General features: G+C 35.4%; 1 protein-coding gene across 1 annotated transcript; it reads right to left on the bottom strand.

The window, feature by feature from the left end:
• Nucleotides 1–35333: 35333 nt before the first annotated feature.
• l(2)dtl (WD40 domain-containing protein denticleless) lies at nt 35334–220937 on the bottom strand. Its single transcript, XM_090399361.1, has 15 exons — nt 220705–220937; nt 217119–217198; nt 200411–200450; nt 200192–200287; nt 178647–178829; nt 171525–171590; nt 168415–168515; nt 156521–156594; nt 131247–131350; nt 113433–113537; nt 99308–99420; nt 81892–81981; nt 77552–77666; nt 59340–60100; nt 35334–36049 (listed from the first exon to the last, which is right to left on the bottom strand). Exons 1-15 carry the CDS (start codon nt 220763–220765, stop codon nt 35972–35974), a joined length of 2067 nt encoding a protein of 688 aa, XP_090255487.1. The 5' UTR covers nt 220766–220937; the 3' UTR covers nt 35334–35971.
• Between the last annotated feature and the right edge of the window lie 12133 nt (nt 220938–233070).

Genomic DNA, 233070 nt, shown 5'->3' with positions numbered 1-233070 from the left:
CTTATGGTGTCAAACGCCTTTTCTATATCCAAGCCTAGTAGGACACAGGGTTTGTCAGTCAGACTGTAGTACTCGTATACTGATCTTAAATGAGTAATTGTGTCTGCTATATTTCTGCCCTTAATTGCACAAGTCTGTGCGGGAGATATTAATTTCTGTAGGTACTTCTGGATTCTATTGGATAGGATTTTTGAGATGATCTTGTAATCGGTGTTTAAAAGTGTTATCCCTCTCCATTGCTTTATGTCTTTTAATTTTTCTGTGTCTGAAGTTTTCGGGATAAGTGTGATGTACCCTGTGCTGAATCTGTCTGGTTTTATTTGTGTTTGGTATATTTCTTGGGTCATTCTCATAAATAAATGCTCGAATTTTTGGAAGTAGTGCTTGTAAAATTCGTTTGTAAGACCGTCTTCTCCTGGGGATTTCTTGTCTGGTAAATGCCTTACTGTTTGCCTGAATTCTGCTGCTGTTATTGGGATGTCAAATTCTTCCGCCTCTTTCTGGGATATCTTAGGTATGAATGGGAGGAATTTGTTTCTGTCCCGTTCCTCGCTTTGTTTTTCCGAAAACAGTGTTGCGAAGTATTCGTGAATAGCATGCAGTAGTTCCGCATCTTCTTGAATGATTTTCCCATCGTAGTGTAAACATTCTATTCTCTTTCTTTCATAATTCCTTTTTTCGAAAATCCAAGCTGTGGATGTTTTGCCCTCATCATTTTCTATGGTTCTTAACCGGGAGCGGAGCCATGCTCCTTCTATTTCCTGAAGTTGTTGCGCCTTAATTTTTTCTCTAATTAGATTTATTTCTTGTTTAACTTCTGGTTTGGTCCGATCCATGTAGTACAGGCTGGATAGTTTCTTTAGATCTGTCTCTCTTTCTTGGTTTTGCTGGTGTTTTCTTTTAGTGCTAATTTTTATGGCTGCGTTTTTAATTTTTCTTTTGAAAGTTTCCCAGGCTATTATTGGATTGACTATTTTTTCTACGTCTGATATTATATTTTGTACTTCTTTGTTGAATTCTTCATCTTTCGTTAAGTTCTGATTAAATTTATACAGTGGGAAATTTCTGTTGACGAATTTTGTTCTTTTTTCCTTGTGAGGGGGTTGAAATTCTGCTATTACCATGTAGTGGTCGCTGAAAGTTACAGGGATATGTTCAACACTGCTCGCGGTGAAGCCTCTGTATTGGGACACGTAAACCCTGTCGATTCTTGAGGCGTTCCCAGGAGCGAAATGTGTGAACTCCTTTTTTCTTGGATGCAAGAATCTGAAGGCATCTGTTAGCCCGCAATCTACAAAGGTCTTGATGTGTCCTTTCTGTGGCGCTTGGGACACTTTCTCCTGATCAATGTAGGGCTGTTCCACGAAGTTCATGTCACCTGCAATTACTGTTATGTTCTTCTGTTGCAGATTTTCTTTGATTATCTGCCAAAATGTTGTTTTTTCTTCACGTTTTGTTGGACCGTACACATTCATTAAGGTTATTATTTGATTGTCGAGATGTATGTCAACTTCTAGGGTCCTGTGCCTGACAGAGACTTCGTGGGACAGCAGTTGCATGTGTGGTGCCTTTTTGATAAGGACAGCTACTCCACCGCTAGAACTACTGCTGGCAGGTTCATTGATTAGGATGTAGTGATGGGCTAGTCTTTTTTCTAGTCGTATTATTGGCTCTGGCGAGTGAATTCTTGTTTCCTGCAGCATTACGATGTCTGGCAATTTTTTGTGAATTTCATTGATCAGCAGGTTTTGGCATTCTTTGGTATTTATCCCGTTACAATTTAGGCTCATTAACTTCATTTTGGTTCTGATTTGTTCTGTTACAATTATTCGGATAGTTTTATGTTTTGCTTCTGGCTCTGGTGGTATTTGGCGTGACCTTAATTTTTGTTCTTCGCTGTGTTTTAGGAGCTACGTTTTGTGTTGCTGGCGACTTGCTACTTGTTTGCCCTTGGGATTTCGGATTACAGGTTATTTGTGACTCATTTGCGATTTCCTGCTTGTCACCTGTACAGTTCTTTCCACTAATCTCTTCCCTCGGTAATGGCTCAGGGCGACTTTCTGGAATTTCACTTTCTCTGCCTTCCCCCCTCTTATCGTCTGATATAGACATTTCTGGAACAGTGGTTTTGTTGTCTTTTTGTAACGTGAAGTTTTTTTTTCCTTCATTGTCAGTTGATGAGTTGTTGCTTCCTTTGTTATTCTTCCTATTTTCTTCTTTACCTTTGTTATGCCCATCTGTGTCTTGCACATCCTCTTCTCCGCCTTCTATGTCTGGGGACTCTTCGTTTTGCCTCAATATGGAAGCGTATGTGCTACCCTTGCATTGATCTGCTGTATGACCTATGCGGTTGCACTTTTCACATTTCGGCTCATTGCAGTGTCTGCGTAGATGTCCGATTTTTTTACAGCGGAAGCAGGATGGCGGTCTTCCTGGGACCACTACTATTCCCATAACCTTTTTCACTCTTATAGTATATGGGATGTCGTCAATTTTTGCACCTTCGTTGAGTTCTATGACTAATTTTTTTTTGTTGCTTAGGACATGAGACCAGTCATCATTCTTAATTGTTGATATATTTTCCAAAAATTCTATTTTTCCGAATCTTTCAAAGTGGAGAGCAACCAAGTGATTTGGTATGTGGGGTGGCATCCAGTGTATTAAAATTTCTAATTTTCTACATGCATTTATGTTAATAATTTCACTGGTGCCATTCCTCACTTGGATGTTCCCCATGCTGGCAAATCGTTCTTTAACGGTCAGTTGTTTGAACGACAATAGAAAAGCATAATTGTATTTTAAATGACCTAAATGCCACACATCACTTCCTTTAACTTTGTTTTCCGTAAGGCTTTTAATTATGTCCTCCTCGGTGTAAGGACCGCATTTTGCGTCACATTTAAGAATAACAGTTTTAGACCAGTCTATTTCGGGTGGTAAGTTTAAGGATTTTAATAGGTCCTGCGAGTTAAGACCTTCAGACCGATTTTCTTGTTCACTATCTACTTTAGGTTCAAAATTGTTATTTCTATTCATTATGCTATTCATATCACGAAATGGTTGAAACCAAGAGGTACTTACAGTTCCTTCTAACCTTCGCATTAGCCTGCGAAGCTACGGTTGATCTTCGGTCTTCCTCTGCGGCCTGCAGCTTGAGGGTCGGGGCAAGGGTCGCGCGGATTACTAACAATAGGGAGCACTAGAAAACACGTCTGCACTCTATGAAAGCTAGAGGCACTCTTTTCCAATTGCGCTATGGAGGCACTTCAGTAATATCCTAGAATTTGGGCATTTTGGCAAATAACAAAGAGCAAATGACACTGTATAAAAAGGGGCACTCCTAAACAAAAGTAGGCTATATTAGCTTTTTAGAGGAGTAACATGGGAATTTTTCCAAAAATAATACCTGTAATATTAGAATTTTGTGTAAAAATTATAATTATGAAGCATGATAATTATAATATATTAAGGCAATATTTTTATAACAGAGTTGGACAGCATTCATATGTTGATAGTATCAAAACACTCACTCTTTAAGCAAAAGGAGGACTTGACAAGCACCAATATTTATAACATCAAAAGAGGAAGTTGGTCAAGAGAAGGACAATCACTGGTATTGCTTTATATATAAGTGAAGAGAGAAATGATACTGTATTTCATAGAGAAATAAGCTTTGGAGGGATGATGGCATCTGGACTTGAAAGATCACCGCTGGAACTCCTTTGTTGACCTGAACAAGTAGAAATGATTGGAGTCATACAACTTGAAACAGGAGTAAGACCAAAACTGACTTCTATCAAACTTTCAAATGAACATTCCTGAGGATTGGGTACTGATAGGAATACCTGTAACTTCTGTTATAGATGCTGCAGATTGAACTTTGAGAGTACTGCTACAATCTGGATTGGTAAATGCTGAAGACACTGGTAAAGAGGTAGGGTGAGGAAATTTTGACTTTATGGGTTGGCTTTTCTCACGGTTAATATTCCTTACTTGGCCTGCCTGACTGGCCATTTATATCAGCTTAATAACAAACTACACTTATTACTGAAATTAACGCTTCTGACAAGATGGACTCGACTTTTGGTTCTTTATTCTTTGTTGGTTTCTGAGAGAGAAAAATAAAAAAATGCAAATTAGGTTTCTTTAGTGAGCCTTGGTTTGCCTTGTGGGCTAATTAGTAACGTACACTGCTTCGAAATAAGTCCACTCCTTCCCCATGGGCGAAGTGCATTTTTCCAGGTAATGAGTCACATGTTTGTAGCCTGTATAAATCGGAGAATGTGATACTCCCAAGTAACTGCAACTGTGTCCAGGTCAAATGGCTACGAGAAGAGAACTGACGGAGTTTGAAAGAGGCGTTGTGATTGGATGCATGTTGTAGTCCTATCGTGCTACAAATTGTTGACAAATCGGAACATTCGAGTTCAACAATCAGCGATAACATACTGAGATGGAAGCGCAAGGAGTCAACTGCAAATGCAGTTGACTCCTTGCGCTTCCATCAATGTGCTGCGTGGTCAGCGTATCCGCTCTCCAGTTAAAAGGCTGTGGGTTCGAATCCCGCCATGGGCATGGATGCCAGTGATCGTCTGTGTGAAACTACTAGTGCTGGTGGTGGTGGTGGTGGTGGTGGTGGTGGTAGATGGCGTTGGTGGAGACAGAGTTGTTGATTAGATGACCTCCCTTGATGAGTCTTGGACTCTTGGAAGGTGTCACGTAATAATAATAAGAAGAACAATAATACATGTTTTCGTAGTATTACACTGCTTCCGGATGAACAGTTTAGAATTGATGGCTGCATTTATTATTATTATTATTATTATTATTATTATTATTATTATTATTATTATTATTATTATTATTATTATTATTATTACGGGAAGCTCCAATGAGTCCTAAGACTCATCGAGGGAGGCCCTAACATCATGTCAAGAACAACTATTCAACATTCACGCAGTATCTATCATACTTAACCTTGAACTCATTTACAGTCATGGCATCCACAACAGATTGTGGCAGCTTATTCCACATTCACCACTCTCCAAGTAAAAAACCTAGCTCTAACATCCTTGCTAACCACACTCTTACCAAGCTTCCATGGATGGCCCCTATTCCTCCCAATACCAGTCCTATTCTCAAAAATATCTTCTGAATTAATCTTATAGAAATCCTTCAGTAATTTGAATGTCTCAATCACCCCTTTTCCTTCAATCAACCAATTTCTGCAGCCCACAAATCTTCAACCTATTCTTATAAGGTTCATTCCATTGTCCAACTATTATCTTGGTCATTCGTCTCTGGATCCTCTTAAACTGCTCCCTATCGAGTAGAAACCCTGGTACCCACATTTGGGCACAGTAGTTTAGATGGGGTCTTATCAAAGCTCAATACAGATTTACAAAAACCTGTTTGTCTCTGCTCGTTAAAGTGTTTTTCAGCAACCAAGTAATTTGATGAGCTGATTTTGCCACTTTTGCGATGTTCCCCCTAAACTTCAACTCCCTATCCACCAACACTCCCAAATATCTTGCCTCGTCAATCTCCTGGAGTACAGTTCCACCAATGTGATATACCGCTGCTAATCTTTTCACAACAAAATGCAAAACCTTACATATTTCCACATTAAATTGACATCCATTCTCCTTAGCCCAGTCCTCCAAACTATCCAAATCATCCTGCAAAATTTTGACATCCTGATCATTCACTATTGCTCTATCTAACTTTGCATCATCTGCAAAGAGATGCACGGTTCCACTCAGATCCTTTCCTATATCGTTAATGAACAAATTAAACAGTACTGGTCCAAGAACAGTACCCTGCGGCACATTACTAGTCACAGGCCGTCTTTTGGACTCTATTCAGGAGTAAACTACTCTATGGTATCTCTCCTCCAACCACCCTCCTATCCATCCCACCAACCCTATATCCATTCTCATATGCTGCAGTTTACTGATTAGAATTCCATGTGGTATCGTGTTAAAGGCCTTATCCACGTCCAGCAGAATCACTGTAAACCCATTACCCTTATCCAGTTCATCACTGTGTTATAGAACGTGAGCAAGTTACTGAGGCAAGATCTACCCTTCACAAAACCATGCTGTCCCATATAGTATCCCATTTTCATCTATCCATCCTGTATTTTCTTCTTGACTATTTTCTCCAAGACCTTGACAACAATTCCTGATATGCTGATCGGCCGGTAATTTTCAACAGCAGTCTTGGAACCTCCTTTATGCAGTGGAACTATTTTCCCCTCTTTCCATCCCCTTTGGACTAACCCAGACCCGAGACTCAAATTAAAGAAAATGGTCAAAGGCACTGACACTTCTTTAGCCGCTTCTCGTACGACACAAGCTGGTATACCATCCAATCCCGCAGATGAATTGACATTGAGGTTTTGTAATAGACTATTTACCTTTACTTCATTCACCACAATTCCCGTATAAGCTGTTGGTTCTTCCATTTCTGCAATGTCTCCACCTGGATGATATACTCTTGCAAATTGCTCCCTACCATCAGCATTCTTTAAAATCAATCTGGCGTATACATTTTTTCTTTTACTTGCAACATGTCGAAAAAACTGTTTGGGATTCTCTTTAGCATGCATGGCTAATGTTTTTTCATAGTCCGCTTTCGCTTTTCTTACCACACTTGTTACCCTTCTGGTCTGGGCTTTATACCGTTCATTTGCCTGCAAGTCACGTTTCTCCTTAAATTCCCTCCACAGTTCTTTTTTTGTTGCAGCTCAAGCTTAATGGTGTTATTCATCCATTAAATCCCTACTTGATTTATTATTCGGACTCTGGGTATACAGTCAGCCATTGCCTCCTGCAAACACTTCTTAACCGCCTCCCATGCACTATCAACATCCAGCCCTTGCAGTTTTACATGCCATGCCACTGAACCAATCAAACTCCTAAGCTTTTCATACTTACCAGCCCGATAATTCCACGTGTACCCTGTCTTAATTGTGAAATCCACACCTTTAGCCACCTCCCAAGTCTAGACCGCTATGATAACTCTCACCAATTGGTGGCAATGTGGTCATATTCATTACAGCCAAAGTCTCAGATGCAATTACTAGGTCAAGCACTCTCTAACCCCTAGTATTTTCCATTACATGCTGTCGCAGAAAGTTATCCCTTAATAACCGCATAAAATTCAATTCCTTCCTCCCATGTGTCCTCTCCTCCCTCCAATCAAATTTTGTAAAAAAGTTTGTTGTTGTTTCGCGTGGGAAGGTTGCAAATTGTGGTGATCGGTTTCTTGATGAAGCTATGCATTCTTCAAAAATCATGCAGCGTTGAACGCCATGCGATGTACGATTTGTATTTTTTTCATATCGATGTGCAAAAGATCCATAAGTCACTTCAGATTTTTCAGGACTGGATTGTGCTGTTGTCAGGTTGGATTTATCTTCTTGGAGATGGTATATTCTCAATACCCTTTGTAATTATTGACCTTAGACTAGGCTGACCACATTTTATAATATAAAAAATAAATAAAATAACGGGATACTCCGCGAGTTGACATGAATCGACTGTCATACTGATAAATAAAAAAGATATTCTTTGATATTGTTTCATGCCAACTACCCATAAAAGTTTATCCTGATTCTAATGATACATTAGTACTCGATATTTTTATCAAAACTCACCATGTGCATTATGTTCCCACAACTAATTTCCACCTCTCGCTAGTCGTCGTACCGCATTTTTTCCAACGATCAATCATAGATTCACATATATTCTTAATATGATTTACTTCATTGAATCGTAATCTTCATCTATTACTTTGGATATGTTTTGAACACAAAGATGGAAAAACCTTTAACAAAACTCGGCTAAAGTAATATAGTTCTGCAAAAGGTTTACCGGTTTTTCAGTATTCTAAGATACTATAATAGAATAGAATAGAATAGAATAGAATAGAATAGAATTGAAATTTTTGACAGTTTCCGTAAAGTCAACATCTCTGATGACACCATCTTCTCTCAGTTGGTTTTTGAGGTCCAGGACAGCAGATGCAAAGAAATAATATTTATTCAAGTTAATGGATATTACATCCCATATTGTTTCATAGCCGAGTAAGAAACTCAAAGAGTTTCATGCCGAATATAGAAACTATATAAAGTTCGACGAATCCAAGCATAAGCAAATACCTGGATAGTGCAACATCTGACCCATTTGTAGTGCTACACTGAGGCAACTCATAGTAAGGGTGGAGCAAGCTCCGATCACTATTCTTGGTATTTACCCAAAATGTGAAACCCAGCTCCTAGGAGCTGTATTACTGTTCTACTTTATGAGAGAAGGTCACTACCCAGACCGGTTTCAATCTTTATTGAGGTCTCATCAGTGAGTAGGTAGACCTAGTGATACCAAGTTCGTAGCAAACAGAACTTACATACCCTACTATGAGAATAGCCAAGAATTTCTCTCAGCTCAATAAGTTTTTGTGCCATAAATATCCTATCGTTCAATATTTTTGATAGTGTTTCTACATATTTAGGTTGACTGTGGATGAGCATTAACCACAGAAAAGACTGTGGATTATTAAAAAAAATCTTAAGAGTTTACATTTATTATTTTATGATAAAAAATACCACTTGAGACAACCAAACATTTTGATCATTCTTTCGACAGCAAGTAGCATGGAACACTACCTCTTCTTCTTCACACTTCCTAAAACCGGTTTGTATACCCATTTCATTGCCTTAACTGTAGTAGTGAACACCACATCAAATGTTGAAGCGCTTTGCTAGCAATTGATCCCACATCAATTGGCAAGATATCTGCACTTATTTTGCAAAGCGTTGTGCATGATATGTGCAGCACAGCCTACTCCTAAGATGTTCATTTTAATGTTCTTTCTTAGCTTGTGAAAGACATTACTGTTTCGATTTCTCGCAGTGCCACCCAACTGGTGTTGCACTTGTCACCACAAAATGCCATTATTTTGTCAGTTAATTTATATTTTTTCGATTTAGACAGAATGTGATCTATTAATGTCTGACATTTCTCTTACAAGATTTCGGAATTCCAACAATCACTTATTTTTTCCCTTTCGTAAGTATAAAATATCTCGCCAAAACTGGGACCACCTTCATGCTTGAGCGATTTGATGAATCCACCATAAAGAGATACATAATTTGCCTCATGTAAGTCGTTTATCACCTCAAGAAATGCAAAAGGAACTAGTACATTCAGAACTATACTTTCACATTTTGTTTTTGCATATGTGAATCTGTTTGAGAAGAATAGTTTCGTATGATTCTAGATGTGCTATCCACGAATATAAACTATGGAAAGCTAGTAATCCTTGTGCAGTAAGACGTTTCTGCTTATTTATATCCTATTGTCCTGAAATAGGTTAGTTTCCGGCTTGAACTTTTTGCTGCAACTGCTTTTTCGTGATTTATTTTATCAGCTTGCTGTGTAATATTATATAAATTAAATGGATATTAAATCCAACATCATTTCGAAGCCGAATACAGAAACCATGAAAGTTTCAAGCGAAAATTGACCAGAGAGCTTGCGAGAATACATTCCCTGCCATACAACGAATTGCACTAGCCAAAACCTTACAGGAAGCGCGAACACTTAAAGCGCTGTATATTAGCCTCCTATTTGTCCTTTTTTTCACAAGATTTCACTTGTCTGACAGCTGTTTCAAACTCATTGGTTTTCGTCAGAGATACAGTTTAAGTAAAGATCCCTCTAAAATTAGGCGATCCCCCGGACCACTTCCTACGAGTGACCGAAAGATCACCCAACTCAGCGTTGGTTCCACCTAGTGACAGGCTCACCCTACCACTGAGCAGAACCGCTCATATTCCAGGGAAAACCATCAACCAACAAGGCTCCACACGGGCCATGCAGAAAATCAATTTCCCCAGAGACTCAAAACGCTCTCTCAAGTCATAAAAAAAAAAAATCAGCTAACGCCTTTTTATTCCCGTATACGGGAGTAGGCGAGGCCCTCAAGCCAAACCCCCGAAATCTAAGCTCCCGTCAGCAGGAGCAAAATTTCGGAAGAAATCTAAGAGTAATGTGTAGCTCAGTGGATGTGGCGTTTACATACCACCGCGCTTGGCCGCACGAAGAAAGACTTGGTTTCGAGTCTAGTCGGCGACTAGAGGAAATTTTTCTAAGTCTTTTTTCGACCGGTTCCCGAGTTAGTCGATCTCTGGCACGAGCAAGCAGGTTTTTCCTCCCGGAAACTCTGGTTTTTCGTCCTGTATACTCAAGAAAATCGACCGTAGAACCCACATTATTTCAGACATTAAATATATTGTGTTAGGGTTAGGGACCACGAGATGGCGGCACATTTGAGCCGTCTCTCTTCACTGCGTACCGCTTAATTAGTGATAGCCTTGGGCCATCTGTCTCTGATTGGGTACCAGTGGAGATTGAACTGCCCACTCAGTCTCCAAAAAGTTAGATAGGGCTAAATGGCCTCGCCTACTCCCGTATACGGGAATAAAAAGGCGTTAGCTGATTTTTTTTTTTTTTTTATCTAAGATTAAAAATTCTCTATACTAAAGAACCATTACCATTAACGCTACTGTCAGGATGGGTGAAGCGCACGTGCTTTTCATATTTCCCTTTGTCTGTAATGAGAGTAATTTGAGAAAGGGAGTTTTGTGAGCAATTAAGTTCACCCACTGGGGGGAAGTTGTATTAGGTATGGTCAGTTGGGAGTAGAATAGCCTTCGGTCATTTATATTTGTGGTAATCTGTTTCATTGTAATTGACCGCTTGTACGATCAGAGGTTTGAATGTGAACTTGACTTAACGAAGAATTTTTCTGGAAGATCGCGGAGAAGGGAGGATGTGTATGGAATGCCGGTTTCTCGGTGAATCTGTGAATTTCTGATAAACCATGGGGCATCCAGAATCATCCTCAGGCATTTATTTTGGATTCTTTGTAGTTTTGAAATGTTTGATCGTGAAGTGTGACTCCATGCTGGTGAGGCGTAGGTAATAACTGGACGTATGACCATACGGTAAAGTAGTAATTTATTTTGTAAGTTTAATTTTCTCTTGCAGTTGATCATTGGGTAGAGCTGCGCAACGACTTTGGAAGTCTTAGAGTCAATGAGATTGATGTGTTTGCTAAAAAGGAGTTTCTTTTCTAGTAATACCCCAAGGTATTTGGTCTCTGGTTGCCATGGAATCTTTTCACCAGAGAGCAAGATGTCTTCTTTAATGCAGACCTTTCTTCTGGAGAACAGCATAGCTGAGCTTTTGAGGGGGATTCGCCTGAATCCTCCAGTTGGTGAACTAGTTTTCTAGTGCAGTGATACTTCCTGGAAGTCTAGTGATTGCTAGGCGAGGGCTGAGCGACCTTACTAGAATAGCGGTGTCATCGGCATAAAGGGCCGTAATGGTTGTTCTTGAGTTAAGAGGGATGTCTGATATGTAAGTTGTGAAAAGTATTGGGGGCCAGGAGAGAACCTTGAGGTACTCCATCCAGGATTTTGCGCCTTGATGACACAGTTCCGTTGAGTTTTACTTGCATGTATCTTTCACTAAGATATGAGTTTCACTAGATTAATTGGGATATTGTTTTCAATTAGTTTGAAGATAAGGCCTTGGCAACATCTAAAAATACAGCAGCAGTGTGAAGGTGCCAGTTAAAACCAAGGATGATATATTCTGTTAGTCGGTAAATTTGTTGCACTGTGTTGTGAGCTTTGCAAAACCCAAATTGCTCATATGGAATTATCTTCTGTTTATCCACTGCTGGTTGTATCTTGATAGCATGACCTTTTTTGTTACTTTGCCGAGGCAGGAAAGAAGACCGATGGGCCTGTAGCTTTGGGGAGGTTGTGGGTTATTACCAGACTTTTTCAGGGGTATAATGTCAGCGATTTTCCAATCTGTAGGAAAGTACTGGAATCTTAAAATAGAATTGGTAATATTAACTAGAAGAATTATGACTTACCTTGGGAGTAGCTTTATTATTCTATTGGTAATGCCGTCGGGGCCCAGAGCCTTTTTGTTCTTCAGATGGGATATGATATGATATTGATTCTTTCTTGTGGAGATGTGGGGGGTTATGATTTTTGAATCATCTTTAGTCTGTCTTAATGCTTTTCTAACTTTATGATAAACTTCATAAATGAGATTAATATTTAAGTTTTCATAAGACGGGCTGCATTGATTTTCCAGATTGTCAATTAGGGCTTCTTTTATTTCATGAGTGTGCAATTCTAAGATTGGTCTTCATAGGGGAAGGGGTTGTCTTTTGGTACGAAGAGATCTTCTGGGTTGATTTCCGTGAGTTTGGATTCCCATTTGGAATTCCTGTGTATCTGGAGAGGCTTCTTCTCGAACCTGTCTGATCAGGTTGTTTTAGGTTGTCCTGCGGGACTCTAGTGTTGTGATATGGCTTTCTGGCCCTAATTAGGTCCATTATCTCTTCTGGGATCCAGTTTGATGCGTGGAAGACAGTGGTTTGAGTGACTGATGCTATTGCTGTGTTTATTTGCCTAGTTAAATTACTTACAGCTAGGTATATGTCTTTTTTTTGCGAATGAGAGGGGTGATCCGATGTGGACTGGCAGATCTTTAGAGAGCTTGTCCCATGCTAAGAAACAATGATAGGGAGAGAGCTGATCCTGGATTCCTAGCTTGTTTGAGCAGGATGTGATTATGATCTGAGTTAAGCTCTTCTAATGCCTCCATTATGTAATGATATCTGATGTTCCTAAGGATAACTATGTCTAATACGTCAGAACTTCCTGATGGGCTGTAGCGAGTGGGCTCAGTAGATCCAGCTACTATTGATGAGTTGAGTGACGTGTAGTTGAATAAGTTATCGTAATACGGTTCGTCAATCAACTCCAAAGGAGTTGATTGACGAACTGAACTGAACCAAGTGGATCAAGTCTATGGAAGCGAAGGATGAAGTCTAAGTCTGCTGTCAATAGTGGAATGCCAGGAGGATTGTACACTGGGAAGATTTTGAGATTGCCTGTGTTATTTGTGTGCAACTGTACACCTAACTTCAAAGCTTAAAGTTTGGGGGCTGGTCAATACATTGCGGCTCAAATAATTTTTAATAAAAATAGCTGTGCCGCCTCCACTAGAGTTAAATCTGTCTGACCTAAATCTACTCTATAATATAAAATGATAAACATTTTTGTGTCACGTTTTTTGTCAAGTTATTTGAAACGATTTGAAACTCGGGTTACCATGAGTCTCGAGTCATTAGAATTCAAGGAGAACAACTAGAGTTCAATTATTAAAGTCCACGTTATTCTACTTTTGCTTGGGTGTCTCACAACCTATATTCACAAAACTGTATTCATAATTACTAAATCCTTCTAATAATGTTACAGAGATTACACACAGGGCCGGCAGAAACAAGCATCCGAGCGTCGCTACGAAGTGGGTGGGTGCCGCCGCACGGGCACAGTTCATAAGTTAATTTTTAAGAAACAAATTTTTATCATAAAAACAAAAAACTCTTAGAATGATCAATATTAAAATAAATAAGGCCGGATACATCGAATAAAAATTTTAAAAAATTGTATATTGCTACTTCTTTGATCAGCCGACTGTTTACAATTTTGCAGCGAGAGCAGACGGTTGCCTGCAGAATGTTGTGTCTACTGCAGTCTATCTAAAGTGAAACGGTGAACATGCGCAGAAACGAATTTTCGTACAAAACATTTGTTGCTAGGTAAACCAGTCATATGGTACGCATTTCAGTAGGCTACTGAGAGTAGTGCAGTGCGGACTATTATTTCGTCTCTGTGCCGTGTTGTGTAATAATTTCTTGTGTGTATAAAATAGAAATGGAATCAAAAATTATTTAAAAAAAGTTACCCGGGGCACAAAATCGTAAGCGTCATGTTGCGAAAGAAGCAGATATTAAGAAACAAACTGGGGCTCTTAATAAATTTGTTAAAATATTAATATATTCTGATGCAGATTGTAACCAACTCGATTCATCAGAAATCAAAGTTGACGAACCGTGCACATCATCCAGTTTGCGTGAAAGTACTATTGCAACTATTGAACAAGATAATAAGATGCATGATTTGAGTGAAAAACAGTTAGATTTAGTTGTAGTTGACCACGAAACTAACACATTGTTAGTCTCTTTAAATTTAGAAGATCCAGGTGAATGGGGAAATATTAATGAAAAATCACAAGTTGTTTTAATTGAAATGGGGTCTGTTCAAATGAAAAATATAACATATCCTAGGGATACATATGGTCGTACATTTGGCGACATGTATTATGATAGAAAAATGGAAAAGGGAGAGCTTGTATCAAGAACATGGCTCATTTATTCCGAAACTTAAAATTCTGTTTTTTGCTTTTGTTGCAAACTTTTCACACCTACTGAATCAAGTAGTCTCGTAGAAGGTTATAAAGGTTGGAGAAATGTAAGTACAAATTTGCATAGACATGAGACTAGTTTAACTCACATGAAAAATTTCTTAAATGGATGGAACTTGATAAAAATTTATAAAACAAAACTACTATTGATTGCCAGATTCAAAGCATGTATGAAATGGAAAAGAAACATTGGACGAGTGTTTTAGAACGCTTGTTTGAAATTATAAAATTCCTTGGTAGCCAAAATTTAGCTTTTCGCGGATCACCTGATAAATTATATCAAAGGAATAACGGCGATTTTTTTTTAAATTAGTCGAACTGTTTGCGAAGTTTGATCCCGTTTGATCCATGATGGAAAATCATGTTGAAAGGGCCCTACAACGAAACAACACAGTACACTATTTGAGTAAAGACACTCAAAATGAAATATTGGAAACTTTTAACGCAATCAGGGATACAATTTTATTATCAATTCGAAAATCTAAATATTGTTGCATAATTTCAGACTGCACACCTGATGCAAGTAAAACAGAACAAATGACCATTATTATTCGCTTTGTTTCCTGTGACAATGGAATTGTCAAGATCAGGGAAAACGTTTTAGGTTTTGCAGATATATCAGATTCCACAGGACCCGGTTTATGTGCACCAATAATGGAACAACTGGGAAAATGGAACATTCCCATTGAAGACATGCGAGGTCAAGGGTATGACAATGGGGCAAATATGAAAGGGAAAATATATAGGCTCCAAAATTTGCTTTTGAACAAAAATCCTCTAGCTTTTTACCTATCATGTGCTGCTCATACTCCAAATTTAATCATTAACGATGCAGCCAAAGTGAATGCAGATACAATTCGTTTCTTTGTAATTATTCAAGAAATATACAATTCTTTTCATTCTCTTACAAATGTTAGGCAATACTTTAAAGTTCGTAAAAAAATTAACATTGAAACAGCCATCAGAAACACGATGGGATAGTAAAATTAATGCAATCCGCCCTCTACGATAACAGTTAGGAGAAATTTACGATGCACTTTTTGGAATTTTAAATAATGAAAATTTTAATAAAGAAACTCAGCATGAAGCACAAACATTATGCGCTAAAATAAAGGACTACAAATTTATTTGCTTTTATAACTTGGTATGATTTACTTAACAGAATAAGCCCTGTGAGTAAAATGCTTCAAGACAAAAATATGAATATTACACTTGCTTTAGAATCTATCGAAAACTTAAAAATATTCTTACAAGAGTATCGATCAGATACAAATTTTAAAGAAGTTCTAAAAACGACAAAAGAACTGAGTGAAGAGGTGGTTGTAGAACAAGAATTTAAAACTGGTACGGAAGTTCGACGACGAAAGAAGACACGACAATTTGACTACGTTTCGTCATGACTAAACGCCACAATCGCCAGAAGATAAATTTAGAGTGAATGTGTTTTATCCACTTCTAGACGTTGCAATGTGCTCGTTAATAGAACATTTTGAACAACTAAAAGATATGATAATTTCGAAGATTTACGAAAACTTTGTGACGATTTAGAGATTCTCTTGAAGGACTGCGACAATAAAGACGTAAATGCAATAGAACTATATGACGAGTTATGTGCTTTCCGGGATATTTTTCGGAAGGATAATTTAAATATTCAAAACTCTTTCGATATTCTTAATTTTATTGTGTCCAATAATTTATCTTTCCTTAACTTTTCAATTGCTTTAAGAATACTATTAACCTTACCTTTTAGTATAGCGAGCGGAGAACGTTCATTTTCCAAGTTGAAATCGATTAAAACCTACTTAAGATCAAGTATGTCACAAAATAGGCTTGTAAGTTTGGCGTTAACAGCTATTGAAAATGATATATGTGCGGAACTAGACGTTAAGACCATTATTTCTAATTTTGTGAATATGAAATCAAAAATCCTAAAATTTTAATTAAAAAAATTCAAGTATATTTATGTAATTTAATTTATCTTCTGTTATTCTATGAAGATTTTATTTTTCGAATAATTATATTAAATGTTCTAATTATTTCTGAATTATTTTCTCATCTTGAGTTTCTTTTATTTTCCTAAAAGATAGTTCCACTTATAAAAATTATTAAAAACTTTTTACAAGTTACTAAGAATTTAGCAACTTGTAAAATACAAAATTTTTTTAAACTTTAGTTCAAATAAATTTTAACTTTAATTAAAATTCATTCTAATTTTGTTAGCGATTCGGGTCGGTGAGAAGACTATAATCCCTGTATCATTATACTCGTGTTCAACGATTAAAGTGAAGTGGCATTATCAAAATTTGCTTTAGCATTTGAGAATTTTTTGTATCTTCGGGTTTTTAACGATTATCCCGCCTAGTCAAACCACCTCACCCCGGTTCGTTACATTTAGAGAAGCAACGAGTGGCTGTTCTGTCAAAATTTATTTAAGAAATTTCAAATAATTTAAATTTTTTTTATCGTAAAAGAACCACACACGCCCTGATAGTTACAGGGGCGCTCATATAGAAATTGCATGCGGGCGGCAAAGACTACACACACCACATCAATACTTTGCAAAATATCAAGGAAAATGCCAGAATTCCTTAACAGTTGCCTTTGTGATCGGACGTATTCCTTTAGACTCTGCCTAGTTGATTTTTATATAGGGTTTTTCGGGAAGCTCGTATTGCAGTGGAATTAACACAGTTCGTGATCTACTATCTCCCCCTCTGTATGAAATATGCAGAGGTCTAATGGCCAGCAGGCCCCACCCGCAATGAGGACCAGTGGTGGTTGAATGGTTTTTTAGGGAGGTAGATCGCTGCACTGTGTCCAAGTAAGCTCCTGAAACTCCTTTTTCCTCGTTTTTAGGATAGTCTCCTATAACAGACTAACTTTTTGCTGGTAGACTTATTCTAAGCTGTCTACGGGATTTGCTAGTAGACTCTCGGTCTACAGGATTACCCGAGAAACTGCTAGTTTCTCTAAAGCCAAACTATGGACTCTCCATACGACGAGCTTGATTTCAAATAGCTTTTGGCTGTCTTTAAGCACATTGTTGGCCTTCTACAAAGGAAATGGCCAGGTGAGGTGGATACAGAGGACTTTCAATCCCCTGACCCTCTCCCCAGCACTTCTCAATATAACACCAGAGAGATTATGTCACCGGTAAACGACCAACCCCTAGTGGACTCAGATAACTCTCCAGACTATCAGATTGTCAGCAGAAAAAAAAGCGTAAGAGTTCACCAGCAGCAGAACCTGAAATAGTACATCAAATGGACACAACAGTGCTATCTGGTGCAAGAACAGAGACAGATATACTGACACAGCCCAAAGAGAGGATACCACCAGTAATCCTGAGATCTAAGGAAAAATGGTCGTCACTTGTACGAATGATGAAGAACAATAACATCAAGTTCTCATCAGCCAAAAACACAAATGATGGTGTTCGCATACAGCCGGAAGGAACAACGGACTACCGCCAGCTCACCAGGCTTATGGATGAATAGAAACTACCATACCATACTTACCAACTAAAAAGTGAAAAGAACTTTAAGGTGGTGATCAGAGCATTGGTAGAAAACATAACATCAGAAGAGATAGCTACTGACCTCAGATCACAAGGCTTGGAGCCAATCAAGATTTCTCGTATGTATAGAGCGGACAAGCGTCCCATGCCTCTGGTCTTAGTGGAGATCGGTAAAGATCAGAGAGAAATCTACAGACTCAGAATAGTCTGCAACTTAGTGATCAGGACTGAGCCACTGAGAAGAAAGGCATCGGCTGGTCAATGCCATCGCTGCCAAAAATATGGGCATGCGCAGAAGCTGTGCAGGGCAGAGTACAAATGTGTAAAGTGCGGTAACAACCATCCCTCACACATTTGCACTAAGCCACGGACAACGCCTGCAAAATGTGCAAATTGTGGTGGCCCACATCCAGCCAACTATAAGGGCTGTTATTTCTGCCCATCTAACCTGTCGAAGACGAGAGAGGCAACAGCCCCGCCCACTCAGACGCGTGGCACACGACCTGCTCCGGAAGTCATAGCGCGGACAGTAACACCCAACAAATCATATGCCTCCGCAGTCTCTTCACACAACATGCCGGGATCGAGCAGCTAAAACTCCACCGCAACGCTTGCCGCTACTCTGGGAGAGATGTTACTGGCATTCAGCATAACAAACCGCTCCCAGGCTGACACCAACAAATTCCTGAGGAACTCCCAAGTCATTTTCACAATGATTAATGGATAATCCGCGGCCAGCACAACGAACTCTTTACAGATCGCATTTTGGAATGCCAACGGTCTCAATAATAAACTCCTGGAGCTACGACAATTTGCAGACCGCTACAAAATTGATATACTCCTGATAAATGAGACTCACCTCCGACCCTGTGATAACCCTAAACTCAGATATTACTCTTTGCTCAGAAACGACAGATCTAATGCCAGAGGTGGCGGTACTGCCATTTACGTCAAGAGAAACATCCGACATAATGAAATCAAAAAGATCAACACAACAAATCTGGAAAATACTGGTGTCGAAATTCACACCAATAATGCAGGCAGTCTCAAAATATTCTCAGTCTATAACCCCCCTTGGCAACACTATTATCCTCTGATCTTTCTCAGCTGCCTACACAGGCTCCTGCCTGGAGCCTGTGTAGCTCAGCGGATGTGGCGTTTGCACACCGCCGCGCTTGGCCACACGAAGGAAGACTTGGTTTCGAGTCTAGTCGGCGACTAGAGGAAATTTTTCTAAGCCTTTTTTCGACCGGTTCCCGAGTTAGTCGATCTCTGGCACGGGCAAGCAGGTTTTTCCTCCCGGAAACTCGGGTTTTTCGTCCTGTAAACTCAAGAAAATCGACCGTAGAACCTACATTATTTCAGACATTAAAAATATATTGTGTTAGGGTTAGGGACCACGAGATTGCGGCACATTTGAGCCGTCTCTCTTCACTGCGTACCGCTTAATTAGTGATAGCCTTGGGCCATCTATCTCTGATTGGTACCAGTGGAGATTGAACTGCCCACTCAGTCTACAAAAGTTAGATAGGGCTAAATGGCCTCGCCTACTCCCGTATACGGGAATAAAAAAGGCGTTAGCTGATTTTTTTTTCTTTCTCAGCTGCTCGATGCAACTGAAGCAACAATTGTGGCAGGTGATCTTAACTCTAAACATCCACTATGGAATGGCAAAGGCTTCAACAGCAACGGACACGTTCTACACAACTTCGCCTCACTAAGGAACATCGTTATCACAGACCCGGCTGAACCAATGCACTACGGGCCGCGAGGCAGACCAGATGTGCTTGACATTGCCATCTTCAAGAACACATCATATCACTTTCAACTACAAGTCGTTAATGACCTCAGTTCTGACCACAATCCAATACTTTTAAGCCTGGGAGGGGATCCAGAACTCATTCCCAGCCAGACGCATACTAACTTCAAAATATTTAATACTACTCTCAGCACCCTAATAGGCTCAGTACCAACTATTTCGTCGCGAGAAAAAATTGATGCAATGTTCCAGTACCTTGAAAATAAAATACATGTTGGCTTATCTGCAGCCTCCACTGCCCACATCCCAGTCCATGAAAACCTACTTCCGGAAGACATCCGCACTTTAATCCGCAATAAAAATAAGATCAGGAGCCGCTATCACACCACACTCTCTCCTCAAGATCGCCAGGAGCTAAATAGAGCGACGAATTTAATTCGCTACGCATCGAAAGATTACGGAAACCAAGAGTGGGAAAGAAAATGTTCCCTTGAAGCGGAAGACAACTCCATATGGAAGATGACTAAAGCTCTCCGAACGAACCGCTCTGCCATACAGCCCATTCACGGAGAAAGAGGTATTGTCTATAGAGACGATGAAAAATCTGAAGCCTTTGCAGACGCCCTACAACTTCAATGTAGCCCAAATTATGCACATGCAGACTTACTTTTCATAGAGAGAATACACAGACATGTCCGAAACGCACTACGCCAGCCCTGCAGCCGTGAAAATATCTGCAATACTTCGCCTAGAGAAGTCTACTCCATAATAAGAAAAATGAACAACAAAAAAGCCCAGGACCAGACGAAATTACAAACAAAACCATCAAGGCTCTCCCGCATAAGGCAATTATGCACCTCGCTGCCATTATTAATGCAACACTCCGTTTTAGTTACTTTCCCACTCGATGGAAACACGCAGACATTATTCTCATCCACAAACCAGGTAAGGCGTCACAATTCCCGCAAAACTACAGACCAATCAGCCTTTTATCATGCCTGGGAAAGATAGTTGAAAAAGTCATTCTAAACCGACTGCAAGCTGAAGTGGACAAAAACAACCCGATCCCGGGTGAACAATTTGGCTTCCGTGCTGACCATAACACTACCCAACAGGTCCACAAGTTGACAGAATTCATTACAACTGGTTTCAACTGGGGACAACACACAGGAGCTATCTTTCTCAACGTTGAAAAAGCCTTTGATAAAGTGTGGCACAAAGGTCTTGTATATAAACTACTTACAGCTAACATACCTCTCTATCTTACCACTCATAGACGCCTTCCTAAAAGAACGGAAATTCCAGGTGAAGCTGCGCGGACTCAGATCCTCACCGAGAAGAATCACCGCGGGCGTCCCCCAAGGATCACTACTTTCGCCACTACTATTTAACATCTTCGTCGCAGATATCCCAAATGCAGCATCAACCACAATTGCTAGCTATGCGGACGATATGGCGATTCTGAGCAGATCTCTCAGACCACACTTAGCCACGCAGCGTCTACAAAACGCAGCAACTAGCCTGGAAGACTGGTTCGGGAAATGGAGAGTAGAAGTCAATGCAGAGAAAAGCACTGCTATCCTCTTCACAAGAGGATAGCAGTGCAATCCTCTTGTGATAAAGCCAACACAGCAACCAGCCAACTCTACTCCCTCATCAACCGAAGAAGCAAAATGAATATTAACAACAAACTTAAGATCTATAAAACAATCATCAGACCCACTTTCATATACGGATCGCCGGCTTGGGGGGGACACTGCCCCCAGCAACATCAAAAAACTGCAAGTCATCCAAAACAAGTGCCTTCGTATGATATTTGATGCTCCGTGGTTTGTCAGGAATGCTCACCTCCACCGAGATGCTGACATTCCGACGTATCTCCGTTTACATTGCCACTGCATTTTTCACCAAAGCAGCAATTCACCCAAACCAACTCATTAGAGAGTCATCTAACTACGATTAAAACGACAGGTGGAAGCACAAGCGCCCGAAAGCGGCTCTGCTCATCCTTACATGCGCTCCCACACAACCCTAAATTGGGGGAGCCAGGTGCTCAATAATCTCTTAATAATTTAAATCAACTTCCTAGCGATGAAGGGATTATAATCCACGGGATTGAGATCCATCTAGCCACAGAAGTTAACAGTTAACACTTGCCTATCGCGACAGCCACGCTATACAAAAAAAAAAAAAGTCGACTCGTGTGCATTATGCCACCTATGGAAACTATGTGAAAATCGTCTGAATCATATCGAATGGTTTATTACGCTATCTATTGAAAGGTAGTTTCTTTACTGATTTGTAACAGATTTCATAGTTAGGTTATATTTTACGAAAAAGAGAAAATATAAGAAAAATGGGGGGAGGGTGAAGATTTTACGTCCTGTTTGTACCTCATTAAAACAGGGACATCTGGCCACCTGAGTTTAGATCCTGAACCTCTTTACTAATAAACCTGTTTATTAACTTGCAACAGATTTCATATTTAAGTCCGAGTTTACGAAAAGGGAGAAAATGAGACGATTTAAAAAAATAAATAAAAAAAAAAACGGGACTTTTTCTTTGGACAATAGGATCAGTGACTAAATAAGGGGGCAATCCCATTTAAAAGGACCTTCGGTCACTTAGCCCTTAGACATGGAAAAAACTTCCGATATGTGACCTATGGTGCATCTTGGAAGCAATAAAATCATTAGGAAAATAGGAATTCAGATGACTTCCTGAAGTTTCAAACTTCAGACTGGTTAGTGTTTCTTTCTTTCTTTTCTTTAATGAAAATGCTGAAAGCCACGTAATTGTGAACAAAAAGTTCTTTGCACTTTCCGAATCAGTTGTTTGAAGATCCACAGAAAGGGTCTCCATGTCTGACATGGAGATCCTCTCTGTGGCCTTTTGTTAGCCCTTGAGCCACTAACCCCCCCCCCCCCCCCAAGCATTAAATCCTATGGAAACAATGTACATATCAAATTATTTTGGAAAGGTCTTGGTTCTTCAGTTGTCTCGCAAAATCTCATTGTATGTTGATTGACATTTGAAAATAGAAACACAAAATACTAGTAGGAATTTACCAGATACAGGAATTGTCCAGCCATACACAAACAACAGTGGAAAGATGCAGTTTCCAGAAAAATAAGCAACATATGTAGAAGATAAATTTCTGTGAGAGGCAAAGTCAGGACTTGCAATATATACCTAGCCTATAAAGCAACTTCTCACACAATGAACAATGGGTGGATAAAATTCATACATTCTGCAACCTAAACATGGGATTCACAATATGAGCCAATGTACCATACAACATAGTTCCTTGGAGTAGAAGCTGGAAGTCTAAGTAAATATATACGTGAAAGCATTAAATACGAGAGCCACATCTGCAGAAAAGTATGTCATTTCATGTATTCGCAATTGCCTTTCTCAAAAACTGCTTTTCCACCAGTAATCATTCTCTCGTGTGATTAAACAAAGATCTCCTAAATGTTCACTGAAATGGCTAAGGGACACCGGTTCAGAAACCTAAAATTACAGCATAGAGAGAAGTTGCTACTTACCAAATCAAAAGCAATACACATCTAGCTTACCAGATTCACTTTCTCTATATCCCAGCAAAAAATACTAGATCACATTAAGCTATTTTAAACAATGTATTCCAACTTCCATTTAGTCCAATTTACAAAACGTTCTTCTATAAAGTGTATCACATGTCTGCCACCCAAAATGTGAATTGAGGCAAAAGCTATTGGAATAAAAAAACACCACATGATAATATATTGCAAAATCCCGAGTATTTCACTTTCCTTCAGATTAACCAGGTCAATCACCTAGATACTTCAGAATGACGAGCTTGTGCCAGCCTGGTTAGTGTATCTGCTCTCCAGCCAAAAGGCAGGTTCAAATCTTGCTGTGGACATGGATGTTTGTGATTGTCTGTGAAAATACTAGTGGTGGTGGGAAGTAGATGGCGTTGGTGTAATGATGCAGTTCGCTGCAGTTGGGAGATTGAGTGGTGGAGACAGAGATCTTTAGAGTAGGTACCCTCCCTCGACGAGTCTTTGGGCTTCTTGGAGGTATCACGTAATAATAATAACGAAGAGTGTGAGAGAGAACATGTCAGCTAGAATCATCAAATAACCAGCTATGTAGACAATATTTAGAACACTTAAGGATATTGAAGAAAGTAGATATTAGTAATATTAATAAAATGAAGTGGATATATATGAAACAAATCAGCTGATGCCCTTTAGAAGTACTTTGGCATTCTCTTTGAATAACTGTTCAAATTCAAAACAATACTGACGTAAAAGGTGAGTACTGGACAACAGTATATTATCTCTGTCCATTCTCTGGTGTGCAAGGACAAAACATGACTACCAATCTTATATCATCAACAATAAACCTGAAAAATCTGGTCTTGCACAGCATGGGACACTGACCATCATTTGACATCAGTGATGGTTTAGGTTTGAGCAGTTATTTCAAGAGCACTGAAGCACTTCAACACTGCACAAACTTAAACTGAAGGGATTGTCTATTCACTGCCATGATTGGGAGTCTCATCTTCATAGATGGTAAGCAACAGAATGCTTCAATATTTCTTACCTCCCCCCATATGAATAATGCTGTGTCATCCAATCATATTTATCTAATTTTTATTTTATAGTATTTAAACAATTTAATTTTAGTTTTAATTGCAATTTCATTTTATTTTGTAACCACTTGTATGGTGGCACTGGCATGTGGCTCAGTTCTTTAAACAGAATTAATGCTCTTTGTTCTAGCTTCCCCTTGTGATTAAGCTAGTACACCAATAATGGCCTAATATTTGCAATAATAAAATTATTCTTTATTCTTGTGAATACATATCTAACAATCTACGTCACATGTGCCATTAAAAACGTGCTTAAGGATAAAAGAGTTCAACCCACCTCTCTTTAGTGAACAAGAGACAATTGAGAGGATTTTTTTTTTAATTTACTCCCTTGAAAAAGGTGATGTTATCATTTGAGAATAAGAAGTAAAAATACCACTTGACTAGCATCAAGTAGTAGTAAAGTGGAGCACCTATACCCTTTTCACTTATGGCTCAATGAGTCAATGCTCTCACTCTTTTTAGAATGGTGGTCATCTTTGTTTTAATAGTCAGTAATGGTTCAGTATTAATTTTAAAAGAATACAAGTGATGCTGCAATTTCTGTTTGACAAGATCCCAGTTTCAAAATTTAAATGACAGAACAATAACACCTGTATTGGAAGTAGCATATTTATCTATTATTAGCAAGCCAAAAAAAAAAAAAATTGCCATACAAATATGGACCATAACTGTTGTGTAAATGTTAGCCTAGGAACATGATAAAGGACAAAAGGAAGTTGTTCATTTTGCATGCTACTGTTTTGGTTTTACAAAACAGTAGCATGCAAAATGAAAGTAGCAACTAAGTCTGTGAGGCCAGTGTATTGTATGTGTTCTTCTGGCCAGTTTACCTGCATCATGAGATGAAATACCTGAATTTCCAGAAGGAAACTCTTCCACCTCTGTGTAACAATGATTAACTCACTTTCAGCTGAAAAGTCCTGTATCACATTCTCAACAGGATTTGAACACAGCTTGTTTCCAACTAATACCAACTTGAGTTATGGAGGCTCATGGCATCATAGATATACTGTAATAATTACTGAGAGTACATTGAAAAATTACCCCCCTCCACACCAAACATACACATCATAAAAGATCAATTTAGGTGGCATACAACTATCTTCGCTCAGCGTGACATTGAGACCACGACCCAATTATTGGAAGCCTGAATGCTTTGAAAGAGCTCCAATATCGTCTACCTGGATCATCTAACCATTGTATTCAATACCAAAACCAAAATCTTTCAATTTTGGTGATGAATACAATGGTGTTATATCATGTATTGAGCTTAGCAGTCTACATCAGACAGTCATGATTTCCACATACTTTTCTTCAGATTATGTTGCAACAGTACCTACAATATGACACAGTGCAGTGATGTAGTGAAAGGGATATAGGCCTGAATAAAACTGCCATGACATGGAATGCTGCAAATGATTAACACTGAATAATTCAGTGTTAATCATTTGCAGCATTCAGAGCACATTCTGCTTAGATTCTTTCATTCATTTTTCCAGAACTACAACCAAAGGTTGGTGTATACATACTAGGTGACAAATTCAGTCCATTATACCACTACCACCACACTTTATGATTTGGATGATGTGGTACATACGTAAGGCATTCATGACACCAGTCAGAAATAGGGCTATCTTGTCAATCATTGCTGCATATCATTTGCAAGTCTTTTTTCTATATATTTTTTAAACAGTAGTATAGTCCATACTGTTGAATTATCATAGTTGATGTTTGGCTTATCTGCCCTCCAAAGAAACCAATACTGTGTATCTGTTTATGCAGTTGATCTCTGGCACAACAAGTAGCATCTACTGGAAACTGAGATTTATAATTCCATTACTTAAGAAAATTGAGCATAGAGCTTATGGCATTTCATACAATATGTGGTATTAGAGTACACAAAATGATGGCAGTTGTCTACTTACTCTCTTCCCCAGATGTGTAAAAAAATCATCAATAAGACAGGTCAATGTTAAAGACAAGAAGTCCACTGTTTTTGAAAAGTTGGGATTAAACAGCCTCACCTACTCCATATTTATTTTATTCAAAATGTAAAATCTATCACAGATTCTGATATAAAAACAACTTTATGTTAACATAAAATACATCATTCTTGATATGACCAGTGTATTGCTTTCCATGCCCCTATGTCAAAGCTTTGATTCTTATTGCACTGTATAGATGTGCAAATCATTTGTCATTACTGCTTTGAGCTTTCTGACACAGCTGTTATCCAAATGCAAGGCACTTTAGTCTGCTATCACATAATGTTGTTCCCATGTTTGGCAGTAGGCTAAATGTGAACAGCTGGCTATGCATAAGGCCTTAGTGTTTTAAATCTGAGCTGTTCTGTGAGTCATATTTATGTCACATGAAGTGATAAAACCCCTGGATGGCTGCCTGAGTTCTTGCTGTAATATATTATTAACTGTTAATGTATGGTACTCATTTTTAGATTAATTTTTTTTGACATAGGGGCATGGTATCTGTTTAAAAATATTCAAGCTGGATGTAAGACCTGTTCCTAAAAGTGCTGGTAATTGATATCGCTGTGCTAGGTGCATTCCCCCCCCCCACTTCCTGTATACTGCATATATTAGTTCATTAGTTAGTTTGTTTAAGCTTGAAATAAACATTTCTGTAGTTATCTATTTTAAACATGAAAAGGATTCAGGATATAAAGTTTCTAAATAGATGAACTCAAACTTACCTTAGATAGTAGTCAGACCAATACATCTGATCGAGATCATGGTAAACATCCAAATGACTTCTTTTTTTTTTCATACAGTGATTAATATTTAATTCAACAACAGTATGAAATTGACAGAAACCAAGCATATCTCAAAAGAGAACCTATTATCTGACTTTTTTCTTTTTTCATAACTTTGCCCACAAAAGGTTACAAAATCAATTAAAAATTTAATATCATAGGCGGGCAAAGAATTAGATAATCCAGAAATCAAGCACTAAAGCCAAACATGGTATTTTGAAGCCACTTTAGACTTCTAATAAGCAAATGACTTGCACCTAGCAAAAGGTATGATAGGTTTGAATCTGAAGCAGGCTGTTGGTGGAAAGCAGATAGTGTCCACTCAGCAATCTTATTCTCAGGAAATTAAATCAGAAGTATACTTCTCTATTTCATTACATGCATTTGCTAACTTATTAAAGAATTTATTTTTTTGCATGAACAATTTTCAGTCTTAACCACGTCACCATCAATATGGATAAAATATATCACTCCTCTACACTTCATATCCATCATATATTTCAATGTAATATCAATTTTCAGTCTTAACCACGTCACCATCAATATGGATAAAATATATCACTCCTCTACACTTCATATCCATCATATATTTCAATGTAATATCAATGGTATTACAATTTTAATGTGCACTTCGCATCCATAGTAACCTGGACGTATATATACGTCTTGGCTGGTTGGGTGGTTAATACTTCATTTCTTCTTGTTTTATTTATGCTTATATGTAGACCCACATTGTACCATTTGGTTTCAAATACCATGAAAGTATTTGAAACCAAATCTGATGAAATAGGGCAGTTAATTCTTATTCCTGTAGTGTCTTATGTCTGTATTTTTGCAAATGAAAAACCAGAGTTTACAGGTTTCGAATGCCTGTATGGTACAATGTGGGTCTATGCATAAGCATAAAACTGGAAGGAATAATTCATTAGGAATGTTTTTTGTTTTAAATCAAAGGAGAGGGCTGTGTGTGCGTGTATTTCTCTTGAAGTAACCAAAATAGAACGTGCAGTTTACAAGCTTAACTGAGCTAATTTTGGAAGTTGAAGATGCTCATGGAACTGATGTCTAGGCCACAGTGTGGGTGTATGCTGCTTGTGACACCCAGAGCATACACACTGTCTGCTACAACCAAATCAGCCTTCACCTTCACATTGGTGAGCTTGTTAATAGCTGTGGATATCTGGCTAACAATTGTTAAGCCACCAGTCTGGAGAAAATATCCAGAAGTGAACCAACAGGCAGGGAGACTGAGATATGATGTCCATGCTTCTCAGAGGATTGACCAAATTGGTGTTGTACTAGGTATCAACAGGTGATATAAGAGTATCACTATCTAGTGTAATAGCACTACTTTGCTTACTGGAGACTTGAAGTATGCAAAAACAATGTTTAGAAAAAAGGTTCTCGTCTATTTTTTTCTTCTTCCAACATGCAGTATGAACAATGTTTTCAGATAGAAGTTTTCTATCCGAAAACATTGTTGGTGTAACACTATCTTTTCTTATTGGAGACTTGAAGTGGCCACAAACATTTAGAGCAAAATTCCAGTTTACTTTTTCTTTTTTTTTTATAGCATGCAGTATGTTTCCAGACATTATGGAGAAATTCGACATTTCCTATCAAGTATACAGTTTTAAAACAGTTGCAATGAAGATAAGAAGGTAGCAGCAGTAGTATACTGAACTAAACCTAATAGCAATGTTACATAAGCAAAGTGGATATTAGATCCAGCATTATTTCAAAGCCGAATATAGAAACTATGAAAGTTTTCTTAAGTTGACAATAGAGCTTGCGGGAATACATTCCTTGGTATTCCCGAGTTGCCTTAGTGTGGACTATTTAAAAGACATAGGTGCTACTGAAATGTCTATATATTCACCTTTTATTAGTCCATTTTGATAAGGTTTCATTTTTGGCCTGACTGCCGTTTCGAACTGATTGGTTCTCTTCAGAGATCAGGCAAAAACCTTAAGAGAGCAAAAACTCTCATGCGTACTAAAGAACTTGAAATTTCAGAGAAATGTATTTTTCGTACGTGAATTCTTGGTCAGTGCATAAATGTAATTACTAAAATAAAGAGCCAAAAGGCTTCAGTTTGGAGATAGAAAGTTAGTTAAGTAAAGTGGATATTAGATCCAGCATTATTTCAAAGCCGAATATAGAAACTACTGAAGCCTTTTGGCTCTTTATTTCAGTAATTACTTTTACACAACAACTGAGTTTGCTTATGAAAAATACATTTCTCTGACATTTCAAGTTCTTTAGTACTTATCAGAATGGACCAATAAAAGGCAAATATTTATATGCCTGGGCAGCATCTGTCTTTTACGTAGTCCACACTAGGGCAACTTGGGGATGCCGAGGAATGTATTCACTCAAGCTCTCTGGTCAACTTACAACTTTCATAGTTCTAAATTTGGCTTTGAAAAAATGCTGGATCCACTTTGCTTATGTAATTTTGCATCACTGAACTGAAGCCTTTTAGCTCTTTGTTTTACTAATAACAATGTTTTAAGAGAATTCCAGGTCATCCAGAAGATAACCTTCCTGCTTTGCTATAAGTTGGATTTGAGTGAGTGAGTAATGTGCAGGGCTAACTGCTGATTCCAGATTTGCAGAGGCTGGGTGAAATTCTTCGCATGTATTACTTAGGAACAGAATTGGCTATTGTACATTTCAAAAGCCTCTGGATGTCATCTTAAAAACAGTCTGCCATAAAAAAAAAGTCAAGCAAAGAAAAAGCAATTACAGGTGAAAAAATGAAACCTCACAAAATACTCCAGATCAAACTTCACAAATATATATGGCCTTAGATTCAATGTTAATGTTCACTTCCCATAGCATACTGACATTTCAAAACAGAAAATCACTTGTGTATGCTTTTTTTTTTTTTTTGATAAACTTTGCCTCATTTTAAAAATTAACTTCTTGCCTATAATACTCTACTTATCCATCAAATTATACTGAACTTATAAATTTCCTTTCTGTAATCACTGGTTTTCTCTAATCCAATTGTCCACATGGTAAAGACATCTTTCCTAGAGATTTTGATGTTCATAATTCAAACTGGTTTTCTTTTTCATATAATGTTCCAGTGGACAGTGTGGAAACATTTCCTATTACCAACAATAACACATAATTTGTTTGCTTGTCTATCAAATAATTGCAATTCCTAATCTTCCTTTTAAGTATAAAACAGTTGGATGGTGGTTTAGCTCCTAAGAAATGCATTTCTTTTCTCATGAAGAAGAAATACAATTCTCTTTCAGTATTTAGTGTTATAATAATGACACTAAATACTGAAGAAACTGTTTCCAGTTTCTTCTCCATACATCACCAAAACAACTCTCATAGGAATGGAAACATTCCCATTCCACTTTAAATATATCTAAGCCGTAGTTATTCAAGAGATGAATCAAGAATTTCAGATGTTTTTCATTGAAATCTTCTTATAATACAAATGTACTAGACAAGAAATTAAATTCTTGTTCTAATCCTTTACCCAATATTCAACACCTTCATTTTCTGCCACCTATAAGAAAACTCAAAACTGTTATAAATAAATTATTACTGAAAGTGATTCTGAATCAAATGTCTTCCTACCAGTCCCATCTCACAATATTCAATTCCTCCTCTGATTCTATGATGAAAACACATTAGTAGAATGAATTTCCATCCATTGGAGACTAGGGTATCTTATGGTATCCAAATTTCGACAACATAAAATCTGATTGTGATGGCATTTTTCCAACTGTACCCAAGGTGTGCTCTGGACTAAACTTTGTTTTGTCTCCTTCTTAGTATACTTTCCTGTTTCACTAGTAATTATTTTGCAACTTGGAAATTAGCCCATATTCAACCTATTCCTAAGAACAGCAACAGTTGCATCAAATTACTGTCCAATTGTTTTACTTCACGTTCCAAATTCATGAATAATTTGTTTTTATACTTGTTGAAAACCTCTTATCTAATAAACAATCTTCTTGCTCATGTTGCCCACCTTTGAACATATAAAAAAAGGTTTCTGAGGGAGGGAGAAAGTCATGTAGTTCTCAATATTTATATAGCAACTGATCATGTTTGGCACAAAGGCCTGTTAAGTAAGTTTCCATCTATGGTCTGCAACTGCCAGCTTTCTCTCGTGCCACATTAAGTATAACAGATCTTCATCCCAAAACTCTGCAATTAATTTTGGGTTTCTACAGAGCTTATTCTTTTACTTACTTGCTTCTTTCTATATTAGATTTGCAGTCTTGCCAGTTCTGCTGATGATGTTAAACTGCACAAAAGAAATCAAAATTTAAACATTGAATTTAACAAAGTAGTCCAAACCTCAGTGAAGAATTGTTTTCAGTTCAAAAGGTGGAATTATAAGAATATCTACTTATAATTCTACATTTTGAATTCAAAACAATTCTTCACTGAGGTTTGGACTACTTTGTTAAATTCAATGTTTGCAAAACTCAATTCCATATTAATTCTCACATAAAAGAGCCCTGCTGCCTTACTTTTAACAGCACCCAAATCTCTGGATCTAAGTGATGAGATTTCTCTTCTTGGAGTAACTCTAATCAAAATGAAAACATATTACAAGCATCGGTTAATCAGCATCCCTCTTTTCACTCGATATAATGCTTGCCTCTGTTAACAGCTATTAATTCATAGAAGATCTGGTTCCCACCGATGAGACCTCAATAAAGTTCAAAACTGGTCTGAGTAGTGGCCATTCCTATAATGCATGGCATTATACATGCATTACAGGAATGGCATTATATCAAAGGATGTGCTTTGCTTTATACTAAGTCAATTAATGTGAAGTCATTCGCCTCATATACAAGTAACCTAGTCATGAAGATACTTTATATGCAAACTCTGTTTGTTTACACTTGGATAATGGATTAAACGAGAATATAATTTCTTGACAAGTGCAATTTAAATCACAAATCTACCCAACCAATGAATGTTCTCACATTGGGTGATGTCCCAAATGTGACCTTCAGTTACTGCTGCTGCTTGCATTTTCTACGAACTTTTCCATGGCCACTGTTTATTAGAGACGGCATCAATAATTTCCTCAACATCCTCTAAATTTTTAAAAATGTGCAGTGGCTAGTCACCACCTCTTTAGAGTTCACCTCACACTTACAGAAAAAAAATTAATTTCTCTCTCTTTATTCATTCACTCTACTACTGTCATCTAAAAGATACCTCCTTTTCTAAAGAGTACAATTTAATACAATGATAAGTTTATTATTATTATTTTTTTTTTAGTTCTCAACTTCCTGAAAATCTGTAGCAGCAATGTATTACTATTTGAACAACCTCTTGTGTGTTTACCAATAGGTATAATTATTTACATGTTGAGAAATATTTCAAGACAGTAATTTTTTTAGAAATTTTGTTATATAAACAAAAAGGCTGAAAGGATATAAAAAGTTTCAGTTCCTTAGTAGCTGGTAGCTTGATCAGGGTTAATGGTTAACATTAAATATGAAGACTACAGATGTCCAATGATACAATGAAAGTTGTTAACAACATAAACTACAGAAAATTCAACTTTTGTTTTACAAATACAACATCTGCCATCAGTTTTTTCTTAAAGAAAGTCCTGACAACTACTACCAATATGATGTGTAGAATCAATCCCCAATTCCTATTAAGCATTTGTTGTTCCCTGGAAATCTCTAAATTAGTCTGAATGAGAGGAATGATATTAGAGAAGTGAACATACACACCATTGCAACATCACCAACTGGTTCATTATATTCTTTTAGTTTTTGTGTTTATTATCAAATGAATAATGTGTGCGTTTTAAAAAAAATTACAATTTTCTGTTAATAAAATGCCAGTTTCTCTGAAAACAAAACAAATGAAGAGCCTTTGCAAGAAAATGGCTAATTCAATGAGTATTGAAAAAGCAACAACAGCCAGATGGAACATAAATCCAGGTCTTTCCAACTGAGGGAAAAAAACATTGTGATATCCTTGTGATCATACTATGGAGGCAAAAAGAAAACAAAAAATTGCAGAGATATGGAAAATCCAGAAGCATTCATTGCATTATACAGAGTTATTCAAAAGTCACACATAAAAGTTGAAGCTGAGCTGCATTGAAATGTTTTAATTCTAATTATGCATTGTGCCTATAGACATCATCCAAGGACTATTAGCTGCTATTAGGTAATCTATCCACCACAAGTTGGGTATTGGGCATCCATCGCATAGTTTTATTAATGAGGTAAATGAATTGGTACCTTCCCAGGTGCAAAGAGTTGTTATTTTGAAACGTTATTTGCATATCGTTCTTATGTAAATGTCGTGGAGGAGTTTCGTCAGAAGTATCCTGACTCTGTGGTTCCTCAAAATTCGACAATTATGACATTGATCAAATGCTTTTGGGAAATTGGGTCAGCTGCAGATAAACAGAGGCATGAAAGATCTTCCATTTTGAGTGAAGCTAAGTGGCTGCAGCGCACGACATGTTGCAACATTCACCTTCAAAGAGTCTAAGAAAACTATCTGCACAGACAGGTATGCCATATGGCAATACTTGGAGAGTCACCAAACAAAGCTTCAATGTTTTAAGGATATTTGTGACACAAAGACTGAATAATATAAGCACGTAAACACAAGAAAGATACTTAATTAACCAAATATTTCGGTCTGGAAATAGCAGACCATCTTCAGTGGCACTACAAGAACAGTTTTAAAAAAATACAAGGTGGAATACTAACAATAGATCATCTAAAAATAGGACAAAATTTATAACATCATGCGGCTTGTTCTATTTTTAAATGATCTATTGTTAGTATTCCACCTTGTATTTTTTTAAAAAACTGTTCTTGTAGTGCCACTGAAGATGGTCTGCTATTTCCAGACTGAAATATTTGGTTAATTAAATATCTTTCTTGTGTTTACGTGCTTATATTATTCAAACAAAGCTTCATCCATACCATGTTCACTCAGTTCATGAATTGAAGCCCCTGGATAAAGAAAAACGTGTACTGTAAGTGGTTCTGATCATTTGTTGAAGAAAATGGAGTTTACAAGATGGAGAATGTTTTTTTTTAGTGACAATTGTGGTTCCACCTAAGTGGATATGTCAATAGCCAAAATAACAGAATTTGGTCATTGGATAATCCTGTTTTCCATGAAATGCCCTTGTATTCTCTGAAAATCAAAGTGTGATGCAGTATCATGCTGTTGCACTGTTAGACACATTTTCTTTGGGATGACATTGAACAGTACACTGTACCACGATATCACCCAGTTTATGGCTCCTTGACAGTGAAGAACGTCATTGCTGTTTTCAGTAGGATGGTGCCACTTGCCACACACCAAATGAAACAATGCAATTTTTACAAGAGTTTTTATATGACAGACTGATTTCTAAATGACTTGGGTCCCCAAGTTTGCCAGATTTGTCACTTCTAGATTTCTTCTTATGGGGTTACCTGAAAGGTAAGGTGTATAAAATTAAGAATTATAAACATGTTAACACAAGAATATTTTAATGTTTGCCAAATATTTCAGTCTGAAACTAACAGACTATCCTCAGTGGCTTGATAGGAACAGTTTTTACAAGATGGAATACAAACAATTGATCATTCACAAGTAGAACAAGCCGTGTGATGTTACATTGCTAAGCATTAAAGAGAAGTAAATTTCATCAGAGTGATGAATAAATTATAAGTATTAATTCACAATTTTATATAACAATTAATACCTATAATTTATTCATCACTCTGATGAAATTTATCTCTCTTTAATGCTCAGCAATGTAACATCACATGGCTCGTTCTACTTTTGAATGATCAATTGTTTGTATTCCACCTTGTAAAAACTGTTCCTATCAAGCCACTGAGGATAGTCTTTAGTTTCAGACTGAAATATTTGGCAAACAATAAAATATTCTTGTGTTAAAGTGTTTATAATTCTTAATTTAATGTCACAAATGTCTTTCAAGAACAGAAAGGTGTATAAAAATAATCACACAACTGATGAACATCACTGAAACAATCAGAGCAGTCAGTAATTCCATGTTTCAAACAGTTGCCTCCAATTGGGCAAGAAGATCACATGCATACATTCAGAACAAGGAGGCCATTTTGAACATTTGTCTAGTAATGTTATTTATTTTTGCCTTTGTAAAGTTACAGTTATAAACTTTGTAGCATTTTAGTTCTATAAATTTGTCACTAATATCGAAAAAAAATTCCAGTTTATTTTATGATGTGCATGAGTTTTCGATCACCCTGTACTATTTATCGCTTCTCATATTCAATGTGATATAGCTGGTAATTTGAGAAAAATGCACACCTTTTATATTATTGCTTATAGCGATTATTCTTCCCATCACAATAAATTTTCATTTTAACTGCTAAATTGATAAATATAAACATGTTTTATTCAAACAAAAGAACACTACATAAGGAATATATGAACTTGAAAATAATTTTATATTCTGTGTCAATGTGAACATATAAAAAATAAAAAATGTCATACTGTAAACAATAGCTTTTCAAAGAATTCAAGAGCAGTTGCCTATTTTGCAGCTACAACTTTGAACACTGCTAAAATGTTGATATCAACTGTATTAAATGTTTTAATAGATAACTGACAAATGTTCTGAATTTGCCACATAAAGAGCACTTAGAGTTAAAATATTGTTTTCCTTGTTCACTGTTTGCGAAAACACACAACTTTTATATTATTACTTATAGTGATTATAAAAGCTGCTGAAAGAACTTCCAAAAAATGAGATATACTTGGTATTTACATTTAAAAAAAAACATCATCGCATGTACATTACAGAATAAAAATTAGTATGTACATTAAAACATGAAAATCATATGTACATGAGAATGGAAATCATATGTACAATATAGAATGAACGCTTATCCATAAATAAATAATGTTACATCATCAGAAGAGACTTATCAAAGTAACTTGTGATTCGTTTTGTGGAATGACTAGCAAACCTTTGAGTTTGATCCTGTGTACATGAAAAAGATAAAAATAAAATATATAATATCAAATTTACCATAATGCTAATTACATTTATATTAAAGATATCTTAAACATGGTGCATTCCAATGTGAAATACAGGTACATGTTCAAGTTTTTCTTTAATATTTTTTCTATAGAATGCAAGTGAATTAAACAATATTTCTGATTGATTAAAATACAGTAAAAGTCCATTATATAAATGCATGTTATAACTAATTAAACATCATCAACATAACACATTTTGGTTTTTGTAAGATACTGTTTTTTTGAGTGACTTTTTTTTTTGCATAAAAAAATAACTAAGCATAAGCATAATATTACATGTTTTACTGTACATACATTGTTTCAGCATTTCTGTGCAACAATATTTTTAAACCTTCATGGTTGGTTTTTTCTTGGTGAATTATCAATGCAAGGACAGTAAATATCATACTATGCTATTATGTTTATAGCTGTAAACACGATGACAATAAATCAATTAACAAACAGGAAACAGCTAAATACATTAATAAAATGTTACGTAAAAGAACATAGCGTTTTTTTATATTGTTATGCAAAAGAACACAAATTAAAAAAAAAAAAAAGATCAATGCCATGTATACATATTATGTACATTCAAGATCAAATATATCTGTCTAAAAGTTAAAAACTTTATGCAATATGAGTCTGACAAGACCTGCCTGAGTGTATATGGCTCATCCAGATTAGTAAAAATTTCATTTCCTTCCCAAAAAAAGTGCTGGCACTTCACCAAAACATGGTAAAATAAGTGTCATACTGTGAGTCTTCAGCCCTCAACAAATAAGAACGTGTAAGATGACTAGGCCTATGTAGAGCATTAGCAAGACGAACTTCCTCTCTTCTGCTTCTATGCTCGACTAGACTGCTATTGTTTAATTTCAGACTTAATCTCATGCAAATTTTTTGTTAGTGCTTCCTACCATGATGAATGCCTTCCATTAATGAATTAGCTTTATTCTTGTTAAGTGCTTATGGTCTGTTGTATAAGGGACTGGCAAACATAGCATGGAAAAAATATGAGCTGACCTAGAAGCTGCATCTAGTCATTTACATTAATTCCAAAGTGACTAAGGATCTAGCACAAACAAACAAACATCAAAATTAAAGAACTTTCATTGTAGAAAATCATGATGCCTTGGATGTGGATTGTACACAGGAGAGGAGACAGCCTGTAAAGAACTCAATGAGTCTGAATTTATCATACATTTTTGGTAGCAGTTTTACATGCATAACAGCAAGCTGAATAGCATGCTGCTCAGCCGTAGAATTACTGCATTCAAGGGAGATTTGAATAGATATAATACAATCAGGAAACACAGCAACACAATCAAAACAAGCCTCAGATCTTGAATTGTCAGTGTATATAGGGAAGAAATTAGAGTATTCTGGTCTGTGCACATGAAATGACTGCACGTAGGCAGATGGAGTGCAAACCTGCGATGGAGGATGTTAGGTGCAGGTAATGTTATCAATATTCATGCCAGTGGTTTGCATAATGTCTTATACATGCATATTAATTCAGTGAATGGTAGTCTGATGTATGTAACATTGAGTTTCCCAACATACAGTAAAAATACCAGTCTATGTAGGATGTTTCAGAAGAGATTTTATTTTTAGAGTATAGTTCAGAGATAACTGCTTCCATTCAAAGTGAAGGAATCGGTTCACGTCTCTAATCTTTCTAAGGACTCTCATATCTGCGGTCTCTAGTCTTTGGTCAAGTGTTTTACTTCTGATCCAGCTCTCAGATCCATAAGTTAAAATTGGTTTGAACACTGTCTTGTATACAGCTAATTTAGTGTTTTGGCTAATTTCTCTCTTACTTCATATGAATTTATTCAATTGACTTCCTACCATACCAGCTTTGTTGATTCTGTTGTCTCTTTCCATATTTAATTTACCATCTTCACTAAAAATCGTGCCTAAGTAGCTGAAATGTTTTACTTGTTCCACAGGTTCTCCATTCACAACACAGTTAACATTTTCAAAGATTCTGCCTATTTTCATTGTCTTTGTCTTTTTATTGCTGACCTTCATACCATATCTATTACAATTCAATTTAGTCAGAGAATCTTGCAGACTTGTAGCAGATTTATTTAGAAGTATAACATCGTCTGCATAAAGCAAAGAACTTACATTAACATCTCCAATTTTGATTTCATGTTTAATACCACTTTCCTTCATAATGTGATCCATACAGATAATGAATTACAGAGGGGATAATGTACATCCTTGTCTCACACCAGATTTAACATTAAACCATCTTCTTGTACTTCCTTCAATTCTAACTGCTGACTTACAACTCAAATAAAGACCAAGTATTGCTTGATATAATACCCCATTTACACCATATAACTGAATAGTTTCTCTCTTGGCACCTTGTCATATGCCTTTTCCAAATCGACAAAACTTAAATACAGATCTTTGTTATATTCCCATGATTTCTCCACTATTTGTCGTAAAGTGAAGATCTGATCCTGACAGCCTCTATTTGACCTGAATCCAGCTTGTTCGTCACCAAGCTTTTCTTCCTCGATTCTTCTCAATAGTTTCTCAAGTATACTTGCATATATCTTACCAGGAACACTCAGTAGGGATATACCTCTGTAATTTTCACATTCAGTTTTATTTCTCTTTTCACTATAACAATAACATAGTCAATGAGACTTTTTTTATTCCTTGCCTCTTCTCTCCATGTGAATTTGTGCACATTTTTATGTTGGAACATGGTGTTAGTAATAACCAGTCCATGTCCTGAGCAGAAATCCAACAGGTATTTGCCATTATTATTAGCTTTTGCTCTTTTCTCCAAATTTTCCCAAAACGTTTTAGTATGTCTGACAATCACTTCTACTCTCTGCTATTTAGATCCCCAACAAGGACCAACTTTTCCTTTTTTCATTGTGTCAGTAGCTTTCTCTAGCGCCTCAAAAAATTCCTCCACTTCTACCTTACGTGTGTAGAGGCTTAACTGCTGTGAGGTCATCATGTTGGAGGCTTAATGGAATTTTTACAACACTCAAAAAGGATTAAAATAGAATTTAATACTTCCTATATTTCATCCTAGTCACTAGGACATCTACAGGGATTACAAAAACAACTAATGTAACATGTACACAAATATCATACAATACTAAGCCCAACCACATGGGTGACACTAAAGTCCTATCTAGGTGGAGCGCCCTCTAAGGACGGTAGTAGGTGGCCTGGAATGTAAGGTGGGACCTCTGGTGATGAGTGTTTCCCAAATCTTCAGAAACTTAATACAACCTTATTTATTAAGATTTGGTTGGTTTCTGAGAGCTGCTGCTGCTGCTTCTAAGAAAAGTCTCTCTTTCTTGAATTTGCTGTGGTGGAGCATGGTGGCTTTCTTCCATGATACCCTGTGGGTGGTGTCCAAAACATGGTCAGCCAAGCCTGAATGACCATAGTTATGTTTACAGATGTAAGACTTGTGTTCCTCCAGGTGGATGGATGCTGATTACCTCCGTCATTAACTCGGAGTATTTCTCTTGGAAGAACAAAATCTACAAGCAGACAGAGGGAACCGCCTTGGGTTTCCCCCCTCTCACCCCCCTTTGCTAATTTCTATATGGAAGATTTCGAAAAACGAGCCATAGACTCAGCCCCACTCAAACCTTCTATCTGGCTAAGATATGTAGATGATGTGTTCTCTATTTGGCCTCATGGCCCAGACACGTTATACTCCATCAGTCATCTCAGCCTACATCCATCAGCCTACATCCAAGAATCCAGTTTACTATGGAAAAGGAAAAGAACAATTGCTTACCCTTCCTAGACACCTTAGTCACACGCCTGCCTAATGATACACTTGCCATCACTGTATACAGAAAACCCACACACACAGGCCAATACTTTCACAAACTCTCCCACCACCACCCCTCTCAACAATGTGGCATTATTAAAACTCTTACCAAGAGAGCCCACAATCTTTGTTCCAGTGGAACCGTCCTCACTACTGAGCTTAACCACATACACAGCACTTTCCTCTCCAATGGCTACAGTGATCACAGTATCAAAAAAATAATCAGTTCCTCCCCCATTCCCCTTCCTTCTCGTCAACAAGATTTTAAAAATTCCATTACCATACCCTACATCCGTGGCACATCCGAAAAAATAGCCAAGATTCAAAAAAGTACAACCCACACACAGCATATAAGCCTCACCACAAACTTGCTACCCTTATCCGTTCTCCGAAAGATCAGCTCCCTCCTCTCTCTCTCTCTGCCTGGAGTTTACAAAGTACACTGTTCCAATAAGCTGGCGTACTTTGGACAGACAGGCAGCTCAGCATCCATCCGCCTGGAGGAACACAAGTCTTACATCTGTAAACACAACTATGGTCATTCAGGCTTGGCTGACCATGTTTTGGATACCACCCACAGGGTATCATGGAAGAAAGCCACCATGCTCCACCACAGCAAATTCAAGAAAGAGAGACTTTTCTTAGAAGCAGCAGCAGCTCTCAGAAACCAACCAAATCTTAATAAATACGGTTGCATTAAGCTTCCGAAGATTTGGGAAACACTCATCACCAGAGGTCTCATCTTACATTCCAGGCCACCTACTACCGCCCTTAGAGGGCGCTCCACCTAGATAGGACTTTAGTGTCATCCACGTGATTGGGCTTAGTATTGTATGATATTTATGTACATATTACATTAGTTGTTTTTGTAATCCCTGTAGATGTCCTAGTGACTAGGACGAAATATAGGTAGTATTAAATTCTATTTTAATCCTTTTTGAGTGTTGTAAAAAATCCATTAAGCATTCAACATGACTTCTAAATTAGTAGAGCCTTCTGTGGGACCATAGGCATAAATAAGTCTCATTGTCCAGTTCCCCATTCTCATATTTGCCCAAATCACTCTACTTGACACTGCCTGCCATTCAAGAAGATTAGCCTCGTACTTTGTGTTGAATACTATGGCTACTCCTTCTTTTCCTTGATTGTCATTTCCTGAATATAACATTTTGAATTTATTGCTCAGAAAGATCTCACCAGTTTTTGTCTTTTTTGTTTCAGTCACTCCTATTATGTGGATCTGGTACTTATCTAATTCCTCCGCTAGCTCCATTTCTTTGCCATTCAGGCTTCTTATGTTGATAGTACCGATCTTTAACTCTGGTGATGTTGAGTTGGGGTGTGTTTTCAGATTTGTTCCAGTAGCTGACTTTTCGATGTTCGCCCTGGTTCCCTGACAAAAACAACGAGGGCCTTGTTTAACCGGTCGATGACCCAGCTGGCATGAAATTTTGTCATGTTGTACCATCATTCTGTATTTTGGTTTAACCAATTGGAATACAATTTGGTTGGCTAAATCCCAAATTGCCAGCCCATCCTCGTTCGTTCAGTATCCAGGTGTAGATACCCAACAGGGTGCACCACGAGAAGGTGAGGATTGGACATTAGGTCAGAAGCCCTGGTCGGTTCTCCGCATTCCTTTAAAGGCTATGTGGAGGTCTCCTTTCAGTTATACAGCTTTGACCCTTACGCACCCCCATCTTTATTTTAGAAGTACAAAATGGATTTAGAAAAGGACGATAATGTATAGACCCAGCCTTTTGCCTAAAATTAGTAATAGAGAAAAGAAGAGAATACAATTTAGAAACACATTGCATTTATTGACTTTGAAAAAGCATTTGACAAAGTTAAAAGCATTTTATTTAACATATTAAATGAAAGACAAATACCAAATAATATCCTAAAAGTTATAAGTATATATGAAAATAATCAAATACAAATAAGATTAAATCATGAGCTATCATATACAAGAGAGATAAACCAAGGGGTCCAACAGGGATGTCACCTCTCAGCAACTCTTTTTAATATTTACCTAAATGAAATAAAAATTATCATCACGGTATTAAACTTTCTCCTACTGTGACCTTAAACAATCTCCTTTTTGCCGATGACCAAATAATAATTACAAATTCTGAAGATAACTTACGAAAAGATATTTTAAATTAAATGAGATAGCCAAAGATTATGGAATGATAATACCAACAGAAAAATAAAAAAACTATAGCCTTTAAAGGACAAGATCCAGTAAGAACTAAAATAGTAACAGATAACAAGATTTTAGAACAGGTGAATTCATTTAACTACCTAGGATGTATGATTACATATGAAAATGAAAAAGATATAAATCTAAAAATTGTGAAATTTTTAAAAATAACAGGTGTAATTAACTCTATATTTAAACCTAAACTAGTTCAAAAACAAACCAGTTTTTGAAAAGTATAAAACAATAAAACAGGGTGCATAAGGGTCAAAGCAATATAACTGTGAGGAGACCTCCACACAGTCTTCAAAGGAATGCAGAGAACTGACCAGGGCTTCTGACCTAATGCCCAATCCTCACCTTCTAGTGGTGCACTATGTTAGGTATCTACCTGGATACTGAACAGATGAGTTCATAGGCTGGCAATCTGGGACTTAGCTGACCAAATTGTATTCTTATTGGCTTAGACAAAAATTTCAAATGATGGTACAACATGACAAAATTTCATGCCGGCTGAGGCATTGCCCGGTTAAACAAGACCCCCGTTGTTTTTGCCAGGGAACCAGGGCAAATGGCGAAAAGTAAGCTACTGGAACAAATTCTAAAACCCACCGCAACTCAACATCACCAGAGTTCAAGATTGGTGCAATCAACATAAGAAGCCTGAATGGCAAAGAAATGGAGCTAGCTGAGGAATTAGATAAGTACCAGATTGACATAATAGGGGTGACTGAAACAAAAAAGACAAAAACCAGTGATATCTTTCTGAGCAATAAATACGAAATGTTATATTCAGGCAATGACAATCAAGTAAAAGAAGGAGTAGCCATATAAGGAGTATTCAACACTAAATACGAAGCTAATCTTCATGAATGGTAGGCAGTCTCAAGTAGAGTGATGTCGGCAAATATGAGAATGGGGAACTGAACAATGAGAATTATTTGTGCCTATGGTCCCACAGAAGGTTCTACTAAGGTAGAAGTGGGGGCATTTTTTGAGACTTTACAGAAACAATGAAAAAGGAAAAGTTTGTCCTTCCTGGGGATCTAAATTGCAGAGCAGGAAATGATTGTCAGACATACAAAAATATTTTGGAAAAATTTGCAGAAAAGTGCAAAGCTAATAATAATGGCAAATACCTGTTGGATTTCTGCTCAGGACATGGAACAGGTTATTACTAACACAATGTTACAACATAAAAATGTGCACAAATTCACATGGAGAGAAGAGGCAAGGAATAAGAAAAGTCTCATTGACAATATTATTGTTGATAGTGATGTTTTTTCTCTGATGCAGGACACTACAGGGTACAGAGGATTTGAAATTGGAAGTGATCACCATTTAGTCTTAAGTAGGATAAAATTGAATTTCATATTGAAAAGAAGAACATGTAAGTTTTAAAATGAATAAAAGTTGAGCAGCTCTCAAATGTGAACTGTAGACTAAAATATACAAATATCATTCAAGAAAAAATGAAACAGTTTGAGAACAGGAATCAAACCTTGGAGATTCAATGGCAAGCTCTGATGAAAACACTGATTGATTCTGACAGAGAGGCATGTGGTGAGGTTGTCTGCAAGGATAGAAAAATCAGAACTCCCTGGTGGACACAGGAACTTAAAGAGGCAGTGAAGGAAAAGAAGAAAGCATACCAAAAGTTCCTGGCAAATAAGTCAGCTTGTGCTCTTAGAGAATACAGAGACAAATGTAAGAAAGTTAAACAAAAGTCATGGAAAGACTTTGGTAAGAACACAGAAAATAAATACCAAGAAGGTGGCAAGATATTCTGGAGATTGTTGAAGAAGCTCAGAAATGGAGGAAAGAGTACTGTAAAAGGAATTAGAGATGAAAAAGGTGATATGAAAACTGGAGAAAAAGATATCCTTGAAGTAGAGAGTAACTATTTTGAAAAATTGCTAAATGAAACTAGTAGGTGATGACAGCACAGTGATAAAAAACACTGACCAGGCATGCAATCAGGAATACATATCCATGCTTGAAGTAGAAAAAAGTCAACAAAAGCCTGAAATGTGGAAAGGCAGCAGGAGTAGATGATATCAGACCAAAAATGCTCAAGTATGGAGGTATAAAAGTTTTACAGTGGCTACACTGCATTGTTCAGAGGGCCTGGACAGAAGGACGAATTCCAGATGATTGAAGTAGAGCTCTCATAGTATCCATATATAAAAAGGGAAATAAAGCTGATTGTGAGAATTACAGAGGTATTTCTATACTGAGTGTTCCTGGTAAGATTTATGCCAGTATACTTGAGAAATGGTTGAGAAGGATTGTGGAAGAGAAGCTTGGTGAGTAACAAGCAGGATTCAGGTCAAATAGTGGCTGTCAGGATCAGACATTCACAATACGACAAATAGTTGAAAAGTCATGCGAATATAACAAAGATCTGTATTTAAGTTTTGTAGATTTGGAAAAAGCAAACGAAAAGGTGCCAATATAATAAATTTAGTTTAATCCTTTATCCAAGTGTGAGCAACCAAAGTTTGCGCCTGAAAGTATCTTCAGGACTGAAGTAAGGTGGTACACACCAGGGCAACTCATTGCAAAGGTGGAGCAAGCTACCAATACTCCTGTCTCAGTATCTCCTATAATGCAAAACACATCTCCTTGCGGATATGTCTAATGTTATGCATTAAGGGAAGGGCCACTACCCAGACTAGTTTCGACCTTTATTGAGGTCTCTTCAGTGGGAGCCAGGCCCAAGCTGAGATACCAGGCAGAAGCATTCGCAGGTCATCTCTACCTATAGAAGTTGCAAAATGGTGTGCCACCCATTTTTAATAAATTACTCTGGATTTAGAGAAAGATGTTGAAAGTTTATTTTTCACTTGGTTAGAATATAATAAATTTAGTTTAATCCTTTATCCAAGTGTGAGCAACCAAAGTTTGCGCCTGAAAGTATCTTCAGGACTGAAGTAAGGTGGTACACACCAGGGCAACTCATTGCAAAGGTGGAGCAAGCTACCAATACTCCTGTCTCAGTATCTCCTATAATGCAAAACACATCTCCTTACGGATATGTCTAATGTTATGCATTAAGGGAAGGGCCACTACCCAGACTAGTTTCGACCTTTATTGAGGTCTCTTCAGTGGGAGCCAGGCCCAAGCTGAGATACCAGGCAGAAGCATTCGCAGGTCATCTCTACCTATAGAAGTTGCAAAATGGTGTGCCACCCATTTTTAATAAATTACTCTGGATTTAGAGAAAGATGTTGAAAGTTTATTTTTCACTTGGTTAGAATATAATAAATTTAGTTTAATCCTTTATCCAAGTGTGAGCAACCAAAGTTTGCGCCTGAAAGTATCTTCAGGACTGAAGTAAGGTGGTACACACCAGGGCAACTCATTGCAAAGGTGGAGCAAGCTACCAATACTCCTGTCTCAGTATCTCCCATAATGCAAAACACATCTCCTTGCGGATATGTCTAATGTTATGCATTAAGGGAAGGGCCACTACCCAGACTAGTTTCGACCTTTATTGAGGTCTCTTCAGTGGGAGCCAGGCCCAAGCTGAGATACCAGGCAGAAGCATTCGCAGGTCATCTCTACCTATAGAAGTTGCAAAATGGTGTGCCACCCATTTTTAATAAATTACTCTGGATTTAGAGAAAGATGTTGAAAGTTTATTTTTCACTTGGTTAGAATATAATAAATTTAGTTTAATCCTTTATCCAAGTGTGAGCAACCAAAGTTTGCGCCTGAAAGTATCTTCAGGACTGAAGTAAGGTGGTACACACCAGGGCAACTCATTGCAAAGGTGGAGCAAGCTACCAATACTCCTGTCTCAGTATCTCCTATAATGCAAAACACATCTCCTTGCGGATATGTCTAATGTTATGCATTAAGGGAAGGGCCACTACCCAGACTAGTTTCGACCTTTATTGAGGTCTCTTCATTCACCTTACTTCAGTCCTGAAGATACTTTCAGGCGCAAACTTTGGTTGCTCACACTTGGATAAAGGATTAAACTAAATTTATTATATTCTAACCAAGTGAAAAATAAACTTTCAACATCTTTCTCTAAATCCAGAGTAATTTATTAAAAATGGGTGGCACACCATTTTGCAACTTCTATAGGTAGAGATGACCTGCGAATGCTTCTGCCTGGTATCTCAGCTTGGGCCTGGCTCCCACTGAAGAGACCTCAATAAAGGTCGAAACTAGTCTGGGTAGTGGCCCTTCCCTTAATGCATAACATTAGACATATCCGCAAGGAGATGTGTTTTGCATTATAGGAGATACTGAGACAGGAGTATTGGTAGCTTGCTCCACCTTTGCAATGAGTTGCCCTGGTGTGTACCACCTTACTTCAGTCCTGAAGATACTTTCAGGCGCAAACTTTGGTTGCTCACACTTGGATAAAGGATTAAACTAAATTTATTATATTCTAACCAAGTGAAAAATAAACTTTCAACGAAAAGGTGCCAAGAGAGAAGCTATTCAAAACGCTACGGTTGTATGGTGTCAGTGGATCATTATATCGAGCAATACTTAGTCTTTATTTGAGTTCTAAGTCAGCAGTTAGAATTGAAGGAAGTACAGGAATGTTAATAATTGGTGGATTTTTATATTGAGGAGATTACTCATAAATATTATCATAATATTATTAATCCTACCATAGAGATGATCTCAGTTTCTAACAATTCTTTTTTTTATTCCGAGTGTACCTCATCATCATCATCATCATCATCAAATTCCTGCCATGTACCCTAAAGGGGTGTACAGGATATGACAGTACTACATGAAAAAATTACATCATTACTAACTTCCTATCTACAATTTTCCTCCAAATCAGTCTGTTACTTGTCAAGACTCCAACATTATCAGATCTTATATTTCTATCGTCTAAGGCACTTTGTACCGTATCAATCCACCTATATCTCGGTCTTCCTCTGGGTCGTTTTCCTGCCAACCTGGCAGAGAACACTTGTTTTGCTAATCTTTCCTCTCCCATTCTATTTAAGTGACCATACCATCTGAGATTAGCTCTGCTAACGCATTCCTGGATGCTGACAATGTCAAGTTCTTTCCTAATATCCTCATTTTTAATATGATATTGCCATTGATGCCATCTGTTCACGCCTCTAATCTTTCTCAGGACTCTCATATCTGCGGCCTCTAGTCTTTGGTCAAGTGTTTTACTTCTGACCCAGCTCTCAGATCCATAAGTTAAAATTGGTTTGAATACAGTCTTGTATACAGCTAATTTAGTGTTCCGACTAATTTCTTTCTTATTCCATATGAATTTATTCAATCGACTTCCCACGATACCAGCTTTGCTGATTCTGTTGTCTATTTCTATATTTAGTTTACCATCTTCAGTAAAAATTGTGCCTAAGTAGCTGAAATGTTTTACTTGTTCCACAAGTTCTCCATTCACAACACAGTTGACATTTTCAATGATTCTGCCTATTTTCATTGTCTTTGCCTTTTTATTGCTGACCTTCATACCATATCTATTACAACAGCTATTCAATTTAGTCAGAGAATCTTGCAGACTTGTAGTGGATTTATTTAGAAGTATAACATCATCCGCATAAAGCAAAGAGCTGACATTAACATCTCCAATTTTGATATCAGGTTTAATACCACATTCCTTCATAATGTGATCCATATAGATAATGAATAACAGAGGGGATAATGTACATCCTTGTCTCACACCAGATTTAACATTAAACCATCTTCCTGTACTTCCTTCAATTCTAACTGCTGACTCACAACTCAAATAAAGACTAAGTATTGCTTGATATAATGCCCCATTGATACCATATAACTGCAGTGTATTGAATAGCTTCTCTCTTGGCACCTTGTCATATGCCTTTTCCAAATCGACAAAACTTAAATACAGATCTTTGTTATATTCCCATGCTTTCTCGACTATTTGTCGTAAAGTGAAGATCTGATCCTGACAGCCTCTATTTGGCCTGAATCCAGCTTGTTCTTCACCAAGCTTTTCTTCCACAATTCTTCTCAACCGTTTCTCAAGTATACTTGCATAGATCTTGCCAGGAACACTCAGTAGGGAAATACCTCAGTAATTCTCACATTCAGTTTTATTTTCCTTTTTATATATGGGTACTATGAGAGCTCTACTCCAATCATCGGGAATTCGTCCCTCTGTCCAGGCTTTCTGAACTATGCAGTGCAGCCACTGTAAGACTCTTATACCACCATACTTCAACATTTCTGGTCGAATATCATCTACTCCTGCTGCCTTTCCACATTTCAAGCCTTTGATGGCTTTTTCTACTTCAAGTATGGATATGTATTCCTGACTGCATGCCTGGTCAGTGTTTTTTATCACTGTGCTGTCATCACTGCTTGTTTCATTTAGCAGTTTTTCAAAGTAATTACTCCATACTTAAAGGATATCTTTTTCTCCTGTTTTCATTTCACCTTTATCATCTCTAATTCCTTTTACAGCACTCTTTCCTCCATTCCTAAGCTTCTTCAACAACCTCCAGAATATTTTGCCACCTTCTTGATATTTATTTTCTATATTCTTGCCAAAGTCCTCCCATGACTTTTGTTTAGCTAGTTTTACACACTGTTTAGCTTTCTTACATTTGTCTCTGTATTCTGTAAGAGTAAAAGCTGACTTATTTGCCAGGAACTTTTGATATGCTTTCTTCTTTTCCTTCACTGCCTCTTTAACTTCCTGTGTCCACCAGGGAGTTCTGATTTTTTTATCCTTGCACACAACCTCACCACATGCCTCTCTTGCAGAATCAATCAATGTTTCCTTCAGAGTTTGCCACTGAATCTCCAAGGTTTGATTCCTGTTCTCAAACTCTTTCATTTTCTTTTCAATAATATTTCTGTATTTTAGTCTACAGTTCACATCTGAGAGGTGCTCAACTTTTATTCGCTTTAAAACTTTCTTACATGTTATTCTTTTCAATATGAAATTCAATTTCATCCTGCTCAAGACTAAATAGTGATCACTTCCAATTTCAAATCCTCTGTACACTCTAGTGTCCTGCACCAGGGAGAAAACATCACTATCAACAATAACATAGTCAATGAGACTTTTCTTATTCCTAGCCTCTTCTCTCCATATGAATTTGTGCACATTTTTATGTTGGAACATGGTGTTAGTAATAACCAGTCCATGTCCTGAGCAGAAATCCAACAGATATTTGCCATTATTATTAGCTTTGCTCTTTTCTCCAAATTTTCCCAAAATATTTTTGTATGTCTCACAATCATTTCCTACTCTACTATTTAGATCCCCAACAAGGACCAACTTTTCCTTTTTCATTGTGTCAGTTGCTTTTTCTAAAGCCTCAAAAAATTCCTCCACTTCTACCTTAGTAGAACCTTCTGTGGGACCATAGGCACAAATAAGTCTCATTGTCCAGTTCCCCATTCTCATATTTGCCCACATTACTCTACTTGAGACTGACTGCCATTCAAGAAGATTAGCCTCGTATTTTGTGTTGAATACTATGGCTACTCCTTCTTTTCCTTGATTGTCATTGCCTGAATATAACATTTTGTATTTATTGCTCAGAAAGATCTCACCAGTTTTTGTCTTTTTTGTTTCAGTCACCCCTATTATGTCGATCTGGTACTTATCTAATTCCTCAGCTAGCTCCATTTCTTTGCCATTCAGGCTTCTTATGTTGATAGTACCGATCTTTAACTCTGGTGATGTTGAGTTGGGGTTTGTTTTCAGATTTGTTCCAGTAGCTGACTTTTCGCTGTTCGCCCTGGTTCCCTGGCGAAAACAACGGGGGCCTTGTTTAACCGGGCGACGCCCCAGCCGGCATGAAATTTTGTCATGTTGTACCATCATTTTTTATTTTGGTTTAACCAATAAGAATACAATTTGGTCGGCTAAATCCCAAATTGCCAGCCCATCCTCGTTCGTTCAGTATCAAAGTAGATACCCAACAGGGTGCACCACGAGAAGGTGAGGATTGGACATTAGGTCAGAAGCCCTGGTCGGTTCTCCGCATTCCTTTAAAGGCTATGTGGAGGTCTCCTCTCAGTTATACAGCTTTGACCCTTAAGCACCCACCCCGAGTGTACCTATATGTTATTATATGCACAAGGGTTCACTCCAATTGGTGCAATGATCTTAACTCTTTCTTTCAGAATCCAAATAATCACTGATTCAAGACCAAAATACAAAATAAACACATTTAATATAACAAAAACAATATATATGTACACTTCAAACAAATATTACATAACTACAAATTAATTGGATCCAAGGCCTTTTAAAAATAAACTTGCACTTAAGACTAGACTAAACACTTTGTTTGCACAATCACAAAATGTTCATAGCCAGTTTCTTTCTCTGTCAAGGCCCTTTTCAATAGATATATGACTATTCTTCATTTTTACAGGATCCTTTCTCATCACTTATGTAACACACACATTAATTCTTCCTGACTTAATTCTTTCTCTTTTCTTCAGTAGAAATAATAGTCAGATCCGGCGTCCTTAATACAGATGAAACTTCCTAATCAGAGTTTTCTCGAACATTCCTTTAGAATGTAAATAGCAAATTCTTCTTTTATTCACTAAATGCTTATTGACAGTCTTAACTCTTCCGTTACAGTTCTACGATTCCCTTTTTCGGAATCTCCTATAAATCTTCCAATTAGTGTTTCCTCCAATATTCCTATAGCAATATTTCCCTTTTCAAATAGTTCCACGATTCCTTTTTCGGAATATACTATTAACTGTGCTCCAACTGTCACATAAAAAAATTCAAGTTCCTCTGAATCTAAATATCTGCCGGCCTGTGTTCTAAATTCCTTCCAAACGCTCTTTTGTTTACTCTCTCGTTGCTTCGATACCGAACTTGTCAGCTGTCAATCACACATCAAACCCCTCGGCGAGCATGCGCACTCCGTGGCAAGCGAGAAACTAAGTACTGTACAATGGCTGACATGTTGTCTCCGTTAGCGACAAGAGAATGTCCTCATAAAACAAAAAACTTAATATTTCAAACCACAATAAATTTGTTTAAAGTAACACAACTATTCAAATCCGGTAAGTGCATTAAATTTTTAACTGCTTTACATATCACTTTTAACAAAACAATTTCCATAACGGGCACATCGCAAGTGCCGACAATGTGTGTTATGAAAGCAAAACTAATAAACATACTAACATAATACGTAAAAATATTCAGAATTTTAATTATGATTATTTTTACAGGAAGATGGTTTAATGTTAAATCTGGTGTCAGACAAGGATGTACATTATCACCTGTGTTATTCATTATCTATATGAAGGAAATTGGTATTAAACCTTATGAAGGAAAGTGGTATTAAACATGATATCAAAATTGGAGATGTTAATGTAAGTTCTTTGCTTTATGCAGACGATGTTATACTTCTAAATAAATCTGCTACAAGTCTGCAAGATTCCCTGACTAAATTGAATAACTGTTGTGATAGATATGTTATCAAGGTCAGAGCAATAACAAGACAAAGATCATGAAAATAGGCAGAAGCATTGAAAATATAAGCTGCATTGTGAACGAAGAACCTATAGAACAAGTAAAACATTTCAGCTACTTAGGCAAGATTTTTAGTGAAGATGGTAAATTAAATATGGAAATAGACAACAGAATCAACAAAGCTGGTATGGTAGGAAGTCAATTGAATAAATTCATATGGAATAAGAGAGAAATTAGTCGGAACACTAAATTAGCTCTATACAAGACAGTGTTCAAACCAATTTTAACTTATGGATCTGAGAGCTGGGTCAGAAGTAAAACACTCGACCAAAGACGAGAGACCGCAGATATGAGAGTCCTGAGAAAGATTAGGGGCATGAACAGATTGCATCGATGGAAATATATTAAAAATAAGGATATTAAGAAAGAACTTGACATTGTCAGTATCCAGGAATGCGTTAGCAGAGCTAATCTCAGGTGGTATGGTGACTTAAACAGAATGGGCAGGAAAAGATTAGCCAAACAAGTGTTCTCTACCAGGTTGGCAGGAAAAAGACCCAGAGGAAGATCAAGATATAGGTGGATTGATGTGGTAAAAAGTGCCTTAAAAGATAGATATATAAATATAAGATCTGACAATGTTGTAACTTTGACAGGCAACAGATTGATTTGGCAAAAAATTGTAGATAGGAAGTTAGGAATGGTGTAAATTTTCCATGTAGTACTATCATATCCTGTACACTCCTTGAGGGTAAATGTCAGGAATTAGATGATGATGTTCCAACATAAAAAACGGCACAAATTCACATGGAGAGAAGAGGCAAGGAATAAGAAAAATCTCATTCACTAAGTTATTGTTGATAGTGATATTTTCCCACTGGTGCAGAACACCAGAGTATACAAATGATTTGAAATTGGAAGTGATCACCATTTAGTCTTGAGTAGGATAAAATTTAATTTCATATTGAAAAGAATAAGATGTAAGAAAGTTTTAAAGAGAATAAAAGTTGACCAGCTCTCAGATATGAACTGTATAGACTAAATACACAAATATTATTCAATAAAAAATGCAAGAGTTTGAGAACAGGAACCAAACCTTGGAGACACCATGGCAAGCCCTGAAGAAAACACCGATTGATTCAGCCAGATGGGCATGTGGTGAAGTTGTCTGCAAGGATAGAAAAATCAGAACTCCAGGGTGGACACAGGAAGTTAAAGAGGCAGTGAAGGAAAAGAAGTAAGCATATCTAAAAAACCTCCTGGCAAGTAAGTCAGCTTTTGCTCTTAGAGAATACAGAGACAAATGTAAGAAAGCTAAATACTGTGTAAAACTGGCTAAACGAAAGTCATGTGAGGACTTTGGAAAAAACATAGAAAATAATATCAAGAAGCTCAGAAATGGAGGAAAGAGTGCTGTAAAAGGAATTAGAGATGATGAAGGAGACATGAAAGCAGGAGAAAAAGATATCCTTGAAGTATGGAGTAATTACTTCGAAAAATTGCTAAATGAAACAAGCAGTGAGGACAGCACAGCAGTAAAAAACACTGACCAGGCATGCAATCCGGAATACATATCCATACTTGAAGAAAAAGCCATCAAAAGCCTGAAATGTGGAAAGGCGGCAGAAGCAGATGATATTTAACCAGAAATGCTCAAGTATGGAGGTATAAAAGTCTTACAGTGGCTGCACTGCATAGTTCAGAAGGCTTGGACAGAGGAATGAATTCCAGATGATTGGAATAGAGCTCTTATAGTACATATATAAAAAAAGAGAAATACAAAAACTGAATGAGAGAATTACAGAGGTATTTCATTACTGAGTGTTCCTGGTAAGATACATGCAAGTATACTTGAGAAAAGATTGTGAAGGATTGTAGAAGAGAAACTTGGTGAAGAACAAGCTGGATTCAGGTCAAATAGAGGCTGTCAGGACCAGATCTTCACTTTACGACAAATAGTGGAGAAATCATGGGAATATAACAAAGATCAGTATTTAAGTTTTGTCGATTTGGAAACAAGGTGACAAGAGAGAGAGAAACTATTCAGTTATATGGTGTCAATGGGGCATTATATCAAGCAATACTTAGTCTTTATTTGAGTTGTAAGTCAGCAGTTAGAATTGAAGGAAGTACAGGAAGATGGTTTAATGTTAAATCTGGTGTGAGACAAGGATGTACATTATCCCCTCTGTTATTCATTATCTATATGGATCACATTATGAAGGAAAGTGGTATTAAACATGATATCAAAATTGGAGATGTTAATGTAAGTTCTTTGCTTTATGCAGACGATGTTATACTTCTAAATAAATCTGCTACAAGTCTGCAAGATTCTCTGACTAAATTGAATTGTAATAGATATGGTATGAGGGTCAGCAATAAAAAGACAAAGACAATGAAAATAGGCAGAATCTTTGAAAATGTTAACTGTGTTGTGAATGGAGAACCTGTGGAACAAGTAAAACATTTCAGCTACTTAGGCACGATTTTTAGTGAAGATGGTAAATTAAATATGGAAAGAGACAACAGAATCAACAAAGCTGGTATGGTAGGAAGTCAATTGAATAAATTCATATGAAATAAGAGAGAAATTAGCCAAAACACTAAATTAGCTGTATACAAGACAGTGCTCAAACCAATTTTAACTTATGGATCTGAGAGCTGGGTCAGAAGTAAAACACTTGACCAAAGACTAGAGACCGTAGAAATGAGAGTCCTGAGAAAGATTAGGAGCATGAACAGATTGCATCAATGGAAATATCATATTAAAAATAAGGATATTAAGAAAGAACTTGACATTGTCAGTATCCAGGAATGCGTTAGCAGAGCTAATCTCAGGTGGTATGGTCACTTAAACAGAATGGGCAGGAAAAGATTAGCCAAACAAGTGTTCTCTGCCAGGTTGGCAGGAAAAAGACCCAGAGGAAGACCAAGATATAGGTTGATTGATGTAGTAAAAAGTGCCTTAGAAGACAGAAATATAAGACCTGATAATATTGGAGTCTTTACAGGTAACAGACTGATTTGGAGGAAAACTGTAGATAGGAAGTTAGTAATGGTGTAAATTTTTGATGTAGTATTATCATATCCTGTACATCCCTTGAGGGTATATATCAGAAATTTGATGATTATGATGAAAACAATAAAACAAAGATTAATAACAGCTGAAATGAAGTTTATGAGGAAAAACTGCAAAGTATACTCTATTTGATCACAAAAGAAATGAAGAAAGAATTAAACCAGTAATCAGTAATAGAAGAAATTAAAAAATATAAACATAAATGGATGGAACACGTTGAAAGAATAAAAACAAACAGATTATTAAAACAAGCCTTAAATTACAAATCACCAGGAAAAAGAAAACCAGGACGTCATCTTAAGTGATTCAATGATGACTTCTAAGGCTGGAACAGGACACTCTAGGCCTAAATTCTTGCCAAGCACGACGATGATGATGCACAGAGGGTTCTAATTCAGTAGCCTGTATATGAATATCTGTGAAGTGAACCTGGAAGGTTTTAGGAGGATTGCTTATTTCTGCATGCAGTCTATTTTTTTTTTTCTTATATCTTTTATATCCTTTATTTACTTTTCATGTTATTGTTCAAGGCAAGTTAAAATTGTAAGGAAAGTTGAATATACAGAAATATTTATCCAAGAATATAATCCAACTTTGCTGCCAATCGTGGCCTTGGCAATGTCCCAACACTACTTTGACTTCCTTTAGACATACCTGGAAGAAAGATTTGTCTGCTGATGTAGGTCACCTACCATTTTTCTATTAGGATCAGTCCAAAATATAAGTCTCTCCATGACTGGAAATGGAATAAAATAAATTAGCTCTTTTCTCTGGAGTACAAATCAAACCTAGAGCCTATTGAACATTAGTACCATATAAAAGCCACTTTTATAATAAACAAGTTGCTTATGTGTGATATTTTCAGTACAGGCAAAAGAAATAACTAGATGAAGTATTTAATGAATTAATGCAGCAAAAGAGGACATATTCTTTGTTATCAGTTTAATAATCAATTCAATAATCAATCTAAGAAACAAAAAATTCATTTTTAGCAGACAAAAACATAATAAAAATGAATTTGTTTCTTATTAAATCATTTGCAGAAAGAAGGAAATCCAATTAATTTGTATACTGTTAATGTACATAAGTCAGAATACAATCATATATTTTTGAAGAATAAGAAATTACAATAGTACGTTCTGTTGTCTAATATCTAACAGCACGCTCAAGAAGAAAAGGTCTGAATTTTATATATGAGTTTTTATGAACTAAAATAACTGAGAATAATGGGGACTTTTTATCAGTCATTCCAAATATTTAAAACGTTGCCAACTCGTTTCTCCACACACATAATTGGTGGCTTCAGGGTTAAAAAAGAAACACAAATAAATTGTTACAATGGAAATGAATAAATTCATCCTAACAAGAATGTAAAGTAGCATGGCATGTGTTACTTGTCACCCAGTAAAGATTAAAGATAACTGTTGGAAAAATTGAAGTCTGACATACTAAAAAAGATCTAATGACAGAGTTCCAGATGTCATTTAAGATAAGTCCCCTGGTTTCTGTTAAGAGACCCATGTGAATAGGAAATGATCATAGATTCTCTAGACCTGGAATAAAAGTTTTCTTCCAAGTAGAACATGGTGGAAATATCCTTGTCAATTGTATGGATGGTAGTTGAAATATGGTGAACCCTTTTCCTTTCTTTTGTGCTCAACATTTCTAACATATTTTTTCTTTCTCACTTCAATCTATGACTTGTCTGCTCTATATAAGCCAACAACATGAACATGGTACCTTATAGACTGGATGTTTGTAAAAGGAGTTGCTGTCTTTAGAAGATCTAAGAAAGCTGTGAATGGTTCAAAGTGACTTGAAATTCACTCTGATGTTATGATCCATGAAGAGAGCATCAATCCCAATAGACAGATTAACAATGTATGGAATTGAGATCAAATCTCTGTACTGGATATTCTGATTATGGAGAGAGGGATAGTTTCAATTGAAAACAGATTATTGTTAACTTTTTTTTTTTTTTAAATTATCCATTAAGAACAAATAAATAAGAAAGGTTTTGGAATTCCATCTTCAATTAATCTTCATTTTGTAAAATAGTAGCAGTCAGATTCTTGAGTGTGGGTAATTATTAGCTTTTGAGAAGGTTGGCAAAGGGATGATGCATGAAAATAACATCTAGTGAGAATGAGTAAAAAAAAGTTTTCATTATTGTCAAAAGCTCTGAATATTTACAAAAACAGTTATTTTGAAACTTAAAAAAGATTGACAGCATAATATTAAGTTTGAAAGTATATACATACATTGATACTGTATTTTTTTTAAACATAAATAAATGTTTTACATACATATATATATATATACAGGGTGTTCGGGATAAATTTGACAGTTTCGTAAGGAAAAAGAAAATCTTCTTTGTATCTATTAAATTTAATGAATTGACAAAAAAACATTACAGGCAGAGTTAATTACAATACTATCAACAAGATTTACTCAAAATAACCACCATTAGCATCGATCACAGCTTCAATTCTGCTTCGGAACCTCGAACAAGCTGATGCTACAGTCTCCCTGGGAAGGGCCGCAAAAACTGTTTTAATTTTATCCATTAACTGGGCTTTTGTATTACTGGAAGTGCGATTGGTGTCTTTTTCAACTGCGCCCCATACAAAATAATCCATGGGGTTAAGGTCTGGGGAGTTTGGAGGCCAAACATTTGGACTGGTGAAGTCGTAGAAATTTTCAGACAACCATTTTTGACTTTTCCCAGAGGTGTGGCAAGGGGCCGAATCCTGCTGCCATACATACGGCCTACCATTGGCTACCCTTGTTATCCAGGGCTTGACTACAGTTAGCAACTCCACGAACAAAGCCCGAATTCCAATGCCAGGGTTCTTCAACACCTGTTCCTGCAGATTTGCGAGGAATTCTGCTGTACGAACGCAATCAGATCGTCTGCTAGGGATCTTTCTTCTTGCTACATCCTCGTAGTCACCATTGCAAGTCTCTAGTTCATGCCTGATTGTTTTTACTGTATTCAGGGAGCATTGGGCAGCAGTCGTAATATCCTTATTTTGATGGCGGGCACGAATCATCATGATACAAGTTATTCTCTTCCATGATTCAGGTGGGTTCCAGCTATCCATCCTTTCTGACATCTTGTACATGAATGAAGAAGGGTCCAAACTTTTAAATGAAGAGAAGTGTGTGTTAATACATGTAACTTACGGAAAAATATAATTAATTATAAATATGTCAAATTTATCCCGAACACCCTGTATATGAAGGTGGTCTGAAAAGTTCTCAGCCTAACAATGAAAAAAAAAAAACGAATTTATAATTTCAAAATTATTTTATTTTTCAACATAATCTCCTTAAGACTAATACATTTATTCCAGCGATGCTCCAGCGCCATTTCTTGTCTCTGTAGTGGTTCTCGGTAAGATCTGCAAAAATATCCCTCTACAGCTGCAATCACCTCTTGATTTGAAGAAAAAAACGAGAGGAAGTGTTTTAGTTTTGGGAAGAGACAGAAGTCAGAGGGAGCCAAATCTGGGGAATAGGGTGGATGTTCCAACAATTCACAGTGTAGCTCCCTTAATTTTCTCATTGCCAAAACAACTTTGTGCGCAGGTGCATTGTCCTGATGAAAGATGATTTTTTTCTTCTGCAAACCAGGTCTTTTCTCACAGATTTTTTTTGTCTAGTCTGGTTAAAAGATTGGAATAATATTCCCTGGTTATTGCTTTACCCTTTTCAAGATAGTTAATAAACAAAATGTCTTTAGCATCCCAAAACACCAATGCCATGACCTTTCCTGCTGATGGAACCGACTTTGTCTTCTTTGGCGTTGAACAACCAGCTTCTGTCCACTGTTTTGACTGCTGTTTGGATTCTGGTGTGTAATGGTGAATCCAAGTCTCATCCATAGTAATAAATCGATGCACAAAATCAGTTTTATTCTTGTTAAAATGCTCCAAGAACTGTTCAGAGATTTTCATGCAGATGCACTTTTGATTTGCTGTGAGCAAGCGAGGCACCCATCTTGTGCAAAGCTTTTTCATTTGCAATTCTTCATGCAAAATATATCCTAAACGTTCTTTTGAAATGCCTATAGTATCAGCAATTTCACGCACTTTGGCTCGCTGGTCATCCAATACCATATCATGCACTTGATCAATGATTTCTGGTGTTGGTACACTTTTCGGACACCTGACACGTGGATCTAGATCATCTTCAAGGCTGTTATGGCCTCATTTAAACTCAGCAGCCCATTTCTTGATTGTCGAAAACGAAGGAGAAGAGTGCCCATAAACTTTTATGAACTTCGAATGAATTTCTTTTGGCAGTAAACCTTCTTTTACAAAGAATTTTATAACCTCACGATATTCAATTTTATCCATTTCAAGGGATACAGAAACACCTTTGCTTCAGACAGCTGTATGAAACAAACTACTTGATAGAATGACTTGCAATTTCACATGGATGCTTTTGACAGATGCACCAACATGGAAAAAAAAAAAATCTTGCTGATGGTGTTGCCATCTATGGTCAATGCAGAGAACTTTTCAGACCACCCTTATATATATATATATATATATATATATATATAAGCACATGCGCGCGCGCGCGCACGCACGCAGGTATAAGAATGTGTAAATGAAAAAAAAAAAGTTGATAGCAGAAGATTAAGTTAAAGTGTATAATTAAACCTGTACTGTATTTTTTTTTAAAAAAATAAATGTTATATACTTACTTTAATTTTTTGTTGTCTTCGTTTATTCTTGAGTTTCACTTTCGATTTTTTCACAGAATTTCTTTTAGGGGACTTTAAAGAAGGATGACATGAATGAGATGACTTTCTTAAAGATGATAATTCAGACTTAGAATTTTTTGAAGAACAGTTTATTAACCATGAAGTAATGGAATCACTTTCTAACTTTGCATTTTTTTTACTAGATGGCATATTTAATTTTTCAGAAGCCATTCCTATTAAGTTAGAAAGATCCAAATTATGTTTTTCACAAACAGATTCTTTATTTAAAGGGTGTCCTTGTGCTTTTTCATATTCATCAAGAATTAATGTTCTCCTTATATTTTTATCAGACTGCTTATTTCTTAAATTATCTACTTTTTTAGGAGATAAAACTCTGCTTTCATCAGGAGATACAATGTTTGTTTTCACCTCATAAATATTTTCACTTCCTTCTGACTTTTGACAGTTTGTCATTTCTAGTGAGGGGCTGCAGGAAAAAGCAGTAGCATTACTTAAAGAGACTGTTCTTACAGGCAACACATTCTTTGTCTTCGGTGTAAACCACGATGTAATAGTAGGCGAGCTTTTTTTTGATTGACAATGGAATGTTTCTGAGGTTAAATTCTTCTTCTTCTGAGGTATCTCTGATGCTGGAGATGAAAATTCATGAAAACTTTTTGTGGTTTTTATTTCTTTAAAATTCTGCTCTTGATGTCCAACTGTTAGAGAACTACATGAATATGCTGATGGTCTCTTCAAATCTAATTTAGAAAATACAGATTTAAATAAGTAGCAGTCTTGTTTTGTTCAAACTCAAAATTGGCATCAATATTGCATAAGTAATACAATGCTGGAAGCATACTTTCCTAGTTTTTCTAAACTTATAACCAAATTTATTCAAATAATTTCTTAAATCAATATTTCAAAATGAAAAATGACATTTAAACATTTTATAATTTCATTAAGTAGTGTGGATTTATGGAAAATCTTTCACTAATTAAAAAATATGTGAAGATACACTCTAATTTTTTATTTAGTAATGAGCTGTAAAAAACTATCATATTATAAATAATGCATTCTCCTTTCATCAAAAAACTGAAAAATCTTAAATAATCTAAATACCAGAGATGTCTCATTTCAGGTATTCAAAAAATGAATATGAGAATGAATTTTTTTAAAAAAGTAATTTTTAAATTTATTTATACTGGAAGATATAAAGAAATCTTGAAAATCTGCATATTTGTGGTTTGATTATAGAGCTGAAAAATGTTCTTCTCATGAGATTAGGCCAATAGGTTTCTTTTGGCTACAAAGCTGTATTCATTTAACTCTTTCTCTTTTTAAACTTATAACCAAATTTATTCAATAATTTCTTAAATCAATATTTTAAAATGAAAAATGACATTTAAACATTTTATGATTTCATTAAGTAGTGAAGTGTGGATTTATGGAAAATCTTTCAGTAATTAAAAAAATATGTGAAGATACATTCTATTTTTTTTTATTTAGTAATGAGCTGTACAAAACTCTTCCTACCATATTAAAAATAACGCATTCATGCCTCCTTTCATCAAAAAACTGAAATATCCCAAATAATCTAAATACCAAAGATATCTCATTTCAGGTATTCAAAAAATGAATATGAGAATGAATTTTTTTAAAAAAAGAAATTTTTAAATTTGTTTATACTGGAAGATATAAAAAAATCTTGAAAACCTGTGTATTTGTGGTTTGATTACAGAGCTCAAAAATGTTCTTCTCACGAGATTAGGCCAATAGGTTTCTTTTGGCTACAAAGCTGTATTCATCTAACTCTTTCTCATTAGCTGCTTGTGGATCCATACCTTTGTTTTCTGATGGGATGGTAATCCCATCAGAAAACTCTAATCCCATTAGAGTCGATTTATTTTGCTGCTTTGCATTAATTTATTTCCAAGATTCAAAATGTATATTCAGTGTTTTCGCATTATCTTTATTTATTTTATTTTTTTTAAAAATCTTTGTTAATGTGATTCAAACATGAGAAGTGATTTCAAACTACATTATGTGAAGAGGTGAAAATTTAAGAAATAAAAGTTCAATGACTAGAGTTGAGTTGTGAAAAAATGGTGGCAACTAGTTACTGAACATATGTAATAGATTTAGTAACTCGGTATTGCTTTCCTCTAAAGGAAAGTATTACTGAAGATGCTATTTCTGATGGACAGTAAACATGACAATATCAGTAGAAAAGGCATACAAAAGAAACTAAATGACCCCACCACACAAGGCACTTCAGTCCACCCATAAGCTGGGGGAGGGTCTCAGACCAGGAAATGAAAATCATCTGCTATCTAGACATTCACAGACATCCATGTCAAAGTAGAATTTGAACCTGCAGCCAGGACCGAGCCGTGCAGTTGTGCAGATTGTATGCCACACAAGGGCGCTTGAAGATAAGGGGTGCCATTTCACCCTGGGAAATAATAAAAAAAATATATAAATTTTCTTATTCTTTAATTATATCGTTTGAAGTGAAATGTTGTCAATATTACCACAGATTTAATTTCACAGAGTAAGCATCGACTCAGCGAAAATTTTATAAATATTCTCGATTGTATATTATATTTTCAGTGGAAATTGTTAGTTTAGACAGACCGTGAATTCATTCTTACGTTGCGCTTTGCCCAGTACTGTCAACAGGATGTAGCATAGAGGTAGCCTGCCTCACAGCGCTGGTTAATAAGGGCATGCGCTCGTTCAGCCATATTACAGCAACAAGATATTTTACAAAAATACAGCATTTAGTTTACCAAATAAAAACGCCATTTCCCATTGACAGTTAAATATGTGCCTATTATATTTTATTAATAAAAAAATTAGTCATACATACTAAAACTAAACATTTTAGAACTCACTTATTAGATATTTAAGGAAACAACCCATAAAGTATCATACGATGTGAATTTCATAAACTTTTATAGTCTGTATATATATATATATATATATATATTAAATTATATTACACATGAATTCACCTACTCAAATTGCAAGTCTCTATCGCCCCGAATTTCACATTTGAGTGATGAACTCGCTCCCTGCAGTAAACAATTTGTCATCCCCAACAGCCATTATACTGCAGAAACACGAAAACCAATTAGTTTTATCACATCACTGGATAAGGTTCACAGACATCATTTGCAGACTGTAATATATTTCTCAACAAATAGTGCAATTACAGACAACTGGGAATATAAACATTAACTAATGAATCACATCTTCCCTCCAACAGAAACTGCTATACAGCAGGTGCAACATATGGTTTTGCTTGACACTATTCCGTTATGAACGTGTTAAAACTAAGAAATATATAGTGAATGCATTTCAGATATTATGGAAATTGGTTTAAGAGAATTAGCATTTCAATTCAATTGTCAGCTTGTTTTGTTTGGGTTGCGTGATCTTTTGTTAATACCGCACCAATCATATGCACTTCTTAATAGTGACTTTTTCTGTACTGGCCTACAATCGCACACATCTTTCACTTCTCATTAGTAATTTGTCAAGGACTGTTCATTACATATCTCAAGTCTTAAATTAATGGTAATTTTTGCTAGTTATAATAGGAAAGAAGATGACTCTATTTGGGTAGATAACTTTGATTGTACATAAGGAAACCGCTCTTGAAGACAGAAGAAATGATGGAGAATAGAAGCTTCTTGGTAAGTCATACCCATTTTCAGTTTTTTTTTTCTGAAAATCCCCGCATATATCTCACAGCACAAATGTTTCGATTTTTTAGCTTTAATTTTGGGAAAAAAGTGCGAGTTATAGTCAAGTAAATACGGTAATTTTTTTAGCTTTAAAATTCTTAAGTATGGATCATTCGTTAAATACTGGATTTATAAAATGCACAAAAGAGAGCAATATAGCAGATATAGAAATAAGCAATTTCACTCCTCTCATTGATGATAAATTATTTATATTACATAAAAATGTGTAGTATCTTTATAAATTTTGTTCTATTAAAAGTAAATCATTTATTTTGTTTAAATGTACATCTAAATTCAAATAAAACAGACATTTACAATGAAATATATTTTTATTTATCATTATTATTATTTTGATAAGGGTATTTTGAAAAGGTACTTGGTAATAATGAAAATTAAAGAAGGGGTACATGGATAGCTGAAGTTTCAGAAACACTGATCTATCCAAAAATATTTAGTCTGAAACATAGGTGTATATTTCGATGTTCATTTTCTTAAATTCCGCTTCGAATTTGGATAGACGAAATAGCATCTATCCAAATATGCACTTTTTATTTTTTTCGGCATCATTTCAATTTTGAATGTGAAACATATTGAGTGTATTGTGTATTCTGTGTTTAAGTGACTTTGGACAATTTGACTTTGATTTTAATTGTGTACTTATTTTTCATAGACAAATAAAATTTTAAAGATAATAGTTTATAAATTATAAACATATTAATCAGATGAGGGACCATAGCTAAAAATCCCGTATATATGTGGGATAGACTATCGGCACGTCAGGCTGACACAGCTCTAATTAAATTAATAAACATAGGTTATTTATGAGCTATAAAACTCTTTAGATGATCTTTGTTCACACATACTGCAATTGGCCCTTTCTTGATACTTTTTTGGTGTATTTTTGCATCATTTCATTTTGTGCATTACAGTCACAGTGTTACTGTGCAGTTGCCTTTTATTTTATAAAATATATTTATTGTTGTTTAGTAAATTTTTTTGTGAATTTGGATTATTATTCACGTAAAGTAAGTACATCTATTATATTTTTGCTAAGTTTGAAAATCAGTTAAATTGTTTCATTTTAGTTAATTATCTAATTCTGAAAACAAAAGATTTTTATGTTATGTCAGGTAGATGTCTAGAAAATAAATAATTTTCAATAAGAGATTTATTTATATATTTGTTCTTGTTCTGGTTGGAACACACTAGGGTTAGGATCCTTTTACTAATTTCTTTAATAAATAATTTTAATATTCTAGAAATTTCTTAATTATTAAACAATTACCAGAATGTAAAAAATATTAAATAAATATCCCAGAGAAATCAATCAGTGGTTAATATCTCTACATGTTAATTTTACCTAAAATGTAAGCATATTTATTATTCAAAACATCTGAAAAATCAATTTCTGTAATAAAAAAAAAATAGCCAGTCTTGGGCCATTCACCTTAAAAATAATAGTTGGTTAAGGGGTTAAAAAACAAGTTTAAGGGAAAATTTCAGAAATTATTTATTTTGGTGGACAACTTTTAACGCTCTTCTTATTTTAAAGTCTAACCAAGTGTGTTCTGGTGCACAAAAAGGAAAAGGCAATTGCAATGAGTACAACTGGAACATAAATTGGCTGGATCGCTGAATAAATTTTTAAATTCACGATTACATAAAAAACAAAGAACAGAAAGTTCTGACGAAGCAAGTACTCCTTGTAGCTCTACTACAGAAAAAGAGAGGACACAAGATAACTATGAAGAAACAAATATTACATGTGAAAATGAAACTGGCCTGACTGGACTGTCTACAGAAGTTGCAGCAGAAGAAATATTGGATTCCGATTCAGCGAAACACGAAACTTCAAATTTTACTTTAAATTTTAATGTTAATGATCCAGGTACTGGGTCGAATCATATAACTACCAACGTTAGAGATTATTTAGTTGAGCATTGCCTGCATCAAGCAGTTAATAAAGAATTTCCCAAAGATAAATCTGACCACAAGTTTTCCAATTCATACTATTATCAAACTTTAGCAAATGGAGAAAAACTTTTACGAAGTTATTTAGTTTACTCAGAATCACGAAATTCAGTTTTCTGTTATTATTGCAAAATATTTGGTAGTCAAAATTCCCAACTTTCTAACGAATATGGTTGTAACAATTGGCAACATTTGAGTCATATACTAAAAATACACAAGACAAGTTCCGCGCACATTAAAAACTGTTCAAAATACAGCGAACTTAAAATGTCGTTGATTAAGAAATGCATTATTGATTGCACACAACAAAGATTATACGAAACTGAGAAAAAACATTGGCAATCTGTTATAGAACGGTTAATCTACATAATACAATATTTATCAAGACAGTGTATAGCTTTTAGAGGTTCTTCACAAAAACTTTTTGAAGATGATAATGGCAATTTTTTAAAGTTAGTAGAAACTGTTGCTAAATTTGATTCGATAATGGCAGAACACTTGCATCGCATCCAAACATCACAAAAAAGGAACAGTGCTCATTATTTAGGTAATAAAATACAAAATGAAATCATCCGTATAATTTCCGAAGCTATAAAACAAAAAATTTTAGAAATGGTTAAAGAGGCGAAATATTATTCGTTAATTCTTGACACTACTCTGGACATAAGCCACACAGAACAATTATCTATTGTTATTAGATTTGTTAATCAAAATAAAGATACAAATATAGCAAAAATTCATTAAAATTTTTTGGGTTTTTAATCTGTAGAAGATACCACTAGGCAAGAAATATTTCAATTTATAAAAAATTATTTAAAATTATTGAATATTAACATTTCGGATTTACGTGGCCAAGTTTATGAGATAACGGTTCTAACATGCGAGGCAAACATAATGGACTGCAGAAAAAAATCCTTGAAATAAATTCAAGGGCATTTTTTATTCTGTGTGCTGCTCATTCATTAAATTTGGTAGTTAATGATGCAGCTAAGATATCCTGTGAAACTGTAAAATTTTTTGAGATAATACAGGAATTATATAATTATTTTTCAATATCTATGAAGCATTGGGCTATATTAAAAAAACATATTCGTGTTTTAAATTTGAATCCACTTTCTGCTACTAGGTAGGAAAGTAGAGTAGAAGCAATAGAGCCACTTAAAAATAATATCAAGGAAATTTAGTTTGCCCACCGTTTGTAGGTCTATCCTTGGAATTTTGCCAAGAATAGTCGATTCATGCTGAAGGGGAGAAAGAAATGAAGGATGTACGAATTGGTCGCCAACATGCGAAACCACATGCTTTCTTGTCTGTCGCTGTACTAGTACTAGCTTGATTTTTGTTGTCACTTTTTTGCATTATTTTTTTATTATTAATTTGTATGATGGATCCAGTACAGTCAACAAGTTCTGTTGTTAAACGTTTCAGTAGCTCTTGCAAAAGAATATTGAATAATGTGCTGACATTCTGTGAAAAAGAATAGTCAGAAGGCCGTCTCTTTGTTCCCCTTTCACAAGTCATAAAACGTGCAAGTGCAATTGCAGACGTATTGGGGTCGACTGTTAAAAGAATTCATAGGGAATCAAAAGGTGAAGGTAAGCCAAAATTTAAATCTCCTAAAAAAGTGCCAGAGAAAGAAAACCATCGAAACCGTAGCTTTGAATGATTTTGACGTAGATGTTATAAGAAGAACTATTCACGAATTTTACGTGGTCGAGAAAAGAGTGCCAACTGTTTTGAAATTGATTCCTGTGCTTAAAGAAAAAATAAATTTTCTTTTGAAAAGAGAAACTTTAAGGAAAATACTTCACGAAATCGGATTTTGTTTTAAAAAGTCCCAGAACAAAAGGAAACTTATCATGGAGCGAAGTGACATTGTTTTATCTAGAATGCAGTATTTGAGAGCAATAAGACGTTTCAGGGAGGAGAAAAGACCGATTGTGTATCTAGATGAAACTTGGATCGATAGTAATTTAACTTATGGAAAATGTTGGCAGTCTAAAGAAGAATGTAGAGTGCTACAAACCGGAAATGCCTCGCGGTGCATAATAATTTTGTGTGCGGGTGGAGAAATAGTTTTTTTTTACCGAATTCAAACTTACTATACAAAGCAAATTCAACTATTGGAGATTACCATGGACAAATGAATTCTACAATCTTCAAAAAGTGGGCAGAAGAAAAACCGATTCCAAACCTTCCTAAAAATGCTGTTGTTATAATTGATAATGCTTCATATCACTCTATTCGATTAAACAAAGTTCCAAATTAGTCTAATAAGAAGCAAGTTCTTATGGATTGGCTCTCTGCAAATAACATTTCTCATTCCTCAGATATGCAAAAAATTGAATTGCTTAATTTGGTCAAAAGAAACTTGCCCACGACTAAACTATTAAAATTCGAGACGATGCTCAAAGAGCATGGATTTCTAGCTTTAAGGCTACCACCATATCATTGCGATATTAATGCTATTGAGTATGTTTGGGCAGAAGTGAAAAGTTTCATTCGCAATCGCAACATAACTGGGGATATCGACATGTCGAAACTTTTTAAGCTTTCAGAACAGGCGATTGAAAGTATTACAGTTCAAAACTGGGGAAAATATTGCTCTCATGTCACTTCATTGGAAAATATGTATTGGGACAGAGACAGAATTATTGAAGAATTATGCAAACCTTTGGTGATCAGTTTAAGTGAAAGTGATGGCGATTCGGACACCGATTCAGATGACTCTGAAGATTAAAAGGATTTGACAATGGTATTTTTTTCCAACATTTTTTTTGCATGGGCTTGTTAAAAGAGTCACAACAACTCATAAATAATTGATCGGTTCAGGACATTAAAGTGTCTCAGTTCTCTCAACTGTAAGTTTAGAATATCTAAGTTCATTTGAAAAAATTTCTGTTTTTCTGCATAATTATTTTCATTTTATAGAAAACTTTCTTAAAAATAAACTTAGTTAAATTTTCGTTTTATGCTATACTTTTTTAATTTTGTTAATACTCTACGTACATTTTTCCAACTGTTATACAAACAAAATAGTTACACTTTAAAAACAGCAATGTTCGTAAAAGAAAAGCTAAATTTTCCAACCTGTAATAATAAACAAACTCATCCCAGAAGACAGATTGATTACCCTATTATCGGAATGGATTCTCCTTTTTCTGACATGCGCAGAAGTGTCAAGGGATCTGTAATCGGTGGGCGAACTATACCAGGCTCTTTTTGATATTACGGAAGATGAAACTAAAGATATAGATTCTAGAGTTCAGGCAGACAACTTAATTTCAAAGATTTATTCATTTAAATTTATTTGCTCTGTTCATGTTTGGTATGAAATCTTAAGTCTCGTAAATGTTGCAAGCAAAATAATGCAGAATCCAACATTTGATATACGAAAAATTACAGAAAATCTTGATTATGTTATACAAAAATTAAATACTCGCCGAATAGACCAATATTTTGAAAATGTTATTAGAACTGCAAAAGAAGTAGCAAACGATCTAAATATTGATCCAACGCATGATCCTAAACAAAATTTTAAAATAAATTTTTTCTTCGCAATTTTATACATGACAATAACTTCAGTCACGGAAAGATTCATACTCTTAAAACAACATAGCGAGGACTTTAAAGTTATAAGAGACATTAGCAAATTAAAAGATTGGAGCAATGAAGATTTAATGAAACATTGTAAAGATTTGCACTTAAAACTGAGCGCCAATCAAGATTCCGACAATTGTGATATTGATGGTATGACTTTATTGGAGGAATTAAAAACTTTGCAATGTTTTATTAACAAAGAGTCGGCTCCTCAGGATGTTTTAAATTATATATACGAAAATAAATTAACCGACACGTTTCCGAATACTGCGATTGTGATGCGTATTTATTTAACATTACCAATATCTGTAGCATAAGGGGAAAGAAGTTTTTCAAAACTTGAAACTAATAAAAAATTATTTGTGGTCAACAATGTCTGGAGACTGTCTAAAGGATTTATCAATTATATCAATTGAAAATAATATTATAGATATTCATTAGACATTAAAGATATTATTAAAAATTTTGTGGCGGCTAAAGCAAGACAGATAAATATGTATTCTCATAGACAGTCTTAAACGTTGGTTATGCATCACTACTGACCTCCTGTTACAGGCCATACAGAAAATTGGCATCCCTTATCTGCTCCACTAAAGACCAACCACTTCCCCTAGACCTACCTGGTGTATACCAGGTCCCTTGCAGCTGTAAACTGTCTTACTTTGGCCAAACAGGCAGGACAGCGAATATCAGAATTTCTGAACACAAGGACTACATCTGTTTTCACAAGTACAGCCATTCTGGTCTTGCAGACCATGCTCTGGATACATGCCACAGAATACGGTGGAAGAAAGCTAGAGGAATACAAATACAAATTCTCAAGACTATTCATGGAATCAGTCTCAGCCCTAAGAAACTCTCCAAACCTCAACAAATTGGGTTGTATGTGACTGCCCCAAATTTGGGAGGCTTACATCAGCAGACCTTCAGCCCAACGGCCAAGAACACCTACTTAGCCCGCTAGAGGGCACCATCAGGATTTTTAGGAGAACAATAGCTTCATCTCTTCATTCTCAGTTACTGTGTTGTATTGCCTACATGCACGTGCCTTTTTTTGTAAACTCCTTTTGAAGATGGCCACGTGACGTTGCCGAAATATCAGAAATATTTATTAAAGTGTAATTTAATTTATATTCGTATCTATGTTGTTCAATTCCTTAAGTGATTTAGTAATGGATAAATATGTAAAATAAATTTACATTTATACTAAATGTTATATAGTTAAAAGCATATCTCCAAATTATCTTTTTATGTAACATTTCTTTTTATATTAAAATAAATGTAATTTATATATATATATATATATATATATTAAGGAATAAACATTTTTGAAAATTTTTATTATTAAAAATTCCTTATTAATGAATTATTTCAGTGATTACTATGTTCTACTAATAAAATTTATTTTTATATATGTGTATAAACTGTTTTGTACTTTTAACAAAGTAAAATGTTTCGTAAAATTTTTTAATGAAACTTATTTTATGGGAGCTCTGAAAAAAGTTTTGCACAAGGGCACCTACTACCCACGGCACGGCCCTGCCTGCAGCCTGTCGGTTTGAGATGCTATCTGCTTGGCAGACCAGGCATATCTATTCCTGATGTTACATTAGAAACAGGTGAAACGAATTTGTACAAAGGTAGATACACTAATCAATAGTATCAATCAATGTTATTAACATAAAATTTTCATCCATTTTCATACACATCTTCAGCATGAAATGAATATAACTAAAGTACATGCACACACAACAGAGATTTCAGCAATGTAGTGCTAATGATTTTGTATGACAAGAACAGTCGATTAATACTGGTCTAAAAACGAATAAAGAAAAGGAATAAACACAATACAACTGTGTTGCCAGTATTCTTACCACATAAAATAACAGAATTTAAATAGTTTATTAATTACTCAACTAGTTTCTTGAAATTCACATTTTGCATCATCAGAAGAAATATGAGAATAAATTAAGAAGTTTACAAACAGATAACATTCACAATGAAATATATGAAAACAGGAATAACAATGGAAAGCATGTATGTGCTATGAAGGTATACGAGGTTCATGGTCTTCTGTGAACCTGTCAACTGCACACACATTGTGTTTAACGAGAGAAGACCAGACAATGTAATATCTTTTGTTTCTTGTTGCACTGTTGAAAGTGTTTAATCATTTCAGCTGATTTCTTGAATGCTCTTCAAAAGTATTGATGTGAAGCAATTCAGTTTTATGTGCTGCCAGTCCTGATTTGCATGTCTCTCCTGACCTGCCTATATGTCCTATGTAGCACAATTCACAAGTACAGTTGATCTTGTAGACACCACTTTAAGTGGTGGATGAGGACGTTTTGGAGATTTCAGATTAGAGATCTTGCTGAAGGGGAGAGGATAGAAGGCAACCTTTATACTCTGCTGACATAGCAACTTGAAATCTTATCTGTGACTGACTATATAGGGGAGAATTACTGCTCCTCTGAAATCTTGTTTCATGTTCTTCTGACTGTTTGGGAAGTTGAGATAGAATTTTGTTGCCCAATGTTCTGTTGTAACCATTCTTTGGCAGGATGGTGTTGAAGTAATCAAGCTCATGGTTTCTTTAATCCATATTAGTAGAAATTTTGCAAGCTGTATCAGCAGGGTACAAACAATGTCTGTTTTTTGTGCCAGATAATGATGGGATGTGGCATGTAAGTAACATCCAGTGTTTGTTGGCTTTCTATAAACTGAGAAACTGAGTGTGTTCTGCTTGGATACTACAAGTGTGTCTAAAAATAGTAAAGACCTGTTGACTTCCAATTCAAAACTGAATTTAATATGAAGGCAAATATTATTCAGGTATGAGACAAATTCTTCTAATTAGGTAGTAGAGCTGGGCCAAACGATGAATATATCATTGACATATTTGCTAACAGAGAAGAGAAGGAAGAACCCACTGCCAATCCATCTTTCTGTTCAAAATATCCCTCTAGGAATTTGATGAAAGTGCTATTAATACAATATCTGAAGAGAACTATGGTGTCCAGTGGAAATAGATCATATAATAATTGTATGATTTAAGTTCTCAGTGCATTGGTGAACAGACTAGTGTGTGGACATTGGTGGATGGTACTAGTACTGTCTGGTGCATTCAATGAAATGTATCATGTTTTTTACATAAGAGGTTGTTTTGCCAATGTGAGGCTTAGCAGGTTTGCTAGATACCCAGACAGCAATGAAGATGGAAAATACCTTGCATCCACAATGGGTCTGAGTAGCAAGACCTACTTCTGTACTTTTGAAACACCATATATTCTTGGGAACAGGGGGGTATCTCGATATGAGACTTATTTGGTGTCTTCAGACCAGTTGCATGTCTTTGATCATGTTACTGATCTTATTATGAGATCTTATTATGAGAACCATTGGGTCATGATCAAGTTTAGTATAAGTGTTTGTACTAGTCAGTAGAATTTGCATTCTTTTTCTTGTATTCTGAAGAATCCATAATAACTATTGTATGTCTTTACTGCTGCTTAGCTAAGATGCTCTTCATCCTGGCTAATATTTTGTAGAGCTAATTGGTCCATTTTTTGTAGTGTTTTTGCTTGATGAAGTATGGAAGCAGTTAGAATGTGAAAAATACTGTATTTACTCAAATATAACTCGCACTTTTTTTTCCCAAAAATTAAAGCTAAAAAACTGTGGTGCAAAATATCTCTCTAGGAATTTGATGAAAGTGCTATTAACAGAATGTCTGAAGAGAACTATATGCAGGGATTTTTGGAAACTAAAGTTTTTGGGAAAAAACTGAAAATAGGTATGACTTACCAAGAATCTCCTACTTGCTATCACTAGAGCAGTTTCCTTGTGTGTATTGTCAAAGTCATCTACCCAAATAGCATCATCTTCTCTCCCATCCAGGGCATTACAGATGTCAGTTTTTAAAAAACTCGTGGCAATTATTTCTGACAAAATCATTTCCCAAGCTCTCAAAATTCAGTTTTTATTATTTAAGGTCCTAAGTGTCCACGAAAGCTATCCCACACAAGGAGAGAGGGGTGTCGAAATAAGGTCCCATGTTTGTCCCAAACTGTTCTAATCCAATCTCGAATCAATGTAGTAGCCATCCATTCTACTTCTTGGACTCTTACATGAATTCCAGAAGGAAATTTCCCCTTTGGCATTGTTTTTGTTTTGAATGTTACATAAGGAGGCAACTTTCTTCCATCTGCAGTAATTGCGAGTATGATCATGCATTACTGTTTTTCACTTCCAGCTGTGCACATTATCACACTGTTTTTCACCATTTTCTGTTATTATTGTTTGGCACAGCATGTTGAAATTGATGTGTGCTTGATCGGCATTGGCTATTTGTGATAACATATAGTGATTGCTCTTCCTAAGTTGAATCACATAGCAATGAAAATCCATCAGTTTATACTCAAAATCTTTTGGCATTCTTTGGCAAAGGGATGTCCTTCAACGAAGGGAAAGACTTTTCCTCTTCATGAATCTTGTGATCTAACCTTAGCCCTCTTTCAGGTCTGTGCAACCGATGCCTCATTTTGTAGATAACTCATGCACTTTGAAATATAACATTTCGTGCAAAACACAGCAACCATCTTTATGCAAACCTAACACATATTCAAGTAATTTTTCCTCCAATTCAGGAAACTTTCCACTTTTAGGTCCTTGGAATACTTTACTTGACTTATTGGTGCTTTGTAATGCAAGTTTATGTTTATGCCAATAGTGCATATTAAACTCAGTCACTGTAAACTCACAGCCTACTGCTTGATTGCCATGTTTTTCTGCAAAATCAATAACTTTGAGTTTAAAACCAGCACTGTAACATGAATGTTTCACCATATTTCAAGCAAAAATTACCAGTAATTTACAAGACTTAAGACGTAATTAACAATCTTTCATAAATGACTAACGAGAAGTGAAAGCAGAGTGTGAAACAGACAGCAATGGTAGGTCAGTAGAGATAGAGCAGTTATGAAGACATGCATATGATTGCTGTGGTATTAACAAAAGATCGCAAGACCCAACGACAAAGGCAAGCCAACAATTGTTGAGTTGAAATACTAATTCTTTTCAACCGAATTCCATAATATATGAAACTGTCATAACAACAGTCACTATATATTTCTTAGTTTTAACACGTTCATGATGGGGTGGTGTTTTGCCCATTTATCATTCCGATGGAACTTCTCATTACAGTTTGTGTGCATCGCAAAGGCGGGCTCAACCCTTCGGTTTGGATTTTATTGCTGCCACTTCCGTGTTGAGCTGGCAGATGGACTCATACACACATTATATGGTATGTTTCAATTTGCAGTAAAATTTTATTTGAAATTAGCCTTTGTGATCTGTCTTAATGACATTGAAAATTTCAAAAGCAATCAAACAAACACTTATTTCTTGTGATTGAAAAATTGGACAATAAGTTTTTAGTTAGATACTATGTTTGCCGGTGCAACATATGGTTTTGCTCGAGTCTATACAGCATAGTTTCTGTGGCAGGGGACATGTGATTCATTAGTTAGTGCCGTTTTCATCCCATTTGTCCCTAATTGCACTATTTGTTGAGAAATATATTACACAGACTGCAAATGTCTCTGTACCTTATTCAATGATAAAATAAAACTACTTGTTTTTCTTGCATCTGCAGTATAGTGGATGTTGGGGAGGGCGTGTTGTTTACCACAGGGAGTGAGTTACTATCACCCAACGTGAACGAGTTTAAACTTTTTTTTTCGTGTGCAAAACTTTTTAGTTTTCTTTTTTGTAAAGAATCAGGGGTGCAAGTTATACATGAGGGTGAGTTATATTCGAGTAAATATGGTATGTACCACATCTTTAGGGACTCTTTGAAGACCTGTCTCCATATTGACCATGATATCCAATTTTGGAATCATAATCAGTGATAATGCAAAATTGAAACCTTGTGAGATGTTGAGTTGAGAATTGGATAATGAATATCAGGACATGATGACAATTTTGTTATGGGGTAAATGATCATTGAGACAATTTTTTTTTCTTTGATAAGGTTCTGCAGTTTATATTTCATTCTATTTGCTATGTGAATATGTATTCAATTTTTCATACATAAATCTGTCTAAATTACGAGGTGTGGCTATTAAATAACAAGACAAGGTGCGCTGTGAATCGTGTACTCGTAGCAGTGGGATGCGCTTGCATGTGAATGCCTTTGAAGGTTCTAAAAGCAGTTGAGATAAGCATTGTTCATTGTTGCTCATAGTTAGCCTGTAGGTAGTTATAAAAGAAACACATGTGAAGTCACTTTGCTGGAATAATGTCTTACGTTAAACTCGAGCAGCGCATTAATCTCAAATTCCTTGTGAATTGAAGAAATCGCCGACCGAGTGTTTGAAACTGTTGCAGGAGGTGTACAGTGATAATGTAACGTCACGTGCGCGAACGTTTGAATGGCACCAACGCTTTGCTGAAGGTCAAGAAAACATTGAAGATGACGAACGACCAGCTTGAACTGTCATTGAGACAACCAAACAAAATGTTGCAAAAATTAATGAAATTGTCTGCAACGATCGCCAATTAAGCATTCAGATGATAACAGACATGGTGCATATTGATAAGGAAACTGTATGACAAATTTTGCATGAGCAATTGAACATGAACAAAGCCTGCGTCGAAATGATGCCCAAAACTTGTGTCAGGAGCAGAAAGACGTCTGGAAACAATTGGTGCACTGGAAACCTCCCACGTCACCGAGAATGAAAAAAGCAAGAATGAGCAAATCAAAACTGAAGGCAATACTTATCTTTTTTTTTTTTTTAATATATCAATGGCATGGTAATGGTTGAATGGGTACCAGAGGGTCAGACAGTTAACCAACATTATTACCTTGAGGTTCTGGCCAAGCTGAGAGAATGAGTGAGGAAGAACAGACCCGCTCTGTGGAAGAACAACGCTTGGATTCTCCATCAGGGCAATGCTCCAGCCCACAATCTGTAAAGCAGTATCTGACTGATAAGAAGATCCAGTGTTGGACCATCCACCTTACTCACTGGACTTAGCTAGATGCGACTTTTACCTTTTTCCGAAGTTGAAATCTGCATTGAAGGGCACCCATTTTCAGTCAGTGGATGAGGTAAAGGAGAAAACGGCAATGCTACTGTAGCAGATAACACCTGATGACTTGCAGCACTGCTTCCAACAATGGAAAATTTGTATGCAACGGTGTATAGATAAAGGAGGGGAGTATGTTGAAGGGGATAACAATTAAGTCGTACAATTGTAATAATAAACCACATTTTTGCAACCAGTCTCGTTATTTAATAGCCACACCTCATATTCCTAGTATTGGCAGGTAGGGAGGGAAATACCATGTTGGAGGTTTAATGAAATATTTACAGCACTAGGAAAGGATTAAAAACTAATTTTAATGCTTCCAATATTTCATCTCGGTCACTGAGACATCTTTAGGGATTACAAATAACTCTTGTAACACAAAGAACACAATACTAAATGAAACACGTGGGTTACTTGAAAGTCCTATCTAGGTAGTGCGCTCTCTATGGGCAGGTGGCATAGGATGTAACGTGGGACCTCTGACAGTTATTGTTTCCCAAATTTTGCGAAATTTTATGCATCCATATTTATTTAAATTCAGTTTTCTGAGTGCTGCTGCAGATTCTAAAAACAGTCTTTCCTTTTTAAATTTACTATGGTGGAGCATGGTAGTTTTCTTCCAGGAGATCCTATGGGTTGTATTGAATACATGGTCTACAAGGCCAGATTGACCAGTAATGATTGCAAATGTATGATTTATATCCTTCTAAACTCATTTCCCTTCTTCCATTGGCCAGTTACCAATTATGAAATAATTAGTGACTGGTTGTCAATTTCAGAAAGCTGCTTCCTTGTGTGGTTGATGTCTTCTTTTAGTAAGGCAACCACTGCTGTATGGAAAATTCTTAAAGCCTGTTTAGTGGCGAACCTAATGGTTACAGTGCAACTTTAAAAACCGAGATATGATGCTATCATCCCTGCATCTTATAAGGAAAGTTAACTTGTGATGAAAAATTATCTGTTTGATCTGTGATTTTTCAAATGTATTCACTTTTAAGAGCATGGTCTCTGTAAGACTGGATTTCATTATGTAGGCTTCTGTGGAATGAGGACATAATAATTGTGTTGCTAGTATACTTACCAGATAAAGCACTCAACTAGTTTCAAACAAAGGCAGATGAGGTCTGGCCAAAATATAATAAACAACATGAGCAAGGAATCAGGTAGACAACCAGAGAGTACAAAGGGAGATGCTAGTCTTTAGTTGATGCATATAAATACATGTGATTATACCACATATGGATTGTTCACAGGCTCCTTCACAACTGACTAACAAATATGTAGGGTGTGGTCTGCTACATCAGATTTCTGCACTGCTAATTAATAAAAAAAAATAGATAACATCTTGCATATACGTGTTATAGAAACAACTGGAAGAGAGCATATGCACGATTCATAAATCTGGATCAAGAATGCATATTCATGAAAGCTGCACTATGGCAACCAAATGTTAATGACTTCTCAAAAACTCTTGAGAATGTGGAGAGCATATGCATGCTATACCACTGAAGGATCATTCCAAATGAAATCATCAAGGGAGATGAACAATTAATAAAATGCTAGGAAAAACCTAAAGGAATATATATTCTTCCATCTGAAGGACAGCATAACCAAATACCTCACTTCATCACTTCTTAAACACTCTCAACAAAAACAAAACAAAACAAGCAAACTGTAGGAAAGTGATCTCCTACAATCAGGACTAGTGTGTACACACACACACACACAAACATTTTTTCTTATTATTTTTATTATAAAATTGGTGATAATTTCTTTATTAACAAAACAAACCTTTCTGATTTAAAATCTGTACTTTCCCAGAACACAAATTATTTGGATCTTCATTTAAACCTACTTCTCCTATCTGCCAGAATAAGATACGCTCATCATCAGCGCAGGTAACTATCTATTTAAAATAAATAAATAAATAAAAAATAATTATAATAAAAATTTGTACATGTCAAACACATTGTACAGAATAATTTTATTTTATCTGTGCTGAAATGCTGAAAAAGGAACTAAAATTGACACACAGTGCTCCTTACTGATATATATATATATATATATTTTAAAAAAATATATCTATATATCTATACATATATATCTAGCACATCTATCTATTTACTTATATATATAGATGTGCTATAGTGATCACTATAAAAAAACTGATAAAATCTCGGCTTAACAATCACAGAACCAATGTTTTATTTTTTGTAAGCTCACTATTACAAACAGTAAATGTTCAAAAACTGCACGACGGCAAACTGAATTTCTAAGCAAATGACATCAAAATAAGGACCAGGAAATTATGGGAAATAGCACACTGATGAGAGAACAATGTTTATATACAACAGGAAAATTATATATAAACAAATGAAATAACAAAACAGAACAAAGGAAATTGCAGAAAATAGTGTACTGACAACAGAACACAAAGGATTGGCAGAACCAAACATCTTTAGAGCAATACACAAAAAAGCAGAAATGTAAACAAAAGAGTAGTGAGAAGATTAAATTTACCTGAAATCTTCATAACAAACTAAACATGTGCACACTGTACCATTACAATTAAAAATTCTAAATCAGAATAGTTATTTACTTTATTAATAAAGAATATCTCAAAATAACTCCATAACTTTTAAACTTCAAATTAAAGACATACCATGTCAAAATATTTCAGAGAATAGGCATGTAAGTAAACATTATTGGCACAATAATAAACAAGTATAAGTTACAAAAACAGAGATTTGACAATGAGAGCATTGTTGACATGTAAGCTATATGCAAATAACAGAGGGCATGGTCTCAAGTATTTTCCAGCTTCTAATGAGATTTAAAAAAAAAAAAAAAATTATATATATATATATACAGGGTGTTCGGGATAAATTTGACATATTTATAATTAATTATATTTTTCCGTAAGTTACATGTATTAACACACACTTCTCTTCATTTAAAAGTTTGGACCCTTCTTCATTCATATACAAGATGTCAGAAAGGATGGATAGCTGGAACCCACCTGAATCATGGAAGAGAATAACTTGTATCATGATGATTCGTGCCCGCCATCAAAATAAGGATATTACGACTGCTGCCCAATGCTCCCTGAATACAGTAAAAACAATCAGGCATGAACTAGAGACTTGCAATGGTGACTACGAGGATGTAGCAAGAAGAAAGATCCCTAGCAGACGATCTGATTGCGTTCGTACAGCAGAATTCCTCGCAAATCTGCAGGAACAGGTGTTGAAGAACCCTGGCATTGGAATTCGGGCTTTGTTCGTGGAGTTGCTAACTGTAGTCAAGCCCTGGATAACAAGGGTAGCCAATGGTAGGCCGTATGTATGGCAGCAGGATTCGGCCCCTTGCCACACCTCTGGGAAAAGTCAAAAATGGTTGTCTGAAAATTTCTACGACTTCACCAGTCCAAATGTTTGGCCTCCAAACTCCCCAGACCTTAACCCCATGGATTATTTTGTATGGGGCGCAGTTGAAAAAGACACCAATCGCACTTCCAGTAATACAAAAGCCCAGTTAATGGATAAAATTAAAACAGTTTTTGCGGCCCTTCCCAGGGAGACTGTAGCATCAGCTTGTTCGAGGTTCCGAAGCAGAATTGAAGCTGTGATCGATGCTAATGGTGGTTATTTTGAGTAAATCTTGTTGATAGTATTGTAATTAACTCTGCCTGTAATGTTTTTTTGTCAATTCATTAAATTTAATAGATACAAAGAAGATTTTCTTTTTCCTTACGAAACTGTCAAATTTATCCCGAACACCCTGTATATTAAAAAAAATATATATATAAAAAAAAAAGTCCCCACCTTCAGATTTGTTTTATCCAGAACTTAAGATGATGCTCTCCTTAAAGAAACATAGAAATTTTATTATCACCGAAGCTGATAAATTAGGAAAAGTTACCGTGGTTCAAGATAGGAAATAATATTAAGGATAGTGATGGATCTTGCTCCACCTTTGACACGAGTTGCCATAGTGTTGTATTACCCATGTGATGACTTACGCTTGGACTCGCCGATAGTTCTTCGGCATGAAACTCTTAGATTTCGATCTCCGAGTTTTGTACCCGGCTGTAAAATAATACGGGATTTATTATCCCCTTAACTTAATTTATGTCACCAGAAAAATAAACTCTTGGCTCTTTATCATAGTAATAATAATATATGGGTACACTGGGCTGCCAATTTGTTAGTAGGGGGTATATGTAAGTTCGGTTCACTTAAACTTTGATATTCCAGGTCTACCTGCTCACTGATGAGACCTCAATAAGGGTCCAAACCGGTCTGGGTAGTGATCTCTCCTCATAATGTAAAACAGTAATACACCTGGAGCTGCATTTTACATTATGAGAAAATATTAAGGATAGTGACGGAGCTTGCTCCACCTTTGACACGAGTTGCCATAGTGTTGTACTATCCAAGTGATGACTTACGCTTGGACTCGCCGATAGTTCTTCGGCATGAAACTCTTAGATTTCGATCTCCAAGTTTCGTACCCAGCTGTAAAATAATATGGGATTTATTATCCCCTTAACTTAAGAAAGAATACTTGAGGAAATTTACCTTATTGTTATGTAACCAAGCTACCTTAACACACCCCTTTTTAATAGTCTGAACTTCTAGTCAAATAAATAAATTAAATTCATTGTGTTTCCTGTTGGCCCCCAACTAGAGTGTATGGACTCTCCGAAGTCCACACAACAAATGTTTCATCACAACCTCTTGCTGACTGCATTGGTTTGCAATATTACAAAGTAGTTAAGCACCTTTCCAATTTACCCTTGGTCTTCACTTTAAGAACAGTTTACTTGAAAGAAAAAAATCTCAAAGCTTTGTCTTTGCCTAGATGATCTCTGAATCACCATGGATGTTATGCTTCTCTTCACGAATGTTCCTCTAGATGAAACATTAAAATTACTCCAACAAGACTTCACCACAGATATTCTTTATATCTTTGATTTTGTCAACCATTCTAGCTACTTCTTGTCAGAATAAGTTTTACCAGAAAGTTGAGGATCCTGCCATGAGTAGTCTTTTCTCTACCCTTGCTAAATATCATATGAACAGCAACTGCTCATTAACATCTATGATCTCCTTATGGTACAGATATATGGACAACATTTCATTTTTGCAGTATAGCAGGATTTCCCATCTGAGCTTCAGTAAATTCATTACAAAGATTAAAGCTGTTCATTCTTATATACAATTTACTCTTGAAGTGGTAAAGAATCATCATATATCTTTTTTAGACCTCCTTATTCATTGCCAGCCAGATGCATACTTTAGTTTTCTGCCTTTCGAAAGAAAACACAAACCAGACTTTATATTCATGCTTAGTTGCATCACCATCCTTGTCAAAAATCTGGCACCATTGAGTCTTTCATCTATTTGGCTCACTCCTTATGCTCTACTGAAGCATTGCTGATATAAGAAATAAATTTTTATTAAGATCACTCCCTCTTGCCTGATGGCTTCACCAAGTCCTTTTATTTTTAAACAAGATCATTAATGGTCATAGAGTTTCTCACTCACCTACTCCCAGGAAGTTAACAACCATACTGTCATCCCTAAACTGAAGGGTATTTCTGAGAAGAGACTGCAGCACTACTTAGATAGAGTAGACTCAATGTGACTTTTCATCCAGTTAAATCTTTCTTCTTTTATAGGCTCAACAAAGAATAAGCTACCTCTTGTCTACCACAGCGTTTATCAAATATCCTGCACTTGTGGTTTATCCTACTTCTGAAAAAAAAAACAGCAAATCTGTTGCTGTTTATCATTATGAACATTTCTGACCATGATTAGATGGAACAATCTGGACTTACTGAACATACATTTTCACTTTTTTTTTTTTTAACAAGATCATTTGGTTATAGGGTTTCTCAGTCACCTACTCCCAGGAAGTTAACCATACTGTCATCCCTGTATGTAATAAAAGAAATGCCTTTTATTAGCTCAATGTTATGACTGCACATGCGAGGGAAAGCATTTGGGTTGTAGAGCAATTATCATTATTTTATGATGTATTCAAAGAATATATATATTCAGAGAAAATTAGGATCGCAAATGGAATTAAATCAGATGATAAAAATACAAATTTACAAAAATGCTTACTTTGCTTTTGTCAGAAGGATTCCAAGCTACATTGGTAACTTCAGCATTATGTCCATCTAAGCTAAAAAGAGGTGCACCAGGTTGTGAAATCTGAAAACAGTAAAATCTATGGAATGACAATTCTTTATTCGTGCTACGAAAAAAGAATATTTTTTGATTAAGAATAACTTTATATCACATTTTTAAGAAAATAAGCTGTACACCTCATTTAGGAATCAAAATTTTGGGTATACATAAAATAAAAATATAAGTTCCAAATTTCCTGGAATTCTATATGCAATGTATCAAAATGCATGCAGTTTTTTGATAATCGTTTCAACTGAGTAACATAATTATAAAATCAGACATGTACCAAAGTAAAAATTATTTACTGTACAAATATTTCATCTTAGGTATCATAAGAAATCATCAGTATCAGCCAAGAACAAAAGTGAGGAATTCGAGCAAAAGAAACATGAGAGTACATGCATTACATCAGAATCCTACTATACATGCAGTTGTGTATTTCATTACAATAAAAACACTACTGGACTGAAAATACAATTAAAATACGTCTTATTTAATAGAGTTAAGGATAACAATTTCCCAAACTCTAGTGATGGTAAGGCAGTCATTACAATTAAGGTTTGGTCAATGAAGTAGGGCTTCAGCATTTCCTTTGAATAAACATTCATCTCTTTATTCATTGTTATTCATTATCTATATGGATTACATTATAAAGGAAAGTGGTATTAAGTCTGATCTCAAAATTGGTAATGTTAATCTCTGCTCTCTATTTTATGCAGATGATGTTATATTTGTAAATAAATCCAGTACAAGCCTGCAAGATTCCCTGACTAAACTGAAGAACCAGTATAACAAATCTGATATGAAAATCAGCAATAAAAAGATAGTGAAAATAGGCAAAAAAATGCTGCAATAAAAAGATAGTGAAAATAGGCAAAAAAAAAAAAAAAAAAAAAAAAAAAAATGCTGAAAACATCAACCATATCCTGAATGGTGAATCTATAGAACAAGTAAAACATTTCAGCTATTTAGTCACAATTTTTAGTGAAGATGGCAAATTAAATATGAAAATAGACAACAGAATTAGTAAAGCTGATATGGTAGGAAGTCAGCTGAATAAATTTATATAGAATAAAAATGAAATTAAATTCTGATATAACATGACATATAGGAATTTAAGGCAGTTAATGAATAACATAAAATGGATTTACCTTATGTATATATTTTAAGTAGTATAAAATTTTTGCCCTAATATCAAGGGCATCTTCAGTATGATTTTCAAATTAAACAAGAACAGAAACCGGTACATTCAACAAAATGACTCACATGAACTGCATGTACATGATGTAGAGCAGGGTTTCTCAACATTTCCTACGACTGAACACTTCACAAATCCTGAAATTTTAACGGAACACCTTGGTCAAGTATCATCGGCCAGGTACAGGCGTGCTGGGCCAAAACCCATTGCATTGACCTTGCATGTGACTGCACATTTCGTAGAATAGGTACCTCCATACTTCACTCGTGTGGATTGTGCTATTAAGGCCAGCGTGCACTGGCCTTAATAGCACAATCCACACGCAAAGTGAGGAGTACCTGATTTTCAAACATGTTTGAACTTGTCACAGCATTTAAAACCATTTCAGGTTCATATTAATTTTGATAATTTTTCATGGAACACTTAATTCACTTTCTGTGGAACACTAGTGTTCTGCAGAACATAGTTTGGGAAATGCTGATGTAGAGCATCATCGTCTAATTAAGATTATAGTAAAATCAATTTTAACAGATTTTTAAAAAAATAAACAAATGAAAATAATTAAATAAAATATGTTCATGATGGACCAGTTGCTACTCCATCCCAAGATTTATAAGAAATAATGCAGTGTATTTCAACCATTTCTGCAAAGAAAAGCTCTTATGAAAATTTAATTATCTCATTAGTCATAATCGACTAATGTTAGAGGCTCTACTCGGTGTTGGGGGTAAGCCTGCCACGGTGCAGAGCCAACCGGTTCTGAGAGTTCTTCTCAACAGCAGGGTGAGCCTGTTACTGAGTGGGAACAATGCTGAGTTTTTGGAGTTTGACCTGTACTTGAACATTCAATAAAGGTCGAAACCGGTCTGGGTAGTGGCCCTTCCCTTAATGCATAGCAGTATACATGTCCTCAAGGAGATGTGCTTTGCATTATGGTAGATACTAAGACAAGGAGTGATGAGAGCTTGGTCCACCTTTACCACAAGTAGCCTCAGTCCTGAAGATACTTCAGGCACAAACTTTGTTTGCTTACACTTGGATAAAGGATTAAACTAAATTTATTATAGTCTAATCAAGTGGGAAAAAACTTCCAATATCTGGTACACTCTTAAGTTAGAAGAGAACAATTGGATTGCCTTTTTTAGATCTCCTATTAATTCATCAACCAGATGGTAGCCTTCACTTCTCAGTATTCTTTCATACTAGACTTTACATTCATTCTCTTCCACACCATCATAACTGTAAATCAGCACCATTAAGACTTTAATGGTGCTGATTTACAGCAAACATTACATTTACAGATTTATTTCTTGGGAACAGCAAACTGCTGTTCCCAAGAAATAAATTACATCAAGCCCATCTTCCTTACTTGGTTTTACTGAATCATATGTTGACAAGATAATAATTAGAGTTACCTTGTCATCTGCCTATCAAAATAGTGATACAGAGGTGGTCCGTTGTGTCACTGTTCCTTATGTTAAAGGCACCCAAGAAGGTATTAACCAAATGAATTAGATTAACTAGCCTACAAATGTAATTCTGTCCTATTAACAAGATATCTACTTTTCTAGGCTCAGCTAAAGATCTACATCATGTATGTGCAGTTCACGTTTCATTCTTTTGAACACCATTTTCTGTTCTTCGTGTTTAATTTGAAAGCCATACTGAAGATGACCTTGATACTAGAGTGAACATTTTATACTAATTAAAATATATATGTAAAGTAAATCGTTTTTATGTTATTGATTACTAAATTAGTTGTACACAAGGCAGTACAAAACAATTTTAACCTATGGATCTCAGAGCTGGGTTAACAATAATATACTTCAAAGCGTTTTATTGTTATGAGCACAGATATGAGAAAAATCAGTAAAGTGAACAGATGGCATTAATGGCAGTATTGTATTTAAAACGAGGACATTAGGAAAAGACTTGACACTGTTAGCATTCATTCAAAAATGCATTAGCAAAACAACTGTTCTTTCTTTGCCAGGAAAATGACCCAGAGGAAGACCAAGTTATAGGTGGATTGATAAAGTGAAAAGTGCTTTACAAGACACAAATATAAGATTTGATAATGTTGGAGTCTTAATAGATAACAGATTAATTTGGAGGAAAATTGTTGATTGGAAGTTAGTAATGGTGTAACTTTTTTTATGTAGTACTATCATAATATCCTGTACACTTCCTGAGGGTACATATCAGGAATTTGATGACATTTATACATTTATTTATAAAATAGTTTAGTGTTATACCAACAGATCCTATGGTTAGTGTTTTCAATTCCATGTTGCACTAGGCAGATTTATGAGGTTTGATAAGCCAGATATACATGGTCTTTGTGATCACAAATATGGTTTTTGATCGATCTTCCTGTCCGTAGTTACACAAGTAGCATGAAAAGCATAATTAGTATACACCGAGGATCATCACTGGTGAAAGTTTGTTCACCATTAGGTAACACATAGTCAATTTGATTGAATTTGAATAGGTATTCAGAAATGCCTTTGATATAATATAAGATATAGGAGTCCTGAGGATTTTTTCTTTTGTGTATAGGAGGATTGTTAATTATTTTTTTGTTATTGTTGGGTTGTACCTATAAAAGTTGGTTTTCAGCAGACAGAAGTAAAAAAAAAAGTGATATCTATGATGTTCCCACCTAATAAACATGCATAGAAAGCAAGTTCCTCTTAATGCTTCTTTTTCTAGTGTAAATTTAATTCAAGGACATGAGCTGTTCATTTTTTTTTTTTTTTTTTTTTTTAGGAATGAATGGATTATGGCTCTGTGTGCTTCCAAATTGCAAAAAATCATCCGTGTAGGGTAGCCTTATAGATAGTTATGGTGGAGAGAGAAGACTCATTCTTCCAGGTGTTGTAGATAAAAGTTAGCTAAGTTAGGTGATGGCATGTCCACCACAATTCCTTCAACTTGTTTGTATAGTTTATCTTTCCACGAGAAGTAATCATACGCGAATGTGAATTCGAATAAGTCAACAATGTATGATGAAAATTCTTGGGCTAAAATTTCTATTGTTGCAAAATGAGGAATATTTGCAAAGACAGTTTATGTCAAAACTCACCATCATATCTGAAGATGCCAATTTCATGTCTTTTATTTTTGCAAGAAATTCCGTGAAATTTTTTATTAAGTTGAGTGGATGAAGAAGGCAAAATAAAAACCTTAAGATTTTATAGGACTGCCTATAAAATGCACAATCAATCTGAGTGGACAATTATTTGTATGTAATTTCAGCATGCCATATATTCTAGGGCAGTGGTTTTCAAACGGGGGGGGGGGGGGGACATTAGTGGGTCATGACCAGTAATTTTTTTTTAAATGAAACAAAACAAAATATCAGAGCATATCTCTCACATTTCATATCTTTAATAACATTCATGCTGAGAGTCACATTATGCATGTTTTCAGCTGGGGAAACTTGCTTTACAGTTTATTATATCCCTTCTGCATTGAGCAGCTATATTTTTTACAAACTTTTAAATATATACATATATAATTTTCAAAAGCAAACATCTGTTGACTTATTGGGTAAATTATGCTATAAAAATGAGGGGAGGGGTCTTGGGAAAGTGCATCCCCCCCCATGGCAAATAGGATTTAGCATATTTGTTGAGCCATTTATATGTGTATGTGTGTATACAGACATATACATGGCTCAACAAATTATGCTATAAAAACACTCCCCCAATTTTAATAATATGTTCTAATAAATCAACAGAAGTTGGTTTTTGAAAATTTGCTTTACATAAATAGTTTGGTTTCTGCACCAAATGAGTGCATTATAAACAGCTGTTTTATGTATTTTCTGCAACTGTAAATCTGGAACATATTTGTTAGCAGAAATGTATTTAGTCAGATACTGTATGTACCTTTACAATAAGATTATTTTGCTTGCATGTATGTGTAGTATAGTCATTTTCTGTGAGAGGAAAGCACACCTGTTTTTCATTATAAGTGTCTCAAATTTACACCAACTGTCATTTCATACTCTCTGTCTCCATTCTGTATTTAGTGATACATTAAAAATGTTTTTCTTTCTTCTATGGTAGGGTGTCTGTTAGAGAGGGAAGATATTTTTCAGTGCAGTCTTCCAAAAGAATCGATGTAGTGAGCAAAAATCTGTTTATTCATGTGAATAAAAATGAATCCTAAATTTTTTGGCAAGCACACCTGTCACATTAAATAAAATATTTCCTAATTTCTGTTGTTTATTTTTAGCTTTTTTTTTCTATGTTGTATTTAGATGTTAATAAAATCATACTGGATATTAACATTGTTAAGTTTTTTGTTTTTATTATACACAGCAAGGACACAACTTTTGTTTCAGTTTTATTATATATATATATATATATATATATATATATATATTTTGACAATTCATTTTAACTCGGTTGGAATATTATAAAATAAGTTTAATGACTATTACCGAGAGAAAAGATGGCAAGATATATTTAACAATATACTACTAGTTTACTAGTTTCGTTACAAGAACATCATCAGGTATCATACTCAAAGAAGTATATAAAAAACTACAGAGACTTAACATTGTACTAACAGAACAAGTGAAAAACAGTAGCATGTTTGAAAAAATGCAAGTATGAGTTCCATACAAACGAATACTACGCGCTGTCGCGAGTGCGCCAGTACTGAACAGAAGCAACGTGTGCGTCCGAGAGATTGTAACTTAGGCTGTTATTGATATGAGAGGAATCTAGAGAAATTTCTCTTGATTCAACAATCTTTCTTTCCAGTTCATCGTAGCACACATGGATATTAGCAGTTTGAGTCCAGTTTACAATGTGCTGGCGGCCTTCGTCTGAGTTAGCAGAAAAGAGAACGTGGCTAGAGAGAGCGCTAGCTCTAGTCCTGTTATAGGAAATATCTCTACGGTGTTCATCCAAACGTAGAAGGATGGATTTAGCAGTCTGTCCATAATATGGCTTTCCGCAATCACATAAAATCTTGTAGACTCCTGGAAACTGAGTAGGAAGATGTTTCTGTTTATATTGGCAAAGTAATGAACGAAGTTTTGGAAGCGTAGTGTAGCACGTTTTGAAGTTAAATTTCTTGAGAATCTTAGCCAGTTTTGGTGAAAGAGAGCTGATGTAAGGTAAGGAGATGAAGGCTCTTGGGAGAGGGGGATCTTCAGCAGTAGTTGAGTGCCTGGGGGAAAGAAATTTGTCAATCTTCTTTGGAGAGAAGCCATTGTTGATAAACGTTTTTTTAAGAAAACTGAGTTCATTTATAATTTCTGTTTCTTCTGTAAGTAGAAAGCCCACCGAGCCAAATCATTACTTACAGAAGAAACAGAAATTATAAATGAACTCAGTTTTCTTAAAAAAACGTTTATCAACAATGGCTTCTCTCCAAAGAAGATTGACAAATTTCTTTCCCCCAGGCACTCAACTACTGCTGAAGATCCCCCTCTCCCAAGAGCCTTCATCTCCTTACCTTACATCAGCTCTCTTTCACCAAAACTGGCTAAGATTCTCAAGAAATTTAACTTCAAAACGTGCTACACTACGCTTCCAAAACTTCGTTCATTACTTTGCCAATATAAACAGAAACATCTTCCTACTCAGTTTCCAGGAGTCTACAAGATTTTATGTGATTGCGGAAAGCCATATTATGGACAGACTGCTAAATCCATCCTTCTACGTTTGGATGAACACCGTAGAGATATTTCCTATAACAGGACTAGAGCTAGCGCTCTCTCTAGCCACGTTCTCTTTTCTGCTAACTCAGACGAAGGCCGCCAGCACATTGTAAACTGGACTCAAACTGCTAATATCCATGTGTGCTACGATGAACTGGAAAGAAAGATTGTTGAATCAAGAGAAATTTCTCTAGATTCCTCTCATATCAATAACAGCCTAAGTTACAATCTCTCGGACGCACACGTTGCTTCTGTTCAGTACTGGCGCACTCGCGACAGCGCGTAGTATTCGTTTGTATGGAACTCATACTTGCATTTTTTCAAACATGCTACTGTTTTTCACTTGTTCTGTTAGTACAATGTTAAGTCTCTGTAGTTTTTTATATACTTCTTTGAGTATGATACCTGATGATGTTCTTGTAACGAAACTAGTAAACTAGTAGTATATTGTTAAATATATCTTGCCATCTTTTCTCTCGGTAATAGTCATTAAACTTATTTTATATATATATATATATATATACACACACATATATATAATAAAGAGAGCCATGAGTTTGCTATTTCTATCAAACAAATTCCCTATCTACACTGTATGCAAAACATTGAAAACAATATTATCTTTCAGAATAGCAACGAGGCTAACAGACTTTGTTTTGAAGTTGTCACAAGTTATTTATGATGACGGCCATCATGACTGAAATTTCCACTGCTAAATTGAAATAAAATATTTCCTAATTTCTGTTTTCGTTTATTTTTTCTATGTTGTATTTAGATGTTAATAAAATCATACTGGACATTAACGTTGTTAGGGTTTTTGTTTTTATTTTATTATACACACCAAGGACACACAACTTTTATTTCAGTTTATTTTACACACACACACACACACACACACACACACACACACACACACACACACACACACACACACACAGCTTTGCATTAGGAACATCCCTACTGATTTACATATTTGACACCACAACAAAGTACTAAGTGATATCAATGTCATGTGTGGCTACTATAAATGGGCACACTTATTCCATTCTGTGGAGGAGGATCAGCAATTCTCATGCCCTGTTCTAGCATATATCACACATGTTCAATTGGGTTAGTCAGGGGAGTTTGGGAGCCAAGGCAATGTGGCGAATTCGTTCTCGTGGTGCTCCAACCACTCGGTAGTTGTACAATGACAAAGTACTTTGTCCTGTTGAAAAATGGCACTGTGGTCGGGATAGACCTCCTGCAAATATGGATGGAGATGGTTGGCTAACTGGTCCCTGTAGCGGTCACCATTCAGTGTTTGTGGGATGATAACCAATGGACATAGGGCATGCCAGGAAAAAACTCCCCATTCATAACACCACCTCCACCAGCCTATTGAACCCTCCAAATGTGCAACCAGGGAATATGGCTTCATACTGTTTATGCACAATGCGAACCTTGATCATCAGCTGTGCAGCAGGAAACAGGACAAATTGCTATTCTGAAAGATAATATTGTTTTCAATGTTTTGCATACAGTATAGATAGGGAATTCATTTGATAGAAATAGCAAACTTGTGGCCCCATTCTAGAACACTCAGTTTGTTGTCTATTAGGGTATAGCAACCCACTTGTGAGCATGAACCAATGGAGCTGCTGCAGCAGACGAGTCGATTTACACATGGAGGATATTCGACACCTTGTGGAATCTGTTCCTAGGCACCTGCGAGTCATGCACAGAAGTAGACTAATGCATTATTAGGTGGGTGTTCCCAATACAAAGCTAACTCAGTGTATAATGCACCCACACACAGACATATATGTAATATGTGTACTGAATCATGATGTAAAATGCATTTTTTATTGTGAGTTGCATTCAGAAAAGTTTGAGAAACGCTGTTCTAGGAGGCACATGCATGGTAGGTTATGAGTTGTTTCTTGATCTATGGATGTCGTTTTATCCACTAACTTGTTAAGTTTATTCAGATGACTTTTAGTACGAGCTCTACTAATCTAAGATTATGTACTCCGACCCCGAAGAAGAAGTAATTTCATTTTATATTCATAAGATCTAGAATCTAAGACTAAAGTGGTGTTTCCTTTGTCAGCTTTTCCTGAAGTCTTTAGACTTTAGGGATTTCAATTTAGCAGTGGAATTTTCAGTCATGATGGCTGTCATCATAAATAACCGACAACTTCAAAACAAAGTCTGTTAGCCTCGTTGCTATTCTGAAAGATATTGTTTTCAATGTTTTGCATACAGTACAGATAGGGAATTTGTTTGATAGAAATAGCAAACTTGTGGCTCCAATTCTAGAACACTCAGTTTGTTGTTTATTAGGGTATAGCAACCCATTTGTCAGTCAGTAATTTAGATGTATTTTCTGCAATCATTCATGTCAGACTGAATGTTTCTGATTAAGATTTATGGTGAATATTTTTCAGAGGCTTTAGTGTATGCATTTGACAGATAAGCTTCCAATTCTCATGTTTTTATAATATTTAAAGCTAATTTCCTTTTTGAAACTTGTAACTGGTTAAGCAAAAGAGAATGGCTGGCTTCAAGATAAATTTCATGAGCACCTGGTGATTTAATAACTTCTTTTATCTTAACAGTGCATCTGCAGTTCTTTAAAAATGAGTTTACCCTATTTAATTTGTAGTTTTCCTAGTAGTAAACTGCTCGTCTAAGTTGTAAACTCCCAATGAAGGAATAAAACCTTATTCTATAATGATGCCAATGGAGTTTCCATAATTATAACATTCACATAGTGAAAATTATTTATTGTAGAAATATTTCATCTTGTGCATTGTAAGACATCATCATCATCAGTGTCAATGTCTATTTGGCTACATTACATAGATTTTGCAATTTGGAAGCACAGAGCCAGCACAACATATATCAAATGGGAACTTGAGTAATCATTTTCTATTTCTGTTCAAAGAAAACCAAATTTTATTATATTCAAAATACATCTGCTTATCATCCATCTCAAAATTATGACACCTAGAGCACACAAAATTCATCCCTCTAAAGGATTGCTCAAAAAATAACAGGAAGTTATCATACAAACAGTTTTATTAAATGACTATAATCTAAGAACAACACAAAATAATTAACTGCACTTCTATGCAGTATCGAAAGGAAAAGAAAGACGAAGAAGAACACAGGACTCCCATATCTTAAACATTTCTGAATGTGTAGCAAAGAGTATGAAAAAATACAAACTCACTGCTACCTTCAAGTCCATCAACCAAATTCACAATCTGTTACCATCTCCAAAGGACAAACTTTCACCATTGATGAAACTTTCTTCACTGGTGAAAGTTGCAATTGTGCACATACATTGTAGAAATATTTCATCCATATAATGTTTGTCCATAGCACAAACACTGTACATCAAGTACAATGTTTGTGCTATGGACAAACTGGAAGATCAGTTGAAAAACATATTTGTGAATGCCAAAACTATATCCTGCTTATCAAACCTCATAAATCTGCCTAGCATAACATGGGACTGAAACCACTAGATAGAAGATACAGAAGTATAACACCAAACTATTACATATATCAATGTATAAATAGATGAACATTTATCCAAAGAAAATGGTGAAGCCCTACTTCATTGACTGAACCTTAATCGTAATGACCTCCTTACCATCCCCAGAGTTAGGGAAATTTCATTTTATTTTCAACTCAATAGTGTTTTTATCCTAAAGAACATACTATTGAAGGATTCTAATGTTGTGCATTACTATTTCTTTTGATCAAATTCCTCACTGTTGTTCTTCGCTGATACTGATAATGTCTTATGATACAAAAGATAAAATATTTGTATGATGAATATTTACTGTGGTACACATGATTTTATAATTATGTAAACTCCATAGTTCTCATTATGCAAGAACACTGTAACATGGTGGATAGCAAATGCTGCATATTAAAATTAATATTTCACAAAAAAATGCATTTGTACTTTGAAATTTAAGGGTTGGCATTACCATATTCTACATCTACTAATACTCTGATATTATGTTACAGTTTACTGCAAAAAATTTTAGGAACACTCATGTTCCTTTTTCTTAAATCACAAGTGCAATTCACAATTATTACATACAAGATAAACACTTTCTTCATTAAAAATATTATACAAACACTTGAAATTTATAGATTTATGCCTGACTGAATGTAGCCAGATACCAGGAAGATGTGGGTATGAATCTCACACAGTGGCATAGATGTTTGTGAAAGTCTTTAGGTGGTTTAGATGATTTTTATCACAGAGTGTAAGATCACCATTACCCTGTTCATTTACTAGAGGCTCGAGGGGCTTGAAAAAGTGAAAACATTCTATTTTCATGTCTAGAGAATGGTATCTGAATTATCTAATATTTAGCCTAACTTTGGTACTTTATATATGATAGTTTATAACTCTTTGTGGTTGGGATTCACATAAAAAAAAAAGAGTGCAGCCTACCATGTATCTAATAAAAGTCAATGGTAGGTTATTAGTCAGACCTATTTATACTGATGAATGACAATGCATTATGACCTTCCTTACAGAGTGGCTGGATTGTACTAAATTAATTTAACACGTTCAGGTCAGGGTGGTAGTAGCTCACTCGCCAAGAAAGTAATTATCTGACAAAGCGAGCAAAATTACCAGCAATTTCATTCATGCATGACACAAATTCCCTGCTTTTCCGTAACGGTTTCTTTGATTGTAAATAATCCCACATTGAGGAGAGGGGGATAGGTGAAAAGGAATGCTCTTTTCAGAAAATTAAACATTTGTCTAAATTTTCAATTACATGAAATAAGTGTTTGTTTGATTGCATAAAAATGTTTGATTCATTAAGACAGATCACAAATGGTAACATCAAATAAAATTCTACTCTACTGAAAGAGTTGCAATTAACATGACACAAACTTGGTATCCGTGAGGCTACCTGCCAGCTCAATGTGAAGCTTCTCACAAACAAGCAGCAGCCGGCAAAGGTTGGTTGATTGGTAGAGCCTCTGCTACTAATGGCTTAGTTAAGTAAGTTTGAGCGCGGTTAGTAGTTGGAAGGGGACCAATTGTTCGATGCTGTTGCCACACTCTCCCTCGATGAGTCTTTGGACTCCCTGGAGGTGTCAAATAATAATAATAATAATAATAAAATTCTATTTAAAGGGTTGCAACTAACATGCCATATAAACTTTGTGTCAACTCAGCCTGGCTACATGACGCCAGATCAGCACACAAACAGTTATAAGAAGTCCCATCGGTACGATAAACATGCAAAACACTTCCCAATATGAACATGTTAAAGAATATAAAAGGCAAATTCTGTTATTATTCTTAATTATTAAATAATCCAAGATTAATTCTATTTGTTCTGTACATTTACAATCTGGTTAAAAGAGAATTTAGTAGTCGTAACTATACTAAACTATCTCAATGTCTCACACATTGAGATAGTTTAGCGTAGTAAGGTTTCAGCTTATTTGTCAAAAAAAGAAGCTAAAACCTTCCGGAGCTTTTTTTTCCCCTCTAGTAATTTGAAAATCTTTTCTTTTGTGCTAATTAAAAAAAAAAAAAAGAAGTTATTTCTTGGCCAAAGAAATCATTAAAAAGTTGTAATTTTATTGTTATATCACCTAGGATATACAAGACCCTCAAAATTCACAAATCCAATACCTCCTCTTCATGTAGTTGACAGGCGCACTTAGAAACTTGCTAAACAGCAAAAATCATTCTTTCTCATCAAAGACAAATCTTCTCATCTCCCTCATGTTATGAAAACATGCTATTCATTTCAAAACTTCAATCTCAAAAATTCAGACACTATGATTAGTTTTGATATTACATCCCTGCTTCCTAATGTCAATGTACTACTAAAAGTGATCCCCAATCTTTGGTTACTATGTCAGAGATGTCATTAAACCCCCACCCCCTTCCAAAAAAAAATAAAAAATAAAAAATTTGAATTATTTAATATTCACTGTTCATGCTGGTTATTTTACATGGAAAATAATAATAAAAAGAAAATAATCATATGAAACTAAAAAAAAATTAAAAGAGACTGTAATAAATTCCCCTACTTGCTTTTGCAATAATCTACAATAGTGAACAAATTGATCCGACCACTCACATTTTAAAGAAAAATTTTAATTTTCAAGAAAATAAGTACAAAAATTAAACTCCAACTTTACTCAATCATTTATATGTACTCCACTATTCCTAATAAGTTCATTAATTTGCTTTGGCATGGAATCTACCGATGTAGAACATATTTTTCTTATTTCTGCATCTCAAAACCATACTTTTAAATGGACTGTATTAAGTTATCTTTTATATCACAATTTAATTTTCCAAGTCTCTTTTTCACTATGCCCACAAATTTTCTATGGGTTAATGTCAGGAGAGTTGGATGTTGTGATTTTTGAGGAATTCTTTCACTTTTTTTGAAGTGTGGCATGAAGCGAGATACTGTTAGAAGATGAATTCTTTATCTTTCTGGATATGTAGGACCACTCTTTTCTCCAATATTTTTATGTATTGGTCACTTTTCATCATACCATCAACAGACACAAGTGATCCAGGACTGTTATATGTAAAACAATCCCAGAACATCTTTTTAGCTGGGTGTTTAAAGAGCTTATTGAAGGTGGGCAGGAGAACTATTCTCAGCCAATGATTTACAAACAAAGGATACTTGCTCTCCTTGGACAAAGAAATGGCTCTCATCTGAGAATGACCTTCTACCACTTCTCAACAGTCCAATCTTTATACACTTTTCCCCACTGGAGCCTCTTTTTCTGCATAGCTTTCATCAACAGTTGTTTCTTTTTTTGCTGTGGGCAGTCATTCTTCCCTAATTCCAACAATCTTTGATGGACTGTCATGTCAGAAACATTAATCCCACAGCTGCCAAGTCTCTATTTAAGTCTACAACAGGCAATTTTGGATTAATTTTGCTTTTCTTAACTAATATACAATCTTGAGTAAGTAGTTTTTCTTTTTTGCCCACATTTTCCTTGTCAGGAGAGAAGGTACCTGTCTCCCTAAACCTCTTTAAAATTGCATTAACAGTACCCAAAACCAACACCACACACTCATTGACAATATGTCGTTGAGTCAAGGATGCGTACTGAGAAAGTACATATTTTCTTTCTTGGAAAATGTATCCATTTTATAGCTACACAAAATGAATAAAACACTATGAATGTCAACCTGTTCTTAAAAATGCACAACACTATTAATAAACATCGCAGAGTCAATTAAAATACGCAGAACTAAACTAAACTCAGTAAACTAAAACCAAAACCAAAAATAGTAAACCCAAAGTGAAACTATTGTGAACTGAAACCAAAAATCAAAAATCTGACAAAAATTCGACTTGTTCAGAGTAATTTGTTTGCTACTGTATATGGATCACTTAAAGTAAAAATGCCCTCAAATATAGCTATGCTCAAATCTTTAGTCTACTTTGTTATGATGATGATGTGTTTATTATTTGCCCATATGGCTTAAACAAAGTAAATACATTTTTAGTATGTAAACAGCCAGATCCTAAAACACACTCCATTAAAGAAAAAAATAAATAACTGTCTATTCTTTCTAGACACAATACACATACATAAATAGTCACACCATCACACTGGCCATGAATGCTGTATCCTTCAAACACTAACACACAGGGCAAGAGTTATATATGCCCCAATGAACTCAATTATCAATACTATTTCAGTCCATGGCTATAATACCTGCAAAATACATAAAATATTGCATAGAGCAAATAGGTAAAAAAATAGAGAGATAAAATCTTGTTTCTCGACATACAAGAATCATAACAAAAATATCACCACTTCCTTTATTTGGGATACATCTAAAAAAAAAGTGCTAAATAAATATTATTTACAAACCACTTTTAAACCACATATCAAACTAGTAGCTTTTATCTACTCCCCTAAGGATAAACTCCACTCTAATCTATAAGTGTATAAAATGTCCTATGCCTGCAATCATAGACTAACATGGATAGACAGGAAGATGGCAACATAATACATATCTTAACATCATCATGGCAAGGCAGGAATGGCCATTTTCAGTCCACATTCAGATCAACAGCAAAATATGATATGGTGGTAGTTCTTTCATCCATTACAATTTGAACTATTTCCATAATTACTTGATTCTGAATGATTTATGTTCTGTGAGAAATATTCTTAATGTTCTTTAATGACCGCAGGATACTTGTTTGCAATCAGCAAAACATAAGTAACTTAATTAAGGATAATATTTATTTTGTTTTTCTGATGTTGTAAATCAATAAACAAATAACTAAAAACTGGCCTGGTTGGCCAAGTGATTAGTGTATCCACTGTCCAGCCAAAAGGCTGCAGGTTCGAATCCTGCCATGAGCATGGATGTTTGTGATTGTCAGTGAAAATAAATACTAGTGTTGGTAGGCAGTAGAATGGCGGTGGTGTAGATGATGGTAGTTGTGGTTCGTTGTAGTTGGAGACAGAGAGTTGTACAGTAGGTGCCATCCCTCGACGAGTCTTTGGACTCCCTGGAGGTGACAAGTAATAATAATAACATTCTAAACGTGGTCAAATTCTACAGACATAGTGTTGAACACTAAATTGAACTGAAATTTGGTAGTTGTGTCCTGCTGAATATCTCTGGCAAATAAAACCTGAAAATCAATTCAGGATTTCAACTCAAAACAGGAGTTACAACAGACTGAACTTTGATCCTAATGAATCCTATAATAAGAATAGTCAGTGACTCCCTACAGTGCATAGCTTAGAGTTATTGCCAAAATTATTGATGCATTCTGTTTGTTATTCATGTTTAATAGTTTTGAGTGCAATTACAGCTGAAGCAAACAAGGCCATGATGCCAATATGATATGTCTGTTAAATGCATATATGCTATAGTCAGTGATTTGTCCATTTTGCAAGATGAGAATTCCTGAAAACTCCTTATAATGCACCACAAAGGTATTCTGTTTCATATATACAAAGTGATACAATTAGAGATCATATGCTGTCTGAAAGACATAATCCAAAATATCTGTGGATGCGAAAAAAAATTTTTTTGTTGTGACCTCCTCTAAGAGGTACAGAGAAGAAACTAAATATCTGTCACAATGAATGGATCATTGTCCAATCTAACTATTCTTTGTTGAACAACCTGGGATTTTTAAGATGTTTTATGGCACCACCCCAAAGGTAAGAGGAGCATATTCCATGGCTGATGAGTACAACATTTATCAAAAGTAAAAATTGTTTAGGTGAGAAATTTAGGCTTTATTTCCTACTCTGCCTGAAGTAGAGGATAAAAACTCAACTTTCGAATAGTGAGGTGCCTATATATTTTTGAATATGTTTTTTCCAGGAGAAGATCAAAGGCATACTTACAGAACTGAAGATATTTAAATGGGCTATTCTCATTTTAAATATATGACATAAATAACAGCAAGGAGAGAAAAGCATATTACAAAATTTAACACTATGTTTTTAAAACACATGCCTAAGTGCTTTAAAAGCTCAGAGCACTGCTACACTATTTCTGGTTTACATTAAAATTTTCTAAAAGAGCTAAGAAGACTATTATTTATGCATTATCAAAGCATGAAATGGTTCTCTTCTTTAGTTTTTAATCTTGATGCATAAGAGCAGTAACTAATTTGCCTATGAATAATTACAGGAGCTATATATGACGTGTCATACAATAATTATTTTCCTGGACAGCTTGTGTAATCATAGTTGTTTTAACATGGAAGAAATTTATTCACTAGATAAGCTTTATTGGAAGATTATTTTTGATTGACATGTGCCAACAAGAGTTTTACTGCATTATGGAAGTTCCTTAAAAAATTCAATATGGATCTCTACCAAAGATTCTACTGGATTTTAAGAGGAAGCATGACCTATGGGAGAGATTTTATATGTTCCACTGCAAGGCTCAATTTCTCTGAAAGGTACTTACAGTGAGTGGCCATGCTACACTGCTGGTCACTATTTGGTTCAGGAAATTGCTACTAGTTTCAGCAAATGCTAGTATGTATTATCATTGACAAGTCTCATATGTTAATGCAGTCTCAGATCTGAGGAGATGCAAAAATTGTCCAAAAAAAAAATTCTGATACAGATTGAGAGTTGTTGGAATAGCCTTTATGCAGTCTAGATGTCCCTCTCTCTCTCTCTCTCTCTCTCAGTGTAGCTGTCAAAGTTTTCACTCCCATAGGAGAGCATTTCCAGTCACACAATAAAGTGTAGCAGATGATGATGGACATCTGATTTAACCTGAAGTCTAAGAAATTCTTTTAGCAAGGATCACTGCATGCTAAATCAACTGGATATTTTAATATTCATGGTGACTTGGCATGAATGGATACAATATAGCTGCAGTAAATGCCTTAGGTAGGATGCAATGAAATCACCTTATGTAATTAAATATAAGCAATAATACAAAAAAAACAATTTTGTACCTTCCAAATGTATGCCTTTTCATCACTTGATCCACTTGATAAATACTGGGAATCTCCACTTAACGATATCTTCACAAAATAAGTCGATGATCGGTGGCCATAATACGTCTTCACTAAAATAAATATTGGAAACAAAAATGAATTCAGTTCACAAAGCATAACAAAATTTTTCTGGTTTTTAAAGAATTACAGTAAATTCTCACTACAGCCATCTTGTAGGGAGCAAAGAAAAAGTTTATAATATGAGAGGTTTGCTACAGTGAATTTCCTTTAGTTTGTTAAAATGGTGTTAGCAATGGTGAGAGGTGACTACATAACCATAAAATATTATAAACAGTGAGCATTTCATCCTCCACTACACTCACTTTTTCAATCCCCTCATTACTTTCTGTCTAACCTAACGTTTCTCTATTTGTTCTCCAGTCATATTATCCACACAATTTATACTATTATAAATTTTCAAACTAATAATAATGACACATACATGATGGATTTCTGTTCATGACATGGATTTGTCATCACTAATATCATGTTCCAACATAGAGTTGGGCAAAAATTTACATGGAGAAAAGATACAACGAATAAGAAAAGTCTCACTGTCTGTCTGTCTATATTACTATAGATAATGATATTGTAAAAATAATCATAATTAAAAATTCTGAATATTTTTGTGTATTGTTTATGTTAGAACGTTTATTAGCTTTGGTTTCATAACATGCATTGTCGGCACTTGTGATGTGCCCATTATTGAAATTATTTTGTCAAAGTGATATGTAAAGCATTTAAAAAGTTTATGTACTTACTGGATTTGAATAGATGTATTACTTTAAAAAATTATGCCAAAGACTCCTATTATTTTTAAATAAAATTTATACAACTGGTAACCCCCCAATAGAATGAAAAAAAAGCAATTGTGATTGCTATCTTTAAAAAAGGTAATAGAGATGACCCTAAAAACTATAGAGGTATAAGCATACTAAATTCCTGTTACAAAATATATAGCAGAATTTTAAATAGCAAACTAATGAAATATTCCAAAAAGTTTATTTTAGAAGTACAGAATGGGTTTAGAAAAGGACAATCATGTATAGAATATGACTAAAATTAATAATAGAAAAAAAAGAGAATACAATTTAGAAACACATATTGCATTTATTGACTTTGAAAAAGCACTTGACAAAGTTAAAAGCGTTTTATTTAACATATTAAATGAAAGATAAATACCAAATAATATCCTAAAAGTTATCATAAGTATATATGAAAATAATCAAATACAAATAAGATTAAATCATGAGCTATCATTTACGAGAGAGATAAACCAAGGGGTCCAACAGGGATGTCCCCTTCAGCAACTCTTTTTAATATTTACCTAAATGAAATAATAATAAAATGGAATAAAAATTTCCATCAAGGTATTAAACTTTCTCCTACTGTGAATTAAAACACTCTCCTTTTTGACGACGACCAAATAATAATAACAAATTCCGAAGATAACTTACAGAAAGCTATTTTAGATCTAAATGATATAGCCAAAGATTATGGTATGATAATATCAACAGAAAAATCAAAAACTATGGCCTTTAAAGGACAAGATCCAGCAAGCACTAAGATAATAATAGATAACAAGATCTTAGAACAGGTGAATTCATTTAACTACCTAGAATGTATGATCACATATGAAAATGAAAAAGATATAAACGTAAAAATTGTAAAATATTTAAAAATAACAGGTGTAATTAACTCTATATTTAAACCAAACCTAGTTCAAAAACAAACCAGACTAAAAGTATACAGTACATTAGCCCTACCAGTCTTACTGTATGGAAGCGACATCTGGACAATAAAACAAAAAGACAAACAAAGATTAATAACAGCAGAAATGAAGTTTATGAGAAAAACTGCAAAGTATACTCTATTTGTTCACAAAAGAAACAAAGAAATTATGAAAGAATTAAACCAAGAATCAGTAATAGAAAAAATTAAAAAATATAAACATTAATGGATGGAACATGTTCAAAGAATGAAAATAAAAAGATTACCAAAACAAGCCTTAAAGTACAAGCCATTAGGAAAAAGAAAACCAGGATGTCCTCTTAAATGACAACTTCTAAGGCCGGAACAGGCAACGCAAGTCCTGAATCCTTGATATGCATGATGATGACTTGAAAAAATTTTATTGTAGTTTTAAATATTAAGTGTGCGTTTTATGAAGACATTCTCTTGTCACTAATGTAATCTACGTGTGTCAGCCATTATATTTAGTTTCTTGCTTGCCAGTTTCATGGAGTGCGCATGCTCGCTGAGAAGTTTGATGTGTGATTGACAGCTGACAAGGAGAATGTTCGGTATCAGAGTAACGGGTGTAAACAAGAGAGCGTTTGGAGGAAAATTAATAGTATATTCCGAAAAAGGAATTGTGGAACTATAAAGTTTCAAAGTGGAATAAGTATTGATAAATAAAAGAAAATATTGCTATAATGTTTTAAAAGGAATATTCGAGGAAACACTAATTGAAAGAATTAGTAGTAGATTCCGAAAAGGGAATCATAGAACTGTGAATTTTTTTACAGTGGAAGAGAGTTAAGACTGTCAATAAGCATTAATGAATAAAAGAAGAAATTGCCATTTACGTTCTAAAGGAATGTTCGAGGAAACGTTGATTAGGAAGTTTCATCTGTATTAAGGACGCCGGATCTAACTATTATTTCTACTGGAAAGGTGACAGAATTGAGTCAGGAAGAATTAATGCGTGCTACTTAAGTGATGAGAAAGGATCCTATGAAAAAATAAAGTCATATATCTTCGGAAAAGGGCCTTGACAGAGAGAGAGAGAAACTGGCTATAAACATTTTATCATTGTGAAAACAAAGTGTTTAGTCTAGTGTTAAGTGTAAAGTTATTTTTAAAAGGCCTTGGATCAAATTAATTCTGTAGTTAGTTATAGTTATGTAATGTTGTTTTAAGTGTATATATATATTGTTTTTGTTTTATTAAATGTGTTTATTTTGTATTTTAGTCTTGAGTCAGTGATTTTTTGGATTCTGAAAGAAATATTAAAAAAGAGGTCATTGCACCGATTGGAGTGAACCCTTGTGCTAGGTACACTCGGAAATAAAAAAAATAATTGTTGAACAGAGATCATCTCTCTATAAACAGGATTAAATTAAATATAATAATCATCTAATATTAACAATATCATCACACTGGTTTTCAATACACAACAGCATACAGAGGATTTGAAATAGTAAGTGATCACCATTTAGTTTTGAATGGGATAAAATCATACTGAAAAGAAAAGTGCATAAAAACATTTTAAAACTAATAGAGTCAAGTTGCTTTCACAGGTGACTCAAATATACAAGTATTATTCAAGAATAAAGAAAGGGTTTAAAAACAAGAATCAAACGCTGGGCACTCATCGGAAAACTTTAAAGAAAACAAACATTGATTCAGCTAAGGAGCATGTGATGAAATGTTTGCAAGGATAGGAAAATCAGATTTTCATGGTGGACCCAGAAGTTACCATGTGCTCTGAAAGAATACAGAAAAAAAAAAATGTATGCAAGTCAAAAATAGCTAAACACCATCTTCTTACATTTTTTTGGGAAGACTGGTAAAAATACAGAAGATAAGTATCAAGAAAGTGGCAATATGTTCAGGAGGCAATTGAAAAAAGCTTAAACATGGAGGAATGAGTACAAAAAGTACTATAAAAGGAATCACAGATGATAGATGTGACATGAAAACTGAAACTAAAGATATTTTGCATGTTTGAATAATTAATTTTGAAAGAATGTTAAATGAAACAAGAAGTGACAGAACAGTCAGAATCAGATTTTCACTTTATGAAAAATAGTTGAGAAATCACAGGAATATAACAAGGATCTGTATTTAGGTCTTGCAGATCTGGAAAAGATATGACATGGTGCAAGAGAAAAAAAAATTTCAAAAACACTACAATTTTATGGTGTAAGCAGGATATAGTATCCAGCAATACACAGTCTATATTTAAGCTATTAAGTCAGAAGTTAGAATTGAAGTGGGTATAGGAAGTTGATTTGAAGTAAACTCAAGTGTGAGCCAGGGTATACACTATCTCCACTATTATTCATTATTTACATGAATCACATTATGAAGAATAATTGCATTAAACTTGATAGCAAAATGGGAGATGTTAATTTCAGCTCCTTATTTTATGAAGATATCAAGAAATATTCCTCATAAAAAATCTTCTAACCAGTCTGACTGCCATTCTGCATTAAACTTTTAGTGAAACACCTGCCCAGTTTTTTAATATTGTCTATCCAGTTCATCCTATGTTGCTTCTTTTTCAAGTTGTAGGAATAAGTCCACTGAGAACTTGCATGAAAGGCCATTAGACCTACTGATATGACCAAACCAGATGTTATCTCTCTTAGACCTACTGGAAGAAATGACTCTTTGTCTCACTTCAGAATTTGAGATATTATTACCTAGACAAAGAAGACAAAATATGTGAGATCTTACTAAATAATAAATATAGGATGTTATTTTCAGGCAATAATGATCAAAAAAAGGAGTAGTGGCAGCATCAATACCAAACACGAAGATAAACTTCTTGATTGGAAGGCAGTTTCAAGTAGTTATGTGGGCAAACTTTAAAACAGGGAAACCGACAATGAAACATATTTGTACCTATAGTCCCACAGAAGGTTCTTCTAAAGAAAAACGAGGTATTTTTTGAATCATTATAACAGGCAGCTGACATTAAGAAATTCAAAAAAGTGGTCCTTGTTGGAAATCTGAACAGCAAACTAGGAAATGAATTCCAACAATCACAGGAACATTCAGGGAAAATTTCCAGGCTTTATCCCTCTATCCAGGCTTTCTGAACTATGTAGTGCAGCCACTATAAGACTTTTATACCACCATACTTCAGCATTTCTGGTCGAATATCATCTACTCCTACTGCCTTCCCACATTTCAAGCTTTTTCTGCTTCAAGTATGGATATGTATTCCTGACCGTATGCCTGTTGAGTGTTTTTTACCACTGTGCTATCACTGCTTGTCCCATTTAGCAATTTTTCGAAGTAATTACTCCATACTTCAAGGATATCTTTTTCTCCCATTTTCATGTCACCATTATCATCTCTAACTTCTTTAACGGCAATCTTTCCTCCATTTCTAAGGTGCTTCAAAAACCTCCAGAATATCTTACCACCTTCTTGATATTTATTTTCTATGTTCTTGCCAAAGTCCTCCCATAACTTTTGTTTAGCACAGTGTTTCGCTCTCTTACATTTGTCTCTGTATTCTCTAAGAGTAAAAGAAGACTTATTTGTCTGGAACTTTTGATATGCTTTCTTCTTTTCCTTCACTGCCTCTTTCACTTTCTGTGTCCACCAGGGAGTTCTGATTTTTCTATCCTTGCAGACTACTTCACCACATGCCTCTCTGGCTGAATCAATCAGGTTTATCTTCAAGGCTTGCCACTGAATCTCCAAGGTTTGGTTCCTGTTCTCAAACTCTTTCATTTTTTCTTCAATAATCTTTATGTATTTTAGTCTACAGTTCACATCTGAGAGCTACTTGACTTTTAATCGCTTTAAAACTTTCTTACATGTTATTCTTTTCAATATGAAATTAAATTTTATCCTGCTCAAGACTAAATGGTAATCACTTCCAATTTCAAATCCTCTGTACACTTTGGTGTCCTGCACCAGTGGGAAAACATCACTATCAACAACAATAACATAGTCAATGAGACTTTTCTTATTCCTTGCCTCTTCTCTCCCTGTGAATTTGTGCACATTTTTATGTTGGAACGTTGTGTTAGTAATGACCAGTCCATGTCCTGAGCAGAAATCCAACAGGTGTTTGCCATTATTATTAGCTTTGCTCTTTTCTCCAAATTTTCCCAAAATATTTTTTATGTCTCACAATCATTTCCTACTCTGCTATTTAGATCCCCAACAAGGATCAACTTTTCCTTTTTCATTGTGTCAGTTGCTTTCTCTAAAGCCTCAAAAAATCCCTCCACTTCTACCTTAGTAAAACCTTCTGTGGGACCATAGTCACAAATAAGTCTCATTGTCCAATTCTCCATTCTGATATTTGCCCACATTACTCTACTTGAGACTGACTGCCATTCAAGAAGATTAGCCTCGTATTTTGTGTTGAATACTTGCTACTCCTTCTTTTCCTCGATTGTCATTTCCTGAATATAACATTTTGAATTTATTGCTCAGAAAGATCTCACCAGTTTTTGTCTTTTTTGTTTCAGTCACCCCTATTATGTTGATCTGGTACTTATCTAATTCCTCAGCTAGCTCCATTTCTTTGCCATTTAGGCTTCTTATGTTGATAGTACCGATCTTTAACTCTGGTGATGTTGAGTTGGGGTTTGTTTTCAGATTTGTTCCAGTAGCTGACTTTTCGCTGTTCGTCCTGGTTCTGTGGCAAAAACAATGGGGGGGGGGGGCCTTGTTTAACCAGGCGACGCCCCAGCCGGCATGAAATTTTGTCATGTCGTACCATCATTTTTTATTTTGGTTTAACCAATAAGAATACAATTTGGTCGGCTAAATCCCAAATTGCCCATGCTGGTCCCAAGCCCAAATAAAGGAGGAGGATTAGATGAAGGGCTAATCCTGTAAAAATTCCCTGATTATGGAAACTGAGAGCACAGGAAAACCAATATACCAAGTGTCAGGTGTGTTGGACTAGAAATGTTCCAAATTGGAAAGACACAGGAAGTTATAAAGGAAATGGGAAAGTATGGAATATAAATTTTAGCCATAAGTGAGTTAAAATGAACCAGCTTTGGAAGAATGAGAACTGTAGATGGAAATCAAATATTGTATTCAGGATCAGACGAAATTCATGAAAGAGGTGTGACACTTATATTTAGTGCAGAGACAAGTAAAAGCTTGATAAACTGGAAACCCATAAATGAGCAGATAATAAAGGCTAGATTCTAGATGTATTAAATTAACCATAATACAAGTATATGCACCAACAAATGAGAAGGATCTTGAAGAGAAGGAGAATTTTTATAATAAGTTACGAAAATGTATAGAACAAGTACTGAAACATGACATGGTTATTCTTATGGGTGACATGAATGCTAAAGTTGGTAAAAGAAAGAATGAAGATGAGAGAGAGAGCAGTAGGTAACAAAGTATGTGGTTCAAGAAATGAGAATGGTGACTTATTGGGGATATTTTGCAAAATGAATAATTTTGTGATAGGAGGAAATTATTAAATCAGAAAGACATACATAAAATGACTTGGTTATCAACAGATTGTAAATCCAAAATCCAAATTGATCATACAGCAATAAGGGTAATTTTAGGAGTTCATCCCTAGATGTTAAAGTAATGCAAGGAGCTGATGTAGGATCTGATCGTTACTTAGTAACAACCAAAATTAAATTAAAACTGCATGGGATTAAAAAAAAAACTTTTCTATTATGATAAAAAAGAGAGTTCTTATTTTGAAAATGAGAAACTAGAAGGTGAGAAAGTATATAGCCCAGAAGACATGACTGAAATGCAATGTCGAATCTTTAAAGGTACGTGTGGCATGACTTTAAACAATAAATTACTATAACCACAGTAATTAACTTTAATGAAATGAAAGTACATATATTTCGTACTGAAAATAACAGTACATCATCAGTGAGTAGAAACAAGCAAATCAAAAAATGGGAATACAAGGTACATACAACAGTCGGTGGTTTATCAATTAAAAACTGATGCTGTATGCTAGAAATTAATAAATAAGATAAGAACTCCCAAACTTTTCGGGAAGAGAGAGAGAGAGAGAATCATTCCGATTCGGATTTGACTGATGTGAAAGGGCTTCACAACTTTCTTTGAAAAGGCATTCATATTTAAACCTGCTTCTATGGAGAAGACGAGCTTCATCCCATTGGATACTGTGTTTAATGTCAATACTATGTTGTGCCAGACCACACTTTTGAGGTTTCATGTATTCAATATAATACTGATGTTCATTAATTTTTTTCCTCCATAGAATGGCCTGTCTGCCCAAAGTATATTGATTACATTCACAAGGTATCTGGTAAACACCAGCTAATGATAAATGCAATGGAAAAATTTTTAAATGATATATAATGAGGTTGCAAGAGACTGCTTAGGTGCTAAGAAGGGGAAAATGAACAATAATTGGTTATCAGACAAGAACTGGAGACTCAGAAGAAATGACAAAGTTAAAATGATGTTTCAAAGTGCTAAATCCCAGAAAGCTAAAGAAATTCATTTCTGCAATTATAGAGAGAAAGAAAAGCTCATTAAAAGATCTGCAAGAGATGATAAAAGGAATTATGTGGAACAAAAGGCTGCAAATTAAGGCATATTGAAAGACAGTATGAGATGACAAGGAAAATATACTCTGAAGAAAGAAAGCAAGTAAATGCTATAAAGATAAAGATGGCTTGCTGCTAACTGAAGAGGATAAGATTGTTAGAAAATTGAAAGCAGCGATGAGATTCTAAATGTACACAATATAACTGACATAATTAGAAGTTCAATAATGGAAGAACCTCCTGTAAGCATAAATTTAAACATTACATCAGAACCCATAACTAAAAATGAAATAATAATAATTATTATTATTATTACCTCAGACCTCCAGGGAGTCAAGGACTCATCGAGGGAGGAAGTAAATTACCCAACCCAGCTATCGTACCTTCCCTTAAATTCATTTATACTAGATGCACCCCCCCCCCAAGGGCAAATTATTCCATTCACTCACTGCTCTCTGAGAGAAAAACCTAGCTCTTACCCCTTTCTTGACTAAAAACAACCTTAACTTCCATGGATGCCCCTGTGTTCTCTCCCCACCTTCCATATAATGAAAAATTTCATCATTTGAAATGCTATAACACCCATTCAAAAGTTTATATACCTCTATCATATCACCCCTCTTTCTCCTATTAATCAGAGTTGTAATCTACATACTCGCAATCTGTCCTCATAATCTAAATCTCATAATCCGGATATAATCTTTATAACTCTTCTTTGCACCCTTTCCACAGCTTCTTTATCTCCTTGGAACCCGGGAGACAAAATCTGCACACAGTAATCCAAATGTGGTCTTATCAAAACCTTATAAAGAGGCAAAATTACTTCCTTATCCTTACATGTCAAGGTTCGCTTCAGCATAGAAATTATCTTCTGAGTTGTATTTGCAACTTTTGCTATGTGACCTTTGAACTTTAAATTCTTATCCACCTAGATCCCTTGCCTCTTCAGTTTCTTGTAGCATATATTAGCAGGGTTATGCATATGCCGCTGGATCTCTAATCATGCCAAAGTGCATAACTTTACACTTACTAACATTAAACTGACAGCCATTTTTGTTTGCCCAGATTTCCAGTCTATTCAAATCATTTTGTAATTGCTGATAGCATCCCTGATTGCCCTGCCTATCTTCGCATCATCAGTAAACAATTGCAAATCTGATGATAGACCCTGCTTGAAGTCATTAATGTATAGATTGAACAATAATGGCCCAAGGACCGAACCCTGAGGTACACCACTGGTTACCTTAAATCTGGCAGATTCACACCCACTGTATACCACTTTTTGATCTTTTTGATATGTCTGTTAACCATCCCCTGATCCAAGTCAATAAATTATGTTCCAATCCCATATTCTTCAGTTTACGCAACAGCCTATCATGTAGTATCCTATCAAATGCCTTAGAAAAATCCAACATTATCATAGTGTATGCATTTCCTTTATCCAACATGGCCGTAACATTGTTATAAAATATGAGCAAATTGCTAAAACATGACCTTCCTTTAGTAAACCCATGCTGTTCCCTGCAGAGTATAGAATGAATGTCTACCCATTTCTGTATGCGAGTTCTTACTAACTTCTCTAAAATCTTCACTACCACACCAGAAATACTAATAGGTCGGTAGTTAGACACATCAGTTTTTGCACCTCCCTTGTGCAATGGAACTATATTACATTCCTTCCATTCCTGTGGTATCATTCCTGAGCTGAGACTCAAGTTATACAAATGTGTGAAAGGCCTAGCCAATTCAGCTGAATATTCCTTTAACAAATGGGCAGATATTCCATCTGTCCCTGTTGACAAATTCTTATCCAGGTTATGCAAAAGCTCTTCAACCTCATTTTCATGAACCTCTAACTCTTCATCCAACATAGCAATAGTACTGTGCACCATACTACATACACCTGGTTGATATATCTTAGCAAAGTGAGCACTCATTAACTGAACAATCTCCTTAGCTTCCGACACTCGTATACCATCTGCATTCAATAAAGTTATTCTTCCACATTCACTCTTTCTTTTGCTTGCGGCATAATGATAAAATTCTTTTGGATTGCCTTTAGCTTGCATGGCCAATTTCTTTTCATACTCCGTTTTCGCTTTTCTCACAATACTCATTACTTTTCTGGCCTGAGCTTTATATATTTTATAACTCCTCTCACTCTTATCCTCACGACACTCTTTCCACATCATCTTCTTCTTGTGGATCTCTAGCTTAAGGCTGCACATCCATTTCATACCCAACCGATTTACTCTTCGAACAGTAGGGATACATTCAGATACTGCCTAATGAATATAATAGAAAAAATGAAAAGTGGAAAGGCTTCAAGCAATACTAATATTGCAATAGAAATGCTTAAGACAACTAAAAAAACTGCTGCTGATAAGCTGCAATTGTTCTTTAACAATGTGCTAGAGAGAACGAAAAGATAACTGAACAGTAGAAAGAAACAATAATAATTATAATCACTAAGAAAAGCAATCTCATTAGATGTAAGAATTAGAAGGGAATAAGCCTACTGTCAGTACCTGCAAAAATTTTCTGCAGAATATTGTAGGATTAAAAATGAAGGAGAGAAGATATTAAGCCATGAACAAGCTGGTTTTAGAACATGTGGGAGTACTGTACATCGCATTTTTACTTTAAGGAACATTTATTGAACAAAGCACTGAATTTAAAAGCCCATTATACATAAATTTTATACATTTTGTTAAAGCATTTAACAGTATTGACAGAGATACAGTATGGTTATTTATTAAAAGTTATGGAATTCCCAACAAACAACATCCGAATGGTTTGAGATAAGATTTGGTGTAAGCCAGGGTTGTGTAATGTCTGGATTATTGTTTAATACAGACACTGATTAGATTATGAGAAAAGTTATAAAATTTATAAAAAAAGAAAAACAAAATTTCGACCCACTGATATCTACTATCCTAAGTAGATGTAGTGATTTATGTTTGATTTCATCATCTTTGATATTTTTATTATTTCTATACTTATTTTCTTTTTTTATCATTCCTATCAATAGCTTTTCTTCCCCATATGACTTCTGCAAATTTGACAATTTCTTCAATCTACCAGCATTGGCCAGTGATGTGTTCATTTTACCTCTCACAGAATCTAATATAAGACTTCTTTTGTCTGTCACTGGTCTTATCTTTGAGTAATATGCTCAGCAAATTGCCACTTCATATGTTTGACTTTTTCAGTTATATCAGAGATTTCCTCATATCCAAGAAACCCAGGAGACCGGATACGAGCACAGTAATCCAGACGTGTGGATGTATCAAGGCCTTTATAAAGAGGAATTACTTGTTAATGTGTTCTTCAATAGTCAAATAATCATATAGGCTACCTTAGCAATATGTCCTTTAAACTTTAACTCTGTCTACCACCACTCCTAAATCTCTAGCTTGATCTATTTCCTGGAGTACAGTGCCATCAATGTGATACACAGCTTGTAATCTATTTATCCAAACATTTATCCCATAACTTTACATTTCTTTACATTAAACTAACACCCATTATCTTTTGCCCATACTGACAGCCTATTTAAATCACCCTTTTTAACTTTTTTTTATTACTCAAAGATAAGATCAGTGATGGACAAAAGAAAGTCTTATATTGGATTCTGTAGGAGGTAAAATGAATACCACATGGAACTTTGTTATTCAAATTAGAACAAATGGGATGGATATGATACTGGTCAAGTGGATAAAGGTGGCTGCTGGATAGATACAAAAAAAAAGTGATATATAGAGGGGCAGAATCGAGGTGAAAACAGGTGACTAGTGGTGTGCTGCAAGATTCAGTGCTGGGACTGTTTTAATTTGTTCAGAAATGATATAGGAAATAACCTGAAAGGGAATATTCAGTTGTATGCTGATGATTAGAAGCATCAGTTGGCTCAGGATTATTTTTTTACTTTTATTTGGTTTAAACATTTTATTAAATTTTTATTTCTTAATTTTTACATAATCTGGAAACTTCTGGTCTGGAGGCCAAAGGTCTTATACTAGGCAATGAAATCCATTTCCCACCTAAAGAAAATAAATATCCATGCCAATGGTGGCATTTGAGCCTGCAAGTTGTTGGGTGGTACATTGGCATCATTTCAGCATTTATCAAAGTGATGTCAAAGTCACATTGCAAAAGCAATTTTTGACAGATGCATTATATTAGTCATAAAATAAATAATCCATCCAAGAAAAGTTTTTTTTCTTCTCAAAATGCTATATTGAAGTAAAAGCAAATAATTTTTTTTCTTTATTTCTGAGTCTCTCAATCTACCCACTAACTGTACCTCTGCTAGTGATCAGTACATTGGCATTACATGTGGACCATGTCTTAGTAATTTAGTATCTTTTTATAATAGAGTAGCAGCAGAGTTGGATAAAGGCTACATGATGATTCTGCTTGATTTGCACACAGGGAAAACCACACGCAACTCTTATGCAAATTAGAACAAATAGGGATGGATATGATACTGGTCAAGTGGATAAGGGGTGACTGCTGGACAGATATCAAGAAGTGGTATTATGGAGGGAGCAGAATAGAGGAGAAAACAGGTGATCAGTGGTGCCGTGAAAGGTTTGGTGCTGGAACCATTGCTATTTAATTTGTCCATAAATGATATAGGAAATAACCTGCAGTTGTTTGCAGATGATACAAAATTAAGTAGAGTAATAGTTAATCAAGGTCATGTGGAGAGTTTGCAGATGATTTAAATAGGCTGTCAAGTATGGACAAAAGTTAATCGGTGTTGGTTTAATGTGGAGAAATGTAAAGTTATGCATTTTGGGATAAATAGATTACAAGCTGTGTATTACAATGATGGCACTGGACTCCAGGAAATAGACCATGCTAGAGATTTAGGAGTATAGTAGACAGAGGGTTGAAGTTTAAAGAATATATTGCTAAGGTAGCTCATATGATTATTTGACTATTGAAGAATACATTATCAAGTAGAGATAAGGAAGTTATTCCTCTTTATAAAGCCTTGATACATCCACATCTGGATTACTGTGTGCAAGTTTGGTCTCCTGGGTTTCTTGGGAATGAGGAAGTGGTGGAAAAGATTCAGAGGCGAGTGGTCCATGGAATGTTCCCGATGAAGATAGATTGAAGGTGTGTGAATTGCAGAAGTTGGTTGATAGAAGAAAAAAGAAGGGATATGATAGAAACATTTAAGTTACTTAAAGGGTTTTATAGGATCGATGCAGGGAAAATGTTTCAGCACTTGGCTGGAGGGGGCCAGAACAAATGGTCATTCCTGGAAGTTGAATAAAGGTGTGGTTAATAGGGGTGTGAGGACTAGATTTTTTGCTTGGAGAGTTGTGAATGAGTGGAATGGGTTGCCAGTCAGTTGTGAGTGCTTTATCTGTTAATGGGTTCAAGGAGAGATATGCTAGATTGTTTGGGTCTCTCATGATGAGTATTTGGACTTCATGGAGGTGCCCGTACAATAATAATGACCTGCATTCCTTTAAGTTCTGGTTAAGTGGATAATGATTCAAAATGAAGTATTAATTACCTGAAATTTAAAAAAAGATATTGGAATATTCCTGCAGTTCAACAAAAACAATGCTATTAAACACAAGGCTCTTCCATCTAATGTATAGACTTTACTTCTAGCATTCATCAATTAAGCTGGGACTTTCTAATGCAATTTATCTTTGTTTGTATTTATTTATTTTTTGGTTAAGAAATTAATTAAATTCATGTTACTTCATAATAAATGACAACTCTCAATCATTTCAAGGAGAAAACACTTATTTTATAAAAATCATATGATATAGAGTAAACAAACTTACATGGCTGTGGTGAGAAGTTTAAGCAGCTGTAGCAATAAATGACACTATCTGTACAATTTGCATATAATTGTCTACAGTTTTCATCCAAAATTAGACTTGTATATCCTATTTTAAAAATATAGGAATGCTCAGAGCAATTCAAAAAAAATTTCTTCATTAAAAATAAAAATATAAAACAAACTTTTTTATAGTTCTGAAAAAAAAATAATTAATTCTCTCGGCATAGTGTAACAATTATAAATGTCATGAAAAACAGAAATCAAAGTAGAAGTTCAATTCACATTTTTACATTGTTACATAACTTTTTATTATAACTTGAATTTTTGGTTATGCCTAATAACCAATGTCAATGTAACAGTGGTTATTAGATTATTAATTGCTACTTTGTTCTTTTAAAAAGAACAAAGTAGCAATTAAAAAGTGTACATTACAAATATGAAATGTTGCAAGCATGAGGAGAGTGCTCTATGTGTATATCAATTTAGTTGAAATGAAAAAATATAGCAATCCCTTGATTAACGCATCTTTGATTAGTGCATCATTTTTTTTTCTATATCCAAATGTAATTAATGCACCTCTAAAATTCAATTAGTGCATCTATATACATCTTAAAAATAAATGTTACAGATTTTAAAAATTTTCTATTTATACATTTTTTTTATGGCTAACTATTTTAAAAAATCACTCACAGGGATGAAATAATTTAGTTACCGATTTAAAACATTTTACAAAGTTATTTTTTAATGACATACTACACTGTTTCCATGCACACTATGTTCCAAATTTACTGTCTGCTAATTACATAGCATTTTGCCGATCATATCTCGTGCCTCCTTTGGAATCATTTTCCTTACTTTTTTATTTTAAAGTATTTTCCCAAACTTTAATCAAGAGTAAAAGAATTAGTGAGCAAAAAAAATGGAAGTGTGAAAAAGATTTGAAAAGCAATCTCACTGGAAGAAAAACTTGAAATAATAAAGAAAAATGAACAACGCAAGTCCAGAGCAAAGATAGGACAAGAGCACAAAATGGGTAAATCAACTATAACAGCAATTTTAAGCAAAGCTGCTGAATAGAAAGAGAAAGGTAAGGCTGCTTCAAGTTCATCATGCATGCAGAACACTTGAAATCAAAGTATTATAATGATTGAATTAGAGAGACTTCTTTCTACATGGATCAAAGACTGTAACCAAAAACAGATCCAGGTAAGTACCGACCTTATTAAATCAAAAGCATTGTCTCTTTGTAACCTTGAAAGAAAGGGCTATCAGTGATGGAAAAGAAGAATTCCACGCTAGTGCTGGATGGTTTGAGCGTTTCAAAAAGAGAAATAGCCTGCATAATATTCGAATCACTGACAAAGCTGCAAGTGCAGATAAGGTGGCAGCTGCAAATTATCCAGAGATTTTGAAGAAAACTGTGGAAGAAGGGGGGGGGGGTATTGTAACAACAAATATTTAATGTCGATGAACTGGCAATTTTTTTTAGAAGCAAAAGCTTTCCAAGTCTGGCCAAATCAGCCTGGTTATAAAGTCGCAAAGTCTAATGAAATTACTGCCGGCGATATGCAAGCCGTTTGGAAGCACATTCTTCCAATCGTGCAAAGGATTTTAGAGGCTTTTCAAATGAAATGGATAAGGTTTTGAGGAAATTGACAATGATAACGTCCAAGAGTTAATTAAATCTCATTCTGAACTGAGTGATTCCAACCTCCTAAATTTAGATGCACAGCAGTTCTGAAGAATATGAAGAAAATTTAGACACTGACAGTCAGCCAAAAGAGATTACACAGAAACAATGTGAAAATATTTTTTGTACATTCGAAGTTTTTAAGCAGTAATGCTTAGAGGCTGACCCAAATGATGAGAGAAGCAGTAAAATTTGCAGAGGAGTAGAAGAGGCAATAGGGCCATATCATCAGTTGTATGAAAACAAGAAACAGAATGCTCGCCAAACTACGTGAGCTCAGTTCTTTCTTAAGAAATAGAATAATAAATTTATATTCTGAATATGTTTTATTGTCTTTCAGCTTGGATAGTTTTCCTTTAACTTAGCCCTGAGACATACAATAATTCTTTTATAAAAAAAATTAAGGGTCAAAAAAGAAATTTGAGGAACAAATTATATTTTTTCCCATAGGTTGTTATATTTCATTAGTGCATTTTTGATTAATACGCCCATTTATTAAAGAACACATTAATCAAGAGATTGCTGTACTCAATTTGGGTAGTGGCATTTCACTACAATGGTAAGGTGTGTTTAGTGAAATCACTCACAAAAATTGTGAAATTGGAGGAAGTAATTCTTATTTCAGCTGATGAAGTTGAATCTTTTTCCAAATGTCTGGAAGTTATAGAATGATCTACAAGAACAAATTTGTTGGACTTGGATGGGAGGAAAAACTGTGTTTTGATGTCTTTCGACAACAGCATATAGTCTGCATATGGTTCTGATTTATACAAGAAATTAGTGCTTTTCACACACTGAAAAAGTGATTTGCTGGTATTTGGGGGGGGGGGGGGGGGGATTATTTTATTCATATTCATTTTTATAATTTTATTAAAAGAATGAATAGACATTCATTCTTTTAGTAAATCTACTGTTTTATCTAATTGCAAATTATTCTATATCATCGTTAGACCAACAAACTGCCATTATCACACTCAGAGTGTGCCAGTGTGCAAGTTTTTTCTGCATCCATGAAGATGCCTTGTGACCGAGGTGGATGACAATCAACGTCTAAGCATCCATACTAGATTAGTGATGCTACATCATTAAGTTTGCATTATTGCTTGTTTGATATGAACAATTTTATTCCACATTAATCAGTATAGCTACATCTAACTTTTTGGTCTTCTAAGGTAGTACGAGGGTGGTCTGAAAAGTTCTCGGCCTAACAATGAAAAAACTAATTTATAATTTCAAAATTATTTTTATTTTTCAACATAATCTCCCTTAAGACTAATACATTTATTCCAGCGATGCTCCAGCGCCATTTCTTGTCCCTGTAGTGGTTCTCAGTAAGATCTGCAAAAATACCCCTCTACAGCTCCAATCACCTCTTGATTTGAAGAAAAAACAAGAGGAAGTGTTTTAGTTTTGGGAAGAGACAGAAGTCAAAGGGAGCCAAATCTGGGGAATAGGGAGGATGTTCTAACAATTCACAGTGTAGCTCCCTTAATTTTCCCATTGCCAAAACACCTTTGTGGGCAGGTGCATTGTCCTGATGAAAGATGATTTTTTTCTTCTGCAAACCAGGTCTTTTCTCACAAATTTTTTTTGTCTAGTCTGGTTAAAAGATTGGAATAATATTCCCTGGTTATTGCTTTACCCTTTTCAAGATAATTAATAAACAAAATGTCTTTAGCATCCCAAAACACCACTGCCATGACCTTTCCTGCTGATGGAACTGACTTTCTCCTCTTTGATGCTGAACAACCAGCTTCTGTCCACTGTTTTGACTGTTGTTTGGATTCTGGTGCGTAATGGTGAATCCAAGTCTCTTCCAAGATGGACAAAATCAGTTTTATTCTTCTTAAAATGCTCCAAGCACTGTTCAGAGATTTTCATGCGAGTGCGTTTTTGATCTGCTGTGAGCAAGCATGGCGCCCATCTTATGCAAAGCTTTTTCAGACGCAATTCTTCATGCCAAATATATCCTACGTTCTTTTGAAATGCCTATAGTCTCAGCAATTTCACGCACTTTGACTCACCTATCATCCAATACCATATCGTGCACTTAATCAATGATTTCTGGTGTTGTTACACATTTTGGACATCCTTCATGTACAGCCACATTTAAGCTCAGCAGCCCATTTCTTAATTGTCGAAAATGAAAGAGAAGAGCGCCCATAAACTTTTATGAACTTCGAGTGAATTTCTTTTGGTGTTAAATCTTCTTTTACAAAGAATTTTATAACTGCATGATACTCAAATTTACCCATTTCAAGGGATACAGACAACACTTTTGCTTCAGACAGCTGTATAAAACAAACTACTTGATAGAATGACTTGCAATTTCATGTGGATGCTTATGATGTACCAACTTAGAAAAAAAAATCTTGCCGATAGTGTTGCCATCTATGGTTGAGGCCGAGAATTTTCATACCACCTCGTACTAACTACAATCCATCAAGACTGATCATCTTCTGAATCTTTTTCCTGCCAACCTGGCATGAAACACTTCCTCTGTAGCCTTTCCTATTCTGCTTAAGTGAACATACCACCATTTTAGATTACTTCAAACACTATGAGATTGTCAAATTGAATACTAACAACATGAAGTTTCTTTCTCATATCGTCATTGATGTCATCTGTTTACTCCTCTAACTTTTTCAGAACTATCAGGTGTGTGGCTTCTAGTTATTGATCAACTGTTTTATTTCTGCCTGAACTGTCAGATCCATAAGTTAAAATTGGTTTGAGCACTGGCATAGATATATATATATGTTACTTTGGGTTTTTGGATAATTTCTCTTTTATTCCATATACATTTATTCAAGTGGCTTTCCACCATATCAGATTATTCTGTTTATTATCTATTTCCAAATTTAATTTGCTATCTTCACTTAAAAATTGCCTAAATAGCTGCAATACTTTTCTACAGGCATTGGAAATGAAGTTTATATTTTCCATATTCCTGTTAACTTTCACACCAAATTTGTTACAGCAGTTGTTTAGTTCAAAAGTCCTAATGATCTGTACTGGATTTGTTTAGAAATATGACATCATTTCCATAAACTAAAGAGATGAGTTGAATATCTCCAATTTGAATGTTAATGCCACTTTTCTTCATGACGTGATACAGGCAGATGACAAATAACAGTAGAGATGGCATGCACCCTTCTCTTACACTTGTTCTTATATCATGCCATCTCTGCTTTGTATAATGTCCCATTTATACCACATAACTGTAGCATTTTGAACAGCTTTTCTTCTGGAATCGTATCATGTATTTTATATTATATATGTAAAACTTACCTGTAATAAAAACTTAATTATGCAGTTATGTGATGGAAGGAGAATGATATGGTTTATAAAATATAATAAATGGATTAGCCTGCAGTATAAAACGAGTGGATACCTTTTATTTAATAATTAATGATATCTCGGTTATGTGACTTAGTAGTTAAGATATTGTTTTAAAGAAATGGATGTTTAAGACTAGAAAGCTTAATATCATTTATAAAATGGTATAAATTCTATATTAGCAGCTCACTGAAATACTATTTTCTACAGTGCAAGCTGAAATCATTCTAAGTAATGAATAATTTCTAAGATTATAATTTTATCAAAAAAAAAAAGAAAAAAAGCATGTAACACACAGTACCATGCTTCAAAATATTTATATCACAACAAAAATTAAATGAAAAGACTAAGCTGATATTAAATGATATCTGATATAATAGTTATTTTTATAAATATTATGTAACATTCAAAAAAAAAGTAATATTACAAACTCTAAATAAATATTAAAGACTAGACATTGTCACATAATAATAACACATTTTTTCTTAATGTTTCTAGCAAAACTTAATGCTGCTATAAAACACTCTAAAAATAAGGTAATATATTGATTTGTTCCTAAAAACAGGATGCTCCATACAAGTACTTCCACAGATTGTGAATAAAACAATTCTCATAAGAGTATGAAAATTAGCAATGGAGTGGAGTGGATAAAAGAAACTTGCTAAACAGATGCAAGTAAAGAAATGGGATCACAATAACAGCATCATGGTATGATGAACATAAGCATATCTTAATAACACATTTAATATCAATTTAATGTCAAAAGTGAAAATAAAAGTTAAAATATAAGAATAGCAGGTGGAAAGAAAATTCAGTGTTACAAAGTAATAGCAAGAAATAGTTGATGGAAGTTTTTTCACTTGGCTATGCTACCAATTATATATTTGGTTTAATCCTTTATCCAAGTGTAAGCAAACCATCAACTATCTCTTTATACCTCTATACCTTTTAGCAACTGGTATGTGGTGATATGACTTCTGCATTACTTCCACCTTAGTATCACCGCCTCTGGGTCTGGCTCCCACAGATGAGACCTCAATAAAGGTTGAAACCGATCTGGGTAATGACCCTTTCCATAATGCATAGCATTATACATACCCACAAGGACACGTGCTTTCCATTATGGGATACTAAGGCAAGTGATCAGAACTTATACCACCTTTAACACGAGTTGCCCCAGTCCTGAAAATACTTCAGGTACAAACTTTGTTTGCTTACACTTGGATAAAGGATTAAACCAAATATATAATATCAAGAAAACTCAAGATTGCAAGTAATGCACTTCAAGTATGACATCTAGATTCATGAAATTAAAAAAACTGGGGGGGAGGGTGCAGAAACAGAAGGTAAATTAACAGACAGAAGAAAAAGCAGCAATATAAAAAAGTGATTACAGGAAACACTAAAAAAGATTATAAAAGTACCCTAATGTGTTAGCAAAACAGGAAACTAGTTAAGAAATACAGTTAAACTCTAAATATAGCAAATATCATTACACCAGACTACTACAATAAAGTCTTAAACAAATTCTCAAAGGTAAACTATTTCTGTATACCCCATAAGTATGCTATACTGAGAGTAGACAGTATTTCTTTAGCTAAATGAAGGAGAAAAATTCATTCTTAGAAAAGCAAGATTTCGGTAAAAGATAAAAATCAAAACTACCATGGATCTAATAAAGAGAATGCAAGACCCTCTCTTTTTTTCCCCTTTCTCTCTGAAAGAGAGAAAAAAAGGTACTTGACAAGAGAAAGGGGGAGCAAGTACAAGATACAAGAAATTTTAGTTTATTAGAACAGAAGTGTTAATCTGATGAATAAGCAATAATACCATATTTACTCAAATATAACTCACCCCACATATATCTCGCACCCCTAATTAATATTATGAAAAAAGAAATTAAAAAGTTTTGCATATACCTCGCAATGAAAAAAGTTTAAAACTTTAAGAAATAGATAGATAGTGAATGTTGTATGGCAGTTTCAGATATTTTGGAATTTGGTTGAAGAGAATAAACATTTCAACTCAACAATCGTCAGCGTGCCTTTGTCAATGAGTCACGCGACCTTTTGTTAATACCGTACCAATCATATGCATCTTCATATCTGCAATATTTCTTCTGGCCTACCATTGTTGTCAATTTTGAGCTGCTTTCACTTCTTATTAGTCATTCATGAAGGATTGTTCATAATGTATCTCAAGTCTTGTAAAATACTGTTAATTATTTGAGTAAATATGGTCTCTCAATTACCCAAGCCACAGCAGGAAAGCAATCTGCTGGTTGAATAACTGAAGAGGTAGATTAACTGAATGTAGAATTTCATGGTGCTGTACTGGAAGTCAGTTGACACATTAGTACATTTAAGGATTGGTTACAGAATGTTTGTTCATTTGAAGGCAGGATAACTGAGATATCACTGTATTGTGATGCTTCACTCACTGGAAACTGAAAGATGTAATAAAGCATCAAGGTATTAACACGAATTGATTCAAAGTTTATCTTCTATCATTAATAATTTTTGTAATTGATAAGTAATTAATAATCATTAATATACTAAGTGTGATAATATACTGGCTAAATTGAAAAAAGCTCAAGAGTAAAATTGACAGGCAAATATGAAAGAGAAGAAAGGTGTGCAACAACTTAAATACTGCAGGAGATTTATGAAATAGTTTGGAAATGTGATATGAATGAGCTGAGCAAGAGAGAGGAATTAATAAAAGCTTGCTGTGATTAATGGAGAGGATTTTGGCAACAACTGGTAATGGAAAAATAAATTCCAGAGGGCACAAAGTATTAAGCTGATCTGCAATTTCTATTATTATTTATAAAACATAAGAACAATATTAATTCCCATCACCATCCAAGATCAGACTTTCTTGGGTTCATTTTCACATCAAGTTTATCATCATCTTCTTCAAATTCCTGACATGTACCCTCAAGAGGTGTACAGGATATGATAGTACTACATGAAAAATTTACATCATTACTAACTTCCTATCTACAATTTTCCTCCAAATCAGTCTGTTACTTGTCAAGACTCCAACATTATCAGATCTAATATTTCTATCGTTTAAGGCACTTTGTACCGTATCAATCCACCTATATCTTGGTCTCCCTCTGGGTTGTTTTCCTACCAACCTGGCAGAGAACACTTGTTTTGCTAATCTTTCCTCGCCAATTCTGTTTAAGTGACCATATTACCTGAGATTAGCTTTGCTAACGCATTCCTGGATGCTGACAATGTCAAGTTCTTTCCTAATATCCTCATTTTTAATACGATATTGCCATTGATGCCATCTGTTCACGCCTCTAATCTTTCTTAGGACTCTCATATCTGTGGTATCTAGTCTTTGGTCAATTGTTTTACTTCTGACCTAGCTCTCAGATCCATAAGTTAAAATTGGTTTGAACACTGTCTTGTATACAGCTAATTTAGTGTTCCAACTAATTTCTCACTTATTCCATATGAATTTATTCAATTGACTGCCTACCATACCAGCTTTGTTGATTCTGCTGTCTATTTCCATATTTAATTTACCATCTTCACTAAAAATCGTGCATAAGTACCTGAAATGTTTCACTTGTTCCACAGGTTCCCATTTCACAACACAGTAGACATTTTCAACAATTCTACCTATTTTCATTGTCTTAGCCTTTTTAATGCTGACCTCCATACCATATCTATTACAACAGTTATTCAATTTAGTCAGAGAATCTTGCAAACTTGTAGCGGATTTATTTAGAAGTATAACATCGTCTGCATAAAGCAAAGAGCTGACATTAATCCAATTCTGATATCATGTTTAATACCACTTTCCTTCATAATGTGATCCATATAGATAATGAATAACAGAGGGGATAATGTACGTCCTTGTCTCACACCGGATTTAACATTAAACCATCTTCCTATACTTCCTTCAATTCTAACTGCTGACTTACAACTCATATAAAGATAAAGTATTGCTTGATATAATGCTCCATCGACACCATATATTTGTAGCGTATTGAATAGCTTCTCTCTTTGCACCTTGTCATATACCTTTTCCAGCTTGACAAAACTTAAATACAGATCTTTGTTATATTCCCATGCTTTCTCAACTGTTTGTCGTAAAGTGAAGATCTGAACCTGACAACCTCTATTTGGCTTGAATCCAGCTTGTTCTTCACCATGCTTTTCTTCCACAATTCTTCTTAACTGTTTCTCAAGTATACTTGCATAGATCTTGCCAGGAACACTAAGTAGGGAAATAGCTCTGTAATTCTCACATTCAGTTTTATTTCCCTTTTTATATATGAGTACTATTAGAGCTCTACTCCAATCATTGGGAATTCGTCCCTCTATCCAGGCTTTCTGAACTATGCAGTGCAGCCACTATAAGACTTTTATACCACCATACTTCAGCATTTCTGGTCAAATATCATCTACTCCTGCTGCCTTTCCACATTTCAAGCCTTTGATGGCTTTTTCTACTTCAAGTATGGATATGTATTCCTGACTGTATGCCTGTTGAGTGTTTTTTACCACTGTACTATCACTGCTTGTTTCATTTAGCAATTTTTTGAAGTAATTACTCCATACTTAAAGGATATCTTTTTCTCCTGTTTTCATTTCACTTTTATCATCTCTAACTCCTTTTACAGCACTCTTTCCTCTATTTCTAAGGTTCTTCAACAACCGCCAGAATATCTTACCACCTTCTTGATATTTATTTTCTATGTTCTTGCCAAAGTCCTCCCATAACTTTTGTTTAGCACAATGTTTTGCTCCCTTACATTTGTCTCTGTATTCTCTAAGAGCAAAAGATGACTTATTTGTCAGGAACTTTTGATATGCTTTCTTCTTTTTCTTCACTGCCTCTTTCACTTCCTGTGTCCACCAGGGAGTTCTAATTTTTCTATCCTTGCAGACTACCTCACCACATGCCTCTCTGGCTGAATCAATCAGGGTTATCTTCAAGGCTTGCCACTGAATCTCCAAGGTTTGGTTCCTTTTCTCAAACTCTTTCATTTTTTCTTCAATAATCTTTGTGTATTTTGGTCTACAGTTCGCATCTGAGCTGCTCAACTTTTATTCGCTTTAAAACTTTCTTACATGTTATTCTTTTCAATATGAAATTCAATTTTATCCTGCTCAAGACTAAATAGTGATAGCTTCCAATTTCAAATCCTCTGTGTACTGCACCAGGGAGAAAACATCACTACCAACAATAACATAGTCAATGAGACTTTTCTTATTCCTTGCCTCTTCTCTCCATGTGAATTTGTGCACATTTTTATGTTGGAACATGGTGTTAGTAATAACCAGTCCATGTCCTAAGCAGAAATCCATCAGATATTTGCCATTATTATTAGCTTTGCTCTTTTCTCCAATTTTTCCAAAATATTTTTGTATGTCTCACAATCATTTCCTACTCTGCTATTTAGATCCCCAACAAGGACAAACTTTTACTTTTTAATTGTGTCAGTTGCTTTTTCTAAAGCCTCAAAAAATTCCTCCATTTCTACTTTATTAGAACCTTCTGTGGGACCATAGGCACAAAGAAGTCTCATTGTCCAATTCCCAATTCTGATATTTGCCCACATCGCTCTACTTGAGACTGACTGCCATTCAAGAAGATTAGCCTCGTATTTTGTGTTGAATACTATGGCTACTCTTTTTCTTCGATTTTCATTTCCTGAATATAATAATTTGTATTTTTTGCTCAGAAAGATCTCGCCAGTTTTTGTCTTTTTTGTTTCAGTCACCCCTATTATGTCGATCTGGTACTTATCTAATTCTTCAGCTAGCTCCATTTCTTTGTCATTCAGGCTACTTATGTTGATATTACCCATCTTTAACTCTGGTGATGTTGAGTTGGGGTGTGCTTTCACATTTATTCCAGTAGCTGACTTTTCGATGTTCGCCCTGGTTCCCTGGCGAAAACAACGGGGGCCTTGTTTAACCGGGCGACGCCCTAGCTGGCATGAAATTTTGTCATGTTGTACCATCATTTTCTATATTGGTTTAAGCTAATAAGAATACAATTTGATCGGCTAAATCCTAAATTGCCATCCCATCCTCGTTCGTTCAGTATTCAGGTAGATACCCAACAGGGTGCACCACGAGAAGGTGAGGATTGATCATTAGGTCAGAAGCCCTGGTCGGCTCTTCGCATTCCTTTAAAGGCTATGTGGAGGTCTCCTCTCAGTTATGCAGCTTTGACCCTTAAGCACCCCTTTATATTACCCTTTATACTATCACAAATCATGCCCATAACTTCTTCAACCTCTAGAAAAGGGATTCTGTATTGTTCTAAATGTTGTTTGTAAGTAATACCATGATTGTTGGAAAGATCTAGATACGAATCCAGTCTAAGACACAAAGAACCTTTATAACAGCTTTTCAAATGACAGCAAAGTTAGCCAATGTCATATGGAGGTGGTAGGGTTTTCCTCCTGGGAACTTAGGTTTTTCATCCTACACACCAAAAAAACACTCCAGAACACATGCAATTTACAGCCCCAGCAGACGATACAGACAGGATTTATTGTCCTGACATAAGCAGAAAGCAAGTTTTTAAGAATCTTAAAACACCTTCATAGGTTCAAACAAGTTACTTATATATTAAGTACAGTGACAGGCCACTGTACTTAATATGAAAGGGAAGATGAGATAACTGTACTTTTTAAGGAAATTACAATGTATGTTGAATATTAAATAGTATAACTTAATATTTTCAACATTTCAACAAAGCCAAGTTGCCATCATCAGGAAACACAGTACAATATGATATGTGCATGTAGGCACTAACACTAGGCAAATGAGGCTGCAGCATAGCAACCAAAGTTGAGACTTTTCAGGTTGAGCAAATTTAGGACACTTCCATGCAACCAAAATTTGTTTAGGTCTGGGAAGTTTCTTAAGGCCGAGGCAAGTTCTAGGAATAGCTTCTCAGATTTGTACTTGCTGTGGTGGAGTGGCATTCTTCAGCATATCCTGTAGTGGGCGTTCAAAGCAAGTGGTGGAACCAGATGTATCCAGGTGAGACTGTTTTAGTCCTGATTAACTTTTTTTAAGATCAGTGGTCAGCCAATCTCTACTGCTTAGCAATTACTGGCAGCTGGCCCGAGGCTCTCAGAATGATTTCAAGTCATCTACGAAGAGAGTATGACAGAAAACTGCTGACATCCGGTGTTCCCTAACTCTATATATTATTGACTAAATAACATGGTTCTATGGCTAATTTTCTAGATTGCAGAGTTAAAAAACAAAAGTAGTTCCCCCTAGTCAAAGACTGGAATCAAACTTATAACAGTTTGCTTCCCTAGTGCTAGACCATTTATAATGGTATCTAGCACTGTGGAAGCAAACACTATTTCTGCAGGACTAAACAGGCATCACATAATATATTGTGTCATTAATTTGCTTACAATTATTTCAAATTTTAGTACAGGCAGAAAAGGATTATGAAGATTTTCATGAAAACAAGATGTGACAGGGACAACTTTTGCATATTTTTTAGAAAATAATTATTTAGATAAAGAACGAATTTAAAGTGGAATAAGGAATAATCATTCCTATACCTACAAGAATTTTATTTTCTGGTGTTATGACTGGAAATTATAATACAGCCATGGAAATTTAAATAAATTGCAATAACAAAGATCACCCTACTTGGATTTTTTCATTTATAATGCCACATGAAATGTAGTTTTAACTTATTCATTTTTAAAGTTTACTGCATGGAATATTTCTTTTTTGTTTGGCTTTTCATGATTAAGTGATTTAAATAATATAACTGAAATTAGGAGGTTTAGTTTGGTTGGAACCACAGCTGAAGCAACTAAGGCTATGATGCCAGTATATTATTATGTCTGTTAACTGTATATTCTCTGGCTGGTTTGCAGGATGCAAAACTTACAATGTTAGCTGGTCACCTCTGTATATGACTGGCATAATTGTTTTTGATAAACTATAAAATATAAAAATGGAGAATTTTGCACAGCTCTTCTACAAAATGTGTCCCTCAGCAATACCCCCCGCCAAATCATTATTTGAAAACTCTCTTCAGACAAACCTTGTAGGATAGTGGTGGCAACTAGATTATTCGCTACAGACCTGGAGGTTTCCAAAAGCATTACCTTAGGTTTGGTCAAATATAATAATATACAGTGAGTGATCTGTAGAATTTTTAATGGTGTTACTTACTAAAAAAAGAAGAATATTGAGATACTCCACAATGTCTGATATAACTTTGAAAACATCTTTCATACTAGAATAAATAGGGAAAAAGGGCTGGGATATTGTTGTGACTTTTTTCAACAACTTCAGTCCTACAATGTGCGAAGTGGTGGATTTATACTAGGAGATGTAATTTGTCTACACACCTGAAATTATATGAAGCTATACTCTTAATATCTTAAAGCTATCAAGATTGATTATAACAACACTTGTAAAAAGTGCTTATTGGCTCCTCCATAATGAGTGAGAATTTTGGTTAATGAGGTAAAAAATAAGAAGAGGATCGGTTTAATCATGAGTTTTATTTAAGTTATGTTGGTTCTATGACATGTTTATGTATACTAATGCCAGGAATATTAGGAACAAGAAGGAGGAATTTTTGGCCTTGGTAGGCTCTTAATGGCCACACGTTATTGGCATTAGTGAGACATGGCTAACAGAAGATGATATAGCTAGTGTGATAGAATGTGAAGGGTATAGTGTGTTCAGGAGGGACAGAGAGAAAAGAATGGGGGGAGGAGTGTTATTGATGATAGCTGATGAACTGCAGCCAAGGAGAATAGAAGTTGAACTGCAGGATAGTGAAAAGAGCACATTTGAGGCTAGCAAAACAAAATATACAGTTGGGTGCTGCTATAGGTCAGGTGATGGAATAAATGATGGAGATAGTATGCATAGGCAAACAGACTCAATGAGTGGAAGACAGGTAATTATTATGGGGAATTTCAACCATGGTAACATTGAATGGAAGGAGGAGAGGACACATGGGAAGAAGGAAATTGATTTTATGCAGTTACTAAGGGATGACTACCTGAGACAGCATGTAATGGAATATACTAGGGGTTTGAGAGTGCTTGACCTAGTAATTGCATCTGAGAATTTGACTGTAATGAATATGACCATGTTGCCACCAACTGGTGGTGAGAGTGATCATAAGGTCTTGACCTGAGAGGTCGCTAAATGTGTGGAATTTTCAATTAAAACAGGATACATGTGGAATTACCAGGCTGGTAAGTATGACAAGCTTAGGAGATTGCTTGGTTCAGTGCCATGGCATGTAAAACTGCAAGGGCTGGATGTTGATAGTGCATGGGAAGTGGTTAAGGAGCGTTTGCAGGAGGTAATGGCTGACTGCATACCTAGAGTTCGGATAGTAAATCAAGTGGGGATTAAATGGATGAATAACACCATTAAGCTTGAGCTGCAAAGAAAGAAACAACTGTGGAGGGAATTTAAGGAGAAAGGTGACCTGTAGATACACAAATAAAGCATGGGCCAGAAGGGTAACTAGTGTGGTAAGAAAAGCAAAAGCAGATTATGAAAGGAAATTAGCAATGCAATCTAAAGAGAATTCCAAACAGTTTTTTCGATATGCTGCAAGTAAAAGAAAAAATGTATATGGCAGAATGATTTTAAGGAATGACGATGGCAGGGAGGTAACTGAATCAGTTGAAATAGTGGAATTACTGAGCGAACAATTTGACAAGAGTATATCATCCAAGTGTTGATAGTGCAGAAATGAAGGAACCAATAGCTTATACAGGAATTGAGGTGAATGAAATGGAGGTGAATAGTATATTACAAAACCTTAATGTGAATACATCTGTGGGATTGGATGGTATACCAGCTCGGGTCTTACGTGAAGTGGCAAAAGAATTGTCAGTGTCCTTGACCATTTTGTTTAATTTGAGTCTCAGGTCTGGGTTAGTCTCGAGGGGGTGGAAGGAGAGGAAAATAGTTCCATTGCATAAAGGAGGCTCCAAGACTGCTGTTGCAAATTACTGACTGATCAGCATATCAGGAGTCGTTGTCAAGTTTTGAAGAAAGTAGTCAGGAGAAAAATACAGGAATGGATAGATGATAATGGGATACCGTATGGGGGACAGCACGGTTTTGTGAAGGGTAGATCATGCCTCAGTAACTTGCTCACGTTTGATAACACAGTGACAGTTTGGGGTGAAAAGTGATACTGCTGAACCTTGCTAAGCCCATTGACAGGATAATGCATGGAATTCTAATCAGTAAACTGCAGCATATGGGGATAGATATAGGGTGGTTGATGGAGAGATATCAGAAAGTAGCTTATTCAGGATTAGAGTCCAAAAGAAGGCCTGTGACTAGTGGTGTGCCGCAGAGTTCTGTTCTTGAACCACTGCTGTTTAATTTGTTCATTAACGATATAGGAAAGGATCTGAGAGGAACTGTTTATTTGTTTGCTGATGATGCAAAGTTGGGTAGAGCAATAGTGAATCCACATGATGTCAAAATTTTGAAAGATGATTTGGATAGATTGGAAGACTAGGCTGAGGATGCCAGTTTAATGTGGCAAAGTGTAAGGTTATGCATTTTGGGGTGAAAAGAATAGCAGCAGTATACTACATTGGTGGAACTGTACTCCAGGAGATTGACGAGGCCAGGGATTTGGGAGTGTTGGTGAACAGGGAGTTGAAGTTTAGGGAGCACATTGCAAAAGTGGCTAAATCAGCTCATCAGACAACTTGGTTACTGAAGAATACTTTGACAAGCAGAGATAAGGAGATTATTGTTCCTCTTTATTGAGCCTTGATAAGACCCCATCTTGATTGTGCTCAGATCTGGGCACCAGGGTTTCTTCTTGATGGGGAGGAGGAGGAGGTAGAGAGGATCCAGAGGCAAGTGACCAAGATGATAGCTGGTCTATGGAATGAACATTATGAGAACAGGTTGAAGATCTGTGGATTGCAGAAATTGGTTGATAGACAGAAGAGGGGTGATATGATTGAGTCATTCAAATTACTAAAGGGTTTTTACAAGATTAATTCAGAGGAAATTTTTCAGAACAGGTACGGTGGTGAGAGAACTAGGGACCATCCATGGAAAATGGGCAAGAGTGTGGTTAGTAAGGGAGTTAGAACTAGGTTTTTTTGAGAGTGGTGAATGAGTGGAATAAGCTGCCAATGTCTGTTGTGGGTGCCATGACTGTGAGTGAGTTCAAAGCAAAGTATGATAAATACTGTGTGGATGCTGAATAGTTGTTCTGGACATGATGTTTAGGGCCTCCCTCGATGAATTTAAGGACTCCTTGGAGTTGCCCATAATAATAATAATAATGTTTTATGTCACAAGCACTTTTTTTGTATTTTTACTTTACTTATACCTATTGATTGACAGCATTATATAATTTGTCACACTAGTATCCAGCATCACGAGCCTTTTTTAAAAAAAGACTTCGTATTACAGTTTCACATAAAAATTTAGTTTAAACAGATTCTAATAGTGCATTCTGCCATTCAATGACACACACTTTAAGGAGAGTGGCAATATTTATTCACAAGTAGAAAAATTGAAAGTGCTTCATTGTGGAATGCAGTTAATTGCTGTTATCCATTTATTACTAAAATTATTTTGCATTCTGTTGCTGACCATTGTTCGTCTTCCTAACATTAATAAAAATGTGAACATCTTTCATATAAGATGTAGTTCAGTTCTGCTTAAATGATATCATTTAGGCATGGAAAATTGTTTGCAAGGAAGCCAATTAACGATCTACTTTTCAAGACATCTAATATTCCTCTAAACCTAACTCAGAACTCTAATAAGCAGGACAGTGGGCTACATTTGTACTAAAATCCACCTGTTATCTAAAGACACATTCATGCCAGGGTGGGGTTCAAAACTCATGGTATGTGGGTTACACAATGAAGGTGCTATCCACCTGGCCAACCAGGTTGATCAATATAAGATTGAGTAATACTGCTTTAGCATTTGATGCAGTTACTGTTTGTTAAAGGGGATTGTTATTAAGCAGCAGATGAAATAAAATGTTATGAAATTTTGCAGTCTTTTACAGAATAAATGCAGAACTAAAGCATGAGGATATGAAAGATTATCACATAAGCTTCCTACAGGATTCAAAATGCAGAAGGTATAAAAAAAAAAAAAAACTGTGATGATCATGGGGAAAAAAAAAATTAAATAATAATTCACAGATGATTTATTCTGTCAGCATGTCAGATGATTTTTTATTGCTTTACAGATTATTATCATCATTAATATAAACAATAATAAATCAACAGAAGCATTATAAGTTTTTTTGTTTTTTTTTCAACTAGTAAACTATTTTTCATAACATAGATTAAATTTATTCACAACGCATTCTGGATATACATTCTACTCATCCACCATCCTCCAAGCACCCCCCAATTACCCACCATGTTTAATCTCTTCTATATATTACTCTAATTTGTCAAGACTACCTCATTGACACCCTTGTTAACTCTATCTTACTACATGAACTTATACTCCAAACTTGCCATGCGGCAATCTGTGAAAAGCCTTTGCAAAGTCCAAAAATATTACCATATACAAGTCTTCTTTATCTAGTATGCCAGTTTTTTAAAAAAAAAAATGTCTTGCCTTTGCAATGCTGACTGTAATCAAGAATCCTGACATCAGCTTTATTAAGTTTCCCAAGTTTAGAATTTTTACATTGCTCAAAAGGACCTGCAATATGTTTAAAATAAGCTGCATGAAAAAAATTATATATATATATATATATATATATTCTATAAAGATAACTAACCATGGGCTTTAGTGCTCTCACCACAATATGGCAACTGATATGCAGGCATGTGATTTTTTTTCTGCAAGCTGTAAGTCTTTCGTAAATCCCAAACTTTGATGATTCTATTATATAAAAAAAAATGCTTTATAGATAAAAATTTTTCATAAACTTTTGATCCCAAATAAATATAATATATATATATACACATCTCTCTCTCTCTCTCTCTCACACACACACACACACACACACACACACACACACACACACACACACACACACACACACACACACACACACACACACACACACACAGCCAATAATTGTCCAGACACCTTAGCAATTTACAACTGATACTAGCAGACAAACCCTAATATCAGTTATGCCCCATCTTTGGCTTTGATCACCTCCTGCACCCTTTAAGGGAGGCTTTCCACCAATATGCAGCAGACATCAGGTGGAATTTGTTTCTATTCCTTAATCCTCCATTTTTCATGGCACCAATGCTATGAGGAAACCGGCAGCCAAGAATTACCTGTTCACTAAGTTTGGCATATGGGATTTCCTATGATGTAGTGAGGGTTCAATGTATTCATTGCAAAGAGGAAATGGTTTATGGTATGAAAGAGTGAGCGAGCATCAGAAATGTGTTTGTGTGCTGCAAGCAATGCAAGTTGTGCAGAAAGTGAGAAAGTGAAGTACAACTAATGTAAGGCAAGATAATGAAAGTATTATATAGAATATAGTGGAAAGAGTGAACAACAGTGTACAAAATAAGAATGAGAGTATGAAAGAAGTGCCTGAAAGTAATGTAGATGAAGAGGTGACAGGGAGAAGTGAAACAGAGCACTTACAAGAGTCCTTCACAAGATAAAATGCAAGCTAGATCAGCTGGAGAAATTAATGGGATGTGGCACAGCAGGGGGAAGAATGAAAGAAAAACTGAATGAGAAAAGTATGAAAGTGCAAGAAACTGGGAGTAAGGAGAAGGTAATGTGTGGAGATCTGATAATAAGAGGTGCTCAAGAGAGTCATGAAAGCATATTTCCAGGTGCAAAAATCAAGAATGTTATTACACAGAAGAGAGAGGTGAAAGAATTGATTGTTTTGAGTGGAATGAATGATTTGAAAGATGAAAAATATGCAACGAGAGAAGATATGAAAGAATTACTGACAGAAATAAAAAAGAGCAGCAAGAAAGTGAAGATTGCAAGCCTGATCTCTCAGTATGAGATGACTGAAATGAGAAGGACCATGATTGGTAATGAATGAGTTACTGAGAAGATTGTGCAGGAGGAATGGCGTGTAATTTATAGATGTATGGAGTGAATTTGATGTAAAAGGACTTGTGTATGCCTGCTGGACTGCATTTAAATACTTCTGGAGTTAGATGTTTGGAAGTGTTGTTAACTGAGAGGTTGAAAGTGCAAAATTGGGAAAACTAGAAGAATTAGGGGAAGAGGATGCAGTCAAGTGTGGGTTCAGTCACCCCTAAGACAAATGAGTGGGTCTACAGAAATGATCATGCAATGCTGAATTCAGTTTCACATGTTTCAAATCTGAATAGGTTGGTAATGACATTACACAAGGGTAGATGTGGATCCATGGGGATGTTGTAATGCATATACACAAATGTCAGAAGCATGAAAAATAAAGAAATGGAGTTTTTGGCAGTGGTCAGTTTGACTTGATCCAAAAATTATAGGCATCAGAAAGAGCTGGTTGCCCAGAAAATGATATTGTTACAAGGATAGAATGTAAAGAGAATTGTATTTTCAGGAAGGACAGAGGATATAGGACAGGAGGTGGAGTATTGCTGATGACAGTTGAAGAATTTCAACCAATAGAAATAGAAGAGGATATTAGATCTTGGGGAGATGGTTCATTTGAGACTATTTGGTGTGAGATAGAGGCCAACGGGACATAATATATTGTTGGATGGCTGCATGTAGATCAGGAGGAAGTAATCCATAGGAAGATGTGGATGCTATGAATCATCAGATTAACACAATGAGTGCAAGCAATTATTATTGGGAAAGGTACAGGAGCATGGCAAGATGGTGTAAAATCTCTTGTGGTGAAAAATAGAAATATTTTTCACCTATATCGATTTTACATGGGCCATCAAATACATATAATTAGAAATGTATGTAACCTACTGTAATGTAATAAAATTTTGTAATATAATGTAAGAATAACCGAATGTAGAACCATAAGCAATTGTAACTAAAAAGATCAGACAGGATTAGGCTGGTGAACTGAAGGCCAACAACAGTCTCAAAGGTTACCAGATTATATGAGTTTTGCTGCCAAAACCTAACATAAGAAGCCTCCAATAAATCCAGGACATTTTGGAAGGAAGGCCAAGGGATGGCAAATGATATAAAAGGGGAAGATTGAGGGGAGAAAGAGATTTTCGAGGAGGGGAAGAGTCGAGGTCCCACGAGCAGTAGTTCTGGAGATCATGGGGAATTCGCTGGTAGAAATGGCCATATTTCAAGGTAGCCTTCTGTAAAATTCTTTGACGAGTATATCAATCCAAGTGCGTGCTGATTTATCACCGCCGATCCAGTTACTGACATCAACGAAGAAATGCAGTACTGTTACAAGGGAGGAAATCGCCAGATGACTACCGTAGGATAGTGCCCAATCGTAAGTTTAAGAAAGGAACCAGCGGAATTCACCCCTTACTCCTTTTGGATTCAGGACTGTACAATGAAATAGTGAGCTTGTAAGTAGATTGCTTTATGTTAATAACCTAGATTGTGTATACAGATGATAAATGTTGATTCTGTTTAACTAATGGCATGTGTTGAAGAGGTCAGAATGCCGAAAGTCAGTTGGAATGTGTATAATAGAATATTGTAATCTTGAATAGGGCTTGTGTTATATGATGCTTAGAATGCGTATAGTATAATTTTACCTTTTATTATTTATAATGAGAGTAAGGTTATATATGTGAAAATCCATCCACGTGTCTAATAAGTTGAGTGTAAATAATTTCTTTGTCTAGCTTTAAGTGAATTTTTTTAATGAATGTGTGGAGAATCAGGCACATGATATGTCCCATTACTTTTTGTATATAAATTGTCTAAATTAGAATAAACATGTTTGGGTTTGTTAATAGCTTGCCTGATCTTTATTAGCCAATGCACAGTCTCATAAAAACAAATCGAACCTGTGTGACCCAAGTCAAGTAACAGCCATGACTGAGTAATTCAGAGTTGCTTGAGATAAAATTGTTTTCAGGGTAATTATACGTGCTTAGCAAAACTATTCTCTTATATGTAAAGGAAAAATAGAAAATTCTTTTACACGATTCTTAATGGCGCAGTCATTAACAAAAATAAATTTTTAAGGATTAATACATTTAAATTATAGCAACATAGATTAAGGATTTGGCCACAGCCAGAAGCTTTTCCTAAATCTACAATTCTAGCACGAGTATACTTAACGGTGTTAGATTGTGATAGAGCGGAAATTTATGTATTCCTATCTTATCACAGTCTAACATGCTTTTCCAAACAAAAGAATGAGATAAATACAATAAATTGCCTCTAAGTATAGAATAAGTATTATGTATATATAAATCAAGTGTGTTCTGTTATGAAAAGGTTAAATAAGTATGTATTCTGTGCCATTCACGAATGTGATTAAATTAATATTGAAGGTATAAAACAGTAAACAGAGCATTAGAAAAGTTCATGTATAAAAGAATTATTGAATGTAAGCACATATTCAACAGTTGGGGGGGGGGGGGAGAGTCAAGTCCAAAGGTTACGCGAGGGAGCGGATCGCCCCGAGTAAACAATGACGTCATCGTACGTGCGATTAGCGGCGGAGACGATGGATGCCGTGACGTAGTAGTTGGCTGAACATCGAAAGGGGCGAGAAATGCCGAGAAAGAGGAGGGTAATATAAGGGTCATGCGACCCCGTAGCAAGGCTTTTTTTTCTCCTGGATCTCTGGTGTGTTCCCCTCTCAAGGCGAGGAAGGGTGCCAATGCCCGGTACCGGCAGTCGCGAGTTTCGGCGACAGTATCTCCGCGGAAAAGTCCGGCTGTCCACGGAAGGCCAGTTTCCTGTGAACTTATGATGTCATAAAGAGCCATAAAGGAAGATAAGTAGACTTTGTTTGTGTTTCACTGAATATGAATAAAAGATTTGTGCCACGTTAATATGTTAAAAAGGGAACATTAATGATATAGGATAAGGTTGTATTGCTAGGACTTTAGAAGGATATTGAATTTATGTTTATTATCTGTCGTTGTGTTAAAGTTAGCCATCATATTGAATGAAATCAAGGATATGTTTAAAGTAAAGAATTGGCATAATATTAAGAGATTGTGAAAGATATGAATGTTATCTTGTGTAGTCTGACAGAGCTACAGAGTCTTAGATTGATTGTGATAATAGTACATGATTAATGCACTAGCGAAGGTTAATATAATTCATACTTTAGGAAGCTACTGTATAATATTTTATAAGTGTAATAGTAGTGTTTGAATTTTATATACCTTATCTGAAACTCCCTTAAGATGGGATTTGATTTAGTGTTATTATGTGTACCAACTTTTGAGTATAATAAACCTTGCTTTTGATTCTAACAAAGAGTTTCTGTAATTTCTGGAATCTGATGCACTGCTTATAAAATATTAATGCGAACCTATGCGGGATATTAAAAGGGCTATTTTAAAAGGGTATATTTTGGCCACGTCTGCAGAGTTGATAAGTATCATTAAGTACTGTCCAGAGATTACCTCTTGGTTGTTAATGTTTAATAATCTAATAGCACTAAGTGGCGCAGCGAAACAAATAAATTTCTTGGCGTTTTACGAGAGGTAAATCTTAGACACTCTGATACTCTGGTACAGCCTCTATCTCGAGGAAATTCCATTGTCACTCAGAGGTACCACGTGCTACCCGATAGTGTATTACAGAGATAAAGTAACAAAGGTTTAAAATAAGTGTGAATAAGAAGAAGCGACACAACATAAATGGCGCAGCGGTAGGATAGTTATAATAAGGAAGAAAAGGTTACAACATAAATAGCGCAGTCGATAAGGTTAATATAGAAGGAGGTTTAGATAGAAAAAGATTGAATAATAAAATACAAAGTTGTACAATATAATAAGCAAGAATCGTTACAACAACGGCATTGAAAGGGGGGGGTAAGCTAAGTAGATTACGATAGCACTAAAGTCAAATAATAGTATTATATGTGAGTTATAGATTAGAGCACACAGGCATTTTGAACAATCTCAAGCAACCACGAAAATAACGAAGTAACAGGAGAAATACATTGAGAAAAAAAGTAACATCATAAACAATATAATAAACTACAAATTACAAATAAACCAAACATTACAATGGAAGTGGAATTTATACACTTTCCAATGGATAATTACCTGAAACAGCATGTCATGGAGGGATTTGAGTGTGTTGGATCTGGTAACAGCACCAGAAGCTGTATCAGTAACCAAGATAGATGTACTCCCTCCAGCCAGGGAAAGAGATGATGCAGTCTTGTTATGGGAGGTTGCTTAGCATGTGGAATTCTCTTTGAAGAAATGGTTTTGCTGAATTATTAAGGTGGTAATTATGACAGACTTAGAAGGCAGCTTGGAGCGGTCCCATATGGCTTAAGAAGCTACAAGGAAAGAATGTCAGTAGTGCATAGGAAGTGGTCACAGGATGTTTGAGAGAAGCGTTATCAGATGCATACCCATGGTCAGGAGAATAGACTAAATGGGAGTTAAGAAGATAAGTAGATATATAAAGCAAGAGCTGAGAAAAAAAAGACACCGTGGAGAGAATATAAAGAAAAAGGTAATCAGAATACTCATGACCAAACAATACTTTAAGGCACATCAGACTTCTAATAAACAGGATGGTGGTTTAACACTATACAATAAAAATCAACCACCTAAAGACTTTCACAAACATCCATGCCCACAGTAAAAATTTGAACCCATAAACTGAGAGTATGCAGACTATTCATTCAGCCAACTAACAATTAATGACCCATTTCTAATGATTCTCTCCATTTCCTATTATACATGTTTACTTCAGTTTCTGCTGCATACATTTTCTACATATATTACCCTACAGTAATTGCTCATCAGAAGGGATATCTATAAGTTCCCCATAATCTTCTCTAAATCTGTTATATAATTCCTAACTTAAATAAAAATACTCTCTTCCTTTTCATTCATTATTCAGGAGCTCAAGATTAATGAACATAGCCACATACTGAAGTTAGACCTACCAATACTTCATAATTTATTCACAATATGATACAATGTAAAAAGGGAAACAATACTTCTTAAAGGTTTTAAATTTATAGCACCATGGTACTATGGATGTGCATTAGTAATACAGGTGGCTTAAGGATTAGATATTGCACAGCAAATTTGTCTCTATGCTTAATTCAGCTTTAAATCCCCACCCCAAATGCTAGAGTATTTTAAGGCTAGAGGTGATGGTGACTGTCTTTACTAAATTTTCTTTATCAAATTTTCCACTTGAAGGGAGTGCATTTCTCTCTCTCTCTCAATTACTGGTCCTTGCTAATCATAAGGTTAGATAGCATGGGAAGTGAGGACATTGCAGGGGAAAGGAGTAACTAAATTATAGGCAGAAATCAAGGAGCCTAGAATGGTTATTGAGTGGACCTCTGCATACAAGGTTAGACGACTGTTTTAGATGCAGTGCCACAGTAAAGAAGGTAAAGGGGAAACCAGTCTGCTATTATCTTTTGTAAAACCTATTCACAATTGATAGCTATATGGAAACAACCACTGGTCTAGCAAACCAAAGCAGATCCACAGAGTATGAAGAAGTGAACAATATGAACCAAGAAACATCATGGTTACTGATAGACAATGACTAAGGGAGATCCTCTGAGCATGAAGTAAACAATATGAACCAAGAAACACAATGAAAGACAATATTAATAAAACTGATACTACTCTCAGTGAACAACCACAAGTGGTATGAAACATTTATGAATTATATAAATGTATGTTTCAACATTATAATTATCCTCTGCACTGTATTTGCAATTTTTGCAGTGTAACCTTAGGACTTCAAATTCTTATCCATCACTCCAAGAATCCTAGCATCACCAGTTTCTCCAAGCACAATCCCACCAATATAATATACCACTGGAAATCTCCTCATGCTAAAGTGCAAAACTTTGCATTTACTAACATTGAATTGACAGCCATTATTATTTGTCCATAATTCCAGCTTATTCAAATTGTTCTGTAAGTGCTGTATATCAATAGTATCCCTGATTATTCTGCCTATCTTTGCATCCTCAGAAAACAGTTGAATATCTTCTGACAAATCCTTCCTAATGTCATTAATGCAAACAATGAATAAAAATGGACTGAGGACTCATCCTGTGGTACATCACTGGTCACTTTAAATCTTGGAGATTGACATCCACCATATACCACTTTTTGATACCTGTCTGTCAGCCACCCACTTATCCAAGTCTAGTTTATATTTCAATCCCATATTGTTTATTTAAATTAAGAGGACATTAAATCCCACATTGTTTTTTAAAACCGAAAAGAAACTCAAAGATCGGAATCAGAGTTTCATGCCAAATATAGTAACTATAAACGTATCGGCGACTACTAGCGTAAGCTAAAGTATGTAGTACAAACTAGGGCAACTCGTAGCAAAGGTGGAGAAAGTTCTGATCGCTATTCTTAGTATTTTCCATAATGTAAAACCCATCTCCCAGGAGATGTATGATGTTATACATTATGATGGGAGGTCACTACCCAGACCGGTTTCGATCTTTATTCAGATCTCATCAGTGAGTAGCTAGACCAAAAATAATATTAAGGGTATAGCGAAAAGAACTTATAAACTCTGCTATACGAGTTGTCAAAAAGGTGCACCCATGGAAAATACTAAGAATAGCGATCAGAACTTTCTCCACCTTTGCTACGAGTTGTCCTAGTTTGTACTATATACTTGGACTACGTGCTTTAGATTATGCTAGTAGTCACCGATACGTTTATAATTACTATATTCGGCATGAAACTCTTTGATTCCAATCTTTGAGTTTCTTTTCGGTTTTAAAAACATTGTGGGATTTAATATCCCTTTAATTCAAATAATGTTTACATCGCTGAAATGAAGCCTATTGGCTCTTTATTTTAAATAAATACCATATTCTTTAGTTTATGGAACAGTCTTTCATATGGTATCCTATCAAATGCTTAACAAAGTCAAACAGTATCATAGTATATCAATTCCCTCTATCCACCTCACATGTAAAACTAGTATAAAATATAAGCAAATTGCTAAAACATGACTCCTTTTGGTAAATCCATACTATTCTCTCCAAAGTATAGCTTGTCTGCCAACCCATTTCTGTATGCGAATTTTAACTTCTCTAAAATCTTCACAACCACTCTCTGAAGACATTGATCAGTTGGTAGTCAAACATATTGGTTTTTGCATTAGCCTTGTACAATGGAACTATTATGCATTCTTTCCATTCCTGTAGGATCTTTCCTGAGAAGTTACACAAATATGTCAAGAGCCAAGCCAAATTGGCTGAACATTACTTTAGCATAATTGCTGATATCCCATCTGACTTGATAAGAATTCAGCACTACTGCTGAATTCTTATCAAAGTTGTGCAACACCTCTTAACCCTTATTCTCTTCATCCAATGTAGCAGTAGTCCTATAGGTCATATTATGAGGGGGGGGGGGGTCTGGAAATTTCTGATAAACATCTAGACCTCAAAAAAAAAATGATATTACAGCAACTGATATAACCACAAGAAAGAACATACTAGTAGCTGAGTTATGAAAGTACTTATGTTCTTTCTTGTGGTTATATCAGTTGCTTTAATATCATTTTTGTTCTAAGTGTTTATCAGAACTTTCCAGACCCCCACCCCTCCATACATATCTGGTTGACAGATCTTAGCAAATTGAGCATTCATTATTTGGACATTCTCATCAACTTTTACAATCTCATCAGTCTGCATTTACTAAAAGTTATTCTTAAACATTTATTTTTTTTTTTTTTCATTTACTTGCAACATAACAATAAAATACTTTTGCACTGCCTTTAATCTGCACAGCCAATTTCTTTTCATACACTACTCCTAACTTTTCTGACCTGCGCTTTATATATTTCATAACTCCTCTCACTCTTGTTCTCCCGATATACCTTTGATTTCACTTCCATCATTTTTGTTCTTCAAACTCCAGAGACACTTCAGATACTGCCTCATTTAAGCACTTTTCAAAGCATTCCATGCATTGCTAATTCAGTAACCAATACCATGGACCAAGGATAGTATTCTCCTGGGTTTGTAATAATTTCCAACTTTGTAGTTCAGCATGTAACCTGTTCTAATTAGAGCATCCATATAGTTTGCTACTTTTTAGATCAGTATAGCATGATCAATCGCCAACTGGTGGCAAAAGAGTGACCTTGTTAACCGAGATCACTTCTGATGCTATGATCAAATCCAACACTCTCTGACATACAGTTCCTTCTTTTACATGATGTTTGAGAAAGTTGTCTCACAAAAGCTGACTCTCATCACGAAATTTTTCTTCTACCTCATCAATGTTTGTTTAATTTAAGTCACCCATAATGATTACTTGCTTCAGTATCCTCAGGGTGATTTGTCCTTTCATCGTTCCCAGCAACTGACGACAAGGTAATTTGCAATATCCTATCATATACTGCATAGTCTTGACGTCACACCAGATCACATCAAATTCACTGCTACGTGGGACATTACTATTAATGCTCATGTGAGTTAATACTCTAACTAGCTGGCCAAATGTTAGTGTATCTACTCTCCAATCAACAGGCTGCAGGTACAAATCCTGACTGGGCATGGATGTTTGTGAATGTCTTTAGGTAGAAGATGAATTTCATAGCCTGATGTGAAACCACTGCCTCACTTATTGGAAGCCTAAAGTGGCTTGAGAAAGTTCCATGTTTGGTCTCTAGAGCATGGTTTCCAGAGTAGGTAAAAAAAATGCATAAAAATATACAAAAAAAAAAAAAAAAATACACACACACACACGTGCAGTAAAACCCCGTTTTTACGTTCCCGCAATTTACATTTTCATGCCATTTACATCATTTTCCGTTGGTCCAGTCTTAATGCTTATTCTTACGATATATTGTTTTCCCACCATTAACAACTTAATGGGAACGTTATTTCATGTGATTTGCATTTTTTTCTCAGGTGGCAACACTGATTTTAGAATCGGTTTCCTCTCATTCAAATCGATTTCTGCGGAAATCTGCACATTTCTTATCCCAGGTGGCGTTGCTTTCAGCTGTAGTTTCGTTTCTGCCATCACGATGACTTGCACGCTTGCAGCAGTGATGTAGTGATGAGCGATACAATGATTTTTCAGTCACAGTAGAAATTGATACTGTGAAGTTTTCATATCAGTAATTTTAAACTGTCAGTAGCACATGGCACACGTAACGTGTTGTGATATGATTTCACATTCACAGCACTGTATTGAAATTGTGAACAAGGATCACACGCAAATTGTGAAATCACATTCACACTTCTACCAAGTAAGAGTTGTTACCGTGAATATTAGATATCAGTGAATAAACCACAGTTCGTGAAATATCGCTTCACTAGCTTGCAGTGTTGGTGTTCGAAGTTGCAATTCAGAAACATGTTGTATATTGCAGAATTTCTGCTACGTAATTTAGTGTGCAATAGTTGCTTTCAAGTTGCGGTGGTGGATGATCCATGTTAGTAACATGGAGAAAAAAGACAGAAAATATATTTCGGTAGAAGAAAAAATGGCATGCCAGAAAAAGTGTGCAATCAAAAGATCTTGGTCTCTCCATGTCCACTTTGAACACGATAGTAACGAACAGGTCAAGCAATGAACTCAATGCAAAGCAATCTGGCGCTATGTCAAAAAAAGTAAAATATATTCGGACATCGACATACGATGAATTGGATAAACTTGTGGCAGAGTAGTTTGTTTCTACGAGTGCATCAGGTATTCCAATCGATGGTACTATACTCCGAGCGAAAGCCGTTGAATTTCCTGCGAGGTTGGGGATTAATGGTTTTATTACGTCAAATGGATGGATTGATCGTTTCAAGACTCATCACAATATTGTGTATAATCAAGTGTGTGGAGAAAGTAATAGTGTTGCAGGGGAAGCTGTAAACTAGTGGAAACATGAACTAAAGACTATTATTATTATGTAACACCTCCAGGGAGTTCAAAGACTCATCGAGGGAGGGTATCTACTCTACAAGTTTCCGTCTCCACCAACCACAACTACCTTCATTATTTACACCAACACCATCTACCGCCGACCACCACCACTAGTATTTCCACAGACAATCACCAACATCCATGCCCATGACAGGATTTGAACCTGCAGCTTTGGGCTGGAGAGCGAATACACTAACCACTTGGCCAGCCAGGCCAGCATCATTCAGGACTAAAAACCAAAAAATATTTTCAATGTTGATGAAACTGGACTCTTTTATAACATTCTGCCAAGTAAAACGTGTTTTATAGGAGAGAAGTATCACGGTAGAAAACTCAGTAAGCAGAGGGTAACTGTTTTGCTCGTGGTCAATGTTGATGGATCAGAAAAATTACCTCCACTGGTAAATGGTAAATTTAAAAAGCCAAGGTGTTTTAAGAATGTGAAAAATCTGCCTACTAAGTATGATGCCAATAGCACAGAATGGATGACCAGCAGCATCTTCACATCCACCATGCATGCTCTGGATGCTAAAATATGGGCAAATCACCACAACTACTACTGCTAGACAAATGTCCTGTACACCCTGAAAGATCTGCAGCTCAGAAACATTAGATTAGTGTTCTTTCCACTTAATTGTACAAGTGAGCTTCAGCCATTAGATCTGGGCATCATCCATGCATTTAAATGGAAATATAGAAAAATGCTTGTTGAAGCTGTGTTTATGCATGATAATGGTATGGACCCAAAACAAATGACCATATCAATCCTTGATGCCATGCATTATGTAGCCAAAGCATAGTTGCATGTTACTCCTGAAACCATATCCAACTGTTTCCAGAAGGCAGGAGTTACGTTTGTGGAAGAGGAGGAACAACTATAGGAGGAAGAAGAAGAGATGTCAGAGTCCAACAACTGGTATGTGATGGATGAGTCTTCCTCGTTTCAAAACTATGTGGATGCATTGGTTGATCACACAGCAGTGTTGTGTGATCAACCAAGTGTTGAAGACATCCTTTCCAACCACCTTGGTGAAGAAAACTGTGATCAAGAACCTACCGTCCCTACTAGTAAAGGAGCAATGGAAGCTATCTCAGTTTTGAGGAGGTATATTGCAAGAGCATCAGGAGAAAATGGGGCATATGTAGCCAAATTGTCACATTGTGGAGAGGCAGGTGGAACAAAAAAAAATCAACAATTAAAGATTTCTTTTAAATAGATAAATGTAAGTAATTGTAAATTCATTTATTTTCAGTTATTAAATTTTGTAATCTAGTATGTAGAGTCACATACTAGCAGTAAGTCATCTTTCAGCCTATTATTTAATTTTTTTTACATTTCCTGCTATTTACACTTTTTTCATCAGTCCCCTGAAAAGTGTAAAAAAAGGGGTATATCTAGTCTCCGGCCTGTTGACCGAGTGGTTAGCGTATCTGCTCTCCATTCAAGAAGTTGAGGTTCGAATCACACATAGGCATGGATGTTTGTGATTGTCCACTCTCCCACTATGGTCACCAAATCCTCCAGCAATGGGAGAGGCCTTCACCCCAGCGGGAAGAAATATAGGGATACGTCCCCACCCCCTAAAGTTCCGGACTGGTAGGGCAGTTCTCCTTGAATTCTAATGACTCGAATTAAAGACTCGAAAAGTGGTTCCAGCACCCCCCCTCTCCCAGAAAAATTGCTTTTTTCTATTCTATTGGGGGGGGGGGATACCAGTTGAATAAATTTTATTTAAAAATAATAAGTCTTTCTTTGAATCTTGTTCCTGCGTATTTATATAGTTCTGAACCTACCTTATCTTCTCCAGGTGATTTTCCGTTTCTTGTTTTTTTCAGGCTGATTTCTAATTCTCATCATCATCAAATTCCTGAATTGTACCCTCAAGGGGTGTACAGGATATGATAGAACTACATAAAAAAATTTACATCATTACTAACTTCCTATCTACAATTTTCCTCCAAATCAGTCTATTACTTGTCAAGACTCCAACATTATCAGATCTTATATTTCTATCGTCTAAGGCACTTTCTACCATATCAATCCACCTATATCTTAGTCTTCCTCTGGGTTGTTTTCCTGCCAACCTGGAAGAGAACAGTTATTTTGCTAATCTTTCCTTGCCTATTCTGTTTAAGTGACCATACCACCTGAGATTAGCTCTGCTAATGCATTCCTGGATGCTGACGATGTCAAGTTCTTTCCTAATATCCTCATTTTTAATATGATATTGCCATTGATGCCATCTGTTCATGCCTCTAATTTTTCTCAGGACTCTCATATCTGTGATCTCTAGACTTTGGTCAAGTGTTTTACTTCTGACCCAGCTCTCAGATCCTTTAGTTAAAACTGGTTTGAACACTGTCTTGTATACAGCTAATTTAGTCCTCATATTGGAAGCTTAATGGATGTCCTCACAGCACTTAAGCCTCTACACACGGAAGCTAATTTAGTGTTCTGACTAATTTTTCTCTTATTCCATATAAATTTATTCAGTTGACTTCCTACCATACCAGCTTTGTTGATTCTGTTGTCTATTTCCATATTTAATTTATCATCTTCACTAAATATCGTGTCTAAGTAGCTGAAATGTTTTACTTGTTCCACAGGTTCTCCATTCACAACACAGTTGACATTTTCAACGATTCTACCTATTTTCATTTTCTTTGTCTTTTTATTGCTGACCTTCATACCATATCTATTACAACGGTTATTCAATTTAGTCAGGGAATCTTGCAAACTTGTGGCGGATTTATTTAGAAGTATAACATCGTCCGCATAAAGCAAAGAGCTGACATTAATATCTCCAATTCTGATATCTTGTTCAATACCACTTTCCTTCATAATGTGATGATAATGAATAACAGAGGGAATAATGTACATCCTTGTCTCACACCAGATTTAACATTAAAACATCTTCCTGTACTTCCTTCAATTCCAACTGCTGACTTACAACTCAAATAAAACTAAGTATTGTTTGATATAATGCTCCATCGACACCATGTACTTGTAGCGTATTGAATAACTTCTTTCTTGGCACCTTGTCATATGCCTTTTCCAGATCGACAAAACTGAAATACAGATTATTATTATTATTATTATTATTATTATTTGACACCTCCAGGGAGTCCAAAGACTCATTCAGGGAGAGTGTGCCAACAGCATTGAACGATTGGTCCCTTCCAACTACTAATCGTGCTCAAACTTACTTAACTGAGCCATTAGTAGCAGAGGTTCTACCAATCGACCAACCTTTGCCGGCATATCTTTGATATATTCCCATGCTTTCTCAACAATTTGACGTAAAGTGAAGATCTGATCCTTGAATCGAGCTTGTTCTTCACCAAGCTTTTCTTCGACAATTCTTCTCAACCATTTCTCAAGTATACTTGCATAGATCTTGCCAGGAACACTCAGTAGGGAAATACCTCTGTAATTTTCACATTGTTTTATTTCCCTTTTTATATATGGGTACTATGACAGGTCTGCTCTAATCATTGGGAATTTGTCCCTCTGTCCATTCTTTCTGAACTATGCAGTCAAGCCACTGTAAGACTTTTATACCACCATACTTCAGCATTTCTGGTGGAATATCATCTACTCCTGCTGCCTTTCTACATTTCAAGCATTTGATGGCTTTTACTACTTCAAGTATTGATATGTATTCTTGACTGTATGCCTGTTGAGTGTTTTTTACCACTGTGTTATCACTGCTTGTCATTTAGCAATTTTTCGAAGTAATCACTCCATACTTCAAGGATATCTTTTTTTCCCGTTTTCATGTAACCTTTATGATCTCTAACTCCTTTTACAGCTCTTTCCTCCATTTCTAAGCTTCTTCAACAACCTCCAGAATATTTTGCCATCTTCTTGATATTTATTTTCTATGTTCTTACCAAAGTCCTACCATGACTTTTGTTTAGCTAGTTTTACACAGTGTTTAGCTTTCTAACATTTGTCTCTGTATTTTCTAAGAGCACAAGCTGACTTATTTGCCAGGAACTTTTGATATGCTTTCTTGTTTGCCTTCACTGCCTCTTTAACTTCCTGTGTCCACCCTGGAGTTCTGATTTTTCTATCCTTGCAGACAGCCTCACCACTTGCCTCTCTGGCTGAGTCAATCGGGGTTTTCTTCAAGGCTTGCGACTGAATCTCCAAGATTTGGTTCCTCTTCTCAAACTCTTCAATTTTTAATTCAATAATCTTTGTGTATTTTAGTCTACAGTTCACCTTTGAGAGCTGCTCAACTTTGATTCGCTTTAAAACTTTTTTACATGTTATTCTTTTCAATATGAAATTCAATTTTATCCTGCTCAAGAATAAATAGCGATCGCTTCCAATTTCAAATCCTCTGTACACTCTGGTGTCCTGCACCAGGGAGAAAATATCACTATCAACAATAACATAGTCAATGAGACTTTCTTATTCCTTGCCTCATCTCTCCATGTGAATTTGTGCACATTTTTATGTTGGAATATGGTGTTAGTAATAACCAGTCCATGATCTGAGCAGAAATCCAACAGGTATTTGTCATTATTATTAGCTTTGCTCTTTTCTCCAAATTTTCCCCAAATATTTTTGTATGTCTGATAATCATTTCCTACTCTGCTATTTAGATCCCCAACAAGGACGTACTTTTCCTTTTTCATTGTGTCAGATGCTTTCTCTAAAGCACATACGGGCAGCCCGCGGGTGGGATCCGGTCCTCTATTGCTTTTGATCTGGCCCTAATCTCTTTCAGTGAAGTTTGTCTGATTCATGGTGGGAGAAAACATGGTGTGTTCTATTAACTCACATTGAGCTGACATCATATGACTTGCACAAAACACACTATGTTTTCTCCAACCAAGGTCTCTTTCTCACTTTGACTAGCGCCGTGTGTGTGTGAATGTGTTACAACGTGTCAGTTCGGTACTAGCGTTGGTGTTATACTTTGTTCAGTGCCTGCGTTGATGTTGTGTTCTGTTCATTGCCTGCAGTGTAGAAGACAGTTTTGTTTGACAGTTCTGAATATCACTTATAAATTTGGGACAATGTCAGGGGTTATTGCAAAAAAAAAGAAAAGTAGATGCAGAGAATCATCAATTTCAAGACAACTGGACGGAGGATTATTATTTTATTCTGAATAAAGGTTTGCCTGTATGTTTGCTGTGCAATGAATCTGTATCCGTCAATAAAGAATACAACTTGAAGAGACACTTTACTTTGAGACATATGGATCACCCAAAAATTGATGGACAACTAGGAAAAGATGAAATACAGAAGTTGAAGAAGAACTTGGATACCCAGCAGCAAATGTTCAGCAAGCAAAGAATGCAGTACCACAACATTGTCAAAGCCAGCTTTGTGGTAAGTGAAAAAATTGCTAAGCATTCTAAGTCATTTGGTGAAGGAGAATTTATCAAAGAATGTCTGCTGGATATTGCAGGTATAATATGTCCTGAGAAGAAAAAAGACTTCGAGAATATTCGTTTGTCGAGTACTGTTGTCCGATGGATAGAAATTATGGCTGATGATATCAAAAAAAAAAAAGTTTAAAAGAGAAGATTGCTAGATTGGAAGCATTTTCAATTGCTTTGGATGACAGCCGATGCCTCCGATACAGCACAACTAGCAATATTTATTCGAGGAGTTGATGTGGATTTCAACATCACAGAAGAATTATTGGCACTTCGGCTGTTAAAAGGAACAACTACCAGTGAAGATATATTTGAAACAGTCAACACAGTCTTCGAGAGATTTGGGCTTAAATGGAGTTCACTATCTGGCATATGCACCGATGGAATCCCTGCAATGGTTGGTGCACAGAAGGGATTTATTGGCATAGTTCATGACAGAGCAATAGAACTACAGATCCATTCAGAAAATTTAACAAATTTCACTGCATTATCCACCAACAAAATCTGTGTGCAAAATCGAGTAAATTCACAAATGTTATGGAAGTTGTAGTAGCCAGTATTAACTTTATTAATCACGGGCACTTAATCACCGCCAATTTAAGGAGTATTTGGCAGACCTATTTTCGGATTATGAAGATGTGGCTTATTATTGTGAAGTGAGGTAATTGAGTAAAGGTAAAATGTTAAAACGATTTTATGATCTGAGACAAGACATTGCAGATTTTATGGACATAAAAGAAAACACAATTAACCAAGTAAAAGATGATGAGTGGGTGTGTGATTTAACATTCCTTGTAGATGTCACTGGATACCTAAACGAACTGAATCTTAAATTGCAAAAACAAGGACAATTGGTTCATGAACTGCATGGACATGTCAAAGCTTTTTGTAATAAACTAAGATTCTTGGAAAGTCAGATAAGAGCTAAAAATTGTTATCATTTTCCTACTCTAGCAACTCATAAAAATATCCCTTATAATTGTTATGAAGATGAACTGAAGGCACTAATAGAGCAATTTGATACAAGGTTTGCCGACTTCAAAAACAAAGACTCCACATTCGCTATATCTGCTCGTCCAATGGATGCTGATGTAAATAATGTGTCAGAAAACTTACAGATGGAACTTATTGAGCTTCAGGCAGATTTAGTGCTAAAATCATAATTTAACAACATTGCTTTGACGGATTTTTATAAATTTTATTTGGTGGAAGGAAAATATACAAATTTACGTGCCTTTTCAAGAAAAATCATTTGTCTTTTCGGCAGACATATATGTGTGAACAGTTTTTTTTTGAGGATGAAATACAATAAATTAAAAATTCGGACAAGAATAACGGATGAAAACCTTGAAAATTCTATCCAGGAATGCGTTAGCGACTATCCTTAAGTAATATTAACGTCAATACTGATAGTCTCGTAGTTGAAGTACAAGGCCAATCTTCACATTAAATTGTTATGTCATTCATTATATTATAAAATTTATGTAGAGCTTTATACCAAAGCATTATATTATAAATAAATGAAATATGAAGTAGCAACTTGTTTTAATTCATTTGATATTATTTTATTTTATTTAATAATTTGTCCCCCGAATTAGGAAAGGTTGCCCATGCCTGCTATAAAGCATCAAAAAATTCCTCCACTTCTACCTTAGTAGAACCTTCTGTGGGACCATTAGTACAAATGAGTCTCATTGTCCAATTCCCCATTCTAATATTTGCCCACATCACTCTACTTGAGAGCCTGCCATTCAAGAAGATTAGCCTCGTATTTTGTGTTGAATATTGAACTATGATTACTCCTTCTTTTTCTTGATTGTCATTGCCAGAATATAACATTTTGTATTTATTGCTCAGAAGGAGCTAACCAGTTTTTGTCTTTGTTGTTTCAGTCAACCCTATTGTGTCGATCTGGTACTTATCTAATTCCTCAGCTAGCTCCATTTCTTTGGCATTCAGGCTTCTTATGTTGATAGTACTAATATTTAACTCTAGTGGTGTTGAGTTGGGGTGTGCTTTCAGATTTGTTCAGTAGCTGAATTTTCGCTGTTCGCCCCCTTGTTCCTTCTTTAGTTATTTGCTTTTCATTTTCGTTAATTGTTTGCCAGTTGTCTTTTTTAAAATATCTGTCTGTCCACAATTCTGTGTAGTAATTTAGAAATTCTTCTAATTTCAATTCGGTGTTTAATTTTATGTTTTCTTTCGTATCTGCATTTAAGTGTTTCAAAATCTTATATACATTTATATAAATCATGTTCTAAATTAGAAACAAATTTGTTCCATGATTCTCTATGTCTTTTTCTAACTTCTCTTTTAACTATGGCTCTCATTCTTTTATATTCTATTTCATCTTCTAATCTTTTACTGCTTAACCATTCGTGATAGATTTCTTTTTTCTTTTTGATTATTTCTTTGATTGTATCATCCCAGATCTTCAGTTTTTTCCTTTTATTGAATTTTTTGGTCTTTCCTAAGCTCTCATTTTCTGCTGCATTTAGTATCGTTTTTATATTAAGCCATTCTATTTCTATTTCTTCATTTTATCTAGATATTGGTTAATTCTTTGTTCATATAACCATTGTACATTTGTGTCATTAAATAGTCTATAATAAATTTAGTTTAATCCTTTATCCAAGTGTGTGCAAACAAAGTTTGCGCTTGAAAGTATCTTCAGGACTGGGGTAAAGTGGTACAACACCAGGCAACTCCTTGCAAAGGTGGAGCAAGCTACCAACATTCCTATCTCAGTACAGGCCCAAGTGGAGATACCAGGCAAAAGCATTAGCTTGGCTCCCACTGAAGAGACCTCAATAAAGGTCGAAACTAGTCTGGGTAGTGGCCCTTCCCTTAATGCATAACATTATACATATCCACAAGGAGATGTGTTTTGCATTATGGGAGATACTGAGATAGGAATGTTGGTAGCTTGCTCCATCTTTGCAAGGAATTGCCCAGTGTTGTACCACTTTACCGTAGTCCTGAAGATACTTTCAGACGCAAACTTTGTTTGCACACACTTGGATAAAGGATTAAACTAAATTTCTTATAGTCTGACCAAGTGAAAAATAAACTTTCAAATTCAACAGTCTAGTTTTATAAACAAATGTTTCAAGGGTCAAAGCTGTATAACTGAGAGGAGACCTCCACATAGCCTTTAAAGGAATGTGGAGAACCGACCAGGGCTTCTGACCTAATGTCCAATCCTCACCCTCTCGTGGTGCACCCTGTTGGGTATCTACTTGGATACTTAACGAACGAGGATGGGCTGGCAATATGGGATTTAGCCGACCAAATTGTATTCTTATTGGTTAAACCAAAATAAAAAATGATGGTACAACATGACAAAATTTCATGCCGGCTAGTTCGTCGCCGGTTAAACAAGTCCTCGTTGTTTTCGCCAGGGAACCAGGGCGAACAGCGAAAAGTCAGCTACTGGAACAAATCTGAAAACACACTCCAACTCAACATCACCAGAGTTAAAGATCAGTACTATCAACATAAGAAGCCTGATCAAAGAAATGGAGCTAGCTGAGGTATTAGATAAGTACCAGATCGACATAATAGGGGTGACTGAAACAAAAATAACAAAAACTTGTGAGATCTTTCTGAGCAATAAATACAAAATGTTATATTCAGGCAATGATGACAATCAAGGAAAAGGAGTAGCCATAGTATTCAACACAAAATATGATGCTAATCTTTTTCAATTGCAGTCAATCTCAAGTAGAGTAATGTGGGCAAATATGAGAATGGGGAACTGGACAATGAGACTTATATGTGCCTATGGTCCCACAGAAGGTTCTACTAAGGTAGAGGTGGAGGAATTTTTTGATGCTTTAGAAAAAGCAACTGACACAATGAAAAAGGAAAAGTTGGTCCTTGTTGGGGATCTAAATAGCAGAGTAGGAATGATTGTGAGACATACAAAAATATTTTGGGAAAATTTGGAGAAAAGAGCAAAGCTAATAATAATGGCAAATATCTGATGGATTTCTGCTTAGGACATGGACTGGTTATTACTAACACCATGTTCCAACATAAAAGGATGGGCTGGCAATATGGGATTTAGCCGACCAAATTGTATTCTTATTGGTTAAACCAAAATAAAAAATGATGGTACAACATGACAAAATTTCATGCCGGCTAGTTCGTCGCCGGTTAAACAAGTCCTCGTTGTTTTCGCCAGGGAACCAGGGCGAACAGCGAAAAGTCAGCTACTGGAACAAATCTGAAAACACACTCCAACTCAACATCACCAGAGTTAAAGATCAGTACTATCAACATAAGAAGCCTGATCAAAGAAATGGAGCTAGCTGAGGTATTAGATAAGTACCAGATTGACATAATAGGGGTGACTGAAACAAAAATAACAAAAACTTGTGAGATCTTTCTGAGCAATAAATACAAAATGTTATATTCAGGCAATGATGACAATCAAGGAAAAGGAGTAGCCATAGTATTCAACACAAAATATGATGCTAATCTTTTTCAATTGCAGTCAATCTCAAGTAGAGTAATGTGGGCAAATATGAGAATGGGGAACTGGACAATGAGACTTATATGTGCCTATGGTCCCACAGAAGGTTCTACTAAGGTAGAGGTGGAGGAATTTTTTGATGCTTTAGAAAAAGCAACTGACACAATGAAAAAGGAAAAGTTGGTCCTTGTTGGGGATCTAAATAGCAGAGTAGGAATGATTGTGAGACATACAAAAATATTTTGGGAAAATTTGGAGAAAAGAGCAAAGCTAATAATAATGGCAAATATCTGATGGATTTCTGCTTAGGACATGGACTGGTTATTACTAACACCATGTTCCAACATAAAAATGTGCACAAATTCACATGGAGAGAAGAAGCAAGGAATAAGAAAAGTCTCATTGACTATGTTATTGTTGATAGCGATGTTTTCTCCCTGGTGCAGGACACCAGAGTGTACAGAGGATTGGAAATTGGAAGTGATCAATCACTATTTAGTCTTGAGCAGGATAAAATTGAATTTCATATTGAAAAGAATAACATGTAAAAATTTTTTAAAGTGAATAAAAGTAGAGTAGCTCTCAGATGTGAACTGTAGACTAAAATACACAAAGATTATTGAAGAAAAAATGAAAGAGTTTGAGAACACGAATCAAACCTTGGAGATTCAGTGGCAAGCCTTGAAGAAAACCCTGATTGATTCAGCTAGAGAGGCATGTGGTGAAGTTGTCTGCAAGGATAGAAAAATTAGAACTCCATGGTGGACAAAAGAAGTTAAAGAGGCAGTGAAGGAAAAGAAGAAAGCATATCAAAAGTTCCTGGCAAATAAATCAGCTTGTACTCTTACAGAATACAGAGACAAATGCAAGAATGCTAAACACTATGTAAAACTAGCTAAACAAAAGTCATGGGAGGACTCTGACTAAATTGAATAACTGTTGTAATAGATGTGGTATGAAGGTCAACAATAAAAAGACAAAGACAATGAAAATAGGCAGAATCATTGAAAATGTCAACTGTGTTGTGAATGGAGAACCTATGGAACAAGTAAAACATTTCAGCTACTTAGACATGATTTTTAGTGAAGATAGTAAATTAAATATAGAAATAGACAATAGAATCAGCAAAGCTGGTATGGTGGGAAGTCAACTGAATAAATTCATAAGGAAAAGGAGAGAAATTAGTCGGAACACTAAATTAGCTGTATACAAGACAGTGTTGAAACCAGTTTTAACTTATGGATCTGAGAGCTGGGTCAGAAGTAAAACACTTGACCAAAGACTAGAGACCTCAGATATGAGAGTCCTGAGAAAGATTAGGGGCATGAACAGATGGCATCGATGGCAATATCATATTTAAAACGAGGATATTAGGAAAGAACTTGACATTGTCAACATCCAGGAATGCGTTAGCAGAGCTAATCTCAGGTGGTATGGTCACTTAAACAGAATGGGCGAAGAAAGATTAGCAAAACAAGTGTTCTCTGCCAGGTTAGCAGCAAAACGACCCAGAGGAAGACCAAGATATAGGTGGATTGATACAGTACAAAGTGACTTAGACAATAGAAATATAAGATCTGATAATGTTGGAGTCTTGACAAGTAACAGACTGATTTGGAGGAAAATTGTAGATAGGAAGTTAGTAATGATGTAATTTTTTTCATGTGGTACTATCATATCCTGTACATCCCTTGAGGGTACATGGCAGGAAGTTGATGATGTTTCAAATTTTCTTTCTGTTCTTGTTACTTGTAGTCATTTAGGTGATAATCTTAATTTTATTTTAACATGGAAGTGGTCACTGCTTATTTCATATCCTCTGTGAACTCTAACATCTAGTGAAAATTTTGATGTCTTTTCATTTAATATAAAATAATCTAATATTGATTTCCATCCTCTTGCTGCCCAAGTATATTTATGTATGTCTTGATCTTTATAGAAGAAATTCATTATTTTTAGGTTATTATAAACTACAAAGTCAATCAATTTTTTACCATTCCTGTTTAGAGTATGTTCTTTATGTATTCCTATATTATTATTAATTTTTGTGTTTCCAATTCTTGCATTTAAGTCTCCTGCTAAAATTACATAATCATTTTTATTTATTTTATTATATATGTTTTTTAGCTGATTATAAAAATCAATATTATCCTATTCTCTTCCTTCTTCTGGGGCATATAAACCAATTATTGTTAAATAGCCTCTATCTATTTTTATTCTAGCTTCTATTATTCTTTCATTCCATAATTTATAATGTTTTAACTGTTTTGAAAGGGGGTTATGAATCCAAATCATGACTCCTGTTTGCACTCTTTGGTCTCTGTCTACTCCATTGTATATCAGATTAAAATTTTTGGTTCTCATAGTTCCTTTTAATTTCTTTTTTGTTTCAGTGATTACTGCTATTTTAAAATTTCTTTCATTTAATAGTTGGTCTAATTCTATTTCTTTATATGCTATTCCTCTTACATTCCAGTTTGCTATATGCATTATATTTTGTCATTTCTATTTTTGTTTTACCTTTTCCATTCCAGGGTTGTTTTTTATAGATTCAATCCGATTATCATTTTCTGTCAGCTTACAAGTATAATTATCTTCTCTATGTCAGGGGACTAGCCTGACGATGGAATAGTTCAATGTAGAGCTGCTACCTTAAGGCTTCTGTTTATGTCTTTTCTGTCGTTTATGTCAAATTTACCCTTCACATCCATTTCTTCTACACACTCTGTGCTTTGAATCATTTGTTATCATAGCGCTCCTCCTTAACTTAGTGTTGCTGTATCTTGGTAATAACTTACAATTTTCACTCTTTCTGGCTAGATTCTGCCATAATCCTTTCATATCCTCTCTCATATTATATTTATTGCTGCTTAATTAGTTGCATAAAAAGCACTACCATCGCTTACTTTTTCTCTATTACATTTGCCACTTCTTTCATTTTTGCCCCCAGGAAGCTGAAAGTAGTGTCTGTTGGCAAGTGCAAGTTTTATAATTGAATCACCATACCATATTACTTTATTTTTTCTTATATTCTAATTGAGTTACTTTATTATTATTATTTATTTAACTTACTTCAGCACTTTTCTACCTCTTCTTCTTGTTCTACTTATTTTTTTAACCTATCAGAGTTCTCTTAATCATTTCTTGGTTCTTTCTTACTCTCTGGTTGATTGTTTAATAATTTGTTTTAACTGGGATATTTCAAATGTCAAGTTGTCCTGACTTATATCATCAAATCATCAGCAATGGTGTTACAATACTTCTGTTCAGCTGAACAAAGGTTTCCGAGAGCAATAAAACAATAAACTGAACAATAAAAAATACACTAATTTAAGGAACGCATTAAATCAGAAAAAAATTACCAATCCATCTTAAAGGAGCTTTTGTAATGACATCTCCATACGTGAAATGTTTATAATATTAAAATAGTATGATAATTGAGAGAAATAAGCAATTTTAATTCTTTACTTCTATCAATCAATCATAAATGAAATCACAACAGAAAATAAATAAATAAAATAAAATAAAAAATACAAAGTTTAGAGAAAAATAAGCTCACTAAACACTTACCCATCAAGTTTTATAATTGAATCACCATACCATATTACTTTATTTTTTCTTATATTCTAATTGAGTTACTTTATTATTATTATTTATTTAACTTACTTCAGCACTTTTCTACCTCTTCTTCTTGTTCTACTTATTTTTTTAACCTATCAGAGTTCTCTTAATCATTTCTTGGTTCTTTCTTACTCTCTGGTTGATTGTTTAATAATTTGTTTTAACTGGGATATTTCAAATGTCAAGTTGTCCTGACTTATATCATCAAATCATCAGCAATGGTGTTACAATACTTCTGTTCAGCTGAACAAAGGTTTCCGAGAGCAATAAAACAATAAACTGAACAATAAAAAATACACTAATTTAAGGAACGCATTAAATCAGAAAAAAATTACCAATCCATCTTAAAGGAGCTTTTGTAATGACATCTCCATACGTGAAATGTTTATAATATTAAAATAGTATGATAATTGAGAGAAATAAGCAATTTTAATTCTTTACTTCTATCAATCAATCATAAATGAAATCACAACAGAAAATAAATAAATAAAATAAAATAAAAAATACAAAGTTTAGAGAAAAATAAGCTCACTAAACACTTACCCATCAGCAGCACCAGAAGATAACAGGTAATTTTCATCACAGAAAACAACTGATGTAACACTATTTAATGAACTCTAAAAAATAAATAAATCTTTTAAAAAAATTTCCATTCAAATTAAAAAAAATTGTCAAAACAGATATATTTCTACTACAGGATGGCCTATAATTTACAAAGGGATTTAAAATGTGAATAAATTTTTTGATTATTAATTTTTTTCATTTTATTTTTTTCACTTATTCTAAAGAACATTTGGGAAATTAATCATGGAAAGTTCACAACCCAATAACGAACCAAAATCGCGCAATTTTAATTTTGAAAGCATTTGATCATTCTAATGCAAAGATCATATTGTTGCCATTTTTATGTGCAAAATGCTTCCTCAGAAACAATAATTTGTCACTTGATTGAAAGTTTCAGCAAGAGGGTTCCATAAGTGACTTGCCATGATTCAGGAGACTCTGTTCTGCCAGGACAGAGTCAACGTGTGCAGGAATTGAAGAACCAGGAATGTCGACCCAAAAATGTTCTGGCTAGCTGGGTGTCCTCAGATGTTACTGCAATGCATTTTAAATCATTTATGCTTCTTTCCATATAAGCTCCAACTGATAAAGGAATTAAAACCAATAGATTATAATCTAGTGGACTGCAAAATTTACACATTACTGATAATTATCAGTAATGTGTAAATTTTGCAGTCCACTTTCAGCAAATGGCTAGAGAAGAAAACAACTTTATCCACCATCTGATTAAGTCTGATGAGGCTCACTTTTATCTCAATGGTTTCATAAACAAGCAGAACTACAAGATTTGGGATTCAGAGAACCAAAGCCCGGTGCAGTGTAACGTCAGGAATCATCAGGCCTTATTTCTTTCAAGATGACAATGGTAATGCAGTGATGGTTGCTGGGGAGCAATATCAGGCCATGATTGAAAATTTTGTACACCTCATGGTAGAGGCAAGACCTGAGATGTGGTTTCAGGAAGATAGAGCCACTGCCCACACTGCTGGAGCTACAATGGAACTCCTAAGCATTTTTGCAAATAATTTCATAAAGAGCTGCAATTAATTGGCAATCACGTTCTCCAAATCCGATAGTGCCCGACTTCCTCCTATAGGATTACCTGAAGGAAAAGGTGTATGTGAACAAGCTCCAGACAATCCAACAGCTGAAGGAGAACATCCATGAAGAAGTTAGGGTGCTACAACCCAGAAACATTAACAGCTATCACAAAACATGTTGTAGAAAAGGCCTGTCATTGTGAAGCCAAAAATGGAAAGCATTTACATGATGTGGTTTTTCATAAGTAATAAAAGAAATCTCCAGGTTCTGCATTTCATCTTAACAAATTAAAAAAAAAATAATAAAAAAATAATTAATAAATAAAGTTATTAAATGTTTAAACCCTTTCTTGACATATGACCCACCCTGTGTATTAGAATGAATCATAAAAAAATAAAAAGATCAATTGAAATAAAGTATGTACAAGAAATAACCTTCTAATGCCGATTCTTTATAAAATATCACAGAACAGAAACATCCTAACAGGACTGACTTCTATATTTTCTGAGAGGATCTACACAAAGTTATCATAGTGTGATTGCTACTGCTGGTTTTTTCTCAGAAAGACTGTTTCACTTGATAAAGACACCAACACATTCTGATATCAGCAAAAGAGCTGTGCTGATATCAGAATTAACCCAGTCATGCTTAGCGAAAACTTGACATGCCAGTCCCAAGTCCAGATAAATGGGAAGAGTTGAGCACAGGGCAAGCAACCCAGTCTCAGAAAAAATATTTTGATATGCAAACTGAAACCTTCCAAAATGTGATACTGGATGAAGCAAAAAAACTTAGTCCGGTGGAAAATGGTGGTGGAAGACCTATGCTCTCAGGTGGAGTGAAGAGGATTAAGTAAGTTAAATAAGATATCAGAATTATGTGTTTGGAGGCTAGAGCAATGAAATATACTATTTTGTAATCAGTTTTTTTTTTTTTTTTCATCATCATCCAATTCCTGTCATGTACCCTCAAGGGGTGTACAGGATATGATAGTACTACAAGGAAAAAATCACATCATTACTAACTTCCTATCTACAATTTTCCTCCAAATCAGTCTGTTACTTGTCAAGACTCCAACATTATCAGATCTTATATTTCTATTGTCTAAGTCACTTTGTACTGTATCAATCCACCTATATCTTGGTCTTCCTCTGGGTCGTTTTGCTGCTAACCTGGCAGAGAACACTTGTTTTGCTAATCTTTCCTCGCCCATTCTGTTTAAGTGACCACACCACCTGAGATTAGCTCTGCTAACGCATTCCTGGATGCGGACAATGTCCAGTTCTTTCCTAATATCCTCATTTTTAATATGATAATGCCATTGATGCCATCTGTTCACGCCTCTAATCTTTCTTAGGACTCTCATATCTGTGTTCTCTAGTCTTTGGTCAAGTGTTTTACTTCTGACCCAGCTATCAGATCCATAAGTTAAAATTGGTTTGAACACTGTCTTGTATACAGCTAATTTAGTGTTCCGACTAATTTCTCTCTTATTCCATATGAATTTATTCAACTGACTTCCCACCATACCAGCTTTGCTGATTCTGTTATCTATTTCCATATTTAATTTACCATTTTCAGTAAAAATCGTGCCTAAGTAGCTGAAATGTTTTACTTGTTCCACAGGTTCTCCATTCACAACACAGTTGACATTTTCAATGATTCTGCCTATTTTCATTGTCTTTTTATTGCTGACCTTCATACCATATCTATTACAACAGCTATTCAATTTAGTCAGAAAATCTTGCAGACTTGTAGCGGATTTATTTAGAAGTATAATATCATCCGCATAAAGCAAAGAGCTGACACTAACATCTCCAATTTTGATATCATGCTTAATACCACTTTCCTTCATAATGTGATCCATATAGATAATGAATAACAGAGGGGAAAATGTACATCCTTGTCTCACACCAGATTTAACATTAAACCATCTTCCTGTACTTCCTTCAATTCTAACTGCTGACTTACAACTCAAATAAAGACTAAGTATTGCTTGATATAATGCCCCACTGACACCATATAACTGCCGCGTATTGAATAGCTTCTCTCTTGTCATATGCCTTTTCCAAATCGACAAAACTTAAATACAGATCTTTGTTATATTCCCATGCTTTCTCGACTATTTGTTGTAAAGTGAAGATCTGATCCTGACAGCCTCTATTTGGCCTAAATCCAGCTTGTTCTTCACCCAGCTTTTCTTCCACAATTCTTCTCAATCGTTTCTCAAGTATACTTGCATAGATCTTGCCAGGAACACTCAGTAGGGAAATACCTCTGTAATTCTCACATTCAGTTTTATTTCCCTTTTTATATATGGGTACTATGAGAGCTCTACTCCAATCATCGGGAATTCATCCCTCTGTCCAGGCTTTCTGAACTATGCAGTGCAGCCACTGTAAGACTCTTATAATACCACCATACTTGAGCATTTCTGGTCGAATATCATCTACTCCTGCTGCCTTTCCACATTTCAAGCCTTTGATGGCTTTTTCTACTTCAAGTATGGATATGTATTCCTGACTGCATGCCTGGTCAGTGTTTTTTACCACTGTGCTGTCATCACTGCTTGATTCATTTAGCAGTTTTTGAAAGTAATTACTCCATACCTCAAGGATATCTTTTACTCCCATTTTCATGTCACCTTTATCATCTCTAACTCCTTTTACAGCACTCTTTCCTCCATTCCTAAGCTTCTTCAACAACCTCCAGAATATTTTGCCACCTTCTTGATATTTATTTTCTATATTCTTGCCAAAGTCCTCCCATGACTTTTGTTTAGCTAGTTTTACGCAGTGTTTAGCATTCTTGCATTTCTCTCTATATTCTCTAAGAGCACAAGCTAACTTATTTGACAGGAACTTTTGATATGCTTTCTTCTTTTCCTTCACTGCCTCTTTAACTTCCTGTGTCCACCAGGGAGTTCTGATTTTTTTTATCCTTGCAGACAACCTCACCACATGCCTCTCTGGCAGAATCAATGTTTTCTTCAGAGTTTGCCAATGAATGAATGATTTTTTTTTTTTTTTTACCCTGAAATTAAACTGTTCTTGCTCTAAAGCTTAATAAACCATCATTTTTCCATTTTTCCATTTTTTGTGAATTATATGCATGATCAGTTAGATGCTCTCCATTTAGATTGGTGAGAATGAAACCAAATTCCATTGCTGAACACATTGTGGAAACTTATATGATAATATGAATTCTCCTGAGATGAAAACACAGATGCACCTTGAATAAGTAAGAAATTTAGGCAATATTCATAAGGTAAAGTAATTATAAAACTGAATTCTTGCAAAACAATCTTTAACAAGGTATTAGTTATTTCTGTATTACCAATGTATCTGTTAGTAATGCAGCTGACTCTCACTATAACAAACTCATAGGGACCAAAGTAGCAGTTTATTATATATTGCTAATGTGCTATAGTGAATTTCTTTTACTATAACATAGTACTTATGTGATGTCAGTTGGCACTTTTCAGTAGTTTGTTAAAGTGAATGAATTTCTTATTAGGTTTAATCATCATTATGATTTTAAGGCATCTCCCTGTAGTCTGGAGACTCATCACAGGAGACCTAAATCAACCATCATACACACAAATCCTATCAAACCTCTCCTTGAATCCATTCACCATCAAGAAACTCTCAACCAATTCTGACAATCCATTCTACTCAATCGCCACTCTCCATGCAAAAATCGTCAGGGAAACAATGTTAAAACTGTAAAAACACACACAAAAATGTGTGTATTTACAGTTTTAATATTATTACCCTAGAGAACAATTGTGAGTGGAAAAAAATTAGACTGAAAGCCTAATGTCCTATGGGTGAAGTTGGTTGGCCTTAGTTGTTGGGAGTGGGGTAAGAGTTTCCCAAATATTGCAAAGTTCAACACAACCATATTTAATGAGATTTGGTTGGTTTCTAAAATCTCCAAAACAAATACAAACTTGAGAAGTCTTTCAAGTTTGTATTTGTTCTGAAGCAAAGCAGTTTTTTCCATTTGATTCTGTGCACGGTACCAAGTCATGGTCAGCTAGACCTGACTGACCATAGTTGTGCAGCAGATGTATTTCTTATGTTCTTCTAGGCAGATGTTAGTAGATCTCCCAATTTGACTATTATACGATAAGTTACAAGAATATGGAAATTTGTAAACACTTGGAACAGGGAGAGGATCTTTAAGAGAGCAGATTAGGGCAACCAGTTTCAGATGAATGGCAGTGCAGAGATTATACTTTAGAGTTCTGGCTATTTTTTCTGAGGTGTCCCAGATATATGAAATAATGATGACATTACTATAGTCTCCGTGTTGAAAGGGATGTGAAGAGATTGGAGAAACAATTAATTTTTTGATGTTTTTGGCATTGTAATCATTGAACAAGAAGATATGGCAAATAAAGGAGAGTTCAGCTGTAAGGGAATCTTGGGTAGAAAAGAGGTTGGAGGCTCTGTTGACAAGAATTTTGCTAACACCATATTGTGGAGTTTTTTTTATATTTTTTATTTATTTTAATCTGATCCAGACATGAAAGGCCACAAGACCTACAGAACATTAGTGCCATGTGTGGGCAAGAGGAATAGAAGGAGGAATCTGTTCACATTTTGTTTGAATGGCTGAGAGCTGTAATCTTTAGGGAAGGCAGAGTGGGGAAGACATTCCATCTACTTTACAGAAGTAGATGGAATGAAAGGGGAGGCAGTGAAGTTGGTTCGGTGAGTTTCAAGATGGACTGTAAATTAGCAGTGCTCTTGTTTTAATGATTTTGGAGAGAGAGTGGAGAAATAATAATTGCCAATTTAGAAGAACACTGTCCATGAAAGCATTTATCTATAGAAGAGGCAGAAACTGAATGTCTGTGAGAGAGAGGTATTATTAATTAGCCAGACTGCCCTCTTCTGGATAGAATTGAGCAATAGAGAGGATTTTAGTGCATCACCCCAAATATGGGAGCAATATTCCATTGGGTAAGCAGATTTAGGCTTTATATAGTGTTAGAAGCTGTAAAGTAGCATCTTGTATGAAAAATATGGGGGGGGGGGAGATGATGGGAAAATGTGTATGTGTGGTTGCAAACTGGGAAAGAATGTCATTGAGAAGATGTGTGATTAGAGTATCTAAAAAAAGGCAACTATTATTATTATATTTTCATTATAGTGAACTGGATTCTAGGGTGCTGACTGTTGAAATGGAGGAGGAAGGAGTCTAATGTGTCTGAGCCATATGGCCAAATAGAGAACACATTAATGTATCTTAGCCAGATAGAAGTTTTGAGAATAGAGTATCAAGAGCATGTTTTTCTAAATGCTTCAATATAGTAATTGCCAGAGAGGAAAGCCCATTGCTGTATCCTCAATCTGTTTATAAATGATAGCTTTCCAAGTGAAGTAGCCAGAATAGATAGTAAAATAGAAAAGATCAGTGCTATCGAGTGGAAAAATTTTTCAGTAAATTTATTGGCATGTGTTGACAGGCTGCCATAAGGGTGCGCCTGATGCCACGAGCATGTTCCAACAGCTTGAACGTGCAAGTTCAAATCTCATCTGTAGCTCGATGCCCTCATCTACTCTCCTAAGAATCCTCTTTGTCCTCTTTCTGTTCCAGGTTTTAAAGCTTAAAAATATATATTTTACATAAGGTGGTAAAGATCAATAGTTTGTGGAGAGCAATATCAGGCTTCATGATTAAAAACTTAAAAACCAAGTTGACAGTAGATGAGTTTGACAAAATGTGAGTAAGTGTGTGGGGCTCAGACATATTATAAAAGTGGCTAAAATAATGATTGTACATGTTAGCAAAATGAAGGTAGTTGATTAAAATATGAGTGATGGCTAGTCCAGTCACACATGGGCATGTCATCATCCCTGAGAAGGAAGCAGTGGGTGAGATGACAACAACCTATGTGCAGCCGTGCAACAACAACGTTTTCTGTTTGAACCATGTGCACAGCAGGCTGCCATAATTCAGCTGGTACAGTGGGTAGCCAGCTGAAAAAATTTATATGGAATAAGAGAGAAATTAGCCAATTTAAGGGTATAAGATTTGGGGTGTAAGAGAGAGAAATTAGCCAATTTCTCTCTTATACCCCAAAACCCCAAATTAGTAGTATACAAGACCATGTTCAAACCAGTTTTAAGTTATGCACCTGAGAGTTGGGTTAGAAATAAAGCACTTGATCAAAGACTAGAGACCGCAGGATATAAGGGTTCTGAGAAAAATTAATGGAGTGAACAGATGGCATCAATGGCAGAATCATATTAAAAGTGAAGATATTAGAAAGGAACTTGACACTATTAGTATTCCAGAATGTGTAAGCAGAGCTAATATAAGGTGGTATGGCCACTTAACTAGATACGTGAGGAAAGTTAGCAAAACAGGTGTTTGATGCTGCCAAGATGACAGAAAAGAGACCCAGAGAAAGACCAAGGTCTAGATGGATTGATTCAGTCAGAAGAGCTTAGAAGCACAAAATTTTAGATATGACAATACTGGAATGCTTATAAGTAATAGACTAATTTGGAGGAAAATTGTTGATATGAGATTAATAATAATGTAAACTTAATCATATTGCCGTCATAGTAACCTGAACACCCCTTGGAGGTAGTAGATATCAGGAAATTTATTATTATTATTATTACTACGACTACTACTACTCTCTCTCTCTGTTCCAAGATAGCTACACCACTGGTATAGGAGTTTTTGTCTGATAAATCTGTGTATGAGTAGAGACAGATGGTGGATGTTTGAGAAACAAGCTGACCTTGTTTCCCTTAATCTCAACATGCTCTGGAATCCAACATATGTTGGATTCCACTTATCTATCAAAATGTAGCTTCCATAACTAAAAAAGAAGGTGCTGAATTTGAGAGCACCAGATGTTGCTATAGATCTAGACTTCTTTTTGCCTGAAGAAAACTTTGAGAGTGAATATATTATGCACCTTTGGCAGCAGTAGAAGCTGATATATTTTAGTGCAAGCTCTGTCACATACAACTCTGCTGTAAAGTTGTTACACTCTAGTGGGTTTTGTGCAGATAATGTCCGGAAAGAAAGCAGAAGTTCCCACTAGGTCCTCCAATTTTGAGCTGTCTGTATAGACAGGCACAAAATCAGAGTATTCAGTTCTATGAGCTTCAAAGAGTTGCTGGTAGATAACAGTCAAGGTGGAAAATTTCGATATCTGATAGAAGAAAAGCTGCATGCTGGCATGCATGATTGCAATGGTGAAAGTGAGTTTGGTAAGACCTACATTATCTATTGCTATTTCTAAAGCTTGTAAGAGAGCTTTAATCCACAAACCAAAGGGTTTTATGGCAGTCTGTCAAGTGTTGTAGAGATTCTTCCATCATGGCTGAAAGATAATTGGATATATGAGGTGCTCTGGCAGTAATTTTATTTTAGTTACATATAGTAGACAGCTGTTGGCATCAAAGTGACAAAGGTGGTTCATTTACCACTTTTGTGCATAGGTAATCACTGTTGGAATGCAACCATTGTATTCTAGGGTAGAGAGCTGGTAGGTGATATATCCACCTTTCATTTTCTGGATTTTTTCCATACTTCTTTGCTGTTGGTGGATCTTGATATAGAATAAGTAAATTGGATCCAGGATTCCTTTTGGCTCTGACACCTGATGTGTCTGGCTCAAGCTCATTTGAAAGCAATTAGGTTTATTGTTTTCTGGTATCTGTGAAAAATACCCCAAGCTTTCTTTTGGGCTTCTTTGGCTGCTGTGCAATCATCATTTCACCATGCTTAGAAGTTTTAGGATTGCAGTTGTGGCTACTGCTATAATACATTCTGTTACATGCTACACTGCAACACCAACAGGAGATGAACTGACTGTTACAGAATCAAAATCTGCTAATGAAGAAAAGATAAACAGTCAGCTTGCTCAATTTTCCACCATGATATCTGTGAGGTAGTACATGGGTGTCTATGTAGAAAAGCAGATATCACAGAAAAGTGATCTCTCTCAAATAGGTTATCAGTTTCCCACTTAAACAATGGGGAAAAGGGAGGATGAAGAGATAGTTAAGTCGATGGCAGTGAATGTTCAGGTAGGCATATTGAAGAAGGTGTCACTTCATGTGCTTAAGAGAGAGAGATTGTTGTCAAGCATAAGCTCAACAACTCTTCTTCTGTTTGTCTGGACTGTACCCCATAGTGTTTTGTCCATTTAAACCACCCCACCATTAAAAGTAAAGGGGGATGGTAACTGATATGACATCATCTTGAGAAAAAGCCTGGCAGGAGGGAGGTAGATGCATCATACTGTTATTATATTTCTGACAGAGTCTTATAGCAACTGCTTCTATGCTGGTGTTAATTTGGATTTTTTGGAAGGGATATGGTTGCTCATTAAGATGTGGCAAATCCTCCATGGACAGGTCCATCCCCTGTCCTTATGAATAATAGTAACATTACAGAGAGCTGGATCATCACTAAATTTCAGGTATGTTTTCTGCAAGCAGAAACATACTAGTTTATACTTCTACAAGAGAGCCTTGATGCCATCATGTTTAGTTTTAATCAACGACAATTCGACTGTAGGAATGTTTCCATTATTTTTTTTTTAAGTGGTATTATCTGGCTTCCTATGATGAGTGGTTTTGTTTTCATTAGGCTTGGATTTTTTTATTTTTTTTTTTTATTATTATTTTTTTTTGGAGAATTACAGATGGCCAGTATCCATCATCATCTTCTGGAAAAATATATGACTTCGTCAAATTCCACTCCCTCTAGGACACTTGGTATACTGATGAGGGGGGGGGAGCAAAAGTATCCATGCTATCAGTTGATGGGCCATCTAATAAAGAGTCTGGAGGCATATCTTTGATTCTCTGTAGTGCATGTTCCAATATCTTTTAATAAGAGGATTTTCATGCAGTGGGACCCTTTTTGGCATATCTTCAGGAGTGAGTCCATAATGATTTCTTTCATTTACTAAAACAAGAGATAACAAGTCATCTTTCAGGTATGTAGTTTTGAGAAGGTGGGATTGATATTCGTGTCAACATCCCTACTGATACTTCCTTTATAGTTGCCTTTTTGACATAAGAGGGTTTAGCAAATGTTGTTGTTATTGTTGTGTTCTACTGCCTCTACACCTCCTGATATGTGATACACTGCTCTGTTTTAACTTTCGTATCTCCTTTTCTTTCTTTTCTTCCACCTTTGACCTTCTTGGGAGTGTGCCAGTTGGTTTCTCTCACAGAGCATTTTGGTGTTTTGCTCTTACAGTCTTTATTCTCATGTTCCCTATTGCCACATCAGGAATAGATGACAGACCCATGACAGGCAACTTGAGAATGACCATATTTCTGACATTAAAAGCACTGTAAGGGGCTTGGGATAGAGCCGTACTGGACAGTTAAGATATCCCACTTTAATAGATGTTGATGGGTTCTGGTTTGCTAAAGGTAAGGATGATGTTTCTGATGAGGGAACCAGATGCCCATCCCTACATATCACTATTCTTATTTTGGCTGCACTTCTTGGTCCTCGAGTTCAGAGCATATATTTTTTTATTGGGAGCATCAAGGAGGTTCCACTCATACATTATGCCTCTAGAAAAATTTCATGTGTGTGTATGGGGGGGGGGGGTGACTGTAATCATTATTCACCCGATAGATGTTGCATTGAATAATTTTTATTTTTACTGTAGCTGCTTCAATAAGGATATCTCTTGAATGCAGTTTCTTTACATTTTTTGTGGTTCCTGCCAACTCTTCTAAACTCTTCCAGATGAAGAAGAGTGACAATTTTCCAAATTAAGACCAGTGGTGTATTTGTTGCAGCCACTGATGTTTTTTTTTTTTTTCTTACTTTGCTTTTCTGTTGATGATTTTATAGTTTCTCAATCTGGTTGGGGCTAGTTGAAAGCCTCCCTGATAAACAAGAGGATGAAGTCTTCATTCTCAGGAGGAGCTGGATTCAGGAGCAGAGTTCCCCACCCACAACAGAGCCACAAATGAATGTTCACTGACTGACAAGCAATGACTGCAGTTAGGAGAGGAATGCCAGGGATATCCTGGACACTATACAAGTCTTGGCCCTGTCCCCAGACCACATGGAAGGAGACTTACTGCAATACCCTTGATCCTTGCAGGCAAGTCCACTAGTTGATTAATCCTGGCTGAAGAAGAGGCCAAAATAGTGCAAGATCCCCCCCCCCCCGTCTCCAGATGTCCACAGGGTTGCAGTGCACAGCAAATATGGTATCAGAGTGTTGGATCCCAGTGATGGTGATCTGAAGGAGATAGTAAAAAAGACTCAAGAGAAGTGGAGTGAAGAATACAGGAAGAAAATTATGGTAAAAGAGGAAGAATGAAAAGAGCCAGTATCATTAGTGGGAGGACACCACCACAAACATGGATTTCGCATGGAGAGGGATTAGTCAGAAGAGAGCAATTAAGCTCTCTTCAGTCATAAGAACTGATGGGCAGAAGACAGCAGTAGAAAGAATCACTGATTCTTTCTACTGTTCTTTTAATATTAATAAGGGAAATAATGTCCTCAATTAATACCACTTTGCAATTTTGCTTGTTGTTGAATGTATATACATTTTAATACCTAAAAGTACTTATCTGCTTGTTTTTATTATGCTAACAAGTATATAAAACACATGCTCATATCAGAGCAACAGTTGCCAGCAAGCATCAATGCAGAACAGAGTCCAAGAAGGATTCCTGAATCACAATGCAGATTCTATATCATATTTTAACTATTAAGTGTAAAAAAGGAGGCTTTCTCATGTATTATCTTCTTTCAAATACTCTCTAAATCTAAAAAAAAAATCAAGCATATAATTTTAAAAAGATACTTACACCAAGTTCTGAATGGAATTTCTTTTTTTTCTGTTTTGGTGTACCACATCTCTCTGCTGTGTGAGAATTGTGAATTAGAATTTCTGCTGTTTGCCTATTACCTAATAAAAAGTAAAAATTGTGGCACTTAATACATTAGCTGGGCTATTTGACATTTTAACCCTTCCCATGAATGTATAATACTTGCAAAATATCTTGTTAGAATGCTTACATGCTCATATCTGAGTAATTTATTTTTTTGGATAATATTCTTTGAATGTAATATTATGAAATATTAGTGCCATTAATAAATTTCATGGATTATTTGTTCAAATAAATAAAAAGTGGTAAAACTAAACAGCTAACAACTATTTTCATTTCAGAGACCATGGCTGCTACATGTAACATTCATGCACTAGAGAATTATAGTCTACTGTTCTAGAAGCATAGTTTTAACTTTGTCATTATGTCATCACTATGAAATGCATCACACTATACAGTGCTGCAAAGAGACTTCTGGAATAAGATAGTATATCTATCTATATGTTCACTGGGTATCCACAGATGCCGTATGGTCACTCCAGTGCTCGGTGATGTGCACACAGCCTCGCAATGTCGTTTTGTTGTTTGCTTTTCTGGAGGCTTCAACTCTCTGAAGATCAGTCACTCCACATACACCATCCATCCATCTCATTGATGGTCTACTCCTTCCTCTTTTTCCAGGAACTTCAGCTTTTATTACTGGTCTGAGAAGTCCTCCTTTCATCTTTTCAATGTGTCTAAAATATTTTAACTTTCTTCTGTCAACATTCTTAAAGAGCCTTAAAGTTCTACTGATCTTTTCTAACACCCATTCATTTGTATGCCTTTCAGTATATAATATCCTCAACAGCCTTCTGTGACACCACATCTCAAAAGCAGATATCCTTTTCTTATCTGACTTCTTTAGGTTCCAAGTCTCACATCCATAAGTTGTTGTTGGGAAAACAACTGCATCCAAAATCTTCAACTTTGTTCCCACAGAGATAGATCCATCCTTCTAGATTTTAGACAAGTCTCTGACTGTTGTTTTAGTCATTCTTAACCTTCTTCTGAACAGCAATTCTTCACATTAATAATGGATCCCAGGTACTCAAACTTGATGACTTCCTCAATTCTTTCTCCATTAAGTACACTTGTTTCTCAGGAGCTTCCCTGTTTGTATTTCCTTTGAAAACCATAATCTTTGTCTTCCTATGATTGAGTTGAAGTCCTCTTATTACTGATCTTGTTAACTTTGTCAAGAATTTGTCCTAGTTCTTCCTTGTCATTACAAAGGAGTACTGTATCATCAGCATATCTCAGATTACTGATCAATCTACCTTCTATCCTAATTCCTGTCTTGAGCTTATCAATGCTTCACACATGATGTCCTCTACATACATACTAAACAAGTGAGGAGAAAGTAAATGTCCTTGCCTAACTCCTTTTCCAATCTGAAGCCAATCAGTCAATCCAACACCTGTTCTTACCGTGGCTTCTTGCTCCCTGTAGAAGTTGGCTATCAATCTGATAGTGTGTGTGTGTTGAGGAAAATCCATTCTTTTCATTACTTCCCACAGTTTCACATGCTGAACACAGTCAAAAGCTTTAGAGTAGTCTAAGAAACACATTACCAGAGGAAGTCTGGTGGTCTTACATTCCAATTCAAGTTAAAGTAATGTAAGAGAACCTCAAACTCACCTCGAGGATTATATTTTTCATAATTAATACTATGTCAGGTCATACCAGATTGCATTTCAGTTCAACTAAATGCTGTTCGTCCATAATCAAATTCTGATACGCACCCTCAGGGGATGTATAAGATGTTGCGAATGAAAAAATTATATCATCACTAACTTCTGATCAACAATTTTGTTCCCCAAGGCATTTTAGTGTATCAATTCATCTACATCTTGGTGTTCCTAAAGGTCCTTTTCCTGAAAACCAGGCAAAGAACACTTGTTTTGCTAATCTTTCCTCTTCCATTCTGTTTAAATTACCATACCATCTGAGATTAGCTCTGCTAACACATTCCTGAATGCTAACAATGGCAAGTTATTTCCTAATATCATCCATTTTTAAAAATTATGGAAACAATTGCTGTGTTATAGTCAAACTTCAGTTAAATAAAAACCAAAATAATCACCTGATGTTTCAACCTTCGTATCAAGGCTGAATATACATATATTCAACCTGGGGCATACACATATGTTCAATGAAACAAGCAATGTTACAATTGACATAGTATGCTAAAATCACACTAATCTGGTTCACTCCCATAATTTTTCTCAAGAACGTTGTGATCTCTAGTCTTTGATCAACTGTCATTTTTAACCTAACTCAGATCCATAAGTTAAAACTGATTATGGATCTGAGAAAGAGCTGAGTTAAATAAAATGACAGTTGATTTGTTATGCTGTAATGCATGATAGTTGTGTAATATATTACAAGTGGCATGAATGATCTATCTGAAACTGAAGAGAAGACTGCAGGGTTCTTAAGCAAAAGTTACACAGTATTCCACCAAACTGTTAAACAAATTTTAGGTCTTCAAATATTAACAAGTTTGTTTTTCTTAACTCTCTGCCTATCTATGGTACTAGCATACATGTTGAAAAACTTCTCATGCTGGGATTATCATTAAAAAAAAAAAAAAGAAGAAAGAAATCTGCACACAGAGCCACTGCATTTGAAGTAAGTGCTGAAGATATTCAAGAACTAACTTCTTTGAATGTTTTTGGGATTAGTATATTGTTTTCAGTTGAGATTTAGTTCATGTTTATCTCTAATATTTAGATGTTTAAAGAACCCATAATAAAGTGCATAGACCAGAATCTAATAATAAACACTTGCAATGCACTAGATAAACAAAATGACTTTTACAATACTAGATGTCATTTGAAGTACTGGTTTCAACTAACACAGATAAATCCTGAAAAATATAATTTTCATTTTTTTGAGTAGTAATATTTACTAACATTCTTTTCCAGCATTAGATAAGATGGCAAGAAATTTGTGGAAATGCCGAAAATCAAGAATATTTAAACATCAAAATCATTTATTAATTAAATAATACTAACGCAGCTGTTTAACAAGGTTATTAAACTCACTTGTGGTTTGACTTCGACTATCCCAAATCATGATATTTCCATCTCTTGAACCAGTGGCAAAAATCTCTAAAAAAAAAAAAAAAAAAAAGCACTGTAACAAAGTTTATTTAAAAAAAAAAAAAGTGAAAATTATAAAAAACAGATAAAGCAAAATTACTTAAGATACAGGCAAGTCTGGTGGTAAGGCTTTCTATGGTGGCTACTCATAACTAATTTTTAAGGAAATTACAATGCAGACTACTAATATTAACTAAAATAAATTTAATTAATACTTCTAATATTTCAGCAAAGTCAAACTGCCATCACAGATCAAAATATAATAAGATGTGTATGCAGGCATTACACTAAGTAATGATGATGAAGTATGTCAACTAAGAGTAGGCCTAAAGTCCTAAATACTGCCCTCCCCCAGTGAGCTAAATTGAGCATCCTTTGCTGTTGGGCATCCTTTGTTGTTGAACTACAGAAAATGAGATCTTCCCAAATTTGTTGAGGTTAGGGGCATTTCTTAAGGCAGAAGCAGATTTCAGGAAATGTCTTTCATATTTATTGCTGCGATGGAATAGAGCAGCTTTCTTCCAGCGTATTCTACGGATGGTGTCTAAAGAATGGTCAGCAAGTCCTGAGTGGTTGTCCTGTCTGTTTGGCCATAGTAGGATTGTTTACAACTACAAAGAGCCTGGTAAACACTAGGCAGGTCCTGGGACTGTGGCTGGTATTTGGTGGAGCAGATAATGGATGCTAATTTTTTATATGGTCTGTAAGGGGTCAAAAGGTTGTATTTTTTTAAAGAATTTTGTTAATTTTTTGGATTTGCCTTGAACACATGGAATAGCGATAGCTTTGGTGTAGTCTCTGTTCTGGAGAGAACAGAGACTACACCAAAAACTTAATTTTGAACAATTTTAATATTTTTTGCATATGGTAGGAACTGTAGCCAATAGCTAAGAGGGTTTTTTGTGAATATGGTCAAATTCAGTGGAGAGGGCACTTATGTGAACTAATTAATTCATCCCTATTATAAAGTTTTATATAATAACTACATACTGTTGAAGGGGGAGGGCTGTGAATGCATCTAATGGTGAGTGTGTGTATGGGTGGGTATTCTGTAAACAGAGAATGCCAAGGATCCATTAAGGCTGGTGTGTAATTAAAGTGTTTAGGAAGGGGAAACTTGTCATTTTATTTTTCTAATATGAACTGAATCCTGGGATGTTGATTGTTTAGGCAAGCTAAATATATGTTGAGAGCATCCAAGCCATGCACCCAATTGGAGAATACATCAAATAAACAAAGCATAGCAAAACAGTGGGTCTATATGGGTTTAGAGCTTTCTCTTCAAATGTTTCCATGAAGAAATTAGCTGGGGGGGGGGGGGGCAGAAGAGAGCACTCATGGATGTCCCTCTGTAGAATTTTCCTTGTAAAATGAAACAGCCAGAGTTCATTGTGAACAAGGCTGAAATATTAGAAGAAAATTCAGTTTGAATAAGGTCTAAAGTGTCTAAGTGGGATATTGGTGAACAGAGGAGACAGAAATTGACCATGTCAGTGTGTTGGATTGTAGAGCCAGTATAAAAAACTTAACACCCCAATACACTGACCTTTCCAAATGGTATTGCTCTTGTACTTGCTTGTTATAAACTGAGATATGCATAAAAATTTGTGTTTATTTCCTATCAAGAAAAATCATGTAAGTATATAAAATGTAAGCATTATATGGAATAATTTTAAACTAGGATTATGAATAAACAATACAGAAAACTTAATTTTGAACAAATTGAACTTTTTGAGAGTTGGATGTATGATTAATTTACAACATGAAAGTAATCATCTTGAACAAAAGGTTCCTTTTCTTTAGTGTTACACAGTGATCAGCATTCGTTTCAGTAAAATTATGGAGACTACAACCATGTTAGGAATAATTATTTTAATTTCGATTTTTGATGACCTTAAATTTAATTTTAATTTAAGGTCATCAAAATATGTATACTCCAGATGATGACCTTAATATGAAGGTCGAAGTGTCGGGAAATTAAAGTAATTATTCCTAACACGGTAGTCCCCATAATTTTGCTCAAATTGAACAAAGGTTCTTGGTTACAATTATATATTTGGTTTAATCCTTTATCTTGGTTCTTGTTACACTATACACTGTCAGCTCAACATAATTAGACAAAATTAACACACAAACCAGCAATTCTGACAATGTTATTCTTTAACCCAGCGTTTCTCAACCGGGGTCCCGCGAGAAATAATAATGTATAGCAGTGGCAAATAAATGAACTTAAACAGTGGTAGAAAATATAAAAGTTCTCCGAAAGGAATAAATTCTAGTTCGCTTTAGTTGTATTTACTCCCACTAGGATGCGAGGCAATGCTATCCGTGATCCACTTATCATATGGCAACTGGAGCTGGTTCTAGCACTAGCTAGTGTAGCTTAGTCAGTGCAAGCAAGAAACACGAGAAACACAGTCTCTTATCAATCCTATGTGTTTTCTAGCATGTAGGTACGTATTCACTCATTAATATGAAAAGTTTTCATGTTTTCTCGGCTAAACTACACTTTACAGTGATCGTAATTTTTGGGAAGGTTACTCCTTTATTTCAGGTTGCAGTCGATAGTTTGAGCAATCAATTTTTGTTATTTCATCAATTTATTAGTTATATCATTACAAATTGTGCATTTAGGTGTTATGTATTTATGAAACTTAGACTCAAATAAATAATTAATATGTTTAAATAATATTAATTACATTATTTGGTACTTATGCATTAACAAGGGGCCACTCGATTTTTCATGATTGTTTTTGTTTAATTTCTTTTTATTATACTTTTTCTATTATATATTTATTAATTTACTAAATATTATATTACTACACATAACTGAATCTATTTTATAAACTAATTTTCTCAACCCTTTAATTTAACCAATTTTTTTAAAAAACTAATACTGTTAATGATAGTGTCACATGTATTAAGTACTTTTATTGTTTCAAGACCAATTTCATTTGAGTTACGCGGCAACCACTGTTAGCTAACCCACGTGAAAATATATTCACACTTTCAATTTGATATATCGATAGTTTGTTCTGAATGGTGAATAAGATTACATAAGTGCTTTGTGTGATGTAAACAATGATCACTGTATACCGGAGTTGTTCTGCCCTTCCCCCCGGTTTTCCCATGTATTTCTTTTGTTTTCCTTTATTTATGTTTTGTGCTTCAATTTTATTAGTCTAATTTTGATTTATCATCTCTTTTACATTTTTTATTTTATAGAAATTTCTAACCATTAAAATGTGGAAATTGATTTTGATGAAATTATTAAAATTGATTTATCTTATTATTTTGAAAATTACAAATAAACAATAAAGTTATTTTAACACTTATTATTTGTTTTCCTCATGATCTTTAAATTCATATAATTATTATATATCATTGTTAGTATCTTTCTTTATTATTTATTATCAAGGGTTCAAGAGCAAAAAGGTTGAGAAACGCTGCTCTAACCCAACATTTTCAACACGGTCTTCTCTTCTTCCACCCCCATTAAAAAAAATTCATATTACAATGTGGAAGTCCCCTCTCCTCCTGTCTTAAAATTAAATAATTAGATCTGACACACACTCTAAAGAACTGTTTCTTGCTTGCAATAGCACTGGGTGTGAGATGTAACTATGAAGATAATCTTCAACTGTTCTTCTGAGCATGAAAGATGAAACCATCTCATAATGGAGGTATTTGCTTGTGGTTTAAAACAAAGAACAATATAACTGCCTAAGATCCAAATTTGTGAACATTCAATGAGCATTTAGTGTTTAGGAGGATGTCTCATAATGGGGCACACCACAAAAGAGTAAAGAATTGACAATGAGTTAAAAGCCCTGGTCAGTTCTCTACATTGTTTACAGGCTATATGATGAGGTCTCTTCACAGTTACTTTAAAAAAAGACTCCCAAGAGATTAGTCAATCATTCCCATCTATAAGGTTATGCCAAAACAAAAGACATCTCAGCATACCAGGAAACATCTATGTTCAAATATCAGAAGCCAGACCATGGCACAGAACTGAAAAATAATGAAAATAAGGCAAATACAGGTATCCTTGCTTAACGTGGGGTTTGATTAATGTGGCGAAATTAATTGCGACAATCCCTTTATATATGTGACAAGAATTTTAATTAATGCGTCTTTAAATGTACCAAAATTCCACCAAATACGACATCATTGCTACAACCCATAGACATGGATCATTGCAACTTTCAAAGCCTATTTTCTTAAAAAGACATTCTCAAAGGCAGTAGAAATAATAACGGGAGAAAACGCAATTAGGCTCCAAGAATTTTAGAAAAATTTTAACATTAAACACACAGTTGAAAACATTCATGACTCGTGGGAGCAAGTGTCTTCTAGCTGTATGAGAGCTGTTTGAAAAACCTTTTGCAGAATGCGCTAATGACTTAGGTGTTCAAAATCCTGTGAACAACGTGGTTGAAGAAATTGTTGCAATTGGTGAAGACATTGGTTTTCATGGTGTTGATTCAGAAGATGCTAAATAATTATTGGATTCAAATCCAAAAGTTTTCAGTTACAATTATCTTGAAATTGAATAACAACATGCATATAAAGACAACGAACAAATGGAATGTGAAGATGAGGTTCCAAAGGAGATAACAATTAAAGAGCTGGATGCAATATTTCAGTTTAGAATCGCTTAAGCAGCAAGTAATGGATATGGATCCAGATGTCCATATATAGGTAAACGGGATCAAAATTTCACTCTCTGGTATATAACTGAGAAAATAATGTAAAAGCTATCAAGAGAAATTTTATAGGAATAAATTTCATTTTATTGTTTTAGATAGGAAACCATGACTTAAACCAGTCTATTGGGTCTTTTCTTTCCATGAAGCTTGCAGAATGCTCAGAATGAGCATATGTTGATGGCAAAATCAGAATGAGACCTTCACAGTGCTCTAAAACGAGCAATGAAGAACATTACATGAAAATATGGTGGAAGCAAATCTAACCCAAGGGATTCAAATCCTCTATCAGCTTTGTAATAACAATGTAAGAACTGATAAACTTATGATGCCAGCAGGGTGAGACAGGGATGCAATCTCAGCCCACTACCATTCACTGTACTGATGGACAATACATCAAGACAGAGTAAAAACCTGAGTCTTTTACTTGGAAAAAACATCTAATATAACCTGAAGAATTCACAGAATATGCTGATGATGCAAAATCAGAGAGCCTTCAGATTTAAATATCTGGAATGAAGAACTGCTGAAAAGAGAAATATGAGGTTTAGCTACAGCAAGATGAAAACTTACCATTAGCCTTCAAGATAAAATTCTGACTGCCAAGCCGCAAGCTTTAAGTTGGAATCTATTATGAATAGAGGGAAAATATCTGAAGAAATCAGTGAGTAGGAAGCAAACACAACATGCTAAATAGGAATTTCATGAAAATATAAAAAGAAAATTAATAGGAAAACACAATTTCAGTCTGCTGGTCAGTTTATATCTCTGTATGGGATATAAACTTATACCCAACACAGGGATATACACAGTCTTGCCATAAATGCTGCTACAACTTCTGCATATACTCCATGCTGCCCAAAGAATTGTGCAGGCTTTGTTCCGTTAATAGTGTTGTGTGCAGTCAACATTTGCATATTTATCAGTAGAGAGAGCTGTCTAGCTGTAGGGGGGTTATCATGCGGTGGGGAGATTATAAGAACCATGTAGTAATAGCAATTCACAAGGTTCACAATGCAACCACCAGTTATTTTCAACATGCTAAAAACACTCAGGATTAGTAGAATGCATATCGGACTATTACTGATACACATTCCGATAACAATACAGAAGACGTATCAGACTGCCAAAACACAGAATTATGGTGAAGGCCATAATCCAGTGAGAACACAGAAAGTGATGACACAAGAGATGAATGTTCCCCAGAGACTGGAGTTACATGTACTAATTGATGACTTGAGGGTGAGAACCTATTGTGATTCTACTGGACACTTCCTAAAACCACAACTTATATGGCAGAGGGTGATAAAATCAAAGGCACTTCTCCAGGAGTACATGAACAACAGACAAAAATATCCTCTTCACAGATGAGAAGATTTTCACCATTGAAGAGTCATTTAACACTGCTAAAATGATTAGGTATATGCCCTGGATGGTCAAACAGTACGCGCCATAGCACCCAGGATTCAGAGAGGTTATCAGTGAAGGTTTGGTGGTGGTGGTGTGTGTGTGTGTGTGGGGGGGGTGACGTATCAGGGAGTATCCAAGTTGCATTTCTGCAAGAAAGGATCTAAAATCTCAGCCAAAGTGTATCAAAATACAATGATGGAACCTGTAGTATGGCCCCTAAACAACACCTGGTTTCACAGTAGGCAGCAGACCTTCCAACAGGACTCAGAACCTGCACACAAGGTGAGGCAAATCTGCTCGACCACACATATCACCATCTGATTGTGAAATGGCACCCCAGCATCACCAACTTGAAGGCAGATTGTGAGTAGTGGCAGTGTTTCAGTTGGATGTTGTGTGTGTGTCACCATCGATATGTGGCTTCACAGACTTTGGGCATGCATGAAGACCAAAGGGGGGGGGGCATTTCGAACATTACGTGCTGCACATTATGCATATGGTTTGTATATGCTGAAAGCTGTAAATGATTTACTGATAGAGCCACTGTTTAAATTGTAACAGTATTTGTGGCTAGACTAGACTGACAGCTGTGAACAGTGGCCAATCAAATAATCCAGTCAATGTAAGCAAACAAAGTTTGCACCTGAAAATATCTTCAGGACTGAGGTAAGGTAGTGCAACACCAGGCAACTGATTTAGATGATTTGAACATGTGCACATGATAAAGAATGAGAGATATTCAAAGGAAGTCTGGTAAGCTTATTTGGCAAAAGGACCAGGAGAAAATCTAGGCAGAGAAGAACAGAGAGAGAGATAAATCTCATATACATACATTATCTTCAGATCACAATAAAAAAAAATATGTATTTTATTTACTGGTTCAAGTTTTACACATCATAACAAAATTTACATTTTTCAATATCTCAAAAGATTAATGCATGCATACCTGGATTTTCTTTTTGCACATCTATTGATCTTACACTGCCAGTGTGTCCTTTGAAACTGGCTATTTTATGTTTGGTTGATACATCCCATAAAATACATAACTGATCACCTGAAGCAGTTAATAATTGTGGCTTTTTGCGCAACCAGCATATATCATATATTGCATTTTTATGTGCTGTCCAGCCTGCAAAAAAAAAAAAAAAATGGTTATTAAGGAATATTCTAATAATATGCATAGTAATTCAGTCGACATAAGTTAACCCTTTCCTAAAATTACAATCCTGTGCACAGGTATCTCATTTGCTGGGATTACATTATTGATACTGGTAATCTATGCTAATATTATAACAATCTCTGAACTCATTCAGATATTGTACATGTTTATGAAGCTTTCGAAGCTAATCCCTGATCTTGTTTGGATATTAATGTTGTTATAAAAATGGGTCAAAGCTACATCAAAATGCCACATATCCTATAATGAATACAAAGAACCAAACCAAGGTTTTTGGTTCAATACCCAATCCTTCTGTTCCTGATAGATAATTATCCATTTAAAAAACAAACAAATGAGGCCAACAAATGTACTTTCTGTATTGGCTTAAATATACAACAACATGTTCTGTCAGCTGGAATGTCCCAGCTGCAACAAAGCTCTCCTGCTGTTTTTAGGACTAATAATGGAAAGTCAATGATGAACATCCTCAACAGAATATGAAAATACACACAATCAGAAGAAAAGAGATGTAACTGCAAGAATCAAAACTATATTGACATAATCGATCTCAGAAGTGGAATCCTTCTAAACAGCAATTAATAAACTGATCTATTCAAGCAACAATTAGGAAATGGAAGAAATAACTATAGCATTCAAAATGAAACATATTAAATTCTTTGAAATTGAAGCAACTCTCAGTAAAATGATATGAACATTTTGCCTGAGATTAACTGTGTTCATACATTCCTGAATGCTAACAATGTAAAGTTCTTTCCTAATATCTACATTTTTAACATAATTGATTCTGCAGTGAAATCATTGTTCACACCTAATTTTTCTCAAGACTGTGGACTCTAGTCTGTCCAACTGTTTTATTTTTAAATAAACTCTCAGACCCACAGGACAAAATTGATTTGAACATTGTCTTCTATATAGCTAATTTAGTATTTTGATGCCAAGAAATTATATTCCTGGCATCTTTACATCTTGTTAATAAGCTGTGACACCTTTTGGCTACTTGTATATGGAAATATGATTTCTGGATTACTTCAACCTTGGTATCACTTCTGGGTCTGGCTCCCATTGATGAGACATCAACAAAAGTTGAAACTGGTCTGAGTAGTGACCCTTCCCATTATACGTGTCATAAGGATATGTGCTTTGCATTATCGAATGCAAAGGCAAGTGATCTGAAGTCATTAGCATCTATACGAGTTGCAGTCGTCAAGAAACTTCACGTGCAAACGTTCTTTGATTACAGTTGGATAAAGGATTAAACCAAGAATATAATTTCTTGGTATCTTTAATTTTCCTATCAACTAAAACTCCAAGATCCCTAGCCTTATCAGTTTCTTCTAGCATTATCCCACCAATATAATATGGAACAGGATGTCAAATCACACTGAAATGCACAATTTTACATTTACTGACATTGAACTGACATCTATTTTACCATGCCCACAATTCCAGCCTATTCAAATCATTCTGTAAGTACTGTATATCAGCAGCATTCCTGATTACCTACCCATCTTTGCATCATCAGCAAATATCTGTTATGTCGCCTGTCAAATCCTTCCCAATGTCATTAATATACAGATTGAATAACAGTGGACAAAGAACTGATCCTTGTGGTACATCACTGGTTACCTTAAATCTTGCAGACTCACATCACCCATATACCACTGTTTGATATCTATCCATCAGCCATCCTCTTCTCCATACTAATATTTTATAATCCAATCCCATATTCTCCAATTTATGAAACAGTCTTCCATGCTGTATTCTGTCAAAAGTTTTAGCAAAATCCAAAAGTATCATGGTGTATCCATTCCCCTTGTCTTGCTCAATATTAAATTATTTATCTTAACATTATTAAAGAATGTGAAAAAGTTGCTAAAACATGACGTTCTCTTAGTAAACCCATGCTGTTCATTGCAAAGTAAAGATTCTCCATCAATCCGTTTCTGAATGTGAGCCCTAAACAAGTTTTTTAAAATCTTCATCAACACTCCTAAGATAATGATTGGTCGATAGTTGAATACATCGGTCTTTACACTGCCCTTGTGCAATGGGATTACCATACATTTTTCCACACCTGCAGAATTTTTCCTCTTCTGAGACTCAAATTATATAGCCAAAGGAATAGCCAGTTCAACTGAACACTCCTTTAGCATCCATGCTGATATCCCATCAGTCATTATTGTTGAATTCTTATTAAGTTTGTGCAATAGCTCTAATACTTCCTCCTTATACCTGAATTTCATCTCAATCCCACAAGAGTCTAATATTTTAAACCGATACTCTGCTTATTAAATTATATAAAATTTAAAATAGATAGCTTAAAAAAACAAACTATTATATCAATATTGTGACTAAATAAATTATTTTATCTTATTTTATTTATTACCAATAAATAAAATATCATGTATAATTTGAGATTTGTCTGCATGGTATTTTATTTTTAGTGATTTTAGCAACAAATCAACAACAACAACAAAAAAAAGCAACTAAAATCTTTTTTAAAAAATAAAAAAAAATCCAAAAATGTTATTTGAATTTTCTTTTGCATACTTTTATGCCTGCCTGTTTGGCCGAGTGGTTAGCGTATCTGCTCTCCAGCCAAGAAGCTATGGATTTGAATCTTGGCAGGGGCATGGATGTTAGTAATCGTCTTACTAACTCTTTGTGGAAAGGACATCTGCAACCCTCCCACACTTCTTCTAGTAGAAAGCTTCACTCCCAAAACCAAAGGAGGTACATCAGTGACCATACAGCTCAAAACAATGTGATGTGTGAATAACTAACTACTTTTGATAGTTAGGAAATTGATTACATAGAGAATGCAATGAAGCAGCATGTATAAAGAAACATGTTATTATTAATATGGGACACCTTCGTAGAGTGCAAGGACTCTATGTAGGAAAGCACTCTACACCTATATAAATAATAATCATCTGTGTGTGTGTGTGTGTGTGTGTGTATATACAGACAGATGATTATTATTTATATAGGTGTAGAGTATATATATTTTAATTATCATTAAAAATTTTTGTTTGTTTAGTATTCATGGTATGGAAATATATGTTATGTGTTCTCTTTAATTCAATTGTGATTATAAGATCGAATTTTTAATGTTTGCTCTTAATTTGATAAAAATATTTCCTATAAATACCTTTCTTTATACTTATAAAGGATTGTTTTTAAATATAATAACTGAGCAAATCACAAATATAACAGCAAAGTATCGATTGGGCAAAATCAACAAAATTAATTACCCAAACTATTATTTTCCCCCCAAGCAAACAAAACAGGATGAAAGACTCGGGGGGGGGGGGGGGGGGGGGAGTCTTCAAAAATCCTTGTCTAAACGCTATGACAATTTAGCTCAGTATAACTGGCTAACATAAACAAATAATATTATTCAAATTAAGTGGATATTGAATCCAACATTATTTCAAAGCCGAATAGAGAAACTACAAGAGTTTCGTGCCGAATATATAAAAACTATAAAAGTTTTAGCAGATCCAAGCGTAAGTCAACCTTTCGTGACAAGGGCAACTCGTGGTAAAGGTGGAGTAAGTTCTGATCACTTTCCTTATTACGGGGAAATACTAAGGAAAGTGATCAGAACTTACTCCACTTTACCACGAGTTGCCTCTGTCATGAAAGGTTGGCTTATGCTTGGATCCGCTGAAACTTTCATAGTTTCTATATATTCGGCACGAAACTCTTGTAGTTTCTCTATTCAGCTTTGAAATAATGTTGGATTCAATATCCACTTAATTTGAATAATTTTGCATTGCCGAAGTGAAGCCATTTTGGCTCTTTATTTCAACAAATAACATCAGTCTATTAAAGACATGGATGCAAATAACCTAACTACGATATGGTAATTCAGTTACTTAAATATCTGTCATATGGGATGGTAAATTGAAAGTAACGGTTGATTATATAAAGAGCTTGGAAGACCAGATTTCATTCCCAAGGATAATCAACAAAATGATTTTGTTGGTGTGTGTGTGTTATTTCTAAGTGTTAAAACAGAGATACATCACTCAGGTAGTAAGAGCTACATATATCCATTATTTTTATACTTCTCACCAAAAATATTCATTATTTTTGTTGAGAACTGCTTATCTTTTTCATCAGAGAAAATAATTAGCTCCAGGAAAGAAAAATTTTTTAAAAGGGAAACAAAATCCATATTTCAACTTTTTGAGATGGTATTTGTTACTGCTACGATGTAGATTTTTTAAAGCGAATCGCACTTAAAGATTGTAAACATAGCACATTAGTAGTGTGCGGGAGCCAGGGATTAAATAATCTGTTAACCCTACTCTATAACTCAAACACGAATTTTTTTAAAGGGATTTTTTTTAAAGGGACTAAAATCTGCAGGCTTGAGAAGACAGATGCTGATGGGTAGTCTTTTTAGTGAAATGAATGGAGTACAAGACAAAAAATTGTTGTTTGTGAACTCTTCCAAAATAAGCTTAAGCAATTTGTTGCATGACAGTAAAGAAACCTTCATACTGCTAGTATATCCAATAAGTATGAAGGATGCTGCTTTTTAGAAATATGTCCAAGTTGATGGAAGCAATGAGGCACAAGAACTTCTTATGAATATTTGTTGGATTTTAAAGTAGTGCAATTATTTTTGAGCTGTCAGATTGCGGTGTATAATTTATAATTTTAAATATAAAATTATATTGTAAAATATATTGTAAATTTTACACCAAATATATTGTAAACTATATTTTATTTGTATTTAAAATCTAAAAGTATATTTAAATTTAAATAAAAGTTTAAGTAAATAGAATTTCGAATTTAAATTTAGATTTAAATTTTCAATAAAGATTTTACACCAGGAAGAGAAAAAACTGCAACTAGACAAAAATGGAACCAACTGCGTGAATATATCTTCCGGTAAAAGTGGGCTTTCTATAAATGAAAAAACTGAATGATTCATTAAGACGACAATTTATGAGATAGTCAAGAAAAGTAGGGAAGCAGGAAGTAAAATGCTGCAAGATACTCAACAGGCATGCTGTTTAAATGATTGACCAGTAAATCCTTAAATGTTTTACCTATGTTACATAAAAAAAAAAAAAAGCCATATCCCAGAAAAAAATGTGAACCAAATGTGTAGAAAAAAATGAACCAAATATACTTATTGATTTTCTGTCTATTGGTAACAGTGCAAAATTCAAAAGCTAAATTACACATAAGATTATGCAACACATCATAAAAAGACAACAGTAATACAAGTTAAGATACATAGGAAAGAACATAAAGGTTCAAATTTAGATGTCAGTTCAGAACTTTGCACATTGGATAACAGCATCTTTCATACAACCCCATTTTTTGAGGATGATTTTGAATTTTCTCATATTAGTGCTAAGAGTGTCATCAAGTAATTTCTGTCCGTCTTATAGCTTGGTGGTTGCTGTTGCTTTACTAAGCTGTTTTGTAGAAGAAGAAAGCCATAGTGTGAATTGAGATGTTGCTTAGCTAGATTTTGTCCATACAATGAATTTCTATAATCCTTCAGCTGATGCAATTACTTTTTTTTTTTTTTTGCAGTCAAAGCAATTCAAATAATTGGTGGGCTATATACCAGTGAGCTAGTATAGTATAGAGATCAGTCAACTTTCCCAGTTTTAAGCAGCTTGTAATTTTTCTGCAAATCTGGAGGATCTGATATTCCTGGATATGCATACACTGCAGGTGCAAAACAGATGAAGAGCTTACAGTTCTCAGGTATCAGCAGATGCTGTTCCACTAACTTGAACTCTTATGTTTTCTCTATATGTTTTGTAAATGTCAGAGTTTGATCCATACCGATGCACAGATATACTGAACACTTGGTGTATCAGGACTGTATTGTTATATGCAACATTTACATCTATGCCAGTCTCATGATTGTTGAGGTGAAATTGGCTTACACAGGTTTTCGCTGTATTAGCATGCAAAAAATATTCTTTGCAATAAATGCCATATTTTTAGAGCTAGTGATAGTTTTTTCTTCAATCATGTTAAATTCAGGGACATGTGCTGAAATAGCTAGATCTACATATGCAAAGCTTTTTGTACTAGGAATAAAATTATTACATTATTGATATAAATGTTAAAGAAAGATGTAAGCACACTCTCCATGTGGTGTACAGTCCATCTTTTTTGCATGCATCACTGACTCTTTTTTGCCAAATCAAGTCAAAGAACTAATCGTTTTCCAAGATCAATAGCAAAAGACACGTGAGTTGATACTCTATGACAATGCTATAAACCTTGCTAAAGAGAAGTATTGGTTTATTGTATCATAGGCAGCAAGTGAGGTGAAACAGGGCAAGGCCTGTTTTAAGCTTCCTTTCCAATCTATTTTCAATATACTGTGTGAGATTCAGGATTTGTGGCATGCAAGATTTGAAAGATCAAAAGCCAGATTTTTCTGGAATAAAATTTTTCTATAAACAAGGCTAAGTGTAGCAATCAGGGGCGAATATTCCGGGTGTGCAGTGCTCATCCATATTAAATTTTTGCATTTATTCCTGATAAAGCCTCCCCCAATTATTTGCAGACTTCGTGCGATTCCTAAAATTGAACACAATATTCTAATGCTTCATTGTCCCCTTCATGAGGGTAATAAAGCATTTGTGCTTCATAAAGAGGGCACTCTTTTCAACGCGTAAACATTGCGTCACATTCACGTTAATAGCTCGGGTGTGCTTTCAATGCATACACCTTTGCGCCCTTTGAACATATGTAAAGAGGGCACAGCGAGCCAAATTCTTAGCGTTTTAGTATTTTTAAACCACTGAGAAGGCATGGCTAGGTGAGCTGACATTTTGAGCTCGCCCAGCACCTAGCAGCTGCGAATGGTTATTGTATCAACCAATTCAATTGAAAGTTGTCACTTGTCATGAGTTAAGCGACAATGGCTGTATTACAAACAGCTGTTACACATTTTTTTTGGAACTGAAAATTTGAAAGTGGGTGTTAAGGAGAAAAATGCTAATTGTTTTATCTTTTGCTTGTGCATTATAGCATCTGTTGAGGTTCCAAAGTTTTTTAATGGTATAGAGACATTTTTATTCTAGTCTTCGGAAACAACAGACAGTAAAAAAATATCTATTCCTGAATAAAAATGAATATTCTGTGTATTATAAGACATTGTTGATCTACAACAAAATACCAGTGTAAAAATATTCATAATTTTAAATTATGACTGTTTTTTAATTGTTTATGTCAGTACATTATTAGTCCGTACATAATATGTATTGTCGGCACTTGAGATATGCACGTTATTGATGTTATTTTGTCAAAATGAAATGAGAAGCATTTAAAAAAAATTATGTGCTTACTGGATTTGGATAGTTGTATTATTTTCAGAAATTTTATTGTGGTTCAAAATTATTAAGTGCTGTGTTTTGTAAAGACATTCTCGTAATGCTAACGCAGACGACACGTCAGCCATTATACATAACTTCTTGCTTGCCACTTTTATGGAGTAAGCATGCTCGCCGAGGAGTTTGATGGGTGATTGACAGTTGACAGAGAGAGCGTTCAGTATTGAGGTAACGAAAACAACAAGGGAGCATTCGGTGTGGAAGTAACAAAGGAAAAACAAAAGAGAGCAATCGGAAGTATAGGAACGCAGGCAGGCAAAATTTTGTTCTTAGGAAATTAAGTTTTTATGTGACAGTCTTGGAAATATTAATAAAGATTCCGAAAAAGGAATCGTAGAACTGTGAGCCTTTAAAGTGGAGGAGTTAAGATTGTAAATAAGTATTGGTAAATAAAAGAAAATATTGCAATTGACGTTCCATAGGAATGTTCGAGGAAACACTGATTGAAAATTTCATCTGTTTTAAGGACGCCGGACCTATCTGTTATTTCTACTGGAAAAGGAGACGGAATTTAGCAACTTAGATAAAGCAGTATAAGAAACTTTTTTTTGCTGGTACAAAAATTAACAAAAATTGAACTGCATGAGGTAAGAGTACCTAGTACCTATACTTCGGTGAATTCAGAATATTTTACTTCAGAGTCAGGAGGAATAATGTGTGCTACATAAGGATGATGAGAAAGGATTCTATGGAAAAAGAAGATGAGAATCTTATATCTTCGAAAAAGAGGCCTTAACAAGGAAACTGACTATGAACATTTTGTTATTGTATAAACAAGGTGTTTAGTCTAGTAGACGTGATTAAGTATATGTTAAATAAACCAGTGATCACTTTTAAAATAAAGTGAAGTTTATTTTAAAAGGCCTTGGATCTAGTTAATTTTGTAGTTGTGTAATTTTATTTGAAGTGTATATATTGTTTTTGTTTTATTAAATGTGTATATTTTGTATTTTGGTCTTGAGTCAATGAGTTTTCGGATTCTGAAAGAAACAGTTAAAAGTCATTGCACCAATCGGAATTGAACCCTTGTGCATATAAATAAAAACACTAGGAAATAGGAATAATCATTATAGAGAAAATCTCATAACAAACGAGGATCGATAATAATTAAATTAATAAATAATCGCTCTTTATAATAATTGGTAACAGAGATCAAATCTCTTTATAACATCAGCATATGTGAGATTAATAAGCTAAAAGAACGGCTGATACTTAAAAAAAAACTAATGACTGTAGGATTCCCGAAAGTGTGGATAATTCCAATAATGATTCCATGTTATGTATACTAAGTCTCAGTAAAGAAAATAAACTTCTTGGAAAACGGAGTGAAATATACACAAACTGGAGAAATACATATAACATATGCAACAAATTTTACGAGATGATTTGCTGCTCCATCAAACCATATTTATTCCTGCAATAATCTTTATAATCAATAGACTTTATAGGATCGTACTACTCGCTCTACCCATCAACTTATAGGACACACATATCACAAATAATAATTATTAATAATTCATTTACCATTAATGAAAGTGTTTCTACTCACACTTATTCTTTCCTATTCTTCATCATCATCATCATCAAATTCCACCCCTTGAAGGTATGTACAGGATATGATAGAACTACATGAAAAAAATTACATCATTATTAGTTTAAATTAAGGGATATTACATCCTATATCGTTTCTTAGCCGAATAAGAAACTCAACGAGTTTCATGCCGAATATAGTAGAAAATATATAAAGTTCGGTGATTATATGGTTTCTACTATATTCGGCATGAAACTCGTTGAGTTTCTTATTCGGCTAAGAAATGATATGGGATGTAATATCAGTTAATTTAAACAAGTCATATGTCGCCGAATTGAAGCCTTTGGCTCTTCATATATCTAATATATCATTATTAATTTCCTATCTACAATTTTCCTCCAAATCAGTCTGTTACTTGTCAAGACTCCAACATTATCAGATCTTATATTTCTATCGTCTAAGGCACTTTGTACTGTATCAATCCACCTATATCTTGGTCTCCCTCTGGGTCATTTTCCTGCCAACCTGGTAGAGAACACTTGTTTTGCTAATCTTTCCTCACCCATTCTGTTTAAGTGACCATACCACCTGAGATTAGCTCTGCTAACGCATTCCTGGATGCTGACAATGTCAAGTTCTTTCCTAATATCCTCGTTTTTAATATGATACTGCCATTGATGCCATCTGTTCACGCCTATAATCTTTCTCAGGACTCTCATATCTGTGGTCTCTAATCTTTGGTCAAGTGTTTTACTTCTGACCCAGCTCTCAGATCCATAAGTTAAAACTGGTTTGAACACTATCTTGTATACAGCTAATTTAGTGTTCAGACTAATTTCTCTCTTATTCCATAAGAATTTATTCAATTGACTTCCCACCATACCAGCTTTGTTGATTCTGTTGTCTATTTCTATATTTAATTTACCATCTTTAGTAAAAATCGTGCCTAAATAGCTGAAATGTTTTACTTGTTCCACAGGTTCTCCATTCACAACACAGTTGACACTTTCAATGATTCTGTCTATTTTCATTGTCTTTGTCTTTTTACTGCTGACCTTCATACCATATCTATTACAACAGCTATTCAATTTATTCAGAGAATCTTGCAGATTTGTAGCAGATTTATTTAGAAGTATAACTGTAAAAAGTATTTTACCTTAGGTTAATAAATGTTAAAGATACCAAGCTATTTTAAACCTGGAGTAAAACCAGGTTTAAAATAGCTTGGTGTCTTTAACATCATCCGCATAAAGCAAAGAGCTGACATTAACATCTCCAATTTTGATATCATGTTTAATACCACTTTCCTTCATAATGTGATCCATATAGATAATGAATAACAGAGGGGATAATGTACATCCTTCTCTCACACCAGATTTAACATTAAACCATCTTCCTGTACTTCCTTCAATTCTAACTGCTGACTTACAACTCAAATAAAGACTAAGTATTGCTTGATATAATGCTCCACTGACACCATATAACTGCAGCGTATTGAATAGCTTCTCTCTTGGCACCTTGTCATATGCCTTTTCCAAATTGACAAAACTTAAATACACATCTTTGTTATATTCCCATGCTTTCTCGACTATTTGTCGTAAAGTGAAGATCTGATCCTGACAGCCTCTATTTGGCCTGAATCCAGCTTGTTCTTCACCAAGCTTTTCTTCCACAATTCTTCTCAACCGTTTCTCAAGAATACTTGCATAAATCTTGCCAGGAACACTCAGTAGGGAAATACCTCTGTAATTCTCACATTCAGTTTTATTTCCCTTTTTATATATGGGTACTATGAGAGCTCTACTCCAACCATCGGGAATTCGTCCCTCTGTCCAGGCTTTCTGAACTATGCAGTGCAGCCACTGTAAGACTCTTATACCACCATACTTCAGCATTTCTGGTCGAATATCATCTACTCCTGCTGCCTTTCCACATTTCAAGCCTTTGATGGCTTTTTCTACTTCAAGTATGGATATGTATTCCTGACTGCATGCCTGGTCAGTGTTTTTTACCACTGTGCTGTCATCACTGCTTGTTTCATTTAGCAGTTTTTCAAAGTAATTACTCCATACTTCAAGGATATCTTTTTCTCCCGTTTTCATGTCACCTTTATCATCTCTAACTCCTTTTACAGCACTCTTTCCTCCATTCCTAAGCTTCTTCAACAACCTCCAGAATATTTTGCCACCCTCTTGATATTTATTTTCTATATTCTTGCCAAAGTCCTCCCATGACTTGTTTAGCTAGTTTTACACAGTGTTTAGCATTCTTGCATTTGTTTCTGTATTCTCTAAGAGCACAAGCTGACTTAATTGCCAGGAACTTTTGATATGCTTTCTTCTTTTCCTTCACTGCCTCTTTAACTTCCTGTGTCCACCAGGGAGTTCTGATTTTTTTATCCTTACAGACAACCTCACCACATGCCTCTCTGGCAGAATCAATCAATGTTTTCTTCAGAGTTTGCCACTGAATCTCGAAGGTTTGATTCCTGTTCTCAAACTCTTTCATTTTTTCATCAATAATCTTTGTGTATTTTAGTCTGCAGTTCGCATCTGAGAGCTGCTCAACTTTTATTCGCTTTAAAACTTTCTTACATGTTATTCTTTTCAATATGAAATTCAATTTTATCCTGCTCAAGACTAAATAGTGATCACTTCCAATTTCAAATCCTCTGTACACTCTGGTGTCCTGCACCAGGGAGAAAACATCTGTTGACAATAAAATAGTCAATGAGACTTTTCTTATTCCTAGCCTCTTCTCTCCATGTGAATTTCTGCACCATAACACCATGTTCCAACATAAAAATATGTTGGAACATGGTGTTAGTAATAACCAGTCCATGTCCTCAGCAGAAATCCATCAGATATTTGCCATTATTATTAGCTTTACTCTTTTCTCCAAATTTTCCCAAAATATTTTTATATGTCTCACAATCATTTCCTACTCTGCTATTTAGATCCCCAACAAGAAACAACTTTTCATTTTTCATTGTGTCAGTTGCTTTTTCTAAAGCCTCAAAAAATTCCTCCATTTCTACCTTATTAGAACCTTCTGTCAGACCATAGGCACAAATAAGTCTCATTGTTCAGTTCCCCATTCTCATATTTGCCCACATTATTCTACTTGAGACTGACTGCCATTCAAGAAGATTTTCCTCGTATTTTGTGTTGAATACTATGGCTACTCCTTCTTTTCCTTGATTGTCATTGCCTAAATATAACATTTTGTATTTATTGCTCAGAAACATCTCACCAGTTTTGGACTTTTTTTGTTTCATTTACCCTTATTATGTCGATCTGGTACTTATCTAATTCCCTAGCTAGCTCCATTTCTTTGCCATTCAGGCTTCTTACGTTGATAGTACCGATCTTTAATTCTGGTGATGTTGAGTTGGGGTTTGTTTTCAGATTTGTTCCAGTAGCTGACTTTTCGCTGTTCGCCCTGGTTCCTTGGCGAAAACTACGGGAGCCTTGTTTAACCGGGCGACTCCCCAGCCAGCATGAAATTTTGGCATGTTGCACCATCATTTTTTATTTTGGTTTAACCAATAAGAATACAATTTGGTCGGCTAAACCCAAATTGCCAGCCCATCCTCGTTCGTTCAGTATCCAAGTAGATACCCAACAGGGTGCACCACGAGAAGGTGAGGATTGGACATTAGGTCAGAAGCCCTGGTCGGTTCTCTGCATTCCTTTAAAGGCCATGTGGAGGTCTCCTCTCAGTTATACAGCTTTGACCCTTAAGCACCCCTGTCTTATAAATGATGGCTCACATATTTTCATCTTTGAGAATTTAAGATATACCAACCAAATATAGAATTCACCTTCATTGTTGTTTTCTAATAAATCCTAAAACAGATTGTTCCCCCACTCTATGCAGAAGTATTCAAAGTTCTCCTGCAATTAATTGCTTTGGAGCAATTAAGATGAGCACTGATGCGCTAAGCACTCTCAATACTTTCATACATCGTTAAAAATGCGAACACATGATCATGGGTGTCCGCAGAAGGGAGGGGGGGCAAACAGGGCACTTTCCCTCGGGATTGAGTAAAAAATTCCACAACTTTTTTTATATGTGAAATTGTGCAAAAACTATTAATTCTGAATACTTTTTTTCCCAAGAATTAAAGATCACTGAAATTGATGTAAAATGAAAATAATGCATTTATTATTATATCAACCTCCAGGGAGTCCAAAGACTCATCGAGAGCAGGCATCAACTCTACAACTCTTTGTCTCACTACTCCACCGACCTTCATCATCTAACACCAATGTCATCTACCACCACTAGTGCTTTTCACAGAAAATCACAAACATCCATGCCCACGGTGGGATTCAAATCCGCAGCCTTTTGGCTGGAGAGCAGATATATGCTAACCACTTGGCCAACTAAGCCGACATTGACAAATAATTACACCAAAAAATGCTAGAAGTCATTTATTGATGTAATTATTTAATTAAATCAAGAATTATAAAAACACTACTACTGCCATGATAAAATTTATTGATGTAATTACTTGTCTCCAAGCTTTGCCACTCCCCCCGCCTGGAAAATTTTCTCCGGGTGCATGCCCATGCATATGGTCAAATTGATGTGAAATTTGTAGCACGGGTTGCATAACCCACATGACAGCACACCCAACCGAAATGGGCACACGACGCCACTGGTAGCAATATATATTTAAAAAAATGGGTTGAACACATGTATAGGAAATTAGAATTTAATATGAGCTCCTATATATTTCAACCATTGTAACATGAGTTCAGGGAAAATGTAAGACTGGCTACAACATTGAAAATATGAAACATAAGAATGAATCACATAGCATGAATATATTTCCCTTGTGTCTCAGTCATAGCTGAGTGAACAGGAAATAACACCATTAAAGTTTCAGGGACCAAGTATAGTTCTGTAATTCGAAGTAAGTAAATAAAATAAAAAAAATACACAACATACAGTTTATGACCATTACTTTCCAAAACTTTGAGATAGGCATGTTTAGGTTTATTTAGATTTATGGCTGAAGCAACTCAGACTAGGGTATATTATGGATGTTGATTGTGTGTATTCTAGTGGTCGGTTAGTCTGCTTTGCAGGATGAAAAAACCCTGCCACCTCCATATAGATAGGCATATAATCTTTTCTTTAACCACTTGGTAAAATTAGGACGATGACACAGGGTTTCCTAAGCTCCAAGGAATAGGTAAATGAATTTAAATCTGTAGTGCAAAATCATGATTTGATTCCGATGAACCTTTGTCTAACGTCCACAGATGAGAAGCAAGGCTGGAATCCCATGATTCCAAAAATCTTATGTAGTCTTGGTGTTCTTGGATTCTGATTTCAGAAGAAATGGGCATCTTGTCCAAAGCAGCAAAGTTGGCAGGAATAACCATGTGAGAAACAGGTGACAATTTATCTTTGGTATATTTGTTTGAGTTCAGAGAAGAGTGACCAAGTTGGTGAGTGATGTAAAAAATTATCCCTACATTGATAGATTGAGAGCTTGTGGATTGCAGAGATTGGTTGATAAGCAAAGAAGAGGGGATATGATAGAAACATTTAAATTACTGAAAGGTTTTTATAGGATTGATGCAGGGGAAATGTTTCAGCTGTGTGATAGTGATGGAAGAACAAGAGGTCATCCCTGGAAATTAAAGAAGAGTGTGGTTAACAAAGGTGTCAGAACAAGGTTTTTTGCCTGGAGGGTGGTGAATGAGTGGAATTCATTGCCTGACTTAGTTGTGAGCTCTTCGTCTATAAATGAATTCAAGAAGAGATATGACAGATATTGTTTTGCTAGTTTGGGTCTCCTGCGATGAGTCTACTGACTCCATGGAGATACCCGTAATAATAATAATAATAATAATAATAATAATAATAAGATATGGTAGGAAACAAGATAACTTCCAAACAGGTTTGAAAGTAGCATACAGATCATATTTGCAAAGAAGGAAGGTAAATGAAAAATTCAATACTGCTTATAGGTAGAGGTACAGATTACTGAGGAATCAAGAAAGAGAAGACTGTGTTAGATTCACATTCAATAATAAACTTGATGCAAGCATATAAGGAGTTGATTTTGTCCAGAAATTGAAGTAATTCTGCTTCAGAATAGAACTGCAATGACATCAGCAAGATATGCAGTTGAGGAAAAATAGCATTGAAAAGTTAGTTTTCCAGATATTCCATAAAGTAATCAGCCAGTGAAACACGACTGCCCATATAATTTATTTTTCTATGTGAAGTATCCTACATTGATGTTAAATTTAAACACGTATGTTGAGGACATTCCTTTGATACTGAAGACAGAGATTACAGAGTAAAGAAACAGACTATAGCGTTTTTTTTTTTTTTAAATCTGTTGGTGATTTGCCACATTAAAAAGACCACAATACCGGCTTTCCTCTAGATTGCTGGCACTAAAGTATTTTAAGATGCATAAAATTTAGTTTTTGGTATGTGGGCAAAAATTTAATATTTGTTCATAACAAAAGTCATCTTGGTCTTATAGCTTTCTCCTTTATAAGGAACAAACTTCATATCCATATAGCTAAAACTGCCTGTCTGTTTTTAGTCTCCAACTTTTTATTTTCCTTTTTTGTTTCTTGGTGCCTGTCTGTAGAGTTATATCTATTTGGGATTTAAAAAAAAAAAAACATGGGCTCATGTTTTTTTCAGGAATCATGGGATCAGCAAAAACTTCAGGAGTGTGATTTTTTTTAATATATAAAAAAAATCTATATTTAACCACCTTACCGGCCATTATGGATCAAATACGCATCCTCATACACTTCGTATCCATCATATATTTCAATGTAATGTCAATGGTATTACAATTTTAATAGGCACTTTGCATCCATGGTAACTTGGACGTATATATACTCCCTGGCCAGTAGCGTGGTTAACCTTCTGATAAGATTTTCCAAGTTTCCTGCTATTATAAACATATCCAATTCCTCAATTTTTTCCTTCCACTTCTTGCATTGCAATGGTCAGAATTACTAGCTCATATAGTAACATTTGAGAAAGGATCTTTCTCATATTATCTTTGATTTTTTCTTTATATGTTTTGAATTTACTATGAGATAACTGTGCATTATTCATTCTGTAGTTACATACACATTTTTGTGTATGTGTAACTACACAAACACAAAATTGAAAATTAAAAAATTAAACAATAATGAAGATATATGGAGAATGCAATTTCTCCTTATATGCAGTCACAAGACAGCTAAGTAAAAACAGATACTATCAGGATCAAATGAATTGTGCATTTATTATTATTATTTTTTTATTATTATTATGTGACACCTCCAGGGAGTCCAAAGACTAATAGAAGAAGAGTGTGCCAACAGCATCGAACGATTGATCTCCTTCCAACTACTAACTGCACTCAAATTTGCTTAACTTTTTGTGTGAGCCATTAGTAGCAGAGGCTCTACCAATCGACCAACCTTTGCTGGCCATTTGTACATGTAATAAAAAATGACATAATAAAACAGTATAGTTCTTAATAATAATTTCCCAGAATCAAACTTGAATCACATGGAGCCATATCTTTCCTTGATGTTTCTATAAAAAGAGAACTAAATGGTTCATTATCAACTTCTGTTTTTTGCACACCTTCCTTTTAAGGTCAATATGTCATTCAGACTTCAGCTCACCAATCCTTACAAAGATATGACATTATTAAATGCCTTCTTTCCAGAGCTTATTATCTGTTCTTTGTCTGATCTATTTCAAAAAGAAATTTCTATAATTAAAGAAACTACCATTCTCAACAGTTCTTAACACCAAAACAGCAGAAAAGATTATCAAACCATTTTTCTCCACCCTCTATTAGAAGAGAAGACTCAAACAGAATCACTACTCCATACATTTCTCACACCTTAAAGAGGCTTATTTCAACAACTTTCAAGCATTATAAATTCAATTGGCTCTATGATACCATATCCAAAAGATAAAATTCCATCTCTACTGCAACCTGGAGTCTATTTAGTCCCATACAACTATCATTATTTTACTTGGGACAAACAGGCCTTTCTGAACATCCTACATTTCCTCCAAGAATTGGGTCTAGCAGAATGCTAGCCACAGGATCCTTTGGAATGATACAAAATTACTACACGGATGTTCCCATAAATATGACTGTTTCTTTAAAGAAAGTTCTGAAGTACTTTGGCATTGCCCAAATCTAAACCTTAACAATGAACTCTCCATGCCAAAAATCTGGATTACACACACAAGCATACACAAACTGATCTTAATAGTATCAATTTTATCTGGCTGTCTTGCAAGCACACATAGATTCCATTCTCCACATGCCTTCATTGTTGTTTAATTTTTTATTTTCCAATTGTGTTACATTGACGACGATCCATGATTTATGAATCAAAATATCTGTAGTTATCTATCTTAATTATATTTCTTAAGTGTGTCTATGTGTAACTCATACTTAATTTATACGCTTTAGTTTGGCTCTTATTAATTATTATTATTATTAAGAGAGACTTCCAATGAGTCAGACTCACTGGGGGGGGGAGGCCACATACCACAGACACTAGCTATCATAGTTATTCTTGAATTCATTCACACTGCTTGCACTCACAACATTCAGTGGCAATCTATTCCAATCATGCACCACTCGCAGAGAGAAAAATTCAGTCCTCATCCCCTTCTTAGCGGCCTTCATTCTCAGCTTCCAAGGATGCCCTCTTCATCCTTTCCCCACTCTCCATAAATTGAAAAATTCCATTAATTGAAATCCTGTATGACCCTTTCCGAAGTTTGCAAGTCTCAATCTCATCCCTCTTTCTCCTGTTTGCTAGTGTCTGTAGTCTACAAATTCTCAATCTGTCTTCATAATCAGTATTCAACAATCCTGATATCATTTTAACATTCTCCTTTGTACTCTCTCAAATATATCAGAATCACAATGGAAACCAGGAGAATAGACCTGTGCACAATAGTCCAAGTGAGGTCTTATCAAGGCATTGTAAAGAGGCAACATGTTCTGAAATTCCTGGACTGCCTTAATATTTTCTTCTTGATATTTTGAAGGCAGGAAAATCTTGGGGAATTGGAGCACTGGTGTGATTTTTTTTTTCTTTCAAGCTTGCTGTGAAGGATAATCACAGTTTGCTTTCCCAAAGTTTAAACATCAGTAAAAAAAAGATGAAATTCAGTGGAACCACTCTCTTTTAACCATAATATGACTGAGCTGTGAATGTGGCAATGGCCCTAAGACTCTCTTCACACATTTCTTAGTAAATGCTAGTGCTAGCAAATCTTAAGGTCAAGGTTGGATGGCTGCAAGTTTCAAGTGACTTCTTGGCTGGTATTATTAGTTGTTGAGAATGTAAATTCACTTTGAAATTTCAACAATGACAATACCACTAATAAAAATCTTGCTATCTTCCTGCTTTCTAAGTTTGTTTTTTTTACATGATTTTTACATACTCTAATAATAATATAGGATGGGAAATTAGCTAATATTTTTTACTACGCATCTTCCACCTATAAGGGTATAAACCTATATACAGTTCTCACAGTATGTGTATAGGTTTAAAACCTACTCATGATAAATAAAAAAAAATTATAAAAATTTCCTTAGCCTATTTTTTTTTGTAGTCTATAAACTCTGCTCTAGAGACCAAACATGGAACTTTTCAAGTCACTTCAAGATTCCGATAAATGTGACGGTAGTCTTACACTGGGTGAGAAAATTCATCTACCACTTAAAATACAATCACCATCAATACTTATGGCAGGGTTTGAAATGATAGTCTCTTGGATGGAGAGAGAGAGAAGGTACATTAACAACTCTGCCAATCAGGTTGGCAATATGTGTAACATGTATTTCCCCCAATATCAGGTGCAAATAGATGCAAACCTGACTTACTTGTCTGTTTGCTTACTTGGGAAATAAGATTAAAAACCAAGTTTATAAATTGCTTGGTATCTTCAACATACACACACACACACACACACACACACACACATATATATATATATATATATATATATATATATATGAAGAAGGCTGTTACAGGCCGAAACTAGTAGTGGGTTTATATTAAAACCTTTTTAATTAAATCTCGGTTCTAGTCATTCAATTTTTTCATAAAACTATGTATGTTAACTGAGTCAATGATCATTCTGTCATATATATATAGCATCTAAATGTAGATCACTAGGAAAGACTGGATCAAAACCAATGAGTGCAAAAAATGGCTTTTACCGCCACACACAAATAATATTTTTAACACATATAGCTAAAAGATATATCTATCAAGTTTATTGATGTTTAATGATAGTTTAATACAACATTACTCATATTACTTATCAAAAACAAAAAACTTCATGTAAAAACATTTGCTGTTCTTTTTTTCAAATTTCTTCCTGATCACACCGACTGCTTATACAGTCGTTAACTATCTTTCATTCCTTTTCCCATATAATACATTCTTGAAAATATGGTTTTCTTATCAAGTTTCAAATTTAGAGTACTGAGATACATTTTAATGGGCAAACAGCATAGAAAATCAAGCCTGCAATAAAAAGAAATATAACGAAATGCTATATAATGAAAGAGTTCCTTTCATTATATAGGATAGAAGGTCTTAAACTTTTATACCTATCCCTTAAAGTACTTGATAAACTTCATGTCTCCCTTTCAGAACAAGTGGAAATAAACAGATGCAACACAAAAATTAGCTATGAGTATACTTTTTACCCATATATAATATAAAGCTAAAGATTTCAAATATAAAGTACTGCTGCAAAGAGTACACCTGGTATATTGTTGGCAAATTTAAATTTTTAAATACATTTGAAGTGTTTATAAGAATATATATCATGTGTTTCACTTGCTAAACTACAAGTTAGAGCTACGATTCTGAATTCTATGGTACTCTACAAACTACCTTGACCAAGTAAAGGATTAAAAAAAAAAAATGTTTCTCTATATCATTAAAAAGTGTTTCACATCAACAGCAAGTTACCTTCTCCCCAGAACTACTTTTATCCCAATTTCTGACCACCAAATCTAGCAACAAATTCTGAATATACAGATTATCACATTTTTTTTTTTTTTAAAGAGGTTTTTAATTGTTTGTGCCTAAACATTAAGTGGTGTCATTAGGTCTGACATTTGTGTCCACAGGTTTTTTAAGACCAGCTATTGTTAATAGAGATGATTCAAACGAAAATGAGTGACACCATTCAGTGTTAAGACAAACATTTAAAAACATTTTTCAAAACTCTTCTTTCCTTCTTAAATTTATCAAAAAAACTTTTTATCTACTTTTTTTTTTTTTAAATGCCCTCACATTTTAAATGAGAATCTGAGCTCTGTTCAACCAGCCTATTTAAACTGTTTAATATGTGGTTAAAGAATAAATTAAACATTTTTTTCAATACAAATAGGATTCAAATGGCACTACCAAATGCTTTTATAGCAATGTTTATTAGCAGAAGATATTCTGCAAGCCAAACAAGTATATTAACTATATTGTTCAATGTCTTCTAAGTTTATGCTGGCAATCCTATAACTTTTTCACCATAGGTATCCATATCTTTTGTAGTATTCTTTACATCACATTTTGTCATGCTTTTGGAATTGACATTCCAGCAAACCCTCAACCACTATCACATTGCATATCGCCTAAGAGTTCATAAACTTTTGAAAACATTTAAGATCTGCAGGATATGGAAAAGGAAGACTTCTAAACACACACACATTAGATAAGGCAGAATTATGAAGAATTCAGGAATGAAGCTATGTGAGTATTGTCAAAAATGAACAAGTAGAAATAAACAGATGCAACATAAAAATTAGTTTGAACATTAAAAAAATTTGAAAATTTGACAAGAAGGAAAAAATCTCGCTATAGGGTAGATAACAGTTATTACCTCTTGAAACATCTCAGGGAGAAAAAGTCCAAATAAGGACTGTATCTTATAAGAGATTACCTGTATCCTATCATGAGTAGAAGTCACTGACTGACCATGTCAAATCCTCAACAGAATAAACAGTCAATATAGCATAACAAAAGCTAGCAACCCTAGCAGTACTCATATTAGTGATACTACTGCTGTTATTTTTCAAATATATGGTAATTTATATTTCAGCAAGCTCAGTTTTTAAAGTAAAAAATAAATATTTTGTTTCTGTGACAATATACAATTCTGTCATATCTGGGAACACAATCCTACTTTTTCTATACATTATGCAATACAGTTTGATTTCGATATTTTGTGTTTTCTAATAATGTAACTAATGAATTATATATATAGAGTCTATTGACTTAGATAGAGAAGAATGAATGTTATTTTATTATGACAAAAGTATTTACAATTTTTTACAAATGAAAACACAAAAGCTTACTTACGTGTTATGAAACTTCCTTCTGCTTTATAATTTGAATTCAATAAAAAAATATCACCCTCTTCACTTGCTACACTCAAAATATGTTCCTGCCCAATCACTAAAATCAATTTACAATATTCATATTAGCAGAAAGAAAGAGCAATAACATGTTGATATTATTGTAAAATTGATGGTGGTGTAAAAATTTCTGAAAATGAATAACACAAAATCAACAACTTACCTGAGCTAAACTTGCAGGCATAGGGGGGCATATTTGCATTCTGTGTAAAAATAAATAAATAATATTTAAACTGTCAGTATTAGAACCCTAAAGTAATTATAATAAACTAAGACACAAACAAAATAAAAATCATACAGCCACTTGTTCTTATAGTCAGTTTAATTGGATATAAATTAGGTAATCCACATTACAATGTATGAATATTACTGGGGGAAAAAAATGTTCTTACAGTTTGAATAATTCAAAATTTTATATTTGGTAAAATGAGTACCATACATAAGGAGAATATTTTTTTTATCCTAGATTACATATCAAAAATAATGATGCAATATACAAGAGCATATTATGGATACTTTGGTGCTAATGAGCAAAGGTTACACAGGACATACTGTTGCCTATTTTGTGAAAAAACGTAGGTCCCAAATTGTATATCTTTCCCATCCACCTCACCCTCCTCCTATTCTTTTTGGAATTTCCACCTAATATCATAACCAGATTTGATAACTAGAAATAACCAGAACAAAGTATGGGGGCAAAGAGGACTATGATATTGGGTGGAAAATGGAAATTTATAAAATTTGTAAAAGGACTCAGTGATTGGGTCATTGAAAAAAGGACATTATATGTCAAATTAACTAATAAAACTTTGTAGCCAAGTGTGATGTCCTTAATTCTGTTCATGAATTTTTTATTTTATACGAGGGACGTCCAGAAAGTAAGTTCCGATGGGCTGTCAAAGAAACAAAAATATACTTACAAAAAAAATCTTATTGGAAATTAAAATAGACATCTTTCACTACTTTTCTACATAATTTCTGCCATTGTTCAGGCACTTATCATAATGGGGCACCAAGAGTTGTATACCTTTGTCGTAGAAGGTTGCTGCCTGTGATGTAAACCAAATATTGACTGCTTCTTTGACTTCATCATCGTCTTGAAACTGCTGGCCACCAAGGAAAGATTTTGTATGTTTGAACAGGTGAAAGTCGCTTGGCGCAAGGTCAGGATTATATGGGGATATGATGGAATTGTTCCCAGCCGAAGGTGGCGAGAAGTTGTTGTGTTGCATGTTCTCCATAAACCTCAATAATTTGCCAATGAATTTCAGCTGCTTTAACGTTCCTCGTATTCAAGAAACAGATAACTGATCTAATTTCACATGCAGTGGGCGATTCGATTTTCTTAGACATTATAAACACACACGAAGAAGTGTATGCACTGAGAGAATGTCTGAAAATGGCATTAATGCCTTGTTAAAGAATCAACAAACTCAGCACACATGTGCATCATTGAGATCGCAGCGCTGCAGTGAAAATATTTAAAAACAGAACTTACTTTCTGGACGTCCCTCGTATATATATATATAAGAAGGAGAAATTACTTACTGCCTCCTAGAATGCCAATGGGTTACTTTGTATTCTTGAAAGGTTATAAATTCTAGGTCACACACATCATATGGTAATAACTTGAATGGTTTTTTGGTGATGACTGATTTAAGTAATTCTGTTCTATTCTTTTTAATGTAATCAGATGGATTACAGTTCATTGAAGTATGTGTTGTTGGATATCAATTAGTTAATTTTTTTGGGGTAAGCTGTTCAATTAAGAATATCAGTGGCATTACCTTTGTCAGCTTTGGTAATACAAGAAAGGACACACAGAAATTCCATTTCTGCCCTATACATCTTTAATGTATCAATATATGTAACATTAATATACTGTAACACAAGTAGCTGCTAGTTAACATCTATTTACAATTAAAAACTGACAGATGGAAGACTTATGTAGCTAAATATTAATTAATAGACTTAGTATCAAAAGCATCTTTCAGTATAGCTGAGTACTAGAACACAATTAAAATACAACAGAATGTTAAAAACCACTATTACAGCTTAATTAGGAATTTTATTGACCAGTTACTTAACTAAATTAAAAATAAAAAGTATAAATATATATAACAAAAGTTAGCAATCAGAGGAGTGATACAATAATATTTCCCATGGGGGAGAATTAACTGACGGCCATCAGATCTGTTCAAATTTGGACAATGTAAAAAAAAAAAAGAAGTCTCACCACTTTCTTTATATACTTGCTATAAGAAATCTACTCTATGTAGGAGTTTGATTTTCTTCCAAAAGATTATGCTTTATAGAGATGGCACATTCAGCCAAGTTACATTATCCAGGTAATGTAACTTGGCCTCAGAACTTTTGGAAAATGTTCCGATATTCCTTTAACATAAAGAAGAGAAATATAAGAAATTTCTTTCTGAGACATGGAGGCAGAGAGCCTAAAACTGATGAAGCTTTGGTAATAAACGACTTATTGAAATCTTTTTTTTTTTTTTTAAAAACCTGATTAGATGTAACTCAGATCTTCAAGTAATAAGTCCTTTGTAGAACAAAGCATGAGTACAATGTCATGATAGTCCCAATTTTTTTTTTTTTTTTTTGACTGGGATGACAATGATGATGTAGCATAATATAACGGGTTGGTATGAGTTTCTTTTTGAAACAGTGAGAATTGCAAACTGCCATCTAGCTGATGAATCAATAAATTCAAAAGCTAACTAGCCATTCCCTCCCATTCTCTAGAGTGAACCAAATTCTAGGAAGAATTTTTTTTATTTTAGAGACACAGTTTAAATCTAATGGATAACCATTCCACACAGCAAATATATCATCAGCATATCTGTATCCAAGGCATAAATTTAGGGGAAATATTAATAAGGAAATGATCTTCAAACCACACTATAAAGTAAAGTAATTGGCAAGTATAGGAGAAAGAGGACTTCCCATGCTGTACCTTCAATCTGTTGATATAGTTTATCTTGAACAGTAAAATAGCAGATGATAATAAAATCGAAACAGCTTGACAATGTCAGAAGGAAAATCATACAAATCATACACAGATCAATGGTATCTGTGAAAGGAACGCTGGTGAAAAGATATACCATAACTAAGCTAATCATAATATCTGAAATGCCTAAACAGAAGATCACAAATTTTATATTTACAATCCAAGTAGCTCTTAACATGTGATAAAGATTTTCTTGTGAAGGTAGATGGTGAATTCAGCTGACAGGTACTAAGAAACTTTATATGCGAGACAAACAATATAACTGCTGAAAGGCTTGAAGGAAAGCCCAGTGTGTGTGGATCTTTGAAGGCAATATAATCTAGCAGGATGAAGAGAATATGTTGCATTTTTTTTTTTTTTCATTCCAACTGGAGACACTATCAATTTATTAAGTTTATTAATCTGACAAACAGCAGGATCAGACGATAAGGGGCAATAAAATAAATAAAAAAGCCACATAGCAGTACAGAAGTCTTTCTAAAACATTCTTTCCTTTCAACTACAGCTTTGCCTTTGTCAGCTTTGATGATAATAAGTTTATGTTATATTTCTTTAAAGTTTAAAAGCTTGCACAATTCAGGAAATGATAGGTTGGAAGTAGGGGTAATTTTATTCTTAAAAGTATCACAGAAGACTCAAAATGGACCGAGTCACAGAAGGAACAGAACATAGACTTCTGTCTATAAGGCGAAAAAAGTCCATAAGCAAGTTTCTTGGAGAAACTACATACTCATGATATGGAAAATATCAAAATTTCATCTAGAGTGAGCAGACTGCTAAATATATTAAAACTAATTTATCCATGTCATTAATAATATTAGAAGATGGAGTCACAGAATGACAAGTAAATTAAATGTATGTTTAAAAGTGTCATGGGTTAAATTAAAAACTCATTTGTATGAATCTGATGAAATAGATATTAAAGAAAGTCAAAAGACAACATAGAAAAGATAGCCATTAAGAGAATTGATTTCAATACTAAAAAGGGCCAAAGTCCCCCCCCAAGACAAGACAAGACAAGACAAGACAAGACAGAGTTGAAAAACCATATATATAACTGGCTCCTACCTAAATACAATGAGCTCAGATGACTGGAAAACTTCTTACTGTTATGCAATGTTCCCTTGAAGCTCTATGGGTGAGGGTTGCACAGTGACTGAGATGCTCCCATGCACATTGAATTGTTGCTGTGCAGCTAAAAGTTTTTTAAAAAAACACTACTTTTTTTAAGTCACTATATAACGTTTTTTTATGTCACTATTTAGATGGCTGATTTTGCTTTTTCTTTAATGATGCTCTACATATTCTAATTGGTTTATCAACTGCCATTGAATTGGTCCAGTTAGGTCATAATCTTGACTGGACAGTGAGCCTCACTAGTTATGAAACAGATGGCCTTCCTATTTTCAAATGGATGGGAAAGCAATGATTAGTTGGAGTGATTGCCTTGGTAAAGTCATCTAGTGGCAGAAACCTAAAGTTATGTGAGATAGACTCAAAGCCTTGTACAAAGTGACATCATTAAATGTTGTTTTGTACTGGCGTCATTACAAAAAAGCTTTTAAAGTGCAGTGCAGTTATCATGACCTGAAAATTGCATGGCACTTATCATAACCTGAGTTTTCTGCTCAGAGCAGAAGTAGGTCTGCACAGCTGTAGAAATATTAGAGGGAATATTGCTGTTATGTGATTTTTCTACTTACTTCCAACATCCCCTCAATCTAATCCTAATGTTAGACAGATTAATAAACTTAATAAATTAATTGTTAATGCTTCCAGGGCATTAAGATCTGCTGTTGAATGTAGTGCTCCCATTCAAATATTCTAAGCGTTTGTCAAATTTACTATATACCTTCACTGAAAAATCTGCATCACATATTAGGAACTCCTTGGATTTGAAAAATGAAATCTGTGATCATTGCAAAGGCTCTTTAGATATGATTAGTTTAGATATAGTTCATCAACATTCCTTTAACAGATACCACTTATACTCTCTGCAGAAGAAAAATCTTAAAAATTAGGGAAAATTTCTACGATGATCTCAGTTACATGTGCTAAATTACAATAATGCTAATACAAATTTCCCAGTTGCCAAATAATAAGGGATATCACTCACGTTAAATATTTATAAAAATTTAAGTCAAGAAATTAATGATGCATCATAAATGATTAAATATATATATATATATATATATATATATACAAAACTGTTCTATAAGAAGATTTTAGTGATTAAAAAAAAAAGTAATTGCATTGTTATATAACTACATGCAATTTCTAAATTAGTTTTCTTCTGATCTCATGACCACCTTCTTCAGGAATCAACTACAAACTTAAGTTACTATAATTATATCTTAATAACAGATATTGGTAACCAAACATAGCTAATATCCCTTACAGTTCCCTGGTTCAGTTTATTAAGTGATGAAGCTACTTATTAATACAGTCATAAGTTTTGAGCTGATTACTTAATCCGTCTGAATACCTGCCCATAATGCATAGCAATATATAACTGTGAAAAGGAAGTATGGTTTGCATTATGGAATACTAAAGCACAACTGATGTGATGTCAAGTCTCTACATACAAGTAGCTTAGTTGTGTACCCAAATGTAAACTTTGTTTGCTTACATTTGTGTAAAGGATTAAACAAGAATAATTACTTTGTTGTTAGTAAAATTACTAAAGGGCTGTCGATGTGCAATATAATAGCCTCTTGCATTCAAGTCATCCCCTCCTTCTAGTTGTATAGCCTGTTTCCACAAACAGGGCTCTGGCGAATCTGGCAAGCATTGCCACTGCAAACGTATATCTTCTCTAGTTGGAGGAAATGCCAACTAGACCTCTAGGTGGTAGATGTCTTTCATCACACAGTGAAATACCACCACCTTGCTTATTATAGACCTGAAGAGGCCTGCAGCCGTGTTTGGTCGCTAGAGCAATGGTTCCAGTTTCTCCCCCCCACACATACATGCAGTGAAAGTGATATCTTCAATGACATACCAATCTCCCAGTAAGGGGCCCAAACCCTCTCCCCATTTGAGGGTACAGCAGTAAGATGATTCTGCAGGCCAGCCATTGGTTAGTACATGGGACCAAACCAGGTAGTAATGAACCTGGAGGCTTCCCCATCAGCTAGACAAATCCTGCAACCATGTATTTTGTCAGTTCATGATTGGAGGGAGACCAAATACTGTGGCTGCAGTGGGAAACTGTCAAGTCCAAGTATGGACAGGAGACTGGCTACCCTCTGTGTGGACAGTATGTCTGCAAGTCTGTGACCTCTCACTGCATGCCCCACTTCCTTTTTATCTCTTCCTCAAACACAATGAACTACAACCAAAAGAAATGCATTTCTACTGTGGATCTCAAAAATTCTCCCACACAAACTAGTTAAAAAAAAACGCATCAAAAATCTGATCAAACAACCCACCAACACTAATTCTTACCAAAAAAAAAAGTTTCCACATCAACTTCAACATCAGTGGCATGAACAACAATATAAACGATGTGCATCAACTATTATTTAGGGTGTATTTTTTATACAATTTTTTGAAGTGCTTTTGATGTCTAGATTTTTAGTGTTTTTTTTTTTTTTTTTTTTTTTTTTAAACTCTGGGATTTTTTGTATTGTTGATCATGATAAAAAGAAAAGGAGAAGTTTAAAGAGTAGGGAATATGTAGCAGAGGGGGGGGGAGACTCAGGATCATCACTCCTTCACAGGGAGTAGCCAACCTTCAATCCAAATGACCTGGACCTCCCTGCAAGCCACTTACTCAGACTCCTTCTAGGTACAACCTGACAAAAGCAGCAGCATGATTATTCACAAGTTGATCAGGAAGCCTGAAGAGTTACTCAGGTTCGCTCCAATGCACTACCTGGTGAGTGGCTTGCAAAAAACACTTTAAACATTATTTTAAGCATTAAATTAAAGCATTATTAATTTAAAGCATTATTTTAAACATCAGAATATTAGGTAGGAACTTGACATTGTTAGTGTTAACATTAGCTCTACTTACACATTGAGGAATGTGTAAGTAGAGCTAATAGTAGTATGTTACTTAACAGAAGAGGAACGTTAAGCAAAACATGTAGTTGATGCTAAGATGATAGGAAAAAGACCTAGAGGAAGAGCAAGGGATTGTAAGTGGTTTGATGCAGTTTAAAGTACTCTGAAAGAACAAAATATAGGATCACACAATATTGGAGTCTTGAAAAATAGCAGATTAATTTGTAAAAGATTGTTTACATGTTAATAATAATGCAAACCATGTAGTAATATCACAGTGATAGTCGATATCAATTATTTGAATAATACTGATGGAGATGTACAAGTTTGTGATATGATCAGTGTGATATGAACAAGACAAGTGATAATACTTCCAAGTGTTATAATGTGAAATTACATTAGTTCTCAAAGTGTAAGATGAATTCACATTAATAGTACTGTATGTGAAAAAAAAAAAAGTCCCTTCTTTCATTCTCAAAAGATCACTTTCTGGATAATAACTTTCTTTTTCAATATGATAATGTGAGAGCCTGTATAGCTCAGTGGAAGTGGCGTTTGCACTCCATGGCACTTGACAACATGAATGAAGACTTGAGTTCAAATCTAGGGTTCAACTAGAGAAACTTTTTCTAAGCCTTTTTTCGACTGGTTCCCGAGTTAGTCAATTTCAGGCAAGGGAAAGTGGGTTTTTTCTCCTGAAAACTCAGGTTTTTCATCCCATAAACTCAAGAAAATTGACGGTCAAACCTACACTATTTTCAGACATTAAAAATATTGTGTTAGGGACTAGGAGATGGCGGCACTTGTTGAGCCATCTCTTCTTTTTCTGAGAAACTTTTTCTAAGCCTTTTTTCGACTGGTTCCCGAGTTAGTCAATTTCAGGCAAGGGAAAGTGGGTTTTTTCTCCTGAAAACTCAGGTTTTTCGTCCCATAAACTCAAGAAAATTGACGGTCAAACCTACACTATTTTCAGACATTAAAAATATTGTGTTAGGGACTAGGAGATGGCGGCACTTGTTGAGCCATCTCTTCACTGTGTGCCATTTAATTAGTGATAGCCTTGGGCCAGCTATCTCTGATTGGCTGCCAGTGGAGATTGAACTGTCCTCTCAGTCTCCAAAAGTTAGATAGGGCTAAAATGGCCTCACCTACTCCCTATATGGGAATAAAAGGCGTTAGCTGATTTTTTTTTATTTTTATGATAATGTAAACATACCACCATGACTTAGCAATTTCGTTTGACTTTAACCCAACGGCAAACCACTGTAATGTACTTGAAGTCAGCTGAAAAGAATCCAAAAGATGACAACAGTTGACGACACAACTGAGAAGTATTGTGAGATTTCAGTTGATTATGTGAAATCGCTTGTAAAATCCATGAATTAATGAATATTCTAAAGCTATTATGATTGCTTATCAATCTAAATACACAAAAAAACTGTTTAAAATAAGCTCGAGAACAGAAAAGTGACCTTTACTGGAGATTGGGATATTATCAAAACTAAGGGGAGTGAAATAAGATCTTTCCTTGAAGAAATAACAGTGTGTTTTGGTAGCACTGAATTCAGATCTTCACTCCACTGGAAGATAATGAGATCAGTGTTTAAGTTGTTGGTTGTGGAAGATTGTAAAGCATGAATCACTTGAACAATACAGGTTCAATGAATGAAGATGGAAGAAGAGGAATGGAGTGTACTATCATCAGAAAAATTAGACAGGATTTGAGGTTTGTGAGAGAAGGTCACTGATGAATAGGAGGAAGACAGTAGGAGAATAAGTGAAAGAATAGTTTCTTGCGATACCTCAGCACTGATAAAGAAATCTAATGAGAAGAAACTATCCACTATGACAGGCAATAAAGAAACAGAGAAGAAAATAGCACCCCAACTGCAAAAATGCAAGGGGGGGGGGGGCATAAAAGGGTAGCTTGGTAAGAAACTTCTATGGCAAACCTGATTAAATACCTGGGAAATGTCAAGAGTGACTGCACGAGTTTCTCCAAACTCTTTTTGTGATCTATCCATACTTCACCTTAGTATCTACTTTTCATGTAGATACTAGGGTGAAGATAATGGAATGATGATTGACCTTTATTTCCATTTTAAGAACATATGAATAATGTAGTCCTGACCTGGAGGACAAACAGACATAAGGCAGGCTATACACTAAGAAACTAGCTTGGAGCAGTACAATGGATGAATAAATCTGAAGGAAGAGAGATCAGTAGTGCATGAGATACTTAAGGAAAAAATTATATTGGCAATGGTAGATAGATCTCGAGTGAAGAAGATAAAGCAATCTGGAGTTGATGGCTACATATATTACAAAGAAATGTCAGAAGAGACTATGGAAGACATACAAAGAAATTGTATGAGAAATATACAAGGTGTGTTCAAAAAAAAGACTGAACTTTTGCTATAAAGACTTTATTGCTCATTTTACAACATTTTAAGCACTGTTCCATTCAAAGTTGTTCCCTCTACTGGTGATACACCGTTCCCAACGTTTCTTCCATTATTGGAATGCACTTTCTGTGATGGCACGCAGCTCTCTTATCGCATTTTCCTGAATCTCCTCTATGGTTTGGAAATGATGTCCTTTCATAGTGGTTTTAAGTTTGGGAAACAGGAAAAAGTCTACTAGGACTAAGTCCAGAGAATAGGGTGGATGGGGTATGACGGATGGCTGATGTTTGTCATATAACTGTAGATGAGGAGCGATGTGTGAGCCAGTGCAACATCCAAGTCTGGTTTTCCCACAATTCAGATCTTCCTGCATCGAGCATCCCTAAAACTTCCTGGTACAACTCTTTCCTTACCATCTGACCACGTGGTACAAATTCATAATGGACAATGCCTTTCCAATAAAAAAAACAGAACTAATATCACCTTGATCTTTGACCAACTCATCCATGCATTTTTTGGTCGAGGAGGCACTTTCCCCACCCGTTGCGACGATTGCATTTTACCAAGTTTGCAGCAAAATTTCACACACATACATTGTTCTTCAAGCTCTTTCATCATCACTCATAATCCCATGAACAGCTTGTGCACATGCTCACTTCAGCAAATGTAACTCAATGACTAATGCTCATAGCAGAATGAGGCAAATGGCAGTTTGTCGTCAAAACCTCCGCCAGGTGCCCTTGGTAGCTGCAGTGCACGCTCTGTGCCAGCTGGAGCGTTATTTTTAAAGATCAGTCTGTTTTTTTGAACATACCTTGTAAGGCTCAGGCTAGAAAAGTGACTAGTACTGTAAGGAGAGAAAATTTAGAATATGAGAGGAGAGTAGTATTGCAACCCAAGAAGAATTCCAAGAGGTTTTTTTTGCTATGTGGCAAATATGAGGAAAAATGATTGTGGATGGATCAACTTACTGGATGGGGATAGGAGTCAGATGACCAATGCACATGACATAGTTGAGATATTTAATGATCACTTTATTAGTGAGTTCCATTCTGGTACAGAAGGCTTTATTCTTAGAGAGGTAGTTAAATGTTAGAAGTGAATGAGGAGGACGTATTCCGAATGTCAAATGTCAGTAAGACAAGATGGAATTTTGCCACCTGTTTAATGAAAGCATTAAAATGAGACACATTCCTGGAGGGTGGAAGGAATGCAAGATAGTGGCATTGCATAAAGGTAATGGCAGAATGGAGGTATCAGACTATAGGCATGTTTGTTTTTCTTCTGTAGCTGTTAAAATCTTGGACAAATTGGCAAGAACTTGTATACAGAATTAGGCATATCAGGACAATGTTATTTATGCATGCCAGCATGGATTTTTTAAAGAACAGTCTTGTTTTTGTAATCTGATTATCTTTTACAGTAGAGTAACAACAGCAGTGGACAAGGATTAAGCATACAGTGATTTTTTTTTCTTTTTTTGATTTTTCAAAGGCATTTGACAGGGTGCCAAATAGCAAACTGGTTTTAACATTGTAACATATGGGTTTGGGGTTTGAATATCAGAGACCTGTATATGGGGGAGGGGGAGCAGTATCATGAAGTAGAAAGGTTACAAGCAGAGTTGACCAGGATTCAGTATTGGGACTATTCAATCTTTATGTCAATGATATTATCACGGGACTATGGGAGATATTCAGTTGTTTGAAGATGATGTGAAGTTTGGAACTGTTGTTAGTAATAGTGCTGATGCTTTGGCTCTTCAAGAGGATTTGAATTAGCTGGCAAGGTGAACAAATAAATGGGATGGGATGTCATTCCAATGCAAGTAAATGTAAAGTTTTTAATTTTGGACCCATAGATGGGATGCTTCATACTCACTTGGTGGAGTTGTACTGGAAGAAGTGGAGGAAGCGAGAGACCTTGGGGGTGATTGTGGAGAGAAATGTAAAGTTCAGAGGACACTAACCATGGGAGATAAAAAGTGGGGTGGTCCCATTGTATAAAGCTTTGTTCAGCTCACATCTGGATTTCCGTATGCAGACAGATCTGATCACCAGGATTTGTTGGGGATGAAGCAACCTTGGAGAGGATACAGAGACAGATAACAAAAATGATACTAGGAATGTACAATGTTGATTATGAGGATAGACTGAATGCATGCAAATTGCAGAGTCTGGTTGATAGAAGTCAAAAAGGGGAGGGATATGATTAAGACATTTAAGCTGTGGAAATGTTATTATTGGATTAACACTGAGGAGAGTTTTCATATGGTAGAACGAGAGGAATGGACAAGGAGCCATCCCTGGGAGTTGCAAAAGGAAGTAGGAACAAGTCTTGTAACTCCATGGAGGCCAAGAAAATAATAATCAAGACTTGCTTACATGCAGTTCGGTAGATACCAGACAAGTATGGTATCTTTAGAAATGATACAGAATGGATGTTAATTCTGAAGTACAAGTTTTTAGTGCATGGTTAAATTAAAGAGCTAGCATATGGTTAAATGTAAAAAATAAATTATTTGCATGGAGAGTGGTAGGGGCATGGAATGCATTGCCTGAGAGTGTGATGAAAATGCAAATGGTAGATGAGTTTAAGGAGGACATGATAACTTTGTACTGACTAGTGCTGACATCCACAATGGGTCTTGTCACTCCATGGAGGTCAAGAAAATAATAACAATAAATGCTTGCTTACATGCAGTTGGGTAGATACCAGACAAATATAACACCTTTACAGGTGATACAGAATGGATATTAATTTTGAGGTACAGGTTTTACGTGCATGGTTAAACTAAAATAAAGTGTTAGCACATGGTTAAGCATTTTCAGAAAAAATACACAATTTTTACAATTAGTTCTTACTGATAAGATATAGTTTTCAACAAGAAAAATAAATCCAAAAAAAAATCAGTATGCTTCCTTTCAGAAAATGTTTGTTTATATTTCCTTTTATGTATGCTACTACTTTGAAATCCTGTGATAACACACAATTTGCCTTTGAAATGAAAATAGAATTCTTTACTAATTTCAATGTGCTGAACATGAAAATGAAAATAAAATTTGTTGACTGGCTCTTGTTTAGGAGAGACTTAGTCTGCATTGTGCACATAAGTATCACTTGGCAATGTTGTATTTCAATCTCCTGATTGCAACATATTACATTAGTCAATCATACACAACACCCTGAGGAGCTATTGCATCATTACCTGATGCAATGCAGTTGAATCATGATATCACTATTGTAAGATGATGCAATCATTAGTATAAAGTGAAGTCTTGTAGAGTGAGCAAGTGTTTAGGCGACTTCCAGGGCTACACTGCCATTTACTCCTGTGTCATAAGTACTACATAAGTGATCCCTTCAGTGTGAATCCAGCAGTAGTGATGCCTCATACTTGTGTTAACAGCGCAAATAACTTTTGTTACATTTGCAAGCTATAAAAAGGCCATCACTCAGTTAGTGAAAAAAGTGTATCAGATTTATTTTGGATGTAAGATCGGGGACCAGGACAAGGTTCGGGCCCCACACATATGCTGTGGTACATGTGCTAGAAATCTTCCAAAGTGGCTGAAAGGCAGTAAAGTGTCGATGCCATTTGCTGTGTCTATTAATATAAATTATAATTTATTTAAATAAACACAGCAATTGCATGTTGAATTTTTTCTTGACAGTTATTCATAAGACTATTACACTTTTTTATAAAATCTTTATCAAGTAGCTTTATTTTTTATCCTCCTACATGTTTCGCCAATCTGTTTCTATTGGCATCCTCAGGGAATACAAATCAGTAAGCACAAAATGAAGGTTACAGACTAGGTTATAACCGATGGTTCTAAATCATACAAAAAATTGGTATTGTGCGTGACAATGTGCGTGTCTTGTTAACGTGATTTATTCGTGATGACTCATGATGTAATTGTTATGAAAGTTCATTTCTTTGATATTTAATGATCTGATAAAAGTTTTCTAAATTTCTGGTAAAATTAGACCTTGATTCTTGTTTAGGTTTTCAGTTTTACGGACGACTGTAGCTGCTTCTTTAAGTGTTCTTGAATGGTAGTTATCTTCTATGTATGGCATAAGGCTCTTATCCCACTCAATGTGATGGTTAGTAGAGGCAAGGTGGCATGAAAGGCCTGAAATTTAAAGAGAACTTTCTTTAAATGGTTACCCTAAAAGACTCTATAACAAGATTCTATTTACTGATATACCACATCGACAACGTGATGACGTCCAATACATCAGTACAATTACAATTCCTTTTGTCAACAACCTTTCCAAAAAATTAGCTAACCTTTTAAAACCATACAAGATCAGAGTGGCATTCAAACCAATCAATACTATTCGGAAATTTTTAAGATCACCGAAAGATCCTCACCCATTCTACAAATACTCTGATGTATATAATATTCCTTGCTCATGTGGTATTAGTTACGTAGGTCAGACATCTAGAAGCTTCGAAACGAGAAAGAAAGAACACATAGGATATGTCAGAAATAACAGACAAGACATTTCAGGCCTTTCATGCCACTTTGCCTCTACTAACCATCACATTGAGTGGGATAAGAGCCTTATGCCATACATAGAAGATAACTACCATTCAAGAACATTTAAAGAAGCAGCTACAGTCGTCCGTAAAACTGAAAACCTAAACAAGAATCAAGGTCTAATTTTACCAGAAATTTGGAAAACTTTTATCAGATCATTAAATATCAAAGAAATGAACTTTCATAACAATTACGTCATGAGTCATCACGAATAAATCACGTTAACAAGACACGCACATTGTCACGCACAATACCAATTTTTTGTATGATTTAGAACCATCGGTTATAACCTAGTCTGTAACCTTCATTTTGTGCTTACTGATTTGTATTCCCTGATGATGCCAATAGAAACAGATTGGCGAAACATGTAGGAGGATAAAAAATAAAGCTACTTGATAAAGATTTTATAAAAAAGTGTAATAGTCTTACAGCAATTGCATGTTTTCCGTAATAATTTATTACTGAGTTATGCTTCTCCTATTCTCCCAATGTTTTACTGTCAATGCTATAACAAAACTGACACGTTTGTAGATTGTAATTGTATCATTTATATCATTTGTATCATATTGTATCTGAAATAAAATAAGTATTTCAGATACAATAAAGTAATTCAATTCTGTATTACGTGTCACGTTTCAAATTGAGTAATATAGTCAGATATAGCAAAAAAAAGTCAACAGCACAAACACAACAAAAACAAACTAACTATTTACTTATTGAAGGTATATAATTTATATACAGGGTGTTCGGGATAAATTTGACATATTTATAATTAATTATATTTTTCCGTAAGTTACATGTATTAACACACACTTCTCTTCATTTAAAAGTTTGGACCCTTCTTCATTCATATACAAGATGTCAGAAAGGATGGATAGCTGGAACCCACCTGAATCATGGAAGAGAATAACTTGTATCATGATGATTCGTGCCCGCCATCAAAATAAGGATATTACGACTGCTGCCCAATGCTCCCTGAAAACAGTAAAAACAATCAGGCATGAACTAGAGACTTGCAATGGTGACTACGAGGATGTAGCAAGAAGAAAGATCCCTAGCAGACGATCTGATTGCGTTCGTACAGCAGAATTCCTCGCAAATCTGCAGGAACAGGTGTTGAAGAACCCTGGCATTGGAATTCGGGCTTTGTTCGTGGAGTTGCTAACTGTAGTCAAGCCCTGGATAACAAGGGTAGCCAATGGTAGGCCGTATGTATGGCAGCAGGATTCGGCCCCTTGCCACACCTCTGGGAAAAGTCAAAAATGGTTGTCTGAAAATTTCTACGACTTCACCAGTCCAAATGTTTGGCCTCCAAACTCCCCAGACCTTAACCCCATGGATTATTTTGTATGGGGCGCAGTTGAAAAAGACACCAATCGCACTTCCGGTAATACAAAAGCCCAGTTAATGGATAAAATTAAAACAGTTTTTGCGGCCCTTCCCAGGGAGACTGTAGCATCAGCTTGTTCGAGGTTCCGAAGCAGAATTGAAGCTGTGATCGATGCTAATGGTGGTTATTTTGAGTAAATCTTGTTGATAGTATTGTAATTAACTCTGCCTGTAATGTTTTTTGTCAATTCATTAAATTTAATAGATACAAAGAAGATTTTCTTTTTCGTTACGAAACTGTCAAATTTATCCCGAACACCCTGTAATTATCATATCTCAAAATATATTCAAAACAACTAATGAAATTTAGAACCTTTAGTTTTCTATTTGAAGACTGGAATTATCAAATTTCATTTCAAATATTAATAAATCATATCTCATAAGATTAATATTACAAATTGTGATGAAACAAAGTTAAGTATTTGGAGACATTTTTTGCTTGTAAGCTTTATTTCAAATGCCTCAAGAAACTTTCTATGGGTTGGACAAGCCTGTGAAACTAGAAAGCTGTTATACCACATTATGTAGTATAAATTATATATTTAGTTTAATCCTTTATCCAAGAGTAAGCAAACAAAGTTTGCACCTGAAGTATCTTCAGGACTAGAGCAACTCATGGCCTAAGGTGATCAGAACTTAGTCCACCTTTGCCATGAGTTGTCCTAGTACTGAAGATACTTCAGGTGCAAAATTACACTTGGATAAAGGATTAAACTAAATATATAATTTATAGTCTAACCAAGTGGGAAAAAACTTCCAACATTATGTAGTACTTGGGGTAAAAAAAGTAAATAAATAAAATAATACGGATTTTAAGGATGACCAGAAGCACACTCTTTAGTTACAGTTTAGAAAAAAAAAACAACAAAAAAAAAACATCTGAGGAAAAGGGATAGAAAAGACACACTCTCCACCTTACCTTTTTTTTTTTTTTTTTTCAGGTTAAAGTGCATATGTATTCAAGTACCAAGTCAAGCCAAATTTAAGTATAAAAATTCTACTCAATCGAGAATGATATTAGTTGAACGTATAGCAACAAAATAATGTGAGCTTGAATGCATATGAGCAAAGATCAGAAGTATGATGTTCTAATGGATATGTTTCATTTCTTCAACAGATACTGAATCTTTTGGTATACGGATACACCTCAATGTGTATCCATATAACAATAAAAATCAAAAAAATCAATGCTTTACTGCAGATAAGAAACATATGATAGTGCTATATATCAGGAAAGAAGCATCACTATGACATGTCTCTTATTGTAGATAGAGAAAATACACTTCACTAGCTGCATAAATTACATGTTACGATATTCTGAAGTATTCCTCTGGAGGAACTGAGAGTACCAACTAAATGTCATGGCAGGTAAAAGCAGCTTCAAAAACCAGGACAGGATCAATTGATTAGCAACTTCATTTTATTTTTTTAAGGAGTAAAGTAACTAAAATAAAAATAACTTCTTTCATAAATGAAGAGGGTAAAAAAGGTACTTACCTCTCCATGCAAAATAAAGGTATCATTTTGCTGATAAAACAGCCTTTTCAGCATAAAATCCAGGTCTGGTTTGATATAATCTGATGGGAAGAGAAAAATCCATTTATTATCATCTCTTCCCTTTGGTTAAAAATTAAATTATTATTATTAACATCAGACCTCCATGGAGCTTAAAAAAAAACTCATTAAGGGATATCCACTCACGCACAAAAAAAGATTACTGAACCATGCCTTAAACCTATTCAAAGTTCCCGAACTCACCACACTGTTAGGCAATAAATTCCGCTCACTACAATATCCATGCAAAGAACCTGCTCCTCATCTTGCTCACACCTCCTTATACGGCTTTCAGGAATGGCCTCTTGTTCTACCTATGTCTCCCACTCTATTCTATGAAAATTCCACATTAATCTAGTAATATCACTCGCCAACGACACACAGACTTGCTGAAAGAGACAATGTCAGTTCTGTTGTATCTTCTAAATGCCACAAAGTAGGAAGTACTGCATTATCCAGAATGTTCAGATACTTCTCAGAGTTCAATGTTCATGGCGCCATAAACGGAGATCCAAGACCAAACCAGAAAAAACAGGAATATATCATCATGCCAACCACCTCCAAATTTCATAGTTGGGGTTATGCACTCTAGCAAGAGACATTTACCAGGCATCTGCTACAAATCCATTTACTGGATGAAGTGTGAAGACTCATTGCGGGAGACCCAAACTATCCACACAATCTACCATATCTCTCCTTGAACACTTCAAAATTATTTCATTAATCATTTATGTACAAATTAAACAGTAATGGTTCCAGCACTGAACCTTGTGACACACCCTAGTCATCTGTTTTCACCTTGATTCTATCCCTTCATATACTACTTTTTAATATCTGTCCAGCAGCCATCCTCTTACCCACATAACCAGTGTCACATCCATTCCCATTTGTTCTAATTTGCATAACTGGCATATTCTATATGCCATTACACAAATGTGGTATTCTGTTAAATGCATTTGCAAAAATCCATCAGAATCATCAGGTAGCCATTCTCTTTATCTAACTCAGTGTTGTTACTCTATTTAGTAAGGCATGACTGATCCTTCACAAAGCCATGTTGGCCCTCACACAGTATCATATTCTTATCCACCCATTCTTGAATTCTCTTTTCGACCAATTTTTTCAGTACTTTAACCATCATGCCTGCGATACTGATTAATCTATAATTTGCCCATTTACCTTCTTACTATTGCTTTCTCTAGATGTCCCTTATAGTATTTTAAGCCATGGAATAGATTCAAGCTTCCTCCTAAGCTTGTCATAATCACTTGCCTTCTAGTTTGACATATACCATTTCTCAAAAGAATATTCCTTATGTTTTACAATCTCCCAAGTCAAGACTGTATGGTCACCAATTGGAGGCAATATAGCCACTTGGTTATGGATAGCTCTTCTGATCCTATGACCAGGCTCAATCCTCTCACATCCCTGGTCCCTCTCCATTACATGAGGCTTCAAGTATCTTTTAGCTACGTATCTTTCTTCGTTCCAATCTATATCTCCAAATTAAAGAGAAACATGCTAGAGTTTACAAATTATTGCACATAATTAACTGCTGGCTCCAAGGAGGTTACCAAATAATAATAATAATTTGAATTTGGCTGTTTTATATTCTATTAAAGATACCCTTTTTGTTGCTGAAATGAAACGGTGGTGTTTGTGTCTTCACATCTTTTACCAGAATTAATACTATAGGTGATTACAATTTTCTGCAACCAGTAGATTTAACTAGTATTTCTGGAAGAGTCACATGCCAGAAGGGAAATCATAGTATGGTAAGGAAGGCAAAATTACTGCATGAGAGGAAATTGGCTGAGCAAGTCCAGGATAATTCCAAAGAGTTATTTCTGTATGTGGTAAAAGGAAGAATGTTTATGGTAAAATATTCTGAAAGCAAATAGTAAGAGAGGTGACTGAACCAGATGAATGAGTTGAATCACTGAGTGATCACTTTTCAAAAGATACATCATCCAGGTAGATTTATTACAGTAAAAGATGTGACAATGCCTAATGTGGAAGCAGAAGTATATGAAGAGGTGTGCAGTATATTATACCTTGATGTGAATAAAATTCTGGTATTAGATGGAATATCAGCCTGCATATTACAAGAATATGCATAGAAAATTAACAGTGCTCTTGGCTAGATTGAATCTCAGCTCTGGTGGGTTCCCAAGGGAGTGGAAAGAGGAGAAATTAGTTCCACTTCTAAAGAAGGCTCCAAGTGGCAATCAAGATACTGAAGTTGGTTACATATCAAATTCAGAAATGGATATACAGGAATGAAGTGGTGGAAATAATGCTGATTTGTGGAAGGCAGATTATACATTAGTAAATGACTCACATTTTATAACAATGTAAAGATGAGGTGGGATGAGGAGGAACTACATTATGGTACTGGTAGACTTTTACAAAGTCTAGAAGTACCATCAGTAGCCTCCCCCCCACCTCATCTTCACATTCAATGGGATACTATATGGAAGACTTACAAAAACTAGAAAAAATGAGTTTAGATACAAAGTAGGTGAAGTTAAAAGGAGGGTGGCTAACAGACAGATAAATATCAGCTACCCTTCTTTCCTCTGACAGATATACATCAGAGAAATGTTTATATTGTAGTCAAGGAGAAAGTGACTAGTAATGTTCCATAACAGCGCCGTAATCAGACCACTGCTATTTAACTTATACATTTATGATATAGGAAATAGCCTATAAGGGAATATTCAGTTGTTTGCTGATGATGTAGATATTGTGAAGGATAATTTCAATGCAGATGAGCATGGGCAAAGAGAATTACTGTCAGTTCAATGTGGCAAGTTGAAGGTTATGCATTTTGGGATATGATTGCCAGTTATGTATTATGCTAATGGAAATGGACTACAAGATGTTAATGAGGATAGGGATCTGGTGGGGAGAGATAATTTCTGAGGTAATACTGCAAAGTGGCTAAAATAGCTCATAGGCTTGCCTGGTTACTGAAGAATGTAGTGACAAGAGTAAGGTGATTATTATATCTCTTGATACAGCCCCTCCATCTGGACTACTATGCACAGATCTAATCACCTTCCTTTGGGACTGTGGAAAAGGTGGAGTAAATCCAGAGGTGACCCAGATGATGGCCTAATTCTCGTTATTCAAACAGATTGTAGATTTTAGTTAAGAGAAATTGGTGATAGGCAAAAACGCGAGATGGGGTAATGATATTCACGTAAGTTACTTAAAGGGCTTTATAGAATTATTGATACAGAGGAAAGTTTTCAGTAACTATTTTGTGGAAAACTAGTGGTCATCCTTGGTAACTGTGAGCGTGTGTGTGTGATTAGAAAGGTAGTGCTGTGCAAATAAGCGGTGCTTGGTGGACAGTTCGTAGGTTTTCTGCGATAAAGCCATGAAAGCGCCCGTATGATAATAAAATTTAGGAAATGCTATTGGATAGGAAAAATATTTCGCAATGACATTAAACGGTAGTTTAATTAATTTTTTTAATGTTCCATATTAAAGCAACAAAGAGGGAAAAAATTCGTTAACTTACTTCGATGATTAACACCATATTTTCCTTTCTGAAGGTTAATCATATACTGTAAAGGCTGCATAATGCTGACAATAAACGAACATCAATTAAATTTTGAAAAATCAGATTTCAATAATTTCATGAAGCTTTCCCTAATAATCATGTAGTAAATGTATGCGTGTTACACACAGCATTTCAGTAAATTCTACCTATAATTCTAAACTGTACATTTAAACATTATCTTAGCTCCAACATAGACCACAACAAATTTTCGCGGATTTTTGATCATGTGACTGATGCAGACTCCTCTGGCGAGGAATCTCTCATATAACGCAAACCATCTCGGCATGGTTAGCGTTATTTGACCAGTATAACGGTTGGCACGATTATTCTATCCTGCACATGATTTCGATATAGTAGAAGGATGATCCTGCATAGAGTACCAGTTTAAAAACCATACGCATCGTGTAAAATTTTAAAGAAGGATAAAAGCGAAAACAAGTCTCTCTTTTATTTATTATTATTATTATTATTATTATTATTATTATTATTATTATTATTATTATTATTATTATTATTATTATTATCAACACCAGACCTCCATGGAGTCAGAGACTCATCGTGGGAGGAACTCACTATTGCATACAATGCTCATCCAACGCGGTTGGATGAGCATTTTATTTACTTTGTTGTTGTTGTTGTACATACGCGCTGTATAAATTCTTCCAAAGCAGAATCGAAAGATATGAGCCACATGTGCACTTTAATTGGAAAAGTGCGGGATTTAAAGTGCTTTTCATTTGAAAAGAAGGAAACCGATCTTGCATGGAAAAAGTTGTTTTAATCCTGGAAGAGGTTTTTTTTTTTTTTGTCTTCCTTAAAACAAACTATCCGGAGAACGAACAATTTAACAGACAAAAATATTTCAAACTACTTAGATCGTTGGCCAACAAGTGTCCTTCGGTCGTATCAACAATATAGCTATTTTTCTAGGCTCAGCTAAAGAAAAACGACTGCCTTTATACTACCATGGAGTGCATCAAATTCTTTGCAAGTGTGGATTAACGTATTTTCACGTTAATCCACAAACGGGTATTTTGTAGCTGTCTTAGCTACAAAATACCTGTTTTTTGTAGCTGTGCGTCGTGATAAACATTTAGACTAAGTTAAGTTTCATGAGCCAGAGCAATCGGGACTTGGGAGCATGCTATCACTACCAGACACCGAGTTCATTGGAAGAAAATTAATGTTCTTCATAAAAGTAATATCTTGGAACGTTTATACAAAGAAAGTTGTGAAGCCTTGCTCCATCGACCGAATCTAAATAGAAAACGATGAACTTTAATTATTCCTCTTACGGAAAATAGTTCTTCATAAATTCCAGAATTAACTTAAATTAAATTATCTATCTTTCTAAAATTATTTTACTAGAACCTTAATATGATTCGACCATGATGCTCTGAATCATGTACGTGCAGTTCACGGTGTCCTTGTTGAATATACCGGCTTCTGCTCATTTTTGTTTAATTTCAAAGTCATACTGAGGATGTCCTTGATACTAGGGAGAACATTTTATACTAATAAAAAATTATATACGCTATCTACCAATAACTGAGGAGCCTGTGTAGCTCAGTGGATGTGGCATTTGTACACCACAGCGCTTGACCGCATAAAGGAAGACTTTTGTTTCGAATCTAGTCGACGACTTTAAAGGAAATTTTTCTAACCCTTTTTTCGACCGGTTCCCGAGTTAGTCGATCTCTGGCACTGGCAAGACGGTTTTTTCTCCCGAAAACTCGGGTTTTTCGTCCCGTAAACTCAAGAAAATGTAGAACCCACACTATTTTCAGACATTAAATATGTTGTGTTATGGTTAGGGACCACAAGATGGAGGCACTTGTTGAGCCATCTCTCTTCACTGAGTGCCACTTAATTATTTGGGCTATCAATAGTTATATTAATTCTATCACTAATATCACTAATTAGGCTATCACTTGGGCCAACTGTCTCTGATTGGGTACCAGTAGAGATCGAACTGCCCACTCAGTCTCCAAAAGTTAAATAGGACTAAAACGGCCTCGCTTACTCTCTATACGAGAATAAAAGGTGCTTGCTGATTTTTGATTTTGATTTCTACCAATAACTGTTCGGACACTTTAACACTTTACATTTGATACCAGCAAGCGAACCCTAATATCAGGTATGTTCACCTTTGGCTTTGATCACCTCAAACACCCTTTGAGGGAAGCTCTCCACGAATGTGCAGAGATATCAGGCAGGTTTTGTCTCCATTCCTCAACAAAGAAGCACTGCGTTCAGCGACGGATCAAGAACATGCTGCTCTGGATCACAATCGCGCTCCAATCCGTCCCAGAGGTGTTCACTGGGGTTGAGGTCAGAACTCTGTGCATGTCAGGGCAGTTGTTTGACACCCATCTCTTCATACCATTTCATGACAACTGCAGCTTTCTGGAATGGGGCAATGTTATCTTGATAGAAACAGGGATCCATTCCACAAAAACTCCACAATGTAGGCAGCACCTGATTATCCAGAATATCAAGGAGCTGCCTTCATGATACCAAGGACAAGGATCAGTGGTTCCATGAAGGCTTTGATACTCTAAAGCAGCTGAATGCACTGCAGACCATTATTCCTTCTCCACCAAACTTTACTGTGGGTACAACACACTGTGGTAACAAGCCTTCACCAGGCTGCCTCCACACCCACACCCTGCCATCAGTCTGGAAACAGGTAAACCTTGATTCATCACTCCAGAGTTCCGTTTAGTTCATTTGTTTAATACACACGCTTTGTGCACCAGGCCAGACGAGCCGCCTTGTTCGTTGTTGTGATGTTTGGCTTGTGTGTGCTGCTACTCTTCAGTGGAAACCCAGTGAATGGAGTTCTTTTAGTACAGTTAGTGCTCACCATGGTGTTACTGGCGCTCTGGAACTCATTACAAATAGTCTGTGCCGACTGTAGCAGGTTTTTGCTTGCCACCATTTTAACACCCTTCTATCCCTGTCATCCAAAATCAACATGCCTACCATGTGACAGCCGAAGATGACACCTCTCTCGAAGTCACTGAGTTCACGTCGTGTTGCCATACCATCTGTATTCAACTGCTATGATGAAATACTGCTTCCTACTATCTGCACAGTTTTTATGTTGCTTACAAACCTGGACTGTTCCATAACTTCAAATAACAGGGGTGTCCGCCAGACAATAATTGGTAGATAGCGTACATAGGGTAAATTTATTTTATTTTATTTAGGGCTAAATGGCCTCGCCTACTCCCGTATATGGGAATAAAAAGGCGTTAGCTGATTTTTTTTTTTTTGATGTCTTATGTTCCTATATATCACGTTGCTCTAGCAGCATCTACAGCCGAGCCCGCCTTAGTATATTCTCAAGAACAAGGTAAATCCTATGTAAAGTGTCAATTTTGAGAAGGCTGTGAGGAATGTTTAACAAGAGTTGTCAACTGAAAGTCAGTTAGCCAGTGACATGAGCATGTGGTAAATTATTCCTACTGGAAGCTTAGATGTTTCAACCTGCAACCCAGGCAGATCATCCAAAGAATGCACATTAATGGCAGACATTATCTATATTTAACATAGTTTTTCAAATAAAAATTAATTAGATTCAAATGCACTTAACACCCATTTAAGAAACGCATGAGATTTATTGTCTTTCGTTCTCCCCCCAGACCCCCAATCCCAATATGAATTCCAAACAATGCTGAAGGCATTATTTTTGAACATTGAGAACTCCTTTTCATTTTTTCTCCTCAGGAAAAGATATTAATGCGAACTTTTCTGAATCCTCTTGGGAATTTTTTATCTGTACTGTAATGTTAATTTTCTTTCTACTTAGCATATTCTGGTATTTGTTATTTTTAATATCTCATTGTCAATATTTCACAACCCACATATTTTCATATGTGGTCCTCGCGGTTAGCCTAGTGGTTGTGCGCCTCACAACATGCGTGGGGAAGAAGTGTTCTAAGTTCGATTCCCGTTGGAGAAGTGAGGAGCTGAAGGCCATAGCCAAGTTAGCCGGTCTTGGTTGAGGATAGAAGATTTTTTGAGCCTGTGTAGCTCAGTGGATGTGGCGTTTGCACACCACCGCGCTAGGCCGCACGAAGGAAGTCTTGGTTTCGAGTCTAGTCGGCGACTAGAGGAAATTTTTCTAAGCCTTTTTTCGACCGGTTCCCGAGATAGTCGATCTCTGGCACGGGCAAGCAGGTTTTTCCTCCCGGAAACTCGGTGTTTCGTCCTGTAAACTCAAGAAAATCGACCGTAGAACCCACATTATTTCAGACATTAAATATATTGTGTTAGGGTTAGAGACCACGAGATGGCGGCACATTTGAGCCGTCTCTCTTCACTGCGTACCGCTTAATTAGTGATAGCCTTGGGCCATCTGTCTCTGATTGGGTACCAGTGGAGATTGAACTGCCCACTCAGTCTCCAAAAGTTAGATAGGGCTAAATGGCCTCGCCTACTCCCGTATATACGGGAATAAAAAGGCGTTAGCTGATTTTTTTTTTTTTTTACATATTTTCATACTAAACGTCATTTGAACATATTCAATTTGGGATAATCAACTGTTGAAACGGTATGCTAATAAGTAGTCCCAAAATGTAGAGGAACAAGTCAAACCTCGTAATGACAGTGATCATGATGAGGCCTGGTCAATATCTTGCAATTATAGCAGTGTATTGTTCTTACTTTTTTGGAATGTGAAACTTGCCACTTGACAATTCATTGTCCAGTATCATTTCCAGATTTCTTGCTTCATCGATTTCCTAGAATATAGTCTCATCAACGGGGCGCTTTTAAAAAGATACAGTCAATATAAGACATCAGAACTCTTAGTTCATAGAGGGTTTTGAAACGTCATGTAAAAGGGAGAATAAAATTACAGATATTATTTTATAAAAATATTATTTGTAATTTCAATCGCGGTTTACTTATTTCGAATCCTTCATAAATGTCAAATTCAAATTTATTGTTCTATTATCAAAGAAAAACGTGACATAAAGCTTTTCATTTTCCCGATAGGGTCAAGTTTTTTCAACTTTGCAAAAACTTGACTGAATCGTTCTTATCAATCAAAAGAGCAGTTTATTTAAGTTACCACAAAGAGATCATGCATCAGCATTTAATAATCACTTGATCTTGAAACTTTTCTTATGCTTATGATTATATTTAATATAATCTCAAATCTGTTTTATCGAGAGCATTGCTTATATAAATGTGTATTGCTTTCGGGAGATTATATTTACGTAAATAGTTTTGTAATTTACTCTGTACTAGATAGTCTGTAATTTTTAAGATGACAGGAAGATTGATAATCAGTCTGTAGTTTTGCATGTCATTTCTTGTATCCTAGGAATGATTGCTGCTTTTCTTTAATTAGCGAAGGACAATACTCATATCGAAAATTGCATTAATCAGAATCAAAAGTAAAAGCATCCGATGTAAATTTCTCAACGCCTGTTATAATGTCTGTCAGTTAGTGTGGTCTACTATTGCATCGATTTCTGGATATACTGCAAGAGAGCATTTTTCAGTTTGAAGATGGCGGAAGTAAAACAGATAAATACCCGTTCGTACGTGGGTACGTAACCACCACTATGAAAGTTGGAGGTGGAAGTGTAATGGTATGGTCCTGTTTATCCTGGCTTGGTCTCGGACCTTTGTTAGTCGTGATACGAACAATGAACTTTGAGTGTATATGAACATCTGGACAATGCAATGTTTCTTACTTTGTGGCATTTCTACGAAATTGACCATTGTCTCTTTCAACTATTAACTATTAACATTACTGACTTAACGGGTGAAGCAAAAGCTTTTCATATTCCCGGATATCTTGAGAGAAGCTGTGAGTTGAGAAAGTTTATGAGCTAATTGCTCGCCCTGAATGGGCTAGGAAATTAATCCTCAGTGTTGGGGTTGAGGATGGCTTTAGGTCTTTTGTGCTTAGAATAGTCCATTGCATCATAATCAGCAGCCAGTTGGATCAGTCTGTTAAGGTGCACAGTTGCTTTTGAGAAGAATTTGGTTGCTATAGTCTGCATGAAAATATAAATATAGGGGACCTCCTTTTCCCGATGCAGTTGGACAGTTTGGATGAACCATGGGGCGCCCAGGATCATTCTGAGACATTTGTTCTGGATGCGTTGTATTTTGATAATAGTCGAGTTTGAAGTATGACTCCAGGCCGGTGAAGCGTAGATAAGTATTGGACGAACCATCAGTTTGTATATGAGAAGTTTGATTCTGGTGCTCAGCTTACTGTTTCTGTTTATTAGCGGGTAGAGCTGGGCTGTGGCTTTTGATGTGTTGGCACAAAGTTTGCTGATATGTGAACTGAAGGTCAGTTTTCTGTCTAGTATTACACCAAGATATTTGATATCTATTTTCCACGGAATTTTAGTGTTGAAAAGGAGAATATCTTCTTCAGGAAGCAGTAATCTTCTTGAAAATAGGACGGCTACGCTCTTCAGGGGATTCACTTGGAGTCGCCATTTGGCAAAATATTGTTCAATTTGCAGTAGGTTTTCTTGCAGTTTCTTGATGGCTAGGTGAGGCTTTAAAGATCTGGCAGTAACGCTGTGTCATCAGCGTAAAAACCTTTAATTGAGGATAATGGGTTGTGTGGTATATCATACAAGTATAAGGAGAATAGGATTGGTGCTAGTAAGAACCCTTGTAGAACTCCAGCCAATATGTGTTTTTGTGTCGAGACTACTCCACACAGCCTTACTTGCATGCGTCTATCGTAGAAGGTATGCCTTTATAAGTTGAATGATTCCGATTGGTACACCAGATGATATTAGCTTGTATAGCAAACCATAATACCTTGTCAAATGCACTGGCTAAGTCAAGGAAAACAGCCCCAGTGCATTGACACTAGTTAAAACCTGAGATGATGTGTTCCACCAATCTGTGTATTTGTTGCGTGGTACTATGCAATTGTCAGAAGCCAAACTGCTCCTCAGGAAGGATATTTAATCGGAGTACTGAACCTTGAAGCCTAGTAAGATTACCTTCTCGCCAATTTTGCCAAGAATAGAGATGCTGATTGGTCTGTAATTTTGAGACAAACTGGGATCTTTTCCAGGTTCATGAATTGGTATTATGTGCGCCAGTTTCCAGTAGGAAGAGAAATATTTGCAGTGAAGGATGGAGTTGATTATATTTGTTAGATGAACAATAGCTTTACGTGGTAGAAGTTTTATAACTTTGTTGGAGATACCATCGGGTCCAGGAACCTTTATTCTTGAATTTCTGAATAATAGCATATATTTCAGCAGGTGAGGTGGGTGCAATTTGAGTGGAATGTGTGAGAGCTGAATTGAGCGAATATCTGACGTTACGGTGGATCTTGTATATATGACTAATATCGAGGTGGTCGTAGGCAGGTTTGCATTGTTTTTCGAGATGATTTTTTACTATTGCTTCAGCTTTATCAGAATCGGTGTGGATGAGACCTGAATCTGTTTGAAGAGGAAGAAGAGGTTTATTTCTGTTTTTAATCTTTCAGATAAGATTCCATACGGAGTGGTTGTCAGTGGAGATGGAGGTCAGTTTTTCTTCCCAGAGTTGAGTTCTATGAGCTGCGAGTGTATCTCTCACTGCAGAATTGAACCTGTTCAAGATCCGCTTGTCTTTTGGCGCCCTGGTGTTGTGGTATCTTTTTCTAGCCTTATTTTTCTCTAATCAGATTCATAATATCTTCAGGCAAGTGGTTGGATTTGCAGGTAGTTGCAGGGGTGGTAACTGCTGCACAGGCTGCTGTAATCTATCCTGTTAGATTTTTAACAGCTATTTCAGTTTCCTCTTTTGATTTAATGATGGGAACAGAACCAATATATTTTGGAAGCACCTTAGAGAGCCTTTCTCAAGGAATGAATAAGTGAAGGGGGGAGGAGATAATTTTTCAAGATTTCCTAATTTTAACCGTATTGGGTTATGATCTGATGATAGATCATTAATTGTCATTAAATTGTATTGGAGTCTGATGTGCTGCAGTATGGCTATGTCCAATACATCAGCCCTACCATAAGTGTTGTGATGGGTGGGATCGGCAGGACCTATTAAATGAAGGTTGTTGAAACCAGCATAGTTCTGTAGTATGCTGGTTTCAACAACCAAGCATTCTACCTGGTTATTCCAGGTAGAATGCTTGGCATTTAAATCACCTTCCACAATGGTAGGCTCTCCAGTATCAAACAAGGCCTTCAAATCCGATAATAATAATGATTTTTGTGGGGAATGGTATGCTGCAAAGATTTTTAATTTGCCGACAGAACTCGTGAGAATCTCAATGCCAGTGACCTCAAGATTGGAGGTAGGAGGGATGTTTGTGGAGTGGTGAGGGATGAAATTTTTGATGAAAATTGCCGTGCCTCCACCTCTGTGGGTTGATCAATTAGTTCTCTACAATTGGTATCCACAAATTTTGGGATTGCCTGAAGGTCTTAGGTGCATTTCATTTAGTAAAAGGACATCTGGCTGATGTCTTTGGACAAAATTTTGAAGTTCTAGAATCTTATTTCTCAAGCCATTCGCGTTCCACACTATGATCTCTAGAGATTCTGGTTTTAATTTTTTACCATTCATTAGTGAGCGCTGAAATGATGACTTGGGTGTCTTTTAGAAATCTGTTAGTAGAACTTTGTGAAGGATTGGATCTGCTAAAATCTAACAGCATATTTGCCAAGGAAGCGGTAATGATAGCTGTCAGATTTGGGTGTGATGCTGACTGTTCTAGGGATGTCTGTTTAGGGCGGGTTACATCCGCATATGTCCTAGACTGCTGTTTTTGAGTTGTTCTTTTAGGGGCCTCAGTTTTCAGTAGATGGGCTTCTGAGTCTTTTTTCTGAACTAAAGGAGGCTGTGAAGTGGTCGCTGATGTAGGTGAGCTAAGAGAGGAATAGAATGTTCCTTCTTCAGATTTTCTATTACGTGGATTATGCATGCATCCTCTGTAGTTGGCAGTATGAGGACCGCCACAGTTAGCACATTTGGCCGTGGTAGATTTTGGCTTAGAGCATGTGTTCGTTGGGTGACCGACCCCACACTTCAAGCATTTGAATTCGGCCCTACACATTTTCTGGGCATGCCCAAACTTTTGACATCTATAGCATTGCCCAGTTGAAGCTCTTTTTCTTAACGGTTCTACCGAGATTTTCAATCCACAGATGGTCGTCAAGTCATATATGTGTTTGTAGGTTTGACTGATCTCAATCAACACTAGTGGCATTGGTGTCTTGTCCTTCCCGATCATTCTGCTGACCTTTACTGGTGGTAAATCATTCTGGTGTAGATCTGTAGTGATTTCGTCTTTTGAAACATCTTCAGATACACCTCTGATCACTACCTTGAGATTTTTTTACGAACCAAGAGAGAATGTATGATACTGAATTCCTCTGGTATTTAATTCGGATGTTAACCGACGATAGTCCATCACAGTCCTGGGGTGAATTTTAACACCGTCTGTGACGTTCTTTGCATGGTGGTAAGAGATCTGTAAGTTGTTCATTGTAGTCCTTAGCAACATCCATTTATTCTTTTCACGCAGAATAATCGGGGGATCTTTTCCCTTCAGGAGGTAGGAGAGTCTGGGACAAAGCCATCTTCTTCCATTACATCCACATTTGGTGGTTCAGAGGCCGCAGTTTTGTGCTTTTTGCGTGCGCGAACCTCCTGATAATCAGTGTGGTCAGTAAGGGGATTATCCTCAGCAGTTGTTGTTATTTTGGCAGCGCTGTCTTGAAGATGTTCTAAAAGTTGAGAGTCGTCTGTATCAACTTCTTGTATTTCGGGAATTACTACCTTTCCTGGCCATTTTGTGTGAAGCAGATTTCCTATGTGCCTAAACATTGCTAGGAGCTGCTTGAAATTAAATTCCTCATACGATGCATCCATGGTTAGACCCAAGTTTTGTTCTGTAGAGCAGGACATGACTTTCCTTTTCCACAATAGTAATAATAGACAGTTTCTAATGCAGAAAATGAAACAATGAAACAATGGCGATACCGATGGCAGTAGGCCTAGCGTATCGCCCTTGTTTTTAAATAAGGTTGACTTACCTACTTAGCTGATTATTTGGACCTGTTTCAAAACCAAACCGGTTGACTACACCAGTAAAACTATTTACTGCTAGTAAATATACTTGTTAAATTCCTTGAATCACATTTTATATCAAATGTCAGAATCACGGATCATATATATAAACACTTGGTAACCGCCATTTTTTCCACCGAATTCCTGACCTTGTTTCTTTCAACAAGACAATGCACCGTGTTATAAGGTGCATTGTCTTGTTGACTGCTGCTGTAACTGTGTGGTTTGTAAACATGAACATCCACACAGTCCTGGTTTAAGCCATAGTGAACATCCATGGGATGAACTGAAGCATCGGGTGAGGTCAAGGAACATCTGTCCCAGAACAGTCCAGGACTTCATACATGACTACAGGACGATTGGTTCAAACTTCTCATTAATGGCTATCGTACGTTTGTGAAAAGTGTACGATATCAACTGTATCGAAAGGAGGACCTATATCTTATTATGGTGGACGCCATGGCTGTTTGTTTCTCACAACTATGGTGTCCATTGACTTATTTCCATTCAGAATATAGTCTGCTGCTAACAATAATGGGTTGTTCTTGTATTGCACATGATTACAGAGATGGCTTTTTGAATAGCGTGCTATTATTTACAAAGTTGTTTGAAAGACCTTCTAGGGACTGCAGCTCCATGTTTTAGCCTAAATGTTTAACGATAAACTCTTGAGGGGGATGTTTTACATTTTCTATTAAGCAAATCATTGAATGTCGACCATATTTATTCCATATTACTACAGTTTGCTGACAACTTCTGAAAGTAGTTCCGTATGCAGTGCATATTTTGGCTGTTAGTTATTTTCTTTCTTTCTTTATTCGTATTGGGTTCTCCCTCTTTCTCCCCATCCCTTTAGGGGGGGGTAAGGGTTAAGCCCACCTAATGTGGGATTAAGTATATGTATCTTATGACTGTAAGTCCGTGTGTGTGTTCAATGGGTCAGTTTGTCTGTTCTGAGGGACGAAAAACCCGAGCTGAAAAACTCGCTACCTCTGTATGAGACAGGCTAACTCACCTTTAATCGAAAAAGACCAGAAAAAAGTTCCTCACATCTTTGACGGCATCTTCCTCTATACCGACTGAGCTATGGAGATCAATTTCTTTATATAATATTTTTATAAAATAAGATTTTTTAAGCATCTCTTCCATAGTTCTTGAGGGTGAGGATGCTATTAAGAGAATATGTTATTTATCCAATAGTTAACATTTTTTTTTGCTTTTATTTTTTCAAATATTTCAAATATTTTTTCAAATACCAAAAAAAAAATAATAATAAATAAATAAAACGTTTTTTTTTTTTTGGTATATTTTGCAATGGATCATTTAAGCTGGGTATACTATACTGTTCCAGTTTGTGTTCTTTATGGGATGTCTACGATGTTATTTTTTTATTATTATTTTATTTTCCTATGATAGTCAAGTAGGATTGAGTGGTTGTGTTTTCTTAGACGTATTTATGGAGCAAGGTACTGGTGCTAATTACTCATCTCCTACCTTTGAATATAATGAAAGTAATAATAACAAAACAAACATGGTGGCCAGTGTAGCCTTGTAGCAATTTATCTTGAACAATATTACTTACACTACTGACAACAAGATCGTTAGAAGCTTGACTGTATTCGCATATGAAAGAATTTTTTTCTGTTCTTTCATATAGTATTAGTAATATTTCTTCCAAGCCCCCATGAAGTCCAAGAACTCATCGCGGGAGGTAGAATATTTACAGGCCCCACAAACTATCATACTTTGCTTTGAACACATTCAATATTGGAACACTCACCACTCATGCCGGCAATGCATTCCACTGGTTCATTTCACACATTATCACCCGCCAAGCAAAAAAAAAAAAAAAAAAAAAAAAAATCTCTATTTTATCTCCTTACTCATATGACTCTTGTACAGCTTCCAGAGATGACTTGTAGTTCTTGCATCACCCATTAACCTATGGCATAATTCCCCTGAATCTATTTGGTAGTCTCCTCTCACTGGCGTTTATACGTTTCAATCATATTACCCCCCCCCCTCCTTCTATCCGCCAAGCTCTAAAGACCACATTCCCTCAAATCTGCCCTCATATTCAATATTCAGTCCTGAGACAGCTTTGTAATTCGCCTCTGCACTCTTTCCAATGTTTCTCTATCATCGATAATGCCAGGTGACCAGATCTTGCACAGCAATCCAAATGAAGCCTAATTAGCACCTTATAGAGTGGAACTACCATCCCCTTATTTTTGTATGTCAGCGTTC

This window comes from Typopeltis vanoorti, chromosome 10 (genome assembly GCF_054136105.1).
Source record: "Typopeltis vanoorti isolate ZY-2024b chromosome 10, IOZ_Tvanoo_1.0, whole genome shotgun sequence".
Classification (NCBI taxonomy): domain Eukaryota; kingdom Metazoa; phylum Arthropoda; class Arachnida; order Uropygi; family Thelyphonidae; genus Typopeltis; species Typopeltis vanoorti.
This window is presented reverse-complemented; position numbering and strand designations above follow the sequence as displayed.